This window comes from Ambystoma mexicanum, chromosome 9, assembly GCF_040938575.1.
Source record: "Ambystoma mexicanum isolate Mex_15411 chromosome 9, UKY_AmexF1_1, whole genome shotgun sequence".
In the NCBI taxonomy this organism is placed as follows: Eukaryota; Metazoa; Chordata; class Amphibia; order Caudata; family Ambystomatidae; genus Ambystoma; species Ambystoma mexicanum.
In genome coordinates, this window is record NC_090931.1 from 638,862,575 (window position 1) to 639,150,932 (window position 288,358).

The window sequence follows — 288,358 nt, forward strand, 5'->3', positions numbered from 1 at the left end:
CTGGCTGTAGAGGCCTCGGAAACAATACAAAGACCACCAGAACAGGTTGTCAGGAGAAAAATCGACAGCCTTAAGACCAGGAAAGCTGCAGACCACAGTTGCCTGGTATATGCGGTGTATAAGGATTTACATGAATGGTGGGCCCCCAATTATAACAGGTGAGATTGGATGCCTTTACACAGGCGCACGCATTGCCAAATCATGGGAAAAAAGATAATAGAAGCGAAATACACAAAGGGTGATACAAGGGGACTTTCCTCTACTAGATCAACCACATTGCGGGACGTGGGCAAAATGTGCAGCAAGTGGATATTAATCCAATTAGAATATTGAGTTGAGAAAAATCAAGACCCACCTCTTCAAGGAATCTCTCTGCCTCAACACCTAGGCCATCACATCGCCCGTCACGCTACCTGACTCACTAGACAATGGCGGTCCTCTCCTGCTCGCCACCCGGTACAGCTCTCCCCCTCCTCTGTGCCGCTCTGTATCTCACTCCCGCTGTATATCTGGTCTGTTGTTACCTCTGAAAAAGCGCATTGTTGTGCATCTGTATTATTGTATACCTCTATAGAGCGCTCCATTGCTTCTCGAAGCTAGGTATGTGCTCAATAAATACCATAATAATAATCATTTTAACAGTTAATACCCATCTGGAAGCTGGCTCTCAGGAGAGTCGCTTGCCCATATGCCAAGCATTTGTGCTGGTTACAGTGATAGCGACATATGTTAAATGGAAGTCTGGGAAGATATTTCTGCTAATTTGATAAAAAACAGGCTTTCGATTGAGTCTTACAACGTAAGTTGTGATCCAGCTTGAGGACGTCAGGCTTCAGGAAGACCGGCAGTAGATCATTACACTATAACTCTATGTTGCTCATTTTCGAGTTACCCATTTACACTTTAAGATAAAAATTGTATCATTTGCATGGTGAAGTGCAAAAGGGAAGGGTACAAGATGATGTACAAGCATGTATGTGATTCTGGAAATGCATCGGAGGGACAGGACCTCCGTATCCTTGTCCTTTACTGCTTTTTATCGTGTGTTGTGTCGTGTTTTCCATGCAGGAGTTCATATGGGACTCCTGGTGGTGCAGCTCTCTTTTGGTTTGGTGAACAGACCCATGGGATACCCTTATGGCACCCATCGGGGGGGGGGTACAACCCTGTGCCCCTATTGTATGTTTTTGGGCACCTGTGTGTGGCCCACAGAGCAGAGTACGGGCTGGTGGCAGCTCTGTGCTGAATTCACTGGTGCCCTGAGCGTCCTCCATTTTGGGATGCCCAGGCCCTGTCATTGGAATCGGTAGATTCCCGATGGAGACAAAATGGCCCCCATGGTCTCTTGCCTTCCATTGCCTCTTACCTTGATCTTCCCGAAGTCCCGGGAAGCCCTGACTCTGTCCCTTCCCCCTGACTGGCTGTTGGGTGGAAGTTCCTTATATGGTAGTGTGGGCAAGTGCTGACCAGACTGGCTGGAGCCTTCCCAACGACCGTATGTTGTGGGTTACGCCTGTGGGTGGGACCTGGGTGAATGGAGTGTGTGACGAATACGCATTCTATGTTGTGGGTGTCTAGTATCTGGTGGTTGACACAATGACTGAGACAGCCCTGCCCGAAACCGGTATGAATGCAGTGTGGAGTGTTGAATGGCTGGGTACTTGTCCCAATACACATAACTTGTTGTGAGTGTCTGGAGAGAAGTGAATGGCCTGAATGCACCGTGTGCCCGATTGGCTGCCTGCCTGCATGAATGCCCGTAGTCGTGATTGGATGCTTGAGTATGACCCAGTGGAATGAATGGGAGATCAACATTATATCTGGGGACCTCTCACTGCTAGGAATCGTGTTCAGAAGCTGAAGTCCACTACGACGAGTAACTGAAGCTTGACCTTGAAGCCCTGCTGGACGAGAAGAATTGCTGTTGCTCTCCTTTACAATCTGAAAGCTGCGGTGTCTCCAAGGACTGACCCAGAGAGGACCTGGTAAGGCCCCTCTTCCCGAGCTACGAGGGACCATCGTGCACCAGCTGATCTTTGCCAAAGCTCCCTGGTAGACAGACCTACGACAGGCTGCTGACCCGAGACAGGGACTACTGCGGAATCCCAAAGAGAAGCGCCTGGACTGTTGTCTGCCTCTGTCGACGACTGGAGCCGCCGTGCTCCCGTTTGCCTAAGAACTTTCGAATCCAAGGACGCTCTTCGCATCGTCGCTGCTGTATTCTGCTGGAGAAGGCCTGACCATCGACGTGCTGAGGAGCATCCGCCGGTGGGTTTCCCACCACCCAAAGACCACAGAGACGCCTACGACTCGATGCCCTTGCTGGGCCACAGTTCTTCAAACTCTTTGCAGTCCAGACCTATCGACACCGAGGTGCCCCGCACGCCTCTTCCTTGCAGGACGTTTGTGCTTCCCCGTCAACGAGCACCGCTATGAACGAAGCTGCCACTTCACCGTCGTAGTTCAACCTGTTCTCCGTCAGACGTTACTCCTGCCTTAAAGGGAGGTCCCTCAAGAAGGGCTGTCGATTCCCCGACGAGGAACGCTACAATGCCAGGTACTTTGGGATTGCAGAACTATTGGGAAGTCTAGTGTGAACAATATATGGACTGGGCTTGTGATACATCTTTGCTTTACAGGTTGCCCAGGTGGGGGGGATCTCCACTCAGAATTGTGCCTAGGTGGTAGAGGCCAGTATTCTGACAATTGTTCAACCATCTTGCTTTCCTTCCTCTCTCTACTGCTGGTTTCCTCTTTATTGATCTGTGTGACATTTTGACAGTATAGTTGATGCACTTTAATGAGATCTGATAATATTTGTGGTACCACTGTAGAACTGTATATATTTACCATTGTTGATTTTCTGAGCACAAAGTGAGTTATTGTGATAGTGTACATAACCTTGAATATTAATTATATAAAGACTGTGTTTTAACCAATACAGTGTGTGGACATTCCTTTTGTGGGGTTTGGGGATTACACCGTACTTAAGAACCAGCCTGCATCACCTCCTGAGAAGCTAGGCCTTAATTGCTCGACCATAGCTACCGAATAGAGAATCTTGGCTGGGGTCCTCTGTGCCTCTCCTCTACCATATAGAGAGCAGAAGTACAGACACCCCCCTCCGGTCCTTTACACTGGTGGCAGCGGTGGGATGCTTATGGTTTTAAGAATCAGTGTATAACCGTGCCACTTACAAAATATCTGCACTTTATGGAATCTATTGCGAATGGTAAATTGACTTGGCTGAGCTTAGAGGCTCTCCAGAGTGCTTGTGAAGCCAGGGAGTTAGTCTTTGTGGATAAGTCTAGGGGCTGAGCTGATAGCTGCCCTGGTGGACTACCAGACTGATTGTGAAACTCTTGAAGGGGGGGATGCAACCAATGAGGACTTTATCCCGAGGGTTATCGCTGAATCTGATTCTGGGAATGCCACCATTCCTGCTGCCTCTGTTCCAAACCCCAGCACTTCCTTGGAGCTTGAGTTATTAAAGATGAAATTGGCCTTTGAATATCGCAAGTTGGAAATAGATGCTGAGCTTAAGAAGGAGTTGGCACAGCAAGTGGAACTCAAGAATAGGAATCTTGAACTCAAAGACAAGGACAGTGAATGTCAGCGAATCCAGTTAGAGAAAGCTTGAGTGGAGACTTCAGATAAACCAGTTTAGAGTGTCAGGTCCCCAGCAGCCAAGTTTATGAAAGATTTGGTTGGTGTGTATGCAGAGGGTTTGGATATCCTCCAATGGATTGAAGGGTTTGAAATGGCTTGTGCAGTTCATGATGTTGATAAGAGAGATTGGGCTAAGTGTTTGTTAAGCAGAGTGCCTCAAACTGGATATGACTGTATTCTGAAACTGAGTGTGGAAGAAAGGGGTCAGTATGAGTGCATGAAGTCTGCTTTAATTGCCAAGTTTGGCAAAACGCCTATCCAATTCCTTAAACGGTTCAGGGATTTTAAGAAACTAGAGAATGTGTCTTGGATTGACTGGGTGAGTGCTGCGCACATGAACATGATGGGGTGGATTGATGGTTACAAAGTGAAAACGTTTGTTGAATTGTACCACTTTTGTTTTTTGAGCATTTGTTCGGAAGCCTGTTCACCAGAGCTGCATCAGTATGTTGCTGACCAGAACATTTTGGACCCCTTTAAGCTGGCTAGGTTGGGTGACAAGTGGGTCTCCCACCGGGTGTCCCCTAAGGACCCCAGTGGGAAGGACAAGGACAAAGAAAAGGGGGCCTCTCAGAAAGCCGAGGAGTCCCAAAAGCAGTCAGTCGGGTAAACCAAAACCTTCCTCTCCGAAGACCCAAAAACCTAGTGGGGATAAGTCTGTTGTGGGTGGGAGTAAGAGTAGTGGCCTGCCTGCTGCAAAGCAGGGTCCCAGTGGCTCCAGTACCGTACCCCGCACTCCTGGCACTTGTTGGGATTGTCGGGCTCTGGATCACCGAAGGGGTGACCCCAAGTGTAAGGGTAAGGCACTTGGAGTCCAGGCTGTCAGCCTGACCTATCCCTACTCCGTACCTTAGGTGGAGGTCACTGTCCTCCCCTCCTCTACTGGGATCACCTTCGATGCTCCCGTAGAGATTTCCCTAGTGTCCCTTGGGGCCTGGGACCAGTACGCGGAAGTACTGGCGACTATCCCACAGGACACTCGTAGGTTTTTGAGGAGTGTCCTCTTGAATGGCCAGCCTTCTACTGGTTTGAGAGACACTGGGGCAAGCATGACAGTGGTGGACAGGACCCTGCTCAAGCCAGAGGACTATGTAGGTGCTCCTCTGAGAACCACCAGGTTAGCTGGTGGGCCTCCCAAATTATCGCCTGTAGCCTTAGTCAACATTACGATTGGAGACAAGACAGCGAAGCTTCCGGTCCTGGTTCAGGACAACGTGCCTGCGAACATTTTGTTGGGAAACGATTTGGTCGAGTTGGGGATGATCACGGATGGTCTACCCATGGCTGCTGTGGTGGTCACCCGATCGCAGGTCACACAGGGTCTGGCTGCGAGCCCGGTATCCTTGCAGACGGGTAAACCCAAGGCACGAAGGAAACAGAAGAGTAAGAAGGCCCCCTCTGTGGAGGGAGCCCCTGCTCTTCCTGCTGTTCTGACAGCACCCATTGGGATCCATGCTCTGGACGGGCTGGGTCCAGTGGTGGATCCCGTGTCAACTCCTGTTGGAGAAGAGCCAGAAGACTTTCCTGTGGCAGAGGTTCTCAACCCGGAGGATCATCCCGACCTTCAATGCTTGTTAGCTGAAGGGTGACCCTCCCGGGCCGACTTCTGTAAGAGACAGAGAGAGTACCACTCTCTCGAGGGTCTGAGGAAACAGGCCCTGTCCCAGGTACAAGGAGAAGTGCCTAGGTCATTCCGAATCTATTGGGAGGGTGAGCTCCTTGTTAGTGAGCCCACTAAGCCTGAACCTGGTGCCCTCAAGAGGTTGGTGGTACCCCAGGTTTACAGGCCCTTCCTGCTGTAGTTGGCACATGAGGTGCCCTTAGCTGGTCATCTTGGTACCAAGAAGACTAAGCAGAGGCTCTCTGCCCATTTCTACTGGCCTTGGATGGGAGTGGAAGTGGAGTCCCACTGCAGGACCTGCCCAACTTGTCAGCTATCTGGCAAGACTGGAGGCAGAGTCATTGCCCCACTGCAGCCATTGCCAATGGTTGGCACACCGTTTGAGAGGGTGGGCATCGACATTGTCGGTCCCCTTGACTCTCCCACGTCAGGTGGACATTGGTTCATCCTGGTCTTTGTCTATCATGCCACCAGGTACCCTGAGGCTATACCCCTGCAGACTATTACTGCGAAGGTGGTTGCCCGGGCACTCCTGAGCATTTTCACTCGGTTGGATTCCCTAAAGATGTTGTTTCTGACCGAGGATCCAACTTCATGTCAAGTTACATGAAAACCATGTGGAAAGAGTGCGGGGTAACCTATAAATTCTCCACCTCTTACCATTTCCAGACCAACGGTCTGGTTGAGAGATTTAACAAAACTCTCAAGGGCATGGTATTCGCTTTGAAAGAGCCCCTAAGGAAGAAGTGGGATCTTCTCCTGCCATGCCGGCTGTTTGCTTACAGAGAGGTACCTCAAGAAGGTGTTTGTTTCAGCCCCTTTGAGTTACTCTTTGGTCATCCCGTGAGGGCGCCCCTTGCCTTAATCGGAGAAGGTTTGGAGGCCACCCCTCCAGGTCCTGCCAAGCAAGTGGGGGACTATGTGTTAGGCCTCAGACGGAGGATGACACAGATTATGGGTCAGGCAACAGCGAATCTTAAGGCCAGCCAGGAATTGAATAAATACTGGCATGACCTTAAAGCATCGCAAGTGGACTGGACTCCGGGACAGGAGGTCCTCGTGATGGAGCCTAACAAGCCTCGGGATTTGGCAGATAAATGGACTGGACCTTTCGGGATAATCTCCAAGATGGGCGAGGCCAATTATCTGGTTGACATGGGAGCCTCTGGGGTAGCCCCTCAGGTCTTCCATGTTAACAGGCTCAAGCCTTTCCACAGGTGAGCCAAAGTCTCATGTCTCTTGCTAGCTTCAGAGCAAGAAGAGGATGAGAGTGAGCCCCTTCCTGATTTGCTGCAAAGTAACCCTCAGGATGGCTCAGTGGAGGGAGTACATCTTTCTCCCGACCTGACGACCGAGCAGCAGAAGGCCTGCAGGACTTTGCTCCAGCAGTACGCCTCTCTGTTCTCACTGACACCAGGCCTTACACCGTGGTGTAGGCACAAGATTGACACTGGTGACAGTGTGCCTGTCAAAAGCAGGTGCTACTGTATGTCAGATACAGTTAAGAACCACATCCAGGCTGAGGTTGCCAAGATGTTGGATCTGGGTGTTATTGAACCCTCAACCAGTCCCTTGTCCAGTCCCGTGGTCCTTGTCCCCAAGGCAATTTCCCAGGCAGGTACCAAGGATTGGAGGTTCTGTGTGGACTACCGAGGAGTCAATGCCGTCACCAAAACTGACGTGCACCCATTGCCCAGGGCTGATGAGCTCGTGGACACCATAGGTGCTGCCAAATTTGTGAGCACCTTCGACCTTACCTCAGGCTATTGGCAAATAGCTCTGACGGACCATGCCAAGGAAAAGACGCATGCACCCATTGCCCAGGGCTGATGAGCTCGTGGACACCATAGGTGCTGCCAAATTTGTGAGCACCTTCGACCTTACCTCAGGCTATTGGCAAATAGCTCTGACGGACCATGCCAAGGAAAAGACGGCGTTCTCAACACCAGAGGGACTCTACCAGTTTAGGGTCATGCCTTTTGGGTTGAAGAATGCCCCTGCCACCTTCCAGAGATTGGTCAATCATGCGCTCAGTGGGCTGGAGGCCTTTTGTGTGGCCTACCTAGACGACATTGCTGTCTACAGGTCCACCTGGGAAGAGCATTTGACGCATCTGGACAAAGAGTTTCAGGCCTTGAAAAGGGCTAACCTCACTATCAGGGCCACTAAGTGCCAGATAGCACAGGGAAGTCACGTATCTTGGTCATGAGGTAGGAGGGGGTAACTAAGAACTTTCGAATCCAAGGACGTTCTCGTCCGTATCGTCGCCGCTGTATCCTGCTGGAGAAGGTCTGACCGTCGATGCTCCGAGGAGCATCCGCCGGTGGGTTTCCCACCACCCAAAGACCACAGAGATGCCGACGACTCAACGCCCTTGCTGGGCTACAGTGCTCCAAACTCTTTGCGGTCCAGAACTATCGACACTGAGGTGCCCCGCAAGCCTCTTCCTTGCAGGATGTTTACGCTTCCCCGTCAACGAGCATCACTAGAAACAAAGCTGCCACTTCACCGTTGTAGCTCAACCTGTTCTCCGTCGGACGTTCGACGACCCGTGACTCCTGTAAGGGAGGGCACTCAAGAAGGGCCGTTGATTCCCCGACGAGGAACGCTACAACACCAGGTACTTTGGGGTTGCAGAACTATTGGGAAGTCTAGTGTCAACAGTATTTGGACTGGGCTTTTGATACACCTTTGCTTTACAGGTTGCCCCGGTGGGGGGGGATCTCCACTCAGAATTGTGCCTAGGTGGTAGAGGCCAGTATTCTGCCAATTGTTCAACCATCTTGCTTTCCTTCCTCTCTCTACTGCTGGTTTCCTCTTTATTGATCTGTGCGACATTTTGACAGTATAGTTGACGCACTTTAATGAGATCTGATAATATTTGTGGTACCACTGTAGAAATGTATATATTTACCATTGTTGATTTTCTGAGCACAAAGTGAGTTATTGTGATAGTGTACATAACCTTGAATATAAAGCCTGTGTTTTAACCAATACAGTGTTTGGACATTCCTTTTTGGGGGCTTTGGGACTACACTGTACTTAAGAACCAGCCTGCATCACCTCCTGAGAAGCTAGGCCTTGATTGCTCGACCATAGCTACCGAATAGAGAATCTTGGCTGGGGTCCTCTGTGCCTCTCCTCTACCATATAGAGAGCAGAAGTAAAGACACCCCCCCTCCGGTCCTTTACAATGTACGCTGGCTTTTGCCCTCCCCTTTTGAACTCCGCTGTGCAAATTGAGCAAACGCTGCCTGCCCATGTACGCATGGCAAGCTGCTTTGAAAATGGATCCCTGTGGAGTCTGCCTTCATTTTGTTGGTGCAAAAAGCCGGCAGACTCCATAGGGGTCCCCGGCATTTGCACCAGCATTAAAATGCATGTCGCTGCAAATGCCAGAGTATTTCGATAGTGCAGAGCAAGGGAGGCGGCGGAAATGTAAGTCACGCTCTGCCCCTCCTCTATGCCATACAAATGCAGGAAAATATGGAGTCCGGGAAACTAACTGCTTACGCAACGCTGTTACGCATTTTGTTTCGGGTACTCCAAGCTAAAGAAACGCTCCTTTGAGGAGACAGCAGTAAAGGTAAAGTATGGGGCAAGTGGTGCACTAATGAGAGGAGTAAGGCAATGATGTATCCTTGCACCATTACTCTTCTTTTTATGCCTCTCCAACACAGATTTTATAACCCATCAAGAAACACCTTTGCATCAAATATTGCTGGCAAAGAAATTACTGCTCTACTGTTTGCTGACCATTCAGCTATCTTAGATAGGCCTAGGATTGGCCTGGTAAGGAGAATTAGGGTCACCAAGGAATAACTCCAGAATAACAATCTTCAATTCGGCCCCCAGCCATTCGAGTCTCCATAGGGATGGCTTTCGAGTGGAATCTAGCCGAGTCAGGAAATGTCTGATTCGACTTGTACGTGGCTCGAATCGGCTGCATCCAAATCGAGCCAATTAGTAACCATGGTTTGAATTGGGTTAAAGCTTTTTTGATTCGAATCAGATTGGTCTTTTTCAAACCATACGAAACTATTCAAACCGTGTCAAGTTGGCTCGAAAGTAGTAAGAGAAACTGAATGCCTATTATGAACAATATTCAGAAATGAAGGGTGGTATGACAGATAAAAGGCAGCTTGCTGATGGATAACTGGCTCAATGGCACGCATAAGTTTGGCAATGCAGTAAAAAAAGTTGGTAATTGTATTACTGAATTTTTTTGTTTGTTTGGTACGGTAATGGAATTACTGCCACTTTGACCGCACCACCAAATCACAGGTTTCGCGTTAAAGTGGAGGAGATTCCTGTTGTCAAGTGCTGCAGATATAAATGGGCCTCATTAAGAGTTTGGAGGTATTTCAGAGGTAAATCCTCTGCAATACCATCAAACGGATTTACAGTTAGCGCCACTTGGTCAGGCGGAATTTCCACGTGATTACAAGTGGTGTTAGCGGTGTAAATCCCTATTTATTTTGGGTCTATTGGACCCAATGGGTCCTTTTTTGTGGATTTTTCGCCAATTCTGCCTTTTTTTGGCGTTGAGTGGCAAGATTTACCACCAGGGTTTTGCTGGAGGTAAAACTTCCACTCAAAGCCAAAACTCCTAATTTGGCATAGTGGTAAAATTGGAGGTAACTAACTCAGTGATCTCTAATTTTACCACTTTACTGCCATACTCGTAATGAGGCCCATATATTCTCCACTTAAAAGCCAGAAACTGAAGGAATTACTGCAAGCCGAATTACCAACAGGTATTTCCTCCAAAATCACCTTGGCGTCCTTTGAACTGCGAAAATGGCCACTAACACTGCCATTACCACACTTGTATCCTGGCATAAGTCCACCAAACCAACTTGCAGTAATGTTAAACGTGTCTGACAGGATTTCCGTGGTATCACCAAACTCACTAATTAGCCAGTACCTGCTTTCTTTTTTTCTATGAAAATCAATAACACCACACCTAAAAATAAACCGTTTTTCCTGGAAGAAAATAATGTAATTACAAATATAAAATGCAGTTTTTAAAATAGATGGGGATTTTGAGAGAGGACCGCTTTAGATGAAGCATACAAGACCTAGAAGTGTGTATTTCTGCTTCCTTTGAAACAGAATGGCTCCAGGCATGAAATGGTGTCACTCTTGGCTGGTTCACTTGACTGGCAGTATGCCGGCATTCTTTATTATCATCGTTTTATTTTAGCCGAGTCGAGCCATCAAATACAAAATGAGCTGCTTGAGTTTTTGTTTAAGTTTTAAGCCATTTAGTGTTTCAGCTCTAGATGGTTTGAATGGTTCGTGCTGATTGAAATCCCCATTCTTTATATAGGCATGGGTCTGATCTGTGCCAGTTTGCCCATCCCTAAAAGGCTAAGGGGATACTGTAACTCTTGTCAAAGTCTTTGGCTGCTACTTGGACGGTTTGTTGTGGTGTGTGGGTCTGTTATGGAGAGAACCACATAATATACCACCCATCTTCGAGGACATATGATGGAAGAAAGCCTTAGGGGCTTACCGTGAGTAGTTTACACATAGTTCAGGATATATTTGGTGTATTCCATGTCGGGAAAGATTTTATTAAGATTCATTTTTTACACCACACACTTCCAAAATGAAACACTAACCTTCCTAAATTTAACGAGGGCTCATCGCTTCCTGTGGGACCTCTGAGATAGTCTGGCTTGTCGGTAGATTGTTTGTTTACTTCAGCATTCCATCTGCTGGACATCCCTGGCCCGGAGGGTGTTACCAGGGAATGAAGGCAGAGCCCCTTTAAGAACGAAGGACTCGAGATTATGGGAGGGAGCGGGAGGTGGGAGGAAAGGGAAGGGAAGGAAAGGAAATGGAAGCGAGGGAACAGAATTTAGAGAGAGGAATAAAGGGAAGGTTGGTTGGAGACCCGGCTCGTATGCCGTTTGTACAGGGCCCATGGGGAAGCCTGGGCAAGGGCGTCACAACTGGCAACGAGGGGACCGATCAGTCCCACGCTGTGAAGCAGGTGGGCTAGGGGAGCCCGGCAGAATGGCGGGCGAGTATTCCCTAGTAGTGAGGAGGGTGGAAAGTGCCCAGCAGCGTGCAGAAACGACGGCTGCGTGGGGCCAGCAGCACGGAGGACAAGGATCACACAAACGCCTACGTTGTGTAGCAGTGAAGGGTGACGTGCACCCAGCAGAAGGATGGGCATAAGGCGCCCAGCAGCAAAGACAGCCCAGCAGACAGGACGGCACAACGATCCTGTGGACCAGCAGACGCAGAGACGGGCCGGGGCCCCGACGGTACCCATCGGAGAGACTATCAAAGGAAGGACTCCCCCGGCAAAAAGACGACACCAGGAGCCCAGCAGAGCGTGACCCTGATGAGGACGAGTGGCGTGCTAGGAAGGAGGTGCCGACCAAGACGGGAGCCCAGCAGTGTGGTACTCGGCAAAGCGCCGGAAGAGGTGAGCCCCGCTGTGCAGGCCGCAGAGGACTCCCCCTGCCACAAGACAGTAAGGGCAGAGGGGGGGAGATAGCGAGCCCAACCGACAGTTCAGGCTGCATAGCGACCCGTCCGCCCGCTATCAAGAGTATGAACAACAATGCATGTGCTACAACACGTGTACGCAGGGCAATACAATATATATATATATATATAACAGACAATAAAACACTGCTCACCTGAATGCCACCAGCAGCCAGTAACGCGGAGTAAGCCACATCACACCAGCACCACCATTGAAAGCGCACCAGGCAGCGCAAAGACAGATGCTACCATACTTCACAACACTCGATCAACCGAAACTATGAATCAGGACAACCAAAACTATAAAGCGGGACATAATCCTACCCGCCTCTGCCAGAAATTATACGCAGTAGCTGCCACGCACGTGGAAGTGAGAAATAGACCAATGCAACATGAATATGCGACAAGCCACCAAATTAAACCTGCTAAACTACAAGGACAGGCAGAATGAACTCCAACAGCCAGCGAAATGTGTGGCGCATCACACATAAACGTGGGTTTAAAGCCCCCAGAGAAAAAACACACCTGCCTAAAACATCGCCCCGGCGGTGGTCACACCACAAGAAAAGCCCACGACCCAATGCAAGAAAGCCCACGACCCAATGCAGTCATAGACTGAAATACTCGGGGTAGCACCCATACACGCTGCCTATAGTACTAAGGGAGTGGATATCAACGCTGAGTCATCACACCATCAGGCCTATCATGCCCCATCACCACAGATAACTCCAACCTCTGGCGCCAAGCCACCCAACGGCAGGTTAAAGGAAAAATCCCAGGGCAAGGAAAAAGTAATAACAAGGAAAGCCCAGGACCAAGCAACAGCCACGATGCAGTGGGCTCCGGTGGTTCGCCCCAACGGCAGACAGCTCAGGCAAGCATAGCTCCAACTCAGAGCAGCTGGGCGTACACAAAGCCCGGCACAGGAATAACCAACATACGCTCCACATTCAGCACCACCACTGAGACGGGAATCCAGCACCGCCAAGATGACAGATGAAGTGCAACGGGCTGCAGCCACAGGTGCTCAAGCCCTCGCAAGCCCACGGCCCGCACCACGTTCTTGAGACGCCCGAACCGTTTACCTTACACCCAAGTCACGACCAAGGCCCATGGTGGGAAGAATGGGTCAAAGAGTTTGAAGACTTCATGCGGGCGATAGGAGACCATGACTCGCCGAACAAAATAGACACCTTGGCCAACCTCGCAGGAAAGGAGATGAAGGGAATCATTAAAACTATCCCTGCACAGAAGAGAAGCATATTTCAATGCCTTCTCGCTGCAGTCAAAAACAAGCTGATAATACCTCCTAACAAAGACTATGAATGCTATGCATTCAATCAACTCGCGCAGCTTCCACATGAGTCCATAGGAAAGTTTGTCATCCATCTCCAGAGGAAAATCATGTGCTGCGACTTTGCCAACTTCAATGATGATGAGGCAATACGGCTGAAGATCATAGAAGGGTGCACCTCGTCAATGCTCACAAATCACCTACTCAAAAAGCCCTTGCCCCTACACGAAATCATTGATATAGCAAGACTATACAAGTGAGTAGACATACAGACAGCCCCCATTGAAAGCCCAAAAAAGCGTGACACCATTGCAGCCTTTACAGTAGGACAGCCGGGGTACACTAGGACTACAGGACCCTGGAGAAGACAAGAAATAAGACGCCCACCGCACCAAACCCAGAGCGACAAACAATGATATATGTGCGGATTTGAGTTCCCACACAGACATCAATGCCCGGCCATCGGACAGAGATGCATGCGGCGTGGCCAAGAAAACCACTTCCAGGCGATGTACAGGGAGAGACTGCCTGCACCCCCTGCATACCGTCCGGCACCACCATGCCCGACCAGACGATCAGAACGAAAAAGCGGGCCCAACGACTGGCCAACACACGGAAGGGACCAGGAAAGGTGGCCCCAAGAGAAGTACCTGATGCCGCCAGCTGCACAGCCAGGAATCATGACGGCCATTGAGGACATGAACATCGACCCACCCATGCGTCACTTCGATGCATACAACTATCCACGCAAGCACGAGCACCTGCTCCATCCAGAGTTAAGCCAACCAGGGAGGTATGGACCTGATCAGGAGTATGGCACACGATCTCAGCCCGTCCCACGAGACGATCGGGAGTCATACGAGCATCCAGAGCCTTACGAGATGCCGAAACCGGGGGTGGGGGAGGAACCACTACCACTCCCATGACAGGTACAAGGGAGAATACGGGAGACTGATCAGCACCATGTCAGATGACACCATGGCACCCGAGGTCATGGTCCGGATTGGAAACCTGCACAAGCTGTTTGTTGTGAACGCGTAGGCTACAGTCAACGTCATGAGCGAGGAACTTTATCTAACCAGAGAGGAAGCATACCCCCTGGGCAAGTCCCAAGCCCACGTATTTCAGTGGGGAACAACACAGCCGCTACAGCCAGAAGGACAGTCCCACGGTGACCTAACTTGCGAAGACCGCAGAACACTCTCCGCTATCCGTATGGTACCGAGTCTCGCCACAGGGCACACCCGTCTCAGCCATTGGATGGCACTAGTGCCTGCCTTCCTCGACATCCAGTATGGATCATTCAAAGTCACCCAGGTGAAGGACTAAATGCTTGAGCAAGATGCTGGAGAGACAAGGAAGGCCAAGGAAAGGGCAGACCGCAAACGAAAGGCGAGCCACAACTCCCGATCAAGGAGACTGCCATAGAGCGCCAGAGACCATACAAAAGGAGGGATTCACAAGACCATGCAGACCCCCTCTAAGTGACAGTGGACAAAGGACCAGTGATAACTACGACGGGGGACCCCACGGCGATATGACGCCAAAGACCTCCCTCTTCCACGAGTTATACATGAAGGAACGGGAACCAAAGGAAGAGGCAGTGGCCGAGACGGAGGGAGCAGAGGGCGAATAGGCAGACGAAACACTGCAAGGAGAAAATGTGGGCGAGTCACCTGGCAGGCCCCGGCGGGCCACAAGGAAACCCCATCGGCTGATTGAACAGATGTAGCCCGGGAAGCCTCATGTTAAGTGAGGGGAGTGTTACAAGTGAATGAAGGCAGAGCCCCTTTAAGAACGAAGGACTCGTCTATGGGAGGGAGCGGAAGGAAGGGGAGGGGAAGGGAAGCGAGGGAACAGAATGTAGAGAGAGGAACAAAGGGAAGGTTGGTTGGAGACCCGGCTCCTGTGTCGTTTGTACAGGGCTCATGGGGAAGCCTGGGCAAGGGCGTAACAACAGGTATGAGTTTTTTTTTAAAAAAATCTTCTTAGCTCAAGTAATTTAACTTTACCCAAATATTATCAACAGTGTAGGTTCTTCCTTGGCCCTAGCACAGCACATCTTCCAATTGGTGTACAATTCAGCGACATTTCATCAGTTAGAATGGATCATAGAAGCAGGAACTGACAGCCCGGAGCAGCTTGTACTCGGCACAGAACCAGTCTTTTTTTTTTTAGCTGAGGATGCAATTGACGCAGCGGATTTCAATTTTCCGCCCTCATGGAGGAATGGCACTTTTGTTGGGACAGGCAAAATAGCTGTTCACTGTAAGACCCATCAGCTTTCCGGAATTACCTCTTTGTCTTGGGAGTGTCTTTAAATAATGCATTACCAATAATGCTATTTCTCTACGTATTCTCAGAAATAACAGAGTCAAACACCAGAACGCGTCTTTTAAGAAGTAGATCAGCCTGCCCTATCTGTTCTGGGTTCCATTTTTCTGTATGATGTCTTTCTCAAAAACATCATCTGAAGTGTCTTTTCCCCCCCTTTTTTCCATGTATGTGTCTTATCCTGTACTTGATACCCACCGACTTTCCCCCTTCTACCGGTGGTACTTCCGGAATGTGTTTTGGCCCTTTCTCCTTTGTTCACAATGTTTTTGGGTCTGCATCATTCCAAAGGTGCGATTGAAAAAGATGGGTTCGCATGTTGCCATCTAGTGTGCTTCTGAAAAATATCAGATTTAATTTCAAACCTTGTTCTGTGTACAATTAATTAAATAAACGTACTTGTTAATTTAATCACTGTTTGGGGACATGTCTTGTTTTTTGCTGGTTTCGCTCTATGTCTTTTAGGTTGAGGCGTGCACCTTTAACAAGGCAGCAGAGATAGTTAAAAAGGTGAGATTTCAAGTCCTGATCCATCCACGATTGAGAAGCCAAATATTGCTTTCTTGTTTGTATACAACAGTTTACTTGGAACCATGGAAGCAGGCATGTCCCCCTTGCCTCCCACCTCAACACCTAGGAATAAATAACACAAAACACACATTTGGTTGAGAGTATATTCGGTCTTTCAAGTCAATAAGAGCCCTTTGACATCAGATTGTCAGGCAATTTAAAAAACAGAAATGTAGCCAAAACTCCCAAGTTTCTCAAATTATACATTGTACATTCCAAAGGAAACTGGGAAGGTATGGGATGTCTAGCTGGTACATGATGAATAAGTAGAAAAAGAGCAAGGGAGTAACATTGGAAATTAGTGGTTAGGAGCACAGTCTGGTTCATTAGGAGACCATTTAGATAAGGGCACAGTCTGGTTAAGTAGGAGAGCAGTGGGATAAGGGCACAGTCTGGTTCAGTAGGAGAGCAGTGGGATAAGGGCACAGTCTGGTTCAGTGGGAAAGCAGTGGGATAAGGGCACAGTCTGGCTCAGTAGGAGAGCAGTGGGATTAGGGCACAGTCTGGCTCAGTAGGAGAGCAGTGGGATACGGGCACAGTCTGGTTTAGTAGGAGAGCAGTGGGATACGGGCACAGTCTGGTTCAGTAAGGAGAGCAGTGGGATAAGGGCACAGTCTGGTTCAGTAGGAGAGCAGTGGGATAAGGGCACAGTCTGGTTCAGTAGGAGAGCAGTGGGATAAGGGCACCGTCTGCTTCAGTAGGAGAGCAGTGGGATAAGTGCACTGTCTGGTTCAGTAGGAGAGCAGTGGGATAAGGGCACAGTCTGGTTCAGTAGGAGAGCAGTGGGATTGGAGCACATTCTGGTTCAGTAGAGCACTGGGATAAGGGCACAGTCTGGTTCAGTAGGAGAGCAGTGGGATAAGGGCACAGTCTGGTTCAGTGGGAAAGCAGTGGGATAAGGGCACAGTCTGGCTCAGTAGGAGAGCAGTGGGATTAGGGCACAGTCTGGCTCAGTAGGAGAGCAGTGGGATACGGGCACAGTCTGGTTTAGTAGGAGAGCAGTGGGATACGGGCACAGTCTGGTTCAGTAAGGAGAGCAGTGGGATAAGGGCACAGTCTGGTTCAGTAGGAGAGCAGTGGGATAAGGGCACAGTCTGGTTCAGTAGGAGAGCAGTGGGATAAGGGCACCGTCTGCTTCAGTAGGAGAGCAGTGGGATAAGTGCACTGTCTGGTTCAGTAGGAGAGCAGTGGGATAAGGGCACAGTCTGGTTCAGTAGGAGAGCAGTGGGATTGGAGCACATTCTGGTTCAGTAGAGCACTGGGATAAGGGCACAAGCTGGTTCAGTAGGCGAGCAGTGGGATAAGGGCACAGTCTGATTCAGTAGGAGAGCAGTGGGATTCGAGCACATTCTGGTTCAGTGGGAAAGCAGTGGGATAAGGGCACAGTCGGGTTCAGTAGGAGATCACTGGGATAAGGGCACAAGCTGGTTCAGTGGGATAAGTGCACAGTCGGGTTCAGTAGGAGAGCAGTGGGATAAGGGCACAGTCTGGTTCAGTATGAGAGCAGTGGGATAAGGGCACACTGGTTCAGTAGGAGAGCAGTGGGATAAGGGCACAGTCCGGTTCAGTAGAGGGCTTAGTCTGGTTCAGTATGAGCAGTGGGATAAGGGCACACTGGTTCAGTATGAGAGCAGTGGGATAAGGGCACAGTCTGGTTCAGTAGGAGAGCAGTGGGATAAGGGCACAAGCTGGTCCAGTAGGAGAGCAGTGGGATAAGGGCACAAGCTGGTTCAGTAGGAAAGCAGTGGGATAAGGGCACAGTCTGGTTCAGTATGAGAGCAGTGGGATAAGGGCACACACTGGTTCAGTAGGAGAGCAGTGGGGTAAGGGCACAGTCCGGTTCAGTAGAGGGCTTAGTTTGGTTCAGTAGGAGAGCAGTGGGATAAGGGCACAGTCTGGTTCAGTAGGAGAGCAGTGGGATAAGGGCACAAGCTGGTTCAGTAGGAGAGCAGTGGGAAAAGGGCACAGTCTGGTTCAGTAGGAGAGCAGTGGGATAAGGGCACAAGCTGGTCCAGTAGGAGAGCAGTGGGATAAAAGACATGCCTACTTTCATGATTAGCAGATTAAGAGCACAGTCTGTTTACTTATACACTGGGCCCTCTAAAGGCTTCAATGGTGTTTAATAATACAGGGATTTAGGGTGTATTTATTTAATACAAAATAGACGGAAGACATTGCATGCACATTCATTAAAGGTCAAACCTTTTCTCCATATAAACGCAGGTATCGAGTGTCCCCAAACATGGCTGCTTGCTTATCTGTGCACTGTCCAGGGGCATTTACACAAGTCTATAAGTGGACATGCCCTCCCAATTAATGCTTGATTATTTTGGGCATACATGTTGCTTGCCACCAAGGCTGCTAAGTGTGGTGCCCCCACGCAAGGAGCCAAAGAAATCTTTCAATTAATCTTGTCTTTATGTAATACAGATTTCAGAATTTCGAAATAAGATGGTCTTCAGCTGTGTACTGTGTTCGATCTGTCACTGTGTTTTAGGGTCATTACTTTCTTGCACACTGTGAATCTCATTTCTTTCCTTGTGCCAACCATTTTTTCTCTGCTCACCAACAGTGTGGAAGGGAAACATACATACGGGGTGAATTAACGCGGTCTAAGGAACCCAGGTCAAAGTAACACGATTTCACTTACTGACCTTTAAACTCTAAACAGTCACTGTTCCTCATCCTTGCTTGTAACCAGCCTTGCGTTTCGTTATGTCATTTTACAATACTGTGTCTTCTGTACTGTGCTCGGTGGGTTGCACTTCCACAATGGTAATTGTAATTGGGTTTTTATAACTCACTTAATACCCAGAGGTTTCTAAGCGCAGACCTGAGGATCGTACCTGTGTTGCTTCACGTCGTCTTGCTTCCAAGGCGAGCCGTTGCCCCTGAGCTATCCTACCGAGACTGGTAACAGGAATATCTAAGACCCCAGCTTAGGCCACCTCCCATCAAGCTCACTGTAATTGGTGTTTCTAGAGAAACCCCTTGCTTCCTGGACCAAGCCCATTCATCGCAAGATGAGTTGGGGTGGATCAAGGATTCTGGAGGGAAAGATCTGTTGATGAATAGAGAAGCATAACCGTTTGGAGGAGACGACCAAGTCAACAGTTCTCTGCGCAAAGTGAGTCATGAGGCACAGTTCCGAGGAAGAGCATAATCGCAGAGCATATTACACAATACGCAGGTGTCCACAAGGAGCCACGATCCGGATGATTTTTGAACCTGCAACAGCAGGCTCTGCTGTGCACTTTCTGAAACCCCCACTAGAGCCGATTAACGCTATCGCACCAAATTACTGAACAGGAAAATCCTGTACACAAAAATGCCAAATTTCGAAGTACACATATCCACGCAATTATATGTGGAAGGGTCCTACATCTACCCAAAGGAACTTCCACTGTGTGTATACGTTACAAACTGGGTCTAATTTCAATTCACGCCAGAGTAATCTGGAACTTGCTATGCTTATTCAGAAAAACCATAATAACTACACCTGTCTTACAGTTCCAAATACTTCATAATCCAAGTACGGACAAAGAGTACACTGTTCTATCCATGTGGAATAAGAAATGTCTTGAAGTCCTAGAAGAGCATGACATTACTCTAGCAACTCTATTAGACATTCCTGACTTCGCTAAAAGAAAACTATGGAGCTCAGATTGGCAGCAAACATGTGAACTAAGGCAGAAATCCCGACTCTTGACCGAAGTTCCAAGCGAAGCAAGAGCCCTTGGTAAGTTGCAAACTTACCTATCGCAATTTCCTGACCAAAAATGAAGATCCTTGTACATGCAGTTCAGACTCAACTTACTGGATACCAAAGAACGTCTAAGCATGCGTACCCAAAACACTAATATGGATCGGACCTGTCGTTTTTGGGAACTGAGCACTGAGACTCTAAAGCACTTAACTTTATTTTGCCCAAGATTACGTAAACTGAGAGCTTCAACTCTGGGCACTGTCATCTGTAAGCACCAACGACTCTGTGCTACCGATTGGTGGCAAACCATGTTTGAGGGATCAAATTAAAATCTAATGTTTGCCCTGGTAACATTTCTTAAAGAACTAAAGGAATGTCTTGTTGACAAGGGATCGGACTCGAAAACTGCCAACGAGTAAAACCTATCTATATAAAATAGATCCTAGGGCCTAAATCTGTATGGGCTTGTTGATGTGGACATGTGATGGTATATGATGTGGGGTTGGATCAACCTGATGTTTTAAAGGTTTATATAGACTTTATAAAATAAAATTAAAAAAATTAAAAATATACTAAATATATGGGGAGTATGGGTGGAGCCTGCCCATCTGTGCGGGAAAATCAAATTCAACATGTTCGTGTTCAGGATTTGTTTTTGCTAGTAAATCACATAGATCCAAATAGACTTCACAACCAGACTTAAGAAAAGCCTGGCCCCTCCCCGAGGAAGTAAGCCTGGAACAAAGGTAAACATGCCACCTCCTGTTTTTGTCTGTCTTGTGTATATTTGTAAACGGTATTACTGGGGCTTTCCTTTCATGGATTTTATGTCTTTCTATGCCAAGGCAAGGTTTCAAAGGTCTGCAGACTCTGTTTAGTACTGTCCAACAAATAGCACATGGAAATCCTTACAGGATTTGTTAGTTAAGCTGGAAAAACTTGTGGTCAGGTTAAGATTCTCACATAGATCTGGGGGTCATAGGCCTGGCTCCCAGCCAACTCAGATCTGGGGGTCATAGGCCTGGCTCCCAGCCAACTCATACATGAGGGTCATAGGCCTGGCTCCCAGCCAACTCAGATCTGGGGGTCATAGGCCTGGCTCCCAACCAACTCAGAATGGGGGTCATAGGCCTGGCTCCCAGCCAACTCAGACATGGGGGTCATAGGCCTGGCTCCCAGCCAACTCGGGCATGGGGGTCATAGGCCTGGCTCCCAGCCAACTCAGGCTTTATATTTCTGAGGTGATGGAAAATGAGCACATTTCAGTTTGTCAGTTAAGCCATCTATTAGAAAATGTAGTTTGTATTGCATTGCTAGCCATAGATATTATCATATGATGGTGTGGAGTTCACATAAATCAAGTGCACCATTGATTTGGCCCAGGTCAGGTTGGTTGGGTCACATGACCTTTGCAGGCTTGTGGCTCTTAAGGGGGCCGGGTGCATAGCCTCCATAATAAAATGTTGGTTTAGACCAGGGATGTCGAACTCTGGCCTTGAGGGTCGGAATCCTGACAGGTTTTCAGGAGATCCCTCATTAATATTCATGAGGATAAATGCACATACATTTAGAATCATTGCATGCAAATTGATCTCATGAATATTACTGAGGGGTATCCTGAAAACCCGGCATGGCTCTGGCCCTTTAGGTTTGGAGTTGGACAACCCTGGTTTAGACAATGCATCATTAGGGAAAGATGTTTCCTTGAGCCCTTCCTGCCAGCCATTGGTACACAGACTAGTGCCAGACAAGTCAAAGTGTAAGTGTGCTGTCTAGCAAAGAAAACCATATCTAGCCGGCTTAAGGCTAAACTTTGGGCACTGCCCGGTTGTTACCGGAGCCATAACTCTTCTCTACATATAAACTCACCATTAAAGTGTAGTGAGTTCACTTGCTTCCCTCCATTAACCCTTGAAGGGCAAGAGGTTTCCCCATTCAACTCACTGGTAAGCCCCTGGTAGAAACATAGTAAATGCAGAGAAAGTGCTACAGGTCTGAGGCGGACATCCTTTTAGTGGTTAGGATACATTGGACTGGATCCCTCCATTCATTAGCCCAGTGCTGGCAGTGCTTGGGTGCATGTGGAGGGCAAGGAGAATGGACAATAAATGTACTTTCTGCAAATGGTTTGTTGGGTGGTTTTCCCTTTACCCACAGAGGTGTGTGGCTCAACCGGCAGAGGTTTTGTCATCCATGGTCCACTAACAACACTGGCATTTGTTTCGTAGGACTCAAAAAACTTTCAGCCTGATTATTTTCCACAAAAGGCTTTCGCGATAAATTGAAACGGTTATTCTGTTCATTGTTTTTCTACATGTTAGAGGCAAGGGCAAAGTATAGCAAGAGGGTCATAAAGCACGCCAAAGAGGGCATACAGGAGGAGAGGGGACTAGAAGCATTAGGGGAATAGGAGGGGGTCTTAAATCTGAAGTAGGACAGGATATCCCTTATAGCACAAAGGAAAGATATTGATTATTGAACTGAGGTCGCAGGCTTGCAGTGTTCCTGAGGCAAGTCAAAAACACTCAATACATGTACAAATTGACCAAAAACGGAGTGAGCAACCCGACGCCGACGTGGAGATATGCAAATATAACCAGATCACGAGAACCCAAATACAAGAAAGAAATGACGAAGAACCCTAGCGAGTGACATTTGGATGGGGGTTGGGGCGGCAAACACAGAGGGATGCTGGATCCCAAATACAGGAAAACAATGTCCAAGTGCACAAAGAGTACCCATGTGTGGAGAAAATAGGCAGACACAGACTGGAATGGCTATCTCAAACACAGGCAAAGTATGCCAAAGTTCAGTGTTCGCTACCATGGACTGGAGATCGGAAGGGCTTATAAGAAGATGGCAAGAGGGGAGACTTGGAACAGGAGGATGTGAGTAGCTTAAAGCTGGGGCCTATCAAAGCAGGAGGAAATAACAGGCTTAGGGAAGAAAGATAAGACGAGTGTATAAAAAGTGGCTAGAGCATGCGCTTTAGAGCAGTAGAGTGGGTGGGGCTAAATAACATATGAGGAAAGCATTAAGGCAGGAAGGTTAAAGGGGGCCTTGGAGCTAATGATAAGTAGTGTTTATCGAAGGAAAGCAAGAGTGGAATCTTAGAAAAGGAGGACAGGAGGGAATGATCGACTCCTTTAAATTCTTGCTTATTGTCAATGTCCTTAAACTTGACGGTGCTCCCTCTTTCTACTCCCACATTACGCCTCCTCACTGACCTCCCCACATCTTACACCTACCTCAACGGTACATTCTTTCCAGCACTTACCCCTTCCCCTGTGCTATTGTTTTCTGTATGTCTATCTTGTCTTTGGTCTCTGTTCCATGTATTCTCCATCACCCACCGGTCATCTGAGCACTATCCTTCCCAATAAGGCATGGCACCGCTCTCAGGACTGCCACAATCCCTGTTAGTTACTTTGTACTTGTTTGTGGACAAAACATTTAGTGTCCTCAACAAGTACAAATATTTAGATGGGGGTACAAGAGGAGAGACGTGGAGCCTGAAGGCCTAGAGCAGGTGGTAGGAGAGACTTGTAGGAGTAGGAGCGTACTCTGAGCTTGGGGAAAGAGGATATGAGAAGGGACATAAAGGTCTGACTGCCTGGAATTCCCTGACTCTCTCACCCTTCGTTCCATTAACAGGACTGCAGATTTAAAAAAGGACTAAAGACAATGCTTTATAATCATCCTCCCGATTCAGATCTTTTACCCCTCCGTTTGACCTCTCGATTTACCAGACTCTGATTGTCTTTCTAATCTTTTGCCTCCTTCTCGTCTTTTGTCTTGTATTGTTTTGTGTGCAGCCTGAGGACTGTGGGCGTGTGGCGCGATATACAAGAATTCAAATAAATGAATAAAGAGGGAGACTAGGAAGGGCTTAAAGCATGAATATAGAATCTGAGAGCAGATTGCATTTTCTGCTGTAGATTTGTAGGCATGTTTATCAAAACTATTGGAAGCCCTCCAGAGGCATTGCTCAAGCATAGAGAATGCTCACCAGGGCACCTACGATATCGATGTGCCTTCGTATGCGATTAAAGCTTGGTGAAGGTAGATCAGGGTGCTCTCTTGAATAGCTTGCAGATGGGGACATGCCTCACCTTAACAGCAGCTTACTCTTCCCTAAAACATCACACAGAGTTCAGGGCATTCTATGAGACCCCATGAAGGCCACCAGGACATTCAACAAATATTCACAAAGGCATTTACAGGTGCTTTACGAGATGCCCAAAAGACAACGTAGCTGCTTCGCGTAGACCTCAGCAGCAGCACAGGGCAATTAAACCGTCTCCAGAGAAATCTCAGAGCATCGCGTGAGGATTTGCAGGGTTGCCTGTAGGCCCCGTGAGGTTGCAGGGGGCCGTCTGCAACACCTCTGTTGCAGATCACAGCATTCTCCGAAACTACTGTTAGAATGCTAGGTGACCCAACCACAACTAGTGATCCATTTATCATGAAATCAAATGGCACCCTACTATACAACAAACATTGTTCCAATCAATGTCGAAGCTTCGCAAGCTGCTTGAAGTGGTTCAGCTTGGAATAGATGTGGTTGCACGCTTGTTGCAACTAGAGACTCAAGCTGTACCTCATTGACGAAGCCCAATAAGGATGAAACATGTCTGAGGCTCCTTGAGTTCCTATGGAGGCCACTTCAGGCTTTATTGCTCTCTTCCAGGGTGGTGTCCAGGTGGATCTGAACATGGTTCATCCTCGTAAGGGCTAAAAACAATTATATGAAATGTAACAAAATGAATTCCCAGTGAGTAAGAGGTGGTGGGTCAAGCATTTGCATAATTTCTCTGCAGTGGTTAGCCACATTCTGAGTAAATTGAATGAACTCATCCAATTATGTATAAGAGGTGCCTTGGAGGAGAAGAGACAGTCCTATCTCAGCCCACTGACAGAGAATATTCATGTATGCTGCGATATAGGGGTTCATGCTGGATTCCCCCCGCTTCCAAACACCACAATAACAGATATTTGAATCACCCAACGCAATGCTAAAGAATGTAACATCATAGGAACGACGAGGGGAGGAATCGCTGGTGCCGCGGAATTCCCACTTGAGAAACGAGGGCTTGTCCCATTGCAGAAATGAGCATTTAACTCGGAGCTTTCAACCTGGACGATCAGCAGCCCCTTTGTCCTCTTGTATCGATTCTGAAGTTCTAGGGACGAAGGCGTGGTGCTGCCGGAAATTACGAAAGCTCAAGAGAGCAAAGAGGGAATTTGTAAGAGTTGTGTTGGAAGGGGTAAGATTGGGCTTTGATATCGTTAAGACGGCTGAACTCACACAAAATCCAAGCTAAATAAAGGGCAACCTTGAGGATGCTGACTTATTTCTATTAATGAAGAACCCAGATTTCTTTCTATTAATGGATGCTCTTTGTCCCCAAAAATATTTATTTTGAGTACAGAAGGGTTACCTACTAAAATGAGTAATAGATGGGCGAATGAACGGATGTCACTGTAGGTGGAACGAGAACAGAAAGTGCTTCTCTAGACGTCGTTCCTATTGGTATACGGTCATTTTGCCCCCGGCCGAGGAATAATCAGAATTCTTTCCCCATGATCGTGCAGGATTTTGGAAGAGTGAAAGGGCACAACATTAGTCCAAATGGAACCTTAGTTTTGGTTTGAGCTGTTGCAGCATTATTTACAGGGGACCCAAGGAACATATCGGTTCTCCTGAGAATATCTGGACACCAACCCAAGGAGGCGCTCCAGTGTCTTTTGGATCCTGTCTAGTCCACTAATTGCCATCTGGCCTAGAGCAGCGGAAAGCGTCACCCTTTGTATTGCTAGTTACTATAATAACCGCATAAACCTTCTTGTATTGCCTTTCCAAAACGTCACATATTTAATTTAGGACTTTTATTTATCAGCTTAAATCTTTCTCATCTAGTTGTATGTGGACAAACAATAGCAGAAAATCAAAGCATCCAGACTGCGGGATCCAATGGGTAATACTGGGTTGTTTGAGCGGTTCCTTTTCTATGCGAGGCTAAAGAGTGCTTTATCGACTCGACGTTTGATAGCGGTCGACATGTACATTTTTCTTATGTATCTTAATACCAGTGTTCACTGTGTTCCTGAGCTCGCCCAGATTTTGGCAGATAAAGTGAGCAGACGCAAAGGGCAAAAAAGTGTTTTGCCAAGATTTACGGTGTGGCAGAATAAAAACATAACCACACAAACACACCACATTACTAGTAAAACATAATTGAATGGTTGTACATTGAAATGTTTCCCAGATCCGGCAAGACGCTGGAATACAGTTTGTAGGAGAATGGCTGCTGACCTTCCTGTGGTAGAGACGGGCACTTGACACTCTATAGATTGACCCATGGTCTATGTGAGGGAAGCTTATAATGCAGAAGCACCCGGAGTCATTGTGTTGTGCTACTCCATAAGCGAGGTTAACGGATCACTTATTAACCACAGACTAAGATATCGACAGCTGCATGGTTCGACAACTGCCTTACATTCCTCCAAGATTGAAATGCATGTGGAGAAAACAAAGGGTCTTCTAAGACACTAGCCTATGTTTTCTGTAGGGAATACGCCAGTCCCCGTGCGAGCAGTTAAATATGGGCCTCGTCAAAGGAGTGGAGAAGAGCAGGGCAGACTGGTAATTGGTGGCCATTAGGAATATCACACGAATACCCAGCCAATGCAAAAATAGTTTAATTAGAGATTTTAATATTGTTCTAAGAGATCCAATCGCCACATGCATGCGTAGTGAGGCACAGTGAGATAAAGTGATTTTCAAAGAGTCGCAATTTTTGGTCAAGTGGGGACGATAACATTAGGCCCAAAGTTCTCCAGGTTCCACGGTTGGCCACTTAATCACAAAACTACATCTCCTGCCGTAAGAAGTTAAGGGTTGCTGATCTGCTCCACCTGCTTACTTTAACTCATCAAATATAGGAATTTGTGAATTATAAGCTGGGAAGTCTGTAGCATGTACCCTTTACATGGAGTTGTGTTGTATTGTTTTTCAATATTGTATTATATAAGTTATAATGTAATATTGAAAAACAATACAACACAACTATGGGCCTCATTACAAGTTTGCCGGTCCGGAAACTACGGTACCGGTAAGCTTGCTGGTACCGAAGTTCCCAGACTGGCAAACTACGAGTTGTGCTCGCGGGTGCCTTTCTGCCTGCCAGGTCGCATTCTGAATGGTGTCGGTGGATCCGATCTCCCCATTCCCATTTGAACCCGCTGAATGAGGAGCATTCCATTCCTGCGCGCGCGAATGGGCAATTTATTTTATTTATTTATTTTATTTATTTTTTATTTATTACCGGGTCCGCAGGGCCGCAATGACCCGGTAATTGCCCATTTGTGGGCGCCGGAAAAAATTACAAGTTTGGCGCCAGCCTGCCGGTTTTACCGGCAAGGCTACCGCCAAACTTGTAATGAGGCCCTATGTGTTTCTACCTAGAAACAGTCTTTATTGAGGAGGAGCCTTATCTGGGCATCAAAAATGTTGCTTGCCTTAAAATAAGGATAAATTCACCTCGTCCTCTGAGTATAAATGGCTTCAACACTCAAGCCCTAACGTGAGTCTCCCTTGATAGTGGCAACCAGCAAAACCTCTAGCTCATTCAAGGTAAACACATTTTCTTTTTTAATTACTATTGTGGTCCAAGTATCCCGTAAGAACTTGGACCTTCTCCTAATTTTTGACCTGGTGTCATTGCTGTCCTGTGTATGCAGGTTGTGTTTTCTTAGTGGTCAAATCGCTTTGGGGAATTGTCTTCTATTTTGCTGCGTTACTTCCAAGGTGAAAATTATGGGATTCAGGTTGTGTAATTGCAGGCCATCTGCAAAACACAAAACACACTCGCCAACGCCATCCTCAGGGCTTTGTGGTTTCACGGCCACTTCATGATGTGATCAACTCTTGGGCACCCTTGCGTTGAGATTGCAGCATATGCTGGTGTGTTCACATGTCTCCCCATGGCTAGTATCACTTTTCTTGCCAATGCGAAGACCACTCCTTCTCTTGCAATGTGCCCTCCTGGCCTACCTTTATAGGTTCCTGGTCCATGTCTTTGTGGCATTCTTGACCCAGTACCTGATTATTTTAGGCTTGTTGCAGTATAATAGCAAGTCATATGTTTCTTGCTTGTACTTTAGAGGTTAGTCACAGAGACTTGTAGAGGAGACCTTGATAAGGGGGAACTGGGATGTTCCATACCCTTCTGGGAAGGCCGCTGCATCAGGTGGCTCTGATGACCAAAACAGAGCTGCCGGATGGCTATCATTGATTGAGGTCTATGTGGCATTGCAAACGAGGCAGGTAGGCTCCTCAAATCTAGGAAGTGACATACCCTTTACGTAAAGTGTCCTTCTCTGCTCCATGCCCCATTGAGTAATTTGTGATAGGTTTTGGTACAATGTTGCTCTATGTGCGTATCTTTTACTTAACCCTGGCTCAAGTGGATCCTGGAGCGAAGCACTGGAATTAGAGGCTCAAATCACGTGATCCATTTGTAGTTGAGTCCCCGAGTAAGAGCAAAACCATCAGCTTCACAAACGCAAGCAGCCGCACCTTTGGAATGACAGATACCAAAATAAGGATGTTGAGTCTTACGTTTCTTTGTTTTATTATTTATAATGCGCGCCGGAACCGAGGGTATCAGGGTGCAAAAAGCAACAAGAAAATGTTCAGCTTCGGTTACATTGCTGTACAGTTATACACATATATATATACAGATTATATACAAAGGGAGTAAGGCAGTTTAAGATAGCTAGATTAGTAAGGGCAGATGGCCAAAGAGTAGAAGGCATGATAAGGGAGGTGTATACAGGCAGAGAGGAAACGGACAAGGAAAGTATAGTGGCGTCGGTGTGGGACAGTCTATGCCTTAGCGGTCATTTTCCTTAATCCAGTGAATTAAATTGTGCCTAAAGTGTGGGTATGTTTGATCTACCCTTAGAGTGCCAAAGTTGGGAGGCTTTCACCGGGAAGCGGTTATGGAGCGTTTAAATCTGAGCACCGTCAGGAGGTTGGAGTTGACAGTTCCTGTAGGGTGGTTGGAAGAATGTCTCTTGAATCTGGCTATGAGGTAACGTGGGGCAGCGTTATTAAGGATTTTTTGTGCGAGTGAGGCTACTTTTAGCGAGATTTTGTCCATTGTGGCGAGCCAGTTGTTCGATCTCCTTATATCAGAGATATGTTCTTTTTTGGGGATACTCAATGCTGCTCTGAGAGCATTATTTTGTAGAATCTGGATTTTGTTGATGATATATTTGTTAGTCCCTAGATATAGAGCGTTACAATAATCCAGTTTTGACAAAATAAGGGCTCTTGCCAGGGTGGTGCAGCTGTTGGTGGAGAGGAAGGGCTTGGCCGCTCTGATTAGTTTTCATGTGTAGGCGGTAGAGGAGGCCATGGAGTGGACCTTTCTGTTGACGGTAAGGGTGGCGTCTAGGTAGAAGGCTAAGGTTTTGACTTCTTTGGCTACTTTGATAGTGTTGCCATCTATGATAAAGCTGGTGTAGTTGAGGCCAAGTTTGTTGATATTGGAGGAGGTGCTGAGGATTATGAGCTCAGTCTTGTCATCATTCAGGCATAGGCCATGAGAGGCCATCCATGCCTGGATGATGAGGTACACTCTATTCACCAAGGCCAAATCCTTGTCATAATCTCCCGTTAAAGGTATGAAGATCTGGGTATCATCAGCATAGTTGGTGTAGGTGATACCAAGACCATCGAGATCATCAAAAAGGAGCTTTGTGAATATGTTGTACAGGGTAGGTATAAATCAGCTCACCTCTGTCAGGGTAGGTTAATGACGTATGTGAGAAACCTGAGGGTATTTTCCCCTGTGACCTTGGGGAAACCCTTATTCAGGTGGCCTGGGGAGGGCTGGCGCTCTCGGATCCCAACTCTGGAGCTGGACGAGCGAGGGAGCATCACCTGGGTAAGGGGCCCCAGGGTTATGCTCAGGGTAATGCCCCAGGTGAGACGCGGTATGTTACCGGTGAAGAAGATGAGGAGAGTGAGATCCCTAAGACCTTTATGGGTTGTGCCACATCTGCTCTCCTTCTTCCCACTGAATCTCTCACCCAATTCCACCGATCCCTCTGTATATGACCTATTCCCTAGGATATCAAACCCCGTCATATTCAGAAACCGTCTCTCCCAAAACCCCTGTAGTCCTGTGTCTTACCCGCATAAAACCGGTCATTCTTTTCCACGCCCCTCTGGCCACTATTTCCCACACCCCCCTTCTGCTCACACAAAATACTACAGTTCCCACAATCCCGGTCCTAACTTTTCCCATTGACCCTGCAAACCCTATCATTCCCATCCCTCTGATTGTCACTTTCTGAACTCCCAGTCGAAAGCGACCAACACTTATAATTCCCAACATCCCCTACGTTCTGTTCACAATCTTGGTTATTCTCATCCATTTCACAAACCTTCACCATCATATCCCGTAGGATATTTAAATTCTTTAACTTCCCCCCTTTCCGACACGTACACCTTTGCACAAAGGACTTGTAATGCTCAACCTGTTCACCTGACATGTCCCAACCCGAGGGTCAGGCAATTGACTCAAATCACACACACCTGACGGCCCTTCCTTTTCCCCACAGGGATAAAAGGTGAAGCCAGAGAGCACAGGACGAGCAAGGCGACCACGACAGACAGCAAAATGAGGCGGCTAAGCAGGCACGGCAGTACAAGTGAAGGAGAAAGGCAACAGAAATCGAGAGGGTGGCGAAGAGAGAAGTGACCTTGCCCTTTTCATCCTAGACACGCAGAACCTTCGTGGAAGAGAGCCTAAGACCACGAACAATAGCACAATTATCTTACAGCAGATGTCAACAGGGCAAGCCTATGCCGATAAGCAGGAGCGAGGCACGCTCCCGTGACCGTGGTACCAGCCATGACTCCCATGAAGAAGAAAGGACAAGCGATTCATCACTGCCGGTGAGTCGAAAGGGAAAATGATAAGAACGGGCTGTGTTGAGTGAGAATCGCAGAGTGGCAAGTTTGAACCAAGTTCATTGAACCAAGTTCTATGAACTGTGAAGAAATTGTAAAAGGTGTAAAAAGGGGGAAACTGGCACCACATGGGTGCTAAATCAAGAGACTCTGGTCGAGTCCCATAGGAGAGAAACTACAGATACCAGAAGGCTGTAGGAGGGCCAGCGAAATAGGTCGAAGTGGTCATACGGAGGGTCAAGCAAATTCCCTGTACAATCGAAAGACTTTGATCTACAAGCAGTGCGAGGGAAAGGGAAGTGAATCCCTCAGTGAGAGTAAACATTGAGAAACCAAGGGAACTGAATCCTGCTAAAGTCAAGAATGTAAAGAGAAGAAGGGTACGAGCCCGACCGAGGGAGATCCAGGGGTGAAGCTATCACCCAGAGTTGATTGATAAAGGAACTGTGAAATATTGAGGAATATGATAAGTGAAGGGTCAGCACCCAGAAGAGGGGGACCCAGGGGTGAAACCATCACCCTATCGGAACTGTTATAAACAATTGAGAAGGGTAAGCGTCCAGAAGAGGGGGAGCCAGTGGAGAACCCATCACCCAGCGAACATTGGGAACAAACTTTTATTTGGTTAAAGAAGCTTTTGTTTTTTGTTACTTGAACACGTCAGGCCCGAAGGCAAGAGACTTTAAAAGGAAACAAGACTTGGCCATCAACGGCCCTGAGAACTGCCATTGGAACTGTCATCTCGTGCTGGAGAAGCCTGAGATTGTACTGTGCTCCAAGCTCCCATCTTACCCTGTGTCCAAAACGTGGGGAAGGGAGACCCAGACTAATGCATAAGAACTATCCCACACACCTTTTGGTAGTAGTTGTAAGGTTTGGCATTCGGTTTCTTAGCAAGAGGCCTTTTTATTTTGACACAACACCACTACAACTGCCTTATTTTCATTAGATGATCGAAGCTTGCTCAGATGTTAGATTTAGGTTTAGATTAGGCGTATACAAACTTCATTGTTCAATAAACACCCTTGAACTGTGATCACTTGTGTCTGTTTTACTTGTTGTCACCATAGGTTTCTCACACATAGTACCTGGTGCAGAGGATGGTGTCTTTGATTTGAAACACTATGGCCGACATGAAAATGCTGCTCTTAAAAACATTGTGAGAAGCAAGCAAAACCCACCGTTCGAGCATATTTAGGGTCAAAGTGTACATAAGTGTGGAGTCGGGTGAAAGGATGAGGGGAAATATATATATAAAAAGAGTGGGGAAATGAATGATCACATTTGCAACCACTTTGACTTTCCCTCGATCTCTACCTCAAAGAGTGAGAACATTGATTCTATTTTCGCAATGCAAACAAATCCTTTCTGTCGATTCCCGTAAAGTTGACAAATCATATTTCTATGGTTTCTGATTAAGCCATACTCTCTGTATGAGTTTTAAAGGGGCTTCTTGGGAGTGGTAAAGCTGTATTTCTTGCTCAGCAACTGCCAGAGTTCCCTTCTAGTGCCACAATGGGGGAAATCAGTTAGCTAGATAAATGACACATCCTCAACGTTCTGACATGACTGACACATTCTCACAGTGTAAATAAACTTCTGCAGCGTCTACTCAGATATTTCCACACTAGGTTTCCAGTAGTTCTGGGGAATAAGGGCTGTGTGTTCACTTTAGTGTTCATGGAGAAACAGGAGCAGTTTCTTTCCACGTGGCATTTGATGGAATGAGTGCAGCTCCTTCCGGGGTGGTCATGCCAATATGACATCACCTCTGGAAATTGGCTTAGTACGTACAAAGTTAGTTGGCATTCCTCAGAAAGATGCGTTACTTCCTTTTCCTTTTTTAAGGGCAATCATTTTCAGTCTTCAGTTGGGCAGGTAGGACAAAATGTTGTCCAAAAATACAAATTGTTTTGGGAAAAGGGAAATCTTCATTTGAACTCCAATTGCTGTAATTTCTTTGGGTTAATCCAAGCATCGAATTTGAGGGCGATCCTGGTTAATTCGTTTTTAATCCCATGCATGCCTGTCTTCCAGTCTTTAGGACGCAAAGTCAGAAAGATCCCTTTAACATGGAAACTCTTGAGCAAATTATCCTAGCAATCCTACCGGGCGGGAGTTCATTGTCTTTGCCTGATGCAGACCCTCGTTTCCCATTTCATCTCCTTCATAGAGCGATTTTCAATTAAATGCCCAAGTTCTCCCATTCCATGCATGCTTTCCTGCATGATTTTGTGGGGATTTTAGACGGCACAAGTCCATCAGGCCGTGGACAACTGGTTGATCCTTCCAATTCATTCTCTGTGGCAAGCGACCAAAGGCATTCATCAGGTGTGCAGAATCTTGCAGAGTCATTGCATTCTCATGAATATGATCAAAGTCTCATCTAAGCCCAACTCCATGCCTTTCGTTTAAATTTGCTCTGGAGAGCATAGAACTGGGGTTCAACACCAAAGGGGCTCTACCAGTTTAGGGTCATGCCTTTTGGGTTGAAGAATGCCCCTGCCACCTTCCAGAGATTGGTCAATCATGCGCTCAGTGGGCTGGAGGCCTTTTGTGTGGCCTACCTAGACGACATTGCTGTCTACAGTTCCACCTGGGAAGAGCATTTGACGCATCTGGACAAAGAGTTGCAGGCCTTGAAAAGGGCTAACCACACTATCAGGGCCACTAAGTGCCAGATAGCACAGGGAAGTCACGTATCTTGGTCATGAGGTAGGAGGGGGTAAAATCCAACCTCTCCCCAGTAAGGTACAGGATGCACATGACTGGGAAACTCCCACTACTGAAACCCAGGTGAGAGCCTTTTTGGGCCTCACTGGGTATTATCGCAATTTCATGGCAGACTATGGAACCATAGCTGCACCCCTGACAGCTCTGACTTCGCCCAAACAGCCTAGGAAGGTTAATTGGACTGAAGACTGTCAGAGGGCCTTTGATGGCTTGAAAGGAAGTCTGTGTAGGGCACCTGTGTTGTGTGCGCCCGATTACAGCAAGCCCTTTATCATTCAAACTGACGCCTGTGACACCGCAATTGGAGCTGTCTTGTCCCAATTAGATGAGCAATTGGAGCTGTCTTGTCCCAATTAGATGACAAAGGAAGAGACCATCCGATCATATTCATCTGTAGACAACTTAGGGGTAGGGAATTTAGGTGGGCTACTGTTGAAAAGGAATGTTGTAGTATAGTTTGGAGCCTTAGGCGTTTTAGACCCTACCTTACAGGGTCTACCTTCAAAGTCCAAACCGATCATAAGCCCTCGAAGTGGCTTATGCAGATGAAGGGTGAAAACCCGAAACTGCTCAGGTGGTCCATTAGCCTGCAAGGGCTAGACTTCACCATAGAGCACAGACCAGGGAAGAGTCATGATAATGCAGATGGCCTTTCCAGAAGGTATGTTGACCATCTGGATGATTGCGTCTATCTCGTGGGAGATTATGCACCCTAACCTCAGTCTGGGGGGGAGGGCGACTGTGATGCTGGAAATGCATCGGAGGGACAGGGCCTCCGTATCCTTGTCCTTTACTGCTTTTTATCGTGTCTTCTGTCGTGTTTTCTGTGCAGGAGTTCATGTGGGACTCCTGGTGGTGCAGCTCTCTCTTTTGGTTTGGTGAACAGACCCATGGGATACCCTTATGGCACCCATGGGTGGGGGTACAACCCTGTGCCCCTAGTGTATGTTTTTGGGCACCTGTGTGTGGCCCACAGAGCAGAGTACGGGCTGGTGGCAGCTCCGTGCTGAATTCACGGGTGCCCTGAGCGTCCTCCATTTTGGGATGCCCAGGCCCTGTCATTGGAATCGGTAGATTCCCGATGGAGACAAAATGGCCCCCAAGGCCTCTTGCCTTCCATTGCATTACCTTGATCTTCCCGAAGACCGGGAAGCCCTGACTCTGTCCCTTCCCCCTGACTGGCTGTTGGGTGGAAGTTCCTTATATGGTAGTGTGGGGAAGTGCTGACCAGACTGGCTGGAGCCTTCCCAACAACCGTATGTTGTGGGTACGCCTGTGGGTGGGACCTGGGTGAATGGAGTGTGTGACGAATGTGCATTCTATGTTGTGGATGTCTAGTATCTGGTGGTTGACACAATGACTGAGACAGCCCTGCCCGAAACTGGTATGAATGCAGTGTGGAGTGTTGAATGGCTGGGTACTTGTCCCAATACACATAACTTGTTGTGAGTGTCTGGAGAGAAGTGAATGGCCTGAATGCACCGTGTGCCGGATTGGCTGCCTTCCTGCATGAATGCCCGTAGTCGTGATTGGATGCTTGAGTATGACCCAGCGGAATGAATGGGAGATCAACAGTATATCTGGGGAAAACTCACTGCTAGGAATCGTATTCAGAAGCTGAAGTCCACTACGACGAGTAACTGAAGCCTTCAAGTAACCTTAGCCCTGCTGGACGAGAAGAATTGCTGTTGCTCTCCTTCACAATCTGAAAGCTGCTGTGTCTCCAAGGACTTACCCAGAGAGGACCTGGTAAGGCGCCCTCTGCCCGAGCTACGAGGGACTATCGTGCACCAGCTGATCTTTACCAAAGCTCCCTGGTAGACAGACCTACGACAGGCTGCGGAATCCCAAAGAGAAGCGCCTGGACTGTTGTCCGCCTCTGTCGACGACCGCCGTCGCCGACTGGAGCCGCAGTGCTCCCGTTTGCCTAAGAACTTTCGAATCCAAGGACGTTCTCGTCCGTATCGTCGCCGCTGTATCCTGCTGGAGAAGGTCTGACCGTCGATGCTCCGAGGAGCATCCGCCGGTGGGTTTCCCACCAACCAAAGACCACAGAGATGCCGACGACTCAACGCCCTTGCTGGGCTACAGTGCTTCAAACTCTTTGCGGTCCAGATCTATCGACACTGAGGTGCCCCGCAAGCCTCTTCCTTGCAGGATGTTTACGCTTCCCCGTCAACGAGCATCACTAGAAACAAAGCTGCCACTTCACCGTTGTAGCTCAACCTGTTCTCCGTCGGACGTTCGACGACCCGTGACTCCTGTAAGGGAGGGCACTCAAGAAGGGCCGTCGATTCCCCGACGAGGAACGCTACAACACCAGGTACTTTGGGGTTGCAGAACTATTGGGAAGTCTAGTGTCAACAGTATTTGGACTGGGCTTTTGATACACCTTTGCTTTACAGGTTGCCCAGGTGGGGGGATCTCCACTCAGAATTGTGCCTAGGTGGTAGAGGCCAGTATTCTGCCAATTGTTCAACCATCTTGCTTTCCTTCCTCTCTCTACTGCTGGTTTCCTCTTTATTGATCTGTGCGACATTTTGACAGTATAGTTGACGCACTTTAATGAGATCTGATAATATTTGTGGTACCACTGTAGAAATGTATATATTTACCATTGTTGATTTTCTGAGCACAAAGTGAGTTATTGTGATAGTGTACATAACCTTGAATATAAAGCCTGTGTTTTAACCAATACAGTGTTTGGACATTCCTTTGTGGGGGCTTGGGGACTACACTGTACTTAAGAACCAGCCTGCATCACCTCCTGAGAAGCTAGGCCTTGATTGCTCGACCATAGCTACCGAATAGAGAATCTTGGCTGGGGTCCTCTGTGCCTCTCCTCTACCATAATGAGAGCAGAAGTAAAGACACCCCCCCTCCGGTCCTTTACAATGTACGCTGGCTTTTGCCCTCCCCTTTTGAACTCCGCCGTGCAAATTGAGCAAACGCTGCCTGCCCATGTACGCATGGCAAGCTGCTTTGAAAATGGATCCCTGTGGAGTCTGCCTTCATTTTGTTGGTGCAAAAAGCCGGCAGACTCCATAGGGGTCCCCGGCATTTGCACCAGCATTAAAATGCATGTCGCTGCAAATGCCAGAGTATTTCGATAGTGCAGAGCAAGGGAGCCGGCGGAAATGTAAGTCACGCTCTGCCCCTCCTCTATGCCATACAAATGCAGGAAAATATGGAGTCCGGGAAACTAACTGCTTACGCAACGCTGTTATGCATTTTGTTTCGGGTACTCCAAGCTAAAGAAACGCTCCTTTGAGGAGACAGCAGTAAAGGTAAAGTATGGGGCAAGTGGTGCACTAATGAGAGGAGTAAGGCAATGATGTATCCTTGCACCATTACTCTTCTTTTTATGCCTCTCCAACACAGATTTTATAACCCATCAAGAAACACCTTTGCATCAAATATTGCTGGCAAAGAAATTACTGCTCTACTGTTTGCTGACCATTCAGCTATCTTAGATAGGCCTAGGATTGGCCTGGTAAGGAGAATTAGGGTCACCAAGGAATAACTCCAGAATAACAATCTTCAATTCGGCCCCCAGCCATTCGAGTCTCCATAGGGATGGCTTTCGAGTGGAATCTAGCCGAGTCAGGAAATGTCTGAGTCGACTTGTACGTGGCTCGAATCGGCTGCATCCAAATCGAGCCAATTAGTAACCATGGTTTGAATTGGGTTAAAGCTTTTTTGATTCGAATCAGATTGGTCTTTTTCAAACCATAGGAAACTATTCAAACCGTGTCAAGTTGGCTCGAAAGTAGTAAGAGAAACTGAATGCCTATTATGAACAATATTCAGAAATGAAGGGTGGTATGACAGATAAAAGGCAGCTTGCTGATGGATAACTGGCTCAATGACACGCATAAGTTTGGCAATGCAGTAAAAAAAGTTGGTAATTGTGTTACTGATTTTTTTTGTTTGTTTGGTACGGTAATGGAATTACTGCCACTGTGACCGCACCACCAAATCACAGGTTTCGCGTTAAAGTGGAGGAGATTCCTGTTGTCAAGTGCTGCAGATATAAATGGGCCTCATTAAGAGTTTGGAGGTATTTCAGAGGTAAATCCTCTGCAATACCATCAAACGGATTTACAGTTACCACCACTTGGTCAGGCGGAATTTCCACGTGATTACAAGTGGTGTTAGCGGTGTAAATCCCTATTTATTTTGGGTCTATTGGACCCAATGGGTCCTTTTTTGTGGATTTTTCGCCAATTCTGCCGATTTTTGGCATTGAGTGGCAAGATTTACCACCAGGGTTTTGCTGGAGGTAAAACTTCCACTCAAAGCCAAAACTCCTAATTTGGCATAGTGGTAAAATTGGAGGTAACTAACTCAGTGATCTCTAATTTTACCACTTTACTGCCATACTCGTAATGAGGCCCATATATTCTCCACTTAAAAGCCAGAAACTGAAGGAATTACTGCAAGCCGAATTACCAACAGGTATTTCCTCCAAAATCACCTTGGCGTCCTTTGAACTGCGAAAATGGCCACTAACACTGCCATTACCACACTTGTATCCTGGCATAAGTCCACCAAACCAACTTGCAGTAATGTTAAACGTGTCTGACAGGATTTCCGTGGTATCACCAAACTCATAATGAGCCCTAATTAGCCAGTACCTGCTTTCTTTTTTTCTATGAAAATCAATTACACCACACCTAAAAATAAACCGTTTTTCCTGGAAGAAAATAATGTAATTACAAATATAAAATGCAGTTTTTAAAATAGATGGGGATTTTGAGAGAGGACTGCTTTAGATGAAGCATACAAGACCTAGAAGTGTGTATTTCTGCTTCCTTTGAAACAGAATGGCTCCAGGCATGAAATGGTGTCACTCTTGGCTGGTTCACTTGACTGGCAGTATGCCGGCATTCTTTATTATCATCGTTTTATTTTAGCCGAGTCGAGCCATCAAATACAAAATGAGCTGCTTGAGTTTTTGTTTAAGTTTTAAGCCATTTAGTGTTTCAGCTCTAGATGGTTTGAATGGTTCGTGCTGATTGAAATCCCCATTCTTTATATAGGCATGGGTCTGATCTGTGCCAGTTTGCCCATCCCTAAAAGGCTAAGGGGATACTGTAACTCTTGTCAAAGTCTTTGGCTGCTACTTGGACGGTTTGTTGTGGTGTGTGGGTCTGTTATGGAGAGAACCACATAATATACCACCCATCTTCGAGGACATATGATGGAAGAAAGCCTTAGGGGCTTACCGTGAGTAGTTTACACATAGTTCAGGATATATTTGGTGTATTCCATGTCGGGAAAGATTTTATTAAGATTCATTTTTTACACCACACACTTCCAAAATGAAACACTAACCTTCCTAAATTTAACGAGGGCTCATCGCTTCCTGTGGGACCTCTGAGATAGTCTGGCTTGTCGGTAGATTGTTTGTTTACTTCAGCATTCCATCTGCTGGACATCCCTGGCCGGAGGGTGTTACCAGGGAATGAAGGCAGAGCCCCTTTAAGAACGAAGGACTCGAGATTATGGGAGGGAGCGGGAGGTGGGAGGAAAGGGAAGGGAAGGAAAGGAAATGGAAGCGAGGGAACAGAATTTAGAGAGAGGAATAAAGGGAAGGTTGGTTGGAGACCCGGCTCGTATGCCGTTTGTACAGGGCCCATGGGGAAGCCTGGGCAAGGGCGTCACAACTGGCAACGAGGGGACCGATCAGTCCCACGCTGTGAAGCAGGTGGGCTAGGGGAGCACGGCAGAATGGCGGGCGAGTATTCCCTAGTAGTGAGGAGGGTGGAAAGTGCCCAGCAGCGTGCAGAAACGACGGCTGCGTGGGGCCAGCAGCACGGAGGACAAGGATCACACAAACGCCTACGTTGTGTAGCAGTGAAGGGTGACGTGCACCCAGCAGAAGGACGGGCATAAGGCGCCCAGCAGCAAAGACAGCCCAGCAGACAGGACGGCACAACGATCCTGTGGACCAGCAGACGCAGAGACGGACCGGGGCCCCGACGGTACCCATCGGAGAGACTATCAAAGGAAGGACTCCCCCGGCAAAAAGACGATACCAGGAGCCCAGCAGAGCGTGACCCTGATGAGGACGAGTGGCGTGCTAGGAAGGAGGTGCCGACCAAGACGGGAGCCCAGCAGTGTGGTACTCGGCAAACCGCCGGAAGAGGTGAGCCCCGCTGTGCAGGCCGCAGAGGAGGAGGCATGCAAGAGGACTCCCCCTGCCACAAGACAGTAAGGGCGGAGGGGGGGAGATAGCGAGCCCAACCGACAGTTCAGGCTGCATAGCGACCCGTCCGCCCGCTATCAAGAGTATGAACAACAATGCATGTGCTACAACACGTGTACGCAGGGCAATACAATATATATATATATATAACAGACAATAAAACACTGCTCACCTGAATGCCACCAGCAGCCAGTAACGCGGAGTAAGCCACATCACACCAGCACCACCATTGAAAGCGCACCAGGCAGCGCAAAGACAGATGCTACCATACTTCACAACACTCTATCAACCGAAACTATGAATCAGGACAACCAAAACTATAAAGCGGGACATAATCCTACCCGCCTCTGCCAGAAATTATACGCCGTAGCTGCCACGCACGTGGAAGTGAGAAATAGACCAATGCAACATGAATATGCGACAAGCCACCAAATTAAACCTGCTAAACTACAAGGACAGGCAGAATGAACTCCAACAGCCAGCGAAATGTGTGGAGCATCACACATAAACGTGGGTTTAAAGCCCCCATAGACAAAACACACCTGCCTAAAACATCGCCCAGGCGGTGGTCACACCACAAGAAAAGCCCACGACCCAATGCAAGAAAGCCCACGACCCAATGCAGTCATAGACTGAAATACTCGGGGTAGCACCCATACACGCTGCCTATATTACTAAGGGAGTGGATATCAACGCTGAGTCATCACACCATCAGGCCTATCATGCCCCATCACCACAGATAACTCCAACCTCTGGCGCCAAGCCACCCAACGGCAGGTTAAAGGAAAAATCCCAGGGCAAGGAAAAAGTAATAACAAGGAAAGCCCAGGACCAAGCAACAGCCACGATGCAGTGGGCTCCGGTGGTTCGCCCCAACGGCAGACAGCTCAGGCAAGCATAGCTCCAACTCAGAGCAGCTCGGCGTACACAAAGCCCGGCACAGGAATAACCAACATACGCTCCACACTCAGCACCACCACTGAGACGGGAATCCAGCACCGCCAAGATGACAGATGAAGTGCAACGGGCTGCAGCCACAGGTGCTCAAGCCCTCGCAAGCCCACGGCCCGCACCACGTTCTTGAGACGCCCGAACCGTTTACCTTACACCCAAGTCACGACCAAGGCCCATGGTGGGAAGAATGGGTCGAAGAGTTTGAAGACTTCATGCGGGCGATAGGAGACCATGACTCGCCGAACAAAATAGACATCTTGGCCAACCTCGCAGGAAAGGAGATGAAGGGAATCATTAAAACTATCCCTGCACAGAAGAGAAGCATATTTCAATGCCTTCTCGCTGCAGTCAAAAACAAGCTGATAATACCTCCTAACAAAGACTACGAATGCTAGGCATTCAATCAACTCGCGCAGCTTCCACATGAGTCCATAGGAAAGTTTGTCATCCATCTCCAGAGGAAAATCATGTGCTGCGACTTTGCCAACTTCAATGATGATGAGGCAATACGGCTGAAGATCATAGAAGGGTGCACCTCGTCAATGTTCACAAATCACCTACTCAAAAAGCCCTTGCCCCTACACGAAATCATTGATATAGCAAGACTATACAAGTGAGTAGACATACAGACAGCCCCCATTGAAAGCCCAAAAAAGCGTGACACCATTGCAGCCTTTACAGTAGGACAGCCGGGGTACACTAGGACTACAGGACCCTGGAGAAGACAAGAAATAAGACGCCCACAGCACCAAATCCAGAGCGACAAACAATGATATATGTGCGGATTTGAGTTCCCACACAGACATCAATGCCCGGACATCGGACAGAGATGCATGCGGCGTGGCCAAGAAAACCACTTCCAGGCGATGTACAGGGAGAGACTGCCTGCACCCCCTGCATACCGTCCGGCACCACCATGCCCGACCAGACGATAAGAACGAAAAAGCGGGCCCAACGACTGGCCAACACACGGAAGGGACCAGGAAAGGTGGCCCCAAGAGAAGTACCTGATGCCGCCAGCTGCACAGCCAGGCATCATGACGGCCATTGAGGACATGAACATCGACCCACCCATGCGTCACTTCGATGCATACAACTATCCACGCAAGCACGAGCACCTGCTCCATCCAGAGTTAAGCCAACCAGGGAGGTATGGACCTGATCAGGAGTATGGCACACGATCTCAGCCCGTCCCACGAGACGATCGGGAGTCATACGAGCATCCAGAGCCTTACGAGATGCCGAAACCGGGGGTGGGGAAGGAACCACTACCACTCCCATGACAGGTACAAGGGAGAATACGGGAGACTGATCAGCACCATGTCAGATGACACCATGGCACCCGAGGTCATGGTCCGGATTGGAAACCTGCACAAGCTGTTTGTTGTGAACGCGTAGGCTACAGTCAACGTCATGAGCGAGGAACTTTATCTAACCAGAGAGGAAGCATACCCCCTGGGCAAGTCCCAAGCCCACGTATTTCAGTGGGGAACAGCACAGCCGCTACAGCCAGAAGGACAGTCCCACGGTGACCTAACTTGCGAAGACCGCAGAACACTCTCCGCTATCCGTACGGTACCGAGTTTCGCCACAGGGCACACCCGTCTCAGCCATTGGATGGCACTAGTGCCTGCCTTCCTCGACATCCAGTATGGATCATTCAAAGTCACCCAGGTGAAGGACTAAATGCTTGAGCAAGATGCTGGAGAGACAAGGAAGGCCAAGGAAAGGGCAGACCGCAAACGAAAGGCGAGCCACAACTCCCGATCAAGGAGACTGCCATAGAGCGCCAGAGACCATACAAAAGGAGGGATTCACAAGACCATGCAGACCCCCTCTAAGTGACAGTGGACAAAGGACCAGTGATAACTACGATGGGGGACCCCACGGCGATATGAAGCCAAAGATCTCCCTCTTCCACGAGTTATACATGAAGGAACGGGAACCAAAGGAAGAGGCAGTGGCCGAGACGGAGGGAGCAGAGGGCGAATAGGCAGACGAAACACTGCAAGGAGAAAATGTGGGCGAGTCACCTGGCAGGCCCCGGCGGGCCACAAGGAAACCCCATCGGCTGATTGAACAGATGTAGCCCGGGAAGCCTCATGTTAAGTGAGGGGAGTGTTACAAGTGAATGAAGGCAGAGCCCCTTTAAGAACGAAGGACTCGTCTATGGGAGGGAGCGGAAGGAAGGGGAGGGGAAGGGAAGCGAGGGAACAGAATGTAGAGAGAGGAACAAAGGGAAGGTTGGTTGGAGACCCGGCTCCTGTGTCGTTTGTACAGGGCTCATGGGGAAGCCTGGGCAAGGGCGTAACAACAGGTATGAGTTTTTTTTTAAAAAAAATCTTCTTAGCTCAAGTAATTTAACTTTACCCAAATATTATCAACAGTGTAGGTTCTTCCTTGGCCCTAGCACAGCACATCTTCCAATTGGTGTACAATTCAGCGACATTTCATCAGTTAGAATGGATCATAGAAGCAGGAACTGACAGCCCGGAGCAGCTTGTACTCGGCACAGAACCAGTCTTTTTTTTTTTAGCTGAGGATGCAATTGACGCAGCGGATTTCAATTTTCCGCCCTCATGGAGGAATGGCACTTTTGTTGGGACAGGCAAAATAGCTGTTCACTGTAAGACCCATCAGCTTTCCGGAATTACCTCTTTGTCTTGGGAGTGTCTTTAAATAATGCATTACCAATAATGCTATTTCTCTACGTATTCTCAGAAATAACAGAGTCAAACACCAGAACGCGTCTTTTAAGAAGTAGATCAGCCTGCCCTATCTGTTCTGGGTTCCATTTTTCTGTATGATGTCTTTCTCAAAAACATCATCTGAAGTGTCTTTTCCCCCCCTTTTTTCCATGTATGTGTCTTATCCTGTACTTGATACCCACCGACTTTCCCCCTTCTACCGGTGGTACTTCCGGAATGTGTTTTGGCCCTTTCTCCTTTGTTCACAATGTTTTTGGGTCTGCATCATTCCAAAGGTGCGATTGAAAAAGATGGGTTCGCATGTTGCCATCTAGTGTGCTTCTGAAAAATATCAGATTTAATTTCAAACCTTGTTCTGTGTACAATTAATTAAATAAACGTACTTGTTAATTTAATCACTGTTTGGGGACATGTCTTGTTTTTTGCTGGTTTCGCTCTATGTCTTTTAGGTTGAGGCGTGCACCTTTAACAAGGCAGCAGAGATAGTTAAAAAGGTGAGATTTCAAGTCCTGATCCATCCACGATTGAGAAGCCAAATATTGCTTTCTTGTTTGTATACAACAGTTTACTTGGAACCATGGAAGCAGGAATGTCCCCCTTGCCTCCCACCTCAACACCTAGGAATAAATAACACAAAACACACATTTGGTTGAGAGTATATTCGGTCTTTCAAGTCAATAAGAGCCCTTTGACATCAGATTGTCAGGCAATTTAAACAACAGAAATGTAGCCAAAACTCCCAAGTTTCTCAAATTATACATAGTACATTCCAAAGGAAACTGGGAACGTATGGGATGTCTAGCTGGTACATGATGAATAAGTAGAAAAAGAGCAAGAGAGTAACATTGGAAATTAGTGGTTAGGAGCACAGTCTGGTTCATTAGGAGACCATTTAGATAAGGGCACAGTCTGGTTCAGTAGGAGAGCAGTGGGACAAGGGCACAGTCTGGTTCAGTAGGAGAGCAGTGGGATAAGGGCACAGTCTGGTTCAGTGGGAAAGCAGTGGGATAAGGGCACAGTCTGACTCAGTAGGAGAGCAGTGGGATTAGGGCACAGTATGGCTCAGTAGGAGAGCAGTGGGATACGGGCACAGTCTGGTTTAGTAGGAGAGCAGTGGGATACGGGCACAGTCTGGTTCAGTAAGGAGAGCAGTGGGATAAGGGCACAGTCTGGTTCAGTAGGAGAGCAGTGGGATAAGGGCACAGTCTGGTTCAGTAGGAGAGCAGTGGGATAAGGGCACCGTCTGCTTCAGTAGGAGAACAGTGGGATAAGTGCACTGTCTGGTTCAGTAGGAGAGCAGTGGGATAAGGGCACAGTCTGGTTCAGTAGGAGAGCAGTGGGATTGGAGCACATTCTGGTTCAGTAGAGCACTGGGATAAGGGCACAAGCTGGTTCAGTAGGCGAGCAGTGGGATGAGGGCACAGTCTGATTCAGTAGGAGAGCAGTGGGATTCGAGCACATTCTGGTTCAGTGGGAAAGCAGTGGGATAAGGGCACAGTCGGGTTCAGTAGGAGATCACTGGGATAAGGGCACAAGCTGGTTCAGTGGGATAAGTGCACAGTCGGGTTCAGTAGGAGAGCAGTGGGATAAGGGCACAGTCTGGTTCAGTATGAGAGCAGTGGGATAAGGGCACACTGGTTCAGTAGGAGAGCAGTGGGATAAGGGCACAGTCCGGTTCAGTAGAGGGCTTAGTCTGGTTCAGTATGAGCAGTGGGATAAGGGCACACTGGTTCAGTATGAGAGCAGTGGGATAAGGGCACAGTCTGGTTCAGTAGGAGAGCAGTGGGATAAGGGCACAAGCTGGTCCAGTAGGAGAGCAGTGGGATAAGGGCACAAGCTGGTTCAGTAGGAAAGCAGTGGGATAAGGGCACAGTCTGGTTCAGTATGAGAGCAGTGGGATAAGGGCACACACTGGTTCAGTAGGAGAGCAGTGGGGTAAGGGCACAGTCCGGTTCAGTAGAGGGCTTAGTTTGGTTCAGTAGGAGAGGAGTGGGATAAGGGCACAGTCTGGTTCAGTAGGAGAGCAGTGGGATAAGGGCACAAGCTGGTCCAGTAGGAGAGCATTGGGATAAGGGCACAAGCTGGTTCAGTAGGAGAGCAGTGGGAAAAGGGCACAGTCTGGTTCAGTAGGAGAGCAGTGGGATAAGGGCACAAGCTGGTCCAATAGGAGAGCAGTGGGATAAAAGACATGCCTACTTTCATGATTAGCAGATTAAGAGCACAGTCTGTTTACTTATACACTGGGCCCTCTAAAGGCTTCAATGGTGTTTAATAATACAGGGATTTAGGGTGTATTTATTTAATACAAAATAGACGGAAGACATTGCATGCACATTCATTAAAGGTCAAACCTTTTCTCCATATAAACGCAGGTATCGAGTGTCCCCAAACATGGCTGCTTGCTTATCTGTGCACTGTCCAGGGGCATTTACACAAGTCTATAAGTGGACATGCCCTCCCAATTAATGCTTGATTATTTTGGGCATACATGTTGCTTGCCACCAAGGCTGCTAAGTGTGGTGCCCCCACGCAAGGAGCCAAAGCAATATTTCAATTATTCTTGTCTTTATGTAATACAGATTTCAGAATTTCGAAATAAAATGGTCTTCAGCTGTGTACTGTGTTCGATCTGTCACTGTGTTTTAGGGTCATTACTGTCTTGCACTCTGTGAATCTCATTTCTTTCCTTGTGCCAACCATTTTTTCTCTGCTCACCAACAGATTGGAAGGGAAACATACATACGGGGTGAATTAACGCGGTCTAAGGAACCCAGGTCAAAGTAACACGATTTCACTTACTGACCTTTAAACTCTAAACAGTCACTGTTCCTCATCCTTTTTAACCAGCCTTGCATTTCGTTATGTCATTTTACAATACTGTGTCTTCTGTACTGTGCTCGGTGGGTTGCACTTCCACAATGGTAATTGTAATTGGGTTTTTATAACTCACTTAATACCCAGAGGTTTCTAAGCGCAGACCTGGGGATCGTACCTGTGTTGCTTCACGTCGTCTTGCTTCCAAGGCGAGCCGTTGCCCCTGAGCTATCCTACCGAGACTGGTAACAGGAATATCTAAGACCCCAGCTTAGGCCACCTCCCATCAAGCTCACTGTAATTGGTGTTTCTAGAGAAACCCCTTGCTTCCTGGACCAAGCCCATTCATCGCAAGATGAGTTGGGGTGGATCAAGGATTCTGGAGGGAAAGATCTGTTGATGAATAGAGAAGCATAACCGTTTGGAGGAGACGACCAAGTCAACAGTTCTCTGCGCAAAGTGAGTCATGAGGCACAGTTCCGAGGAAGAGCATAATCGCAGAGCATATTACACAATACGCAGGTGTCCACAAGGAGCCACGATCCGGATGATGTTTGAACCTGCAACAGCAGGCTCTGCTGTGCACTTTCTGCAACCCCCACTAGAGCCGATTAAACGCTATCGCACCAAATTACTGAACAGGAAAATCCTGTACACAAAAATGCCAAATTTCGAAGTACACATATCCACGCAATTATATGTGGAAGGGTCCTACATCTACCCAAAGGAACTTCCACTGTGTGTATACGTTACGAACTGGGTCTGATTTCAATTCACGCCAGAGTAAGCTGGAACTTGCTATGCTTATTCAGAAAAACCATAATAACTACACCTGTCTTACAGTTCCAAATACTTCATAATCCAAGTACGGACAAAGAGTACACTGTTCTATCCATGTGGAATAAGAAATGTCTTGAAGTCCTAGAAGAGCATGACATTACTCTAGCAACTCTATTAGACAATCCTGACTTCGCTAAAAGAAAACTATGGAGCTCAGATTGGCACCAAACATGTGAACTAAGGCAGAATCCCGACTCTTGACCGAAGTTCCAAGCGAAGCAAGAGCCCTTGGTAAGTTGCAAACTTACCTATCGCAATTTCCTGACCAAAAATGAAGATCCTTGTACATGCAGTTCAGACTCAACTTACTGGATACCAAAGAACGTCTAAGCATGCGTACACAAAACACTAATATGGATCGGACCTGTCGTTTTTGGGAACTGAGCACTGAGACTCTAAAGCACTTAACTTTATTTTGCCCAAGATTACGTAAACTGAGAGCTTGAACTCTGGGCACTGTCATCTGTAAGCACCAACGACTCTGTGCTACCGATTGGTGGCAAACCATGTTTGACGGATCAAATCAAAAACTAATGTTTGCCATGGTAACATTTCTTAAAGAACTAAAGGAATGTCTTGTTGACAAGGGATCGGACTCGAAAACTGCCAACGAGTAAAACCTATCTATATAAAATGGATCCTAGGGCCTAAATCTGTATGGGCTTGTTGATGTGGACATGTGATGGTATATGATGTGGGGTTGTATCAACCTGATGTTTTAAAGGTTTATATAAACTTTATAAAATAAAATTAAAAAAATTAAAAATATACTAAATATATGGGGAGTATGGGTGGAGCCTGCCGGGGGGGGGGGGGGTCTGTGCGGGAAAATCAAATTCAACATGTTCGTGTTCAGGATTTGTTTTTGCTAGTAAATCACACAGATCCAAATAGACTTCACAACCAGACTTAAGAAAAGCCTGGCCCCTCCCCGAGGAAATAAGCCTGGAACAAAGGTAAACATGCCACCTCCTGTTTTTGTCTGTCTTGTGTATATTTGTAAACGGTATTACTGGGGCTTTCCTTTCATGGATTTTATGTCTTTCTATGCCAAGGCAAGGTTTCAAAGGTCTGCAGACTCTGTTTAGTACTGTCCAACAAATAGCACATGGAAACCCTTACAGGATTTGTTAGTTAAGCTGGAAAAACTTGTGGTCAGGTTAAGATTCTCACATAGATCTGGGGGTCATAGGCCTGGCTCCCAGCCAACTCGGATCTGGGGGTCATAGGCCTGGCTCCCAGCCAACTCAGACATGGGGGTCATAGGCCTGGCTCCCAGCCAACTCATACATGGGGGTCATAGGCCTGGCTCCCAGCCAACTCATACATGGGGGTCATAGGCCTGGCTCCCAGCCAACTCAGATCTGGGGGTCATAGGCCTGGCTCCCAGCCAACTCAGACATGGGGGTCATAGGCCTGGCTCCCAGCCAACTCCGACATGGGGGTCATAGGCCTGGCTCCCAGCCAACTCAGGCATGGGGGTCATAGGCCTGGCTCCCAGCCAACTCAGGCTTTATATTTCTGAGGTGATGGAAAATGAGCACAATTCAGTTTGTCAGTTAAGCCATCTATTAGGAAATGTAGTTTGTATTGCATTGCTAGCCATAGATATTATCATATGATGGTGTGGAGTTCACATAAATCAAGTGCACCATTGATTTGGCCCAGGTCAGGTTGGTTGGGTCACATGACCTTTGCAGGCTTGTGGCTCTTAAGGGGGCCGGGTGCACAGCCTCCATAATAAAATGTTGGTTTAGACCAGGGATGTCGAACTCTGGCCTTGAGGGTCGGAATCCTGACAGGTTTTCAGGAGATTCATTAATATTCATGAGGATAAATGTACATACATTTAGAATCATTGCATGCAAATTGATCTCATGAATATTACTGAGGGGGTATCCTGAAAACCCGGCATGGCTCTGGCCCTTTAGGCTTGGAGTTGGACAACTCTGGTTTAGACAATACATCATTAGGGAAAGATGTTTCCTTGAGCCCTTCCTGCCAGCCATTGGTACACAGACTAGTGCCAGACAAGTCAAAGTGTAAGTGTGCTGTCTAGCAAAGAAAACCATATCTAGCCGGCTTAAGGCTAAACTTTGGGCACTGCACGGTTGTTACCGGAGCCAGAAGTCTTCTCTACATATAAACTCACCATTAAAGTGTAGTGAGTTCACTTGCTTCCCTCCACTAACCCTTGAAGGGCAAGAGGTTTCCCCATTCAACTCACTGGTAAGCCCTTGGTAGAAACATAGTAAATGCAGAGAAAGTGCTACAGGTCTGAGGCGGACATCCTTTTAGTGGTTAGGATACATTGGACTGGATCCCTCCATTCATTAGCCCAGTGCTGGCAGTGCTTGGGTGCATGTGGAGGGCAAGGAGAATGGACAATAAATGTACTTTCTGCAAATGGTTTGTTGGGGGGTTTTCCCTTTACCCACAGAGGTGTGTGGCTCAACCGGCAGAGGTTTTGTCATCCATGGTCCACTAACAACACTGGCATTTGTTTCGTAGGACTCAAAAAACTTTCAGCCTGATTATTTTCCACAAAAGGCTTTCGCGATAAATTGAAACGGTTATTCTGTTCATTGTTTTTCTACATGTTAGAGGCAAGGGCAAAGTATAGCAAGAGGGTCATAAAGCACGCCAAAGAGGGCATACAGGAGGAGAGGGGACTAGAAGCATTAGGGGAATAGGAGGGGGGTCTTAAATCTGAAGTAGGACAGGATATCCCATATAGCACAAAGGAAAGATATTGATTATTGAACTGAGGTCTCAGCCTTGCAGTGTTCCTGAGGCAAGTCAAAAACACTCAATACATGTACAAATTGACCAAAAACGAAGTGAGCAACCCGACGCCGACGTGGAGATATGCAAATATAACCAGATCACGAGAACCCAAATACAAGAAAGAAATGACGAAGAACCCTAGCGAGTGACATTTGGATGGGGTTTGGGGCGGCAAACACAGAGGGATGCTGGATCCCAAATACAGGAAAACAATGTCCAAGTGCACAAAGAGTACCCATGTGTGGAGAAAATAGGCAGACACAGACTGGAATGGCTATCTCAAACACAGGCAAAGTATGCCAAAGTTCAGTGTTCGCTACCATGGACTGGAGATCGGAAGGGCTTATAAGAAGATGGCAAGAGGGGAGACTTGGAACAGGAGGATGTGAGTAGCTTACAGCTGGGGCCTATCAAAGCAGGAGGAAATAACAGGCTTAGGGAAGAAAGATAAGACGAGTGTATAAAAAGTGGCTAGAGCATGCGCTTTAGAGCAGTAGAGTGGGCGGGGCTAAATAACATATGAGGAAAGCATTAAGGCAGGAAGGTTAAAGGGGGCCTTGGAGCTAATGATAAGTAGTGTTTATCGAAGGAAAGCAAGAGTGGAATCTTAGAAAAGGAGGACAGGAGGGAATGATCGACTCCTTTAAATTCTTGCTTATTGTCAATGTCCTTAAACTTGACGGTGCTCCCTCTTTCTACTCCCACATTACGCCTCCTCACTAACCTCCCCACATCTTACACCTACCTCAACGGTACATTCTTTCCAGCACTTACCCCTTCCCCTGTGCTATTGTTTGCTGTATGTCTATCTTGTCTTTGGTCTCTGTTCCATGTATTCTCCATCACCCACCGGTCATCGGAGCACTATCCTTCCCAATAAGGCATGGCACCGCTCTCAGGACTGCCACAATCCCTGTTAGTTACTTTGTACTTGTTTGTGGACAAAACATTTAGTGTCCTCAACAAGTACAAATATTTAGATGGGGGTACAAGAGGAGAGACGTGGAGCCTGAAGGCCTAGAGCAGGTGGTAGGAGAGACTTGTAGGAGTAGGAGCGTACTCTGAGCTTGGAGAAAGAGGATATGAGAAGGGACATAAAGGTCTGACTGCCTGGAATTCCCTGACTCTCTCACCCTTCGTTCCATTAACAGGACTGCAGATTTAAAAAAGGACTAAAGACGATGCTTTATAATCATCCTCCCGATTCAGATCTTTTACCCCTCCGTTTGACCTCTCGATTTACCAGACTCTGATTGTCTTTCTAATCTTTTGCCTCCTTCTCGTCTTTTGTCTTGTATTGTTTTGTGTGCAGCCTGAGGACTGTGGGCGTGAGGCGCGATATACAAGAATTCAAATAAATGAATAAAGAGGGAGACTAGGAAGGGCTTAAAGCATGAATATAGAATCTGAGAGCAGATTGCATTTTCTGCTGTAGATTTGTAGGCATGTTTATCAAAACTATTGGAAGCCCTCCAGAGGCATTGCTCAAGCATAGAGAATGCTCACCAGGGCACCTACGATATCGATGTGCCTTCGTATGCGATTAAAGCTTGGTGAAGGTAGATCAGGGTGCTCTCTTGAATAGCTTGCAGATGGGGACATGCCTCACCTTAACAGCAGCTTACTCTTCCCTAAAACATCACACAGAGTTCAGGGCATTCTATGAGACCTCATGAAGGCCACCAGGACATTCAACAAATATTCACAAAGGCATTTACAGGTGCTTTACGAGATGCCCAAAAGACAACGTAGCTGCTTCGCGTAGACCTCAGCAGCAGCACAGGGCAATTAAACCGTCTCCAGAGAAATCTCAGAGCATCGCGTGAGGATTTGCAGGGTTGCCTGTAGGCCCCGTGAGGTTGCAGGGGGCCGTCTGCAACACCTCTGTTGCAGATCACAGCATTCTCCGAAACTACTGTTAGAATGCTAGGTGACCCAACCACAACTAGTAATCCATTTATCATGAAATCAAATGGCACCCTACTATACAACAAACATTGTTCCAATCAATGTCGAAGCTTCGCAAGCTGCTTGAAGTGGTTCAGCTTGGAATAGATGTGGTTGCACGCTTGTTGCAACTAGAGACTCAAGCTGTACCTCATTGACGAAGCCCAATAAGGATGAAACATGTCTGAGGCTCCTTGAGTTCCTATGGAGGCCACTTCAGGCTTTATTGCTCTCTTCCAGGGTGGTGTCCAGGTGGATCTGAACATGGTTCATCCTCGTAAGGGCTAAAAACAATTATATGAAATGTAACAAAATGAATTCCCAGTGAGTAAGAGGTGGTGGGTCAAGCATTTGAATAATTTCTCTGCAGTGGTTAGCCACATTCTGAGTAAATTGAATGAACTCATCCAATTATGTATAAGAGGTGCCTTGGAGGAGAAGAGACAGTCCTATCTCAGCCCACTGACAGAGAATATTCATGTATGCTGCGATATAGCGGTTCATGCTGGATTCCCCCCCGCTTCCAAACACCACAATAACAGATATTTGAATCACCCAACGGAATGCTAAAGAATGTAACATCGTAGGAACGACGAGGGGAGGAATCGCTGGTGCCGCGGAATTCCCACTTGAGAAACGAGGGCTTGTCCCATTGCAGAAATGAGCATTTAACTCGGAGCTTTCAACCTGGACGATCAGCAGCCCCTTTGTCCTCTTGTATCGATTCTGAAGTTCTAGGGACGAAGGCGTGGTGCTGCCGGAAATTACGAAAGCTCAAGAGAGCAAAGAGGGAATTTGTAAGAGTTGTGTTGGAAGGGGTAAGATTGGGCTTTGATATCGTTAAGACGGCTGAACTCACACAAAATCCAAGCTAAATAAAGGGCACCCTTGAGGATGCTGACTTATTTCTATTAATGAAGCACCCAGATTTCTTTCTATTAATGGATGCTCTTTGTCCCCAAAAATATTTATTTTGAGTACAGAAGGGTTACCTACTAAATGAGTAATAGATGGGCGAATGAATGGGTGTCACTGTAGGTGGAACGAGAACAGAAAGTGCTTCTCTAGACGTCGTTCCTATTGGTATACGGTCATTTTGCCCCCGGCCGAGGAATAATCAAAATTCTTTACCCATGATCGTGCAGGATTTTGGAAGAGTGTAAGGGCACAACATTAGTCCAAATGGAACCTTAGTTTTGGTTTGAGCTGTTGCAGCATTATTTACAGGGGACCCAAGGAACATATCGGTTCTCCTGAGAATATCTGGACACCAACCCAAGGAGGCGCTCCAGTGTCTTTTGGATCCTGTCTAGTCCACTAATTGCCATCTGGCCTAGAGCAGCGGAAAGAGTCACCCTTTGTATTGCTAGTTACTATAATAACCGCATAAGCCTTCTTGTATTGCCTTTCCAAAACGTCACATATTTAATTTAGGACTTTTATTTATCAGCTTAAATCTTTCCCATCTAGTTGTATGTGGACAAACAATAGCAGAAAATCAAAGCATCCAGACTGCGGGATCCAATGGGTAATACTGGATTGTTTGAGCGGTTCCTTTTCTATGCGAGGCTAAAGATTGCTTTATCGACTCGACGTTTGATAGCGGTCGACATGTACATTTTTCTTATGTATCTTAATACCAGTGTTCACTGTGTTCCTGAGCTCGCCCAGATTTTGGCAGATAAAGTGAGCAGACGCAAAGGGCAAAAAAGTGTTTTGCCAAGATGTACGGTGTGGCAGAATAAAAACATAACCACACAAACACACCACATTACTAGTAAAACATAATTGAATGGTTGTACATTGAAATGTTTCCCAGATCCGGCAAGACGCTGGAATACAGTTTGTAGGAGAATGGCTGCTGACCTTCTTGTGGTAGAGACGGGCACTTGACACTCTATAGATTGACCTATGGTCTATGTGAGGGAAGCTTATAATGCAGAAGCACCCGGAGTCATTGTGTTGTGCTACTCCATAAGCGAGGTTAACGGATCACTTATTAACCACAGACTAAGATATCGACAGCTGCATGGTTCGACAACTGCCTTACATTCCTCCAAGATTGAAATGCATGTGGAGAAAACAAAGGGTCTTCTAAGACACTAGCCTATGTTTTCTGTAGGGAATACGCCAGTCCCCGTGCGAGCAGTTAAATATGGGCCTCGTCAAAGGAGTGGAGAAGAGCAGGGCAGACTGGTAATTGGTGGCCATTAGGAATATCCCACGAATACCCAGCCAATGCAAAAATAGTTTAATTAGAGATTTTAATATTGTTCTAAGAGATCCAATCGCCACATGCATGCGTAGTGAGGCACAGTGAGATAAAGTGATTTTCAAAGAGTCGCAATTTTTGGTCAAGTGGGGACGATGACATTAGGACCAAAGTTCTTCAGGATCCACGGTTGGCCACTTAATCACAAAGCTACATCTCCTGCCGTAAGAAGTTAAGGGTTGCTGATCTGCTCCAGCTGCTTACTTTAACTCATCAAATATAGGAATTTGTGAATTATAAACTGGGAAGTCTGTAGCATGTACCCTTTACATGGAGTTGTGTTGTATTGTTTTTCAATATTGTATTATATAAGTTATAATGTAATATTGAAAAACAATACAACACAACTATGGGCCTCATTACAAGTTTGCCGGTCCGGGAACTACGGTACCGGTAAGCTTGCTGGTACCGAAGTTCCCAGACCGGCAAACTACGAGTTGTGCTCGCGGGTGCCTTTCTGCCTGCCAGCGGTACCCGCGAGCACAGCATGTCGGATGCACCGGCACCATTCTGAATGGTGTCGGTAGATTCGACCTCCCCATTCCCATTTGAACCCTCTGGGGCTCAAATGGGAATGGGGAGCATTCCATTCCTGCGCGCGCGAATGGGCAATTGCCGGGTCCGCAGGGCCGCAATGACCCGGTAATTGCCCATTTGTGGGCGCCGGAAAAAATTACAAGTTTTGCGCCAGCCTGCCGGTTTTACCGGCAAGGCTACCGCCAAACTTGTAATGAGGCCCTATGTGTTTCTACCTAGAACAGTCTTTATTGAGGAGGAGCCTTATCTGGGCATCAAAAATGTTGCTTGCCTTAAAATAAGGGTAAATTCACCTCGTCCTCTGAGTACAAATGGCTTCAACACTCAAGCCCTAACGTGAGTCTCCCTTGATAGTGGCAACCAGCAAAACCTCTAGCTCATTCAAGGTAAACACATTTTCTTTTTTAATTACTATTGTGGTCCAAGTATCCCGTAAGAACTTGGACCTTCTCCTAATTTTTGACCTGGTGTCATTGCTGTCCTGTGTATGCAGGTTGTGTTTTCTTAGTGGTCAGATCGCTTTGGGGAATTGTCTTCTATTTTGCTGCGTTACTTCCAAGGTGAAAATTATGGGATTCAGGTTGTGTAATTGCAGGCCATCTGCAAAACACACTCGCCAACGCCATCCTCAGGGCTTTGTGGTTTCACGGCCACTTCATGATGTGATCAACTCTTGGGCACCCTTGCATTGAGATTGCAGCATATGCTGGTGTGTTCACATGTCTCCCCATGGTTAGTATCACTTTTCTTGCCAATGCGAAGACCACTCCTTCTCTTGCAATGTGCCCTACTGGCCTACCTTTATAGGTTCCTGGTCCATGTCTTTGTGGCATTCTTGACCCAGTACCTGATTATTTTAGGCTTGTTGCAGAATAATAGCAAGTCATATGTTTCTTGCTTGTACTTTAGAGGTTAGTCACAGGGACTTGTAGAGGAGACCTTGATAAGGGGGAACTGGGATGTTCCATACCCTTCTGGGAAGGCCGCTGCATCAGGTGGCTCTGATGACCAAAACAGAGCTGCCGGATGGCTATCATTGATTGAGGTCTATGTGGCATTGCAAACGAGGCAGGTAGGCTCCTCAAATCTAGGAAGTGACATACCCTTTACGTAAAGTGTCCTTCTCTGCTCCATGCCCCATTGAGTAATTTGTGATAGGTTTTGGTACAATGTTGCTCTATGTGCGTATCCTTTACTTCACCCTGGCTCAAGTGGATCCTGGAGCGAAGCACTGGAATTAGAGGCTCAAATCACGTGTTCCATTTGTAGTTGAGTCCCCGAGTAAGAGCAAAACCATCAGCTTCACAAACGCAAGCAGGAGCACCTTTGGAATGACAGATACCAAAATAAGGATGTTGAGTGTTACGTTTCTTTGTTTTATTATTTATAATGCGCGCCGGAATCGAGGGTATCAGGGTGCAAAAAGCAACAAGAAAATGTTCAGCTTCGGTTACATTGCTGTACAGTTATACACATATATATACAGATTATATACAAAGGAAGTAAGGCAGTTTAAGATAGCTAGATTAGTAAGGGCAGATGGCCAAAGAGAAGAAGGCATGATAAGGGAGGTGTATACAGGCAGAGAGGAAACGGACAAGGAAGGTATAGTGGCGTCGGTGTGGGACAGTCTATGCCTAAGCGGTCATTTTCCTTAATCCAGTGAATTAAATTGTGCCTAAAGTGTGGGTATGTTTGATCTACCCTTAGAGTTCCAAAGTTGGGAGGCTTTCACCGGGAAGCGGTTATGGAGCGTTTAAATCTGGGCACCGTCAGGAGGTTGGAGTTGACAGTTCCTGTAGGGTGGTTGGAAGAATGTCTCTTGAATCTGGCTATGAGGTAACGTGGGGCAGCGTTATTAAGGAATTTTTGTGCGAGTGAGGCTACTTTTAGTGAGATTTTGTCCATTGTGGTGAGCCAGTTGTTCGATCTCCTTATATCAGAGATATGTTCTTTTTTGGGGATACTCAATGCTGCTCTGAGAGCATTATTTTGTAGAATCTGGATTTTGTTGGTGATATATTTGTTAGTCCCTAGATATAGAGCGTTACAATAATCCAGTTTTGACAAAATAAGGGCTCTTGCCAGGGTGGTGCAGCTGTTGGTGGAGAGGGAGGGCTTGGCCGCTCTGATTAGTTTACATGTGTAGGCGGTAGAGGAGGCCATGGAGTGGACCTTTCTGTTGACGGTAAGGGTGGCGTCTAGGTAGAAGGCTAAGGTTTTGACTTCTTTGGCTACTTTGATAGTGTTGCCATCTATGATAAAGCTGGTGTAGTTGAGGCCAAGTTTGTTGATATTGGAGGAGGTGCTGAGGATTATGAGCTCAGTCTTGTCATCATTCAGGCATAGGCCATGAGAGGCCATCCATGCCTGGATGATGAGGTACACTCTATTCACCAAGGCCAAATCCTTGTCATAATCTCCCGTTAAAGGTATGAAGATCTGGGTATCATCAGTTGGTGTAGGTGATACCAAGACCATCGAGATCATCAAAAAGGGGCTTTGTGAATATGTTGTACAGGGTAGGTATAAATCAGCTCAGCTCTGTCAGGGTAGGTTAATGACGTATGTGAGAAACCTGAGGGTATTTTCCCCTGTAGACCTTGGGGAAACCCTTATTCAGGTGGCCTGGGGAGGGCTGGCGCTCTCAGATCCCAACTCTGGAGCTAGACGAGCGAGGGAGCATCACCTGGGTAAGGGGCCCCAGGGTTATGCTCAGGGTAATGCCCCAGGTGAGACGCGGTATGTTACCGGTGAAGAAGATGAGGAGAGTGAGATCCCTAAGACCTTTATGGGTTGTGCCACATCTGCTCTCCTTCTTCCCACTGAATCTCTCACCCAATTCCACCGATCCCTCTGTATATGACCTATTCCCTAGGATATCAAACCCCGTCATATTCAGAAACCGTCTCTCCCAAAACCCCTGTAGTCCTGTGTCTTACCCGCATAAAACCGGTCATTCTTTTCCACGCCCCTCTGGCCACTATTTCCCACACCCCCCTTCTGCTCACACAAAATACTACAGTTCCCACAATCCCGGTCCTAACTTTTCCCATTGACCCCGCAAACCCTATCATTCCCATCCCTCTGATTGTCACTTTCTGAACTCCCAGTCGAAAGCGACCAACACTTATAATTCCCAACATCCCCTACGTTCTGTTCACAATCTTGGTTATTCTCATCCATTTCACAAACCTTCACAATCATATCCCGTAGGATATTTAAATTCTTTAACTTCCCCCCTTTCCGACACGTACACCTTTGCACAAAGGACTTGTAATGCTCAACCTGTGCACCTGACATGTCTTAACCCGAGGGTCAGGCAATTGACTCAAATCACACACACCTGACGGCCCTTCCTTTTCCTCACAGGGATAAAAGGTGAAGCCAGAGAGCACAGGACGAGCAAGGCGACCACGACAGACAGCAAAATGAGGCGGCTAAGCAGGCACGGCAGTACAAGTGAAGGAGAAAGGCAACAGAAATCGAGAGGGTGGCGAAGAGAGAAGTGACCTTGCCCTTTTCATCCTAGACACGCAGAACCTTCGTGGAAGAGAGCCTAAGACCACGAACAATAGCACAATTATCTTACAGCAGATGTCAACAGGGCAAGCATATACCGATAAGCAGGAGCGAGGCACGCTCCCGTGACCGTGGTACCAGCCATGACTCCCATGAAGAAGAAAGGACAAGCGATTCATAACTGCCGGTGAGTCGAAAGGGAAAATGATAAGAACGGGCTGTGTTGAGTGAGAATCGCAGAGTGGCAAGTTTGAACCAAGTTCATTGAACCAAGTTCATTGAACCAAGTTCTATGAACTGTGAAGAAATTGTAAAAGGTGTAAAAAGGAGGAAACTGGCACCACATGGGTGCTAAATCAAGAGACTCTGGTCGAGTCCCATAGGAGAGAAACTACAGATACCAGAAGGCTGTAGGAGGGCCAGCGAAATAGGTCGAAGTGGTCATACGGAGGGTCAAGCAAATTCCCTGTACAATCGAAAGACTTTGATCTACAAGCAGTGCGAGGGAAAGGGAAGTGAATCCCTCAGTGAGAGTAAACATTGAGAAACCAAGGGAACTGAATCCTGCTAAAGTCAAGAATGTAAAGAGAAGAAGGGTACGAGCCCGACCGAGGGAGATCCAGGGGTGAAGCTATCACCCAGAGTTGATTGATAAAGGAACTGTGAAATATTGAGGAATATGATAAGTGAAGGGTCAGCACCCAGAAGAGGGGGACCCAGGGGTGAAACCATCACCCTATCGGAACTGTTATGAACAATTGAGAAGGGTAAGCGTCCAGAAGAGGGGGAGCCAGTGGAGAACCCATCACCCAGCGAACATTGGGAACAAACTTTTATTTGGTTAAAGAAGCTTTTGTTTTTTGTTACTTGAACACGTCAGGCCCGAAGGCAAGAGACTTTAAAAGGAAACAAGACTTGGCCATCAACGGCCCTGAGAACTGCCATTGGAACTGTCATCTCGTGCTGGAGAAGCCTGAGATTGTACTGTGCTCCAAGTTCCCATCTTACCCTGTGTCCAAAACGTGGGGAAGGGAGACCCAGACTAATGCATAAGAACTATCCCACACACCTTTTGGTAGTAGTTGTAAGGTTTGGCATTCGGTTTCTTAGCAAGAGGCCTTTTTATTTTGACACAACACCACTACAACTGCCTTATTTTCATTAGATGATCGTAGCTTGCTCAGATGTTAGATTTAGGTTTAGATTAGGTGTATACAAACTTCATTGTTCAATAAACACCCTTGAACTGTGATCACTTGTGTCTGTTTTACTTGTTGTCACCATAAGTTTCTCACACATAGTACCTGGTGCAGAGGATGGTGTCTTTGATTTGAAACACTATGGCCGACATGAAAATGCTGCTCTTAAAAACATTGTGAGAAGCAAGCAAAACCCACCGTTCGAGCATATTTAGGGTCAAAGTGTACATAGGTGTGGAGTCGGGTGAAAGGATGAGGGGAAATATATATATAAAAAGAGTGTTTGGGGGAAATGAATGATCACATTTGCAACCACTTTGACTTTCCCTCGATCTCTACCTCAAAGAGTGAGAACATTGATTCTATTTTCGCAATGCAAACAAATCCTTTCTGTCGATTCCCGTAAAGTTGACAAATCATATTTCTATGGTTTCTGATTAAGCCATACTCTCTGTATGAGTTTTAAAGGGGCTTCTTGGGAGTGGTAAAGCTGTATTTCTTGCTCAGCAACTGCCAGAGTTCCCTTCTAGTGCCACAATGGGGGAAATCAGTTAGCTAGATAAATGACACATCCTCAACGTTCTGACATGACTGACACATTCTCACAGTGTAAATAAACTTCTGCAGCGTCTACTCAGATATTTCCACACTAGGTTTCCAGTAGTTCTGGGGAATAAGGGCTGTGTGTTCACTTTAGTGTTCATGGAGAAACAGGAGCAGTTTCTTTCCACGTGGCATTTGATGGAATGAGTGCAGCTCCTTCCGGGGTGGTCATGCCAATATGACATCACCTCTGGAAATTGGCTTAGTACGTACAAAGTTCGTTGGCATTCCTCAGAAAGATGCGTTACTTCCTTTTCCTTTTTTAAGGGCAATCATTTTCAGTCTTCAGTTGGGCAGGTAGGACAAAATGTTTTGGGAAAAGGGAAATCTTCATTTGAACTCCAATTTCTGTAATTTCTTTGGGTTAATCCAAGCATCGAATTTGAGGGCGATCCTGGTTAATTCGTTTTTAATCCCATGCATGCCTGTCTTCCAGTCTTTAGGACGCAAAGTCAGAAAGATCCCTTTAACATGGAAACTCTTGAGCAAATTATCCTAGCAATCCTACCGGGCGGGAGTTCATTGTCTTTGCCTGATCTACACAATGCAGACCCTCGTTTCCCATTTCATCTCCTTCATAGAGCGATTTTCAATTAAATGCCCAAGTTCTCCCATTCCATGCATGCTTTCCTGCATGATTTTGTGGGGATTTTAGACGGCACAAGTCCATCAGGCCGTGGACAACTGGTTGATCCTTCCAATTCATTCTCTGTGGCAAGCGACCAAAGGCATTCATCAGGTGCGCAGAATCTTGCAGAGTCATTGCATTCTCATGAATATGATCAAAGTCTCATCTAAGCCCAACTCCATGCCTTTCGTTTAAATTTGCTCTGGAGAGAACAGAACTGGGGTTTAATTTGCAGCCTTGTCCATTGGGGTATTAAAGTGGTAAATCCGCTGGAATACCGTCCAACAGAATTATTGTTACCCCCACTTGATCAGGCGGATTTACCAACAGATTACAAGTGGTGGTGGCGGTGTTAGTCGCCATTAATTTGGGGTTCAGAGGACTCCATGGAGTATTTTAGCAGAATTACTGGCACAGTAATTATGCCAATTTTTGGCAGAATGTGGGAGGATTTACCTCCAGCTATATGCTGGGGGTAAAACCCCCACTCCAGGGCCAAACTCATAGTATGGCGGAGCAGGAAAAGTGGCGGTAATTCTGTTACCGCTTCTTTTATCCACACCGCCATACTCTTGATCTTAATGAGGCCTTTAATCTGTCCACAGCGTATTCATTAATCTGGTTGATATTGTGCCTTACACGATGGTGGCACCATGGGCTTGGCTCGACCTCAGGCAAGAGGAGCAAGCTAGCATGTGGGGTGTACCAGGGAAACAGCCAATTCAGCCATTCTACCCGACAATTACTGGGGACTGTTCAACAGACCAGACTAACCACTGCTTATTTAAGGGCCTTCAGTCTTGTTCTGGTTCTCTTTTCTGAAGTCTGCATTTCCTTCAAGATGGCTCCTTGCTGGGAATAGCCGTGGCACATGTACATGCTCAATGGATAGCAACTCGAGTGGTCAGGGTGTTTAGGCAGATATGTTGGTTATCGTGGCCTTTGCCTTCAATCTTTTTCAAGCTTGTAATTTTGCACACCCTTCCAAAAGATCCTTGTTACGTTCATGGGATTTTCCATTGGTGTTACAATGATTGCAGAGGATCCCAAGCCCTTCCAGCCCAATCTTTGGAAAAAGTTAGCTTTGTGTCTGTGTGACAAAGTTTCTACTGCTCTTCAGGAATCCAGGGGTGAGCAGTGCCCACTCTGCCCCCGCACTACTGAAGCAGCAGTCATCCCTATTGTAAAGGTGAAACAGGCATAGGCGGACAGGTATACCCCTTTGCCAAATAAGGTTTCACAGGCTGAGGGCAGGCTATATTCTTCGGGAGTGGGGTGAGCTGATACTGAAGCATTCCGAACAAGAACAGTACAGTGGTACTAATATAAAAGAATGTCCAACCAAGGTTCTATACAAGCATAGGATCTTTAATTAAATAAACTAACAAACAAATGCACAAAACTAATAAAATCACTACTGTGAAAACAGAGAAAGTAGACTTTGAAATAAGGGGGCACTCTGGGTTAGTAGACAGGGGTGCCCAGGCAAAGATGCCAGCAGCAGAATTTTAATGATAATGAATATGTCTTTCAAAAGGGAAAGAAGGGGCTTGAAAGTCGTGAGGTTCCTTAAAAACGGAAGAGGGGAACAGGGCCACTTGAAATAACTATGGCTCTTGTCTTTCAGGGCTCAGCTACATTGAGCCAGGTTTCTAGGTGCTTTTCTGCAGTTGAGCCAATGTCGAGATAGTCAGGTTGTGCTGTCCCAACGGTGAGACGGCATCAAGACAATTTCAAGTTGGGGTTCCCAATGGATCGCATCAGTGTTCGTGACGGGTTGAGTTGAGGGCTTGCAACAGGCCGAGTCAGCGGTCGAGTCGTGTTTGGAGGATTTTTACGCTGGGTTGAGTCCGTTTTCAAGATGGGCTCATTGATGGGTACCAGCAGGTCAAGGCAATCCTTCTGATGGATCGAGCCAAATGTTGAGGCACTGGGCATCGGGCGTTTCTACAGAGTTGAGCCAGAGGTCAAGCTGTAATGGGACGAAACACTTTAATGGGTTTAGTCAGCGTCAAAACTGCCCGAAGAGCAGGTAAGTAGTTTGAAATACTTGGAGTGCCAAAGGCAGCAACATAGGTCGAGCAGCAGCTCAAAGTGAATGGAGCATGGTTGAGTTGTCTTGAAAAGCATCTTTAGGCAGCAAAAAGGCATTGGCTGCTTTCTGTGAGCTTTTTAGTTTCTGGGAGGAAGGCAGGAAATGTCCGGGGTGGTGTAGCTCACTGGCAGGTCAAAGCAGAAAATATGGCCCTGGCAGTTCATTAACTTCTGGGTTGCTGTGAGGCCCAGTACAGGGTCACAGGGGCAATGTAAGTCCTTTCTTCTGCCCTTCCCAACCAGGAAGGTTTGTAGAGGGCACTTGCAGGGTTCTGCCACCCCAGGTGTTGGGATGCAGAGTACCAGTGTCTCAAATGCAGCAGGCCTTATCCAGTCAGCTGGCCATCCCAAATAGGCCCGTGGGATGCTTAAGGAGATCTTTCTTGGAGCTCCTGGTCCTCACCCCTCTGGCAGAGGAGTTTGGAGTAGAATGTACTCCCAATCAGGTTCCAGTGAATCCTTCTTCAAAAGCGTTCCAAAGATTAATCAGGTCCCACACTTAATGTCATCTGAAAATTGGTTCAGAGCAAGCCTGAGTGCTTTCTCTGCAAGAAGTAGGGAGGATGGGTACAGAAAATCTGGGAGCAAAATCTAAGATGGTGAGACCTCTCTGTGAACTGAAGTTTCATCCTGGGCTACTCTAACTCTACACCTTTCCTCTGTCTGCCTACATCAAAAGAACTCCCGCAATCAGCCCCTTGTTGAGAGGTGGTTGCCTTTGAAGAACCAGTTCCCAGCTAAACCCACAGAAAGTGTTCTTGCTGACTGGAGGATGTCAGCAGCCTTTTCAGGGGATCAAAAGGGAGGTTTCCTGGGTTGGACTACATGGTAGTTGTGGATTCAGACTTTCAGACCACATGTAGTGAGGCATAAGGGAGGACAGAGGAACATCTGTTCCTGGCGTCTTCCATACCACCTCAGGGACCATGTTCACAGCAAAAGACTATGATTTCCAGAAGGTTGGGGAACTATGTAAAATCACGTGAGACATCAAGTTGAGTGCAGTAGGAAGCAGAGTGCATCACTGCATCAAAAGGAGTTTCATTACTCTTTGCAGTGCTTCTCGATGTCTTCTGAATGGATCTGCGATTCTCGCCTTATGCCTCACTGTATACTGCCATTTGGTACTCTGGACTCTTCTTTGATCATGGTCTACGGTTGATTTCTGGCTGTTTGGTTATCTTGAATACTGTTTGCCCCACATTGGATTTGTTATTCTTTGGAACCGTGCACAGAACTTCACCTCAATGTATCGTATTGTGTCTTTTACTGGACTTCTGGAGACTATTTCTGACCCTCTTCAAGCTGACTTTAGATTAATGAGGCTCTCTGAGAGGCGGGGGTGACATCTTCTGCTTTAGTTCCCGACCTTGTGCTGTCTGGGTTAGGCCCTTGCAGACTTGTTTTCTCTTTTTGCTGGTTTGGGATCAGTTTATTTGGTCTATGCACTATTTCCCTAGTAACTATTCAACCATTCCTGGTCACCTCTGGGGGAACCTAACGTATGCCAGGTAAGGAGAGGGAAAGCAGGTTACAGGGGAAGACCAGACTCTAGCGCAGGTGAGTCCTTCACTTGTCTTGTGTTACTACCTCCAGTCTTTTTGCATTATCCTCACACATCCAATTGGTATTAAGCTGGTGTGGCAGGGTCACAAGACACTCTGTTGTAACTTAGGCATACCAATATAATAGAGCATGACAGATTGAAAAGACAAATAGCCACATAAGGACGGCAGCATGAAGGGCACCCCAGATCCCATTGCGGCTTTGGTTCAGGACATTGCCGCTCTGAGAGGGGTCCCGAGAGGGGTCTCGGGAGGATAGCTCATGGGCAACATGCTCGCCTTGGAAGCAAGACGACACGGAGCAACAAAGGTTCGATGCCCCGTTCTGCGCCTCGAAACCTCTGGGTATTAGGCGTGTTATAAATATCATATATCATACCACTATCAATTTGTGCCTAGATCTCCGACAGGTCAGGGTTCATGCTCTACCCCCAGATCTGGAAATCCGGGGTGGCACAGCCACCCATTCCCCTGCACCAGGTCCTCCCCCCTGGTCCGTCACAAGTACACATATTAATTCCACATCCGTTTCCTCTTGCACCAGCTGAACGCTTCTTGGGAGGACACAGGAAGTATTTAACCTTCATTAATCAATGTACATTGCACTATGTGTGCAGGCCCACTGCATTCCAAGACTCCACTACCAAAGCAACATTTGTGCTTTGTCACTTAGGGTATCTTGCCGCCAACTGGACTAACCCCTTTCTAGAAGAAAATTACTCCGTTCTATACCATTTCAAGGCACTTATGACTGAAATTAACAGGGTCTATGATGTCTGTTATTAGGCCCAGTTGCAGGATTAGGAATTTACTCAAAGCAGGAAACACTCTGGAAGTCCCCAGTATGTGGCTAAATTCAACTAATTGATAACAGAGACATCCTGGCCCGAGACACAAGGAGCAGCAGTATTTTCCAGGGGGCTCTCTGATGAGTTAAAAGTCTTTTTACAGTGGTTCCTGACAATTATCCCTGTCTATTGGAATTGGTCTTGCATATAGACTGTTCTTATACTCTGGTCCTTGGGCTGGACATTCTTCTTATTTATTTCCTCTTCTTTATGGTGTCCCCCAGGGTTCGGTGTAGGGTCCTCTATCACTTGTTTTTTACTCTCTATCTCATTACTTCCCTTTGAATGCCATCTTTTGTATCATTTTCTCTCGATTGTTTTTTAAGTGTACTCACGGCCTGGCTCCCATCTGTTTCTCCTCTTTACTTTTGTTCTGTGTTCCCTCATGCTCCTTGTGATCTCAGAACGTATTTCTTTGACTGTCCCAAAACCACTTTGTGCCCCAATTCATTTTATTTGTTCTTTTTCTCTTTTAGCTTCAAAGCATTGGAATGCCCTACTTCTTTCACTTCGTTCTTCTTCATCTCTCTCTATTTTCCAAACTAATCTTAAACTTTACCTTCTTGCATCTCTAGTTTTTTTTAAAGTAAAAACAAGATGCTTTTTATTTCTCTGTTTATGCAAATTTGTATTCATCAGTTTAATTTATGATTGTACTGTTTCTTTGATTCTTTTATTTTACAGCGCCTTTGGCGAAAGGTGCTTTATACATTTTATAAAAGACAAATAGATGCAAGCATTAACGAAAGAATGAACCAAAATATGCAAATGGTAGCCGACCCAACCCCTTCTATGGTCTGGTCCAGATTCTTCCAAACCAATGCAGGAAAGGGCAGTAATGATCCCCCTTGCTCAAGAAGAATGAGACCATAGGAAAGCCACAGACCTCTATCTGTAATAATAATTAATCCCTAGCAAGGGTTATGCGGATGAGTCATGTTTCCAAGAGGACCCAAAACACTAAAAGGGTGCACGTATACTTAGAAGCCATCCTCGAACTAGGTCATGGAAGTTCTGTTTCAACGAACATGCTCATTGATTCCGGGGCTGACAGTAAGATTATGAATGTGATTTTTTCCCTGCCAAAACAGCATAAAAAAATAACAAAAGTCTTTTCGGAAATAGTCCGACCAGTGGATGGATCCGATCTAGCGTAAGGCTTAGTAACCACCAGAACCGGGGTATTGACTATATCCTCAGACTATGGGCAGCGTGAAAAGGTGGTGTTTGACATAATAGACGCTCCTCAATTTGGGCTCATATTGGGTATACCATGGCTCCATAAACATAACGCTGACATAGATTGGGATGCACGTTCCATCTACACCTCATCAAAGTCTTGCCAACTACATTGTCTGGCTCCCGTTCCTGAAGTAGATAGTCCATGCCAAATACTTACAGGCCTGCATGATGTATGGTAGTTGAAGACTGCACTACTGGACATTTACAAGGACTTCGAGGAGGGGTTCAGTAAAGAAAATGCTGCCACTCTACCTCCACACAGGGATTATAATTGTCCCCTTGATTTGATAGAAGGTGGCTGATTGCCAAAGGGATGCATGTGTTCCCTTTCCCAACAAGAAGATGAAGTCTTGAAAGATTACATGGCGACTGCATAAAAAAATGGGTGCATACGAGTTTCACAATCCCCGGTGGCCTACAATCAAGAATGGATATCCGTTGTTCCACCTATCACTTTTTCTCGATCAGATTTGGTCCACTACTGTATTTACCAAACAGGATCTTCTGGGGGTTTATAACTTGTTTAGAATTAGACAAGGAGATGAGTGGAAAAAAATGCAATGCTCCTGACACCTTTTAATACTTTATAAGGATGTGTTCATCGACATCCTAAATCGTTTTGTTGTTGTGTATCTAGACAATATACTTAACGTTTCAGACCCGTTGCGGGTACATGTAAACCATGTTCGTGTGGTTTTATAGAAGCTATTGGAAAGCCACTTGTATGCGAAACTGGACAAATGTCTTTTTCATTTCCAGGCGGTTGAAAGGAGGTTGAATTTTTGGGCTATGGTCTGACCTCTCAAAGAATCCGAATCAGTCCAAAAAAAAAGGTGCAAGCCATTTTGAACTGGCCACATCCTTCTTCGGTGAAAGACTTACAATCTTTGTGCCGTTCGGGTAAGGCCTTTGCAGTCTTGTTTTCTCTTTTCCCTGGTTTGGGAATGGGTCATCTGATCTGTGGACTATTTCCCTAGCAGCTATTAAACCTCTCCTGGTCACAGCTAGGAGAAATCTCACGCATGTCCAGGTAAGGAGAGGGTAACAGGGGAAGACCGTACGTTAGCATTTTATACTCTCAGTATCCACCATGTCGAAATCAAGCATGGCTTATATTAAGTTTTTATCAACTGCCACCAGCCTGCTGGGGTGCACAGTTGTGATATTTTGAACCAAAGGTGCATATGGTTAAAAAGCCATCACTGTGTGTTCCAACTTTAGGTTCGAGCAGCTGTGTATAGGAATGCACCTGAGACGTTTGAACTTGACCAGTTGCCACTGCGGGGCAGCTGTTGGGGAAGTCAGTAGACTGTCGCAGCAAAGTGCATGCTTGCATTATGCGTTTTGGCATGGAGGGTTGTGAAAGTGGGATCTGATTAGCAGATCTCATTTTAGAAATAGAATTACCTGCACCTCTTTATTGATAAAAATCAAAAAAGCTCATGTGTCCCACCCTCGACAGATGGCATCCCTCACTAGATGGCACTCTGTCACAATTTGCAGCAGTGTTATTTTCTGCTGGGTATCACATCGGCTGACAGGCTTGGGAGTTTTGGGTAGTACTCTTCCTCTGTTATGTGTTTCCAAAAAAGTGTATTTTAAACCGTGGACCATCCTTTGTCATCCTGATTTCATTACAAGTAGGGCCTTGTTTTTTCTAATTTCTTCCCAACAGTATGCTGAGAGGGGTTTATTCAACGGGTCTTCACTTACGGTTCGGGTGGTTTTAGTTCTTGTGACTTTCCTTTTGCTACTTTTGGCTCTTCCAGTAAGATAATAAACCCTCCAAGGACATTATGTCAGGTGTTCTGTGATGCTCCGACTGGTCTATGGGCGCTCTGCAGATATAAGCCAGCTGCTGAGGAATCAGTGTAAGCAATGATGACAAATTCTAGGCTGTTGGTCATGGCTTGGGTGGATGAGATTGTTCCCATGGTTCTTCAGTTAGCCTGACTGTAAACTCGTACTTGATTCTTGCCCGATGAAGCGAGTTTGTGGATGGCGTATCTGAGATCAGTCTATCCTGTCTTTTGTGTAACAGAAGTATCCCTTACAGGTAGTTCTGCTTTGTCATCCGCAACTGACTAAGGAAGAGGGATATAGTGCACCCTTTAGCCGTAATCTACCCTTCACTATGAATCAAGCCTTTTCCCCAGCCATTCCTTTGGTTTGTAATGCTTGGCTGGATTCTATTTGCTGTGCCCCATCTCTTCTTCTGTTCCGTAAAAAATGTGAAACATTTTTGTTTCATACTTAGCACTTTTTTTAAAGGAACATATCTTGTCGTTTTTGAATTTTTACATTTTGTTTTACTCATTGTTATATTTTTGTAATTGTACAGGAAGGTTTGAATGCCTTTGACAAGGGTTGAGCTTTGTTTATCAAACACCTGTAATACAAATAAAAATAAGATAATTATAATAATCTTTATTACACAGATTGAGTCTCTTGTTTATCAGAGGCCTTGCTTCCTCTTCCCCTCAGTTCTGGCCCATCACTTGTTGGGTTGGGCATACTCGCAGGGTTTGAAGATGGGAGGCAGTGCTATTTATATTCCTGGAACTGGGGGAACTCCCCATCTTGCAGTTCAAGTTACCAGTCTTCCGGGAAGGGATTCCCCTTGATAGAGTAAGGGATGTCTTGAGTAAGAATACTCATAAGTAATCAGGCCAGGAAACTGCATAGACTATATCAAGAAAGACATTGGGTCTCATTAAAAGTTGGGCGGTGCGGGTAAAATGTGGCAGTATTGCCGTATACTGCCGCATTACCGCACTGCCCAACTGTGAGTTTGATGGAACGTTGGAGGATGCACATCCAGCTATTAGCTCGAGGTAAATCCATCGACTTTCTGCCAAATGTCAACAGAATTACCACCAGCGGAATTACCGCCTGGGTAATTATGCCAAAATCCCCCATTGAATCCTCTGAACTCAAAATAAATGGGGACTTACACATACCTACCACTAATTATAATCCGGCGGTAATACCACTGGACAAAGTGGTTGTAACGGTAAAACAGTTTGGTGGTATCTCAGCAGATTAACCACCAAGATACACCAAACATAAAATGAGGCCCATGTTAACAGCTTTCATGAACTGTAACAGATAGGATTTCAGTCACCTTAAACTGGTTTAAGGTCCCATATGAAATGATTTTTATTACAATGGTTTTGTTGCAAATGAGACCAGAGTGATATGGCAACAGTGCTTTCTGGTAAACTGTTTTAAGTTCTCCAGAATCACGCCCTAAAAACAGGTCTTCCTGTGCCTTTTTTTGTTGCTTTGTGTGTGGCTAATTAAATATGGAAAAAGAGAGAAATAGTGGTATTGATTTTCATGTAACAAACACAATCTCATCATCTGGCTGTGTCCTTATCGGGGAATTCTCGTGTTTTGAGAACACATTCAATCACGGGACAGGGCTAAAAGGAAGGAGATGAAGATGTGGGGAGTGTGTATGTCAGTGGAAAACACAGTCATTGTGGTTTGGCGGCAATAACATCTGTGGGACTAGCAGCACAGAGCTTGTCTGAAAAATGGCATAGCCCTTTATGAAGGGGGGTTGGAGTGGACCATGGCGGACCGGTGGTGCACTTGAGAGCGAGTCGCTGGATGGGATACCACTGGGAGACGTTTACTCATGGAGCGAATGGGTGCTGTGAGTTCTTCACTGGTGCAACAACGTGAGGAGTCTGCATGGGATTGGAGCTACCATGTTGGAGGGTGAGCCACTATATCCTGGGTCTACCGGAGAGGCCACATGGAATCTGTTGATGGGGATGAGCAGAAAGCAGCTTAGGATGACTGAATGGTGAAATGCCGTCATCCTCTCGGTGACGTGCCGAACCACCTTTGTTGTGGCCAGAAGAACGCTGGGTGAATGGTAGCTGATTCTGCTACACTGTAACAGCAGGATGTCTCCCCTTTTTCTCCCCACTGTTTAGCGGTCCCGCTGGGCTCTTTATAGTCTTCCTCATTCCGGGCTTGCTAGTACTTACTTATATGTGGACTGAGAAGACAACCAGGTTAATGAGGGCCTTGGTCATTCCTACGGTCTTGTCCTCCTTTTCGTTCAGCCATTGTGGCGGTTCCAGCTTGACTCCACCGGTCTCCAATATGCCCTGGTGAAGAGAGGAACATGTTGACTCTCAAAGGACAGGCCCAGTCACCTCGGTGGTGGGGCATTGAAGGTGGATTCCAACTTTCTATCCTGAGCTCGGTGGGTTTCCATTTTGGGTGAAAGAGAAACTTTAGCTTCTGCAAAACAGCCATGCCAGTGAGTCGTTTCCCACTGTATAGCAGACATCAGAATTTGACACTAGCTGCTTGCCACAACAATCCTACAAGACAATAAGATTAGGCATGAAGCGGAAGCAACAGAGGAGCCAAGATGGCTCCCCCCTCTGACAGGATTCCTCAAAAAACTAAAGTGTGGGCAGAAACTCGTGGGCACAATCCTGACAAAAACAAAAAGAATAACCAGTCAACGAGGATCCCTGGTAAGTAAGAAACGTGATATCGTGCGAACTATGCTGCCCAAAATACTTTGAATCCTTTTTTTCAACAAACTTTGAGAAGAAATGAAGACCTGTAATTTATCTTTGTGAAAAGTATACTCTGTTACTTACTGCATCGGAACACTCTCCTGTCGAATAGTGTGATGACAAAACTATGCACTCGTAGGGTGACATACACAATAAGTAACGTTTGTTGGTAATAACAGCAGTCATAGCCATTATGAGTATCCGTATAAATAATGTCGACAAGTACCTCTTGATCGACATTCCGGAACTTCAAGGGTGCAGGAGTGTCCCCCGCTTCCATAAAAAGGAAAGCAGAGAACAAGCAAAGTAAAAAGAAAAAAAGGAAAGGACCCTGCAGCGCCTGTTCCCTTCCATGTGCGTGAAAGGAACCAGTGTCGCAGAGGGATTGCAGAGGCCTGCAGCACACTTCGCTGTGTGCCGCCATAAGATAGGTAGTGGAGTCGGGTGGGGGAGTGCATGGTCCGAATTATCTATGGGAGACAAAACCTAAAGTTAATTTCGAAATAAATCACTTTCGGTTTTTCTCCCTGTCATTTCGAATTCGATCTATTCATGGTAAACCGCCATTATAAAATCCTTGTTTTTGGCAGTGTAATTTGCCATCTGAATAATGTTCAGCATTAAGCTTTCACATTACTTGTATTTCCTTTACAATGCAAATGTATTTGGTTATTCTGGAGGAGTTAGGCAAGAAGTGTGGATGCTGGGAGGTATGCAATGGCGGTGGTCGTTGTCTGGCAGTAGTGTAACCCGCAGGGATCAAGAAAAACAACAGCTGTGAGGCTCAGGGTATGATCAAGGAACCCTTCAAATCCACCACTGATCCTCAAGCAACCCCTTACTGAGTGGTAACTGAGGGTCTTTTCATTTAGACAACGCCTAATCACCTGCACTAATACTTCACTGACACCCTATGCTCTAATCACCTTTCTGTTTGAGTTGGATGGCCTAGTTTTTGGGTATTGACTGTCCAAACGGAACAGGTTTGTTTAGAATAAGAAGGGGTCAATCTGGGCTGTTGAACTGGATGCAAATGTTAGATATCAAATCAAATTGGGTTGGATTATGCTAGGAATACATACACATTTTCTCCTGCGACCCTCAGTGCTTGCGCACTCTCAAGGCCGCCCCTCCTGTGCTGAGCACGTCTTCTCTGTTTAATAATCTCCCTTATTGGATGGGCTGGTCTTCCTAAATTGCAGTTTCCGGCTGTGATCCGCCAAAGTATTCTGAGAATTCTACAGTGGATCAGGTACTTCATGTTCGAGCCAGTACCTTAGAACCTTTAAAATATTGTAAACATGCATTGACCGGCTGCTAGCAGTGTGGCCATCATCTCCCTTAGTGACCTTTGGCCTCATCATGCCCTTGGTGGTCTCCCAGCGGTAAATGGGCCTGATCCCGATTTGTGGTATGGCTGTTACTCCCCATTTTTTGTAGAGTCCATAGGAATCTATGGTGCAGTAATGGTGCTGTTACCGCCTGCAGTAATATAGCCACGGTACTAGCGCTATAAATGGGCAGAAAGAGGAGAATTTTGTGTGCTCTGGTGGGAGGGGTAGTGCCAGGGCGTCCTCCAGGCCTACACAGACAGCATCAGTGTTCCAAGGAGAGGAGCGAAGGGGAGTGGATGTGGGGTCTCTGCATTTAGAACAGAGAGGTAGATATGTAAGACAGAGAGGTAATTGCTGAGTGGTACATGTGGGGAACAGGGACGTCATTCACCAAAATGCCAGGGGTAGCGCAAGTGACATCACATGACCCTTGACCTCTGATGACATCGCATTTGGCCCCACCCCAAAGTGACATCACTGGAAGCGATGGAACATGACCGTTTACCCCTTGACAAAACAGAAAGTGGCATCACATAGCATTGTTTCTAAGTACACTATGAAAAATATGGTTACAATATCATATGTATCGGCAGAAAAAACATGCTATAACTGCAACTTGCGAAAGGCACAATACATAGTCCGAAATTAATGCTTATTCTACTCTAAATGCTTTTTGGAGAATTTTGTCTGAAATGACTAAATCAGTGACTCACCCCCTGAAGTGTGCCTGGATTTAAACCTTTAATGAGCAATTATTGTATAGAATTCCAGAAAGACACTATTTTGTATTCCTATTCTTTCTTATTTAGGGTCAGTGCTGAAACTTGTGGAACCCCTTGTTTTTTTCAGAAGCCTGAACAAGAGAGCCAGCCACTCTATAAACAAACAACCACACGCATTGGCCACAGCCCAGGAGCTTCAATTTTTAGGGGTAGCAAGGGAGACCTCAGGGGTTGCAAGACCCTTGGCAGCCCCTAAATGACGTCCCTGGTGGAGGAGCATGTCTTGGGTGCCCTCCTCCCCAAGGCATGAGGACAGAGAGGAGGAAGAGGAAGTGGGTGTGACTGGTGAGTTTCCAAACTGAAGGCAAAGTTGTAGAAGGGTTTCTGCAGATCCTACTGAGAAAGTGGGATAGACATGGGATGCTCTTAGAGTGTTGCCTGGCACTGAGAAGAGACCATAAAGTAGGGTGTGTAGGTCTAGCTTTCTTATTCCACTCCGGCTCAAATAACAAAATCTCTCTTACCTGTCTCCTGATGCCTGGATCATGGTTCTGTGTCCCAAACCATACCGTCTAGCCTTAGTGTCATGCATGAAGCATTCTCCAGCGGGAGAATTGATCTAATTTAAAAGGTCAATTAGGACATATATACGGGGGAAACCCCCCGCAACCTCCCACCTAATTAAAAAAAAACACAGCCCCCACCCAATCCCCTTATATTACTTATTATCCCAAACCCACCTCACACATATATAAAAGAACAAAAATAAAGGTGAAGGTCAATTGTGAGAAGGTCAATTAGGACCACTATTATTAGGTCAATTAGGACAAAAGGTCAATTTGAAAAGGTCAGTTAGGGGAATACCCATTTACAGACCGATGTTTAATAGTCCTGAGGAGTCCTGCACCTACAGGCAGGATAAGCATCTTAGCCTCTTAGCGCCGCCTGAAACTCTGAAAGCCTAGGACAAGCTGCACAATAAATACACGAAACAAATAAAATACACTATAGTGCCTGAGTGGTGTCCAGACCCTATTCGCTGAAGCTAGAAAGCTTCACACTTGTTTCTTGGTGTGATGTCAAACACTAGTATCCAACTGACACTGCTGGAATACTTACTGACAACTCACTTATACCAACCTCGCTTATGAGCACACCCGCTCAACCAAAGGAAGGGAACCAGCAGCTGGGGTGTACCACGCAGTGCATTGGGGCACCATTCAAGGGCCCTCCGAGGCCTATGGGTGGCAATAATCTCAGTGGGCCTGCTCTACGAAATGTAGAGTACTCCCTTCTTCTTGTGTAATACCACACCAGGGATGATGGGAATACAGGGGGAGCCTGACCAGGTAGTGGGGGAATTAATCCTGCATTTGGGGATTAGCCTCATGCGCCTGGCTCGCCTGATGCGTAGCTTCCCAGGCTGAGGGCCACTTGCTGTGAAGAGGACCGGAAGCAGATAGGAATTAAGGTCCTGATTAACATGGGCCTGAGAGGGCAAAAGTTGCAAGAGGGAAAGGGGTCATGAAAGGAATGTCCACAGTATATATATAAAGTTGACCTGGTTGGAAAGAAAAGTGTGGATGGAAGGCAGAGGATTGCGTCCACCTGAGGAACCCTCAGGAGCCCTCTGAATGGGCATGCCACATGTGTCCTCTTTGCCAGCGTGTCCTGTGAGTAGTCTGACCAGGGGCCTCACCCCTCCTGCAGGGTAACCAATGCATGCATCTTCCTGGAACGGCTTATGAACACTTTCAGGCGATTCTGCCCTGCTGCTTGTTCTGCAGGTCCCCAACAAGTAAAAGATACACCTCTACATGTGAGCATTGGTTCCAATTTCAGCAGAATTGTTGGCGGGGCATCATGGCGCATCCTTCAAGCACAAAGAGATTTTTTACAGGAAGTTTTGTAGCATCACGTGTCCACGAGGCACCGTCCTTCACACTGCCACCAATAGTCTCTCTTCAGACCCTAAGACGCACCTGCCTTGGAGAGTGGAAAGTCCCCAAAACTCTTTAATAGTAATGGTCTTTCAAAACTCTTCAATAGTAATGGTCTTCACCTTCGATGTATGTTGTGTTCAAAGACTTTCTGGACGAAGCAAACTCAACAATGGTCTTCCTCATATCCGGATCAGCATAGAAAATGGTTACCGAGTAAGGAAGGAATATTTCTGGTTCATCGAAAAACCGTGGCACGTGCTGGAAGGCTGTGTTCCAGTTAGATGTCTTTGCAATGATCATGAACCAGGTTTCTGCACCCGAAATGCAGTGGTGTGGCAGGTGTTACAGCATGTCATTTTGTACTTTCCTCCCAGATTCCATCCCATTTCAGACAATTTAATTGACACGCCCCGGTTCAGAGGCCTTGCCATTTTCATTCTGGTTCACAACTTCATCCTTGAATCCTGCAAGTCCCAGGTCTTCTGCTAAGCACTTGGAGGCCCTGAGAGGTAGGGGTTGTGACATATCTCAGGTGAGAGGAAGTTGTAAGAGGACAGAGGGCCTGGACTCGCCATGAGCGAAGGACGAGCTCCTGCAGGGAAGGACAGTCTGTGGAAGACCTTTGGGAGCATTTATCCAAGAACTGACTCTAGATTTGCCCGAGTGCGGATGTGCCATCCATGCTGTTTTCTGAGCCGGCTGAGGAGTCTCTGGAGGAGCGTCCCTGCAGGAAGCGGATAATCTTCTCAATGGTGGCATCCTGGTATTCATGTGACCACCTGTAATCCAGAAAAAGAGAGAAGTATGAGAACCAATGGGCCAATGTCTTGGGGGTGGGGGTATAGATGAACAGCCATGAATTTCCCTGCATACCTTAAAACATGCCCAGAAAAGCAGGGTGATGATTCCAAAGAAGGCATGGTGACCATTGCCCAAGAAAGACAGACAAGGTGTGACAATATGAACGGCTCAGAGAAGTCGTCAGGTCAGTAGATACCCCTTCAGTGTTACGAGGAGCAGGGAGAGCTCTTCAGAGAGATCATGCTCTCTTGACAATATTGGGGAGCAGGTGACCACACTAACCAATACCTGCCCTTTTCTCTACTCCCAAATGAGTTAAGTCTTGGTGCCCAATGTCTTTCGGGGCCCCTGTGATACTCAACCACATGCACTGGCCATACACATCGTGGATGCCCCCCATCACCCACAGCAGTTCTCCAGCTCCAGCAGAGTATGCCAACCCCATGAGGAACCACCCGGGTAAGCAAACAAGGGAAGCAAACTACCCTTAAGATTGAAGGGATTCTTCATGCTCCGGGGGCAAAAAGCAAACTCAGTTCTCATGTCCACGTAATGGACGTGCATGTTCTTGTGCATGCTGCCACAAGTACGGCATCACTTGTTCAGGTGACGCGGTGCGAATTACACCAGAGACACACTCTTCATCCTTCAGGAAAATACATCCTCTCTTCACATGCGCCAGAGATCTTGTATTACGTAAACCCAACCAGCAAAAACAGTCCCTCCATCGCCCATGCTCCAGTCAAGGCCCCCGCGACCACCAGTGCAGTGATCACATTCTCTATGCATCCTACCCCTAATGCCAGGAGCCCAGCTCACCTGAACCTCCCTTCATGCAAACTCTATTCACCATCAAACCGTGAGTGAATATCAACCCAATTTTGTCCCACCAAATTCCACAAGCACACAACAAAAGACCCCCTTTAAAAATGTTCCCCAGTACGCACTTGATGCCGTTGAACTTGAGGACCGCCCTCATGTCTTCCGGAAGGCTCAGCGGATCCGGCCATTCAAAGTGGTCTGTCACTGGAACAATATTCTTTCCGCAATCCAGGGCAGTTGCAATTTCCTGAAAAAGATCAGCGAGAGATGATATTAATATTTTAGGTTTTAAGCAGTAGAATTCCCCTACATGCCGTCCAAGCACAGTCTACACATCCCTGCCTGTCGGAATCCTCCTTATTTATGATATTGTGGGGTAAGGATTAATGTGGCCAAGCCCTGAGCATAAATTCATCCAATCATAGCGAAGCTGCACATCACCCAAGCCATTACACAGGAAGCCCAAGAACCGAGGGATGGATTGGAGCCTGTGTCTGTCCCTGATGATGCGGCCAAAAGCAAATGCCCCCCCCCAGTCCACAAAGGCGGGGCATAGAACAGTGCATACACCCCTTTGAATACTAGCAGCTGTTGGCAATCTCTAGCGCAGGGTACACACTTCATCAAGCACCAGCAAATGCCTGCAAATACAGGTCCAGCGTGTACACCCTTTACCCTTTAAGTACCAATATACCTCCACAAGCTGCATCCCCAGACCTGGCGCAGGCTATTGTCACACCGAAAACCATTATCAGATCCCCACAGGGTGCACCAACCCCCCCTCCCCCCCAAGCATTGGCAGAGTCCTTTAGCCCTGACCGATTAGTATATTCCCACTCAAGCATTGGCACGCCCTCCCCCACAGACCATGACACAGGGTATGCCACACTAACCCTGGTAGACCACCCTGAATCCAGACAAAGATTGCAAGAACCTCAAAGGTCTTGCCACAGTGTATACACTGACTCAAGCAGTGCCTAACCCACCAATGCCCGCGCAGATTTAACATCATGTGACTCAGATAGGTGGAGAGTAAGCATGGAAAGGTTTCAGGCTGGGTTTGTGCTTCCCACCTTATGAACCCAGTCCTTGCAGTCCGCGTCCCCCATACACTTATCCAGGGAGCCAGTTGAGAGGACAAGGATGAAATTCCTGGCACTGATCACACTCTGTATGAGCTTATCTTCAAACTTTCCGGCTTCCAGCTTCTCCACATCGATGAAGACGGTGAAACCGTGGAGCTGCAGGTGCACTTTCAGGAGGCTGCGGGAAGGGCAGGGAAAGGTCAGCGATGTAAGTGGAGGCAAAGTTTCATGGAAGAGGAAATGTAGGGGTGGGTCGCCCGGAAGATGGGGCAGCAGATAGGTGAGTGGAGAAGGGAATAACGCCAGGAAGGGAGGAGGGAAGACACGGGGAGACAGAAGAGAAAAGAAAATGGAGAAATTATTCCAAGACCTTATTGTAATACATGAAAGATTTCAGGAAAAATGATGTGCGCACTTTATCGTTAGATTAAAAAACATATTGGTAAGCTTCAGGTGAAGTGGCGAAACACTGGGTGCGTCAGAGGGAGGACTGGATGGCATTTAATTGTACTAGACTGAGTGGGCGGAGGTACGAAAATAACTATCAGTAAATGTTACAGACCACAGATGTGTATTTTGTGCTATCAGAGTTTGGTGTATTGCGCATACCACCACGTGAACGTCCAAGGTGGAATACGGTATTTATTAAAGTGCAGGGAAGTGGGGAGGGGCTGTGGGTGGTCTCCACCGCATTTATTTTCACACAGATTCTTAAAAATGGATGCAACATTTTCGGCTGCGCAGTAATGGATGCACAGTAATTGCATAGATCCCATCATTTTTCGGCCCTTGAGGCTTTTTAAAGGAACATCACCCCACAATATCTCCCATAATGCAAGATGTTCTGAGATATGGCTGTTCTTCAGCTTTTTGTCACATGATTGGCCCAGTTCACTGTGATTTGATTGCTGAAATAACAGTGATGTACAATTCCAAAGTGCAATAAATATTGCAAGAAAAAAATATCGACATGCCTTTTACATTGCCCATTGTAATAATACCTTTACCTCTCCTACTTCTAAACTCTCCTTGTTTCCCTCTCCTCTATCCCAACTTTAACCTAAATCAGTTTCTTTACACCTAAAACTCACACCTAGCATTACACTTCCTTGCCTTTAGTTTTTCTGCTGGTCGCTGTTTTTTACCCACTCTTGAGTTCTAGCAATATATATTCATCTTTGTAAATTCAGTCGCTATTATTGTCTCCAATATTATCACTGGGTACCACAAAATGGCTTGGTGATGGCAAGAACAGAATGTGAAAGACTGAATGAAAACGTTCAATGCCAGTAGTAAATATTTTGTGCAGCAGGGACGAGGAGAGCTGAGATATGTGACCCTGGCCATGTCAGAGGTGATACAGGGGGATTGGGAGTGGGGGGGGGCAGAACAGCCCTGAGCGTTTTGAGAGTAGCTGAAGTGTAGATAAAGGAAATGTGGGCATGAACAGAGTAGAGATTGGCAATAATTACTTTTGGTGGCATCGGCCTTTTGGCAAGAGGTAGGAATTACATGAGTGATTGTCACCACAATACTGGAAGTGTATTAATGTGGATAAAGCAGACATGTGAATGGAGTTGGAATATGGGAGAGCAGATAAGAACTTTACCAGTGTCGGAAATGAGAAATATGTGGTAATGAGAAAAGAGGATGATACATTGTGGATTGAGGCTGGGCGATGTGCTTGGAGAGGATCTTGTGAGTGGCTATATGGCCGGAGCCTCGGGGAACAATTATATAAAGGGCAGATGAAGATCTGTCCAGTGACAGCCACGAGTAACCTTTAGACTTGACTGGGGAAGTTGGAAGAGGTTGGGTGGAGGCTGGTGGGGGAGGGCAATATACTTTTGACGGTCGGTGTGTATTGCAGAGTGGTATTCAGGAATACATGAGGCAGACTGTGCACTGGCACTTGGACGTTCAGTACCACAAATAAATAACTTGTGGTTATGGCAGATGTTAAGGAGTCTGTGGGAATATTATGTAGTACAGCACTACAAGCACAGAGCACATGTGGGCCTTTCATGACAAGTTAAACAGATCACTGACCTGTTATTTCAGCAATAGAGCATTTTGTTTTTTCCCAAAAATTGAGATTTACCAAAATGTGGGGCACTGAGCACAAAATGTGACCTTAAATTGACAGGTTTACTCTGGGCTTAAGCAACAGTGTTGTATTGGAGAAAGCTGGAAGACTGATCTTCTCTTTCCATAGCATTTACATATAGTCTATAACACCTGACAGATCATGTAGAGCATGGAGATTCCATAAGGCCTCACAGATCATGTAGAGTGCGGATATTCCCTAAGGCCTCACAGATCATGTAGAGTGCAGATATTCCCTAAGGCCTCACAGGTCATGTAGAGTGCAGAGATTCCCTAAGGCCTCACAGATCATGTAGAGTGCAGGGATTCCCAAACTCCTCAGATATCATGTAGAGTACAGGGATTCCCAAAGGCCTCACATATCATGTGGAGTGTGGAGATTCCCTAAAGACTCACAGATCATGTAGAGTGCAACAATTCCCTAAGGCCTCACAGATCATGTAGAGTGCAGGGATCCCCAAAGGCCCCACATATCATGTAGAGTGTGGATATTCCCTAAAGACTCACAGATCATGTAGAGTGCAACAATTCCCTAAGGCCTCACAGATCATGTAGAGTGCAGGGATTCCCTAAGGCCTCACAGATCATGTAGAGTGCAGGGATTCCCTAAGGCCTCACAGATCATGTAGAGTGTGGAGATTCCCTAAGGCATCACAGATCATGTGGAGTGTGGAGATTCCCCAAGGCCTCACAGAACGTGTAGAGATTCCCCAAGGCCTCACAGATCATGTGGATTGTGGAGATTCCCTGGGGCCTCACAGATCACTTAGAGTGCGGGGATTCCCAAAGGCCTCACAGATCATGTAGAGTGCAGGGATTCCCTAAGGCCTCACAGATCATGTGGAGTGTGGAGATTCCCCAAGGCCTCACAGATCGTGTGGAGATTCCCTAAGGCCTCACAGAAGAGTGTGGAGATTCCCTAAGGCCTCACCGATCATGTAGAGTGCTGAGATTCCCTAAGGCCTCACAGATCATGTAGAGTGCGGACATTCCCAAAGGCCTCACAGATCACCTAGAGTGCGGGGATTCCCAAAGGCCTCACAGATCATGTAGAGTGCAGGGATTCCCTAAGGCCTCACAGATCATGTGGAGTGTGGAGATTCCCCAAGGCCTCACAGATCGTGTGGAGATTCCCTAAGGCCTCACAGAAGAGTGTGGAGATTCCCTAAGGCCTCACCGATCATGTAGAGTGCTGAGATTCCCTAAGGCCTCACAGATCATGTAGAGTGCGGACATTCCCAAAGGCCTCACAGATCATGTAGAGTGCGGACATTCCCAAAGGTCTCACAGATCATGTAGAGTGCAGAGATTCCCTAAGGCCTCACAGATCATGTGGAGTGTGGAGATTCCCTAAGGCCTCACAGATCGTATGGAGATTCCCTAAGGCCTCACATATCATGTGGAGTGTGGAGATTCCCTAGGGCCTCACCGATCATGTAGAGTGCAGAGATTCCCTAAGGCCTCGCAGATCATGTAGAGTGCAGAGATTCCCAAAGGGCTCACAGATCATGTAGAGTGCAGGGATTCCATAAGGCCTCACAGATCATGTAGAGTGCAGAGATTCCCGAAGGCCTCACAGATCATGTGGAGTGTGGAGATTCCCTAAGGCCTCACAGATCACATGTAGAGTGCAGGGATTCCCTAAGGCCTCACAGATCATGTGGAGATTCCCTAAGGCTTCACAGATCATGTGGAGTGTGGAGATTCCCTAGGGCCTCACAGATCATGTAGAGTGCGGAGATTCCCAAAGGCCTCACAGATCATGTAGAGTGCGGAGATTCCCTAAGGCCTCACAGATCATGTAGAGTGCGGAGATTCCTAAGGCCTCACAGATCATGTAGAGTGCGGAGATTCCCTAAGGCCTCACAGATCATGTACGCTGTGAGAATCTGAAGGGTCTTACATGGCCTCGGATAAGATCTGGAAATCAGGAATTGTCATGGATTGGCCTCTTGGCCACTAAAGGTCCGTCTAGCACTCTGGGGTAATCCTAGAAAAGCATTACAACTCAGTATCGTATATTATTTGCAATGGTTGCAATCGGCTCACTTAAATGCAATTCACTGCAAACACAGAATATGACCCAGGTTGCGGAATGGGAAAGCTTGCTCAGAATTACAAATTATTCTGAAACAGAAAGAGAAAACAGTTTTGGATTTAGCCATTTGCCAAGGCACGCAAGGAGTACTTTGCATGATTTCACGCTAGGAGGACTAAGCATTGATCAGCTTCCTTCAAAACACTGCCTCTTATGAGAGCTTACAGCTGACCACTACGACATCTTGTTTCCTGATTTCCTTGCTTGTAAGGTCTTCTATGGTGCTTGTACACCTTTGGTTTTCAGGTTCATTGTTTTTCTCTTTAACCGCTTCACCCCTGCTGGGTTTGCCAACATATACAAGGACTCAATCCCAATCAGCAACACCACTCGCCTGCCAGACACATCCTTAGACACCTTCGCACCCAGTTGCTCCCCTGCATCACAACCACCCCCACATACATGCCCTCATTTACCGCCCCAACACACCCACACTGAGTGGTCTGACTTTGCACTTAACACTTGCAGCTTCCCCCTGGACCAACATCTACTATGCTGATTGGAAGCCAGGAGCCTCCCATCTAGAAAGCAACACCATAGTGAACACCCCACTCGCCCCTTATGACCTCACCAGACCCATGACCTACCCCACAACAAATAGCTGGCAACACCCTTCACCTTCAATTTCATGCAGACGTCACATTCCTTCCCAAAGTGGAATCTGGTTGTCATGGTCTGATCACTTTGGAATCCCCCTGCATACTCACTTGGACACAAAATATCCCCCACCAGCCAACCCCAGGCAGACAAATCAAACCCATTACTGACACTTACTAGCACCACGTTTATCACCCTCCCCCTTCCCTCAAACACACATCCCGCCATACTCCACAACGACCCAGGTGGCACTGTGGCAATAAGCCCGGAGACGGTGGGCCAATACCGAACGCCCCGGGGGCATTACCGCAGGCGGTATTGGCCTGCTGTCTCAGGGCTTATTGCCATTAGTACCCCAGCCTGTTAGACCGGGGTACTAATAGCATTTTGCTGTTCCGAAACGATGCAGCAAATGTCCAAATAAAACAGAGTCCATTTTCCCTTTCAATGTCGGCCATCAGGAGCGGATGCGCTGGGGACAGAAGGGTTCCCAGCGTGTTCGCTCCCAAAAAAGAAGAAAAAAGAAGGTAAGTGATGTAGGGTTGGCGTGGAGGGTATAGTTTGCAGGGGAGGAAGGTGGGGGAAAAGAAAAAAAACGTACCTGAATACCCGGCGGGGGGCGATGGCAGCCTCCAGCTGTGTGGAGGCTAGGAGCCGGGATTGGCCCGTTTCGAGCCTCCTCTTTGGCTGAGGGCCTGCCACGCCCCCCCGCCAGGAAGAAATGCAGGCACATACATGCGTCCACAGGATTACAGTGTGGTATGGCTCGGAAAAGAGCCAAACACCATTCAGTGTAATCTCGTGGATTGCAATGCCGGGTACTAATGGACAAAATAGCCCTTGTCAAAACACAAAAACCTTACAACCACTATTACAAACCATGATTCAATAATTTCCTTTTTTAACATCAAAAAAGTGCCTGGTGAAAGAACCCGTGCTCATCCACTCAGACCCCTGAAATGCTGATACTGCAAATACAATATTGGAAAATGCTAAGCCAAAGCTGCTCACTACTTCCAAGAACTCCAATCTGCCACCGACTGCACACAGAAGCTTTTCAACATCGTCAGGTTACTCTCTAAACCACCATCCAATCAATTAACCAACTTTATTCAGAACGTAATAATCAATCCATCAAAGTACATATATCATGTAAAATATGTAAAACCAACAATGATATAAAAGCAAGCCATACAAGAGAAACCATGAAATATAATCTAGTCAAGGCTACATCTTTCAAATCAAACGCATTATGTATGAGTCTTGTGTGGTGTGAGAACCTGTTCTATATACACTCCAACTGCCCAGGAAACCTGTGGTTTGCTCAGCATTTTCAGGTACATAGGATCAATTCTGCATTGAGGAATACTTTACTTTCTTAAAAACAATTTTAAATTATGAGAGCGAATACCCTTATGAACTACTTCAAATCTAAAAGATACAACAATGGACAAGCCGGGCTATTCGCAGTTCCACTTTCTGCCCCTGCACCCAAACCTTCCAACACATGGGACACATTCCTCCCCATCGAGCAAGACACACTCCTCACCCTCACAGCCAATACACTTCCCGGATGATGTGTGCCCACCTCAAGTGGCATCATACTGCATCACCACCCTAGCTACACTCTGCATCAACATCATCCACTCCTATCTCTCACGTGGTACAAACCCCTCTGCAATCAAAACAGGACGACCCCACCCCCATCTCAAGAAACTATCCCTTAACAACACGCTGCCGGAAAAATACAGTCCCATTCCTATCTTGCCATCCCCTGACAAAACGATGGAACGTTTCATCACAAGTCAACTCCAAACACACATCACGACAAGAAACCTCTTCAACCCATTCCAATCAGGATTTTGACCTAGCCATAGCACAGAGACCAGAACACTTCACATCCTGGATGGCATCCACAACATCACTGACACAGGATACACAATCCTCCTCATACTGCTGGACCTCTCTGCACCCTCCAACATCATTGACTACCCATTCATTAACCAACCTCTTCCAAAGGATAGAACTCTCGGGCATTGTTCTCGATTGGTTTACCTCCATCGCTGACAGGACAAACTTTGTCCAAGCACTAGTTCTGTCCACACGGGACTATGGAAATGCTATCATCACTGAAGTCTGCAGCAGCAGACTTACCCCCCTGCAAGCCATACAGAATAGACTCATCCTGCACCTACCCAAACACTCACACATTGCCTAAACCCTCTGCCAGTTGCAGAGAATTGCTTTCAAAGGACTCTGCATTGCACATAAAAACAAAAATTCATACAGTTGACACCCAGAGCCTGAAACACCCTACCACTCCACATCCGTACCGCCCCCTCCTTCATCACTTTTCGAAAGAGCCTCAAAACATACCTCTTCCCCCACACATAATCCAGCCAAATGCCCTCCACCGCCAACCCCCATCTATCCTGATCTTGCTATCCTTCCTGAAAATATTGCAACTTCTTTTTCACCTGTTTCCTTTTGAAGTTTGTAAGGCATCCTAAGAACCTCCGGGTAGGACCGGTGCTGGAGAACAATTTAAATAAAATAAAAATAATAATACATTCCCAAATCTTGCTATTAATCTTCCTTTGTATTGACTTCGCTTCAGTGTTGTTTGCAACTGCACTATGGCTTCTCCAAGATGGCTTTCTTATGACAGACACTCATTCATAACAATAGATTAAACATAATTCCTTACACAAAGGGTAGTTAAAGGGACCTGGCAGTTTCCCATCCGATGTCAACTAGGTCACTGGCAACCATTTACGTAGATACATGGAAGGAATCAATGGAAGAGCCTGAGGTGTAGTAGCAGGTGTGCCACACCCAGCCCTACAAATAACGTGTGTATCGGCCACGTTTACTACCTAAAAATTGGCAAATACTCCCAAAAGATACAAATAGGGAGTAAAAATACTCCCACCAAAAAACGGAAAACAGACATATATGACCTTCTGCCCCTGTTTTCACCCGCAGAGCTCCATGGATATATTTGGCCCAGCAGTACATGTAGTACCACAGGAATAAACTGCTTTTATTACTGTGTGATATCAAGAAGTAAACGTGTATCTTTTAATCTGTATGGTGCAAAGAAATATATATTACAAATACATTTCTGTTTCCTAGTTAAAATCTATTTTTACTCGCTTATAAAATACTTGCATTGGGAATTGGACTTACGTTCTTACTCCCCAAAAAATCATTTTACTCCCAACTTTAAAAAATAAGGAGTAAAATACCCTCACTTCAAAATCTTATCTGGAGCACTGGCCACACCACACCTAGTTGGGCATCTAGTGTCATTCCCAGAGTCAGCAATGGCTCTCAAATCTTTGCTGCTGACATTAGGAGCAATGGCATTCATAAAAAAGGGTGTGGTATGAGCACGACCTCATGGTTAAAGTCGCCTTTTGCCTCAGATCCTCAAGCATAATGTTAAAAGCATTAGGTACATGTTTATTTGTGGTAGTTTCTTGAATTATGCATTTCAGCATGCACCGCCCATGGTGTACCACTTTGTTTATGATTAAGGAGGTAGGTACTTCGGAACTGAAGAGCTGGTATGCAGGGATGGGCAAAAAGGGCAACTGCTAACATGTGGCACAGCTAGATGACAAGCTAGAACTAGTCAACAAAACATTGGGCCTCATTACGAGGTTGCTGGTAACCCGCCGGTGGTACATGTTATGGCAGGTTACTTCGCCTCACCGTTTCCGCCACCTAACATCCCGGTGTTAATGGGATATCACAGGCGGCAGCGGTACGGTAAGTTCCCATTCCCACGGAGTCTCATTGGCCTCTGTGGGAATGGGAACAGTGAAGCACCAGCAGCATTGTTAACGGTGCCAATGCTTCAGTGAATTTTCTGCAGGTAGGGGCGTGAACTACCAGCACGTCAGGACTGCTGGTTGTTCAGTGCCCCTACCGGCAGAGTCGGAGTGACCCGGTCTGGAAACGCCGTTACTGGCACCCTTATCTCTGGACCGGTTCTCTGTGGCAGTGTACTGTAAACTACACAACCCTCATATCTTGTGACACACTGGTACACATATAGTATGGATTTCTACAACTCTTTTTTTTCATCGCCTTACCTGGCAAGCTGGGATCCAGTGTTGCGTCGGTAGCTGATGAACACGTCGGGCCCCTCAGCACTAGACTTGCCAATGCTGCACGGTAAGGGAGAGTGCAGCATCTCTGTCAGGATGGATAGAGGTACAGAAGAACGGTCAGCGGTGGAGGTTGGATGGCGTTAGAGCCTACAGAGTCTCTAGGATGCAGAATTAAATCACAGCCAGGGCCGCTTATGATTAAAAGCTGTGCACATGAGGTGACCCGCTCTGTGGCTTAAGTGCAATTATATGGTGTTATGCCAGCTTCTTACAGTCACTGTGTACATTAATATAATATAACCACTTTAACCATTGGCACTACCTGGCAATCAAACCAAGGCGCCTTGTCTGGTGCACTGTACCGGATCTGCAGTAACATGGTGGGATCAACTTTCCAGTGATGCCCACAAATCAATGCTTACAGCACAGCATTCACAAAGGAAGACAACCAGATATAGGAGAAGCCATCAACATAAACAAACATGAGATTCACCAACTGCAGTGTACATGAGGACAGGACGCCATAACTGCACAAGTCAACAAGAATCCGGTCCAGTATAGCCCAGGTCACCAAGAAATGAATCCAGTGTGACACAACTCAACGAGAATCGAGCCAATGTGGCACAACAGTCTAAGTCTACAGACAAATGACTCACAAATAAACAAGATCACAGACCAATGCTGCATGATATACCAAAACCAGAAATCAAAGCTGCACAGTTATAGCTGTAGCCCACTGCAATGCAACCCACCTACAGCACAGAAACATGCTGCAGAACCCACCAAGACAGCAAATGAAGGTAGCACAAATGAACACGACAGACAAACTGGCCAAGCCTGCAGACCAATGCCGCTCAACTCCCCAAGAGTAAACATCAATGCCATATAACACAACAAGAGTGGCGACAAAAGCTATACCACTCTGCAAGAGTGGAGGTCAACATTGCTCAACCAATACTGAAAGAAAAAAAGCTTCAGAAATCATCAAGTCTATAAATGCACTTCCGCCAATCAGTGCATCAAAGGACGCCATTCTAACATTCCCTCACTAATGGCAAACACAGAGCTGATAACTGTACAGCTTTCCAACTTCTCTCTGAACCCCACATTCCCCTTTCTCTGAAATGGGCTGCAGTTCCCCCCACAGTTAATTTCATTTCGATTCTGTAGCAGCATGTCAGACATTGTACCAGTGGGGTTTAGGCCTCCATTTTCCCTCCTCATCTAGATTGTGGATTGGTTGAGGAATGGTGTAATTAATGATCAAAGCCCTCTTTACGTTTCCAAGTACACAGAGGGTTAGGGAGATGGGACGAATGGCATGTGGGTACTAACCAAATCTCTGCCTCAGACAGAAGACTGTAACATGCATGAGCTTAATTCCCCCTCAACTAACGACCTTATAGTGTGCTCATTGATGTGTTTAAAGCTTGACTCGTGCCTTCGCACCTACCTCTGGCTGCTGACAAGATGCGCACCCGGTGGAACCCCACATCAATTCGACAATCCTCTTCTAGCTGCTGCTCCGTGACGCGGTGCAAGTAGTTGCGATCAATGCCACAGTTCACCAGGTTGTAGGTGTACTGACGAAACTTAGGGTCGATACTTCCCAGCCAGTCCGCAAGGTTACTCCTGTCACAGGTCGAGTAATTGGCGAAAGACTTCAACTCTGTAAGATCCCTTAGAAACCTGAGACATAAACCAGGATGAGCTGGAACATCAATTAATAATAATAACAATGACAGATACACAGCTATATTCATGACTGCCAGTGTAGATTTGTGGAACAATACATGAATAGAAACAGACTGGTCTGTATCCATTACCTTATTCCTCAGTCAATCAATCAGCAAGTTGACATAAGGAAGCATATTGATACGCTGTCCAAATCAGGATCATCGACTTATATGTTGTCATATACAAGTCTATTTGTCTATATTTGCTGACACCTAAAGGCCGATATGCTAAGAAATAAAAGGTCAATTGTTTAATAAGGGGAGAGACACAACAAACCTAACAGCCAATATTCTAACAGTTGCTGACCAACCTTTCAATTGATTGGTGGACTGGTGGACCGATTCAGACTTGTTGATCAATCTGTAAAACATACATGTTTATTAGCCAACACACAGTCTAATACAAACCTGGAATCGATTTGCTGCGAAACCTAGCCTTGGGAGTAGTATGCAATCGGATAAAGGCCCATTGATAAACAAAGATCCCAGAATACATGCATGATCAGGGTGTTACCGATGCCCAATTAATCGCAGACTAGCAGAGGAAAGCCTGTGAAGCAGTGTACGGGAATAGGGAGAGGTATACTGAGTAATAATCTACACGATGAAGACCTCCTAGCCAGTGTTCTGACAGATTCACTACAAGGTAAATCTACTGCTTAATGCTTTCAATGATTCAAACCTTCCAACCCATTCAGTGTCCATCAAAGGCTTTCAGTCCATGCAAAGGTGGACCTGATCCAGTTTATCGATGCGTACATAGTCTTGTAAAGGCCTACCTCTAGATTCAGAACTTTAAAATGTGTTGACTGACACAGACCTCAGGAGGAAACACAGGTCAGTAATCACCCAAGCACAGATCAGAGGCAGGAGGACCACGGAAACATGCTACCGTACATACCACACAGGCAGCAGGACTGATTATAGTAGCCAGAGTGAGAATATGCACACCATGGAACATTCTCTGAAGGAGATGTGTATTTTGAGCATAGGCAAAGGATTTTTATTGGAGAAGGCTAGACAATGATCAGGGAATAATCTTTGATATAATTTTCCTGAAGAAGGCAAGATTTTCCCTTCCACCTAAGATGTACGAGTGTAAGGCCTGTGAAGTAATATAGTACTATAAAGTCCCCTTTACCAAGGTCTAAACCCAAAAGGTGAACGCAAACTATATTTAAAGTACAGAGCTACTTACGTCCTCATAGAAGAATGAAGAGAACAATGATGAATGTAGAAAGGTTCCATACAGGAAAATAAAATAACACTAAGTAAAGTGTGTGCAACTTCAAAACAGAGCCGGAATTTAATAAGGTACATATGGCCAGCAGGGATAAGAAAAAGGTGGATTTGAATGGATGGATAAAAGCAAAGAATGCAGGTCAATAGCAAAGCACTCTACTAACCCTGCATTACTTATTTTAATTGCATCGTCATCGTTAGTGGCCCTATAACACTTACTTAATTTGAATCATCATGGCAACTGTTATCTCATATGCCCTATTAACCACTCAAGCCCTTGCCCCATACTCCTCTTCAACCCACATCACACACATGTCTCGATCCCCCTACTGTTAATGCTCTGGAAAACCAAATCCATCTGCAGAATAACCTCCTTTCTCATGGATGATTTCAACACTAACAATTCACCACTCATGGTCATGGGCATAAACAAAACCTCAATCACCCCCCATAACTCAGCTACCCCTGTTGCCCTGCACACCTGCTTATCCACCTCTCTGCACTTCTCTCATACATCCAAAGCGGCAGCAGAGTTGGCCGAATGATTAACAAGGTGAATCCCTCTGCTCCTCTTCCACCATCTAACATTCCCTCTGAAGCACCAGTAGTGCTCATGGGTGACTTCAACATCCCCAACACTCCTCCACCCACCAACGCAAATTTGAATACATCCTTCAAGACCATACCCTATCCTCCCTCCACAACCAAGCCAATCATTCTCGGGACCACGCTCTCAACCTTGCCCCCCTCATTTCCCACATCTAATATCACTATTATCCCCTCCCTATAAGTCTACTGAGTCCTTCTCTGCAGCATTACTGGTCTCCCCACTTTATCCCGCTCACAACTCCTCAATCTCCAAACGCATATTTTAACCTGAGTTTATGCCCACGTACATAGCTGAGGTTATCTCCTTAGGGCACCTGCATTGAGCAGACATTCTCTGACTTTAACCAGCCCGTAAACTCCCCCTCTACCTACCACTATCCCGCTTAAATTATCACTCCCTCTATCCCAACTCTGGACCACCCTTCGTAACCACCTCAAGAACGACATGCAACCCCACCTTCACAAATAGTGCAAGGACTAACTCCCTCTTCTCCTCACCTATAAGAACACCCTCCTCTTCTTCACTTCAACTCTGCTAAATCCTCTTACTTCATGACTCTCATTACTACTCTTTTCCTTCACCCCCACAAACTCTCCTCCACGCTCCAAGCCATGCAGACTTCTCCACGCTCCCAAGCATTCTCCACTACTCTCTGCTAATGGCTTTGCCCAGCTATTCCCATCCAAGACCTTTAAGATCTGAGATACTGCCACCACTCTCTTCTCCTCCCCTGTTTCCTGACCTCCCCTGCTACATGCACCTCCTTCCACTTAGATTTTTTCTCTATAACTTCTACCACTAAAATAGGGCCCATCTCTTAGGACTGTGAATTCCTCGTGTATCTTTATTGACCTGTTTGCTCAGCAGATGGTCAGGTTAGTCAAGGAACTTGCACCTCTGACCTCCTATCTCTCTTTCCCCCTCTCTCTCTCTTACTCGTTCATTTCTTCTTCTCCCGTGGGATCTTTCCAGTCTGCTTCAAGCCAGCTACTATCCTTCTGATCCGCAAAAAACCTGTGGCTGACCCCAACAATTGTGGTAATTATCAGCCTGTATCTCTCCCCCTCATCTTATAGAGGAACTCAACAAACCTTGATACTAATGACATACAAGATACTCTAGTCCAGAATTCACAGCTGGCATTTTACAGAAACAACTCCTACCCATGTGTCTAAATTTTCAAACCTCTGCTCACCATCATAAACCCTCTTCTATACTTATACTTCTGGACCTGTCTGCTGCCTTTGATCGTGTGAGCCCTCCCTCCTTGATATTCGTGCTGATCCTGGAATCCAGCATACCACCCTCACATGGACTTCCTCCTACCTTTCTCATTGTTCCTCCACCATCTTGTACAACACACATACCTCTGATGTAACCTCCTTCTCTTTTGGAGATCCCCCAGGCTCTGTCCTTGGCCCTCTATACTTCATCTTTATGCCTCGTTCGTCAGACAGCTCATCTGCTTATTTGTGTTCTCTTATCACCTTCTATGCAGTTGACACTCAAACCATCTTCTATTTCACTACTTTGAGTTCTAGTCTCTCTACATGCGTCTCTAACTGCCCCTAAGAAATCCACAACTGGATGGCAATTTGCTGTCTAACGTTTAACTCCTCAAAGGCCGAAGTTATCTAACTACCAGCCTCCAATGATCACCTCTCTTTGGCTCTTTTTCTACTCTCCTCCTCATTTCCCCCTGACTTACTCTTCCCCTCGCCAAAGGCATGCAAACTTGGGGTCATTTTCTTTTATAGCAATAACAATCTTCACCACTTTATCATTGCTACCTCTACTGATGCTAGGATTAAAATTCTTAACAACAGGAAAATCTTCCCTCTCCTCACCTACCGTTCTACTGAATCCCTCATACTATGTCTAGTAATCAATTACCTTGATTACTGCACTAGCATCCTCCTTCATCTCCTGCTTTCCTCCAATTCCCCACTTGACAAAATACTCTACTTCACCAAACACACCCTCTATAATCTCTCCATTCTCATCTGCCACTTCTCCTCACTGTATCCATGCTTGATGGCTCTCTATGACAAATTAGTCCATTTTCAAATTTCGACTGCTTGTCTTTAAATCTCTCGATGGGCATTCCCCACCCCTGACCTGCCCGAAAAACGACCTCCTGTTGCTCTACTCTTCACAACCTCTGCTCTTACACTCTCCTTAATCTCTGCATTCCTTGGCCACCCTGCACATCCTCTTGCATTTGGTCCTTCTCCGTCCTTGCCCTGAACCACTGCAACTCAGTAGCCAAAATGAGGTTTTGCCTTTACCACTCTTGCAAGGCACTTGATAGTGGATTGATCCAAATTCTGTTATTACTTTTGAACATTTTTCTGGTCGAAAAACAGCTGCTCACTCAAAAAATACATGTAAATAAAAATAAAAATAGAAGGGTGAAAGACAAGAAAAATGTCCAAAAGGCATGAATATCACCAAACCTACCTGGTTGTCAAACTGTTAATAAACTTTGCTTTAAAGCCCCATAGCAAATGTTTCTGATGAAAGAATCTGGACAGAATGTACCCTGCCAGGCTCGGAGGTTCGGACATCGGTTCTGAGGCCTTGAGGGTCATAGATGTTAATGATGGACAGTACATCTTATACATTTTAGAAGGTATCTTGGCAGGTGGGAGATTTCCAAGTCAGTAAATCCAGAGAAGAAAGCCTTTGGAAAAGCTAGCGAAACCCGCCAAATGGCATCTATTGATTGCACCAATGAAAAAGTAAACACAAGATGGGAGAATACAGATCATGTATAGATTTCAGCTCATTCCAATCTTCTGGTTATGGAGTCAAAATGAAGAAAAACGGCTGCCAAAATGAGGGATTTGCAGATAGGAAACTCGATGTGAGAGTTTGGAAGGGGTGTGACTGTGAGGAGTGAACCTCTGCATCAGTTAGGGAGAGTATAGTGCTACATGGACCAGAAAGTGTGGACATTTACACCAGTTTGCACATCCCTGGACACACTGATAGCAACAGTGAACAGTCTCTTTGCACAGTTAATAGAAATACTTCAGTTGCTCCGGTGATGGCTGCTGTAGCTTTTTGCAAAGCAACAACGGGAAATTGAATAAAGTACCATACACTGAATGTCCACATCTCTAATCCAGGGAAGCCAACAGAATTTCTGTTCACTCTCCTGAGCACATTCTGCACCAAAGAGTATTGCTTAGCTGTACCATTTTAGGTCCAGGATTCCGGGCTGTTTGTAGGTAATGGGTTTGTACCTTTGTTAATCTACCCTCTACCGCAGAGAACATTTTTGGATTCAAAACCTTGGCTCGTCCTCCTGTTGCAGATAATGTAATAAACATCAATATTCTGGGAGACCATGTTGGTTTAAGCGATCTGCACACACTCTGCAAGGCCTTTGCTGGTGGGGTCTGGCCAGTCTTCTTGAAAGCACTGCCCTGCAAAGAACTACCAACATGAATGAGGAACCTTGTCCACCCCTAGGATATCCTCATTGTCATTTATTTATAAAGTTCTGGACATTTTGAAGGTGACAGACCTGGACAACCTTTAGCTTTTGGAATACTTTCACATTACTCCTTATGCACAGTCAAAGGAGTGACAACATATATGGCCTGAACGTCTTTAGAGCCCAGATGATTGAAAAACAATATTACTTAATGGTTGACTCTTGTTCCCTTCCATTCAGTAGTTTCCAGCTGGTAATGCTGTTTTGCATTCACCTTCAACTGGCTGGGTACTGTCACACACTAGTTTCCGATGCACCTACTTGCATAATGATGTTGTTGCTGATATTGTGTTCTTGCAGGTGTACAGAGGGCAGCTTTCATTCTAGGGAACTCCGCCTGGGAATCACCAATCCTACTCACATGTTTGAATTGTTTCTTAATGTAAGGCTAATGAGTGGGGTGGCGGTTTATGTTTTGTATGAGGTTCTTTTGGCATTATAACTGAGTAGTGCCTGGTTTTCCTAGACCTAAGAAAAACAAAATGGCTGGTGACTGAGCCTAATTTTGAAGGCAACGTGCCCCATAACACGAGGCAAGATCACAAAAGGAACGAATGCCCACCAGTTTTCTTCCTCATGAATGCTGGCAACTCCAGATGGTACAGAGTATGAACAGAGCTGGTATCTTTTAGGTTTTCCCAGGGTGAAAGGAGGATGCAGTGGGAATCGCATGAAGCTTCTAACTGGATCCACCACCGAACTGACAAACACAGCTGGCACTGCATTGGGGAAATATGAGCAGATGTTTGCCCCACCTGAAAGTCAAGCAACATCCTTCTGGATGAACTTCAATCTTTTTTCCAGATAGTCTGGCATTGTATGGATGGGTGGCCTGGCATGCCAACAGCAGCCGGATACTTGTGCAGCATAGATAAGTTTCCTATAACAGCTCCCCCTCCAGGCATGTTTATGCTAGCAAAATTGGTTCAAAATGGAAGAGCAATGTCGACATGCGCTGCATTGGGTTACTGTTGAGCGAGGAGAATACAGTATCTTTTCAAACTGAGAGAACCTTAGCCTTGTGAGTAGGAAGAGGGGGGTGCCTAGCATAACCCTGATGCTGCCCTACAGTGTTTACCATGCATGTATATGGTTAGCGTAATAGCCTTTCCATCTCTGCCTGGATGACACAGTTACCAAGGCTATGTAATTGACAGACAGGAAGAAATAATTGTTCACAAGACGCTCACTCAGGCTCATCCTCTTTGGAGTGGGGATCTACAAAACTAGCTCAAATCCAGAACTGGCCTATTCAAATGGTACTTAATGGCTTCCCTCCATAACATCCAACGCGTAATCCCTCACCGTCCTCGTCGACAGCAACAAGTCTTACAACAAGACTTACATTGTGATGAAAATCCAGACAGCTCCATCTCCTTTGCAAAGGCAAGTGCTTTATCCATGTCCAGATTGCAGGACAATAATCCAGACCCTAGTTCGTTCACACTTGTATAGCGGGCATTGCTCTCCTGGATGGAGAACTAACTTCCTTTCTTTCTCCACTAAAGGTTGCGCAACCAGCAACAGCCTGTCCCAGGATAGGACTCAAGAAATACAACCATTTCTCCCCAACCATCAGAGAGATACACTGGGGAATTCCCCCAGCCTGCACCACCTTCAAAACGACCAGCTTGACATACAAGGCAATGGCAAACTAATTTCCATCCTACCTGGATTAAATAATCACCATCTCTTTGCAGCACCAGGAGTCACACGATCAACCACACTACAATCTAGGTGATGCATGAAGGAAAGAGCCAGGAAAAGGGCCTTCTCCCATTACACACCCGTACTCTGGCATAACAGAACAACAGGCATCAGACTGGCTCCATCGCTCCTGCACCTGAGAAAGGAGCTCAAGACCCAGCTCTTCATCGCCCACTGACATCATGATAAGGAATGCATTTTTGTTAAATAACGCGCTTCAAACCAGAGACTATTCTCTAAGCGCAAGACCGGGATTTGTACCTGTGCTGATGTGCGTTGTCTTGCTTCCAAGACAAACGCATTTCCCCTAAGCTATCCACACAGCTATAGCTCCTCTTCCCCTCTTCACCATTCAGCCCTACTTTCCTTTTCGTTGTTTCCTCCTCTCTCTTAATTACCCCCCTTTCTTGTACAGCCCTCTGTTGCCTCTTAGTTCTGTGTGTTTGCAAGGTTGGTTTACAGAATATTAGGCCCATACATACATACATACAATAGAAAACAACAGGAACATGCCATGGGATTAACCTTTGAAACCAGTGGCAAGAAGCAGTCACAACAGGATCATGCTAGGGTCAGAAATGTGGACACAGAGAAAAGGGGGCTGATGACAACTACAGATGCACTTTAAGATCAGGTAGGGGATTGCGAAACATTGCCAAAGGTGGCACAGTCTGAGATGATACAGTAGTCTGGCAACAGGCTGACAGTGCAGGTGCATACTAAGGTCAGCCAGGGAGGCAATGCCACACTAACTCCACCAGCTGGGGGACTTACCCACCTTTTTCGGGTTATGCTCGACGTCATGCCAAGGTCTTCTCTGAGATCGGTGTCTGTCAGCTTCAGCAGAAGATCTCCGTCTACTTGGTGCTCCTAAACAAGTGTGCACGGAGTAAAGATGACACTGTGTGCGTGAACACAATACACTCAGCTTTCGCTAACCATAACAGAAACACACGTGTGATGGATCATGAAGAACAAAATGGGTGTATTTAGCACACTATGGCGCATGTGGGGCACTACTCATTCAGAGTAGAACATACATGGAGCACTACAGAGCAACAATCTCACCCATGGGGCACACCGACACACAAGAGTACACATATTGGGCGCATAAGAGATAACGAGTACAGAAATGTAGTCTTCTGTAGTGGTGTGTATACACACACACACACACACACACACACCCACACCCCCCCCCCCGAGTCAGCAGGAGGCAAAACCAATGAGTACATTCTGAAACCCAAACTTCTATTTCCCTATCCCACTGCAGAGACCGTACGGTGACCAGCTTCTAGGACTTTTCCATATCATAAGATTTTGTTTTGGGCCCTTAAAAATAGATGAGGTGTGGCTGGCAATATCGGATAACATATTCGCAACTCCTCCTTGAAGCAAGCATATAGACTTATTTCGTATTTTTTCTCAATTTGTTCTAGATAGCAGCGTTGATATAGACAGTGTTCCCTCTTCGTAGAGATGACTAGTTTGTCATTTCTCATTACCAATATTTTGAGAACGGCTCTAAGGGGTCAGGAAATGTGGATCTGTGGGCCAGAAAAGGCAACCAATCTTCTGTTTCTAATTGATCCTTGTGGTGGGCTGATAGATAGCAACAAGCGCTGTGGCCCCCAACCACGTGTCGAGCAGCACATGCCATAGTCACTCAATTTGCAAGAGAATTCTGAGCAAGGGATGATTACGAGACTGTTTTTGAGGTTCTGAAGGCATTATCCTGTAGGTCAAGAGAAAAAACTGATGAACAAAAATGTGCATAATCACTGGTCCCTTTGTGACAACCTCCATACCCAAACGAAAGACCAAACATGTCGGTGTCCACACTGATTGATTTAAAAAATAAAAGTTTACATTAAAAAAATCTTAAATCCTTCCGAATAAAAATCAATTTCCAGCGTATGGGCTGCTTGTGATTTGCTATTTACCATTTAAAACCGATGATCGGTTGGATTTTGAGACAAACACATTTTAAAGAAGTTTTCAAATTTCTCCTGCCAGCTTCAGGGAGTGAAAATGTAGTTCACCTCCAAATGCACCAACTTATTAAGCGATCCACAAAGGTGAGGGTCTCTCCCAGAGGTTCAAATATTTCATGACTTCTTCGCCCCATCATCAGGCACCTTCCTACCCATATGCCAGCTATTATGCGCTCTTCTCACTTAACTGCTCTTTTGCTGCGGCCTTTGATCCCGATGCGGCAGAAAGCTGAAAAGGACATACCAATCCTAAAGCTTCATCACTGACAACTAGACAAGGGTGCGTGTCTAATTCTGCCAGTCTTTGTGATGCGCTGCTTCCACATGGTGCCAGAATATTTTTGGCCAATCCTGTGCTTCAATCAAGTTCAATAGTCTTTCTTCTCCCGACTATGTAAGTCCCATCAGTGCGCTGACAGATTGATCTGTACGGTTTGGGTCTTTGGGTCTATCTGACCTAAAACATTTCACCTAATCACATTTCATTGAATTTATTTTACCTTTTTGTTCGGTCTAAAATGCAGGGGCAGACCCCCGCAAACCCCACCACTTACCCTCAACCTAACTTCCACTAGATGTCGGCCTATGCACAGCATGTGATCTAAGCAGATTCCACAAGCCTCAGAAGGGATACATTACTCACCGTAATCGTATTTCTGATGCTTGTATCTGCTTAGATTCACATGCGACCCACCCTTCCTCCCCTCTGAGAGAAGGCCCATGGATGCTTGTAGTCTTATCTTATCTATCTTCTATCTGCTTGGATCATCTGTACTCGCGCTACTCCTCATGCTACCTCATGTGAGGAAAAAATACAATCTGAGGGTCCTAGACGCGTGAGGGATCATGGGTACAGTGGACGTCACACTAGGGATAGTATTACTGGCACGCCCTGTGTCGATGCCCATTTTCGAGTTTCGAAAAACAAACTGTAATACTCCGCAGCTTCCAATAGATGTCGGCCTATGCACAGCATGTGATGTAAGCAGATTCCACAAGCCTCAGAAATTTAATTACATTTGACTGAAAAAAGCTTACAAAAATTCGATCAAATGTTTTAGGTCAAATGTTTTTAGGTCAATTTTGCTAATACCAGCAGTACTGCACAGTACTGATAATGGAATTTTATCTGATCCTTGGAAAACGGGGAGGGACAAACCCAACCTCCTTAAAATAAAGTTTCCAGGACAAATGAGGCGTCATATTGGTAGGCATTTATGGATGGCAATTGTACAACGATTTTGGCATTGTTTGTATTCTCGAATTATAAAGTATAGGCTGATTAGGGCTGTCAATTTTCTGGTTATCCCACAGTGCATACAACAGGCGGGTCTATGCACGGTTCTTGTTCTTTTTCATATGATTTGACAAATTCAACAATAATATGGGACAAAAAAACTGTATGTTTATTATTTCAATTGAATCGCCACTTTCACAATGATGAGGGAAATTAGTATCACACAGGCAGATCATATGATCACGTGCACTTGGCAGATCTGCACGAGTGGTAAGGATTTCGTATTTTTAAAGTAATTTGTAATCTGTGGTGTATTTTTTCAAACTTTAATGCATTTTATATTGTCAACTTTAATTCTGCCTTTTTAAAACCTTTTTATTACAAATGCTATGTTTCAATGTGTTTTCATGGAGCCTTTTTTACTTCCGAAGAAAATGGCTTAATTGACTGACACAGGCTTGCTAGGCCTACTCATGTCCTTGTAAACAGAGAGCTGGAGACAAGCACGCAGCGGAGATGCAGGGTCAGGACTGCAAGGATCCCGGTTTGAGGCAGTCTTAAGCCGGGTAGTGCCCTGGACATGGTCATGTTTAAAGCTGATATTTCAGGAACGTTGTCTATGAATCGCCATTGGCCTAACATTGGTGATTACTTGAGCCCTTCCCTCTTTGATGCCGATTACATCTCCCTTCTGACCCAAACCATGATTGGGCTGTCCGGCCTTAGAGCGTGCTGTACTAGTTATTCTGGGGACAATTGACAACAAAAGAAGGAGCTAAAACTGAGGTTAGGGGGCTTGTGCCCATAGGGGTTGACCTTTGGTGTAGAATGGTCTTGAGGAGCTGAGGTCTTTCGTTTGTTTTTGTGTTTCATGTAGTGTTAAAACACTCCCTTATGAATGCTTCTGAGCACTTTGCGACACTGCAGAATGCTGCAATGGTTGAAACACGTACAGTGTATATACCATGGATAGACAGTGACCTCTACGGTGTCAAAGTGTACAGCATAAACGGGCAAGATCTACAATTGGTGGGCCATTGGGGTGTGCTAGGAGGAGCAACATGGGAATCATTGTTCGAACGAGGGGGACTTTTTCTGAAAAATAAGGTAGGTTCCGTTGTATTGGGCACAAGAATGGGGACTAAGATGCCCTATCATGCAGAATAGATTAGCAAAACTCTGCTGGAAGTCTGTGTCAGGCATTAACGGCAATACCCAAGTTAATGCCAAGCAGACCCCACGCCAATTACATGTGGAGTCCCTCAAGGCTCTTGTGTCTCTCCAACATTATACAACATATTCACCAAACCTCTCTTCGATGATCTGGACCTTCTAGGTATCACCTACACTAACTATGCAGATGATACACAGACTCTCCTCCCACTTTCTGGGGATCACAGTAAGGACGGGGAGTTGGTGAATAGGGTGTACCTCATTATTCAGGCATGGATGGCATCCCATGGCCTCTGCCTGAACGATGATAAGACAGAGCTGATTATCCTGGGCACGCAGGCCAATATCAACAAGTTAGGCACGGACTACTCCATGTTCAATATTGACGGCAATAGTATTAAGGTCTCCAGGGAAGTAAAAACGCTTGGTTTTTATCTTGATTCTACCATGTCATTCACTAAACAGGTTAACTCCTTAGCTTCCACTACAGCATATACCTGCAAATTAATAAGAGCAGGTAAGCCCTTCCTATCCAATGATAGCTGCATGATCCTGGCGAGAGCCTTAATATTATCCCGACTTGACTACTGCAATGCCCTCTACAGCGGTGCCAATAAAGCCATCACCAAAAGGCTCCAAATCTTACAAAATAATGCCTTAAGAGCTGCACGCTGCATAAATAAAAGGGAACATATTTCCTCCATCAGACACCAATATAAATGGCTCTCCACCGACAATAAAATCCACTTAAAAATGATCTCCCTGACACATAAAGCTCTCAACAATGCTGCTCCCAGCTACTTGATGGATAAAATAAAAAGAAGAACTTCCAGCAGACCGACATGAACTATCAACTCTAACTGCCTGGTAGTACCTAGATTTAAACTTACTACAATTGGCGGTATTAGTTTCACTGCGATAGCTGCCAAATGGTGGAATGCCTTGCCACATAACCTGAGAGTAGACCAACCCTTCTCACATTTCAGAAGGAATTTCATCAAACACATCAATTCCAATAACGGGTAAATGCACCGCTAGATACCTCTGTCGCACTAGCATATCTGGACTGTATACATGTATTATTAGATTTATACCACAAATGTAGATAACTATATTAACGTATATAATTCATTGTTTCGTTTGATATTAGTGTCATTAACTAAGGGTTATATCTGCATTAGTGTTAAGCATGACAGACCTTTATCTCTGGATTACTGTAAATTATGTAACTTTGCAAATTCCTGAAATATTGTAAGCCTTGCATATTCTTTCTGCTGCGCCCAGTTACCCTTGGGTCTGGCACGCATTACAAATAAATAAACAAACAAACAAACCAAGTAGGGGCAATATGGAATAGTTGAGACAAATGGGGTCATACTGCAGAGCGGCAGTATGAATAACGACGACAGCATCTTTCAAATGCACCACATTTTAATGAAACTCCCATTACACAATGGAGAAAAATTTCTGGCAGTAAAACCCGCTCTGCCGGCATACAGTCTGCAGTAAATACCGCTGAGGGTAATTAGTGCCAGACAAAATACTTCGAATCGCATTGCTATGACACCGCCCTTGCTGAGATAAAGGGACGGCTGTGCCACAGCATACCCAAAATATTGAGGATGCTTAAGCAGAGACTAATATCTTGGAAAAAAGGAAGGGAGCAAATTGTCTCACTCCATAAAAGATATAAGAATTGATCGCGCACACACCGAAGCTCCATGAATACCGCAGATTGGTTAACTATGTTCCATCTTCTGTGATTACAGGACAGTAAGTCCTTCTGGAAAGAAATGAGTACATTTCAATATAACAAGTAAGGCATCCGCGCTGAAAAATGGGTATCATGCATAGAGCTTCTACATGGAAAGCAAGATACTGTCAACCCTTTTAAGCTCGATCTGGAGTTTGGCCAATGGAATCTTGATCTCTGCATAACCCCGAAGACATATTAGAAAATATTTGTAAAATAAAATCTTCCAGGGTTCCTGGGCCAGATGGTCTAGTTAACCTGGTGATTAATAGGGATCCTGAGCTATGGGCCAGGATATTGGATAAGCTGTTTCAGTGGCTATTGAAGAGCGGAAAAACCCCTGCTTCTTGGCAGAAGTCTACTTTAATACCTGTCTATAAGAAGGGTCACAGGAGCGTACCAGCTAATTACAGATTATTAGCTATGTAGGACGCCCTGTAGCTTTTTAATGGATGAGCTCCGCGAGTGGGTTAAATCAAAGGCAGCTTCTTCCCCTTCAACAATCAGGATTTCGTAAAGGAATGAGTACGATCCATAACATCTGGACCGTACAAAGCCTGATTCGTAATACACTAAGCTCTTCTACCATGTATTTATAGATTTTTTTGAATGCATTTCATCAAGTTGTAAGGAAGAGACTTTGGGACAAGTTAGCCAAATGGGGATTGGGCCTGGATTTACATAATCTACTCACACAATTCTATACAGAAATGACTGTTGCTGTTAGATTGAATCTCCAGGGACAATTAAGCTGGTATGTGCCCATTACCGATGGCCTTAAACAAGGCTGTGTGATGGCCCCTCTTTTTTAAATTTATACATTACCGTCATGGAAGATGCATTTGTGACCTGCAATAAGTACCCCCCCTCCAACTAAACTAAACAATGGAAAGATCATCTGGTTGTTGTTTGCAGATGACATAGTGCTGTTTGATAGGTACAACGTCCTTTCATCACAGGATGTTTTTTCAGGTTTTTTTTTACCGCAAATCTTTTGCCGAAAAAACTTTTTGGGGGCCAGGGGGTAGAAAAATATATAAATTGGATGTGGGTGTTCAGGAATATTTAAAACATTTAAGGGGATGAGGTTTGGGGGGACCCCCCACCAAAATAAAAATAAAAATAAATTCGATGAGTTTTTTTCATAAAAATATCTGCGGTAAAAAACCCAGCGAAAAAACATCCCACAATGAAATGACATGGAATCGTTTGATAGAACCCCCATTGGTTTGAAGCACTGCTTGACGGTCCTTGAGACGTACTCTGAAGAGAATAATTTAAAAATAAATAGCCTGAAGTCCAAGATTATTGTTGTGGGAAGCAGAAGCTTGTTTAAAAACTTTAAATGGGGGCTAGGTGGTGCTCCAATGGAACATGTAGAATCGTACATCTACCTGGACACAATAGTAACATCTACATTATCCCCCTAAGCCTCAGCAGCACCATGTCGTCCCCAAGGCCTTAAGTCGATTCGGCCTTATTAATTCTTACGTCAAGGTAAAAGGGGGACATTCAGTGGAGGCAATGATCCCTAGCTATAAAACTAGCTTTATTCTGGCAATATTACACAGCCTTGAAACATTCTCAGACTCTCAGCTTCAATGGCTGAAACACTTGAGGGCAAGTTGCGGACGCGTAACTTAGGAAAGCCACCATCAACTCTGATCGAGCCAATATGTATGGAGCGGAGGAACATATCACTGCCCACACTAAATAAAATATAAAGAAGCTTGTTGCTGGAAAAAATACTCACTGATGGTGGCAAGTCTCTATTGAGTTGTCATGTCGCCCCTGAAGAGAAATCAGAAAATTGCCAGCCACATTCCAGGAAAATGCTGCATGCCTCATGCGCAGTATTTCTCAAGACAATTGGGTGGCGTCTGGATATTCCTCATAACACCAACCTTACAATAATTTGGAAAGCTTTAGTTGACAAAGCGTACGTATGGTATATAGCAAATAACATCTCCCACCTACATGGGAAGAAAACATTGGAGTACACTAGGCAATCCTTTCCGTAGCTAGACCCCATGAGCTAGACACGATCTGCCATCTATCTGCAACGTTTTATTATGTTACTTAGTTTTAACTTGCTGCCCACTCAAATGATCTCGGGAGCCAGGGAACACATTCGGTCTGCAGAAAGAAAGTGTAGAATTTGCGACAGCTTGCTTGAGATGGCTAGACATGTACTACACAGTGCGCTAGGTTGTCCTCGCTTTATGAGATTAATTATCAGAAGTTTGTAAATCGTATGCAATACATTGCAGAATACCAATATTGGGCTACTGTGATGAGTGACCAATCAAATGTCATCTTAAATGCAGTATATATGGTTTGGAACAGTGCTCCCAAGACAGCATAAGTCAATGGTAGAAGCAGGATATAAGATTTGCCTATGATTCTATGCAGCGGTATAATCATTGTGATTAGTTCATTCTTAATGCAATAAGTATTTTCGTGTATCAGAACACTTGATAAGTATTGGAATCTGTGATAAGTATGTATTTTAATGTGATTTTAAGTCATATTTGATTAATTGTATATGATACATATTAAGCTTTTTGTATAAACCAGATACACCTAATAAAAAATAAAAAAACAAAACAAATGTGTGCCAGCAATACAAATATAGATATGGCTGTATTTATTGTTCAAAATAAGGCTTACTTTCAGATGGTCTTAAAAAGCTAGAACTCATAACTAACTGATGTATGTAGAATTTGTCATGGGTGAACAATACACACACATTTGATGATGGAGGAGTGGTTTGTTTATTAGGGGTCAAAAACCAGACCCTAAAATTTTAATTTATATTGACCAGCTTGTTACCACTGTCCTTATTTACCACTTGTGGTAATGCAGACATTTTTCCCGTAACAATCACCAGGGATCCATATCCAGTGAACCTTGGCAATACTGGTTATTCAGACAGACGATTGGTTTAGCTGGTCCTGGTACACTTTATAGGTTATCCTTTATAGAACAGTGAGGTTTGCCTCCTGGTTTTTTAATATGTTTGAAAAGTTTAAGGAGGGAGCATGATAGGAGGAGAAATTAAGGAGAATTAAGAGAGGAAGCAGAGGAAGTGTAAAGGGGGATATTCGTGCTCCTGGATTTGTGTACATTTGAAAATGGGTTCTTTGTGAAAATGTCACTGTGAAAATAAAGTCATTTGAAAAAGTTGTCAGCAAAATGTAGTTTTAAAAATGTAAGAATTCCATTCAACCAGTGTTAAGTGTGAACATATTGCCAGTGATATGGTTGTCATAAATTGCTTTTTTAAACACACAATGGTGCATGGCTGAAACCCTAGTGATGGCCCAAACCCCTACTAAACCCAGGTAATCAACAGACCCCACAATCAAACTAACCCTATCCATTAACTCTAAACACAATCCTTACATCCTTATACTAACCCTAGCTCTTAGGCTTTCCCTAAGACTATAGCACCCAATAGTATTAGGTTTGAATGTGGTGTGTGTGAGTAACTCATGGTGACAACAAGTAAGACAGACACAAATGATCCAAGTTGAAGGGTGTTTATTGAACAATGAATGCTGTGTGCAGGTTGGAAAAACGCCTAATCTAAACCTAAATCTAAGATGGGAGCAAGAGTCGACCATCAAATGAAAATAAAGTAGTCCTAGTGGTGTTGTGTCAAAAAGAAAAAGGGACTATACTAAGAAACCTATTGCCAAACTTCACATCTAATACAAAAAAGGGATGTGCGATAGTTTTCAAGAAAAGAAAGAAGTGTTCTTAAATAATATGTTAGGATGCGGCAAGCTGGGTCTCCCTTCCCCACGTTTTGGACATGGGGTAAGATGGGAGCTTGGAGCACAGTACAGTCTTGGGCCTCGCCAGCACGAGACGACTGTTCCAATGGCAGTTCTCTGGACCATCGACGGCCAAGTCTCGTTTCCTTTGAAAGTCTCTTGCCTTCGGGGCCTGATGTGTTCAAATAACCAAAACAAAAAGTTCCTTAAACCAAATGAAAGTTTGTTCCCAATGTTCGCTGGGTGATGGGTTCACCCCTAGGTTCCCCTCTTCTGGGCGCTGACCCCCTCTTGACTTTATATTCTTGGGTGATGGCTTCACCCCTGGATCTTCCTCGGTCGGGCTCGGACCCCTCTTGCCTTTAACAGGATTCAGTTCCCTTGGTTTCTCAATGTTTACTCTCACTGTTGGATTAACTTCCCTTTCTCTCACACTGCTTGTAGATCAGTCTTTCGATTGTATGGGGATTTTGCTTGACTCGCTGTATGACCACTTTGACCTATTTCGCTGGCCCTCCTATAGCCTTCTGGTATCTGTAGTTTCTCTCATATAGGGCTCAACCAGAGTCTCTTGACTTAGCACCCACGTGTTGCCGGTTTCCCTCTGCAGCTCGTCTCCTCTTCACACTTTTAGAGTTCATTCAAAGTTAATCAGCTTCGGTTCAAAATTTGCCACTTTGCGATTCTCACTCAATACAGCCTGGTTCTTATCGGCTCTCCCGTTGACTCACCAGCTGAGATGAATCGCTTGGCTTTTGGCTTCTCAGGAGTCAAGGCTGGTACCACGGGCGTGGGAGCTTCCCTCACTCCTGCTTATCGACATAGGCTTGCCCTGTGTACCGTTGACATCTGCTTCAGGACACTTGTCCTATTGTTTGCGGTCTTAGGCTCTCTTTCATGAAGGTTCCCCGGGCCTGGCACGAAAAGGGCAAGGTCACTTTTCTCCTCGCCACCCTCTCGATTCCTGCCGCCTTTCCCCCTTTTCTTGAACTGCCACGTGTTAGCCGTCTCGTTGTGCTGTCTGCTGTACTCGCCTTGCTCGTACTGTACTCTCTGGCACCACCTTTTATCCCTGTGGGCAAGGGGAAAAAACAGCCATCAGGTGTGTGTGATTCTGATCAATTGACTGACTTTGCCTCACCCTTGTATTGGGACATGTCAAGTAAACAGCTCTGGTGTTAGTCTGCTGTCCTTTGTGTTGTGTGAAAGTGTTTGTGTTAGAAAGGGGGGGGCAGTGGTTTGGAATGTCCTCTGCGAGAGGATGGGGAAAAGGTGTAAAGAGGGATACTGTGTCTCGCCCATCTGTGTCCCACTTTCACTCCCCAAGGACCCCCCCCCATCCAGGTGATCCTCCCTCACTGGACCACCCCCATGAACTGGATCCAATAGCAATGGCCGTGTCCTGGCCAACTGGATGACAGATGCCCGGGGACTAGCTAGGGAGACTCCTTCAGGTTTCTCACACGTGAAACAAAGCACTAAAAAAAAATAGAAAATGGTCAGTGATTCTAACTTCAATCACATCCCTTCACAACCTCCATAACTTTTACTCCAATCAAAACCCTAGTCTTACCCTAGCCCCAACTCTGATAGTTAACATAACCCTTAATCTACTGTAACCCCTAGGTTTATCCAATCATACCCCAACACCAACAACCCTCCCCAACCTCATTACCCCTACACCTTTGCCTAACTCTAACCCAAACCCTTACTCTGTTATCCCAGGCCTTACCCTACTTACCCGAAACATAAACCAGGCAATCACAAGCCATCCACAACCCAATTAAGCCTAAACCAAACCCTTATTCTAATGTTATCCCCAGCCTTACCCTAACCCTTGCATTTACCTAGCCATAAACCAGGCAATCCATGACCTCTTTAACCCTAACCCATCTCCTAACAGAATTGCCTTTTTGACTCCTTTTCAGCTGTATTTTTGACAACTTTTTGCTTGGTACTTTTTCACTGTCAATGTATTTTCACCACTATTTTTTCACTGACTACATTTTAGCTGGCAACATTTTCACTGGATACTGGGAAATGGGGTAAATGGACGGTCCAAGGAAACTGGTAGACAGAAGTAAAGATTGCACCTGATTAGGGGAATAAGACATTTTCCACCTCTGTACATGGAAGGGTGAGAACCCCTGGCTTTATATGCTAGATGAATGTTGTCCCGGGAAGATAGCTCAGCAGCAACGTGCTCGCCTTGGAAACAAGACAACATGAAGCAACACAGGTTTGATCCCCGGGGCCGCGCTTAAAAAAAAACTCTGGGTTTTAAGTGCGTTATAAATACGCAACTAAGAGACATATTCCTGTAACAGTGCCTCAATGCCCACAGGCTGTGTGACTGCTTTAAAGATGCTAATAAATAAATGTGCTACTTCTGTGTTCTTTGGTATCAATGTTTTGGGGGTCAGACGCAGAACTGGGGCATGATGGCCAGGCAGGCTGGAAGCTGTGCTGCATTGAGTTTCATAGATACATAAATACATACAGTGACATTTCTGACATCTGACTATCCAAAGTGTCTGCAGATTGATTTTCTTATGTTCTCCCAGGGTTGTGCAGAGCTTTAGGGTATGATAAGGGAGCATGATGCCTATGTTCTCAATGTTGGCATTAGTGATGGTAGTAACAATGGGCCTCATTACAAGTTTGCTGGTTCGGTAACTACAGTATCGGTAAGCTTGCTGGTACCGTTGTTACCGGACCGGCAAACTACGAGTTCTGCTCGCAGGTGCCTTCCTGCCCGCCAGGACTGGCCTGGCGGGCGTACCGGCACCCGCGAGCAGAGCATGTCGAATGCACCGGCACCATTCAAGAATGGTGCCGGTGCATCCGGCTTCCCCATTCTCATTGTGCCCTATGAGGCTCAAATGGGAATGGGGAAGAATATTTTCCGGCACCCGTGAATGGGCAATTACCGGGGCCGGCGGGCCGTAATGACCCGGTAATTGCCCATTCACGGGTGCCGGAATTTTTTGCAAGTTTGGCAGCAGCATGCTGGTTTTACCAGCATGGCTACCGCCAAACTTGTAATGAGGCCCAATGTCCTTGGATAATACACTTGCAGAATGAGTCCTCCGGTGACGGGGCTATGGAGTTTACAAGCAACTAATAGGTCTGGTAGGCCATGGTCATGGCATCAATTCATCAAAAGTTGGGATTGAACACAAGTGCTCAACTAGTTTGAAAGAGGAAACCCAAAATTGTGCAAGGTACATACATACACAGCCTTGTTACTTACCACAGTCATTCCATTGACATAGCATAGTGGAGGCGCATGTCTCTCTTGTCACACTCTGTTGAGTACCCTCCCCTTCACTCATCTTTGTAGGCTCTGGTTTCCAACTACCTCTTTGCCCCTCCTAAATTCTGAGTAAAACTGGGTTGCGTAATCTGATACCCCCAGGCTTCTCTCATTATCCTTCTTGCTTTTCCCCCTGGTCTTGTCCTATTTGTCCCCCACTGGTGTGTTGGTCCCACTCCTTCCCTTGGGTACCTTGTCCCTCTCTCCTTGCGCATTCCGCTTTGCATCTCTTCTCCCACTGTACTTACAACCCTAGTCACCCTTCCCTGCACTGATCCCCTGGCCTCTGCTTTCCTAAAATCCAGCTGTCGGTGCGATACACCTTCTTCCCCTGTTCCTTCGTTTCTAATAGCCTTTGTTGTCAGTACCTTTCTCTAGTTCCCCAGGCTCCTTAACACCTGCCTAGCACTTTCATCTCATCTTATCCCCCCTTCTCCTTTTCCTTTCAGTCCTCTGCTGATGATGCACAAATCCCGCATAGGCTTGATGAGGACCCCTCGTCAGCGCCCAGCCTGATAATGAGCTGCCTCACGCTTGTCCAGGCCCTGATGTTAAATACAATTCCATGCCTCAATGCTGTCAAGACTGATACTATCAACTTCTGCTCTTATGTTCCTCCTTCCTTACCCTTCCTCTGCCCATCGCTGCACCCTCCACTCCTGCTACGATTCCCTCTACAGGAAACACAGGAGTTATCTTTCACATCTCACTCGCCTTTTCTTCTCAGATTCTCTAGGTAAGAAGTCCCACTTCCAAAGCCACCACCTCAAGCTCATTCGTCTTTCCAGAATTTTCCCCTTAAGGTCAAGCTCTAGAGCTTTTGAGGCTGGGCTGTTGTAACAGTCTGTTTCTGGGCCTCCCTAAGTACTTACACCACTGACTTCAGGCCCTCCAGAACAAAACGACCAGGCTTGTCCTGGGTCTCGTACCTCAACACCACGTCACGCCTGCCCAGAACTCCCTCCAACAACTCTCATACTGGCCTGTATCTCTTTGAAAACTCTCTGCATCATCCAACAGGGCGATAGCGGCATATGCCAGGATGCCTGTAGCGCATGGTGGCCAATAACTGCTCGCTCAGGTCCCTGAGAGCAGCCTCGCCCAAGTCTCTTGTGATCTGGAACTACAGTAAACAAATGAAGGGGGTGTAAAACCATGAGTGCTGTCCGGGCCCTGGGAGAAGAAGAAAGCCACCGCCAATTCAGGAAAGGAATAAAGACTCCCTTTTTAGGGTACTCTTCCACTCTAAGGATGGGACTGCTCTTTCTGCACCCCGCCCTAGTTTCCCTAGATTGAGCTATGCCCCCATCCCCCAGACCTAATGCCTGATCGAAGGCCACCCGTCAGGAGACTCTCCTCCTGTTCCCATCCCTATTCAAGACCTCTGCTCTTACCTTCCAACACTACTCTGCTGCAGTTTTTGACTAGATGTGCTGTGGACTCCTTGACTCTACATACCCTTGTCTGTGAATTGGCTCTGGACTCCACTGTGCTAGGTTATCTTGTGGCCTGCTGTGTGCAGCCTTGCATTTGTCCCTCTTATGTTTACCTGCTATGATGCCGGTAGCTGCATCAGAGTTTGCGCACTCCTGGATACTTAGTTAATGTATTGTTGATGTTTTACGGGTATCTGTGTATGCACTGCACATACCTGCTCTCCTCTGCACATGCCGGATCCCAATGTGAAGAGGCTGCAAAGACCAGTTTCCTCCCTCTCCTCTTTGCCACTCCTGGCAAAACGAAGCGACTGCGTTCACAGAGGCTATACAACAACTCTAGATAGATGAATCCTTTGCTGCTTTTGGGGCACAAAATTGCACAGACGGGCTGACGACAAGGGACTTGCTAAGTTGTTTTGTTCAGATCATTGTCCCTGGGATAGTATGGGGGGCACACACATTTCAGTCTCCTGTCCAGAATGGTAGAGAGGAGGAACCGCTGTGGCAACAAATCCAATGTAGGACAGGGCCTAGGATTCGCCAATGCTACCAACATCCTTCCTATTCATTCCAGCTGCCACAACACACGAGGCCTGGCAGCATAAACATCAGTCGCTGCTGGCGGAAACCCAGCAAACGCATATCAGATCCGATCAAAAAGTAGTTATATATAAGTGAAAAATGAGGGTATACTCACTGGATATACCAAACAACTTGGGTTTCAACATAATGGTTAATTCTGGGCAGTTGTGTGTGCGTTTCCCCTCATGTACTCACAACTAAACGAAACTCATAAAATACTTGCATACCAGGAATGCTTCGCAGTATTTACTGAAGTCGATCTGCTGCAGCCAGATCTGCACTTCCAGGGGCTTCCAGTTGGGGACTGTCCTCACGATCTGGTGGGGGACCTCCTCGCCCATCATCTGAAGCGCCTTCTTTGCCAGGGCCGAGACTGTCCCATCGGTGGAGTAACAGACAATCCTCTTCAAGCTCTGCGTGGCCCCGATCTCATTAAACATCTGTAGCACACAAACACAGACATCAGCTCAATGCTCATCTCACATGGCTTGAGAAAATGAGGCCACACAAAGAAGGGAGGCTAAAGGGTGCAACATGACTAAGGAACATACAGGAGATAGGGGACAGGAGCTCAACTGTCATCAGCGTGTGTGGCCTCCTGATGCTAAAGACAGCCAAGATGAACACATGTTCAGCTGTCCAACGCTTCTCAAGGCTTATACACAACAGATGGGTCTTTAGATGCTTCCTGAAGTCAGAATGATTTGAGATCCATCTTGGATCCAGAAGAAGGGTGTTCGACAGACCGAGAAACCTGGCACGGTAGAAGGATCCGAAAGTACAAAGGGCCTGGTAAAGCCTTCCCTGGGTGCTGATATAGGGCATATCCCTACCCCATGTAAAAGCATCATGCCAGCATGATCTGTCTGTGGATGGTATCAAGCACTGCTTGCAGTACCAGAGGTAGAAGAATAGCAAATATAAGAAGGGCTCGTCAGTGTTTCTAAATGGAACAGCTATTCCAACTGGTATTAAGCATTGGCCTCAGCGTCCGTACTGGTGCCATTAGGTTGACCTGGCAGCAGAGGCACAGATTTGTGTCTAATCAAGGAGAGTGTGCAGGTGGAAACACCATGGCACTAGGTTCATTGGTTGAACCGGGCACTGAAGCCACAGTTGTCTATAGATAGTAAAGGGTGGACACTGGTGCAAACACCAGGCATTGGCCGTCCACGGGTAGTAAATACCAAACCATATTGATGAGACAGATGACAATCTCATCTCATATCGCTGACTCCATAGGTCCCTGATCTGGGAGAGCTACCGCTGTGGACAGGTCTTGGGGTTGAAGCTATGGCACTAGCCTCTCCTTGTCCCCATCCTTTAGTGTCAGTAATGACGCAGGAGAGTCAAAGGAGCCCATTCCACACTTTCCTAGTACCACACATTGGAACACAGGATATAGAATTTGGAAACAGTAAATGGTCGAGCCTTATGCATTCTCTCCGAAAAGAGTCTTGTTGCCTGTTATTGGAGGAAACTGTGAGGAGTGGAAAATGGGGCAGCTTGTTAGCTGTGCAATAGATGGCTGGTATCACTTGCACATCAGCAGTGGTTTACCTGAATGTCTTTTAAAGTGCCGTGCCCCCGCCTGAGGTGATTGGGAAGGCCTCGGGAAGCCTGTCTGGAAAGGAAAGGTGGCTACCACTATTGCATACAGCAAGGGGCAACATATATTACACCTGGGGGAGCTTCGCCATCCAATCATGAGGCTTGAAAAACACGTGTGAATGGCTGGTTAAAGCCTGCGTTCCATGCCTCCCTCCCTCATTCCATCCCATATTTCCCCGTTCAGACTTTGTCCCTGCCCCAAGCCCATTTTCCTTTCCTTAGCCTGTGCCGCCCCCCCCACATCTCCCTCCAGTCCCATCCAACCCAGCCTTCCAGTCTTCATTTAGCTGCCCATTCCAACCCCGGTTACATGTCTCTGCCACGAGCTGAAGAGCAATGGAAATAGAAAAGGTCCAACATTCCTTTTCCATTTCCTCTGCAGCCATATTCATTTTTTTTGATTAGCCATTTGCAGTACCCGTGGCCTGTTTTTATTATTTTTTTAAACACTATCAGCACCAGTACATGCTCTGGGTGCTAATAGCCTTAAGTGCCATGTTGTGGGGTGGGCATTAACGTCCCGAGCCCTCGCTGAGGCCCTGGCTTAGCTTGAGGCTACACAGGTTTAGGCTGGGGCGCCATTAATGACACCCCAGAATGAGGGACTTGATGTTGTAATAAAGAAACCGGACCATGATTCATATTTTCACAAAAAAAGTATATTGCAAACTCTAGGACAATTATGAGCTACACAATACATTAACATCTGAAAAGACACAGGATTGCAATTTACCCTTGATGGGTCTCCTCCTGACTCTCCTATGGATGATTAATTTGCCATTAGCAGTCGCAACAGAATATACAACACCTACATCATTACGCTTTCTTACATAAGGGTTCCGAGGGGCAATCTGGGGAAGTAAAGTGGGAAGCCAGTTTATTTAGTTATTTTATTTTATGTATTTATTGTGCATTTGTTAGGCTCTTATACAGTAAATACATTCTGTTTCAAAGCGCCCACAGGGCAACAGGGAGGGAACATGGGATTGAAACAATAAGGGAGGGAACATTGGATTGAAACAATAAGGGAGGGAACATGGGATTGAAACAACAAAACAGAGGAGGCAAAAGACGAACCTACTATGCCTTGTGAGTGTTCAGAAAGTGCAAGTGCAGGTGGTAGATGGGAGTGGGGGTAGGTGCTAGTTCAAAACCGACACTGTCCTTAAGGCTGAAGCCCTATTCCGTTAAACAAAGCAGCCACAACCTGCAAAACCAATGGGGCACCAGAGAATGTGAGCCCGTTCCCACTGTGTCACTGGTGTGCAATTGGGCAAACCCGATGCCGCAGCCAACTGCACGATGTGATCAGTGATGTTGGTGATGGGACATTATATGTGTTGCTACTCCCTCGGCTTTCTGGTGCACACGGTCTCCTGAGCCGACAGTCCTGCTGGTAGGTTGTCTTCTCCCGGTGCTTCCGCCACAAGCCTTCTGGGTCTCCAATGTTGCAGACCCTCATTTCTCCAGCTAGCAATACCGCTGTGTGAGATGTAGGATCAGATCCCTTCAGGCGGGTCATTACCTGCCATTTCTTTCTCAGGTAAACCTATTGGCCGGCAGGTGGCTGGGCCAGAGTGCGGGCAAAGTGTGGACCTACAATCTGCTTAATAATGAGCAGGAAAGTAGTTCAAAGTTGGTTTGTCTTGAAGTCTGAAGAAATGTAACTCTATACAAGGCAGCTGCCTTCTGCTAAAAACATGGGGCCACAGAGGATTGTTGCCGACTTCCTACAGTTTTGCCATATTGACTTCATCAGTTGCTGTCCGCCATAGGCGGCCCTGAGGTAATTGAACTTCTTATCACCAGCGAGGCTGGGGTGATAGGCGTGTCAATGAACTGTCGATCAAGCCTGCACTGCGATCTATTGGCTGGTGTCCTGAGGCCTTTGGGTTAGACGCTTCCTAGACAATCTGGGGTTGGCCCGGGTCAGCCCCTACCAGACCCCCACAAGGGAAACCAAAGGGTCCCTCCTGAGGGACAAGAGCACCGGACGGCAGCTACTAAGACTACAGGATTGCTTTCAAGAAACGATCAGGAGCTGCGCTACCAGCAAACCCACGGCCCCCCTCTCAGAGAACATCATACATACCAGCCCTCCCAATTGAAGCTCCTGATTTTTTAATTAAAAATATTGCTATTTTTTACTTTCTCCCCCCTTAATTAATTCTTACCCCAATGCAGTCCAATGGGAAAATGTATTTCTCTCACTTTCTGTGACAAAATATCCCCCTCAGGTGCTCCAGAAAGTGGACATGTATGGACCATGTGGCGGTGATCGGCTGACCAGTAAGAATGATGAGAAAGTAAAATTAAAGGAGTCACAGGTCCCTCGCTAACAGGCCTATCCCATGTTTAGGCACAACAACTGACAGTAAGGGAGCTGCGCAGTCCACAGTCTCCTCAGCTCCAACCACTCCTCGCTCAATCCCAACATTCTACTCCCTGGCAGCTACTAAACGCTTCCCCGTAGAGGGGATTCTAGGAAAGCCTTCTAGGGGAACATTGGAATAAATAAAAGGTAGACCATTCCTCAAGAAATTTCTCCTGGCATATGATTTAATGGATTTAGAACTCTGATATAGAAGTGTGCATGTGCTATAATATTGGTTTCACCTATTAAAGCATGACTGTAACCTACTCTGAGGTTGTGCTTACTATCACATAGTAGGTTACCACTTCATCACAAGTAAATGGCCAGCACTATGTCTTGGGAGGAAAGCTCAGGGGCAACGCGCTCGTCTTGGAAGCAAGACAGCGTGCGCAACACAGGTTTGATCCCCGGGTCGCGCTTAGCAACCTCTGGTTATTAAGCGCGTTATAAATAACCCATTACAATTAGTATAATGATGTTCACCTGCAGAGAGGCTGAATGTCACTTTAAGAAGAGTCAACACCTATAGCTCCTTTCCTCTGAAACCGCTCCAAACAGTGCTTCTGACAGCTACGCAGCACAAGGACACCGTTGTAGGCCAATCAAGCCGATATGTTGTTAAAGTGGAAAAGAAATTTGCAACAATGCACACTCTGTGACATCACAGGAAAGGCTGGATGAAAAGCCTCCGAGTGATGTAAAATTGGTGAATTTTGGCTTAAATGTCGTTTACCTGCATCACAGAAAAAAGACAGGATTTCACCAAGTAGGAGGACAGGGAGCAAAACCAGAAATATTCATGTTTTGCTTGCAAATTATTCTCTGTCTTGCAATTCGTTGTAATTTCAGCCACAAATTTACAGTTACATTTTGAAAGTGGGAATATGTCGCTTTGGAATCGGGCGTGTTGGTCAAGGTAAAATTTCACAAAGTGGGTGAAAGTCATTCAAATAACCACAAACTGTTTGCGGGGCAAATCCACGGAAATTCTCCCACCCCTAATCACAATGGGGTAGAACAAATCACATCTATATTTCGAATCATATTAATACTGGACGGATTGTGTAACATCGTCTTTAAAAAGGATCCTGTCCTCTGGGCAACCCTATTTAAAGAGCAATTCCTCTATTACTGCGAGAAGGGATCAGTCCCCCACCCCCCCTCATGGCAGGAATCAGTATGGGCCCCCATTTATACTTGCCATGTTGGACTGTGGGGCCAAACTATTTGCTAATCTCCTTCTAGACATGTTGACTGAGTGGGTATCTGTTAAGAAATTATTACGCCCGCAACAGACGGGTTTATTCTATATGGGCTCTATTAACATTGATAGCCGATACCTATTTATATCCCGGTAAAGCCCTTTATATATGCTTCATAGTCTATAGCTCTGCATTTGACACTGGTAATCTGTCTATGCTGTGGGAGAAACTGATATCTTGGGGGCACTGATTCCTCAATTTTATATTTTATAAAATTACTATACAAAGACCAGGCCTCCAGATAAGGTGCATACTAGGCCTTTTTACGCATGAAAATCTTGCAAATACGACAGCTTTTTTATTTTCCTGCGTACATTTACACACAGGTTTAGAGCAGAGGGCAGTGCAAAGGTCAGGTTACTTGACAGAAACCAGAAGACTTCTTTTGATTTTTATCTACATGGATGTAATTGCAAGCCACCTCTGAAACAGAATGTATTTCTCTGAAGCCGGCTAGGTTTTTGTGATTTCAACATTTAAATGTATACAGGAGAGATCAAATGGCCAGACCTTAGAGAAATAATAAAAGGTGTATTCTGTCACAATGCAGAAAGCTGCCGTACGGTAAGGATTTCCATACAGTTTGTGCATGCGTCGCTGGATGTCACATACATTTTACTCTCTTGCAAAGGAGAAAAGTCATTTTTACTCTCTTAAAATCACATTTACTCTCAAAGTTTAAAAACAGGGAGTAAAATACTCCCACCTCAAAATCTTATCTGGAGCACTGACAAAGACACTAAGGTGCAAATACATTTATCGCAGGAAGGTGGGCTGTCGCAACATTTCAACACTAATGTAGGACTCAAACAGGGCTGTGTCCTGGCTCTGCTACTTTTTCACTTATTCGTAGCAGATTTTTCCAGGCTTTTGAGGCCGTCAATAATAACCCTCTGCATTTTGGAAAGATAGACATTCCATGCTTGACATATGCGGATGATAGGACCCCAATGGGACTACAACGACCGCTAAATGCCCTAAACGAATTTCCAGAAAAGAACAGCCTGCTCATAAACTCAATGAAAACCAAAATTATGAATGTGGGGAGTAAGACTCGACGAGCGTCCCCATTTCAATGGCAATTGGGTGGCACTGGTTTAGAGTTAACCAATGCCTACAAGTATTTAGGCCTGGTTAAAATGGCTAGCCATCAGTGAAGTAATTGATCAATATGAGGTAACTCAATCGAGGAGAAGGTATTGGCCCATAGGATTTCCAGTGTCCCAGGAATCCTATACGCCCTAGAAGCTCTGCCTGGAATTGCGACCGCTTGGTTGTTTAAGCTGGGAGCAAGGATTTTGCAGTCCCTACTCGCTCTCCCTTCATCGATGACAGTGGAGGCTATAAGGCTTGAACTTGGATTGCAATCTTTAGCTTCATTATGGAAAGAGGCTGTGTGTAAATTATGGTTTGAGATCAAGTATGATTCTTTCCAACACAAAACTCTGCTGTCCCACACTTTAGAACACTCTAGGAGGTTCTCACATAGTACCTGCTTTAAAAATATGGAGGAATTGGTAAACATTCATTGTTTAAATATAGGCTTGTCTTGTGACTCCTTATCAGATGTCCCATTGTTTATAATTAAATTGGCAAAGAAGACTAAGGAGTATGATATAATTCAATCACTCCATCATTTATCCAAACTACGAAAGTATGCTAATTATTCTGAACAGGGCAGGTTTTTGAAAGTTCCTCGATCTTGTTGAAACTGCGACTGCCTTCGTTGAATCAATGTATAACTTACCTGTGCTTTGATATATTGCCAGTTATTTGTAACACTTGCACCTGGAAGGGCATTGGAAGAACGATCATGTCGATTGTGTAAGTCACAGATTGAGACATCTCGTCATGTACTTACACAATGCTCTGTCCTTGATTTATATGCTCTCAGTTTATATGTTAAGGGATACCAAGGATTCAAGCCCTTAAGATCGGATCAATTTTGGTCAGTGATCTATGGGGCGGAATCATTGGTAAACTCTTTGGCAGCTTACCACATTTGGTGGAGGATCAAAGATAAACTGGATGACAGTGCTTTTTGCTCTTCTGGGCTAATATAAGATTTATAATTTATACTATTGGTCTAGGGGACATGAAATATCTTCTTCCCTGTCATCATGAATGCCGACATTTTATAGATATTACGAGGATGATCTTACTGTCATTTTAATTGTATATTATCTAATTCTTAAGATTCATAGAATTACTTGACCAATTTGTATTGTATTATGTAATTTTATGTTTGTATAATGTCATATATTCTTATCATTGTTTCTGATACAGTGCTCTTTTATTAACTTTGTACATTTCTCAGTGTAAAAGGTTGATTATACTCAAGCACACACACTTAATAAAGCACAAGAATATATTAAGGCAGTTTGAACATCCTCATTTACATAATTTAACATTTTTAAGGAAGCAGGAGCCAATACAGCGGACAGTGGGGGAGGCGGGGGGATAACTGTGAAAGCAGGTGATCCTAGACTAACCACTGCCTGATGTGAGGCCCTGCATTTAGAGGGTGTCACCTTAAAGCTGTATCTGCCATTTAGTGCCACAGAATCCTGGTATACTCTCCTTCCCCGACCTCTCGCTTCGCCTTGATCACCAGTGCGCCTTATCCTCCATGCACCTTCCGACTCCTCCGTTCCTTGAATTCACTGGAGGCCCAAGTTCAATTCGCTCGCTGTCTTCTCTTAGGCTTTGTCTCACTGGGGTGAATCCCGCTACTTTTCTTGACTGTGTTATAAAGCCGCTCACGCAAGGTCATCTTTTGCTCACAGTCTCCTTTCTGTTTCCGGGGTCCGCCCTGCACCCCTTACCTGATGCATGCCCCCACCCCCCATCCTTCATGGCCCCCTCCAGTTACCTACAAATCAATGCGATGTCCTCCGGCTGCCTTAGATCGCAATCCCTTTTTCTCAAACCCAGAAATTCTCACGTGCAGCAGCGGGTCCCGCTTCTGTGTGCAACCTTGTGCACATCAGGCTTGTGGGTTAGCAGCAAACAGACTACGAGCGCCCTAAATATATACCTTTCTAACCATCACTGGGCACGGCCCACACTTTATAACTTTATGGCCCTGATTCATGGAATTAGTTGCGTGTAAAACAAGGATTTGCGTGCCATTCTGCCGGCAAATCCCCAATCTCCAAACAGGGATTTTCAGGCAGAATGCCACGCAAATCACCGTTTTACACGCAAATAATTTTATGAATCGTGGCCTATATGAGTAAGTTATTGCTCTGTCCCTGCATGTGTGCAAATCCATTGCCAGGCTTCCGATATCTCATGGACACATGCGGCCATAAGAAGCGTCAAAGCTGGCAAAAAAAGAACGCAGCCCCAAATCCTGTGCCACCTGTAGAGCCCCTCTCAAACGTTTCTCCTGTAGCTCTGACACCTGATGATCAAAGGTATGATTATGAAGCTGAAAAAGCGTGAAAACAAGCCTGCCGCCATTCAGCTGAGCCGCATAGTCCCCTGGCATGTCCATCGAGGGAACTCTCATTGGATGAAAGGTCTCATTCTTTTGCTAATTTAACAGTTCATAACTTATCTTTGGACATAAGGTATAGTTGAGCAAGCTGAGCAGGTTTGTCAATTTCTCAAATAGTTCTTTGTAGGGAGACTATTGGAGCTCCTTGACTTTAACATAAATACGGAGCTTTCGCTTCCTTGCATTTGACATTGTATGAAGAACAACTCTCTTTTAACCACATTATGTGATCCTGGGAAAATCCCTTTTCCTCACTGTTCAGATTTTCCGTAACTGCCAAAATTGGGACCTCTTAGTCCTAGCAGTTATTCACTTCAGTGTGGGCTATACATAAAGTCTAACTCTTACATAGTTTGATAGCATATAGTGTTGCTCAATGTATAGCACCTAGAAGCCCCTTACGCCACATGTTGCACGAGTCGTACGGACCATGAGAATAATCTTGACCATTTATAAAGTGCTCACTGCAAACTGAGTTGTCTTTGAACTCACTCATTGCAATGATACTTCGGAGCTATGGTTCTCGCCTCAAAGAAAGACATAATATATAACTAATTTCAGTTAAGTATACTTGTAAGTAATCTAAACTTTGGCATTGGTGCCCCCTGCTTTTGCGGGTGCCCCCGAATGATGATTTCTAGAGGCATCCTTGATGGCAAGGCACTCTCAGTTTGCTTTCATTTTCACTTGGTCTTGGCAGAAACTTCACTGGTAGCTCTTTTTACATATAGCCTGTTTCATGGGTTCATTAATTTGGGTATTAGGTGGTGCTTGCGCCACCTATAAACCAAAACTATTGCATTAGAGTACAGATAGCAAGAAATGGTATATGAGGAGGGACACACAGATTGTAGGTGATTTGCCCACCCATTGACTGCACACAGCCATGCTAATCCCTATAGCCGTTCCTACTCAGTTCCTGTCTGTCCCCGACCACAACACCTCCTTGTGACTCTTAGAAATTCTTTGAGATAGGTTTAATCAAGCCTTATCATCAAACTTTGCACTCAAAGTGCCTGACAATGTTTTTTCAACGCAGTCTTCTCAGAGTTAACGACTTAATTGCAGCTCTAAGCCCGCTACTTGTGTAAGAAAAATAACTTAACCAGGTCTGCCTTCAGCCACTCCATTTATATGCACTCCGCGCGTCCTTCACTGAAGTCCGGTTAAAAATAAGCATTGGCAAAGCCAACAGTTTTGGCTTGTGTAGAACTTTTAGGCATTTGCCAGGTGCTGCCATTAGACGCTCAGGTACTCGCACCATTTTGTACCTGTTGAGATCAATGGCCAGTTACTACCACTAGACCAGTGTCTGCCAAATGCCTTTCCAGGCCTACGCAAACGGTTGCCATTGGCAATGCTCGTTTTTAAATTGCAGTGTGGCGCCTCAGTGTGTGGTCGCAAAGACACCTCCGCAGGGGGCAAATTGAATGATATTTTTAACTCTGAGAATAAGGAAAATATGCATCCTGTTTCCTGTCCTGTAAATGTTTGGCTAATGGGCTGAAAAGGGACATGTTTGTTCTGCAAAGGATTTTCGTTTTTCATCTCCCTGCCCAAATACGATTCATATAAGTTGAGCAAAGGAAATGGACACGTGTATTTTTGCATTACTCACCAAGCGCGTCACATCTTTACTCACCAAACCATGTCGTATAAAGTCAACTGGTTGCAGTTTTTTTTGACATTTTGGCTTGTGCGGGTCTAGCAGGTCCATCCTCCAGACTGCAGACATTCAACTGATATCAATACCACCAAATCTAGTGCTAGGATGCAGCTACCATCAGGCAATTGCACCAGCTGCACACATAACTGGTGCACCCAAGCACCCTATGACACCTTACTCTCTCTATTTACCTTGACTGCGGTCCCCGAGGGCATTCAACTGACCAGCGCTTTGAGGTCATACCAATGATATATAGAGCACTATATAAATGCTAAAAAACATAACATAACAATCTTGCCGGCTATGCAAGATTCTATTTTCAGCCAGACTTGACAAGGAGACAAAACGGTTTAAAGCCAAAGACCGCCCCCTCACACACATTACATTCTAACAACAATTCAAAACAGAAAATAACGAGCATTTAGAAACATTTCCTCCAAAATCCCAAACTGGGGCACACAAGACAAGCACTGTCTCTGCCCACCCCAAGAACTGCCCCCATCACCTGTCCAACCACCACACCCAGAGCCGGCCTTAGGGAGGGGCCACGCCCCCCAGGCCGCCATTAGCCCCCGATACGCCAGCTCAGGGGAGTCTTTCAAGGGCTCCCCCGAGCTGGAGTTGTGGGAGAAGGCGTGGCAGGCGGCCTTTTACTGTAAAATGTGCCTGCGGCGGCGGGTGCATTTAAGTGCGACACTCCGCCGCGGGCGCTTTTCATAAAAATAGGTGCCATTAGCCCCCCCACCACGCCAGCTCTGGGGAGTCTTTCAAGGGGTCCCCCGAGCTGGTGTAGTGGCAGGTGCCTCATTGTCATTGAATGCACCTGCAGCGGTGGGCTCATTCAATTACAATGGGGTGTTAACGCACCCTATTTAAACTCCTCGCCGAGGAGGTTAAAAAAAAAAATGTTTCCCATCCTGGCCCTGTCCCCTTCCGCCCCGCCCCCTTTTAACCAGGGGCACGCGGTGGACGAGGCGGGGGCGCTGCTGCTCTTAAGGTCGGCCCTGACCACACCTCACCCACCCAACTCAGGGCTTTTTGTCTGTTTTTTCCTGAGGGGCCTTTTGCCTTGAATCTGCCATTGCCCCTTGGGCCCTTGTGCAGCCCTAATAAAACATCATGTGTACGTTTATAAATTAGAGCTCTCACGTTTCGCGTGGACTGCCGTGATAAGGCCACCCAGTCCAATATTTTAAATCCTTGGAGTCTAATAGTTGTATTTTTTTCTTCCCCATTTGAAATTTAGGAAAACTACAAATCCCAGAATTCCAAGCAAAGACAGGACTGGGTCACCTTCTCACGAATGGCCAACTGACACTCAAGAGGACTGCTGAAACATGCCCTGGTGAGGCAAAATGTGACCCCCGCTGTCCCTTGCGCATTCACAGCTGCGAGCAGGGGGGCAGGCAGAGACTTGTAAGAGATGGCCCTGTCGTAGGCAGGGTAGGGCCTGAGTGGGCAAGGCCTGCCCAAGATCCGAAAAATGTCCACTCAGCAGCGTGTAGCACTAGCATGGTGCTGAACAGAAAGTACACCGGAGTCGTGGTTAGTCTGACTGACCAGCCGGAAGCGGCTCGTAGCTTTTATTAGGTTGGTCACGTGGCCACTGCCTTGTGACCCATTACAACATCATGAGAGCTACCATGCTCCCAGGAGGGGTGCCATGCAATGCTACAGTATGCTATCAAATATGTGAATTTTTTCCGGCCAAAAAATAAAAACGAATAACACATTGTCCAGTCTATGTCCATAATGTCTGCTAGCTTGACAAGCAAACCAGCTTTGCTTTTTTTGGAGAAACTTACCTGGAATGTTTTTCACATTATAAATAACAAGTTACATTTCTGCGTCAATGACTATTAGCACATGAAGTTATCACACAGTTGTTTTTATTGTGAGCCCATTAGGCTTTAAAGTACAATTGTAGGATTGGCCACCAGGGGGCGCACGGATGAACACCGACTCCGTGTGAGCTCCAGCACCCATGGTCCCTGAGGCGACCTGAGCCCCCATCTCACGACCCCCCCACCAGTTGAGAAGTGCTGAGGAGCTGTATGAGGGCCCCCCCCCCCCTCACCTGGGAGCAAACGTGGTCAAAATCGGACCGGTAGAAGTGGAGATATCACTGTGTGAACATCTAAGCCCGGAGGCGGCCCAGCAGCGACAGTGAAACCGCGCCCTCGCGTTGCGGCAATCTGGCAGAAGACTTCCTGCACCCGCGAGTCTTGTGTGCTGCGCCTGGGAGGCGAATTTCTCTGCCCCCGCTGAATGTGGATGGGCTGTGCCCCTCGGGTACGGAACGTAGTAATTCAGGAGAGTCCAGCCACTTTTGCGCACTCGTTCTTCAGGAACACCGCGCGGCCAGAATCCTGAGCGGGAAGCCCCATTTTTGCCAGCCATAGACTGTAGCCCTAATCCTAACATCAGGCTACATTGTGAGGAGCCGAGACAGTTGTTGGCACCCTGCCTAGCCACCCAGAATGACAGCCTTGTATCAGTGTATGAGTGCCCCCGGAACTTACTCGCCTGTGCTACTCTGGAGAGGGTAAGGCCCCCGACTCAGGGGCGTGTGCCTCCTCTCACCCCGGATCCACTCCCAGGTCGGTAAGCCCGAAAATCTACGGCCCTTCACGGCCATCGTGCCTTAGACCCCCGAACCCAGAGACTACTAGAAACTGCATCGAATACGCGCTCGGAGCGCTCTTACGCTTGAGTCAACGGCCTTAAACTGAGGAAGAGGGACGGCAGCCTTGTGATACGCAGAACCCAGCCCCGGGCAGGCCGGCACAAACTCGGCGCTCACGACTTGCTGCCCTTCGGCTCTTCGGAATCCCAACTGAAGACCTCCCCGACATCACCAGCGAAGCACTCGAGTTTGTCCTGTTCTTAGGACCCCACGCGACCCCGCAGAAGGTAAGGCCCCCGACCCAGGGGCGTGTGCCTCCTCTGACTTTGGGCCCATTTTATGAACGTGCGACATAGACTTTCCAGATTCGCATACACCCCATCTTCTCCGACTGCCCGACACATCTCCACCATGTCGCTGGAGGCCTCGGAGGCGGGAGCCGTGGCCACTAGGGGGGACATTGCGGCACTACTAAGTGAGATTAAAAGCATGGGCTCCAACCTTGGTGGCAAAATCGTTAAGATCACCCAGAGAATGGACAGCTTTGAAGAGAGATTGGAGGGTGTTGAAAAAAACCAGGCGTCGATCGACACACTTGAGATACAAATGGACATGAGGATACGGAACATTGAGAAAAAGGAAGAGGAGATGTGCCTTAAAATGGACGATTTAGAAAATAGGGAAAGAAGGAATAATCTTCGCTTTTTTGGAATCCCGGAACGTGAAGGGGAAACCGAAAAGGACCTCAAGGACACGATCCACGATATTATAAAAATTCTAACGGCCGATGAAGAAATCGATGAGCCCAAAACTGAAAGAATACACCGAGCTGGTGGACCCCCTGGTGGTCCCCGCTCGGTCTTGGCCAAATTCCATAGATACCAGGACAGGACTAGGATTCTTGAGAAGGCCAGATCCGGAGACCCACTCACGATGGGAGGAGCTCAAATTACAATCTTTCAGGACCTATCTGCGCTTACGTTAGCGCTTAGACGCCTTTGCAGTCCCCTGACAAAATGGCTCAAGGAACAGGGCATACGATACAGATGGGGTTACCCGTTCTCACTCACCTTTGAACTTGGAAGTAGGAAAATCGTCCTTAGATCAGAGATGACATAAAAGAATGCATTTCCGACCTTCTGAGTACAGGCCCAAAAGACAATGAAAATGGGGATAACGGGTGAGATGGAATGCAATGGGATCAGCAGGGACCTAGGCGCAAAAGAGTGAAAGGATCTAGAAAATACAGACGCCCCAATAACACACCCGATAATGGAAAATGAGGATGTTCCTCCTGAATGCCATGACCAGAAGCACTGGTACCCATGGTTGAAGCACAGGACTCTGGTCATATGGAGACCGAGAGCTTGGAAGTCAAGTGCTCGGGGGACGACGGAAGTAGAACACCCCTCTGAAGTAAGAGGGGGCAGGAACCCGAGTGAGACGACCCCGGGAATGCACGTAATGTTATATTTTTATATTTTTGTATGATTATTGTTGTTACCACTGTTGTCTTACATGAAGTGGGAGGGGTGTGAGAGGGGGAAGTGGGACGGGGGCTCACCCTTATGTTGAGATGGAAAATTTGACTGGGACCGTGAGGTAACGGTCGCCATTGATGGTCCGACAATGGACGGAACACTGTCACCAAGTCTGTTTCGGATGCCGTCAAAAGCTGCTAATACAGCACCCTCAGTTCCTGGGCTTCTTTGAGCCTCAGCAACTTCTGAGGGAAAGGGGTGTGGGAATAATGAAAGCACCATTTGAATTAGTTTGCAACACCAACGTTGATATGGGCCTTGAGAAGCGAGCAATTGTCTGGCCGACAGTCTTGAAAGACACTCCAGAGACATTCGAAGATGGCATCTCTTGATAACCAAAAAAAAGACTCACTCAGAGTGGCGTCCATCAATGTAAAAGGGCTGAACTCTCCAACTAAGAGGTCATTAGTAGCAAGGGAATTCCGCAGATCCAACATTGACATAATGCTCTTGCAAGAGACCAAGTTTGCCAAAGGGGAAGAAAGAAGCATCATCGGGAAGCGGGGGGGGACTGGAGTTCTGGGGCTCAGGCCCGCTGAGAAAAGGTGGGGTTGGTATCCTGCTCAAGAGGGGCATCGAATTCGAGGTAGAAAAGACATGGTCTGATGTGGCAGGTCGAGCCCTCCTGATCACGGGGAAAATAGCCAGAGTAAAAGTGACTATTGCCACTGTATATGCACCAAACATTGGTCAGACTGCATTCCTCCAGAGAGTAATCCCAAAAATAATGATGGCGGCAACGGGGCACGTAATCCTGGGGGGTGACTTCAACCAATGGGCTGATCCAGGTATTGACTGGAAACCGGGGAATCCAGAGACAAGGAATCAGATTAAAGAGGGAAATACCGACCTTGTTGAGATAATGGATATGTACAACATGAGTGACATATGGAGAATAATGCATCCCGGTGTAGCTGGATACACCTTCTATTCAAATCCCCCACCACACTTTTACGCGCATTGACTATATATACACACATGTCGAACGACCTCATACCAACTACACAACACTCAGACATTATTCCAATAACCTGGTCGGACCACGACATGGTCCTGGCTGACATTTCTTGGGCGGACCTACCCACCATGGGAGGGAAATGGCGGTGCAAGGAAACCCTCTGGAAGGACCCGGTTTTCAAGACGACTATGGAGACCGAAATCGAAGAGTACTTTAAAATTAATGACGATGGGGAGGTTTCCAAACAAGTGGTCTGGGAGGCAGGGAAGGCCACATGGCGAGGGACCCTAATACGGGAGGGGGCCGCAAAGAAAAGGGAACGGAAAATTATAGAGCAAAGGTTGAGGGCCGATATAGGTCAATTAGAAGCGGAGATGAAAAAAGAACATAGAGTTGACCCCGATAAAGTGAAAACTGCGCAGCTGAAAAGGGAAGAATTGCGGCTCTTGGAACATGATCAAGTGGTGCGTAAATTGCAATTTTTAAAACAGAAATTTTATGAGAAAGGAGATAAGGCCGACGCCTTATTGGCGGCCAGACTTCGGGAACAAAGAGCTGACCGTAGAGTGAACAAAATCATCGACGATCCTGTCCCTCCTCCCCATACCCCCTGCAATATCCCAGAATCCTTTGCCAAATTTTATGAGAAACCCTATACCTCTGAGATCATTCCCGGCCAACCTGGCCCATCAGCCTACCTATCATCAATCCCTATGCTCATGATAACGAATGTAGAAACCGAGTTTCTGGATTCCCCGATTAATGAACAGGAAGTGCACGAGGCGATCAAAAGGCTAACACTAGAAGACGGCTATACCGCCGGTTTCTATAAGACGTTTGCCAAACAACTAGCCCCCTTCCTCTCGGTTCTATTTAATGAAATATTAGAGACAGGACAGGCCCCGAACTCCTTTAAAAAAGCCTTGATAACGGTGATTCCCAAAGAGGGTAGGGACCCCAAAAGCTGCAGATCTTATCGCCCTATTTCCCTTCTCAACCTGGACGCCAAAATTTACTCCAGGGTATTGGCGGCTAGATTAGAAACGCTAGTGCCCCGCCTGGTCCATTCAGATCAAGTTGGGTTCATACTCGGGAGACTCCATGCGCAAAACATTGCACCTCATTCATGTGGCCCGCGACCTCCCCGGGGGCCCCGTCCTGCTATCAATCGATGCCGAAAAGGCCTTTGATAGAGTCGAGTGGGATTTTCTGGGAGCCGTCCTGCAGAAGGTTGGAATAGACCCCAAAACTAGGAGGGGCATACAGGCAATATATACATCTCCTACAGCATCGATATCCGTAAATGGTGAATATTCCCATTGGTTTGAATTACAACGAGGGACTAGACAGGGATGTCCCCTCTCCGCGATCCTCTTCGCCCTTTCATTAGAACCCCTCGCACAAAGGATAAGAGCCGACCCTGCGATAGAAGGGATCCGATTAGGCCCGGTGGAATATAAAATAGCGCTATATGCGGATGACATTCTCTTACACATGACCAATCCTGCAGAGTCAATTCCCCAAGTCCTTAGACTAATGGACGAATATGGCCAATTCTCCGGCTTTAGAGTAAACAAGGCAAAATCCATTCTATTCCCCCTTCAGGGAACTAGGACAGAAAATTATCTTAAGTTTCTTCCACTAAGCCTTAAGATGGAACACCTCACACTACAATACCTGGGCATACAGATTACTAGAAACCTGAATGACTTATTCGAAGCTAACTTCCCTCCACTCCTCCAGCGGTTTACTGCGGACCTTAAGAAATGGAGTAAACTTACGATCTCTTGGCTTGGCCGCATAAACGCAGTTAAGATGACATGCCTCCCACGCTTTCTGTACCCATTCCAAATGCTGCCAATCGAAATACCCAAAGGGATCTTCAGTGAAGCTAAAAAGATCTTGATGAGATTCATATGGCAGGGTAAGAAACCTAGAATTGCATACACCACGTTGATACTCCCCAAGGACAGAGGAGGGGTTTGGCTCCCGGTCTTGAGATCATATTACATTGCCTCCCAATTACGAGTCATGATTCTCCACCTCAGAGAACACCCTGACCTTCAATGGGTCCAAATGGACAACCATTACTTTGCCCCGGCCACAGTATCAGAATGGCTATGGACCCCGCACAAAAGGGTACTACGGAAAATCAAGGGCCACCCTATACTGAACACGATTTGGAGTATATGGCGTTTGAATCGGGAGATGCGCTGGATCACCACCTGGCCATCCCCGCTCAGCCATCTATGGTCTCCTGGCATGAACGATCGCATACCAGAGGTGGGCAGTTACCGATCCTGGTATGAGGCTGGCTTGGAGAGAGTGGGCCAGCTCCAGAGGAAGGACTCCTATATCACTCTCCAGAACTGACGGAAGCATTGGGCATAGGCACAGTATCCACATTTCAGTACATCCAACTGAAGGGGGTCCTGACGAAGGCAGAATGGAAGGACAAACTGAGCAGAGAATTGACCCCGTTCGAGAAGATATTGGACTCTAGAGTGGAGAGGAAAGGTCTCATATCAATAATGTACCAGGAACTAATAGCAGCGGGAGACGGTTCCACTGAGCCCTTGAGGTCTAGGTGGGAAAAGGACTTTGGGGAAGAAATAGACCCCGAGCAATGGAACCTAATGTGCAGGGCCGCCTCTAGAACATCGCTATCGTGTCAGTACAAATTGCATGCCATCAAATACCTGCATAGGTGGCAATACGACCCCCTCAGACTATCCAAAATGTCTCAGTCAATGACATGCTGGAGGAAATGTGGTCAAACGGCTAACTACTGGCATATGTGGTGAGGTTGCCCGCGCATCAAAGTATTCTGGAACGAAGTACTGGGGTGGATCAAGGAAATTGATGGTATTCAGAGAGAAGCTGACCCCTATCTGGTGCTCTTTGCCTTAGAGAGAGACGCGGACGAATGGAACAGAGTGAAAGGCCTGACCCCCTATCTACTCCTTGCCGCCAGGGCTCTCCTGGCGATCAAATGGAAATCCGGTACAGTCCCTAGGAACAGTGAATGGATTGCCCTAGCCACGAACATCTATCTGATGGAAACCATAACTGCCACTCTGCACGGAAGGGCAGCCCAATGTGAAACCCTATGGATGGACTTTAAAAGTCGACACCTAACGCTAGATAATGAGTCCCTATCAGACGAACCTGAGGAGACCTAATGGAAATCCAATGCTGAGGTAGCAGTGATTGAAAAGAAAAAAATAGAAAAATCTCTTGATACAAGCGGGCACTGTGTGATCAGACACTGGAGTCAGGAACATTGCCCTATCAACGTTTCGGGGCTCGAATTGCGAAAAACTGATTGGTGCTAAATTAAGAGGGGGGGGAGGGGGAGTTGTTTTTTCTTTTTGAGTATCAGGAAATGCACCTTAATTGAGAACTGAGATAACTGTATGACACTGTGAGCTGGCATTAAGCTTCTTGTTTTTTGTTTTGTAACTAAATGTGACAACCGGTGCATTATTTGGTATTCTTTTCTTTGTTGTATATGATAAAACCAATAAAAGCAAATTAAAAAAATAAATAAAAGTACAATTGTAAAACATCAAGGATATTTCAAGTGTGGTTCAAACTGCATTGTGGGATGCGTAGTCTTCAATTTATGATGCAGTCTATAAAGCCACAATCATATATATTTTTGCTTAACATAATGCTATACTTTTTCTTTGCATAGGTTATCAGATTGGGGGGGGAAGTAGTGAGTTTAGTTCACAGTTAACCCATCGCTTGACTGCCATGGCACCACCCCTATTCCTGCCCCATTCACTGACACCACCCCGCTCCAGTGAAGTATTGTGTGGCAAGAGCGGGATGGCATGCAGTTAGGGGATTACCAATCAAGTGGCCGAAGCAAGAAAATAATGGTGCTATCAGGTTGTGGGAAAGCCCTGTAATGTTGCCATGAAGAACCCATGAAAATAGTTTTATCTTAGGACTAGTTGTGCAAATGTTTAATGCATCCTTAGCCTGAGCAAAGCAGCCTAAGCCTGTGAAAACGTACAGCTATGAAGGCCTCATGCCAGAGTAAAACTCTAAAGAAGGGCGTGTGTGGTTTTGTTCCTCACAAAAGCCATGTGTCCCAATTTGCAGGAGATGTACTTTATTACAAAATGGCGGATTTTGAAAGCTGAGCGAGTCACCATATTTACCAAGGTGAACTGCACATTTCCGGCAGTCTGTGGCCAGCGCAAATACTGCTTTGGACAACTCTCTGCCATGCCTTAGGGTCTTGAGCACGTTACCCTCACTAATGTAATGTACCTGGTTGATGGGAGCGCATTTCACAGTGACAGGGCCCTCAAAGAACTTTTTAATTTGAAATGTCAGCAAAAAGTAAAACTATTTTCTGTTTGAGGGATAGAAACTCAAGGGAGGGCATATGCAGATCATTCTGTTGTTCAACTAAAGAAACTTCCTGAAAGGATCAGAATTGACCCTCCCAAGCACTGTGCACTCCCCCCGGTTCCAAACAGAAGCACGGCCGATGCTGACATTTTTCTCGCATTTGAAAGTGCATCCATTCTGTGACTTCAAAATGCACGTTTAAAGGCCGGAAAACACCCCCTTCTGTTCCCTGATTGCCGTAATTGTGTAAATGGGGTGAAAGGCGCCTCAATGTGTGCATCCATGATGCGCTATATGACTAAAGTCACGTGCATGTTTTTCTGGCGCAAATAAATGGATTCGCTTCCGGAGCCCTTTATTTGTGGAAGGACAGCTCTTGAGAATCTGCCTGTAGTGTTATTTGCACCTCACGACGACCTTTGAATGCCGGTATTCAAATACACATGCGTAAATAAAATCCAACACCTCCAGCGCTGTTCGGTTTCTGAGGCAATAAAAGGTCAGAAGACAGCTAGATGTCATGCCCGCTTCAGCATCCCTCAAGGCATCCTTCCATATATGAGTTTATAGTAGCAGGAAGGTCAGGATGGAAAGGGCGGCCAATGCTCGTCTCCATTCTAGCCACTTTCTACTGCACCCTGACATTTGTATTCCAAGAGCCATTTTCAATGACTGAACCCTTCAATAGGTCATGCTGACACAAACGAAGATTCTCTGAAAGTGATGACCCAATGCAGTTGACACCAACTTAAAGGTAAATGGACAAAAGTCCAAGGTCCTAATGTTTACCACCAAAGAGTGGCCAAAGACCTTTAACTGGAGAGAGGTCAATCCTTGGAAAGAGTGGACTTCTCAAGATACCTGGGCTACTGCTCGGCAAACAGTAGTGCAATGAAGGGATGGAAGCAATTTCTAAAGGAAAAAATCTACTCCGCCCCTGGCTAAAATGAAGAACATTTATTCTCAACTATGTCGGTAATCCCTGCAGCCGCTGGTTCAGTTCTCCTTGCTAAAGGTAGAACCTACGCTACTCGATGGGTTAGATATCTCACCGTTTGACATGGGGGCTTATACAAGCGCTGTGGTGGAAAAAACCTAGGGCTGGCCAACTCGATCCCAAATGTAGTCCTTAGACACGAGTTTGGGCTGATCTCCTTGGCTGTTAGAGCGAAATGGAGGAAACTCACAGAGTTCGCCAGACTATCAAGCGCTCCAACAAACTCGCTCTATCAACAGTGGGGAGGTGATCAGCAATTAACGACTTCAAAACATCTATGAACGAATTGCTATCTCAAATCAGCTCCAGAAAGGAAGAGCTAGCTAATAACTTATGCAACGTGAAAAAGAAGCTGTGCGAGTGTGACTGGTGCAAGGCAGTGGGCTTGCTGTCCAATTACACACTCTACGCAGAATATGCAAAGTTTCCAAGAAAAAGGGAGGATACCATCAAATACAAAGGCCTTTTTCCATGCACCCCCAATACCCGAACACAATACCTACGCTTTAGTTTAAATCAATTTTGAACGTTGGAGCGGACAGGGAGATGGGACGGGTCTAGAACTGACTTGCAATGTGGACTGTGTAAAAATGGTGATGCTCTGGAAACACTAAAGCATACGGTTATGGAATGCTACGCGCTATGAGAGCCAAGGGACCGTTTCTTGGGGTCAACACAATTGTCAGAGTTTACCTGGCTAATACTGTCATTGTGTGCCTTTTTAAGAATTCTAAGGTTAAGCCTGGAGGCCCTTCAGGCATTACTAGGAGTGCCGACAGCCTTTTGGGGTCGCGGTGGTCCTGAGTTTGTCTGTGCTGGGGGATAGGGATAATCACTCCACTTCAAAATGAAGTTGGTATCCAATATAACGCTAAAATAGGATCATGGAGGATTCACAATATGTTCTAAGAAGGAGGGAGGAACAACAGGGTACTTGGAAAACTAAAAAGAGCCTAAAACCGTACTTTGCTTCTCCTCCTCATTTGTTTCTTATGAAAATTCTATGAACATTTTAGGTAAAATGATGCAACTTGTTTTTATGTAAATTGTATTAATTTGTTGTTTGTTTTCCTTTTTCTTGTACAATATGTTTATGGTGTGAAAGGTTTATAATTTGATTTATAAATCAAAACACAATAAAACATTTTTTTTTAAAGAGATGACCCTTTAACCCCCCCCCCCCCATGTTGTATTTATCTGTGTAGGGTTGCAGACACTAAATGCAGTATGCACAAATTCAAGTTGCGAGCACCACCATTTTACACCCAGCTTGGGTCTTTAGAAAAGTAAAAAACAGACACATCTAAAGAAGTCAGCAAGATGTTGAACAAGGTAGACACCAGTATTTTACAACAGTCTCGCTGCAACCTCTCCAGAAATGACATCCATGTAGCACTGTTCCTAAAAATGTCTTCCCAATTCTTACCTTGGTTTTCTTCTGGATGGACTTGATGGTTGCCTCCACGCACAGGTAGAAGACAGCAATGCACTGGGCTTCTAGGCGTGAACTGTCCAGCATTGGCACAAGACGCTGGAGGTCGCCCGCCGTCCGGCCCTGCATATTGTCGCTGCTGTCAAGCAAGCTCCGGGCAAACTCCTGTGGGTCCAAGGAGGCAATGAAAGGCTCCACCAGTTCCAGGGTGCCTGCCCGCTCCACCTCCTTCTCAATCTCCTTGTTGGTGGCCAGCACGGTGATAGCCAGGCAGGCGTGGAAGCGGATCTGCTCATCCTCCTTGGAGAACACCAAGGGGAAAAGCCACTCTGCCGTCTTCTTCTCAATCATGAGTCGCTGATTGGCCGGCCCACTGTACATGGCGCAGTTGGCCAAGGCCATGGCGCAGTGGCGCAACACCACTGCATCTGTCCAGCGGCACCAGTAGAGGATGGCGTCCAGCCCGCCATCACAGATGAGCTGGTGGCAGGTCTCCTCCGTGTGCTTGAACATATGCTCCAGGATGCCAGAGACGCTGCGCGCTAGCGTCAAGTCGTCCCGCTCTTTGGATATATTCAGGATCACTCCCAAGCCAATGCGAGCTATCCGATCCCTGGAGTGGGAAAAATAGAAAAAGATAAATTCAACATGATGGGCATCAAGCGTGGGCAAAAGGTCTACCTCTCTATTACACTGACAATTGCAAGCATAGTGAAGACATTGTCGACTAAACCGAGGCCCCATAAGTGGCATGCATCCAGGTCTCTTCCAATGCACACCTGTGGAAAAGACATACACACACATGCATTTACAGACAAGCATGCAGAGCGCTCCGTTTCAGCACCCTACAATGCAAGCATCTGGGTGCTTCTTCTTTTTCCACTTGTTCATTCAGCGCTCAGATTGCTATGCCTAAAATCAGACTATAGATTATTGTGGGTTTGCAACTGGTTCGCAAAATGCTCGAGACCTTCGAAACCTTAACTCTGACCTGAAGGCTCTTCGCAGGGTCGAGTTGGATGACTGGTGTGTCCTGAAGGACAGGCATTGTGTTCTTGTGGGATGGTGGTCCAGTAATGTGCCACTTTGCTTAAGCATGTGTCAATATCTGCGGAGGGCTTGGTTCCTCGAATTTCAGATAATTAGTCGGCCTGAAGGAAGACTCATCTTTTTATGGAACGCTGTGGTGTCTCCCAGGATTATTTCAATCTGTTAAATGCCTTTTTTTCAGATTTTGATCTGCTATTATATTGTCACCTGATTTTGTATTAGATTTATTTGTTTTGTGTATTGTGTGGTAGCTCTCTGAGGCCCATGGGCGTGTGGCGCTTTATACAAAATTAAATAAATAAATAAACTTCAAGTCTGGGCATTTGCTGGTGGACGCTGTTTTGGGCAACTAGTCTTTTCATTTGGAGGAACTGGAAGAGGCACATAAATCAATATCTTGGCCTTGAGATAAAGACTGCTTGAGGTGACAAGCAGGTCACCCTGCTTCTAGTGTGCAAGTGAGTCATCTATGGAGTACACACACACACACCATTTGCGGATTCTTAGCACCGAGCAGACCAGGGAACATTCATGTCAGTGGATACAGGAAGTTTAGTGGATGGCCCGGTCTTTACGGGAACCAAGATGGCTTCCTGCACTTCATAGAGCATAGATAAGCTGATCCGAAAAGGGATATAAAGGGAGGAGGCTTTGCCACCCTTCCAGATTCAATGTAAGTGATGGACACCAAACAGCCTGCACGGCGCAGAGTTCTGCAAACCTTTGGTCTATTTGTAGAAAATGCACACCTCGTGCATTCAGAGCACTGCAAACCGTGCATAGTCATGCATGATGTCTTGCACTGGTCACCAGTGGAGGGTTCAGGAGACAGTGATATGTGATCACACACTTGGATGCCTGTCAGCGTTGGATTGATGCATTCTGATCCAATGGCAGACAAGAAATTAGCCTGCCAAATCCAGGTGTATGGAATTACCATTGCCCTTTAAACCAAACCGGAAGAGCAAGAACCATCATTAACCAAGACGGCAAACTAAAGACTTCAACAACACCAGACCAACAGCCCTGAACCAAAAGGATCCCTCTCACATAACCATTCCTGTGTCTCTCCCTAATGAAATCTCATTGCTATCTCTCTCCACCCTACACTACGCAGACAACAAACCCAAGAGCATGCAGCAATGTCTACAAACAAAAGACACTAATGGAACTAACACATCCCACACACCCGCAGAGGGGATCCAACAGATCGACCTCAGAATCGCCTCTCTGGAAGAAACACAGATCTCAAGGCTCTCTCTGCCAATACCTACTTAGAATCTCACCGGCCTTCAAGCCTCGGTACTTCCAGCTTGCAAACATGGACACAAGAGGATTCATATCGTCCTCTCCCTTTGTCCCAGTAGCAATCCCTTCTACCTCTCTTCTTACAGAGCCACACGCAGCGAGGCAGCCAAAATGGTGGAAGCGCGCAACACTGGACCACTTTACATTCCACGACATGATTCTGGTACAGTGGCGAAGGAAAATACCTACCACTTTACAGAAAGAACCAAAAAAGGGCTGGCTGTAGTTTGAAATGTAAGGACATGTACTGGTCGCTTATCTGTTTATGCTGTTTTTTTAAGGTCGACTAAGAGGGGTTAAGGTTGTAAGAGTCAAATGTATACTAACCAAGAAATTAAAATGAAACAATCTTCCAACATAATCTGCTGATATGTGTAAAGTGCGCTTTTGATCTCACACGGATCTGAAAAGATAAAATGAGGACTGCATGCGATCCTGGCAGGACCAGCGAAACAATACAGGAACAAGGAACCACAAGTGTAGTCTATGAGATGGGGTTGTGGAATGTGTGACGCGGCTGAAATGGACTTTCCTACTTTCACATTTCAGGTGAAAGGTTTAAACCTTTTTAAACCCACCATCACTTTCTTGGTGTAGTGAAAACATGGCCAAATGCTCCACCCACATGGCTGTCAGGACTATACTGCACTGATGATCCCTAATAAGGGTGAGGCCAGGTATGTAGTTGTCCACGCAGTCTTGCAAATGTCTGTCTTGGGTTGATAAAGCTATGCATAAAATAGCGCTGCCCTCTTCGACCAAGACAATTTCCTTGTAAGAAAAGGTTTGCATTTGAGCTAATTTGCATACCCACAATGCCTTGCTGTTGTGGCTCAGAACTGGAGGTGAACTTGCAGCGATGGCTGGCTTCTCGGTGGCGTTGTGGAATGTGTGACTTATATGTAGATGTGGACAGCCAAATGATGAAAAAAACATTATACCCAGAAACGGAACATTCAAAGGAGCTCTACCATTACAAGTAGCAAAGGTGTACATTTTCAAAGTTATGTTGATATTCGCATTTGACGCAAAACAACTTGAGAGCTCTGCTGTTCATTTGACCCCCAAGTTAAATGTGACATGGATCCTTCAGCGTACTACGCAGTTGGCTATTAATAACAGTTGCCTCTCTTGTCAGGCGCGAGTACTTCAGGTAGGCCTTCTTCTGCCTTTGCGTTCTGTTAAATGCAGTTTTTATTTTACTAAAAGCCAAGGACACATTATATATTCAGCCAGCAGATCCCAAGGAAGCAGTGGTAAGTGTTGGGGGATAATCTTGGCATATAATACACAGTTTCCAGCCAGCAAACAAAACAACTGGTTACTGCATCTGAGAGCAAGATGGCCGGGTGATACAAACCAAAATGCAGCGCCAACCCAGTGAAACCAATAGAGGTTTTGTAGTTCATTTCAGAAGGCAGAAGACAGCAAACACAGGCTCCTGGAAAGAACACTACCTCAGGGATGTTCACAAAAACAAGACTGAAGCACACTCAACCCTGGAGTTGCAGTGGTCGGGAATCAAAAGGCACAGTGAACTACATTATGACCTCTGCTTCAGGAGGCTAACAGGCCGAGAGGCTCAGAGCAGGGGTACGCTCTCCTCGGCTCTGCCGATTTCATTAGGCACCGCTTGAACCCAATTTTGGAAGAAATGTTTGGAAGTGCAGGATAAACCTCGATAAATATCAAAAGTTCACTTAGTGGAACCTTGGACTATGTCTTTTCTGCTGCATTGTATCAATCATGACAGTATCAGGAAGGCTAGAGAATGCCTATTGCATCCACAGGACTTCCAATGGATCAGTACAGGTGCAAAGGGGTTCAAAAATTACATATTCAGATTCCAGGTCATCCAGGCATCATTTACTGTTACGTTATGTTAAGATATATTTTGTTACGTTGTTATTTTAAGAGTGTTGTATACTATGCCAGTCGCCCAACTCCCGGCCTGAGAAAAAATGTGCATACATTTAGAATCATTGTATGCAAATGTATCTCATGAATATTAATGAGGGATATCCTGAAATTCCAACATGGATCGGGGCCTCGAGGACTGGAGTTGGACAACCAACACCAACTCTTATCTGGCATGTGGCATATTGTGCATGAACCTGTGATATCTGCAGCTCATTCTGCAGAGAAATGACCATGGGCATCAGATAAGAGGAAAGTTGAAGGGAGAGCAGAGTTAAACATGAAAGATTTGTAATGGGAAGGGAGGGTGAGGGGTGTAGGGATATTGGAATCGTTTGGATGCTGGTAATGTCAGGGACGCGTGATCAAAGCATAAAAGTGGTCGGCAAAAGGACTAATGCAGAATCATCCCGAGAATACGTGTATAACCCGTTACAACAATTTCTCGTTTTTTTACACTGAAGTTAGTCAGTAGGCGGTTGCATGACGGGCTTCAGATGTGCTCAAGCATATCCTTAAAGTGTGGAGGCTCGTTTGCCCGTTAGGTGTTACTGTAACCTGCCAGACCCCAGAAAAATCTGGGATTGAAGAGCCAGTCAGAAGTGGCCGTGCCTAGAGTGGGCTGTGCACAAGGTGGATGCAGTGGGCAGGAAAGGGTGGCAAACAATGCAGGGAATGTGAACCTGCCCACAGAGTGCCATACTCTCATGGCCACATGCTGGCTTCCGGGTGGGATTATCATGGAACGGCTGAATTTACCAGGAAATAAAGGTTTATATGAAAGTGACCAAATGCCCTCAATGTTCCACGAAAATCCACATTAACCCCCAATGGAGACCCCTAAAATAGAATTCTTATTGCGGGTGTAATAGCTGCAAACAGGTCTAGAGAGCATTCCTTTTTACTGTGAGAGAATTAACTGAGAGGCAAGGGTTTACAAAACCATGCATGACACGCTAGCTGCACCAAAGGTAATATTCCATTAAGTATCTGGGAGGATAGCTCAGGGCCAACACTTATGTCTTGGAAGCAAGACAATGGGCCTCATCCGAGTCCGGCAGAAACCCTGCTGGTGCTACGGCAGGTTGCTGCTGGACTTGGAATGATTTACCTGCGCCTGACCTCCCGGTACCACCGTCCGATTCCGAGTCCTGCGGCCGGGAAGTCAGGCGCCTGTAAATTGTTAATCCCCATTCCAGTGGAGTCCCAGGAATGGGTGCACGGAGGCACCAGCACTGTTGTTAACAGTGCTGGTGCTTCCGTGATGGGTCTGCCTACTGTGGCCGCTGTGCCCGGCAGGGTCAGACCTGTCGAGCACAGCGGCTAGGGCAGGCAGACTCGTAGTACTGGTGAGCTTACCGGCACCCTTGTTTCCGGACCGGAAAAATTGTAGTGAGGCCCATTGTATAGCAACACAGGTTAGAAACCCGGCTTGCACTTGGAATCTGGTCTCCTGGTATTAAGCACTGTTATAAAAGAACAATTATAATTATAAGTACAACACTCTAGCAGGTCCTTGGCCCAGTATAAAGCCTTACCATTTCAATGGTTCTGAGAGATGCACCTAGTGGTTTATAAAGTTAATACAAATTTAAAAAGTGCAGACAATGCAGTGTGGAAAAGTGCATAAGCCTCTTGCATGGCTGGAACATAGGGCCAAGCTTACTGTTAAGACTGCAGCGGCAACAGAAGCCTGATAACATGTCTACACTGAGCGCTAAACTTCTTTCGCTGAGATGGCCTTCGGCCTTGGAGCCTGGTTTGTGTTTCACATAGCCAATCACAGCAGCTTGCTGGGACGAAAACCCTCCTCCACCTTTTCATGAACACGGTACAGCCAACAGTCCAGGAGGCCAGGGGGCCTAGGGAGTCAGAGTGCTTTACCTCGAAGCACTCGTATGGATAAATATCACAAAATCCTCCTGTTTCCTGATACTGGAATTAGGAAGAAGAAAAAAGTGCTCCCAACTCACTCATTCACTGCAGGTAAGAAAGGAAAGCCTGCATATGAACTAATCGATAGCTACATGAAAAACACCCTGGGGCAACTTGAGGACATTACTCTTTATTGTGAGGTTGGACTTATTGAAGGCAGTGGAATGTCCACGCAGGTTCATAGACAAAAAGTCGAAAACTTAATGTCGAAAAGCAAAAATGTCGAAAAAAAAATGTCGAATGCAAAAAAGTCGAAAACACATACATATAATAGGAAAAGTCATAATTTCGAAAAAAAAATGTCGAAAAAAAAATCGAAAACCCAAAACACTTTTTTTTTTTTTTTTTTACACAAATACTAACATTTTTTATGGGGGGGGGTCCCCCCCAACCCCCCATCCCAAACCCCTACCCCAACCCCCCCCTCCTCCCCATCCCCCCCACCCCCCATAGATATACCTTTAATTATTTTTAAAAAATCTTTAATATAATATTAAATAATTAATTAATTATTTAAGAAACCCATCCCAAACCCCTACCTCCAACCCCCCCTCCTCCCCATCCCCCCCACCCACCATGGATATACCTTTAACCATTTAAAAAAATTATGTTTTATAAACTATAATTAATTAATTATTTATTTAAACATTAATTCGAAAAAAAATCGAAAAAAATTCGACATTTTTGTAATTCGACATTTTTATTTTCGATTAAATATTTTCGACATTTTGTCTTTCGACATTATTGTATTCGACATTATGACTGGATACCGTCCACGCAGGCTCACCTGCGCATGAGGCCCATGTGGAATGTTGAAGAAAAGGCGACGGTTGGGTGGCCATTTGCTAACCGTACTGCGAAATTGGCACTCGCTCTCTCCCGTCTCTCATTCATTTAGTGTTAAGACCCGATCCGGCCTTATCATGCCCGGGGCCCGAGTTAAAGGGCCGAGTGAAGCTAGGGCTTTTAACACAGGTCCCAGGGCTGATAAGATCCGTAGGTCGTAGGGATACTGGCACTTTGGGTTTCCAATCCGGAAACCGGGGTGTTAAAAGAAAAAGTGTTTTCCTTCTACGAACAAGACGCGCGCGTCTTCCCTTTCAATGAATGAAAATACTGTCTAAAGATGGCTGCAATGAGTATGGAAGGTGGGGTTCCGACTGAGCCCCTCTTCCATTTCCATGACAGCCACATAGCGGCAGCAGAAGCGTGGCAGCAACAGAGGGGCTGCCGCCGCCGCCAATGAAAAGAGGTAAGTTGAATCCAGGCTACTGGATTCAAGAGTAAAAGGCAGAACTAGAGCAATTTATGTGCAAATTGTGTTTTATTTTTTGCTAAAGGTTGAATGGAAACATTTTCCTGCAACAATGATGCATCCCCTGTTGGGCTGAAATAGTTACTGCTATTAGACTCAATGATGCTGACTCCAGTTGAGAAGATATATGCTATGGATAATAAGATTAGCAAACTGCTATTGTCGCCAACTAAGCTCATAGAAGTAGCTGTGGGGCTGCGCGACAAGTTCAACCAATTTTGGCCCATATAACTCCTTCACCTCAATCGTCTTATATCATTGAGCACTTTGTGCCCCAACCATTAATGCAGACCCTGGCCCTCCCCAATATAGAATAACTGTTTCTATACTCAAGTGTTGGATTACATTAATTAATTTGATTCATCTTTTATAAACGTGCTTAATACCGGAGACCAGTCTCTAAGCGGAGGATCGGGATTCGACGCAGTGTTGGCTGCGTTGTTTTGCTTCCAAGACAAACGTGTTGCCCCTGAGCTATCCACCTCCTAGGAGCCAATAATCCCCTGCAGGTGTACTTTTATTAACTTACTTTTGTGTCTCGCTACTGGATTCAAAAATAAAAGGCAGAACTAGAGCAATTTCTTATGATCAGATCAGCTGAGTTAGAGATGGATAGAATACCTAAATCTGAAACCCTGCCCCCAAGGCCTTATCTATATATAGATATATATAAAAGTCAAAATGTGTGTGTGGGTTTTGGTCTTCGCGTATGTTCCCTGTACATTTCAACACCGTTTTGCCAATCTGCACCAAATTTTGCATAGTTACCTGTTAGGACCCTCCGGACAATACTGGCTACATGACATTTGGACACCCCACCCCGGTGCTCGGATTTCAGAAAAAGTCAAAATTTCTTTGTGGGTTTGTGGTTTGGCGAAGCGTTGCTCCTTATACAATTCCACACCGCTTCACCAACCTGCACCAAATTTTGCATAGTCACTTGTGAGGACCCTCCGGACATTACGGGTTACATGACATTTGGACACCCCATCCCTTTCCCCGGATTACACCACCCACACACACACACACATGAGACGGTTGCCTGAAATCGGCAAAACATCAATGTGGTCGGCGAAGGACCGGTCCTCAACCCTAAAATGCACGGTATCTGGGACATTTGCACTGCAATGCACCACAATGAACTGCACCATGGCAGGGTGAGGCAACAGGTGGGGAGAGAGAACAGTAGGTACCAGTATGCAACAGCACACCAACTCTCGCCTCCCCCCAACGTCTGCTCTGGGGTATGTCAGCCAGCCACACGCTGATTCTCAGTGCAGTTTACTTCAGAGTGCAAAGCACATCAAGCGATAAGCGAATTGTAACAGCGACCTACAGGATAATTGATTTTCAACAATTAATGAGAGTGTTGTCATGTCTGTCAACAGAACCCATTCGGAGAATGGGTACTTTTTGCTAGTGCTAAATATCCATAAAACTCCCAACAAGGCCCTACGGAGCACCCCAAGACAGGCATTATGCTTTTTGAACATTAAACTCATGAAGACATGTATACCCACATGCTCACCATAATCGGTTAGTTTGATGAGTTTTAATGACAAATTACAAATAAAAACTTCAATGAATATCAAAAATTTTAATTATTACTTTATATAAAACTTACTACTATAATGAATTTACAAATGCATACAAAACATATTAGACTTAACGATAAAGGTTTTGCTTGTTTAAACAAGAAAAGGGTATGTTTGATGGGGAGATAAATAATTAGGGAGGCTATGGGTGCAGGAGAAAATACAATTACGGTTCTGGGGGTCTCATGGAAAAAAGGAGTGCATAGCGGGGGTGAAAACTATGAAAGAGGAAAAGTAGGAAGCAAGGGGAGAGAGCCAGATATAACTAGCAGATACATGGGTGAATGGGGATATGGCAGGGGAGGGTGGAGGCCTCGCCTCTGAGAGACCCTGAAGGTGCCTCACCCGCTAGTCCCAGGAGATCTGTCATGCAGGTGGCCAAGAGACAGCCATCGCTATTGGATCCAGTTCCTTGGGGTGGACCAGTGGGGGAGGATCACCTGGATGGGAGGTCTTCAGGGAGTGGAAGTGGGACATCGACCAGTAAGACGCGGTACCCCCTTCCTTATAATACCTTGCCCCATACTACCCCATAGGATACTTAGACGTTCTACCCCCACCCCTTTTCTGACACAAACACTTTCTTACACCGTGAAAAACAATGGACCACCAGAGCTATTTACCTGATGTGTCCCAACACCAGGGTCAGCCAGAGTCCGGCAATTGACAATAACTACACACACCTGACAGCCTTTTCCCTTCCCCACAGGGATAAAAGGCGGAGCACGAGAGCACACTTTGAGCAAGGACAAATGCACGAGGAAGCAGCTATTCCAGGACGGCAGTTCAAATGGAGAAGGAAGGCGGCGAGACCGGAAAGGACAACAAGGAGGGAAGTGCCCTTACCCCTTTTGACCCAAACCCGCAAACCCTCCGTGAAAGGAATCATAAGCTGACCTGTGGTGTAACAGATGTCAACGGTGCACAGGATCCTCCCGCACTGATAACTGAAGCGGTGAGGCGCGCTTGCTACTGTGGTACCGTCCTTGACTTCAGAGACAACAATTGACGAGGAGGTCAGCACAGCCATTGAGTCGGAGGGAGACCTGATAGTAAAACCAGACGGTGTTGAGCAAAGGTTGCAAACAGAAACTTTTTATGAACAAAGAACTTGTGTGCTGCTGAACTTTTAAAAACCAGGGAAAGACCAGCTGCAGAATGGTCCGGCGCCACGTGGGCATCCATTTGAAAGACTCTGGCTGGAGCCCTTTTCTTGTGAATAATATAGTAACAAGAGGCTCTAGGAAAGGCCGGTATACAGAGTTAAGGTGGTCACACAAAGGCCGAGCCAAAATTCCTTGTACAATCAAAAGTCCTTAACCAATTACCAAAGTTGTGACATTTTGAAACTGGAGTGTGCGCCCAGATGAGGAAAAACGCTGTATGAACGATAAATGTGGAAAGCCTGACTGGGGGCTTGAGAGAAAGCGTGACTGGGGGCAAGAAAAAGCTAAGGGAAGTGAATCCCGCAAGGTGTTGCAACTGTGTCAACTCTGTTGAACGGGCAAATGTGAACCCGGCTGAGGAATGCCCGCGAATAAGAGCCAAACGTAACATCCAGTAAACACTGTGTCGACAAGCGTGAACCCGGCTGAGGAATGTCATCAATGAACGGTTGTTTGAAAAGGTATTGAGACTCTTAAATGTTACAAGTTGCTCAGATATTGAACGAAAGGCTGTAGAACCCGAGTGAGGTTCCATGTCATTTCATTGTGGGATGTTTTTTCGCTGGGTTTTTTACTGCAAATTTTTTAACAAAAAAACCCATCACATTTTTTTTTAATTCTTTTTGTGGGGTACCCCCCCAGGCTCCCCATTACCTTACATTTTTTATCTATTCCCAAACACCCACATCCCATACATATAATTTAATTTTCTAACCCCTCTCATTAAAAAAATTGGGGTAAAAACACCTGTGAAAAAACATCCCACGATGAAAGGACATTGTACTGACTGAGGGAGGCCAACGTTGCAAAAGGATCGGAGCCCGGTTGATGGGGATTCACGGGTGAAGGGGAATCACCTGATGGGAAGATAACTGAAAGAAACTTTTTGTTTGTTGTTTATAGTACATCAGGCCCTTTGAGGCAAGAGACTTGGTGTAAAAGAGACTTGGCCACAGAAGACCCTGATAACTTGGAAACAATCTGTAAGCTTGCGCTGGAGAAGCCCAGGAGTGTGCTGTACTCGAGAGTCCTGCCTTGTCCCGTGCTAAGAAACGTGGGGAAGGGAGACCCCAGCTATACCATCCTGACTTATCATTTTGTGAACACTTCTTTCTTCGCCGGGGAACATTATCCCACACTATTTTGTAATTTAGCAGTAAGGATTGGCAATCGTTTTTTTTAGTATAGCCCTTTTTATTTGACAAGACGCCACTTGGACTGCCTTATTATTATTTGATGGTCGTAGCTTGCTCCCATCTTAGATTTAGGTTTAGATTTAGGCGTTTTGCTCACCCATTTATACAGTTTCATAAACACCCTTGAACTGTGATCACTTGTGTCTGTCTTTACTGTTGCCACCATGAGTTTCTTACACTATATCCACACTGCAATACTGCAGCAAACACATGCATTTTGTTAACATTGTCTGTAAAGCCAAATCCATGTCAGATTTCACTATCACTAGTACACCCTAGACTGGTGTGTCGACCTTGGGCCACACCTTCAGCCCACCAACTGTTGTGGGGCTGGAGCCAACAATTGCAAAATTGCCAATCGCTCAAAATCGCACACACTGATAGCACAAGGCTGGACCCTGCCCTGTGCAAGGCAAATGGATGGGATTGGCCAGATTTCACTATCACCAGTACACCCCAGACTTGTATGCCGACCTCGGGCCAAAATGTAATCCCACCCACTGTTGTGGGCTGGAGCCAATAATCACAAAATCGGCAATCTCACAAAATCGCTAATACTGATAGCACAAGGCCGGACCCCGTCCTGTGCAGGGCGAATGGGTGGGGTTAGTCAGATTTCACAATCGCCAGTACACACCAGACTGGTATGTCAACCTCGGGCCAAAATTCCAGCCCCACCAACTGTTGTGGGGCTGCAGCCAACAATCGCAAAATCGTCAATCTCCCAAAATTGACTCTATTGATAGCACAGGGCCGGACCCCGCCCTGTGCACAGCGAATGGGTGGGGTTGGTCAAATTTCACTATTGCCAGTACACACCAGACAGGTATGCCGACCGTGGGCTAAAATTTCACCCCACCAACTGTTATGGGGCTGGAGCCAACCCCAAACATACAAACACACTTTCACAAAGAAATGCATAGGTGTATAAAATTGGGAATAAAGCCATGGCCGTAATATTAGGGGGGGCAAGGGTGTTTGTCCCCCCCAACTTTCACAGCACACCATTTTGTCCCCCCTCATTTGGCCAGGCCCTTTTCCTTAGATGCCAATCCCTCCCTCCCCCCCAACCTTTTCAACAAAGTTACTCCACTGAATAGAGCGGACTCCCAACCACAGTCTATGAATTCAGCGATTGGGTGAAATCATCAGCGCCAAGAGGTTGAGTGTATGATATGGAGGCGCTATACAAAGCTCACATAACTTAACCAACACAGGGATGCATGCTCAAGTAGGCACAGCCCCATACTCGCAGAAGAAGCCTGTTCAATTGCTTTGAGTAGGGATCATGTCTCTAAGACAATATTTGCTAGCGCTGCCCCCCACCCCCAACCCCCTGTTTGTTTTTCATTCTTTTTCCCTGAATGAATGTACGTATCTGCTACAGTTGTGATGCTTTACAAATTTAATTAATGCTGTGCTTTTTATAATGTATTCAGCTTTGGTTGTGCCTTATGTTTTAACCTCTGCCGTTGACTGTGAAGACTCATTTTTAGTTTGAGCTATTAGGTGGCACTTGTGCCATTTATAAGCCAAAACTTTTTAATTAGAATACAGATAGGGATACATGGCATAGGAGGAAGGACACAAAGCTTTTAGGTGTTGTTTGGTTATTTGCCCACCCATTAACTGCCCATGGTCATGCTAATCCCTATGGCAATTCCCACCCAGTTATTGCCCCTCCCGGCCCAAAGCATCTCCTCATGGGAACTTTTTGAGCTCACTTTAGTCAAGTCTTACCAACAAACCATGCACTTAAAGAGCTTGCCAGTGTTTTTTCTAAGCAGTCGTCCGATAGTTAATGACTTAATTGGAGCTGTAAACAAGCTACGGGTGTAATAAAAATGTCTTAACCAGGTTTGCCTTCAGTCACTCGGTTTACAAGCACTGTGCGTGACCTTCACTGAAGTCACGTTAAAACCAAGCATTGGCAAAGCCAACAGTGTTGGCTTGTGTATAAATATTAGGCATTTGCCAGGCACTGCTATTAGATGCCCAGGAACTCAAACCATTTTGCACCTGCTACCATCAATGGCCAGTTAATCCCACTATGGCAGTGCCTGGCAAGTAGCTTTCCCATGCCTACACAAAATCCCAAAGTGTTGGCATTGCCAATGCTTATAGATGATTAGTGACATGTATGAAGCAGGATCATTTCAAACCACTTCCTGAAAATGAGCTCACTTTGCGCCTTGTTTTTCTTTTTCTTTTGAATAACACAACTACAGGAGCCTTGGTGGGTTTCCCCTTTGGCTTTTGTAAAATAAAAGAAAACTTTCTCTCCCTCTCGTTCACACACACATACAAACACACACACACTTCACAAAATACATATACTTAATGATGTATTGAAACATTACATACTCCTATCTGAACTAAAGTTTTATTTAGTTTAAATCTTTAAAATCTGCAGGGAACTAGCCGACCCATCCACAGTATCCTCCTCCCCTCTTCTGTCGCAGGCCCTCTGCAACACAATGGCCACACACTTCACCACTCAAACTCTGACCATCCTGAGCACCCTTGCTACCCTCTCCCCAACCCCTCCCACACTCCCTTGCCTCCCACCTCCTTCTTCCTCTCTCTCCTCCGTCTCCCCTGTCACACCTGATGAGGTCACCAGAGTTGTCTGCTCTATGAAGGTCTCATCCAAACAGGTTTCCCCCTGCTCCTCCCGAACCATCAAGGACAACACTAGCTCTCTTGCCCCTGCACTTGCTGATTTCTGCAACCACTATTTTGCTACTGGTTCTTTCTCCTCCTCGCTCAAGCACTTCCTTGTGCGCCCCCTTCTGAAAAAATCTTCAGCAGACCCTACCTGTCCAGCCAACTACCGCCCTATTTCTATCACCCCCCTTCCTTGGGAAACTCCTGGAGAAGTTGGCCTTCCCCCAACTTACCTCACATACTGAATTTGTAGGCGGTCTCATGACCATCTGGATTCCAAACAGCCAGATGCACGGAAACTGCTCCTCTGAACACCCGTGAAGAACTGCTCGCATCTCTGGACTCTCCAGCTGTCCTCATTCGAAATTGATCTCTCCTCTGCCTTTTTGACATGGTCAACCACTCCATCCTCATAAAATGGCTCCATGACACCCCCGGTATCTCGGAGCGGGCACTGGACTGGCTGACCTCCTTCCTAACTGACCGTTCGTCACAGGTTATTCTGGGCACCTTCTCTTCACCTACCTTTCTCCACCTGTGGGATCCCTCAGGGTTCCAACCTCTCTCCCTGGCTCTTTAACACTTACCTTGCTCAGATGGCACTCCTCATTTCCTCCTTCTCCCCCAACTTCCAGTGTTACGCAGATGACACATAACTCTTTTTCAAACTTCCTGCTGACCCTCTGGCATCTTCTGTCATCCCAGACTGCCAATGTGCCATCCAGTGCTGCTGCACTTCCAACAATCTCTGCCTCAGTGCCAGCAAGACTGAGATCCTTCCTATTGGGACCCCTGCTCCCTTTTTCTTCCCCTCACTCTGGCCATCCTCTATGGGCTCTCCCCTTTCATCTGAAGCCAGAAACCTTGGAGTCATCTTCGACTCCTCTCTTTCCTACCTCCCTCACATTCAGGACCTTGCCAAGAAGTCCCACTTTCAACTCCACCTCCTTTTTCTCACTTTCCCCCTGAGGTTCAATGTTCCCAGAGCATTGGATCTCTCTAGGCTAGACTACTGAAATAGCCCCCTCCTGAATCTACCTTCTTCCTCTCTACAACCCCTCCAGCTAATCCAGAATAGGCAGCAAGACTTATCCTTGGCCTCAAGCCCAGGGACCGCATCTCTCCTTCCCTAAAAACTCTTCAGTAGCTCCCGGTTGCTGCCACGATCATGTTGAAATCCCTATGCATCATCCACAAGGCTGTCTGGGGCTGGGGAACACGCTATCTGCAACTTGTTCTTACTAAATACTTTCCCTCTAGACCTCTATGTTCCTCTGCTACCAACTCTCTGTGTGTCAACCGTTTCGCTAAACAGAGGGCAGGAGGCCGATCTCTTTCCTCAGCTGGCTCTTATGAATTGGTATTTTCTGTGTATTGCGCTATAAAAAGCAACACAGGGCTGTTTTGACAAAATTTGTGCCAATCAGGAGTTAGTATGTAGTGGGAAATTCTGTCTACCGCAAAATGTAGCTCTGGTCGTTGCTGATGCTCCTATGAGCTGTGGCACCCGGGGTGGGGGTGCATGCAGAAGGGTCTGCTGGAGGTCAGCCACCCGGCAGAGGCACACTGGCGCTGCAATCCTTTTCCTTTTTTAGGACAGCAACATCCTAACTGCCCTCGGCGGGGCCAGATAGCCCGCACCCTGGGAACTCCATGCTGTTTGGAGCTGTGGTGCCAGCTGTAGCCACCACCCAGAGCCACCACTTTGGCTCCTCCAGTGCTGCAGCAGTCAGTCAGGAAGCGGTCGCGTAATTCTCTGGAGCGGAAGTGCTCTGGCCCATTGCTGCTTCCAGAGTGCTTTGCACCCCTTCCTCCCAGCCGGAGCCCTTGCACTCCCAGAGTGCTCTGCTACCCACCACCCCCAGTGACGTCACCAGGAATCAAATTTAGGAGGGGCACAGAGGGCACCACAGACAAAAGTAGAGGGGCCGTTTATAAAAGTGCAATGTGTGATGTCAGAAGCACTCCTGCAGAGAATCTTATGTGCACACCAACTACCACACCCCTTTTATGCACCTCCCCTCCCTTCAGAATGTAGGCACTAAACCATAAAGTCACTACATTCTGATTGGAGGGGCTGCTCTTGGCTGCAGGGTGTTGGGCTCTACTCAATCACGCATAGGCATGCAAGAACGAGACGGAGCCAGCGCTGCTGTGAACTTCTTTTATTCACTCCTTTACACTTTCTGTCCTCTCTTCCTCCAACCCCCTCCCCTTCCGCTTTCCTCCCACTCTTTCTGTGTTGCTCTTCTTAAAGGGGCTGTGTCCCTTTTGTTCATGTACAACACCTCCCCCGTACTTGACATGAGGGCCCAGTTACATCTGTTCGATGAGCCTCACAGGTTTCTTTACTGTCCTAGGGGGTCTCCCTGGGGATTCTCGGCTTTCGCCGGTTGACTCCACTGGGGGTTCTGCTTCTTCTTCTTCACTGAAGTTCTCGTCGGGTGTCTCTTGTGTTTCGGGCTCCTCCAGATATAGCTTCTTGAAGAAGGAGGAGTTGCGAGTGACGTCTCCCAGTTCTCCAGTCGCTGTGATCATGGGTCCCTTGATGGCTGTGATGGCTCAGGGCTGTATCGGGTGTCCGTTTTCTTGCGTTGTGTTTGTCGCACCAGGACCATTTGCCCCATCTCTAGTTGTTCTTTCGCTCTCCGTTTGGTGTCAGCCCATTGCTTGGCCTTTCTCTTCTTTTCGGCATCTCGTTCTCTGATGGCTAGGTCTTCTTCAGGGGTGTAGTCCTCCCATCGGGGAATGCGTGTCCTCGGTTGGTACCTCACCATGAGCTCAGCTGGTGGCTTTCCCGTTGCGTCGTGTTGGGTATTTCGGTAGCTCCGAAGCATGCTGCAGATGGCCTTCGGGTGAGGCGTCTGTTCCGCTACTGCTTTTTGTCTGGTTAGCTTGATGGTGGCCATAAACCTTTCCACCATCCCGTTGGCTTGGGGCCAGAGAGGTAACCTTTTGGTGGTGGAATCCTAGGTGGCTTGCGAAGTTTGCGAATTCTCGTCCTTGAAATGGAGAACCGTTGTCGGTCTTGACGACATTGGGGATGCCCCACTCGCTGAATAGTTCGTCCACTATGGGCGCGGTTTCCACAAAGGACGTTGAAGGCGTTTGTTTAACAAAGGGGAATCTCGAATATTCATCTATTACTACTAATAAATAACCCCCTTCTTCTAGAGGTCCATAGAAGTCCATTGCAACCTTTTGCCAGGGTCTTGTCGGGAGTGTGGTTAGTTGCAGAGGGTTTGGGTTCGGTCCTCTCGCTGCCAGTTGGCAGGGCCTGCAGTGTCTGAGCATGTCCTCCACTATCACGTCCATGTAGTGGAACCAGACATAGTTCCTGAGAAATCGTTTTGTGTTGTCGATTCCCCTGTGGCCCTCATGTGCCAGCGTTGCTAGGGTCTTCCTTAGGTCTCTTGGTGCTACTAGCCTTCTCCCACGTAGCAAGAGTCCTTGGTCAGTGGCTACGAGTTCATCGTGTATCTTGGCCAGCCGGTCAAGTTCCTTCTGATCTACATCTTCCCATTCGGTTCCTTTTGTGTGGCGTTCCCTCCATTTGTTGGAACGGGTGAGAGAGACAGCAGCTCTGAGTGTTGGGTCGGCTTTGCTCCTTTCTTCGAACGTTGCGGTCGAGATGGTCGGTGGCATGGCATTTGATGACAGGTACGAGATGTATTCTGTGGCTTCCTGGGCTAGGGTGCCGTCTTTGTCCAGTAGGGGGTGTCTGGATAGATAGTCTGCCGGGTTGGCATCTCCTCCTGGTTTGTGGACAATGGAATAATCGTACTCTTGTAGTCTTATCCCCCATCGCTCTATGCGAGGCGGCATTTTCGTTTTGGGGTTCCCGAAGATTGATATTAGGGCTTGGTGGTCTGTTACCAGGGTGAACCTCCAGCCAATGATAAAGTGGTGGTATTTCTCGCATGCCCATACTGCAGCTAGGCTTTCCCTTTCTGCCTGGGAGTAGGCCTTTTCCGTGTGTGACAGGGCTCGGCTGGCGTATGCAACTATTGCGTGATGAGCGTTGTCTGCGGTGTCGGTCTGGGCAAGGATGGCTCCTAGTCCTACTGGACTTGCATCGACCGTAATGATGGTGTGCCAGTCCGGATGAAAGTACGCCAGTTGCCGGTTGTTGTGAGACCTTCTTTTATCGTTATGAACGCTTCCTGACAGGGTGCATCCCATATGAATGGTGTATTCTTCTTTAGGAGGTTGCGGAGCGGGTCAGTTGTTGTGGCGTAGTTCGGGAGGTAACGCGCACAGTATCCCGCCATGCCCAGCAGGGAGCGCAGTTCTGCTGTGGTCGTAGGTGCCTGGAGATCGGTAATGGCCTTAATCTTGTCCGGGTCGGCTGTCATCCCTTTGTTCGAGAATATGTGGCTGAAGAATTTAAGGCTTGTCTTGTTGATGTCACACTTGGATTCGTTGAGAGTCAGTCCCGCGTCTTGTAGGATGGAGCAGATGGTTCTTAGGGCTCTGTCATGTTGCTCCTGATCTCTTCCAAATATTAAGATGTTGTCACTATAGTTTAGTGCGTTCATCTCCGATGCTATGAGGCGTCTGATGGTCTCTTGGAAGATCTCTGCGGCAGATGATATGCCGAAGTTTAGCCTTTTGTATCGAAATAGGCCGTCGTGCGTTGCAAATGTGGTGATGGGTCGTGATTATGGGTCCAGGACGAGCTGGTGGTAGCCCTGGTTGAGGTCAAGCTTTGAGAAGAACCTCGCTTGGTTTAACCTGATCAACATGTCCTCCAGGCTCGGGCCTGGGTGCCTTTCCCTCTGGATGGCCGTGTTTGGGATGCGCATGTCAACGCATATGCGGAGACGACCATTGTCCTTGGGAACTATTACTATTGGCGATACCCATGGTGTTGGCCCTTCTGCTTTCTCTATGATGTCGTTGAGAAGGAGAAGTTGGATTTCTTTTGATACCTGTTCCTGAAGGTGGAAGCCCACTTTGCGCGGGTGTTGTGGTACTGGCCTGATGGTATTGTCGATGTGTAGTTTGATGCGTGATCCTTTTAGCATTCCTATTCCTTCGAATAACCTGGGGAATTGGCTCTTGAGGTCTCCCTTCGCCAGGGGTCTGTCGATCATTGCTCTGACGGATTTGTGTGGCACTGGTAGTCCCTCTATTACTTCTGACTGGTCGTAGTGTAAGTCAATCAAGGCGAGAGCGCTGGCCGTGCGGTAGCTGAGGAGGCAGCGGCCGACGGATGGACCCTTTATGACATGTATCGTGGCAGTTACTGTGATGTCCCTGTGCCGTAGGTCACATTGACATTTTCCTTTGGAAGTCATCGGCTGTGCTGCTCCCCATTGAAAGATGTGTGTCTTGGATTCTTGTGATGGGTACGAGGAGGCTATTTCCCGGTAGATGTCTTCATTCATGACGTTTACCGTCGCTCCCGTGTCGACGATAAATCTGTTTCTGGTACTTCCCATCTGGATTGTTACTCTGGGAGCTGAGGTGTCTTCAGTTTCAGCACTGAGGAGGCATACGTACTCTCTGTCGTAGCCATCTTGTAGGTATCGGGCCTGTTCATTCCCTCCCGGCTGATGTTGTGGTGGGGAGTCGAGATATGGGTCTCTGCCTTGCTCAAAGGGGCTTGGGGTTTCTGCCTTGTAGGTCGTCTTGTGTTCCAGGCTTTGCATGAAGTCGCTCTGGTGGATGTCATATAGTTCATGATCTTTCCTATCTGGTTCAATCTGAAGCCCCTCAAGGGCTCTTACGGTGTTTGGGCGTTGATAAGCATTCGTGGGGAATGGCGCATTTCTGTCTGCCTGGCGATGTTGTTCCGTGTGTGTCTCCGTCATGCGAGTGGCAGGTCGCGGGCGTGTTGAGCTCCCTTCCGGTAGTATTTCCTTGCACATCACTTGGAAATGGTTTTCCATTCCGCATCTCATGCAGCGTTGGCCGATGGCAGGGCACGGACCTCTGTGCGGATACTCGAAGCCACAGCGATAGCATTGGCGGTCGCTTTGTGTTCGTTGTGTCGGGTACCTCGGGTTTATCCTTGTCTGTGGAGCTGGGTGTCGGGTGTAGGGGTTTCTTTAGGAGGTGTTTCCGGAACATCGAGGATACACAACCTTCTATGATGCGTAGCCTGATGGCTTCTTCGTCATTAAAGTTGGCGAAATCACACTTCGATATTTTCCTTTGAAGGCGAATGAAAAATTCTCCTATTGATTTGTGAGGTAATTGACCACATTGGTTGAAAGTGTATCTCTCATAGTCACAGTTGGGTGAGATGACAATCTTTTCATTTATGGCTTGCCGGAGTTTCGCATATGTGGTGCGGTCCTGTAGGGGAATCGTACGGATGATGTTTTTAATTTCTCTCCCTGCGACATTTGCAAAGATGCTTAGTATGTTGGGAGGTTCTTGTGTGCCGATGGCACTCACAAAGTCCTCGAACTCCTCCATCCACTCTTCCCATCGTTGGCCCTGGTCGTGGTGTGGGTTTAATGTGAATGGGGCGGGTCTCCTCATTAGGCTTGCATAAGAGGAGGGTGCCCCTGGTGGTGGTGGTTGGGCATTCGGATCTGCTGCATCCTGGGCCGACATGATGTTGCTGCTTGGTATGCTCTAGTTGGTCAGGTGGCGCGTGGGCGTTGATCACGATTGTCTCTTGGCGCTGTGTCTTCCTGTGCACGTGTGCCCAGGTTGGTCTTGCTGTCCGGGTGTGGTGTAAGGCTCCGCGGTGGAGTTTTGCCTGGTACAGGGTTTCCTTCCCTCTCTCTCAATGTTGCTCACTCCTTAATATTTTGGGTGTCACTTGTGGAAGACACAGGGTTTCCCTCCTTAACGTGGCCTTTCCGGCATATGATCTCGTTAAATGTCATGTGGGGAGACACGGGGATTCCCTTGTGCCGTGGCGTGCGCTCCTTAGTATTTTGAGTGTCACTTGTGGGAGACACGGGGTTTCCCACTTTAACGTGGCATTCCTGGCGTATGATTTCGTTAATGTCACGTGGGGAGACACGGGGATTCCCTTGTGCCCTGGCGTGCACTCCTTAGTATTTTGAGTGTCACTCGTGGGAGACACGGGGTTTCCCTCTTTAACGTGGCATTCCTGGGTATGATCTTGTTAAATGTCACGTGGGGAGACACGGGGTTCCCTTTTTTGCCGTAACGTGGTTCACCCTTAAGTGTGTTTTTGTGAAATGTCACGTGCGGGAGACATGGGGTTCCCCTCTTTACAGTTATCCCTTCCCGGCACCTTACTTGTTGTTGGCACCACGGGCCTGCGGGTCTCCCTCGCGGCTGACACTCTCTGTTCTTCGGTCCTACGGGCCTCACCTTCGCGAGACGTACGGGCCTCTTCCGGCTCTCCGGTCTTCCTTGTAGCAGGCGCTTCAAGCTCCGGTGGGCACACGGGCCACGGCTCGATGGTGGGTGCGCCGGCCTTCCGAAGTTGCCGATGGGCCCACGGGCCCTCCTGGTCGCTGCTGGGCACGCGAGCTCTCCTGCAGGGCTGACAGGCCGCTGCACTAGCGGGGCACGCGGGCCCTTTCGATCTCCGCTGGGCACACGGGCCCTCCAGCAGGGCACACGGGCCGCTGCTGTCGCAGGGCACGCAGGCCGCTGCTGTCGCAGGGCACACAGGCCCTTTTAGGTGTTGGGCACACGGGCCCTTCTGCAGGGCCGACAGGCCGCTGCACTCTTATGGGCGCACGGGCCCTCTCGACCTCTGCTGGGCGCACGGGCCCTCCAATAGGGTGCACGGGCCCTTCCCGACTGCTGGGTTTACCGCCCTCCTGCTACTGCTGCCAGCAGGGCACACAGGCCCTTTTTTAGGTGCTGGGCACACGGGCCCTCCTGCAGGGCCGACAGGCCGCTGCACGCTTACGGGCGCAAGGACCCTCTCGATCTCTGCTGGGCGCACGGGCCCTCCAACAGGGCGCACGGGCCCTTCCCGACTGCTGGGCTTACCGCCCTCCTGCTACTGCTGCGGGCACGCGAGGAATCGCATCGGCTTCGTCGCCAGTGTTGGGCTCTACTCAATCACGCATAGGCATGCAAGAACGAGACGGAGCCAGCGCTGCTGTGAACTTCTTTTATTCACTCCCTTACACTTTCTGTCCTCTCTTCCTCCAACCCCCTCCCCTTCCGCTTTCCTCCCGCTCTTTCTGTGTTGCTCTTCTTAAAGGGGCTGTGTCCCTTTTGTTCATGTACAACACAGGGCGACTTAACAGCTCTTCATTGATGTGAGGCAGCATTGATTGTGGCCCTGTGTGTGTGTGGTGCTGTGGGACATAGCACGGCAGACAGTGCAGAGAAAGTAGCCCAGCTGAGGTAGTAGGGGCCCAAGGGGGGCCCATGATTTCAGAGGAGGCCCCGCCGCCAGCCCCTCCTAGCGACGCTACTGCCCCCCTCTTCCCACCTTACCTAATTGCGTGAGAAAGAACGCAAGCGAGAGACAGGTTTGAGGGAGGTTGGGGGGAGCATACTCACCCACAGTTGCAGATTTTGCAGAAGCAGGTGCACCGGGGCACTTCCCCCATGACTGCCAACGCATGAAAGAGGGCGTGTCCTTCTCCGAGGCAGGCGAGGCGGTCACCCACCTCCGTTACTTCAAGGCAAAGACTCACTGAGTGTTTGGCGGGATGCAATTAGAACGAGCAGAGAGGCGCCGCACCCGGACAGCCATGGCTGGGGGAGCCTCTGTCTTCTCTGAATGCCCCCCTCGCAGGGTTGGACTGGCGGCATCGGCCCATCGGCCACTGGCCGATGACCTTTGAGGACCTGGGGGGCCGGTTTTTATGAGGCCTCCCCAGGGCCGTTTTTCTTGCCAGTAAAATGTTTAGTAAAAAACATATTTGCTGCGACTCATGTCTGCTGCGGGCCACGTGGCCCAAGCTGGACTTTTTTTTTTTTTTTTTTTGTGTCGTCACTGCCTGGGCGCAGCCCGAGCAGCAGGTCGCCTGAGGGTCGGAGCTGCGCCGGGCGCCAGAAAGGAAACTGGCACGCTCTCTCTGAGGGGGGGTGGGGCCTGGGATGTGCAGCATAATTATTCATCAAAGCAAGGTAACAACACACACTTTGTTACCTTGCTTTGATGATTTGCATGCATGCATCATAATTAATTATAAATGCCTGCATGCATCAGAGCAGAGGGCTGCCGCGGCCGTGCAGCCACTTGAATCGGCTGGTGCTCCGTGCTCGCCTCGGGCCCGCCCCGGCTCACTCTATGAAGTGAAGTGCTTATATATTATAACACCTACTGAGGCTGGCCTGGCTGCCTCCTGCCTGCAGGGCTGGGCCCCGGCCGTGGCACATCTCCCCCCAGTTCACTCTCGCAACAAGTTGCTTTTAACTTTGCAGGAAGTAACAACAACAAATGTGTTACACTTCGCAAAGTTGAAAGCAACTTGTGCCTGGGGGCTGGGGATGACACAGACTCTGTGCCCGCCAATTCGTGATGATTACCATCACGTGACTCTCTCTCTCCAGAGAGCTGGAGAGAGAGAGAGTCACGTAATGGTAATCATCACGAATTGAGAGAGAGGATATTAGTTGGGCCTCCCTGACCCTGCTGGGTATGATGATTTTGGCCATGGAACGGCAGCCAGCCCACGACTGACACAATGCAGGACAGCTGCAGACTGTCCTTAGTCATCACGTCACACCACCGCACACCGGACCACAGTGCCTGGCCCGAAGTTGAAGACCGAAGTTCTGAGAGAGACTCTGTGAAGGAGGCTCTGAGAGCCAGTGCTGCTGAGGTAAGAAACAAGTCCATAGAATAGCTGTGGCAGTTGTAACCTAACCTGCTGTCACTGTGACATGTATACAAACATGTCTGCACACACACAAAGACTCACGCAAACACACACACACTTGGTACATTGGTGCACATGTATGTTATTAAGGCGTGCCCCCCTGCCATCACGGACACTCTTGAACCGCTAATGAAGCAGCAAGATGAAGGTCTTAAAACCCCCTCCCACCACCTGGCAGTTCTGTCACCTTGGGCTGCGGGATAGCGTTGTGTACACCCCGGAGGTTGATTTGCATAATACTCATGGGAAGATGCCCGTGCAAAGGGCTGCTGTTTGAATTCCCCAGCAGTTCCTTAGTGGTGGGAATAATGCTTGAACTCGTGAGTATGACCTGGACCCCGGCGAGTAGCATGCAGAGACTGAGCGAGCGTTTAAACAGCTTGGACTCACTTGTCGATGAAGGCATGGTGCATAAGGAAGATGGGGTCGTTGCTGGACAGTGGCACCTGGCTCATGGTACTACACATGAATATGTGGAAGAGGTTGTGCATGCTTCTCCTCCTCACCAGCTCATTGGCTGGATCCATGAAGCCTGGGCATTGGGAGGAGGAAACACAATGGCTGACTGTTAATGTCTGGTCTGTGGTCTTCAAGCACATTTGAGAACTGACCTGGCACAAAAAAAGGGGGAAAAAATCTACAGCAATTACAAGAATAACAGATGTCAGCGTTGCACTTTCCCCTTCTCTGAGTGAAAACCATCTTGCAAATGGCAGAAAGAGATGCACAGAAGGAGTTACATTAATCATAACCACTGTACGTTCCTCTGGGCAGCTTTCATTTCTCATTTTCTATCTCCACTCTTCCCTTACTTGAGGGGTCTAGCCATATGCATATTAGTCTTTATTCTGCCACCTACGGGAGCAGCTCAGCCCCAAATGCTTTGCCATATCCCTTCTGCAAGAGAACAAAAGATACCCGAGGCATGTTTTTTCGGCCACGTTGGAGCTTCATCATGAGAAGCAAGCATCATGGATAACATGGCACATAGAACAAGTCAACAGGCTTGGACGATAGACCAGGGCAGGACAAACCAAAAAAGAAAAAAAAGAGATAGTGACTTACAAATGTCACATTCATCTTGGGGAGCAAATGTAACTAACTAAAGAGGGGTACCCAACACATATAGAAATGACATGAGGCGTAAGCAGTTCATGCTGCCTTGTGTTTATTTGCATTCCACCACACTCACTTTGTGTTTATGCCACACGAAGTACACAACTACAGGTGCCAAAATGCAAGAAAATTAAGGTATACACTGCTCGTGCTTGACGTTGCCCAGCTTGTGTTGCCTGTGCCGTGTGTCACAGCTAGAAGCCACAAGAGATCTGACTATGCGCTATGCTAGGTGCGAGTCCTGCTTCTTACACTCTTGGTGTCTATGCATTCTTGCATGTTATTCACATTGAAATGCAGGGCTGCGAGTCACGGGTGCAAGGAAAGGAGTCATGGCAGGATGTGCTATTCATACTGGCGAGGAACGGTTTGGGGGGCTATTCACTGTCATGTCTCAAGACCTCCACCTGCTGACAGCCACGGGCCCACGCCAGCCCCGCCGCCCACCAAGTCCTGAGTGATCCGTGTGATGCGACCCCTCCATGTCGGGATTAAGAGGCACGCATTGGCATTGCCATAATTTAGCGTCAGCCCAGAGTCCCCCAGACAGCCACAGCACTGGAATAGTCGAAGGCCTCTTTCCAGATCTAAACCTGCCACAGTGCTAAAGGGCAGGGGGGGGAAGGGGAGCTTTACTGCTGTTCGATAACCTGATCCATAGGTTAAAGAATTGTTCAGTTCACTGAAACTGTGTAAGAACAGATAAGCCATATAGCGGGTGTATGGCATAGACACTAGTGACATTTCGATGCGAACTGTAGTGCTTGGGCATTCTAAGTAGTTGGGTGGGTGGCCTGAGTGCTGTGCAGGTGGGTAGGAAGGGAGGGAGGCAGGGCGTTGGGGCTCTTGGGAAAGCTCAAGGGCAGACATCTGGATTCTGTGGGCATGATGCAGCATCGTCTGCTGAATTCGTTCTATATTGTAGATAATTAGACCATGTTGACTTTGTGTTTAGTAGGCCCTGAATGGCATGGAACATTTCGTTAGCTTTTGGGGTCTTTCTTTTCACACTCAGGGAAACATTGAAGTGAGAGTAAAGCTTGAGTCTATAAAGGGCATATGTGTAACGTGTAAAGCTTGAGACTATGAAGGGCATATGTGTAATGTGTCGAGTGTGCAGGGAAGGAACAGATTAATAGTGGCTCATCTGCACAAGGTGAAGTAACTGCTGAGACTAGGATCATTTGCGTAACACATTCCCGCATCTCTGCTTAGTGCCTGTGCTGTGACTTTCTTTTCATGTAGCCTGGCTGTCTTGCTCTGGGTGAAACTGTGCAAAAGCCTTCAGGCTTCTAGGCACATGCACAGGCAAGCACATGGTACCGCAGGTCAGGAATTAGTTGTATTGGTGGAGCTGTGTCCTCCAGTGCTAGAATTTCAGGGGGATCTGTAGGTCAGGACTGAGGTCTATTGTTGGAGCTGTGTGTGAGTCGCAGCTACTGTAGTAGGTCAAAAATGGGGTGCATTGGTAGAGCTGCGTGTCCTCCTAGTGCTGGATTGGGGTGCATTGTTGGAGGGTGTTTTGGTGCTGCAGGTCAAGATTGCGATGGATTGATGGAGCTGGGGGGGACATAGTTCTGTAAATGAAGGCGGTTGTGTAGAGCAGTCTCTGGGTCCTTGGCTTGCACTCCAATGGCCATACTCCCCCATAACTGTTCCGGACATACACACACAGAAAAGCTTACCATATTTATTAATAGGAGTATGCATTTCCCTCCACATTCAGCATCATTTGCCTACTGCATATATGATATGATAGATTATTTATAACGCACTTAATACCGAGAGGTTTCTAAGCGCAGTACCGGGGATCGAACCAATGTTGCTTTGTGTCATCGGGTTTCCAAGGTGAGTAAGTTGCTGCTGAGCTAGCCTCCCTACAAAATGCTCACATTTTCATCTGTGCTGTGAATGTCCTGCAATGCTTGCTGGCGCAAGTGACGAGGGTGTGCAAGGGCGTCCTGTTACTTGTTCCAGGAAAGGTTTGTGTCTCTAGCTCCAAGTGTGCCAGGTCACTTATCTCCCAAAGTTAGGGGTGTGTTGGAAAATACCAAATGTTGGTTTACTACACAATGCATTCATAAGAGACTCTGAAAGCCGCCCCATATCTAGAAAAAAACAAAGGCTTTATGGTGCAACCATTATCCTGTAAGAATTTAGCATTCTGCTCACTTTGAAAAATGTATTAGATAAACATGCTCTTTGATGCGTTCACAGCTCACCCCATCAAAATTTCCCAGATAATAGCCATTAAGAACTGCTATTACTATTAGACAGAAGGCTGCTGCTGTTCTGCAAGAGAAAGGGAACAATTCAGCGAAAAGACTGGTGCATTAATATTCAACTGAAAATAGCTTTAGAAATTACATGTCTGCATAGAGGAAACCATACTATTTGTTAGAAGCGGGGTTTCATCTAAGGAGTGAAAGCTCTTTTAGCACAGACGCCTGTCTGACTTGCAGTTTTCAGACAAGCACAGATGCTGGGTCTGATAAGGAGCGTAAATGTAAATTAAAGAGAAAAAATTCAGAACAAATGTCAAGAAGCAATGTTTTCTTGCAGGAGTTTGGAAACGTGTGGTTTGGAACAGTCCACCACTTGCGTTCCAATTTTAGAGTAGAATAAGCATCAATTTCTTATGTATTTTGCTTTTTGCAAGTTGCAGTAATAGCATGTTTTTTCTGCCGTTGTGTCTCTGTTACGATCATAACAAGACATTCCACCTCGGTGTCCTCGGTCACTTGACAAAATCCTTTTGCCTAAAAGCTTGTGTACAGTGTAGAAATATTTGACCATAGCACATCAAGTGGCCATTGACTAGTCTTCATTGTGCCCCAATGAATGCTTATTTGTAATGAGTCTTTCTTTTCCATCTCCCTGGCATGCTGTTCAGGATGTTTGTTTGCATGTATGAGGTACCGAGTGCTCAGAGTATGGGATGTCATGTGAGTGCGCTGCTTTCCCGATTTTGCCAACCTCTGAAACCTGAACAGTAGATGCACGCAGGCTTGAAATGCAGCCAAATTTGCACCAGACCTGCAGATTAATTTAACTGATCTGCTGTTAAATCTCAGTTACCAGTGTAATGGTATCCACTGCATAATTGCTCATGTTACTATAGCTGATATGATAGCTCAGTGGGTTGAGCGCTCAGTGCTGCGATGTGTGTTTTCTACAGGTTGCAGGTTTGAATCCCAGCAAGGCCATCTCAGCCTTTCATCCTTCTGAGGTTGATAAATGAGTACCAACACAGGTTGGGTGATATTGTATGCATATTTGTTCTATAAAAAAAGAGCTTAAGCGTAAGTGCTATACCATTATCATTTGGCCTTGGACATCTGCTTGCATTCACAGTAATTTGACAATATGGTTCTATACACACAGATATTAATGATACACATGGTGATCCATTCTTGTATGAAATGTACATCACATTAGTGAAATCATGACCATATTTTTCGTGTACTTGGGTACAATACAATTTGATGCCACTTCCTGTTTTGACAAGGGGTGAAAGGTTGTGTTTCATTAATGGCACTGATTCTGTAGAAAGCAGTGAGAAGTGTGGTAGGCACTGCATTCCTTTCTATAGCGTGGCGCTTTGCTGGGCACAGATTCCTCAGTCAGTGTTCACTCTGCATCAAGTCTCACACACACACACACACACACATTGTTCTTTACAAGCCCTTACAGTTGCTGTCTATTTGAAAGTTTAGATTCAAATGACTTTTACTGCAATCCCAGTTCCCTGCACTAGCATGTTACTATTTGGACATTCTTTAGCAATTTGCATCCTCCAAACAAATCAAGGAATACATCAACACGTCACAAATCATCCTCTATTGTTAAGCATCGATTTGCAGCAGGTCCGAAAACCGCAGTGGGGTCGTTGGTTCATGCCACTCCTGCACCTCAGAGCTGTGGACCCTGTCACAGAACTGTATGCAAAGTTATTTTATGAGTTGTGTTGTAATGTAACAGACATGTGAATCCTCCATAAGTAGCATTTTCTGTAAAGTCGTGAATTGACGCGATTCACGGATGATGGTTTGAGGGCCACTTTTTTGAGGCGTGAGGTGGGCCACTTTTTTGAGGCGAGGGGTGAGCCACTTTTTTTTGGGTGTCCGGGCCTATTTCTTGTCCCAGTCCGACCCTGCCCCCTCGCACTCCCCCGTGCACTGCACCCCTCTGTGAGCATGCTCCTTCTTTTATGCACCCCCTCTCTCATCTCTATGAGCCCAACCCCTCTTTGCAGCTCGCTAGTCTGTTCACCTTCCCCCGTGCAACTTCAAGTTGCTATCTGTATAATGTTTCGACCTGTATACAGCCATCACCCCTCTCTCCCTCTCAGGGTCGGACTGGGACAAGAAATAGGCCCGGACACCCAAAAAAAAGTGGCTCACCCCTCGCCTCAAAAAAGTGGCCCACCCTCGCCTCAAAAAAGTGGCCCACCTCACGCCTCAAAAAAGTGGCCCTCAAACCATCATCCGTGAATCGCGTCAATTCACGACTTTACAGAAAATGCTACTTATGGAGGATTCACATGTCTGTTACATTACAACACAACTCATAAAATAACTTTGCATACAGTTCTGTGACAGGGTCCACAGCTCTGAGGTGCAGGAGTGGCATGAACCAACGACCCCACTGCGGTTTTCGGACCTGCTGCAAATCGATGCTTAACAATAGAGGATGATTTGTGACGTGTTGATGTATTCCTTGATTTGTTTGGAGGATGCAAATTGCTAAAGAATGTCCAAATAGTAACATGCTAGTGCAGGGAACTGGGATTGCAGTAAAAGTCATTTGAATCTAAACTTTCAAATAGACAGCAACTGTAAGGGCTTGTAAAGAACAATGTGTGTGTGTGTGTGTGTGTGAGACTTGATGCAGAGTGAACACTGACTGAGGAATCTGTGCCCAGCAAAGCGCCACGCTATAGAAAGGAATGCAGTGCCTACCACACTTCTCACTGCTTTCTACAGAATCAGTGCCATTAATGAAACACAACCTTTCACCCCTTGTCAAAACAGGAAGTGGCATCAAATTGTATTGTACCCAAGTACACGAAAAATATGGTCATGATTTCACTAATGTGATGTACATTTCATACAAGAATGGATCACCATGTGTATCATTAATATCTGTGTGTATAGAACCATATTGTCAAATTACTGTGAATGCAAGCAGATGTCCAAGGCCAAATGATAATGGTATAGCACTTACGCTTAAGCTCTTTTTTTATAGAACAAATATGCATACAATATCACCCAACCTGTGTTGGTACTCATTTATCAACCTCAGAAGGATGAAAGGCTGAGATGGCCTTGCTGGGATTCAAACCTGCAACCTGTAGAAAACACACATCGCAGCACTGAGCGCTCAACCCACTGAGCTATCATATCAGCTATAGTAACATGAGCAATTATGCAGTGGATACCATTACACTGGTAACTGAGATTTAACAGCAGATCAGTTAAATTAATCTGCAGGTCTGGTGCAAATTTGGCTGCATTTCAAGCCTGCGTGCATCTACTGTTCAGGTTTCAGAGGTTGGCAAAATCGGGAAAGCAGCGCACTCACATGACATCCCATACTCTGAGCACTCGGTACCTCATACATGCAAACAAACATCCTGAACAGCATGCCAGGGAGATGGAAAAGAAAGACTCATTACAAATAAGCATTCATTGGGGCACAATGAAGACTAGTCAATGGCCACTTGATGTGCTATGGTCAAATATTTCTACACTGTACACAAGCTTTTAGGCAAAAGGATTTTGTCAAGTGACCGAGGACACCGAGGTGGAATGTCTTGTTATGATCGTAACAGAGACACAACGGCAGAAAAAACATGCTATTACTGCAACTTGCAAAAAGCAAAATACATAAGAAATTGATGCTTATTCTACTCTAAAATTGGAACGCAAGTGGTGGACTGTTCCAAACCACACGTTTCCAAACTCCTGCAAGAAAACATTGCTTCTTGACATTTGTTCTGAATTTTTTCTCTTTAATTTACATTTACGCTCCTTATCAGACCCAGCATCTGTGCTTGTCTGAAAACTGCAAGTCAGACAGGCGTCTGTGCTAAAAGAGCTTTCACTCCTTAGATGAAACCCCGCTTCTAACAAATAGTATGGTTTCCTCTATGCAGACATGTAATTTCTAAAGCTATTTTCAGTTGAATATTAATGCACCAGTCTTTTCGCTGAATTGTTCCCTTTCTCTTGCAGAACAGCAGCAGCCTTCTGTCTAATAGTAATAGCAGTTCTTAATGGCTATTATCTGGGAAATTTTGATGGGGTGAGCTGTGAACGCATCAAAGAGCATGTTTATCTAATACATTTTTCAAAGTGAGCAGAATGCTAAATTCTTACAGGATAATGGTTGCACCATAAAGCCTTTGTTTTTTTCTAGATATGGGGCGGCTTTCAGAGTCTCTTATGAATGCATTGTGTAGTAAACCAACATTTGGTATTTTCCAACACACCCCTAACTTTGGGAGATAAGTGACCTGGCACACTTGGAGCTAGAGACACAAACCTTTCCTGGAACAAGTAACAGGACGCCCTTGCACACCCTCGTCACTTGCGCCAGCAAGCATTGCAGGACATTCACAGCACAGATGAAAATGTGAGCATTTTGTAGGGAGGCTAGCTCAGCAGCAACTTACTCACCTTGGAAACCCGATGACACAAAGCAACATTGGTTCGATCCCCGGTACTGCGCTTAGAAACCTCTCGGTATTAAGTGCGTTATAAATAATCTATCATATCATATATGCAGTAGGCAAATGATGCTGAATGTGGAGGGAAATGCATACTCCTATTAATAAATATGGTAAGCTTTTCTGTGTGTGTATGTCCGGAACAGTTATGGGGGAGTATGGCCATTGGAGTGCAAGCCAAGGACCCAGAGACTGCTCTACACAACCGCCTTCATTTACAGAACTATGTCCCCCCCAGCTCCATCAATCCATCGCAATCTTGACCTGCAGCACCAAAACACCCTCCAACAATGCACCCCAATCCAGCACTAGGAGGACACGCAGCTCTACCAATGCACCCCATTTTTGACCTACTACAGTAGCTGCGACTCACACACAGCTCCAACAATAGACCTCAGTCCTGACCTACAGATCCCCCTGAAATTCTAGCACTGGAGGACACAGCTCCACCAATACAACTAATTCCTGACCTGCGGTACCATGTGCTTGCCTGTGCATGTGCCTAGAAGCCTGAAGGCTTTTGCACAGTTTCACCCAGAGCAAGACAGCCAGGCTACATGAAAAGAAAGTCACAGCACAGGCACTAAGCAGAGATGCGGGAATGTGTTACGCAAATGATCCTAGTCTCAGCAGTTACTTCACCTTGTGCAGATGAGCCACTATTAATCTGTTCCTTCCCTGCACACTCGACACATTACACATATGCCCTTCATAGTCTCAAGCTTTACACGTTACACATATGCCCTTTATAGACTCAAGCTTTACTCTCACTTCAATGTTTCCCTGAGTGTGAAAAGAAAGACCCCAAAAGCTAACGAAATGTTCCATGCCATTCAGGGCCTACTAAACACAAAGTCAACATGGTCTAATTATCTACAATATAGAACGAATTCAGCAGACGATGCTGCATCATGCCCACAGAATCCAGATGTCTGCCCTTGAGCTTTCCCAAGAGCCCCAACGCCCTGCCTCCCTCCCTTCCTACCCACCTGCACAGCACTCAGGCCACCCACCCAACTACTTAGAATGCCCAAGCACTACAGTTCGCATCGAAATGTCACTAGTGTCTATGCCATACACCCGCTATATGGCTTATCTGTTCTTACACAGTTTCAGTGAACTGAACAATTCTTTAACCTATGGATCAGGTTATCGAACAGCAGTAAAGCTCCCCTTCCCCCCCTGCCCTTTAGCACTGTGGCAGGTTTAGATCTGGAAAGAGGCCTTCGACTATTCCAGTGCTGTGGCTGTCTGGGGGACTCTGGGCTGACGCTAAATTATGGCAATGCCAATGCGTGCCTCTTAATCCCGACATGGAGGGGTCGCATCACACGGATCACTCAGGACTTGGTGGGCGGCGGGGCTGGCGTGGGCCCGTGGCTGTCAGCAGGTGGAGGTCTTGAGACATGACAGTGAATAGCCCCCCAAACCGTTCCTCGCCAGTATGAATAGCACATCCTGCCATGACTCCTTTCCTTGCACCCGTGACTCGCAGCCCTGCATTTCAATGTGAATAACATGCAAGAATGCATAGACACCAAGAGTGTAAGAAGCAGGACTCGCACCTAGCATAGCGCATAGTCAGATCTCTTGTGGCTTCTAGCTGTGACACACGGCACAGGCAACACAAGCTGGGCAACGTCAAGCACGAGCAGTGTATACCTTAATTTTCTTGCATTTTGGCACCTGTAGTTGTGTACTTCGTGTGGCATAAACACAAAGTGAGTGTGGTGGAATGCAAATAAACACAAGGCAGCATGAACTGCTTACGCCTCATGTCATTTCTATATGTGTTGGGTACCCCTCTTTAGTTAGTTACATTTGCTCCCCAAGATGAATGTGACATTTGTAAGTCACTATCTCTTTTTTTTCTTTTTTGGTTTGTCCTGCCCTGGTCTATCGTCCAAGCCTGTTGACTTGTTCTATGTGCCATGTTATCCATGATGCTTGCTTCTCATGATGAAGCTCCAACGTGGCCGAAAAAACATGCCTCGGGTATCTTTTGTTCTCTTGCAGAAGGGATATGGCAAAGCATTTGGGGCTGAGCTGCTCCCGTAGGTGGCAGAATAAAGACTAATATGCATATGGCTAGACCCCTCAAGTAAGGGAAGAGTGGAGATAGAAAATGAGAAATGAAAGCTGCCCAGAGGAACGTACAGTGGTTATGATTAATGTAACTCCTTCTGTGCATCTCTTTCTGCCATTTGCAAGATGGTTTTCACTCAGAGAAGGGGAAAGTGCAACGCTGACATCTGTTATTCTTGTAATTGCTGTAGATTTTTTCCCCCTTTTTTTGTGCCAGGTCAGTTCTCAAATGTGCTTGAAGACCACAGACCAGACATTAACAGTCAGCCATTGTGTTTCCTCCTCCCAATGCCCAGGCTTCATGGATCCAGCCAATGAGCTGGTGAGGAGGAGAAGCATGCACAACCTCTTCCACATATTCATGTGTAGTACCATGAGCCAGGTGCCACTGTCCAGCAACGACCCCATCTTCCTTATGCACCATGCCTTCATCGACAAGTGAGTCCACGCTGTTTAAACGCTCGCTCAGTCTCTGCATGCTACTCGCCGGGGTCCAGGTCATACTCACGAGTTCAAGCATTATTCCCACCACTAAGGAACTGCTGGGGAATTCAAACAGCAGCCCTTTGCACGGGCATCTTCCCATGAGTATTATGCAAATCAACCTCCGGGGTGTACACAACGCTATCCCGCAGCCCAAGGTGACAGAACTGCCAGGTGGTGGGAGGGGGTTTTAAGACCTTCATCTTGCTGCTTCATTAGCGGTTCAAGAGTGTCCGTGATGGCAGGGGGGCACGCCTTAATAACATACATGTGCACCAATGTACCAAGTGTGTGTGTGTTTGCGTGAGTCTTTGTGTGTGTGCAGACATGTTTGTATACATGTCACAGTGACAGCAGGTTAGGTTACAACTGCCACAGCTATTCTATGGACTTGTTTCTTACCTCAGCAGCACTGGCTCTCAGAGCCTCCTTCACAGAGTCTCTCTCAGAACTTCGGTCTTCAACTTCGGGCCAGGCACTGTGGTCCGGTGTGCGGTGGTGTGACGTGATGACTAAGGACAGTCTGCAGCTGTCCTGCATTGTGTCAGTCGTGGGCTGGCTGCCGTTCCATGGCCAAAATCATCATACCCAGCAGGGTCAGGGAGGCCCAACTAATATCCTCTCTCTCAATTCGTGATGATTACCATTACGTGACTCTCTCTCTCTCCAGCTCTCTGGAGAGAGAGAGTCACGTGATGGTAATCATCACGAATTGGCGGGCACAGAGTCTGTGTCATCCCCAGCCCCCAGGCACAAGTTGCTTTCAACTTTGCGAAGTGTAACACATTTGTTGTTGTTACTTCCTGCAAAGTTAAAAGCAACTTGTTGCGAGAGTGAACTGGGGGGAGATGTGCCACGGCCGGGGCCCAGCCCTGCAGGCAGGAGGCAGCCAGGCCAGCCTCAGTAGGTGTTATAATATATAAGCACTTCACTTCATAGAGTGAGCCGGGGCGGGCCCGAGGCGAGCACGGAGCACCAGCCGATTCAAGTGGCTGCACGGCCGCGGCAGCCCTCTGCTCTGATGCATGCAGGCATTTATAATTAATTATGATGCATGCATGCAAATCATCAAAGCAAGGTAACAAAGTGTGTGTTGTTACCTTGCTTTGATGAATAATTATGCTGCACATCCCAGGCCCCACCCCCCCTCAGAGAGAGCGTGCCAGTTTCCTTTCTGGCGCCCGGCGCAGCTCCGACCCTCAGGCGACCTGCTGCTCGGGCTGCGCCCAGGCAGTGACGACACACAAAAAAAAAAAAAAAAAAGTCCAGCTTGGGCCACGTGGCCCGCAGCAGACATGAGTCGCAGCAAATATGTTTTTTACTAAACATTTTACTGGCAAGAAAAACGGCCCTGGGGAGGCCTCATAAAAACCGGCCCCCCAGGTCCTCAAAGGTCATCGGCCAGTGGCCGATGGGCCGATGCCGCCAGTCCAACCCTGCTCCCTCTCTGCGCGTTTTCCCTCTCTATACGGCCTCTCCAAGCAGCCTTCCCGAATCCCCGCGCCATTCGACAGCCCCCTAGTCTCTCCACCTGCACTGGCCCCGACTGCATGCACCCCAGGCCCCTCCTCTGTAGGCACACCCCACTTCTGGGTGCACCTGTTTCCTACCTCTGCACCTGTCCCCTACCTCAGACCTGTCCTCTCCATATAGATAATGCACCCCCCCCCCTTCTCTATGCGTCCCTACTCATCCCCCCTCCACAGGAACACACAGTGGTCTATACCAGCCCGGGTTTAGTGCGCAGTTACCATGGCTCCGAGTAAGTTTCCTTTCACCCAGAGCTTCGCAGAAGGGGGCCGGGGCCTACCTGAGCGTCGAGGCTTTCCCTCCGCCCAGTAACGCCCCACTGGTGACAGTTGAAAGTGCCCCCCACCCCCCCCCCTCGGAGCCCCAGCTATTGTAGAAGACAGCCAAAGCCCGCGCTAATAATGGGACGGGCTCAGGCCTGTACATGACAACCCGAGCTCAGCAAACATACACCTGTCGCTATGTCATTAACCCTGCAAGGGAGGGCAGGGGAGGAGGGCACAGGCCCTATTCAAATGCTCTCCGAAGACGTCTTCAGTCGGCCGACAACACCCTCCTCAGTAAAAATGTGAATTGTATACACTACTTCAAACAGTGTCCAGAAATCTGACCTGGACAACCTTTTGAGAGGTTTGCGCGGGTCTATGTGATTTTGTTTATTTATTTATTTATTGTGATACAGTTTAAATGATAAACTTTACACAAAATATAAAATAACTATCATGTAATTAAAACATAAAAATAACATTGAGCATAATGTATAATTATGTGATTTTGTCGAGGTTTTTTTTGCCGAAGTAGACTACATCGAATTTTCATTTTTTAATGTGTGATTTTGCTTACAACATATACGAATAATACATTTCTGTTCATTATGCCATTATAGGCCTGCATAAACACCGTTTCACGCTGGCTGGCTGTGCCCATACAGTTCCATTCTGGCTGCACCACCATATGCCAGTATTCCCATTTAGGAGCATATCCATTTTTGGTTTGCGCATAGTGCCAGTAATGGTACTATAAGGAAACATGCCAATGCGGGCGCTACCAAATATGGCAATATCCCTACCTAAAAGCTGGTGGCTTTGCCATTGAAAATGCAGCATCACAATAAGAAAATGTGTCCAAAGTGGCTGCACTTTGGGTCTGTCTAAACATGTAATAACACTTATTTATTTATTTTATTTATTTATTACATTTGTTACACGCCCAGACCCTCGGGTATCACGGCGAGATTACATAAATCATTATTAACATTTGCATACATAATAAACACATGGTTACATAGTAGGTTTGAGCTGATAGATTCTAGACATTCTTAACATTTATAATATGGCTAACACAATAAGCATAGTTTACGGGATTATACTTATCATGCTTACTTTACAAGAGATGCCCAGTAAAAAAAAAAGTCACACCACTGTAATAAATGACTAGACTGGCTGCACCAAAATGCTACTCTAGCCACATAATAACACATATCATGCTTACTTTATCATGAACTCCGCTAAAATGGCATGTTTAGTAAAATGCCCAATACCTCACCCACCCCCACCCGCCAAAATCAGCTCCTCAGCCCAGCATTGCACTTAAGCACACACACGTACAGAACATTCACTCACCCATACCATTCACTCGTGCACCCAGCCACCCACACATCATATACACCCATTACATAATACATCCAGTGCAGGAAATGGGCTGGACCAAGATGCTGAGGCAAAACTTGCCAGAGTGCTGCCCTCTCCCCAGAGCCAGTAAAGAACACTCACAGATCTGTTCTGAGACCCAGTTACTGTACTGACAAACAACCCACACTTCTACAGGAGACTGCCCAGGAGACTGAATACAGAAACTGACAAACCCTCACATATTTATTGAAGCTGTCCAAGCTGGTATATATGTCCTGCAATTCACAGACTTTTTTTGTTACGGTGAGTATTGTGACCGCTCAAAACTACAGAGTCCAACTTCCATTATTCGCTCAAAATGGTTTCTTACTGAATCACTTTAAGACATGTTTCAAATTTAAAAAGGTGGGCATTCTTATGTTCCCATACTGCTCTTTGCTTTGCTGCATATCGCCAGGATTGGGTTCTATGATGATAGTTTGTTGCACCACCTGGCCTAGGGCCACGCCCCTCGGCCCTGCCCCCTCACCCCCATGGATCTGCGCCCTCCAAGGAAGAGAGGGTTCCCCCAGTAAATGTTTTCCATTTCCAGCCCTGAATACACATACACACCCCTTACACACATGCATACATACATACATAATGAGCAACATGCAACACCGTTTAACACCTCTAGTTTCAGGAAAGGCTTCCATCGCATCTCTGCTGAACAAAAAGGAAGTGCACATATAAGCCCCCTCACACCAGATACAAGCAAGCTCACACATTAACCAGTAACAAACAACACTGATCGGAAAACATTTATATAAAATACGAAGGCCACACAACCTTAGCCTACTAAATAATTGCAGAACAAAATTGCCTTTTTTCAGGATCCAATCTCGTGGGAGATGTGATGTCGAAGGAAGCCCTGCCTCTCAACTCATATTTTGCAGAACTGAAGCCCGGTTTGCCCAATGTCGTTGCACGCCTGGCAACAATTCAAGGGTGTTAGGAGTTGCCAGCCAGAAACACACGTGCTTTGAATATTGCAATTAATTACTACGCATTGGTTGTTGCCATGTGTTCTATGATGCACCTATTACACATGGGCAATTGAGGGCTGCCAGATGTCGCAGCTGCTCCCTGGCTCCCTCTTTGTAGGGTTGCCAGATGACTCCATGTCAGTGGAACACTTTGTTCCAGTCCTGGACTTTCACTTCTCCATTAACTGCCCACTGGATCATTTCAACTGAATGGAAAGGTCTGCAGTAAAAGCAAAGAACAGAAGTGGAGTCGTTTGTCCCTCGTGGCATGGAGGCAAGGTTCGGCGCCACCTTTAAGGAAGAAAAGGTGCTGCTCCGACCCCCGCCAGACATCCCTTTAACTAAGAGATGCAAGGATTATCAGGTGATGACTGGTGGGGGTTTGAGCAACACCTTTTCTTTCTTAATAGTGGCGCTGACCCTCGCCTGGCATCTTTAGCGAAGAGATGCAGCAGTGATATCACCCTCATACCCAAGGTGCAAAGGTGATGATCGCTGCAAAGGGAGGCCTGGCAGGGGGCTGTGCAGTAGCAACTGGAGCATTCCAAGTGCCGAATGGGATTACCAAATAAATGCTCTCAGGCCCAAATAACCAGACAGACTCAAAGAATATGGCAAAATACTACTTTATTAACAGTTCAATCAAGTAGAGAAACCTGGCGAACAGACTGTAGCTCACACACTCTCAACGCATTTCAATTACACAGTTTTATACCTCGATGTACATCAGCTATGACGTCAGCCTACGTAGCAAACAGTAAAAACCTATCGGGCGGAGAGATTGGTTAAGGGAACATATATACCTATAGTTTATGCAAGTGTTAGTATCATCATTGGCTGCCCCTTATCCGGTAGGCACGCCTTGACCACCCTCTAACTACGTAAAATACTGATAATAGCATTACAACAGCAGCGGATAGGCTTCTACAACAACATATGGTCCATCATTACACAGACCCTCATGATTGGGTGGCACTCACTTCCCAAAATGTGACATTCGGCTCTTTAGCAGCACGTAAGCAATGAAACCCAGGTACCAGGGAACAATGTCAGACAACTGCTCTCCTTAGCTAATTAGCCTACCATCTCTCAGCTGTTAGGCCCTAAGCCTAGACTTCTTCTCTGTAGTTGACCTTGCTGACTGTTCTCTTCCTCAGAACTTTAAAGGGAATGAAGGTACATTGCTATCTTCGTCTGGAGCTTTATGAATAAGCCTCGTCTTCTGATCTTGTACCACATGTGGGAAGACCATGATTTTGTCCATTCTGTCCTTCTATTTGGTGCTATTTGATTCAATTGTATTGGGTGCTATTACTCTCCCGGCCTCTGGAGACTTGTCTGCTCTGTCTTGCATGTGCTTTCTGTATCTTTGATTGTTCAATACTTGGCACTCACAACTGTTTCCTCCTTTACTTAATCTAAGAGAAATATGTCTTACGTACATGGCTTATCCTCTTCGACTCTGTATTCCAGCGCATGCCAGCTCTGCAGCCTTGGTTTCCCTTCTCGAGGCTGCTCACTTACTATTATACAATGCCAACATCCGTTTTCTCAACATGGCTGCTTTACTCAAGTTATATTTCCTACTACTTCAGCAAGTTTCTACATTGTCTTATCTATAACGCGTTTCTGTGTATATACATCTACTGCATCTCGTGTTACTTATCTTCTTAGTGTATATGGTTTTCTTCCTATTCGCATATATATTTACTTTGTCACTTTAGTCACATCTTCATTCTCTGGATATCCATACATCAGGTTTAGTGCGCTCACGTATCTTCTCTTCTTCATAACATCACTTCACACTTGTCAGATATATAGTGGTGTCTGCAGGCTCATATCTACCGCATCAGTTCGGGGATACATTTGATATGGTTGTCTGAGTGCATATCGTCTCTCATACCTTCGATGTGGTATTGGGATGAAAACAGGTGTTGTGCACAGTGTTCTCTTGCTGTTCTTACAATATGACAGAGGTGAGGGGGTGGGTTCCATAGATGATGCATACATTTGTCTCTATGCAGGGTCAGCAGCACTTATCTAACCAGCCGGCCACCCATTAGGCCATGCTCCTTTTGAGGCCATGCCGCAGAGAGCCCCCTCGATTGTAAGTGCCACTTAAAGCACTGGCCCTATGCAGAATATATGATGCTGGAACAGAGGCCAGGTAAGCATGGGTGTAATTTAAGGGGGGCAAGGGTGCTTGTCTCCCCCAACTTCTATGGCACACCATTTTGTCCCACTCATTTGGCAAGGGCCGCTTTCATTTATATATCATGCCCCTCCCAACATTTTCAGCACAGTTACTCCACTGCAGGTAAGTGTGTCGGGGGCAGCAGAAACAGAAGAGGTGACAGCTGGGAGGAGGGTCAGTTGAGGTGGGTATAGGGGGGGAGTGCATGGGAAGCTACACACCCCGCCCACTCTGAATAATAAATCCGAAGTAGGAAAGAGATGGTGGTCACAGAAAGACCTGCCAGTGTTTCGCAAAACAAAATATAGAGAAAGCCGCATATCAGGGTAATACCTTCTACAAAGAGGACCACTGGCATGAGGCAGACAGCATTCAGAGCTAAATCCACACTGGTGACAGTGTCAATGTCTAGCAGCTTTACAATTATGACATTCCATCCATCTGAGCATTCTGTGATGACCCTGGAAAAGTAGCCTTTCTGTATGGACCACTCTTCTCTCCGCAGTGCACTGGAAAATCAGATAATCCTTTCTGCTTCTGAAACCTGTGCAAACGATTTACATCTTCTTTAACACTTGTTACTGATAAAAGATGTTTAATTTCAGAGTAGGTCTGTATAGCTGTGGAGTGCACATTGCATGGTGTGACTTGCATTAGGAAACTGAAACTACATGCACCAGCATGCATTGCGCATTATGAGGAGTGGAAGAAGGCATCAGTGTTACATGGGGCCCCTTAGGCAGCTATGAGTATGTAATCCACTAACACGACCCTACAGTGCCTTGTTGCACTACCTTTAGCACTCTATAACACGAGGGAAGAGCATCACCAGAACATGTGCGTGCAATGGGCTCCTTGCAAAACCCTGCATCTGTACGTTTGGATGTTATGCTGTACTAACATTTATAATCAGTGCTTGGAAATTGTGGTTCTCCTTTCGTCAGGCTTGCAGCTTGAAGAATGTGGACATTTTATGTCTGTGCAAAAATAAATCCCATTCAGCTGGTGCTTTGTGTAGGAGATATTTATGGGGCAACAATGAATGCAGGTTCGCCCCCCACCCCAATCAAAAGCGCCACACCAATATCTAAATATTGTTGGGTTCTTCACTAACACTGTCTTTAACACATATGACACCACTATTATCCCTCACCCCTTTTCCAATAGGTATTCAAGAATCAGGCCGATGTGCAGAAATAATATTTATTTATTATTTAGTAGACACATTTCTTATCACACAATAAGTATAAAAATGCACGCCCCCCTTACTCTGTGACTCACAACCTTTCCTTCCAACAATTTCAATACAAACAATTTGTATGCAATTCACTTTTGGGAGTTAAATTCGCAGAACACCTGCGACACAACATGTGCATTTTTCTTCTTTACTTTTCGTCCCGATGTTAAATAGAAACACAGGACTATAAACTACTTTGTATGCTTGGGTCGCTCCCTAAATACTCTTAATTTAGACAGCGCCCAAGAACATGGCATGACAGTTTTGCGTTAACATATAGATGATTGTAAATGGGCTGACTAAATTAAATGTAATGCTTTTCTATTTAGCAACAGAATAGACATGCGCAGCTCTCTTTATTTCGGTCCCCCCTGCGCATTTTTAGTTCTAGCAAGATTCTGGTAGAACAACCTTAATCAACAACTTTTTTCTCAGTATATAATGTACCCTTTTCCTTTACCCAGAGGCATTGAACAATCTCTCATTCAATGTGGAGTCTCTCTCTCACTATCATGTGAAGGTGTGCTTTTAAATCAATTGTTTCACTTTGTTTAACCTAGAAACCATTTTCCTGACCAGCACAGGCTCAGATATTCAATTGGTATTTGACACTGTGTCTGCTTTAATGCAAGCGCAGGGAGTGTTCAACAGTTTGGTTTGCATCCCCCTTCCCTTATGAGAAAGTTTGAGGTTTGCAACAGGGATACAAGTGGTCGAAAGTTACTTTATAGGACTATACTGTTATTCACACTGGGAGAGAGGTTGGAGATTTTGAACTCCTCCGAGATCATCCTGTGTCATTTGGCTATGTGGGAATTAATTACATTATTAATATATCACAATGGCTAGGGAGCTACTCCTGGATAACATCCCTACAAATGTCTAAATGGGAATAGATACCAATTTAACAAGACCCCCACCAATGGCCTGTTCTGTTGGGATTAGGTACTTACATTGAATATCTCTCTGGATGTATTCTCAGAAAAGTCATCAAGCTCCACGGTCCTCTTATGGGAAGAATAGGGATCTGGTAAGACTGCCCCTCCAGACTCATTATAAATAGCCTCCAGCATCAATCCCTCTGTCCTAGTTCCCTCAGGATTTTAGTATTTCTCATGGTCCCATTCAGCTCCTTCTGTCTCCCTTCAAATAGTTGTATAGAGCTCCAGTCAGCTTAGACAGCTCAGATCATTTCAGACAGCTCTCCTCTTTTTAGAAAGCTCATCATTCTGGACAGACAATCCTCATTTTGGCAAGAGTCTCTTTTCCCATTGTGCGTCTAATTTTAAACCCATAATCACATGCCAAAATATTTAAACTACGAGGTGCAGCTTATTGGCACATGATTCGGATTGAACATCTATTTGTCCTCCCCGTTAAAGAAGCCCTATCCCCTTTCCTCTGAGTGGTCTCTTTTCATTAGTAGGCTCCATATCTGTTAGTTATGGCTCCACCCACTTGGAATGGCATTTCTAAACACTTCAAATGGACTTAAAATCTTTAACATGACACTGTTCTTCAATTTATAAATAAGCATCACATACTATATATTTCTGAACTGGTCTGATCATGCCAGTCACAAGGGCCTCATCACGAGTTTGGCGGTAGCGCTTAAATGCTGCGGTAGCGCTGTTACCGCCCCATTTAAGGGTGCGCCAAATCATGGCTTCAGCTGATTTCCCCCCAGCTCTGAGCTGGGGGGAAATCTGCAGAGAATTTTCTGATTTTTGGCGCGTTTACCGCCAGCCGGAAATCCGCCAGCGGTAAAAGCGCGAAATTTCCCCATTGAGCCCAATGGGGAATGGGGAAATACTGAATGGGTTCAATGGGTAATGGGCAATACCCGTTCTGCCAAACCTGTGATCCGGCGCTAATAGCGCTGGTGGGTTTGGCGGTAGGGCTAATAACACCAGCGCTATTAGCGCCGGCGTTACCGCCCAACTCGCGATGAGGCCCTGTCGGTATGCGGATGAAAGTGAATGGCAGATTTTTATGTTTTATTCAAACAGGATAACATTTAGCATCACAAGATTTTATGGACAGGTATCTAATTTAATAAGCTACAATCTTCCCAACTCTCCACTCTGTAACTTTTTTCTGGGAAGCTATAATCACATTCTAGTGTATAACTCTTTTCAAATTTTGAGGGACATTGTATCATCATATGGGGCTTTTCATAAGCTTTTCAGGCATATTTGAACCCTTTTTGTAAGTGACACGGTTCTCAGGTTAATGGAAAAAATATAATTCTCTATATAAAACTATGGCAGAATTATTAAGGACATACATACTTTTCACTTCACTTAATCAAACATTTGTCCTTCCCAACACCCTGATGTAGTCCTGGGCACTTGGTGTTGATTCAGCCTGCAGTAAAAAAAAAATACTTCTTTTAAGGTTAATGGCCAGGCCCTGGTCTCCTTATCTCCTTCTAACAGAGGGGTATAACTCCAACCCCCTCCCACCCCCCAATCAAGGTGACATTCTCTGGTGCATGTCAATTGTCATCAGCTCATGGCTTCACCACAACATTGGATTTAATGTTGACTATTATTCAGAGTTCACATATTTATAAACAAACACTTAAATAAATAAATAAATCCATTAGCAGCAGTTTTTGTTGACTCAGTGGTCAACTGTTCACCCCAATAAACCTTGGTCCAGGCATAAGCAGGAGCCTTAAAGAGAGATTGGCCATCTGTGACAGGTACATATAAGGGGAAGGTCACTGCTTAGCCTTTGAATCTGATATGGGAGAAGGCCTCTTTGGGTTCAACCACAGGTTTTAAAGTCAGCTCCGATTAGCAGAAATGAGTGCTTTAAATGTCTCCATTTCTTTCTTTATACATGAGTCCTACATCCATATCTTATAGCACACAATCTTCGAATTTCTCCTGCACCATGACATCAATGTTCATCTTTATGTCCTGATATATACTTTCATTACTCTGGCAATGGAGATCCGTTTCCCTGGGTTCATTGTTCTAAGCTGCAAACGCCACACATTTCTGTGGTAGCTCTCTGTGTTAGCAAAGATGCACTTTGGGCCTCAGTCACATGTATTGGACAGTAGGCTTCTGACTTTGGGCTTTGCCATTCGAACACAGGGCCCATTTAATTTTATTTTTGCTTTTTCTGAAACTAACCTTCAGTTACATGATAGTTCAAAATTACATGCTGGCCTTGTTTCTGCTAACAGTGTGATTTCATATTTTTGCACCATTTGGGCTTAATTCAGCCAGAGGCAGTTCATTTGTATCTTGGGGCCGAATTTACACTACATTTGTGCCGTGGTCCCTGGATGTGGCACAAGAGGCCTTTTAAGAGTGGTGACTCGGGCAGAGAGGATGCAATGGTGTTGCACATGTTATGTTGTTAGTAGATTTTCATAAGGCACGAGTCACCACTGTAGTTGTCCAACAGAGACAAGACCTATCCAGAAAGTGAGGTATTGAGTTCTATGAGACACTGACTAACATACAATTACAATATTGGGCATTTAAGAGTGTACTTGGCATATGAAGTCTGTGACTCAACCGTACTTGTGAGGCTGTATCTTAGATAAAGTAAACATGAGGCCTTAACTGGCATTAAATGACTCTGTGGCATTTGAGGCGGCACTTGCATATGATGGCATCACCTGGACATGTGAGGATATCACTTAAATATGGTGACCATACCAGTTACATGAGTCATTCTCTACTATAAGATGGCAAAACTGGGGCATTTGAGACTGCCCTTGGCATATGATGGCTACAACTTAATATCGTGAGGCTGACTAAACCTGGCTTGTGAAGCTATAAAAGGCATAATATTGCAGTACCGACACATATGACGCTACACATGGCATATTGTGCCAGCTCATAGCAATACAGGGGTCTATATTTAGCAAATGACTATACCTAGTGTGGGAAGCTACTAGTGACACATGATGGCAAACACTGTTCGTGTAAGGCTATACGTCGACATAAAGGTAGTGTCCCTGGTTATGTTGGTTCTGCTGGGTGTACACCTGGCATGCCATGGCCCCACACATGTTATGTCAAGACATCACCTGAGCTAAACTATGGTTGTCCACTAGTCCTTTCTCTTCGTTAGAAGCACTTTAATTTATTTGGTTATGCTCATTTTATTTGTTGTTTGCACATTCACAATGGAGCTTCCTCTGATATCATTAGTTTCAAATGTCATGTAACATCCCATTATGTAATGACAGATGGGACAAGGATTATGTGATGTAGCTTCCCCTGATGTCATTGGCTACACGATGTCACTTCTGCAACCCCTCCCATTTTGGTGAATTGAAGTCCTTTAATAAATAGAACTGTAATTAAAAACAAAATTCAACACATACTTCTTTCCTTTATTTTTGGCTTTGGCACCTATGGTGGCACTTCGGAGCCACTCTGTGGCCAAAACAATGCTACAGAGTTGAGAGAGAAGGCAGGGTGTGTTGAGAAGCAGAATATTTGGTTGGCAAAGAAACTGGCAATACTTGTGGCATGCAATGTCTGCAGCACTGATTATTTTCTGTGTAGCTGCACTTGCTCAGGTTCCTGTCAGAAGGCCCCAGGAGGAGCAGCAGAGGCAAACTTGCACTGTAATCACTGACTTTTGATGAGATGTACTTACAGTGGCATTTTGGCATATATTGGGTGCAATGAGCCTCAAAGTATGTTTTACAGTTCTAATACTGGCATACGGTTCGCACAGTAGTGAGCATGAAAATCTCTTCTTACAGTGACAGTGCCTGTATATTTTGGGCACAGCCAGCATGAATATATATTACGGTGGCAATACTGGCATACTTTGGGACCGGCCAGCATGAATGTTTTTGTTGCAGTAACATGCTAAAAATATTGGGCACAGTCAGCATGAAAAGGTTTTACAGTAGCAATGCTGGCATATCTTGTTGAGTAAAGCCTCAGTATATTGGACCAACAGACCAAATATGTGTTACAAAATGCTCCTGTGTACAATTGGTGACCTGGCTTGGAGCCCCCTTACACCTACTCCTTCTTTCTTCTCTACTTGCACCCTCACTCTCTCTATAAGCACCCTCACTGCTCCCTCATTAGCACCCTCAGGGCCTCATTATGAGTTTGGAGGTAGCCATGCCCCACTCCAAACACGGGTCCGGATCCGTAGTCCCTGAATGGGGAAATACCGGGCCATTCCGACTTTGGAGGGCCCGGTATTTCCCCATTCAGGGAACCGAGACCCGGACCATCCCCATTCCTATTTGAGCCCCCATAGGGCTAAATGGGAATGGGGAGGGAGCTAACAATGGGCCTGTTAATCACGGGTTCGTTGTTAGCTCCCTGGTCCCCTCGCGGGACCCGCAAAGGACATCTGGTCTGACCAGACATCCAGAGTGGGTCCCGCAAGGGGACCTCGTAATAGGGCAGAATGGGTTTAACGGCACCGGCAGCTCTACCGGCGCCGTTAAACCCATTCCGTCAGGGTCGTAATGAGGCCCTCAGTCTCTCTCACGCATTTGCATTCTTGCCTGAATCCCCTCTTGCACTCTTATCACATCCTCCCTCGCTTCCATCTCCATTGGCATGCTTAGTATCTCTCCCACCCTTCCACTGTTACATCCTCGATTTCTCACAATCCCACTGATTCTCTCTCTCGCTCACACCTCCTCTTTCGCACCCTCGCTGGCATCCTCCCTTGCTCGCACCATCACTATATCTCACCCCCTGCAACCCTTCTTGCATCCTCCTTTGCACCCTGTGCTACCTGATGTCAATAATTGCAAAATGCAAGGAACGACAGCAAACAACAAATCTACTGGCTTTGCCAATGCGTGTTTTGACGGGTCTGCAATCTAGTCACACTGTGGCTTCCACCAATGTGTGCTCTTGGGTCTATGTGTACTGGCTTCCGACACTCTCCACTCTTCTTTGCGCGTTTTCTTGGTTTCTAAAGTCTTCTGCAAGCTTCCTCTCGCTCCTTCTCCTTCTCCTTCAGCCTGAAAGCTATAAAAACAACTCGGTCTTGTTCCCCTCTGCTGTTTATTCGTCACGTCCCTCACAAATGACTAATGCTCTCTTTTTTCTTAATCTTTTATTCGATCTGAAGCATTACAAATTACCCTGCCTATCAATGTGCTAAAATTCACATAACTATGTCTAGAGCTTTTTTATACAAATGATCCGATAGGAATGTTTGGAATTAGCAAATCAACAGTGTGCAAGTCTCTTCATCATGTATGATCATTTCAACCCTTCTTAACTTTACGTTTTGATCAATGTATTCATTGCACGTTTTTTTCTAAATTAATATGGATGTACCAGCCACCATGTGCACTACTGGGGTGCACTGTGATGTTCAGGGTTTTAAACGGATTTCAGTGTGCTCCGCGAGCTGAGGCAGATATGAGAGTCTGTTTAAACCATCTCTAGCAGGTTTCCAGTGCCAGGATTGAAATGCTCGACAATAGGGGTGTGGCACTCCTGCCCTGGGGTGGCCCATGTAAGTGAAGGGCAGGAAACTGGATCTGAGAGATTAGGACAGAATTTAGGTAAGAGACCATGCACAACCTTTGATGGCAGGGGTTTCCAATTTTGGGAATCCCCTGGGTTACGCCCCTATGCTAGGAGGAAAGGGGATCCCGCACATTGGAAATACCCCGGTTACCCCCTATGCTAGGAGGAAAGAGGACCCCGCACAATGCTTTCCAACTTGACTATCAGGAAGGGTTGGTCCACCTGCTCTGGAAAGCCGTCTGAGCGGGTGATGGTTGGAGCTTAGCTCTGATAGGAACCTCGCGAGGGACCTTGGTAAGAAGATAGAGGAGATGATGTGCGACTGATTGGAAAGTCAGGTGGTGAGTAGGAAATAGCCGGCTACATCACTAGCCTTGTTAACCAGGATAACCCAGAGGGAAATGAGAATGGAAAAAAGAGAGAAGAAGGTAACATGAGCACTCAGGGAAAGGGCATCTCCTGTTCAAACCCACAATTAGTGGCAAGAAACACAAAAAGACGAGGTTGCAAAAATGTAAAATGCAAAGAAATTCTGTATCTTCCACATCCTCCAAAAAATCAGCCCACACAAAACATTAGAGATGTTATGTTATGTTATATATATTTGTATAGCGCACGGTCGCCCAGAGGCATCATGGCGCTGGTAGGGAAGCTGCGAGCTCAGGGAACACAATAAGGACAGAAATGTTAGAACAGGGTGGTCTTCAGAGCTTTCCTGAAAGCCAGATGATTAGCCGAGGATTTAAGTGATATTGGCAGAGTGTTCCAGAGCTTGGCTGCGGTAATAGAAAAGGCTCTGCCGCCATGTCTTTCCCGATTGAACCTGGGGACCTTAAGAAGGTTGGTTGTAGAGGAGCGAAGGTCACGATCCGGGATATATCGGGAAAATTTAGCTTGAAGGAATTCCGCTCCTAAGCCATGAACTTAACACGCTGTGCCACCGGGAGCCAGTGGAGACGGCGAAGTACCGGTGAGATGTGGGCGCCATAGGGGGACCCAGTGGCCAGTCTGGCTGCCAGATTTTGCATACGTTGGAGGCGTTGTAGCAGACCCGTCGGTTGGGATAAGTACAAGGAATTACAATAGTCCAGCCGCGAGAGAACCAGTGCCGCCACCACCGGGGGACACATGGTTTCTGGGATCATAGGTAGCACCTTCTTTAGAACCCTGATAGACAACGAGGTGGATTCGTTCTCTAATCCACTCCAGCCCGTATGTATCCTAGTATTTCCAGGGCTCTCTCGAAGCCTGCCGCCATCTCCCAGGCCTATGCCTCTGCTTCGCTTCCTTGACGTTTCGATAGGTTTTCAAAGCCTACTGTTGCCCTTGATGCACCATGTAGACTGCAGTTGTTCAACACGTTGGCAGTAGTTGCTTTATAAACGCAATAAAGAAATGGAAAAGGCATATGCTTGCGCAGCTATGCTATGTTATGGTGACTGGTTGTATTTAGTGCGCGGTTCCCCCACATTGACGATGGTTTTGGAACCCTCGAACCAGATGGAAAATCCCCTTGTGCCAGTTCTATTTTAAGAACAAATGTGTGTAAGTCAGTTTATGGAGTAGCTATGTTTTTAAGCGTTTTCTAAAAGCCATGGATCTTTGCCGAGGTCTTGATAAAGTGTGTTCCATAGTATAGCTGCCACGATGGAAGAAGTTCGTCCAGTCTGAGCAAGTTTTCTTAAACCTTGGACTTTAACAAACAAATCAGTGACCCTTTTTAAAAATCGGATCTAGGTGGGTGTGCTTTACATCTTGCATCTATTTTGTGCATTGCGATCCTTTATATAATAAAATCCTACAGCCCACCTATTGCTCTGCATTTGTATTTGTGCCCTCCTTAACTACTAGGCTGCCTGGGAATAAGGGCCAGGACTGTGCACTGCAGCCCTCCCCCCTTCTTTTCCAGCTCTCATCTATCCTCGCCCACTGAGATGGCTCTCACCATCTTCCCTAACTGCTACACTATCACCTATCCTCCCTCTCTCACGAAATCTGGATGTAAGAAACACAAAAAAGACATCCTGGGTGCAAATCCTAGCCTCCTATCGCAGGCACCTATGTCAGTGCATCTTCTGAGAAATCTTAACCAATATCCTCTTCTCTGTCCCCTCTCCAGACCTATAGACTTCTCATCTCATCTCTACCCTCTCCCCTTTCACATCCTCTCCCATTAATGGTGCCACCAAGTGGGAAGTCCTTTTGGCGGGCTTCTTCTCATCACACTGCATCATTAATGTCTACCACATTGGCACTATCCTAGTTCAGGGTCCTCAAGCCAACCTCCTTCTCTTTGACGGGATGCTGCCAGCCCTCATTAACTTTCTTCCTTCTACTATCTCTCCCCCTACCACTCTTTCTGCCCTCACCCTTTAACTGGAGTACCACGTCTTTGTACTCCACCTCAGAAAACCTTCAAAGGCATAGACCGTCTCCACCATGCGACTCTTAATGCCCGCTGAGCCAACAAACACTCTGCTGACACCTGCCTCCTTCTTGAAGACACTGACCTTGGCATTCTCATGCTTACTGAGACATGGTTCAATGCCAGCTCAGTAACTGCTTTTGACTCCCTCCTACCTGATGGCTTTAAGATAATTTCCAAGCTACGACCTCGCTGTGCTGGCAGTGGTGTTGCCTTAATCTTCCCCGAGTGGGTTCCTTCTTCCATCTTACATATTCAGCTCTACTCTTCCTTTGAGAGCCTGGTATGCAAATTGGAAATCTCTGTCATCTCCACCCTGACCGTTGCTACCATTTATCGGCCTCCAGGCGCTACCTCCCTGTTCCTCTCTGAATCTGCTGATTTCTGTTCCTCCTTACTTTCAACCTCCTCCAACCTTGATTGACTTTAACATCCAATTGGATTGCCCTGGCACAGCATCCACTCTTTTCATTGATCTCTGCACCTCTCTATCCCTCTCCATTCTCCCTTCTGGTCCAACCCACTCTGCTTGACACAGTCTGGACGCCCTCATCCACTCCGACCTCCCTCCCTCCCTCATCTCCTCTGGTCACCCCTCTCTCTTAGTCAAACCACTCTCTTCTCTCCTACCACCTGGGTCCCTATGGCCCTCTGACCACACCTCCAAAAGCCCTGCCAACCTCGTTCACAAACATCCGCCCGATGAAACGAGTGTTAGCTGCTGACTTCACTTTGACTTTTATCCCGTTTGCCCCCAACTCAGACTTTACCACTGACACTGCTCTCAGCAACTTCCACCTGTGCATCACCAACACCCTTGACATTCTTGCCCCAGTCATGAGGACCCACCCCGAAACCCGCCTCTAAGTGCAACTCCTGGTAGGATTCTGCACTTGCAGCCATGAAACAAAAGTGCAGAGCTGCGGAACGGAAGTGGCAAACTTCAGGCTCACCCTCTGACACACTGGCCTCCCACCTGCTCCAAAGGCAATACAGACTCTCTATCCGTGCAAGAAGAAAGGGGCCACATCCAGGCACGGGTATCTGGCGCATCCAACAACACGGCTGAACTTTTCAAAATCTGTAGGGAACTAGCCAACCCTTTCGCAGTCTCCTCCCTTATTCTTTCTCAGGCCCTCTGCAACGCATTGGCCACTCACTTCACCACCAAAAGTCAGGACATCCTGAACAGCCTTGTTGCTCACCCTGTCAACCCATCACGCACCCCTTTGCCTCCCTTGGCCACTCACCCTCCTCCTTCGCCCTTGTCACACCTGAAGAAGTCACCAGAGTTGTCTGCTCCATGAAGGTCTCTTCCAAACAGGTTTCCCCTTCCTCATCCAGAACCATCAAGGACAACATTCGCTCCTTGCCCCTTCACTCGCTGATCTCTGCATTCACTCCTTTGCTGCTGGTTCTTTCCCCTCCTCCCTCAAGCACTCCCTTGTACACCCCCCCTTAAAAAAAACATCAGTAGACCCTACCTGTCCAGCCAACTACCGCCCTATCTCCATCACCCCCTTCCTAAGGAAACTGATGGAGAAGTTGGCCCTGCCACAACTCAACTCTCACACGGAACTTGTTGGTGGTCTCCACGACCATCAATCTGGATTTCGAGCATCCAGAGGCACGGAAACTGCTCTTCTGAACACCCTTGTAGAACTTCTTTCATCCCTGGTTCACCCCCCCCTCCCCACAGCTGTCCTCATCCTTCTTGATCTCTCCTCTGCCTTTGACATGGTCAACCACTCCATCCTCATTAAAAGGCTCTACAACACCCTTGGTATCTCGGAGCGGGCACTGGACTGGCTGACCTTCCTAACTGACCGCTCCTCCCAAGCCATCTTGGGCACCTTCTCTTCTTCTACTTTCTTCTCCGCCTGTGGTGTCCCCAGGGCTCTATCCTCTCAATCTAGCTCTTTAACATCTACCTTACTCATCTGGCACTCCTCATCTCCTGCTTCTCCCCAACTTCCAGTCTTATGCAGATGACACACAGCTCTTCTTCAAACTTCCTGCAGACCCTCTTGCACCTTCCATCATCCAGGCCTGGTGCACTTCAAATTATCTCTGCCGCTATGCCAGCAATATTGAGATCCTTCCCATTGGGACCCTTACTCCTGACTTCTTCCCTTCACTCTTGCCTTCCTTCATCGGCTCTTCCCCGGCTCCTTCTTCTGAAGCCAGAAACCTTGGAGTCATCTTCGACTCCTCTCTCTCTCCTTCCTCCCCCACACTCAGAGCATTGCCAAGAAGTCCTACTTTCAGCTCTTCCTTGTCAAAGGAATTCTACCTTTTCTCACCTTCCCCCAGAAGCTCAATGTTACCCGAGCCCTAATTCTCTCTAGGCGTGACTATTATTTATTTATTTATTATTTATTCTTCCTATAATGCGCCAGAGCCCGCAGGCATCAGGGCTCAAAAAGATTGCTGGGAGCAAGACAGATCTGGAAAAAGGTTATTCATTTAATTTAAACAAAATTGTTTTCAGACGTTTTCTAAAAAGATGCAAGTCTGTGATCATCCTCGGCTTCATAGGCAGCTTATTCCATGTTGTGGCTGCTTGCACCGGAAAGGAACGACCGCCACCCCTAACTCGTCTAATACAGGGGCAGCGGAGAAGCGTGGTATCACTAGACCTAGTAGTCCTGGCAGATTGCTGCAGTTGGAGACTATCCCAGGGCTGAACCATATAAGCACCTGTGGGTAATAGTGCTGATTTTAAAACTAATCCTCTCCTGGCAATAGCTTCCTCCTGAATCTACCTTCTTCCACTCTGCGACCCCTCCAGCTAATCCAGAATAGGGCAACAAGACTTATCCTTGGTCTCAAGCCCAGGGACCGCATCTATCCTGCCCTGAAAAGGCTTCATTGGCTCCCAGTTGCTTCACAGATTAAATTCAAATCCCTCTGCATCATCCACAAGGCTGTCTGGGGCCAGGGACCACGCTATCTGCAACTCCCTCTTACTAAATATTCCCTTTTTAGACCTCTGTGCTCTTCTTGCACCAACTCTTCTGTGTAAGTCGTTTCGCTAAACAGAGGGCAGGAGGATGATCGCTTTCCTCAGCTGGCTCCCTTCTTTGAAACAGCCTCCCCCTCCATCTTTGTCTTGAGCAGGACTTTCGTAAATTCCAGAAGCTCCTCAAGACTTTCCTCTTTACCTCCTCCTTCCCTCCCTTGCTCCTCTGCTAATCTCACAGTTGCTTGTTTGGTGTCCAGGGCCAATGTGCATCCTCGGGGCCCTGACCTCCCACACCGAATCGTCCTCAGCTTCTGTCTATCCTCAGCATGAGCAACCCAGCACCTATCCCATTCCCACTCCCTTCTGCACTTGCACGTTCTGAACATTCACAAGGCATAGTAGGTGTGTCCCCCCTCCCACTGTATTTAATATTTGTATGTATTTTAATGTTTCTGCCTTGTCCCCTCCCTGTTGCCCTGTGGGCACTTTGAAACATAATTTACTTGCTGTATAAGCGCATAACAAACGAACAATAAATAAATAAATAAAATGTTCTCCCTCGATGGAGGTATTGCAGTGGAGAACAGTGTTGGCTTCATGTCTATGGCTTAAATCGAATCCTTATTTCAACAGGGAACCAGTGCAAAGATCCAACAGCAGGGGGTGGGGAGGGTTGATCCCATGGCAGTTAAGGTGAAGCAGGTTGCGGATTCCCTATCTTGCACTCTTTGTAGATTACAAGTGTATTGTTCGCAGAGTCAAGAGGTGATTGCACCAGGATCATAATTGCTTAGAGTGATGTAAAAAGGTTGGCAATGCAAAGATACATTTAAATACCTTTAGATGGAAAAAGCCCCTAATGACTGAGGTCGGCACCTGTGATGCCAAGACATGTTCTGCCTCAAACAGCGCTCCCAGAGCCTTTTCAACATATGCAGGCCCTCTCCAAGCTGTAGAGGCTGATATGTTACTTAAACTGCACACACAGGTGTATGCTTCATACACACACACAGACATGTGGACACAGAACAAAACTTGCTCATGTACTCATTTGTATAGATGTGCATGGACTTCATATAGGTGTGAGCACACTCATGGGCACACACCATCTACATGCTCATACACGTATAGGGGGGGTACATGCTCCCACTGGTATGACTACAAATGTGGGGACTCAATCTATACACAGAAATGTCAGGGTTTGAACTGATGGGGAGCTGGGAGCTATGTAGCTCTTGCGTGTAGCCTAGACCAGCCTGGTTAGCTTGACAGCAATAGCTACCATGAGCTACCTTTTGCTCGCCAGGCCAACTGATGCCAAACAAACACAACTATGTGTATTCGGGACAATCTATAAATAAGCATTAGGACACATCTATATGACATTTAAAGCACAAGTGTTCCTAAATAATAATCAAAATGTTCAGTCTGCATCTTATGTTGGAGTTAGATTTGCACAATGCTATCTATTCGCTCCTGGATCCCCAGTGGTAACTCCTGCTCGTTGTTTAATGCTGGAACCGAGGAGCTGCTTTTGGCTCCCGCTTACTTAATCTTAATTTCCATCGCTGAATGTGCAAGATCACTGCAATGAATGTGGACTTTGTCAAGTGCGCATAGATGGTGGAATATGCCTCCACGGGCGTGAATAGGAAACAATGACAAGTGAGCTCATCTACACACACACACACAGTTGTACACTGGTCTCATACTCATTTGGATAGCTACAAATGTTCACCGGCACATGTCGCCCCACACTTGGGCACTCATTCTTGCACACAAATTGAAAAGCACAAACAGTGGTGGAGTCAACGCATTCTGATTCATATGTGCAGCTCCCTGTATCACACACGCACTCACACATCAATACACAGAAGGCCCTCGTAACTTACTCATGCGAATGTGAAGTGGCACCAATATGTGTGAATGCACATGCAAACACTCATTTGCGTGCACACGTGTGCATACACACAGAATGAAGTACACTCGCGCATGCAGCGCAGAATTTCTGTACTTGTGAGGACCACAAAAATATTCCTACAGTTGAAGTGAGGACCTGTTTTACTATTGAGGACCTAAGGTGCGAAGTGAGGCCTTGTTTGCCACTACGCTGTACTTGTATGGACTTGGTTGGCACACCACCTACGAGCGGGCCTAACATAGGCCCCCACTAGAATAAGAAGCATAGGACATGTTGATTGTGTTGCAATCAGTGTTACTATTTACTATTATTTCTACACCTATTTCACCTATAGGGAAACTCTAAATATAAGGGCCACGTGGCGTTGTTTTGGCTCGGAGTGTTAAAGGCCAGCCTCCCCTTCCACCTTCCCCAACCCCCACTGTACAGCACTCCAAGTATAGCTACTCAGAGGCACAGGTAGACGTGTAGGGACTTTTGCTGTCACTGGAACGAAGGCGTACACAAACTCTCCCTCTCAGACAAACGCAGTGCTCCTCTGGATCCAGGCTAATTGCAGAGGCGCACCAAGACTCGCGGGCCTCTAATGGAGAGTAGAGGTGGAATGCAGACGCCAGCCTTTCGGGTGGAACCGACAAGAAAAAAACTCTCTTCCTAATGGGTAAAAATAGTCCGCCTAAATAGACCTAGCAGCGAAGACCCTGCGGACTAACATGCCCAACAGAAGTGCTTTTCCGCGGTCTGCATGGCGCGTGGCAGACGTGGCCCTTCCCCTTCATGGATCAGGACACTGTGTGCCTCCTGGACGGCGCTTGTGTCAGGGCTGAATAGATTCTGATCGATATTAGGTCATCAGAGCGGCAGATATTAGGTCATCAGAGCGGCAGGTCTGTTTACAGACTCTCCTCAGCTGCCTGTAACCCACAGATCCTGGACTTCCCGCATGTGACGCAGCATGGCGCTGCGCGCCTACGCTGCTTCGCCAACGGAATGACGTCCGCTTGACAGTGCCAAAGGCGTGCACACACAGGCAGAGACACAGCGAAGCCTACATTTCAGGGGTGGTGGGGTTTGCTAATGCTTCAAATCATTTTGTTGTGAGAGCTGCTAACTTCAGATACTGTGAGGGAGGGTCACACTTATTTGTGGGGGGCATCTAACTTCTTTATGCCTTCTAATGAAACTATTCTAGTTCAGCTTCATTGTTACAAGCAGTTAACTCTCTCCTTCACGTCTGAAAGCACCCACTTAAGGACTGCTTTGAGAATGAGACCCTGCTACCCTTCCAATCTCCCCACTGGCATGCAAATACTAACCCCACAAGTACTAACCCCACATCACGATTTCAATTGCCTAAAAATGTATGCATGTGCTAACAGTGAAATGCTTTACTTTTTTAATTGCCGCCTTTGTTAACAGTAAAGCCCAGGCGCCTTTTAACATCTGTGTCCAGCTCTGTAGGTCAGCTAGGTCGAGTCAATATAGCCCAAAATTTCAGGCTAGGCCTGAAGCCTGGTCAGCTCAATGGTGCTGCACCACTGCAAACAGATGCAATCGCGCACAAACTAATGGTGACGGAACATAGCATGATTCACTAACTGGGTGCCCAATGGGAGATGTCCTTTACCCCTGGCATCTCCCTACCTGCTCACATATTGCATGGCCCTGATTCATAAAAGAGAATTGCGAGGTGTATAGGGGGCTGGCTTTCAGCATAAGTTGCCCTGTACACAGGGTTCGAAATTGAGGGGCCAGGCCATCTGATGCCAAAGAAACACACCGATGGGAATATAACTCTGTGCGTTTTGGACAATCTATAAATAAAACTTAGTAAGGGTCACATGCCATTTAAAGCATAAGGGGTCATACATAATGTACACAATTGTAGGTTTTCATCTTATATGGATGTTAGATTTGCAGAACACTACGTACTAGCTCATTGTTCCCTAATGGTAACTCCTGGTCACTGGTTAATGCTGGATACCTAGGAACTGTGTTTAGCTACTGCTTCTCCAATCTTTATTTCGATCCCTGTCTACATACATGCCAACATTCTCTATTCCATTCAGGAGACTTCCAGGTATTAACTTTGTATTCCTGGACTTTAACTCCTAGGTTTATAATGATGAAACCCTGGACTACAAGTCCCAGTATGCAAAGTTAAAACCAGGCCTGGACTACATTGGACTACGGACTCCCGAATGCAATGGATAATGTTGGCACGGAGTATCCAGCGTGGCAGGAGTGGGCATGGGGGGACTATGTGAAAAGTCCAGTTTTTCATTTGTGAAATTGGAATCTTCTAATGTGTGCCAAAGAAGGTAGCAAGACCTAACTAGCCCTCTTCATGGGTTTTCAGGCCTCTATCTGACAATAATACCCATACAGTCTGTAGCAGCTGCAGCTGGGGAATTTGTAAAATGTGTCGGGGGTACATTTTCTCCTGGATTGAACCGAGCATGCACTCATGAAATAATCCATTAAGGTTTGTCCGGTGCTTTCCCATAGACATTTTTTAAGTAATGGGTTAAAATCATGAATTTCATATCAAGATTTCAGAAACATTGGGCCGATAAGTTGACTGCCAAGCAAATTTGGTGATTGTCAGCAAGAGGGGAGGACATGAACATTGGTTCTGCTGCAGACACTGCTATACTAGACTCACATTTTATGGGATCGATGAAGAGCCAAGCAAGAATAATACATTCCTAGGCGATGGCCTCACGGGCTAATGACAGACGAGCACAAGCATTTGGTCCCTTAAATAACTAAATCTGCTCCATTGTAAGGTGACATTTTTTGCAATTAGTGTGAACTTCATCTTCTAATGACCCCCAATGTTTTCAATTAATTCAAAGTGTTATTAAGTTGCAATTGTAATTGCTTATTTATAACGCGCTTAATACCCAAAGGTTTCTAAGCACGGACCTGGGGATAGAACCTGTGTTGCTCCGCACCATCTTGTTTCTAAGGCAAGCGCATTGCCCATGAGCTATCCTCCTGAGACGCCCAAGATAACCCAAGTTATCTGCACCAGTCCACAAACTTTGGTTAAGCAGTAAAGCCAATATTTTAACCCACTCTGCACTTTAGGTACTTAACCACATAACGTTTTGGCATTCACAGACTACACTAAAATACTTTTTCAAAATACACAAATCTCATTACAAAGCAATCTGACAATACATAAATCCTTATGGAACCAGATTAAACCAAAATGATTTGATGCTGGCTTTCTTTGCACATTCTAAATGGTAAATTAAAATAATACACATCTACAAATGTCCTATTTACAAAAGTTCACTTTTAGACGCACACTAAAAGAAATTGTATAGTAAGGTCACTTGTATACGGAGCCTGCATGTCACAAACCTCCAGCTCACAGTTATGCATCACATAAAAGCAACCCCTTATATGCATATGAAGCTAGAAGTCATCGTTAACCCCTTAACTGCTGAGCTTTAATAAAGTCTATAAAAAAAGGACGAGCATACTCGGCCTTAGCACATGACTTGGCAGCAGACACACATTTGGTAGGTAACTGGAGTGCTGTGTGTGTGGATGGGGTTTTTCACTTCGTAGTGCTCCATCACTCTGCTGAGTAACTAAACACCCACGCTAAGAAAGGCCAACACTCATGCTTAAGTAAGGATGCAAAGAAAAGAACCGCTTTATAACAGTAATTGGGCGTGCGTGTAAAAGGTGCATTTTGTCCTCTAGTGACAAGCAGAGAACATTTTTGTGAAAAAGCCCCATAGAGAAGCCGATTTACGAAAACTGTCAGGTGCAGAAAACAAAGGGCACTTTTCCTATCAAATCACTACGCCTACAATTCACACTGCACAAATTCCTTGGTCACAAAATTGACTCGCAAGGTGACGGCCAGCATGGCTATAGGTGCACAGACCCACAGTGAGATAACTCAATGCACACCTAAGTGTCAGTCTCATTCCTTTCATTTTAAAACAATTTTTATTCTTTTCTTTTTTTATAACAACAATTTACAGACCTGCATAAACAAACATCTACAATGCATTACATCACAAATTCCTAGCCGCCTGCTACCCTCTATCCCCCAAGTCCTCCCTCCCCAACTCTGGCCTGCAGTGCACTACGCAATTCCATCCTCCCCCCAGTCCTTCCTCAACCTCCCCGGTGTCAGCTTCCAGCGGTGCTGGAATGTTCTCCGCAGCATTCGCATCGTGAGCATATGTGGCCACATCCGCAATCAACTGCCTCCAAGCGTCTACCCCCTCCTCCGTTTGTTCTGTGTTCTGGCCTGCTGCCTCTTGCCATGCTAATGTTTCTGCATTCGCCCATTTCAGCAAGTCCCTCCACCATATTTGTGCCCTGTCTGCATTTTCCACCCCAATGCTATTCTGCATTTCGCCAATATATATGCCAGATCATTCAGCTTACTCACATGTTTGGCTCTCTTGGGCCTTACAAAGCCCCCTAGCAAGCAAGCCCGGGAGGATCCGACATCCTGGGTTATACCTGCCCTTGCCAATGATTGGGCTGCTTCCCCCCAAAATCTGCCAACCTCCGTGCAAGCCCAGAACATATGGGCCATGTCAGCATTAATCTCTACACACTTCGGGCATGACTTTGTTGCTGCCTGGTTGCACCTTGATATTCTGTTCTGGGATAGGTATGCTCTGATAGGTATGAGGGAGCTGTTGCATTTCTGGATACCTTTTTATGATACACCATAGCTCTAATCCACTTTGCATCTGACATTGGTTCCTGCAAGTCTGCCTCCCAATTCTGTCTCGTCTGTCCTATCACTTTCCCCACTTTGGACATCAATAACTCATATAACCGCGAGGCTTCGTGTCCACCATCCGATACATCATAAAATGTCTCAATCGTCTTGTCTGGTTGCAGGGGCATTTCGGTCTCCGGCCATCTGCGCCTAATCTTCCTCAGAAGGCGGGAATATGTGAGATGTTGCTCTTGGTGCACTCCTGTATCGTCTGCTAACTCCCCAAAATCCCTAGCCAAACCCTTCTTTACTATATCCCCTATCATCGCCACCCCGGTGGGTTCCCAATACTTCCTCACATTTAACCTCAACTGTTCCCCTAGCCCCTCTAGCGAGACCAGTGGGATCTGCGGGGAATATGGTTTTGAGTTCCCCATCAGTTGGCAAGGCTTCTGCCAAATTACACATCCCAGTCGCAACAACAAGGGCGAGCGGGCCGTGCATAGATCGGCTATCCATGTTACTTAATTCAGGAAGAACGGGGCATTGGTAGCCTGCAACAATTGTGACTCGGGCGTTTGTTCATCGGACAGCCATTTGGTCACAAATTGCAAATGACTAGCAACAAAATATACTTAAAAATTGGGCACTTTTATGCCCCCTTGTTCATACGAGTTCTGAAGCTTCCACAATGCCATCCTGCAACTCGAGTTATGCCAAAGGAAGCTCGTGCATATACTGTGCAGCTTATTAAAGCTGTTTCGGTATCGCAAACAGGATGTTTGCAAAATAATGGAGGAGTCTTGGTAACACTACCATTTTTAACAGCGCTGCACGTCCCGTCATGGACAACAGCAATTTGGCCCATAAAGACAGAGTTCTCAATTTTTCCCACTGCTTTCACCGTATTCTGTATGTACTCTGTCGGAGGGTTCTGATAAATGTCCACCCCCAGGTATCGAAATGTTTCTATTCCCATTTGATTGGCAGCACCAGCAGCCTGCACACGGGTTTCCCCACATATCCTTACAAGAGGAACAGGCTTGACTTCTGTGGATTAATAGTTATGTCCGACAAAGCAGTACATCTCTCCATCAGATCTAGGAGGTATTGCAAGTTCGTCTCGGGGTGCTGAAAGTACAGGAGCATGTCTTCTGCATACAATGAAATCAGATGCCTCCCTCCTGGAGTGTCTATGCCACCCTCCCCGCATTCCCCCTGTAAGTAAACCACCAGTAGCTCCAACGCTAAAATTAAGAGCATCGGGGACCATGTGCACCCCTGCCTCGTGCCCTTGCTTAACGGCCATTGCTATGATTTGATTCTGCCGGTTTTAACTTTACATAACGGTTCATTATTCAGCAGTCGTACCCATTTCATGTACCTGGGCCCCATGTCAAAGCTTTCCAGCACCGCTAATAGCCAAGGCCATCTGACCGAGTCAAACGCCTTGACTGCATCTAGACACGCCACTACGAGTTGTGGTGTATCTCCTTGAGTGCAATCCATTACATGATGCAATCTGTGCAGGTTGTTGGTGATGTTTCTGTGTGGGACATATGGTTGTATAACTTTGGCTATAGCCGGTTTAAGCCTATGTGCCATTACTGCTGTGAGAATTTTCCCGTCTTGGTTCAATACGAGCCACAATCCGTATTCGGTTTATTTCGTTCGAGCAGGGGGACAATTATCGATTCCCTTGAGGATTCAGGCAACCTGCCCGTTTCCAATGCTTCATTAAGCTTGGCCAACAGTGGTGCCATGATTTCCGCCCTGTATTCTTTAAAGAATTCACTAGGAAGTCCATCTGCCCCAGGGACTTTGCCAGTTGGTAGTTCTTTAATCACCATCGTGATGGGGACTTCTAGCCTATCCTTTTCTTCTGTGTGCAACCTGGGCAGATTAATCTCTGTCAATGCCTCCTGTATCTCTAAAATATTACCTTTTGCGGTTTCCTCATACAATCACTCATAATAGTCATGTAAACATTTATTCACCCCTTCTTGTGTCTTATATAGCACTCCATCAGTTCCCACAATCGCTCTTACTGTCTCGCGTTACTCTCACTTTTATAGCGGAGTGCTAACAATCGCCCCAGCTTGTCCCCTTCTGCATGTTATCTCTCAATATATTTCCTGTAGCTTAAATTGCCCAACCTATCCCAGTGTTTCCGACATTCTCACTGTAGGCAGGTCACTTCTCGAGCCTCCACTAGGGACCTATCCCCTGTCCGTGCTATGGTTTCCAGCCTACCTTCTGCATCTTGCAGATCCCCCAATATAACGTCTTGCATTCCCCTCGACTTTGACATGGCAGCTCCTCTAACCACTACGTTAAAGGCCTCCCACAACGTGCCTGCAGATTTCACAGTGCCCGTATTATGTTCAAAATATTCTTTCACCTCCCTTCTCAAGTGTTCTTGGAACCCAGTGTCTCTGAGTGCCTCGGCCCTAAGCCTCCATGTTGGAATACTAGCCCAGGGGGGATGTACTTGCCACTTGACCACTAAAGGAGCATGTCAGAGAGGACCCTCGCTTTATATTCCGCTCGTAGAAACTCTCCCAGGCTTTCTTCCCCCACAAAAAAGTAATCCAGCCTTGTGTAGAGGTTCGTAGAGGCAGTGTAGTGAGAGTATACCCTGTCTACCGGATATATTGTTCGCCATACATCCACCAACTTGAATGCTTGTAACAGTATATTTAAGGACTGCGCTGGGGGGTGGGAGGGGTGGATGTGCGAATTTACCATCAGATCTATCCATCCTCGGGTTTAGTGTACAATTAAAGTCTCCTCCCAATATCAACTCACAGTCTCTGTATGGCCCTAACTTGGAATATAGGGATCTAAAGTAGGCTGCCATATCATGATCTGGGGCAGATGTAGTAATAACACAAATTTCTCTATTTTCCACCATTCCCCGTAGTATTACCATCCTACCCTCTTCATCCAGCGAGGTCTGGAGGACCTTGAATGGGACGGTTGGCGCTACCCATATTAGTACCCCTCTAGCATATGCTGAGTATGTTGAGCCCAAGGTCACCCCTCCCTATTTTCATGCCAATGTGTCTTGCCTGTTGTTGGTCAAATTAGTTTCCTGCAGGAGGGCTATATCTATTTTTTGGCACCTAAAATATGCCATTACTCGATTCCTCTTGATATAGCTATTCAGACCCCTAACGTTCCAAGTTGCTATTTTGAGTTCACCCATTGTCGCTAATGATTCCTACTCCTTTCCCCCTTTTCTTGCCCTCATCTGTTTTTCCCTGTGCGTATCTGTAGGCCAACATCCCTCTAACTACCCCAACTCCCTCTCCTCCCCCTACTCCAACAGTTCCTAACTTCTGCGCAGCTCCCAATCTGAAGCTCAGGCATCCCATTATCTTTCTCCTATTCCCGCACTCATGCCGGAGTTCGGAGTGCAGCAGGAGGATACTGAACTACTAGTACCCTTACCTATCTAAACTACTGAGGGTGATAGTGTGACCCAAATACCGTCCAAATCCAGGCGCCACTGGTGATTCCTGCCTATAATGAACTGTCAATTTAGCACTAATATTCTAACATCAATGTCCATGTCGGATCAATCGTAATGGCTGTTGTGCAGTTCAAATGTACATTATCTAACAACGCAGATTCACTTATCACTTCTGCTTTTCGTCTGGTCTTCCTTCCCCGTCGGCATGTTCATGTCCATCCACTTGTTCACTTCTTCGGGAGTCTCAAAAAAGACAGCCCGGTCGTTATATAGAACCTTCATTTTCGCTGGCTATAACATGTATTTAATGGTAGCTGCCCGTAATCTCATCTTAACCGCCACATAGTTCATCCTCTGTTTCTGAAAGTATAATCCGGGAATGCTGTGATGGTCGCTGATGCTCGGCAGATCGTTCCTCCTTTCCGAAAATGTTCTAGGATCCTTTCTCGGTCTGTGTAATTCAGTATCAGCTGAGGTGGGGCGCCAGGCGGCGGTTTTCTTGTCAAGGCCCTATGCGCCCTTTCTACTGGGAACCCTTGGGTAAGTGACCCAGCTCCTATTTCCTGCAGCAGAATGTTTTCAATAAAATTAAACTGCACCCTCTTTCCCACTGGTAACCAGTGAACCTTACAAAGAACCAGGGAAATATGGATGCCGTAAGGAGTGGTGGGCGCTATGCGAGCGATAGAGCTCTGCAGGATCTGGCGGCGTTGAATCAGGTAAGTAGGCTGCGAGAGGAACAACGCATTGCAATAGTTCAGGGAAGACACTGTTGTAATGTTGTATTGTCTTGCCACTGGCCTTTATGCTTGCTGTAGAATGTTGGTGCATGAATGCAGCTCAGGAGAATGTTGGGAGGATCTGTGTGTGAATGTTCTGTGAGTGTCAGTTGGGGGCCTGAGCTGGGTTGAATGGATGGCCGGTGGGTCAGCTCCTTTGTGAGTGATGTTTATACCTTCCCATGTCCCTGTCAATGTCCACGCGTGCTGTAACTATAACAAGAGTAACTGGAGCAATGTACTGATTGTACATATGTAAAATAAAGCCTTGCCTGGAAATAACTTAAGTCTCCACAGCTGGTCTGTGTGTCCGGTGTGACTAGTAAGAGACATCACTACAAATGGCGACGAGGAGAACCAGAAAATTAAGAGGACATGGAGAAATGGACTGGTCAGCGTGCTTACAGAGGAGCTGCAGCTACCATAAAGTACAGTAAGGAGTGCTGTGGGGGGGAAGCAGCATTAGAGTGACCCACCGTTCCCCCAACATCTTGTATAACCGTCCTGCCCAGCATGCATAATGGATAAAGAAATAAGCTCATAGGATTCCCTGGGAGGGAGGCCCCCATCCAACAGATATGCCCAGGAATCCCTATCAAAGAGAAACATGGAGCGGCTGTGATTATCAAGCCAACTGAACCATATACGATTAAAAGCTGGAGATACAAATAGGTTGTAATGACTGGGTGGCGAAAATGCGTAATTATCCAGTGGGTGGCGCCAGAGCTCCATGTACTTTGCAAGAAACGTGCATAACAAAATTGTGAATGAACATGGCCCGTGCGTATATGGAGGAAAAGTGCCGTGTGTTTGTGATCAACTTCGATCAGTGATGTCTGGAATTCGGATAAGGGAGATCTATTAATATATTCAGTTTCCTGTGCAGTTTTAAAATCGTGATGTTAGGCGAACAAGTTGGCATCCAGTACCATACAGCATGAACTTGCCATTTGAATAACGTGGTGCGTGAGTGGCGGTTGCGCTGAGGAGGCCCAGCGAGGTCTTGCTCGTTCAGATCAAAACAAAGAATGATGACGTGGCTCCGAATGCGAGGGAGTATGGCGAAGCCTGGAACGTGTGAACTGGTGCTTTCAAACATTCCAATAATGTTGATGCGTTCCTGTCAAAGCTCACGGAAAAAGAGAGAAACATTAGATGAGAGGCCGCAGGAACGTCGGCCAGCGTGATGACACACACGGAAGGATTTTGGTCTGTCTTGCGTGTGATCAACTGTTATAGGATGAAATCGTCCGATGCAGCATCAGTGGGGATGTTTATTATCTTTCAATGGATGTACAAAGAGGTACTGTGCTGATAGTAGTACATTGCTGCCACAGCGCGTGTTTTATATAAAGGACCAGGAAAAAGGTTTGTGTTGCTCACGGAGCATTTGAAAGTAGTCAGCCCACGTGTAACAAGGAACGTGTAATGAAGTATCCCTGTTTCTGGATTTTAAAGATTTCTTCATGTTGTGCGACCACATAAAATGACACTTGAAAATGTATTATGTTTCACTGGAATCGTAAGTGTTTTTAAAGGAAGATGCATCTAATATTTAAAAAAAAAAAAGGAAACAAACGGACATCAGGAACTTTTGGTAAAGGAATGCAACGCACATCTTGATGAATACAAGACATTGATGATTTGTGATGATGATAATGCTACAGGAATGCTATATTATGGGTTACTTAATTTTTTGCTTCTTTTTGCGTTTTTGAATTTAGTTTTATAATGGTGTGGCCCTGATCAAGCCAACACATGCTGATAGTTAGAACTTTTATGGTGAATGTAAAAATTTTTTCTTTGGTATATGAACTTAATTGAGAAAGGATTTATTTAAAGATAATTAGGCAAAGTTTAATCAAAAAGAAACGTTTTTGTGCATATGCAAGAAGCTATTTCAGGTGTTTTAAACACATGCATCATTTTATGTTTGTAGTTTGGAGTTTAATGTTAAGGATCTTGGAAAAAGTTAGTGGGTTTAGTGATGACCTATGTATGTAAGGTATTGCTAAGTGAACGGTAAGGATATCCTGTAATAGTACTGGGCCATTGTCTTGTGACGTTTGTCTGGTGTTGTGGCCCTAATTGTGAAGTGTCTCATCCCGACCATGACTCATGTGTTGCTGTTCATGGCCGAAGTACAGGGTGATCTAAAGTGTCATATATTTATGTGATGTGTTCAAAGTTGTAGGTATTTGCCAGTATATGTGATGAAATTCACACTCACTTATGAGGTACATATGTGGTATGTACACTCAAGTATGAGGTACAGTGGTGGCCAACCAGGTAAGGGTTGCGCCTGACAGTTATAATAATATTTATTGGGGTAGTATTTGTCAAAGTTAATGGTCAACCATCATTAAGGTTGCTATGGTTCGAGTACAGTGGAATATTTAGTGGAAATTTAAAAGTAAAGTTATATCAACCAATTGGGGTTGAACTGGCCAGCGGTTGTAATTACAATGTATATAGAGTGCACTCTAGTTAATAGGTTTAAGTTATTAGAATGTTAACTATTGTTTCCCTACAGGTCAAAGTTAAGTTGTTCAATGCATTAGTGCTACCAGGAGCACATCATTTGTTACATGTCGTTTGTGTGTGTGATTCTGGTAGTGTCTGGTTTGGATGATATTGGTGATAAGTGACGTGTGCTTATGTTCCCCTTTTCTGGTTGCAGTTCGATTGTTGGTTGTGGTGGTTTTGTTTTTTCTTTCTGCGTGTTGGTGATTCTGTGGGATGTATGAGGGAGTCAAGTGGGAGCGATTTGTATTTGGATGTGATGTGAGGGTGTAAGAGGAAGAGGAGTGATCTAAGTAGCCCTCTGCAATTGTTGACCTGTCATGGCAACACCTCTGGTTGTGCGTTAGTTGGTTGGACTTGGACTATGCCTCCCCAGGGTGTCATGTTTGTGGTGACACCGGGTCCGTGGTGGGGCAAATGCGTGATCCCCCCCTGTTTTTCCCCCCTGAACGTATGATTGTTATCCTTGGCTGTGTATGGTTGGTGCCAGAGTGTGGCAGGCTCTGTGTTTGGATGTGGCAGGTCCAAATGGAAGGTGATTGTTTGGTTAGATGTTTTGGTGATGGGGAGATGTTGTGGTGAGTCTGCGGTGAGTCTGGTATGAAAGGGAGATGTTGTAATGTTGTATTGTCTTGCCACTGGCCTTTATGCTTGCTGTAGAATGTTGGTGCATGAATGCAGCTCAGGAGAATGTTGGGAGGATCTGTGTGTGAATGTTCTGTGAGTGTCAGTTGGGGGCCTGAGCTGGGTTGAATGGATGGCCGGTGGGTCAGCTCCTTTGTGAGTGATGTTTATACCTTCCCATGTCCCTGTCAATGTCCACGCGTGCTGTAACTATAACAAGAGTAACTGGAGCAATGTACTGATTGTACATATGTAAAATAAAGCCTTGCCTGGAAATAACTTAAGTCTCCACAGCTGGTCTGTGTGTCCGGTGTGACTAGTAAGAGACATCACTACAGACACTACCAAGGAGGAAACCACTGGAGCCCTTAAAGGCGGCGGTAAGAACTGGAGCACCTTCCGCAGCATCTTCAACTTTAAGACGGCCAGCTTGGCAGATAGCACTGACATGGGCAGCCATAGATAAGGAGGAGGTGATTTTAACCCAAGGTCTTTCACCAACGCAACTGAAATGGGGCACCTGCCCAGCACAGAGGGCCAGAATAGAGGTGACCAGAGATGAACAGCCTCAGAGGATCTCACCACCAGAACCTCTGTCTTTTCCCCATACAGTTTCAGCTAATTGGAACACATCCACCTTCCCAGACCTCGAGGCATGCCCCAGCCTCTGGTAAGGTCAAATCCAGACGAACCACGATCTGCGTGTCATCAGCCTAGGCATAGCCAGTGAAGAAGTCGGAGCCGATGAGCTCTGTAAGAGGCTGGACATAAACGTTAAAAAGAATCAGGGAAATGGCAGAGCCTTGGGGAACACCACAGGAAATTGCAGTAGGGGCCGGCCAAAAAGGTGAAAGAAATAGAGATTGCGATCGATCAGGGAGAAAAGAGGTGAACAAGGACAACACTGCCCCAGAGAGGCAGGCCCCAGGGATGCCATTCAGCAGGACTGCGTGATCTATGGTGCCAAAAGCAGCAGACAGGTCAAAACGTATCAATGCCCCTGTGCCGCCCTGATCATGTAGTTGAGCGAGATCGACCACCACTGAGACCGCAACTACCTCTGTGCCATGGCCTGGCCATAATCCTGACTGAGAGGAATGAAAAAAAGAGGAATTCTCCAGAAAAGCAGTGAGAAGAGGACAGACCAACACCTCAAGCAATCGCAACAGAAATGGTAGCAAGGAGATAGGGCGAATGTTAGAGCGCACCAATGGGTCAAGAGTCATTTTTTTCAGTAGAGTGTTATGTTTCTTTATAGCTTTATAATTAATATCATATCTTCAAATGATCACATGATGCCTTCTATACATCTATATTTCTTTATTCCTAAACCTTAACTGAACTCTGCACATTCCATTCCTTGACACGTTCCACTGCCCCAAACATTCCATGTTCTATTCAGCCACAACACCTCCCCCTTGCTTATCATGAAAGTTCACCCTTTCCATCAGCCTGTGCAGGGTCACCACTACACTTGTTCAATGAGATGTAAAGGCTTGCGCATAGTCCTTTGAGGACGACCACTATCAAACAAATGAGATGGAGAATGTCCAGAGTCTTTAAGTGACAGGGAATTACCGCTACTAAACGAATGAGGTGGAGAATGTCCAGAGTCTTTAAGTAACAGGGAATCACCAAGTTCTTCAATCCTCCTTTCTCCAAAGAGTCCCCTATTCAGGTCATTCTGTGACATGAGACCAGCAGGTTCCTCATTTCTCTCTTCCTCATACAGTTCTTCATTCAATTCATCCTGGAACATTGCATGGAAGAGCGAAGCATCTTCTGTCACTACTTTATCACTTTTCACAGTAGACACTCTGGGCCTTTTGACAGTCATTAGCATTAGTGACTCTGGCTCATGGCTGGATCCCATCTCCCTTCGTTGTTTCTGCATGCTTATGACAGATTTGTTTTCACTCATAGGGCCTCATTACACGGAAGGCAGTAAACCAAGGTGCTATTAGCACCTTGGTCCATGCCGGTAAATTACCGGCACCGCCTTGGTGGAAAGGGGAATTACCGCCCCATTCCAAGGTTGGCGGGGCGGTAATTCCCCCTTCCACCATTGCCCTTCCCCATTCCCATTTTTGCCCCATAGGGCATAATGGGAATGGGGAAGGTGCTAATTATGGTACCGCAAATTTGCGGTGCCGTAATTAGCACCAAGGTCCCTTTCCGGGTTGGTTTTGAAAACAATTATATAAACTATTTTTTTTTGTATTCCTCTTTTAATTTCAACCTGTAAGCGAACGGAGGATAGCACAGGGCCAACGGGTTGGTCTTGGAAGCAAGCTCACGCAGAGTAAGCGCTTAGAAACCGAAATTAGGCGTGTTATAAAAAAAAAACAAGTAAGTAAACACACATTATGTGCCAACAGCATTGTTGACTTGGCTAAAATGAACTGTGAGCCTCCTCACAGGGCATCAAGGGCTTGGCTAATATTGAAGGCAAAGGCCTCCTTTCAGGATATTGGTTTTATTGCTGCTTATCCACTAAACTTGGGCCTAGCATTGAGAGAAATTAAACAGAGAGCCCTTGTTCGGGATGGGAACAATATTTTAAAATTATCTATGAAGTCTTGTTTTCTTAATTATGTAAAACTAGGAAGGCGTTCCTATCAATGACCCATTTAACTACCTTAAAAAAACCAATTAAGCTAAGGTTAAAAGATTCATTCTCCAACTCAGCTAAGCACAGCTACCAAAATGTGATCTCAGAGGTACTTGGGCCTGTAGCCCTCGCCATGAGCGTTTGTGTCGTATTTGCAAAACAGAGATGGAAACGCCTCGGCCTCTCCTCACCAACTGGAACGCACTGGAACGCCTCGACCTCTCCTCACCAACTGAAACGCCTCGGCCTCTCCTCACCAACTGGAACGCCTCGGCCTCTCCTCACCAACTGAAACGCCTCGACTTCTCCTCACCAACTGGAACACCTCGACCTCTCCTCACCAACTGAAACGCCTCAGCCTCTCCTCACCAACTGGAACGCCTCGGCCTCTCCTCACCAACTGGAACACCTCGACCTCTCCTCACCAACTGAAACGTCTCGACCTCTCCTCACCAACTGGAACGCCTCGACCTCTCCTCACCAACTGAAACGCCTCGACCTCTCCTCACCAACTGGAACGCCTCGACCTCTCCTCACCAACTGAAACGCCTCGGCCTCTCCTCACCAACTGAAACGCCTTAGCCTCTCCTCACCAACTGGAAAGCCTCGGCCTCTCCTCACCAACTGGAACACCTCGACCTCTCCTCACCAACTGAAACGCCTCGGCCTCTCCTCACCAACTGGAACGCCTCGCCCTCTCCTCACCAACTGAAGCGTCTCGGCCTCTCCTCACCAACTGAAACGCCTCGGCCTCTCCTCACCAACTGGAACGCCTCGGCCTCTCCTCACCAACTGTGAGAAGCTCAGTGAATTGTATAGGAAGGCTTTTTGAAAATCAAAAATCTGTCTAACGATCAGGCCTGGGCTTACATATACTCTGGTGATCATTTAATGCTGAATTGAAGTACGTTTTACATTTGGCAAACATTGCTTAAAATGATTAATCGCCTGCACACGTCATTATTCGTTTTTAAGGTTATTATGATTCATGATGGAGTACTTTATTTTATTGACTTGTTAACTGTGTGTGTTCATGATTTTATTTCTATAATGTGTAAAATATGAATTGTAAATAAGTGTTCACTTTTACTATTGCTGAATTATGCGTTAATGTCATAAGGTTATTTTATTTAAACATTAACACTTAGGTTTGACTGTATTTTGAGTTAATAATGGTTCTTTTGGCCTTCAGGCCCATTGTGGAGGCATTGGGACATGGGCAACACTGATTTTCATACATGTAAGTCAATGTGGATGTTGGAGCGCTCAGTGGTGCTTCATATGTTGAAGCTCATACCCGCGGGTCACCCACATGGGCAATGCTGCTTTACCTCCTTGGTGCTAATGAAGATGGTGACCAGCTTGTGCCAAGGTGATTTCCAAATTTGGGCGAAATGTGGATTCTGACCTGGGCACTGATCCTTTACAAACTTGGAGGAAAAATGGATACACACGTGGGCAATGGTGCTTTAAATGCTTGGCAATGACATTGAAGCTGGCCTGTGCAGTGGTGCTTTACATATCTGGGTTTAATGTGGATGATGGCATGGGCAACTGTGCTTTGAATACATGATGTGATTTTTTGGTACTGACCTGTGCAATGGCGATTTCCATACATGGGCTGTAAATGGGCACTTGCATGGGCATTGGTGCTTTACATACTTCTCGGCAAATGTGGATGCTGACATGGGCATCGGTGCATTGCAGGTTTGATGTGACTTTTTAAAATGATATGTACAGTAGTGATTTAAGTATCTGGATGCACTATGAATGCCCTGGTACCAATCATGCTTTACGTATGCGTGGGTCAATGTGGAAGCTGGCATGGGCTTTACATGCTTGGAGCCAATGTTGAAGCTAACATGTTCACTGCCGATTTACATACTTGCTGCAAAGCGAATGTTGGCACTATAACAGCCCATCAGTCACAGCACCTTGAGCAAAAACCCTGGCGCTCAGGCAGCACCACTGATGGGTATTTTTTCTGGCAGAGCATTAACAAGCATTGGCAATGCCAACAGTTTGAGCTTTTGTGTAGGCATGGCAAAGGCACTTGCCAGGCACAGCCGTAGAAGTATTAACTGCCCATTGATGGTAGCAAGTGCAACATGGTGTGCGTACCTGGTCATCTAATAGCAGTGCCTGGCAAATGCCTAATATTTGTAAACAAGACCAAACTGTTGGCTTTGCCAATGCTTGTTTTTAACAGGAATCATTGAAGGACACACAGAGTGCTTATAAATCGCTTGGCTGAAAGAAGACCTGGTTAAGACATTTTTATTACACCAGAAGCGGGTGTAGAACTCAAATTAAGTCATTAACTCTCAGAAGACTGGTTTTAAAAAACAAAGGCAGGCACTTCGAAAGCAAAGTTTGATGGTAAGGCTTGATTAAAGTGAGCTCAGAGAGTTCCCATGATAACGTGTTTTGGGTGCAGAGGGGCACGACCTTGGTGGAAATTCAGTCATTTTTCATTCTTTTTTTGTCATTTGTACAGCGCCTTTCACCATAATTATGGCTCCAAAGTGCTGATTGGTTGAACGCACCCGGAGGGACCGGAGTCCACATTTGGGAGAATTGGCAGGTGCTATTAGGCGTGTTGGCATTTCAGCCATTACATTTATGTGAGGGTGGTCAAGACCCTGCTAGCCACCCATGCCTGAGCGGCATGTGGATGGGTGCAGCAGAGGGACCCTATGAACTAAACAGGGTGGATTGTGTTTAAGGAGATAGAGAGTTATGTGGGAAGCTGCAGTTAGAATTTCTGTCGTTAGAGGTAGCTTCATTCTTATGGCAGAGGTGTTGTGCAATAGTGTTTGTGTTATATGTGAGTGCAGGGCGTGTGGAATGAGCCTGTGCCTTCCTCTAAATTAAAAAGGTGTGGGGCGCGAGGGGAGAAATGGGGTAGCTGTACAAACAACAATGTTTACAACCGTCTATGCATAAAGAGCAGTGCTATGTATCAACTGGATTCAAAAGGAGAGCAGGGCCTAAAATGTGTAGAAAGACATAATATGAACAAAATTAGGAAAACGCCTAGATTAAAAGGGGGAGCAGGGTTTAGAATGCATAGACAGGCATTCACTGATTCATTTTAAAAATACCTTATGCAATATATTGCTACCTTACACAATTAAGGCTAAATGCAGAATATGGTGACCGTACACAACTAAGATAAATGCAGAATATGGCTGCTCTACACAGTTGTGCCATATGCCGAATATGGCGACCTTACACAATTAGGCTAAACGCAGAGTAAGGCCACCATACACAATTAGGCTAAATGTAGACTAAGGCTACCTTACACAATTAGGCTAAATGCAGAATAAAGCTACTCTACACAATGGTGCCAAATGTAGAATATGGCTACCTTACACAATTAGGCTAAATACAGAATGCAGCTACCTTACACAACTGTGTTAAATGCAGAGTTAGGCTACTCTGCACAAATGGGCCAAATGCAGAATATGGCTACCTTACACAATTAGGCTGAATGCAGAATAAAACCCCCTTACACAATAAGGCTAAATGTAGAAATATGGCTCCTCTACAAAACTAGACTAAGTGCAGAATATGGCTACCTTGCACAATTAAGCTAAATGCAGAACATTGCTACCTTACACAATTAGGCTAAATGCAGAGTAAGGCTGCCGTACACAATTAGGCTAAATGCAGAATAAGGCTACCTTACACAATTAGGCTAAATGCAGAAAAAGACTCCCTTACACAATAAGGCTAAATGCAGAGTAAGGCTGCCGTACACAATTAGGCTAAATGCAGAAAAAGACTCCCTTACACAATAAGGCTAAATGCAAGAGTAAGGCTACCTTATACAATTGGGTCAAATGCAGAATATGGCTACCTTACAAACTTAAGATAAATGCAGATTTATTTTGTATTTATTGTGGATTTGTAAGGCACTTATACATCAAGTAAATTGTGTTTCAAAGCGCCCACAGGGCAACAGAGAGGGAACATGGGAATGAAGGCAAATATAACAATGAAAGAGAGACGCAAGCCTACCAGGCCTTGTGAGCATTCAGAGCATGCAAGTGCAGAGAGAGAGAGGGGGGGGATGGGGAGGGGTAAGTGCTGGGAGTAACAGGGAGGGAAGTGCTAGTAAGTATGTTCTAGCTTTACACAATTAGGCTAAATGCAGAAATATGGCTACCTTACACAACTAGGCTAAGTGCAGAATAGGGCTACCTTACACAATTCGACTACATGCAGAGTACAGCTACCTTACACATTTAGGCTAAATGCATGTTAGCAATAAGAGTGGAGGGGGTTTACTGGAGGACAGTAATGGCTGTACTCCCCACCCACACTACACTTACAGCATCCGCCTCTGCAGGTTGTCTGCATTGACTGCGCCAGACGTTCCAGGCGAACATGGGAAAACACGGAATGAAAAAGCTCATAAGGGAGCTGTCCTTTGCCTCTGGCCCCCAGGCAATCACTGCTAGGGCAAGGCTGCCCTGGGGAACTCTGTTAAGAGTTCCACTTCCTGATGCCGAGCCACCAATCAGGGGCAGCGGAGGTGGCCGGAAGGCAGGAAGAAACACAGGGGAGGGGTTGTGGATGAAGTCGGTACAGGGAAGGAAAAGAAAAGGCTGAGAGGCAGAAAGAAAGCAGAAAGGGGAAAGATAAAGAGGGCAAGGTGGAGGGGCACAGAGGGGCACTCACCTCAGTTATGATATGATATGTTATGGCATTTATAACGCGCCTATACACAAGTGTTTCAAGGCGTGACGAGGCAAGTGAGGGGGAACAGAGGGAAGACAGAGACAACGATCTTACTAGGCCAGGTGACATTGAGATCGCGCAAGTGCAGGGGAGGGGGGAAGGGAAAAAGTGTGGTGGGAAAGGGGGATGGGAGGTGTAGTACAGTTGACCAGGAAGCCAGGTACGGGGTACGGGTGGAGAAGAGAAAAAAAGAAAAAAGCACAAAAGGCATGAACAGAGCACAGAGGCCAAAACAAACACTTAGGGGCACTGGGGGTCAGTCACCTCACTTGGCCAGGGTGCATGGTGGAAATAGAGCGTCCTGCTCACTGGCTTGGAGGTGGCTCAGCTTCCTCAAACTACACTGCCAATAAGGGGCAGGAGATGCAGGATATGGGCAGGAGAAGCACAAGGCAAGGGGTCGGGGAGGAAAGTTAGGTACGGGGAGCAGGTGGAGAGGGGGGAAAATGAAAAAAAGCACAAAAGGCACGAACAGAGCACAGCGAGGCCAAAAGAAACATGGAGGGGCACTCGGGGTCATTCACCTCAATTGGCCTGGTCATTTCGATTGGTGGAGATACCAACTTTCTCACAATGACTCCAGTGGGTGTATATATATTACATAGTGTGTTGCTTGTGTGGTGTTCTACCATTGCATTTCAGTATGCAATTGTGTTGTTATTGCGCCTACAATAAATAGCATATTTTAGTATACTAATGTCTAATTGTAATTCTTGGTGTTTCATTGTGTGTACTTATTGGAGACCCCTGATCGCCCTCAATCCTTTTGAGATGTAGCCATGACTGCTCTCCAAGCTAACGAGAATTGGTTTAGCTATCTTCCCAGAAGTGTTCCCCTGTTCATCTAACAAGGGTGGCCTCCTAAACATCTGTCCGCCAGGAAGTGTTCAGTAATCCATTCTAACACTGCCCGAGATCTAGCCGCCAGAAGTGAAGACAATTCTTCAGAGGACAATGGGCAAAAGGGAATTTAAGACTTCCATAGTCAGAATGACAGAGGTTGCGAAGGAAAGTGGAGAGACTTCATATGCGATTTGGAAGCTAGGGACAATTTATCTTTAATTTGAGATAGATGGGTTAGCCATGTAAGCTGCAAAGGAACTAAGGTGGAGAGGGTTTTGGAGTTCCCGAATTCTTCCATGATTTTCAGTGCTTCCCTCCGAAGGTGGCAGCTATAACGAGCATTAGAATAAAAGCTGCATTTGGCCTTCTGGATTCCAGCATGCTCTGCTCTTCTTTGGCTAAGAACATTAGTTTTCCCCTTACACCATATCTTTTTCACCATTTATGAATAAAGTCTATGGGCCTCATTATAAGTTTCGCGGAACGGGTTAATGGGCTCAGCTAATGGAGACGGACCCGTTAAACCCGTTCCGCGAAATTACGAGGTCCCCTCGCGGGAACCGGTAAGGAAGCCTGGTAAAACCAGGCGTCCTTACCGGGTTCCCGCGAGGGGAAGAGGGAGCTAACAACGGGCCGGTCGTAATCGTCCCATTGTTAGCTCCCTCTCCCATTCCCATTGAGCCCTATGGGGGCTCAGATGGGAATGGGGAAGGTCCGGGCCCAGGTTCCAGAGGGAGGAATTACCGGGCCCTCCGAACTCGGAATGGCCCGGTAATTCCCCATTCTGGGAACCCGGTAAAGGAGCCCGGTTTGGCGGCAGCGCTCCATGGCTACCGCCAAACTCGTAATGAGGCCCTATGTCAGTGCCTTCACGTTTCTTAAGCATTGCTGTGAACAAGTGAGGCGTGTGGAAGTCTTTGCTCTTTTTGGCAGCTTTAAGTGGGAGGTAGGGAGCAACCATATTAAGTGCAGTCAGAATCCAATCATGACACGATTTTTGGAATGGCCATGGGTATTAACATGGCCATGGGCAGTCAACGGGTGGGCAAAAAATAAAACAACACCTACAAGCTGTGTGTCCCTCTTCATATGCCATTTCTCCCTATCTATACTCGAAAGCAATAGTTTCAGCTTATAGATGTCGCAAGCGACACCTAATAGCCAAAACTGAAAACTGATGTTACGTCTTCTAATATAGGAAGGAGTGTCAATCCAATTTTTTTTTCTAGTGGGGGCACTGTGTTAAATAGACAGTGGGGGTCATTATGACCCTGGCGGTAGCCATGCCGGTAAATACCGGCACGGCTGCCGCAAGAGTCTTTTTTTTTCTGGCGCCCGGGAATGGCTAATTACCAGGGCATTCCAGCCCCGGCAGACCCAGTAATTGCCTATTCCCGGGCACCAGAAAATATTGCTCCCCATTCCCATTTGAGTCCCACTGGACCCAATGGGAATGGGGAGGACGGATGCACCGGCACCATTTATAACAGTGCCGGTGCATCCGTCAAGGTCTGAGAGCGGGTGCCTTTCCGCCCGCCAGGTCAGACCTGGCGGGTAGAAGGACACCCACTCGCAGACTTGTAGTTTGCCGGCCGGTAAGCGGACCGGCAAACTTATAATGAGGCCCAGTTTCTCTAGGGATTACGATAAAACTGCTGAACATAAAGTTTGGAAGGAAGTTCCTCATTCTGTGTATTTTCCAAAAAATGTGAACTGTCATTAAGGAGTTGTAAAAAGAGCTCATATGCTGTAAATCAAGCATATGAGAAATTAATTTGTCACCTGCAAGGTTAAGGTCTACTTGGTCGAAAAAATCTGACCGTTTCACGTTTTCCCAAATTATTTTTGGTCATTTTTTTTGGTCGAAAATGCGGGAGGAGACCCCTGCAACCTCCCTACCCCCCTATTCCCTTACCCCACGCCATAGATATATTTAATTAAATTTGACCGAATTTCGACCAAGAACACGATCAAAAAAATTCGGTCAAAAGTAAAAGGTGAAATGTTTTTCGAACAAGTAGGTTAATACCACCTGCAATACCATATGTAGCCACACAATAGCATTAACGGTCTAGAAAAGACACTCAAAAGATTACTCTGGCGACTCGATCGATTTGGAGACTGCTGGAAACCTTCAAGCTAAAATCCTGATATTTTATAGATCTCTACAGTACAATGCTTGCATCAGTTTTCGTTAGAACAAAGCCACCGACGTGAATACTTGTTGCTAGGCCACTGAGGAAAAAGACAGCTGCATCCTGAACATTCCCTAAAACACGTCTATCGCTTAGCTTAGCTCTAGTTCACACCCTGCCTTGTACAAAATGTACTTTAAATTGCATATTGTATTTAAAGTTGGAGAATTCAACGTACCCCACATTAAGTAAACATCGTTGCATACCGATTTAAGAAAATATTAAAGGTGCGTGTGCTGTTTAGTGAAGCCGGCACCCATGTCACGTGGTGAGGTGCAGGCCGGGTCACGGGGCAGAGGGAGAGAGGAAGCAGATGAGGAGGAGTCGGTTGGAGTGAGAGACACGTTACAATAAAGACGTGTGTTTTCATCCTCTATCTTGTGTCGCTCTTAATAGCATTGTTACCATGAATGCGGAGTCACGTGGGTGAACCAGGCGGTGATGGCATGATATCCTGAGGGATACCAAAGTGGCGACGAGGATGGGATCGACCTGTGCGTGATTTGGGATCCCGTGTCGGGGGATCAGCAGGCGGTGCATCCGAAACCAAAAGTTGGTTTTCGACGGGCAGAGCGGGCCGCATATTATTGCTGTGCAAAGGACGGAGCCGTAGTGGTGATCTGAGCAGGGCGCCGCAGGAGGCGCACCTAACTGTTTGAGCGAGTACGAGGCCCGAGCCACCTACGCAGTTCTTGTTTCTCTTTCCATCACACGTGGATGTGATCACAAATACTAAAAGCACGAGTCAGTAAGTCGTGACAGCAGTGAGCCCCATGCCACAAAAGTATCATACCTCAGGCAGTGAGGGGCTATACAACACTTCCCAGCTGCCAGCCAGAGGATCATCATCAGCATGTCAAAAGAGGAGGAGCTAACCGTGCCTGTCACACCAACGGCAGCTCAGCCCTCAAGGTTGCAGGACAATTTGATCACACAATTACCCACCCACTTTGACCTATCAGAAACCAACAGTTTGGGTCCCAGATGCAGAAGGTGGTTGAGAGATTTCGATGTCTACATCAAGGCCATAGGACCTTTGGAAGAAGACAAAAAACACAGCCTACTAACCCTGTCCATTGGCAAATGTGCGCAACTTTGTGGACGAACTGCCAACTGGATCCACGGACAGCTACATCAACCTCAAAACAGCTCTTACTGACTACTTCACACCCCACATCAATGTGGACTATGAACAACACGTGTTCCACACGACAAAGCAGCAAAATGGGGAGTCAATGGACATGTACGTTATGCGTCTACGCATTCGACTTAAACACTGCGATTTCAACTACTCGAATGACGAAGCACTGAGATCCCAGATCATTGCACTGTGCGAATGTGCTGACTTCAGAAAGAGATTGCTACAGAAGCCTCGATCCCTGGAAGAGATCTTATGCCTGGCAAGATCAGACGCGGCCCTAGCTCTTCAAGTGGAGGGCTCTAGTGACATCACAATCTCTCATGGATAAAGAGAAAACGTCCACGAATTGGACACAAGGCTACCATTTAAAGGTAACCGAGAACCATTCTGCTATCGATGTGGCTATGAGTTTCCACAGGAAGGCGCCTGCCCAGCCATAGGACAACAATGCTCAGCTTGTGGGTGGGACAACCACTTCAAAGCTGTGTGTCGCATGTACCGCAGTCAAGCAGAAGGCGAAGGAAATGGTGGGAGACCAACGCAAGGCAGGGATAGACGGATGGAGTCCCCCAGGAAAAGTGAGCCAACCCCAGGAGCCACCTGTAACGCTCACCTGATTCTCGCAGAGGCGCCGGTCTTGACTGGGCGACTACCGTATCTTCAAAGGTGATGTGCAGCACCCGGTTGGCTCTTTGGGCTGGACCTCTGTGCCCTGTATGCCTGACGTGCAGAGTAAGATGTCTGCAGATAGAAAATACGGGGTTAATGAACTGGGGTTACTGGGGTGTCCCTATCTCTTTCCTCTTCTCCTCTCCTGTAGACCCCCACAAGTTAACGCTCTCACCTTAGGTAAGTGAATGCCGAGCTCTCCATCTGCCTCGGGGCAGGGTGCTGTAACCAGTTTCTTCACTGGATAGGTAGCGCAGGCCTCTTGACTTCAGAGGACTGCTGTCCGTCGTTTACTGCACGAATGGTAAGTTTCGAGTAACTCAAATGTCTTTAAAGTCTTTAATAATGATGTCTCTTGTTTTGCAGGGTTCCGGCGATGGCGGATGACGGGCTGAAGTGCCTTGAAGATGGAGCCCGTGTGATGAATAGAAGCGCCTGAAAGCACGTAAGCGCTTGTTGCCAGCTTCACAATGCGCTCTAACTGTCTTTTTATTTTGCAGGTACAAGTTCGGAGCGGCTGCAGGGTGCCGGGATACCCACTGGGTTAGATGTGGAAAGGAGTAATGGCACGTGAGTATTAAAGTTCCCCAATGTCTTTAAACGCACCTTGTTTTGTCTTTCAGATGCGGGATGCAGCGCCGACGGCCTCCGGAGCGTGCGAAGAGTTGGTAAGCTTTTGTCTTTCAGATGCCGGAATACAGTGTGAAGACCTCCGGAGCGCACGAAGAGTAGGTAAGCCTTTGCCTTTCAGATGCCGGAATGCTAACCTGTTCTTTCTTGTCTTTATAGGTGTTGCTGAAGACTGGATTCAGGATGGTAAGCCTTTTTCCTTAGGCCCAGGATCAGATGCGGAAGACACGATGAGCGTTCTGCTGCAGAGGATGCAGAATAACGCAAAGCAAGATTCATCCACCGGGTGTGGTTTAAATAGCCTCCTGTAGTGCTTAGGTGTCTCCTTCCACAGCCACGCCTAAGTAAGAAAAGAGTTCCTGGTAAGAAAAGAGTTCCTGCCTTCCAGAAGAGTTCCAGTGTTCTGCATCTAGGGAGTGGCTCCAGCCCCACCCAACAGGAAAAGTAGTTCCAAACAGAAGAGGATCAGAGGCTCAACTGGCAGGCAAGTAAGCAGCATGGTCTGCTGCAGGTAAGTCCACCCAAGCATTATGAGCCCGGCGCTTCCAGCGCTGGGACTGGGCATATTTATGAGCCTGGTGCCACTGGCGCCAGGACTGGGTCCAAAAGGTCCCCATTGGGACTGGTTGGCACTCGGAACCTGGGTTATGGATCTGCTTCCAAGGGAGTTGGGAAAACCCTGACCTTTTGGAAGCAGAGATCATGACAGTACCCCCCCTCAAGGCCCCTCCCAAACCGGGCTTCTCCGGGGGTTTTGGCTTGTCAGGAAATGTTCGGTGAAATCTTTTGATTAGGCGAGGAGCGTGGACATATTCAGCAGGTTCCCAGGATCTCTCTTGGGGGCCGTAGCCTTTCCAGTCAATTAGGTAGAATAGTTTAGATTTGGAGATCTTGGAGTCCAGAATGCTTTTGACTTCAAACTCGAGTTCTCCATCAACTAGGATAGGTTTTGGAGATTTGGTTAGTCGGGTTTGAGGTTGCACGGGTTTTAATAGAGAGACGTGGAAGACCGGATGTATCTTCATGTGCGGGGGCAAGTCCAACTGACCGCTACTGGGTTTACTATGGTAGTGATGGAATAGGGACCAAGGTATCTTGGGTTGAATGTGCGTGGCCCTTTTAGAGATAGATATTTGGTGGATAACCAGACTTGATCCCCTACTTGATAGTGAGGGGCTTCCTTCCGATGTTGATCTGCTCCTTTCTTGTATTGTTCTTTAGCCCTTTGAAGGTGAGAAACAGCTTCCTTAAAGGCTTGGGTGATTGTAGAATGCAGGTAGTCTACTGCTGGTGTTTCAAGATCTTGGAGGGGATCCAACTCCGAGGTTCGAGGGTGACTGCCGTACAAAAGAAAAAATGGGGTTTTCCCAGTTCCCGAATGGACAGAGTTATTGTAGGCATACTCGGCTATCCAAAGGATATCTTTCCAAGTTTTTTCAGTTTGTTGCAGCATGCAGCGTAAATACTGTTCCAGAGTTTGATTGGTCCTCTCGGTTTGTCCGTCGGTCTGAGGGTGGTGACTGGTCGATAGTCTCACATCAATTTGAGCCGACCGACAGCAACTTCGCCAAAAATGAGAAATAAATTGACTACCCCGATCCGAAATTAGAACCGAAGGAAAACCGTGCAGTCGGACGATGTTTTCGAGAAATTCTCGGGCCAGAGTTGCTGCTGTTGGCAAGCCTTTGATCGGAATGAAATGCGCCATCTTGGAGAATAAGTCCACGATTACTAGAATCGTATTGTATCCGGAGCATGGAGGTAGATCGGTGATGAAGTCCATAGAAAGCGTATGCCAAGGGCGAGGTGGGATGTCAATAGGGCGTAAGAGGCCTGCTGGTCTTTCCTTTTGACTCTTGTTTTGGGCGCATACTCCACAGGACATTATAAAGTCTCTGATATCTTTTTTCCAAGACGGCCACCAGAAGTAGCGCTTGATCTTTTCTGAGGTCTTGGCTATACCGGGATGACCTTCCATTAAAGAGTCGTGATAACAAGAGATTACTTTTTTCTGTAAATCTGTGCTGGGTAGGTATAATCGTTCTTGGAAATACAATAAGTTGTCCTTTACTGCAAAGTCCTTTCCCTGCAGATGCCAATTCTGTATGTCTGCTGGAGTTACAAGTTGCCTGGCTTTATCCTTAACTTCCTCTATGGATTCTGTGGCGATTACACCCAGAATTCTTTGTTCGGGAATGATTGGTACAGGTTTAGGGTTGATCAAGTGTTCTTCCACTCCCATCCGTGAAAGGGCATCGGCTTTACCGTTTTTTGTACCAGGTCGATAGGTAATTATGAAGTCAAACTCGGCAAAGAATAATGCCCAACGGAGTTGTCTAGAGGATTGGGCTTTTGCGGTTTTCAAATATTGCAGGTTTCGGTGATCCGTAATCACAGTAACGGTGTGTCGGGCCCCCAGCAGATAATGCCGCCAAGCCTTAAAGGCAGACTTGATAGCCAGAAGTTCCTTGTCAGTAATCGTGTAATTGACTTCAGGAGGCGAGAATTTGCGGGACCAAAATGCCACGGGATGCAACTGATTGGTTACCGGGTCCTTTTGTGATAGAACTGCCCCCATGGCATGGCTTGAAGCATCAGTTTCCACAATGTAGGGGAGTTCGGGGCTTGGGTGTTTTAAGATTGGTGCAGAGATAAATTTAGTCTTCAAATCCTGGAAAGCTTGTTCCGCCTCGGTAGACCATTCAAAACGTTTGTTTTTCTTTAACAAGGCAGTGATGGGCTGGACTATTCGAGAGAACTCGGGGATAAACCTGCGGTAAAAGTTAGCGAAGCCTAACATGCTTTGCACACCTTTTACGGAAGATGGTGATGGCCATTTGAGAACTGCATCGACCTTCTTTGAATCCATACGCACTCCGCCAGGCGATAATATGAATCCCAAGAATTCAACTTCAGTCACGTTGAAAACACATTTTTCCAACTTAGCGAAAAGTTTGTGTTGACGCAATCTTTCGAGGACCATTTTCACGTGTTTCCAATGTTCAGATTCCGATGAAGAATAAACGAGAATGTCGTCGATGTAAACAACAACACACACATCTATGAGCTCTCTGAGGACATAGTTCATAAAATATTGAAAGGCGGCCGGGGCATTGCAAAGTCTGAAGGGCATGACCTGATATTCAAATAGCCCATACTTGGTGCGGAAGGCCGTCTTCCATTCATCGCCCTCTTTTACTCGTACCAAGTGGTAAGCTCCTCTAAGATCCAGCTTTGTCTATATGCATGCTTTTCTGACTTGGTCCAGGAGTTCAGGGATCAAAGGTAACGGATATCTATTCTTAACGGTGATCTGGTTCAGGGAGCGATAATCGATACAAGTTCTATGGTCTCCTTCCTTTTTTGGAACGAAGAACAAAGCTGAAGAGGCAGGGGACTTGGAAGGACGAATAAACCCATTTGCCAGGTATTGATCCAGGTATTGTCGAAGGTGAAGGTTCTCAGGCTCGGTGAGGGCATAAATTCTACTACAAGGAGGAGTAGATCCAGGTATCAGGTCTATCTGGCAGTCATAAGACCTATGAGGAGGTAGAGAGTTAGCCTGCTCCTTCCGGAAAACATCTTGGTATTCTAGGTATTCGGGAGGTAACTGGGGAGTCTCTGAAGAAATTGCTGCCAGTGCAACACCAGGTGGAGGGTGACAAGTAGAGACACATTCTGGAAACTGGACCGTTCTTGCTCGCCAATCGATCAGAGGATTGTGTTTCTCTAACCAAGGTATTCCTAGAATAATCTGGAACTGAGGGGCCTTGATCACATCGAACACGATCTTCTCATGGTGTCCATCTTGACTTACTAGCGTCACCTCTTGAGTGGTATGCGTTACTGGCCCGGAGGCTATCTCCGTACCATCCACCGTAGTAATGACGTCCTTTACAGCCTTGGGACAAAGAGTTAGATTCATCCTCAAAACCATTTCATGATCCACATAATTGCCGATGGCACCGCTGTCGACGTAAGCTTCAATTGCATGTAATCGATCCGGATTATCAGGGCTAATGAGGACCATAGGTATCACGAAATGGGAGGTCACGGAACTGGTTTTCACGCTCGGCAAGAGGACCTCTATTCTTGTCGGGCAAGGTCGTTTCCCTGCTCAGAGTTTGTAACTGTGGTAACTGCAGCTCCTACTGCCTTCTTGGCAGGTTTCACCGGACAGTCTCGAAGAAAGTGCCCTGAGTTTCTGCAATATAGGCATAATTGCAACTGTTTTCTCCTTTCCCGCTCCCTTTGTGTTAGAGGACCTTTCAGACCCCCTATTTTCATGGGTTCCCCGGAGTCTACTCCTTTGGAAGGAGTTGGCGGTTTGGAAAATACTCGGGCATCAAACTTGGAATGATCGGCCTTCCTGTTCTGCAGTCTGTGATCTATTTGAACGACCAAGTCTATATAATCCGAACAGTCTTGTGGGGGATTCACTACTTGGGCTAAAACGTCTTTGAGCTCTCCACGTAGACCTCTATAAAACAGCGTAATCCTTTTGTCCTCAGGCCATTGAGTTTCCACTATTAGTCTATTGAAAGATGCAATATAAGCCAAAAGGTCTTGATTACCCTGTCGCAACGAAAGAAGCTCATTGTCCAAGGCCTGCCCCTGTGCATGTCTTGCGAACAGTTTTTCCATACTAAGCTGAAAGGCTTGAAAATCATGGAGAACCGGATCATCTTGATTAACTAGAGGGATCGACCAGTCTGCCGCATTGCCACTAAGGTACGAAAGTACAAAAGCTACTTTAGCTTGATCAGTTGGAAAGGCTGCTGGCCGGCATAAGAAGTGCAACCGCCACTGATTGATAAATACCGCAAACCTCTTTGGGTCACCAGAAAATCGTTCGGGCGGAGCCAGAGGTACATTCCCAGGTAGGTTGATCTGCACTGGATTCATAGAGGATGTTGAAGGAAGATTTGCCCCTGATGCGGGTAGCGGGGTCTGTCCGGCTTGTGACTGTAGCAATTGTCTAGCAAGATCATCTGTTCTCTCCTTGGAAATAATTAGTTCCCTTCTTGGAGCGTTCGTTTCCTGACGAGCTGCATGCACTTCTGCCCTTAGTTCCCCAAGTAACCGGGCTAGGTGGTCAGTATCCGAGGTTTCCATAGCGCCTGGGCGAGAGTTTTGCGGTAGGCTTTGCGTTCTGTAACGCTCACCTGATTCTCGCAGAGGCGCCGGTCTTGACTGGGCGACTACCGTATCTTCAAAGGTGATGTGCAGCACCCGGTTGGCTCTTTGGGCTGGACCTCTGTGCCCTGTATGCCTGACGTGCAGAGTAAGATGTCTGCAGATAGAAAATACGGGGTTAATGAACTGGGGTTACTGGGGTGTCCCTATCTCTTTCCTCTTCTCCTCTCCTGTAGACCCCCACAAGTTAACGCTCTCACCTTAGGTAAGTGAATGCCGAGCTCTCCATCTGCCTCGGGGCAGGGTGCTGTAACCAGTTTCTTCACTGGATAGGTAGCGCAGGCCTCTTGACTTCAGAGGACTGCTGTCCGTCGTTTACTGCACGAATGGTAAGTTTCGAGTAACTCAAATGTCTTTAAAGTCTTTAATAATGATGTCTCTTGTTTTGCAGGGTTCCGGCGATGGCGGATGACGGGCTGAAGTGCCTTGAAGATGGAGCCCGTGTGATGAATAGAAGCGCCTGGAAGCACGTAAGCGCTTGTTGCCAGCTTCACAATGCGCTCTAACTGTCTTTTTATTTTGCAGGTACAAGTTCGGAGCGGCTGCAGGGTGCCGGGATACCCACTGGGTTAGATGTGGAAAGGAGTAATGGCACGTGAGTATTAAAGTTCCCCAATGTCTTTAAACGCACCTTGTTTTGTCTTTCAGATGCGGGATGCAGCGCCGACGGCCTCCGGAGCGTGCGAAGAGTTGGTAAGCTTTTGTCTTTCAGATGCCGGAATACAGTGTGAAGACCTCCGGAGCGCACGAAGAGTAGGTAAGCCTTTGCCTTTCAGATGCCGGAATGCTAACCTGTTCTTTCTTGTCTTTATAGGTGTTGCTGAAGACTGGATTCAGGATGGTAAGCCTTTTTCCTTAGGCCCAGGATCAGATGCGGAAGACACGATGAGCGTTCTGCTGCAGAGGATGCAGAATAACGCAAAGCAAGATTCATCCACCGGGTGTGGTTTAAATAGCCTCCTGTAGTGCTTAGGTGTCTCCTTCCACAGCCACGCCTAAGTAAGAAAAGAGTTCCTGGTAAGAAAAGAGTTCCTGCCTTCCAGAAGAGTTCCAGTGTTCTGCATCTAGGGAGTGGCTCCAGCCCCACCCAACAGGAAAAGTAGTTCCAAACAGAAGAGGATCAGAGGCTCAACTGGCAGGCAAGTAAGCAGCATGGTCTGCTGCAGGTAAGTCCACCCAAGCATTATGAGCCCGGCGCTTCCAGCGCTGGGACTGGGCATATTTATGAGCCTGGTGCCACTGGCGCCAGGACTGGGTCCAAAAGGTCCCCATTGGGACTGGTTGGCACTCGGAACCTGGGTTATGGATCTGCTTCCAAGGGAGTTGGGAAAACCCTGACCTTTTGGAAGCAGAGATCATGACACCACCTCATCGACGGCAGAGAGACAGAAGGGAAAAAGGACAGCCACAGGAGAGAGCACTAGTAGAATGGCGGTCGAACAAGACAACAGCATCAAGATACAGTCGAAAACCCGAAAGATACGTTCTTTATCTGGTTGAGCAGTCCCAGACGGACAGCAGATCCAGTGCATCATTGGAAGAAGACTCGATAAGAAGAGAACCACCTTGCAAAGAACTACGGAAAAGGGGCTACCTCTACGCACTGCAAAACCCGACAGCTAAAGAACCAAGTTCGATACTGCTCCTCCAAGTAAATGACATGGCGGTCGAATTCTTAGTAGACACCGGAGCTACTGTAAATGTCATAAGCGAAGAGGTCTACAACAATCTCTCACATGTTCTACGACTACGACGAGCAGAAGTAAACATCTACCCATATGGATCGTCCATATGGATCAAAAACTACACTACCCTGCAAAGGATACTGCATGGCACAGTGCAAATACAAAACACAGACCAAAGGGATACCTATGTATGTACTGGAGACCGAAAAAGACCATGGGTGCATCGTAATTTCAAAGTCGCCATAGACATGGTCCTCATACATGTACTATACAGACTCCTGGCGCACAAATACTTAGATCCATCAGCCAAGATAGAGCAAGTGTTTCCCACATTGTTCAAAGATCTGGGTAAACATGAAAATCCTCAGATCAACTTGCACATTGATCCATAGGTACTGCCAGTGGCCCGACACTATCGTGGCATTCCAGTGAACATACAACGACAGGTTGAGGAAGAATTACACAAATGACTGGACGCAGACATCATAGCGCCCGCAGTAGGACCCACGCTGTGGGTGTCACCAATAGTTCCAGTGCCCAAAATGCACTTGCAGGACATTAGAATATGTGTAGATATGCGCCGGCCGAATGAAGCCATACTGAGAGAGCGTCATCAAGCTCCACGGATCACCGACATGGTCCACCTACTAAATGGTGCCACTGTATTTTCAAAATTGGACCTTAACAAAGGATATCATCAACTGGAACTGAGCAAAGAGTCAGATACATACCCACATTTGTCCCTCACCTGGGACTCTACATGTACAAATGCCTCTGTTTTGGAGTCTCGTAGGTCGCAGAAATTTTCCAGGCAGAAATACATAATGCATAATGTCATAAAGCACATCCCCAACTGTTTAAATTACAGTGATTGACGTGTTCAGAAAAAGATCAAGAACAAAATGACAACACCCTTACTAGAGTGTGCATGGCACTTGAGGAAGCCCACCTCATGCTAAATAGAGATAAATGCAAGTTCAGGAAGAACACTCTTCGTTTTTTGGACACATATTATCGGCACAGAGCATGACCTTGGATCCAGAGAAGGTGACCGCCCTCCTCACTGAGGTAGACCCCCCCAGCAAATGTCTCAGATTTATGATCCTTCTTAAGACTTGCTAGCTACTGTACCTGGTACATCCGGGATTTTGCATCAGTGAGTGAGCCACAGAGAGCCCTGACGAAACAGCAAGCGACGTTCCAGTGGACAGGTGCATGTCAACAGGCGTTTGAGACAATTCGACAATGCATAGAGGACGCCAAAACATGGCACATTTCAATACCTCAAGGGAGACGGAATTGGTTGTGGACGCCAGCCCAGTTGGGTTAGGTGCCACCTTGACACAGGTTGATCTCAAGGACAGTGGGACGCGTCACATTGTCTCGTATGCCAGTAGAAGTCTTATGAGGAACGGAACAAGCCTACTCGGAGGCTGAAAAAGAAGGACTGGCCGAAGTGTGGGCCTGTGAACATTTTCATTTAGTCCTTTACGGAAAACCCTTCACAGTGGTCACTGACCACCAAGCCCCCCTTTTCATCAATGGCAACCCTCAAGCCAAAATGCACCCCAGATTTACATGATGGGCTCTGAAACTGCAGGACTACAGTTTCTGCAACATTCAATGTCCTGGGAAGGATAACAATCCTGCTGATTTCCTATCGAGACATCTGCGCAAGAGCTCCATGCCTACACCCTCAATTGCAGATCATTATATACATTACATCATACATGCAGCTACTCCAAAGGGAGTTGACCTGGCACACATCGCACAGGAAACTGAAAATGACCAGGCCATGCAAATCATCTTCAGGTGCATCGAGTCAGGTCGATGGAGGCAGGCCAAGCAGGCAGGGGTGTGCGCCAGCCCAGAATCACAAAAAGATCTCAGTAGTTTGGCAGCAGTGAGGGAGGAACTGGCCAGGTCAAAAGAAGGGCATTTACTCAAAGGATCCAGAGTACTCATTCCCTGGACACTACAAAGGAGGGTTCTGGAGCTTGCACATGAAGGACATTGTGGGATTGTGTCCACTAAGAGGATTCTATGGCTGAAAGTATGGTTTCCACAGCTGGAAGCGCAGTTGGAAATGCTTCTCTGTCAATGTCCCATGTGTGCAGTCAACAGCCCTCACACACGACTTGAGCCATTGTGCATGACAGACCTACCAGAGAAAACATGGGATGAGATAGTAGTTGATGTTTTTGGTCCCCTGGAAGGGAGGGGGGGAATACATATTTGTGGCAATGGACGAAAACTCTTGATTCTCAAATTTACAATTGGTGCCCTCCACCGCTGCTTGCCACACCATACAGGATGTTCACCGTCTTTGGGATACCGAGAGTAGTCAAATCTGATAATGGACACCCTTTCACAGGGCAGGATTTTAAAAAGTTTGCAGAATACATGGGTTCCACACATCAATGAGTCACACCGTAATGGCACGCAGGCCAACGGAACAGTGGAACGCTTTATGAGCAACATCAAGAGAAATGTGCAAATTGCATGCATGACGGGAGAACCTGTTGAGAAGATACTGTAACCACACCCCACAGTACCACTGGAAACGCACCATCGGAAGTGATGTTTGGGTGGAACATACGCACGAGAACCCTGCATGTCATGGCTCCAGGAGAAGGCTATGCGTGAGATCCTGAGATGCGGGAACGAGACATGTGTGCCAAGGAAAGTATGAAAGAGGGAGCTGATGTGGTTGGAGAGCTCGTGGAAATGATCTATAGGTTGGGAACATCATGATTGTGCACCAGCATCAGACCCACAAACACACTGCTGGTTTTGACAAGGAACCACTGACTGTCACCAGAGTAAAGGGGGCTTCTCATCACTGCTGAAGGGGAAAGGAGAGAGGTGACCCGGAATTACTCATACTTCAAGAGGATTCCCAAGATCAACATGGCAAGAACTCCAGAAGAGGACTCTGGTCCACAGGAGTGGGATGCACCCTATGAAGGAGATTGAGAGGACTCCAGTGAAGAACAGGTCAATTCATCCATGAGGAAGGGTAATGGTCATCGGCAGGTGAACCTGATGGAAAGGCCCCAGCGGGCGAGGAACAGACCCCAGAGACTCATGGAATAAATGGACTGAGTAGTAACGTTTTGTTAAGAAAGGGGGGTTGTGATGTTTAGTGAAGCCGGCACCCATGTCACGTGGTTAGGGGCAGGCCGGGTCACGGGGTAGACAGAGAGAGGAAGCAGATGAGGAGGAGTCACTAGGAGTAAGAGATACGTTACAATAAAGACATGTATTTACATCCTCTGTCTTGTGTCCGCTCTTCATTGTATTGTTACCATGAATGAGGAGTTGTGTGGGTGAACCGAACGGTGATGGCTGCAAGGCCGGGTTTTAACATTGTCCACAATGTGGTCCTCTCCTCCAGATCGCAGCAATGGAAATCTTGAACAGTGCATAGATGATACTTAACCCAAGGGCAAATAGTTGGGAGTTCAGATTCGATGCCTGTGGAAAGACCCAGAAACTCTCTCCAGCCCTGCAAAGGGCTCTGCTACAACCTCGGATCAACCAAGTCCTGCTCTAAACCAATAGCAAAGACCCTGAGTGTCGCTCAAAACTGAGAGCAAAGAGTCAGAGCCCTGCTCCACTGCAGAACAAAGATCACTGGTGGCAATAATAAGTTAGTTTGGCTGTAATTCCTGGAGAACAACCACCAATCTTGTAAAGACAGATTGTCATTTAAAACATGGCCTTTTCACTCAGTTAGGTGGGTGTCAGATACTGAGGTCCACAAATCAGAAGGTTGTGATAGTCTGAGTCCCTCACACTAGTTGGGTCTCTGTATCAGCACTATTTAGACAGGGGGGGTCTATGGGTCAGACCCACTCACACTAGGAGAGCCTCAGAGTCTTATTGCTTTGTGCCAGAGCCCATTAGTAGGGTCTGTGACTCATAGCCACTCAGTTTAAAGAGTGTCAGAGAGATCCAATTAGTAGGATCTCAATGACAAACCCTTCAGACAAAGATGGTCTCTGAATCAGAACCCCACACTTATACTGAGGGTCTGTGAGTCAAAGCCTCTCCAGGCTCTCACACTAGGATGATGTTATGTTATGCTATTGTGGTTTAAGTGGGAGAACCTTTCAGACAAGCAGGGACCCAACTCAAAGTCAAAGCCCATCACAGTAGGAAGTTTTCAGTTCAGGATTAGAGCCTGTCTTTGTAAGAGGTGTTATAACCACATCCACTGAAACTAGGAGGGCCGTTGAGTTAAAGCCCAGAGACTAATAAGGTCACAGAGTCTGACTGTCCCACACTCTGAAGGTTTCTGCGTCAGACCCTTCTGAAATCAGAGGGTCACATGAATAGTGGTCCTCAGACTGAGAGAGTGTCAGCATCCGTCAAACAAGGAGGATATCAAGATAAGAGCCCCCAGTATTAGGAGTGTGTCAGAGCATGAAAGATATTAAGGGTCCGACATGCAAAGCATCTAAGCCTTTTTCTTCAACCTGAGAGCAAAGTGTACAAACTGTATGAGCCCTGTGCCAACGCCTAAGAGTATGAGCCCTGCTCCAGCCCCATAGCAAAGAATCCAAGAATGTGTCCAACCCAAGAGCAGAGTATGATCCCTGCTCCTACCCCATAGCAAAGAATCCAAGGATGTGTCCAACCCAAGAGCAGAGTATGATCCCTGCTCCTACCCCATAGCAAAGAATCCAAGAATGTGTCCAACCCAAGAGCAGAGTATGATCCCTGCTCCTACCCCATAGCAAAGAATCCAAGAATGTGTCCAACCCAAGAGCAGAGTATGATCCCTGCTCCGACCCCATAGCAAAGAATCCAAGGATGTGTCCAACCCAAGAGCAGAGAATGATCCCTGCTCCTACCCCATAGCAAAGAATCCAAGAATGTGTCCAACCCAAGAGCAGAGGATGATCCCTGCTATAACCCCAAAGCAAAAAATTCAATAACATGTCCAACCCAGGATCTAAGAGTATGAGGCCTGCTCCAACCCCATAGCAAAGAATCCAAGAATGTGTACAAACTAGGAGCTAAGAGTATGAGCCCTGCTACAACCCCCATAGCCAAGAATCCAAACCTTTCTCCAACCTATGAGCTAAGCATATATGCCTGGCTCCAAATACATAGCAAAGAATCCAAGAATGTGTCCATCCTAGTATGAGCCCTGGTCCAACCCAGAGAGCAAAGAATCCAAGGGTGTCTTCAACATAAGAGCTAAGAGTATGCTCCCTGCTCCAACTGCCATAGAAAAGAATCCACAAAGTTCTCCAACCTAGGAGCTAAGAGTATGCACCCTGCTCCAACTCCCATAGCAAAGAATCCAAACATGTATCCAACCTAGGAGCTAAGAGTATGAGCCCTGCTCCAACCCCATACCAAAGCCCTGCTCCAAAACCAGAGCAAAGAATCCAAACATTTCTCCAACTTAGTGGCTAAGAGTATGAGCCCTGCTCCAACACCCATAGCAAAGAATCCAAGAATGTGTCCAACCTAGGAGCGAAGACAATAAGCCCTGGTCCAACCTCACAGCAAATAATCCAAGGATGTTTCCAACCCAGTAGCTAAGAGTATGATCCCTGCTCCAACCCCATAGGATAGAATCCAAATATTTCTCCAACCTAGGGGCTAAGAGTATGCGCCCTGGCCCAACCCAGAGAGCAAAGAATGCATCCAACCCAGGAGCTAAGAGTATGAGCGCTGCTCCAACCCCATATCAAAGAATCCAAATATTTCTCCAACCTAGGTGCTGAGAGTATGAGCCCTGCTCCAGCCTCATAGCAAAGAATCCAAGGATGTTTCCAACCCAGTAGCTAAGAGTATGATCCCTGCTCCAACCCCAGAGGATAGAATCCAAATATTTCTCCAACCTAGGGGCTAAGAGTATGAGCCCGGCTCTAACCCAGGATCAAAGAATCCAAGGATGTGTCCAACCTAGGAGCAAAAAAATAAGCCCTGCTCCAACCTCATAGCAAAGAATCCTAGGATGTGTCCAATTTAGGAGCTAAGAGTTTGAGCCCTGATCCAACCCTGTAACATAAGAGTATGAGCCCTGCTCCAACCCCATAGCAAAGATTCCAAGGATGGTTCCAACCTAGGAGCTAAGAGTATGAACCCTGCTCCAACCCCATAGCAACGAATCGAAGAATGTGTCCAGCCTACGTATTAAGAGATTGGGCCCTGCTCCAACCCCATATCAAAGAATCCAAACATTTCTCCAACCTAGGAGCTAAGAGTAGGAGCCCTGGTCCAACCCAGAGAGCAAAGAATGCGTCCAACCCAGGAGCTAAGAGTATGAGCGCTGCTCCAACCCCATATCAAAGAATACAAATATTTCTCCAAACTAGGGGCTAAGAGTATGATACATGCTCCAACCTCATAGCAAAGAATCCAATAATGTGTCTAACCTAGGAGCTAAGAGTATGTGCCCTGCTCCAACCCTGAACCCTGCCCCAACCCCATAACATTAGAGAATGAGCCCTGCTCCAACCACACAGCAAAGAATTCAAGAATCTGTCTAACTTAAGAGTTAAGAGTATATTCCCTGCTCCAAGCCCAAAACCCTGCCCCAACCCCACAACATTAGAGTATGAGCCCTGCTCCAACCCCATAGCAAGTAATCCAATAACGTGTCCCATCTAGGGGCTAAGATAATAAGCCCTGCTCCAACCCCAGAGCAAAGAATGTGTCCAACCCAGGAGCTAAGAGTATGAGCCCTGCTCCAACCCCAGAGCAAAGAATGTGTCCAACCCAGGAGCTAAGAGTATGATCCCTGCTCCAACCCCAGAGCAAAGAATGTGTCCAACCCAGGAGCTAAGAGTATGAGCCCTGCTCCAACCCCAGAGCAAAGAATTCAAGAATCTGTCTAACTTAAGAGTTAAGAGTATATTCCCTGCTCCAAGCCCAAAACCCTGCCCCAACCCCACAACATTAGAGTATGAGCCCTGCTCCAACCCCATAGCAAGTAATCCAATAACGTGTCCCATCTAGGGGCTAGGATAATAAGCGCTGCTCCAACCCCAGAGCAAAGAATGTGTCCAACCCAGGAGCTAAGAGTATGACCCCTGCTCTAACCCCAGAGCAAAAAATCCAAACATTTCTCCAACCTAGGGGCTAAGAGTATGACCCCTGCTCTAACCCCAGAGCAAAGAATCCAAATATTTCTCCAATCTAGGAGCTAAGAGTATTAGCCCTGCTCTAACCCCAGAGCAAAGAATCCAAGAATGGGTCCAACCTAGGAGCAAAGAGAACAAGCCCTGCTCCAACCTCATGTGTCTGGGGATGCTGTTGGTACTCTTGTTCAGAGGAGAATTGCCTAGCATTTCGGTGCTGGACTGCCCCAGGGCAGGACAAAGACTGATATGTTTGGGATATTTCTTCTCTGTGAAAGATAGTGAGCTAAAGACTCTGGGTAAGTCTCTTGTAACCAGGACTAATGTCTGGTAGAGGGACTCCCAGGACCCCCGTTGGTAATCTGCTCCAACCTCATAGCAAAGAATCCAAGGATGGTTCCAACCTAGGAGCTAAGAGTATATGAGCCCTGCTCCAACCCCAGAGCATATAATGTGGCCAACCTAGGGACTAAGAGTATGAGCCCTACTCCAACCCCAGAGCAAAGAATCCAAGAATGTGTCCAACATAGGAGCTAAGTCTAGGAGTGCCCTCTAACCCCACGGAATAAAATTGGAGTCCTGCGGCCACCCCCAAAGAAATTAGCCAAAGACCTGTGCCAACCCCTTCAGAAATATGCCAAAGCCTCTCTCCAAAGCCCAGAGCACAGATTTTGAGTCCTGCCCGAACAACAGATCAAAGAGCCGGTTCCTTCCACCAAACCCAAAAGAGCCAAAGCATTACTCCAGCTCTACTGCAGTCTCAGCCGCGCTACAACTCTCAGAACGAAGATGTGCAGCCATGTTTCAACCCATGAACACTGAGCACAGGCGCTGTTCCAAAACTAGAGCAAAGCACTGGAACCTCCCTCCAAGCCCAGTGAGAAGAGATGGAGCCCCGACCCCAGAGTAAAAGACTCACACAGGCCCCACCTCCAATGTCAGAGCAAGCAGCAGAGAACTCTCATCCAATCCCTGAGCAAGGCGACAGGGACCCTGGTCCAATCACAACGCAAAGAGCCAGAGTCCTCCTCAAAAAAAATGTGCAGGGAGTGGGTGCAGTTAGTTTGCAACCCCAGATCGATGTACCCCGCCCCTTTAGAACAAAGGATCTGATCCCCGCACCAACCCCAGGGCAAAGAGATGACGCCGTGCTCCAAAGACCAGAGCCAAGGACACACTTCCAAACCCAGAAAACAAAACTAGGCCCATGTTCCCCTCTCTCTGCAAGTCATGGCGCGTTGGCTGCAGCGCTGCCATTGATCAGAAGAAACCCAGCCTGCCTGCAATGAGCACCACCCCTGCTGGGCTATTTTAAGAAAGTGCGCCGCGTCAGCACATCACAGGAGCGCGCGCAAGGCCGGTGCAGGCGCGCGCCTACAGCCTTGCAGCGATGGCGGGGAAGGGTTCCCGGACATGGCTGACGGGGACGCTGGGAGGTGTGGGCGCAGACCGTCAACATACTGACAGCAGTCGCTCGGGGAAGAAACCTTACTAGGAAGAAGACCTGGGAGGGGTACAGCCTTCCAAGGGATGCTGGGGCGGGTGTAGGGTGTCCCCCAAGTGGTCCTTCAGCAATATCGGGGTGCAGACACAACATAGAACACAGATGTTGTCATAGCATTTTAAAAACAGATTGCAACGATTGTATACGAATTTGCGGATTGATGGGTAGTTTTACTGTATTATTAAGTATAATTGTGAATTTAAGAATTTCGCTACCAGTGTGAAAAGTGTATGATAAACTCGGACACACAATAAATAAATAATAGCACCGAGATGCCATGACAATAATACTCATGTAGTAAGAGGCACGTGCACTTTCAGTGATGCTGGTACACACAGCTCGTGGTCTGCCAGTGATGCCGGTGTTCATGGTCCCGCGCTTTTGTTGCAGCATGCATATGGTCTTGAGGTGATCTGGTCTAGAAACACTTGTGCTTGCTGGTCTGCAGAGGCCATGTATATTGGTATAGAGAGCACACGTGGTCTGACAGTGATATCTGTTTACAGACACCTGCGCTCTCACTGTGTTACTAGTGTACAGAGCACACATCCTGACACTGTATGGCCTTGCAGTGATACTGGTGTACAGACATATGCCAGTGTTGCTAGTGTATAGGGTTGCCTATATAGATTTATGGTGATGCTGGTGTATTGGACCCATGTGCACTCCCAATGATGTTGATGTACATGGGCCAGGGCTGAAGTTCTCTTGCAGTCATACTACTACACATAGCATGCATATGGTCTTGCAGTAATACTTGTGTACAGACATATGCCAGTGTCGCTAGTGTAAGGGGTTGCCTATATAGACTTATGGTGATGCTGGTGTATTGGACCCATGCACACTCCCAGTGATGCTGATGTGCATGGGCCAGGGCTGAAGTGCCCTTGCAGTGATACTGCTACACATAGCATGCATATGGTCTTGCAGGAATACTTGTGTACAGATATATGCCAGTGTCGCTAGTGTAAGGGGTTGCCTATATAGACTTATGGTGATGCTGGTGTATTGGACCCATCCACACTCCCAGTGATGCTGATGGGCCAGGGCGGAAGTTATCTTGCAGTGATACTGCTACACATAGCATGCATATAGTCTTGCAGTAATACTTGTGTACAGACATATGCCAGTGTCGCTAGTGTAAGGGGTTGCCTATATAGACTTATGGTGATGCTGGTGTATTGGACCCATGCGCACTCCCAGTGAGGCTGATGTGAGGCTGATGTGCATGGGCCAGGACTGAAGTGCTCTTGCAGTGATACTGCTACACATAGCATGCATATGGTCTTGCAGTAATACTTGTGTACAGACATATGCCAGTGTTGCTAGTGTATGGGCTGCCCATATAGACTTATGGTGATGCTGGTGTATCAGACCCATGCACACTCCAAATGATGCTGCTGCACAGGGGCCAGGGCCCATGTGCACTTGCAGTGATACTGCTACACATAGCATGCATATGGTCTTGCAGTAATACTCGTGTACAGACATCTGCCAGTGTTGCTAGTGTATGGGCTGCCCACATAGACTTATGGTGATGCTGGTGTATCAGACCCATGCACACTCCAAATGATACTGATGCACCGGGGCCAGGGCCCATGTGCACTTGCAGTGATACTGCTACACATAGCATGCATATGGTCTTGCAGTAATACGTGTGTACAGACATATGCCAGTGTTGCTAGTGTAAGGGGTTGACTATATAGAGTTATGGTGATGCTGGTGTATCAGACCCATGCACACTCCAAATGTTGCTGATGCACAGGGGCCAGTGCCCATGTACACTTGCAGTGACACTGGTATACATAGCACGCATATGGTCTTGCAGTGTTACTGGTGTATAGACCCAAGTGCACTTGCAGTGATTCTGGCAAACAGAGCACACCTCCTGTATGATATTCCAGTGAGACTGGGGCACAGACACAAGTGCACTTGCAATGATGCTAGTGTACAAGACACACTCATAAGGACTGGCCGTGGTGCTAGTGAACAGGGCCCAGTGCTCACACATATATAGACTTGCAGTGATGCTGGTGCACAAGAGCCAGGTAAACTTCCAGTGCTCTTGATGTACAGGACCCATGCAGACTTGCAGTGCAACTAGTATGAATAACAGGCGTGTGGTCTTGCAGTGATACTGGTGTACAGCCCTAAGTGCACTTACAGGGATTCTGGCGAATAGAGCATGCACACTCTATGCTCTTCCAGTGATGCTGGTGTACACTAGAAACACAAATACACTTGCACTGATAGTCGTGTACAGGGACCACCCATATGGACCCGAGGTAATGCTGGTGTACAGGATGACTGCACACGTGTAAGCGGATTACATACAGAGCACACTATGCCCTTGCAGTAATACTGGTGTACAGACACACGTGTACTTGCAGTGATGCTGATGCACAGGGCCCCACATATGGACGTGCGTTGATGTTGGTGTCCAGAACCCATGCACACTTGCTGTGATATCGGTATAAAAAAAGAACACATACTTTCTACAGCCACAGTTGCACTTGGAGTGATTCTGGCGCACAGAGCACACACACTGCACGGTCTGTCAGTGGTACTGGCGCACAGTCAGAAGTGCACTTGCAGTCATGCTGGTAAATACCATGCGGGGACACTGGTACACAGACAGAGCACACATTTTTACAGGCACTGTGGGCGCTGGCAGCTCACCTGTTTTCTGCCACCAGTATCTGCTCCACCAGCTGGGCCGCCTGGTACTTGATCTCCACCTCGTCGGACTGCAGCAGCTTCAGGAGAAGGTCCAAGGCCCCCTCCAGGCGGATGGCCTCGCAGAGCTCGTGTGCCACCTCCCTGCCCAGAGTTGGCATCGCCCAGGCCTCCTCCACCAGCTGGAAAATCTCTGCGATGGCCTTCTGGGTGCCCTGGAAGTCCACGGCCTGTTTCAGCGAGGAGATGACCATGTGCAGCTCGGGCAGGATGCGGTTCAGGGCCGCCTGGACGTCAGCGCTGACCCCCGGCGACACGTCCCGGCAGGGCGCCCCCGAGCCGGCGGCCTGCCACCAGCACATGTGAGTCATGTACCCGGGCACCGCGAGCCGGTCCCCATCCGCCATGGCGAGATACCTGCAGAGTTTATAGGCCGAGACGAGGAGGGTGAGCACCATGTGCCCGGCTACAGCGGCATAGTAGGCGCCCCCGGGCACCCGGAAACACACACAGCGGCGGCTGCCCAACCGGAACCTGTCTCAGGGGAAGTGGCGAGGAACCTGCAGCTGCAGAGCTCAGGGTGGCAGCGGGGAGTGGAGGGGCGCTGGGGGGGTGGGGGGGGGGGCAGGCAGGCTTTCAGAGCAACTCCCACCCCACCAAGAGGGCCAGTGTGCGGGAGAGGGTGTGAGGGCGCGGGTAATGGGACTACCAGGCAATGTGGGGGTAATGGCGCTAATTTAGTACAAGGTGATTGGGGGGGGGCTATGTCTGGATAATGGGAAAGTGGGAGTGGGGGGGGGTCGAATTGGACTTAGGGCTGATGTGAGGAGCTAATGCAGGTAGTGGGGTGCTGCGAAGGGGATACAGGGCCGTGGGGGTGCATGGAAAGTGGTCTAATGGGACATTGTGGTGATGTAAGGAGTTAATGCACATGGGGAGTTTTTAGGGGGTGATGATGGCTTAACGGGAAATTCTGCATTTAAGTGGAACGTCAGGAGCAGTGGGGATTAAGAGGCGCGTGCCTGTGAGGTTATGTATGGGGCGGGAAGAGTTGCAGGTCGTATCAAGGAAGAATACCGGGCGTAGATCGGGTCTATCGGAGCAAAGGGCGCGGATTTGTGGGTCAGGGGGGTTAACGAGCAGTACGAGGCGAACATCGGCTGTAGAGAGAATGAGGGTGCAGCTTGGGTTATGGGGGATAGCAAGTGCAGATCGCGGTGGGAGTAAAGGGTGCAAATCGGGGTGGGGAAGATTAAACAGCGCGGAAGGAGCGGTAGTGCCGTTTATTGGTGCATAGCTGGGGGACTCCTGTAGATGGGGCGCACTCTCCTCTCATTGGCCCATAGCCAGGGGTGCGGGTGCCTTTCTTGCTCTCGCTGGGCCTCGCCGCCTCAGGTGCCGCTCTGGCTGGCTCCCTGTGTCACCCTGGTCAGGAAGCCGCCCCTCTCTCTCCGCTCCCCCTGGTCCGGGGCTCGCTGCACCTGTCACTGGCGCCCAGCGTTCGGCCGCCTCCTTTGCATCCTCCGCCGCAGGGTGACGTCACCTCCCCACTGTACCCACAGCAACAGCCTCAGCATCAACCACTCAGGGATGGCGAATGAGTGACGTCACCAAGGAGAACCGCCGGGGTGTACCAAGGTGGGAGGGAGGGGGAGAGAGAGAACAGACAGAACACCCCCCCCCCCAGGTGTCAGCGAAGAGCGCTTTGTTCTTGTCAGCGGCCTGTGTAGGAGTGACATGCCACCCTACTGTACAATGTCGACCCCATGCTATACCCACCTCCTATTCACAGCCGATTACAGGCCCGTCGATGTCACAATCACCTCCCTCCATCTCTTTGTGCTGTCAGTGCACCCATCACTGTCCTCACGACTACTCCCGCGGTACTAGAGAAAATGAATGGTCCTTGAAATGAATCACTAGCCAAATCAATGCCTACGTCAGCTCACTGTCTCTGTCTTCGCCCTATCACGGTTCCGTCGCCTGCCAATCATAGCCCTATCTTTCAGTCCCTTCATTAGCACTGTCACCTCTGTCTCAATCACTGTCCATCACTCCTCAATCAATACCTCGTCATCACTTCCACAGTTACTGCCTCCAGATGGCACTTAATGACTTTATGCCCCAGCGTGCCTATCACCGCCCCATGGCTGCCCCATCAGTGTCCCTAATCAATACCCCCGTCATTGCCCACATCACCGCCCCATCACTGCCTTCAATCTCTTCATGCTGTCAGTGAACCCATCAGCGCTCACACGACTGCCCCACACTGCAACCCATTCAATGGTCTCCATCAATTCCAAACCGCTGTCCCATCGCTGCCTCCATCACCGCCCCATTACTGCCCGGCGCTCCATCTCGTTATGCCATCAGTGCACCCATCACGCCCATGACTGCCTCTGCCATTGCCACACCACTGCCCGTTTACTACACCATCGCTGTCACAATCGCTGCCCTAACAGTGCCCCCATCAGTAGCTCACCACTACTCTTCTCACCCCCCCACTACCTTCAACAATGCCTCAATCACTACCCAACACTAACGCATTACTGCCTCCATTCCTCACTCCTCCCTTACTGCCCTTATGACTCCCCCAACCCCTCCAGTCACTGCCGGTAAGTCCAACTTCGCTATCATACCCCGCCACTGCCTCGACAATGCCCCATTGCCACACCAATTACTGCCCACTCACTGCTCCCACTAACTGCTTTACACTGACAGGTATTCTGCTCCATAACTGCCTTATGTCACTAACCCCTCAATTACTAATTAAGAATTAAGCTTCGGGGGAGTGTCTTGCGCTCTAGGTCAGTACTTTCAATGCAAAAAATATTTCAAACAGACGTGGCATATGTCCAAATCATGTGAAATTTTGAATTATGTTTATTTTCCAAAAGATCAACAGCCGACACGTGTTTCGACCCCTGGTCGTTGTCAAGGCTGTATACATCATATGTAAAACATAACAACATTGGTGACAATGTACATGACAGTAAAATTATCATGAGATCATAGAGTTAAACAAAAAACATAAAAAAACATTAAAAAAAGAGATAGGTCATACCATATTGTATCATGTACCAGGTCAGGATTTGATGGTTGGAGTCAGAACAGGATGAATGAAGCCCCTCAATTACTAACCCCATTTTACCACATAACCCCCTCACCCCAAAATCCCTGCCCTCCACCATTAAGCCATCCATCATCCAGTCCCACCAGCACTCAGCGCACCACACCACTCGATGCGCCGCTGCATCCCTGCCCCACCCAGGGATTTCTTTTTCTTTAACATGGTAATTCATACAGTATGCCAAGCACCTATACTTCTTCACGTGCTGGCAAATCCAGCACATGTGTGGATTACCATTAAAATAAGCATTGGCAATGCCAATAGTTTGGGCGTTTACTGTTGTTCTTTGCATTTTGTATTTATAGGCACCATGGTGTAAGGAGGAGAGTGCAAAGTTTGAAAGGAGGATGCGAAAAGGGGTGCAGGTGTGCAATGGAATGAGAAGGGGAATAGGGCAACGGAGCACGCCATTGATAGAGGGTGGCGATGATGAACAAGAGGAAATATAAGCGAGAATGGATGAGAGAGTAAGAGAAAAAGTGAGTGTGACAGGAAAATTGAGAGAAAAAGGGCTTATAGCAAAGGTGAGAGTTGGGGAAGACGGAATAAGGGGTGTACATGTACATTGTGGAGTTTAATCAAAGGCCCCAACATACAGAACTGAAGGGCCCACTGGAAAAATGAATGACCAGCCTTCATAAAAAGACACTCACACTGACAATGGGCCTATTAAGCAGACTGTGGGGGTTTCTTCAAGTGCAATGCGAAAACGGCCCATCTGTCATTACAAAAGGAAAAGCAGCCTTTTAATTCACAGTGGCAGAGAAATTCACAAGCCCCTTTCACATGAAAAGCAGGATTTTCATACATTCAAATTGGCAAAGTGGCCTACATTCAAGTTCAGGAGTACCTAGAGTCAAATCACCTCCTCAGTGTCTGACAATCGGGCTTCAGACCCCGCCACGGTACAGAGACATTGTTAATAGACCTTAAAACACAGATAGATTAACTGAAGGATAAGGGAAAAATAGCCTTGCTGCTTCTTCTCGACCTTTCGGCCGCCTTTGACCTGGTGGACCACCAAGTTCTATGCAAACACTTGGCCTCAGCAGCACACTTCTCACAAGGTGCCATTACCTGGATTAAATAATTTCTCAATAACAGGACCATGAGAGTCTTCTCACCACTTGCAGCGGCCGACCCAATCCCTATAACCTGTGGTGTTCCACAAGGTTCTTATGTTTCCCCCAAACTGAACAATATATTCACAAAGCCATTGTTCGATGACCTAGACCACCTGGGTGTCACCTACACCAACTACGAAGATGACACCCAGATCCTCATACCCCTCTCGGGAGTGTATGACAAGGACCTGGCTTTGGTGAATAAAATGGAATCAGTATGGTGAGTGGCAGTTGCAGGGGACACCCCTGCAGCACACCCGAACAAAAAAAACATGGGCTGCGGGGGTGTCCCCCGCAACACCCCGCTCACTATACTACGTAGTATAATCGGGCTTCAGACCGTAGTATACGTAGTATAGTGAGCGAGGGGTTGTGGGGGGAAACCCCTGCAGCTGCCCCCCCCAAAAAAAAGAAAAGGACCCTGCAGCGCCGGTTGTCATGAGGCCTACCCCCGGGCATCCGGACCAAGCCCATCAGCCCCGGGAGCAGGCATCCAGATATTTATTAAAACCTCAGCAGCCCCGGCTAGGGGCTGGCTGGTTTCAGTCCTGGCGCCTTAGGCACCAGGATCATAATAGAAATCAGTCCTGGCGCCAGGCTCATAGACATTACTTACCTCATGCAGACCATGCTGCAACTGAATCCAAGCCAACGTGAGGCTTGGATGGGACTATTTTGTTACAGGGACTATTTTTTACTCGGGTGTGGTTCTGGAGAACTTCTTACCTGGAACAACTTTGGAGGCTATTTAAACCACACCCGATCAGCAACACACGCTTCGCGTTATTCTGCATCCAGCAGCGTAACGCTCACCGTGCCTGCAGTCAGCATCCAGTCTTCAGCCACGCCCCTCTCGAATCCAGAGCTCATAGCAAAAGAGGAAAGAAGAAGGAAAGGTTAGTACACCGACATTATTCAATCCTTACCTGATTCCGGATCCATCACATATTCGAACTTGAAAAGGACATTATTTCTGCATGCGTCGCATCGCCAGCTGCAGCGCCGCGCCATTCTCACCAGTCCTCACAGTATTTTTCAATCTGGCGCTGCCTCCATAATTTTCTTCACCGAACTCCAGCACCTGGGGGTAAAACAAAAGAAACAACAAGGTGAGCCAAGAGAGCCGACAAATACAATATCTTACTACCATATGCTTACCTGATTTACCACCGGAGGCATACATCTTCATTTGCTGCACCTATAAAGGGAGAAAACAACAAGTTAAACTCATTCAACTTTTACCGGACAGTGTTGGGTAATACAAACTCTTACCTGAATGCCATCAGCAGCCTCCAGGCAATATTCTTTTGAACCAGTTGCAATTCAACATGGGAATGGAATAATAGTGAACATCAGACATATTGAACTCTTTGAACTATATAAACCCCGGAGTCAATATTCCTCCAGAACTCCTCCAGCACCTTCAAACCAGTGAAGTAACTGGTATCTACGCACCCCTGCATGCCATGCAGGATGGAGAGCTCATCATTTAAAAGTATACGGTGAGGTTACTAAAAGGGGGTGTCGGAGGTGACAAGAGGGGAGAACGAGAACAGTGGGAGGGGGCCATCACTAAAATCCACAGGTGGCTAAATCCCTTTCTCCACTTGCAGGAGAATACTTCTACGGATCAAGCAGACCAGATTAGGCGGGCCAGTCCAGACAGTCATCTCGGCACTACGCATCACGTTAGTGGAGACCGCAGCTGTCCGGGTATGATCGACGCCCCTGTGGGAACCAGGTGAGCGTAACAGAACGCGAATCCTATCTACAAATCCCCACCCGGGCGTAATGGAAACCTCAGAAACCGCCCAACTAGCCCTATTGTTAGGGGAACTTAGGGCAGAAGTGCACTCCGCCCGCCAAGAAACTAATGCCCTCAGGAGAGAACTGATTGTGTCAAAGGAGCGCACTGATGATCTTGCTAGACAATTGCTGCAAAACCAAGCAGGGCAAACAGCATTACCTGGACTCGGGGGGAATCAAACTCCTGTTTCATCGAGCAATCCTGTGCAAGTGGTTCTACCTGGGAGCATTCCTTTAGCTCTACCCGAACGTTTTGCTGGGTACCCAAAAAGGTTTGCCGTGTTTATGAACCAATGCCGCTTGCACTTTTTATGCAGACCTGGAGCTTTTCCAAACGACCAAGCTAAAGTAGCCTTTGTACTATCATACCTTAGTGGCAGCGCAGCTGATTGGTCAATTCCGCTAGTCAACCAGGATGACCCTCTTCTTCGGGATTTTCAAGGTTTTCAATTGAGCATGGAACAACTATTTTCCAGACATTCACAGGGACAGGCCCTGGATAACGAACTTTATCTTTCCGACAAGGTAACCAGGATCTACTAACCTATATCGCAACCTTCAATAGGTTGGTGGTGGAAACCGGATGGCCAGAGGTAAAACGAATTACATTATTTCATCGTGGACTTCGGGGTGAACTCAAATATGTTTTGGCCCAAGTTGTGAACCCACCTCAGGATTGCGCAGAATATATAGACTTAGTGGTCCAGTTAGACCACCGACTTCAGAATAGAAAGGTTGATCGAGCTAAGTTTGAGAATCGGGTGTTGGTTAAACCCAATGTTACCCCCAAAGGAACAGATGCATCAGAACCGATGCAGATCGGGGGGGTTAAGGGACCCTTAACTCAAAAGGAAAGAGAAAGGAGATGGCAGATGCAATTGTGTCTGTACTCTGGGGCCTCAGGACATTTTCTACAGGATTGCCCTATAAAACCATCCAAGAAAGTAGTCGGAGTTGCTGATAGAAATCAAACAGAGCCTGATTCGGGAAACAACCACGTCCGACAAGCCTAGAGGTCCGCTTGCCGAGCTTGAAGAAGGATACTCAGACCTCGCACCTCATCATACCAATGGTCCTTATTGATCCAAGGCAGCCATCACGTATGCACGCAGTAAGGGCATACATTGATAGCGGGGCCATAGGTAACTATATGGACCACGAATTGGCTTCTAGGATGAATCTACCTCTCTGCAAAAAGACCACTTCTGATGTCGTCACCACAGTCGATGGAACTGAAATTGCCTCTGGGCCTGTAACTCATTCCACCGCAGAGATGACACTGTTGGGACAGGATGGGCATCGAGAGACTATTTAGTTTGATTTAATCAAAGCCCCGCAGTTCCAAATAATACTGGGGATACCTTGGTTGGAAACACATAATCCTTGTATTGATTGGCGAGAGAAGAGAGTAACCCTCCCGGATTGTGCACACACCTGTTACTCGAAAACACCCTTGAACAAAGGCCTGGCCACAGTCGCTACTCCAGTTGTGCAGTTACATCAGGAATATCAAGACTTCCAGGACGTTTTCCAAAAAGAACAGGCAAACACCTTACCACCTCACAGATCATACGATTGTCAAATCGACCTCATACCCGGTGCACAACCTCCATGTAGTAGGATCTATGCCCTTACGGAACCCGAAAACCTTCACCTATGACAATACTTGGACCAATACCTTGCTAATGGCTTCATTCGTCCATCCAAGTCCCCTGCATCCTCAGCTTTCTTCTTTGTGCCTAAAAAGGAAGGTGACCTCAGAACGTGCATAGACTACCGCGCATTAAATCAGATCACGGTTAAGAACCGATACCCATTGCCTCTGATCCCCAAATTACTAGACCAAGTAAAGGATTCTTGCATCTACACTAAATTAGATCTCAGAGGGCCATATCATCTGGTACGTGTAAAGAAAGGCGACGAATGGAAGACTGCCTTTCGCACCAAGTACGGGTTATTCAAATACCAGGTGATGCCCTTCGGGTTGTGCAATGCACCAGCAGCCTTCCAGTATTTTATGAATGATGTCCTTCGTGAACTCATTGACGTCTGTGTTGTCAAATATATAGACGATATTCTAGTGTACTCCTCCTCAGAATCAGACCATGTGAAGCATGTTTGTGCAGTCCTTGATAAACTACGCCAGCACAAGTTATACGCAAAATTGGAGAAATGTGTTTTTCATTCTACAGAAATTGAATTCCTTGGATTTATCCTGACTCCAAAAGGAGTTCGAATGGACTCTCGAAAGGTGGACGCAATACTTAAGTGGCCATCACCCAGTTCAGTTAAAGGGGTACAAAGCATGCTTGGATTTGCTAATTTCTATTGCAGATTTATTCCTGAGTTCTCACATATTGTACACCCCATCACAGCACTTTTGCGAAAAAACAAACGTTCTTTATGGACTGAAAAGGCTGAAAGAGCCTTCCAAGAGCTAAAATTGAAATTCACGTCTGCACCTGTTTTAAAGCATCCACGCCCTGAGCTTCCATACATAGTTGAAACAGATGCATCCAGTTTAGCCATGGGAGCTGTCCTGTCCCAGAAGGATCCTGAAACCGGTCAACTTCATCCAGTAGCTTTCTGGTCAAGAAAGTTCTCAGCACCCGAGTTAAACTATGCGGTTACTGACAAGGAGTTATTAGCCATCAAGTCCGCCTTCATGGCTTGGCGGCATTATCTTCTCGGTGCTAGGGATACCATCACTGTAATCACCGATCACAGGAATCTGCAGTATTTAAAAATAGCTAAGGCCCATTCATCGCGTCAACTTCAATGGGCATTATTCTTTGCCAAATTCGATTTCGTGATCACTTATCGACCAGGTTGTAAAAACGGCAAGGCAGATGCCTTATCCCGAATAGGGATGGGAGAAGCATATTCGAACCCGGAACCGGTGCCTATAATTTCAGAACAAAGAATTCTTGGCATAACTACTCTACAGACTTTAGAAGATATTCTTTTAAAAATCCAACAACTTTTCGATCCTGCAGCCCTGCAGGACTGGGTAAAGGAAGGCAAAGATTATTCAGTCAGCAATGACCTACCTTACTATCAAGGGCGTCTATTTCTACCACACAAGGAACTACAAGAACTAGTTATCTCCAATTATCATGACGCTCTGATGGAAGGACATCCAGGTATCGCAAAAACTGAAGCTAAAATTATAAGACAATTCTGGTGGCCCACCTGGCGAAAAGACATAAAGTCATTTGTGCTATCTTGTGGTATCTGCGCCCAAAACAAAAGTCAAAAGAAAAAACCAGCTGGTCTTTTACAACCTTTGGATATTCCTCCTACACCTTGGCATACTTTGTCTTTAGACTTTATTACTGATCTACCTCCATGTAAGGGATTTAACACCATTCTAGTTATTGTGGATCTTTTTTCCAAGATGGCCCACTTTATTCCTTTAAAGGGGTTACCTTCCGCTTCAATTTTGGCCAAGGAATTTCTCGAAAACATTGTTCAAATACATGGATTTCCTTCTGTATTGTCTCTGACCGAGGTAGCCAATTCATTTCTCAATTTTGGAAAAGATGTTGTCAATTAGCGCAAATCGACGTGAGGTTATCAACCAGTCACCACCCCCAGACCGATGGTCAGACGGAGAGGACCAACCAGACTCTTGAGCAGTACCTACGTTCCATGCTACACCAAACCGAAAGCAATTGGAAGGATATTTTATGGATTTCCGAATACGCATACAATAACTCTGTACATTCTGGAACCGGACAAAGCCCCTTTTATACCATATATGGACATCATCCTCGAACATCAGAACGCAATTCGCCTCAACACTTAGAAATGCCTGCAGTGAATCATCTCCACTCTACTATTACACAAGCCTTTAAGGAAGCAGCTGAACAATTGAAACAAGCTAAAGAGAAATACAAGAAAAATGCTGATCAACATAGAAGTGATGCCCCACAATACCAGATTGGAGATCAAGTTTGGCTGGCTACAAAACACATACCTCTAAAAGGGACTCAGATTTTTAATCCTAGATATTTGGGACCTTACACTATTAAGGCCATTATCAACCCGGTGACCGTCAAATTGGAATTACCCTCTAATATGCAGATTCATCCTGTCTTTCATGTTTCACTCCTGAAACCAGTTCAACTCGGGACAAGACTAGCCAAACCACCCGACCCCATCCTAATAGATGGGGAACCCGAATTCGAATTTAAAAATATCCTGGACTCTAAAATGGTTAAATCAAGACTTTTTTATTTAATCGACTGGAAAGGTTACAGACCACAGGAAAGGTCATGGGAGCCTAGTGACCACGTTCATGCACCTCGGTTGGTGAAAAAAAAACGTTCATGCACCTCCTGGTTTGTCTGGGAACTTCCCAGACAAACCAGGACCGAGGGGAAGAACACCTTTAGGAGGGGCCTTGGGGGGGGGAGTACTGTCATGATGCCTACCCCCGGGCATCCAGAGCAAGCCCATCAACCCCGGGAGCAGGCATCCAGATATTTATTAAAACCTCAGCAGCCCCGGCTAGGGGCTGTCTGGGTTCAGTCCTGGCGCCTTAGGCACCAGGCTCATAATAGAAATCAGTCCTGGCACAATAAGCGCCAGGCTCATAGACATTACTTACCTCATGCAGACCATGCTGCAACTGAATCCAAGCCAACGTGAGGCTTGGATGGGACTATTTTGTTACAGGGACTATTTTTTACTCGGGTGTGGTTCTGGGAAACTTCTTACCTGGAACTACTTTGGAGGCTATTTAAACCACGCCCGATCAGCAACACGCGCTTCGCGTCTTTCTGCATCCAACAGCGTAACGCTCACCGTGCCTGCAGTCAGCATTCAGTCTTCAGCCACGCCCATCTCGAATCCAGAGCTCCTAGCAAAAGAGGAAAGAAGAAGGAAAGGTGAGAACACCGACATTATTTAATGCTTACCTGATTCCGGATCCATCACGTCTTCGAAATTGAAAAGGACATTATTTCTGCACGCGTCGCACGCCAGCTGCAGCGCCGCGCCATACTCACCAGTCCTCACAGCATTTTTCGATCTGGCGCTGCCTCCATCATTTTCTTCAACGAACTCCAGCACCTAGGGAGAAAACAAAAGAAACAACAAGGTGAGCCAAGAGAGCCAACAAATACAATATCTTACTACCATAGGCTTACCTGATTTACCACCAGAGACATACATCTTCATTTGCTGCACCTATAAAGGGAGAAAACAACAAGTTAAACTCATTCAACTTTTACCGGACAGTGTTGGGTAATACAAACTCTTACCTGAATGCCATCAGCAGCCTCCAGGCAATATTATTTTGAACCAGTTGCAATTCAACAAGGGAATGGAATAAGAGTGGACATCAGACATATTGAACTCTTTGAACTATATAAACCCCGGAGTCAATATTCCTCCGGAACTCCTCCAGCAACTTCAAACCAGTGAAGTAACTGGTATCTACGCGCCCCTGCATGCCATGCCGGATGGAGAGCTCATCATTTAAAAGCATAAGGTGAGGTTACTAAAAGGGGGTGTCGGAGGTGACAAGAGGGGAGAACGAGAACAGTGGAGGGGGCCATCACTAAAATCCACGGGTGGCTAAATCCCTTTCTCCACTTGCAGGAGAATACTTCTACGGATCAAGCAGACGAGATTAGGCGGGCCAGTCCAGACAGTCATCTCGGCACTACGCATCACATTAGTGGAGACCGCAGCTGTCCGGGTACGATCGACGCCCCTGTGGGAACCAGGTGAGCGTAACAACGGTTCCCGATCACAGAAGTGAAAGGGAACTGGCACAGCTGGGTCACAGAGTGTTTTAAAAGGTAAGTAGGGTGTGGGTGGGGGTGTGTTGGCGGTGTAGGGGGGGTGTTGTGGGTATGGATGGGGGTGTGGGTTTTGTAGGGTTTTAAAAATGATGTTCGCATTGGGAAATGTACAAACCTTTTGTGGTGCGTACATTTCTCATGCAAACTTTTTCATTGCAGACTTTTCCGTGACGGAAAAATCATGTAGACCTGAATAAAATATACCTCATCATTCAGGCCTGGATGGCCGAACACGGCCAATGCCAGAATGATGTTAAGACCGAGCTGCTAATACTTGGCTCCACCTCCAACCTCAATAAACTAGGCTCGAACTACACTACCTTCAACATTGATGGTAATTCCATTAAAGTGGCAAAAGACCTTGACTCTGCCTTCACACTCAACAACAAGTGAGCGCCATGGCTTCTGCCGCAGCCTACACAGGTTAGCTGATTAAAGCATGCAGACCATTCCTGATAAAAGAAAGCTGCACTACCTTAGCAAGAGCACTCATCCTATCCAAGCTGGATTATTGTAATGCTCTGTATCTAGGGGCAAACAAATACCTCATCAAGAAAACCTAAATTCTGCAAAACAACATTCTTAGAGCAGCCCACGGCATACCAAGGAGAGAACACATTTCTCATCTTAGGAGACAGATCAAATGACTTTCTACCAACGAAAAAATTGTGCTTAAAACCTTATCCCTAATGCATAAATGCCTCAACCATGCAGCCCATACTTACCTCTCTGACAGAATCACTAGACAATCTTCTACACACCCTACTAGGCCTATCAATTCACCACGCATAGTTGTGCCCAGATTCAAGTTAAAAAAGGCAAGGGAACTAGTTTTCTTGTCATGGCAGCTCAAGCTTGTTATGCCTTACCACCCTCATTAAGAGCTGACCAACCTTTTTACATGTTCAGGCACAACACAATACAATGGCTCATCACCAACAACACCAACAGTCAGCCTTAGCCCTATATATACTATGATAATGATTATCCCCACTGTTCTGACAACATCTAACCTCCTACGCTGACAATGAAGGATTATGTCTCCTCATGTACATATGTACACACCCTCCTGTACGTGTGCTGTTTTCTTTGATTTTGTTTTTCTTAATGCATTCCTCTGATTACTATTGTTATTTCTTCCATTGTAACTACTGTAACTAAGCCGAAAGCATACCTGTAACTCACCTGTCTAAAGGTGCCCAGATACCCCTGGGTCGGGTGTGCCATACAAATAAATAAGCAAACAAACATTGACACGAACATGGCTTGTTTGTGCACCTGCAGTTTGAAAGCAAGACATGAGAGAAATGTTCCTCTGCTTACCTAAAAATTTCAGGGAAAAGACTTAGTGTGTGTTGACAAGATGTAATGTATCTTATGCTACACATGCAAAATACCGGAAACAATTGAAACGAAAAACTTTGTTTCCATGATCACATGATGATATAATTTAGGCCAGAGGCAGACCCTATTGGCTTGTGGTTGGGCAGACTTCACAAAGGACTTCTCCGCTGCAAGCCTGGTTTTTGCTTCCCCCAGCTATTTACAACTGCAATACAGTATGGTGTGCTAAGAGGTGTTGAAAACAAACTGTCCCCAGACCGGTTGTCTCTGAAGGCTAATTTCTGTGAATGGTAAAGAGCCTAGCCAGTGCATGACTGGAATGTGGGAGGAGCTGCAAACAAGAGAACCTGAACCACTTTGGATAGGAGGACAGGAGGTCAGATGACAGCAGGGCCTCGTGACATCGCAGAGCTGGCCTAGCTCATTATCTGCAGTGGCGGGATCTCTGTGTAACTGATGCCACCCAAGTTTCTGACCGGCAGCCTACTAACTTCAAACAACAAAGAGGCTAATAATAACACAGTCCAGGAAGCTCTGGTGACATGCTGGCCAGGAATTGCAAATGGCCTAGAAGAAAGAGTGCTCATATGCGCATGCCATGCAGATTTCCCATTAGTTTAAAAAGACAATCATAACGTATGCATTTTTCTCAGCAACCGCAAGTCGTACTGCATTTATTTATAAGTAATTTTAAAGCTAAATTCCAGGCGATTTTGTTGAAATAAAATTCCTCCACCTTCGATTTAGGGAATTCTAATAGCAAGCTAAAATGTGTTTCGGGCTGCTCTGATGGTGCACACCCAGCTGTCATTTTATTAAATTTCTCATCATTAGCTGAAGCGGAATATATAAACATATTATGGCAGTTACTAGTAAATTATGAGGTTTTGCCACATAACTACTTTTTGCCAAAAAGTTGACATTAAAAAAGAGGGCATTTCAAATGGGAGTTGCCATCTTTCTGCTCTAGCTGCCTAAAACAATCCTTAGAGTGAGACTGGACTGGGGGGATGAGAGAAGGGTAACTGTCCAATCGGAGTTGCGAGAATTCTTGCAGGGCACTGCCCAAAATTGAAATCTTGATGGTGTCATCACTGGTATATAAAGTGGATGCACTATGAGAGAGGGGGTAGCTGCTAATAATTACCACCTGACAGCTGCAAGGAAACACCAAAGGAGATTTGTTGAGATTGCATTTGGTTGGAGCTGTCTATTGCTAGGGAGGCCCAAAAGCTGACTGGACCCTATGGTCAAGAGCTGGAGGCCCTCATCGAGAGTGGTGTGACCAGACCCCTGCCTTGTCCTCAAAGAGGGACCTGAAATGCAGCTGGCTTTTCTGAACTATAAACAGAGGCTTTACATAGAATTGAGCCATTTGAAACCAAAAGGTGGGGGAGTCTGCTCACCTTAAATCCTTTCTATTTATAGTGGGTGGGAGTGGAGGGCAAAACTGTGTAGATCTCTAGCCTATTTAACTAAAAACATTAATTTAACATTAATTTAATTAATTCCTCTTCGGAAGAATACCACAGGGTGATTTTTGTAAACATTTGAAGCTAACAATGCTCATTCCCAGTGTGTAATGTAATTGGGTAGTCTTAAGTGGAGGTGAGTCTGAAATCCAAAATTCCCAATTCTCCCCGATCGTTCATGTCCGACTTTCCTAACACATACCAAAGTATGGGGGGGGCTGAAAAATAAATTGCTAATTCACCCTGTGCTTATTTTAAAATAAAGTGTGAATGAAATAATAATTGCCATATGCATTTGTACAAATCTGTAAACCAAACTGCTAGTCTTTTAGGCGTGCAGGAAAATCGAAATTGTACAGCATTGCATATGTAAATTGATTGTGTTCATTGACCAATGTCGATTATTTCTTGAAGTGAAATCTGTAGAAAGTAAGGAATTGTGATTTGTTTTTCCCCAAGCAACTTGTGTGATTTATTTGTGTAGATAACGAGTTGTGTGTGTGTGTGTACACGGTTTTCCTATGGACAAATGTAGTCAAATAGACATACATTTAAAGACAATTTGGTTGCAGAGGAGCTAAGACAACCTTGACACGAGGTTGGAGAAACAAGTAACAGGAGAAAAGTATCCAAAGTATCGGATACTCCCATCCACTGAACACCTTATTGCTGAAAATATCAGCCAGATTTTAGATAATGAGTTCATAATTTCTTAAACCACATACAATACAGTAGTTTCATTAATGTAATTCCAATAATTCAATTAAATGACAGTCCAGTTAGATTAAAAGATGTGTCTTTATGTTCGTTGGTATCAGCACAACGCGTTTCAGGATTTCAATCCCTTCATCATGTACAAATTCACAGTTCTACAAAGTAATTAACAATCCGGCAATATTGAATGTGAATGTATTCATACATTTCACAAAACTAAAATATATAACATAATAAATGTCATATATTCCAAGGGTGATTATACAACTCAATTCATTAAATGCCTGGAAGACCATGAACATGCTTTATATTGTCTGTAGTAGACTCTTGAAAGCCAGTATTGTATAGGCAAAGATCCAAGTGCAGTAGAGTGAGGCCTGTGCACAGAGTCAGACTGAGATTCTAAATGAGGCTTAGAAAGAACTTAAACAATTACAAGATCAAGCACAGCAGAGCCATATTTTTGAGGTAAAACAAGAAAGCCTCATGTAGCATCTCAAATATGAGTTAAAAACCCATCAGCAAGAGAGTGCAGAGCGTGAAACGCAGTTTTCTGCACAGCAAGATGCACACAAAGAGAGTGTGGAACATTTGAGCACACTGCAACATAAGATACATAATCAGAATAGTTATAATAGAGGGCTGTCAGATGACCTTATGGCCTTTCAATTACAAATAGAGGAGTTGAAAAATGAAAACAGGCAGTTAATTATAAAAGGGGTTGATTCCGATAAAAGTACTTCGATCAGATATATCAGAAGGTACTTACTTCAAAACAACAGAAAATTCAACTGGTGGAGGAAAAAGGGCTCTTGAACAAGGAGAATAGTTTCCTTGCACAGAAAGTGCATCAGTTGAAAATTGATGCAGAAAAGAGTCAGTCAGGTTCTCAGGCACTGACTGGAAATAGGCAAGAAAATGTAGAACTCACGGTGCGTGTGAGGCATGTAGAAGCAGTGTAGCAACTCGCAAGAGAAAGAAATTGGTATTTTGAAAGCAAACAGCTTTGAATATGTGTGCACAATGCAGGCTGCACAAAACGAAAATGAGTCAAGTTGGAATGAAAGCAAATAAAAAGACCTAGGGCCTCATTACGACCCAGGCGGTAAGTTACCATCTGGGTCGTACCCTTACCACCATGGTGTAAACTACGTTTACACCATGGTGGATGGCGGATTTACCGCCCCATTCCAAGGTGAGTGGGGCGGTAAATCCCCATTTCCCATTTTACCCTTCCCCATTCCCATTTTTGCCCCATAGGGCATAATGGGAGTGGGGAAGGCGCTAATTACGCCACTGTAAATTACGGTGGCGTAATTAGCACCATGGTCCCTTAGCGCCATGGATTTTAACGCCTGTAAAAAGCAGGCGTTAAACTCACCATGGCGCAAAGGGACCTCGGAATCAGGCGTTAAGGGTCGGCGCCGTTTACGGCGCCGTTAACCCCTTAACGCCTGATTCGTAATGAGGCCCCTAGGCTGATTAGCCTTCAGTGTGGGCTGCAGACCCTGTTATCCACTATGTGGTTATAATATATTGTTCAATCATTCACTTTGTTTATGGATTGCTCCATGTCATCTTTTTGATAACAAAAAATCTATAATTCTTTTCATTCTCAAAGATTAATAAAGATTTAAATTTCAAAATTTGCGTGCAGATGCGAATCGTACCAATGCATTTGGGACTAATTATAATCCTTCTTCAGAGTGGTCTATAATCCTCATCTGATCCATATCATTTAATTGCAAATTGAAATCATCATCAAAATGTAATCCTTCATCAAATCATATGAATTCATATTTTGTTAGAACATGGCAATTAAGTGTGTGTCATAACATTATAATAATATCCACCACTTTTAAACTATAATTATAATACATTGGGCCACACGACGTACAGACAACCACAACATATAAAGAATCGGAAAACATACAGGGTCGATTCTATGAGAGTTTTGCAAAAAGATCCTTTTACTACTCTCGTTGTATTTAGACTTTTGTCCAACTGCATGTGCGAAAAGGATCTCCTTTCTCTCCCTGTACCTCCACCCACCTTTCCTTCCTTTCCCTCCCCTTGCCCCCTGCTAATTTTCCAGAGTACACCTGAATACCCTGTCGCTACCCCCATCACCCCAGCTCTCGTTTTTTGGGGGCATTCCCCAGCCCTCTCTGGGCTCTCACCTCTGCCCCTCTCCCCCTTCCCGCTCCCCAATCCACCGCTCCCACCTCGCATTTACTGTTCCTCCTCCTTCAGTGGTCTCGGGCATCTTGTCCCCTTTTGCTGCTTTGCCTTGCACGATGGATGTTTCGCACTCGTTACATGTGCAACATCTTGTGTGCCAAACAAGAGGAAGACCCCAAGGAGATTACAATTGCTGTAACTCTGTGTCATGCACATATATTGAGACTACAAGAACCTTTACCCATAATAGTTTCTATTGGGAAAAAAGAAGGCATACTAACACCAATAGCAGTAATATGATGTATGTAATAAAATACCTGTGAAATTTATTGTACATGGGCAAGTCGAAAAGACGAGTAAAACAGCGTATTTCTGATAGTGCATATACAATGAGATCAAGCATAAATGCCTGGTTGGTCACTATCAAAAGAAAGACCATACAACAAACCAGATTTTTTGGTTCCTGTTACACCATCTTCATGCTAATTCGTGAGGGTGAGATTTGGAGAAGCAGCACACTAAATGTGAACAGCTATGGATGTGTCGCCTTGATACCGTGATGGCAGGTTTATACCTAGCAGTCAAATGGAATCATTTGATTGTGGCGTTCATCCCCCGTTCCAGGGGCTGGAACAGGGGATGAAGGCCATTAGCACCCCAGGTTGCCAAAGCGATAACCTGTGGTGCTAAAAAAATTGATTTTCCTTCCTACAGCAGGACATGCACGGCATCCTGCTGTAGGAAGGAACATCCTTTTCCAAGATAGCCACCATGGAAAGGGAAGGCGTTGCTCCATATGGAGCCCCTGTTCCCTTTCCATGGTGTCCTGCATGAGGCGAAGAGAAGGAGCAGATGCGGCCGATGCATTTTATGTAAGTAGGGAGTGTGGGGGGAGAATGAGAAAAAAAAATGGGACGGAGGCTGGGTCGAAGATGGCAGTGGAGAGAAATCTGTCAGGCGGCTTGGAACACAAGCTTGCACTTGTGGTTGTGGGGTGAAATATAGCCCCTGAATGCTAGAAATCAAGAGGCCAGAGTCATTTTTAAAAGCCCACAGAAGTATAAGGCCAGCACAGAAATGGTGATGTCAGACATAAGGCCTATTGAACCTAAATCACCAAGGAAAGAAAGTGGGCCAGAAGTTCAAAAGTGCAAAGATATGCGCAATGCATTTCAGCAAGGAAAAGAAAGACATGTGACTGACAATGCCATTTCACTCAATCCATGGAGAGTTGCACTGTTACTTAAAGAAACAGCAGTGCATACATTATCTTAAATGAAATAACAGATGGTGCTCCAGTCATCTAAAGTAAAATGGAGCTCCTTGCATATTACAAGCAATAAAAGAAGTTCCTTATCGTTTTTTTCCTCATCCAAATGACAGTATGCTAAGAGAAATGCTCAAAAGACTTTGAAAGTTTGAACATGGTTTTCTCATGTAACTGCCCTATACATATGGACAATCCATAAGTGATACTCATGTATTTTGAAACTGTGAAATAAAAAAATGAAACTGGGGAACTGGATTGGCAAGTAGAAACAGATAGCAATATAACAACACCCTCCTAAGGGACACGATTTTTCAGGATTTTCTAGCTGAAGAGATAAGGCAGTTCTTTGAATTAAGACACAATGGGATGGTATCTGAAAACGTGGTGTCGGAGGCAGCAAAGGCTACCATAAAGTGACTGCTGATAGAAGAAGGGTCTCAGACATACACATTTAGAAGAAAAACTGAAACAAGATGTACAAAAGTTTGAGGAAGATTTAAAGACTCTGAGAGGGAAGGATATTGAGTTGATTCACGCAATCCAAAATAAGGGATATAGCCTGCAGGAGATAGGCTTGGATTAAATATACGAGAGGATGGGACTGATTAGGGAAAAATAATATGGAAAAGGGGATAAAGCAGGGACCTACTGGCACATAATCTAAGAGCTCAAAGGATGGCTAGGAGAATGAGGAAGATTAACGATGAGCAGGATAGTTTGCCGGAATGGAGGGGTCGACAGAATGCTTTTTTAGAAGGGGGTGCACAAGGGAGTGCTTGAGAGGAGATGGGAAAGCTCCAGTGGCAAAAGAGTGGTTGCAGATATCGGCCAAGGCTGGAGCGAATGAACCAATGTTGTCCTTAATGCTTCTGGAGGGGCAGGGGGGTCACATGTTTGGATGAGACTTTCATAGACCGGACTAGTCTGGAAACCTGATCAGGTGTGATGGGAGAGAAGAAGGAGAGAAGTAGAGGAGAGGGGGAGGCCTGAGAGAGGTAGAGGGTGGGAGAGGAAAAGAAGAGAGCGATGACAGGATGTCCTGGGTTTTAGTAGTAAAATGAGAGGACAGGGCCGAGCAGAGGGCCTGGGTAGGCGTAGAAGAGGAAGGTACTGCAGTAGGAGTGGCCAGCTCCTTACAGCTCCTTGCAGATTTTGAATAGTTAGGCTGTGTTGTTAGAGGCTGCTGAAATGCTGGCTTGAATATAGACTCTCTTTTTGGAGAGGATAGAGAGTCTGTATTGTCGAGCCCAAGAGTTTGTGGATGGCGAGGGAGCCAGATAGGTGGATATAAAGGGTGGTATAGGGAGCCAGGAAAGAGGCAGCTGGCAAGGGAGGCGGAGAGGTGGAGGCCGAGGGTGGCAAGGGCCATGTACTAATAGGAGTAGTAGGAGAAGGAAATGGATAAGATACAGGGAGGCGCCTATTGAAAAGGAGGAGATCGGGCAGAGGGCCCTGGACCAAGACGGTGCCATTCAGATAGACATTAATGATGGTCTTGGAGGAGTGGAACGAGGCCAAGAGAACCTCCCACCGAGTGCCACCATTAATGGGAAAGGAGGAGAAAGGAGAAAGGGCAGAGACCATATGTGAGGTCCATAGGTCTGGAGAGGGAACAACAAAGAGGATGTCGGTGAGTGTCTGTCTGGAGGAAGCACTGATGTAGGTATAAATGATAGAGAGGCCTCGGTTGGAGACCAGGGTGTCCCTCTTAAACTTCTTCCTACCTGATTTAGTGAAAGGGATAGGATAGGAGATAGAGTAGCAGTTAGAGAAGATGGGGGAAACGGAAAGCTCCATAGAGGGTGCCTGGGGAGATAGGGGGAGGACAGAGCGAAGGAGAGAGGGAGGTACACATCCCAGCGCTGCTCAGCATGGATGCACAGGGTTCGAGGGTCACACAGTAGGGAACATACAGAAGGAGCAGACAGGTACACTCACAGTACAAAGGTACTCCCAGCGGGGAGGGGTCCTAGATGCAGGAAATTCCTACAGGATCACAGATTACAGTACCACAGTTACCACAAAACAAAACTAGATTCAACTACACAGCCGAACAACACAGACAAACCGTTTAAAATATGCAAAGAGCTGGCCAATCCTGATGCAGTCTCCACCTCTCCTGTTCCTTTGCAGGCCCTCTGCACGGCTCTGGCCTCCTCTCACTTCACCACTAAAACTCAGAGCATCCTGTCCTCTATCTCCTCCTCTGTTTCCTCTTCCTCTCCCCCTACCTCTCCTGGCCCCCGCCTGGCTGCCTCTCCCTCCCCTTCTCCTTTCTCCTCTTTTTCTGTGATCACTCCTGATGACGCTTCTAGACAAGTCTGATCTAGGAAAGTGTCATCCAAGTAGTTTCTATCCTGCTCCTCCAGAACCATCAAGGACCACATTCACACCCTTGCTCCAGCCCTGGCCAACTTCTGCAATCACTCTTTTATCACTGGAACTTTTCCTCCCCCTCCTTAAGCTCTCTCTTGTGCACCCCATCCCGAAGAAACCCTCTGCCGATCCTTCCTGTCCTGCAAACTACCGCCCGATCTCTATCACTCCTTTCTTGGGCAAACTCTTGGAAAAGCTGGCCATCTCCCAGCTTACTCTCCACACTGAATCTGTTGGTTGTCTCCATGATCATGAGTCTGGCTTCAGAGCAGCCAGAGGCATGGAAACTGCTCTCCTGAACACCCGGGAAAACCTGCTCACTGATCTTGACCCAAGCCTTCCTTCTGTCCTCATCCTCCTTGATCTTTCCTCTGCTTTCAACACAGTCAATCGTGCCATCCTGATAAATCGTCTCTGTGAGAACCTGGGCATCATGGATCAGGCCCTAGCATGGTCGACCTCCTTCCTCCGGGACCATCCCTCTTAGGTCCAACTTGGGTCCTTTTTCTCCACCACCTCTCTCTCCACATGTGGTGTTGCCCAGGGCTCCAACCGCTCACCCTGGCTTTTCAATCTCTACGTGGCTCCTTTGGCTCACCTCATCTCTACCTTCTCCTCCAACTTTCAGTGCTATGCGGACACTCAGCTGTCCTTCGGGCTACCCTCTGCCTTCACTCCTCTCTCGCTCATGCCTGACTGTCTATCTGCGATTCAGGAATGGTGCGCCTCCAGCGATCTCTGCCTCAATGCCAGCAAGAAAGAGATCCTCTTCATTGGGAACCCTACTCCCGCTTTCCCTCTTTCAATATGGCTGCCCTCCTTGGGCCCTCTTCCTGCACCTTCCTGTCATCTTCGACTCCACTCTTTTCTTCTCTACTCACATTACAGATCTCTCCTCTCAAAGAAGTCCCACTACCAGCTGCACCTCCTCAAAGGTATTCTTCCTTTTCTCATTTCCCCAGAAGCTCAACGTCTCCAGAGCCCTGTTTCTCTCTAGGCTGGAGTACTACAACAGCCTCTTTCTCAACCTGCCTTCCTCTACACTCCGCCCTCTGAAACTAATCCAGAAAAGGACGAGACTTGTCCTTGGCTTCAATCCCAGGGATCGTATCTCTCCAGCCATGAAATGTGCCCACTGGCTCCTGGTAGCTGCAAGGATCAAGTTCAAGACACGCTGCATTGTCCACAAGGCTTTCTGGGGCTGGTGCCCTCACTACATCCAACTCTCTCTTCCTAAACATCTTCCTTCTCGAGCACTTCGCTCAGCCACCTCCAACTCTCTGATGGGCAGACACTTCTGCAGCCAGAGAGCCAGAGGTAGATCTCCTCTGCAGGGGCCTCCCTCTGGAATGGCCTCCCTGCCTCTCTTAAACTTGAGCAGAGCCACCTCAGGTTCCGGAAGCAGTGACCTGTCTGCTGCACTGACTGTTCGCCTGGCTATCCTCAGAATTCAATGTGACTGGGCTCCCCACAGCCTGCAAGCACCTGCACTGCTTCCGGACCTCTGGGCACTTAAGGGTTGTATCTGTAACCCTACAGCCGCCTTTCCTTCGGCACTACCCTTTGCCGACCCCCACCCCTGGTTGCACTTAGAGCAATGCTGCCCTGATCTCATTTTCTCCTCCTTCCTCCTCCCTGGCACTTCCCTCCGTCGCCCCCCTGCCCTTGCACGATCTGAATGACACAAGGCCAAGTAAGATTGCTGTTTGTCCGTCCTATGTCTCCCTATCTTGTCTTGTCGCGCCTAGAAATACTTGTGTACATGCGCGTTATAAATGACTCATCATTTCATACCATATCATAACTTTCCTAGCAGAGGGAAAAAGGCATCATTTTTAAACACAGCAGCAATGCAAAACACCTTGATGCAACTTTCCTAGAAGAGGGAAAAGGCCTCGTTTTTAAGCACAGCAGCAATGCAAAGAAGGGGACAGCCCTGGCTTGATTTGCGGGGGCGAGAACTTGGTGGGTGTATAAATAGCACGCAGCATTTACAATAGCTAATCCCCCACACTAACGTGAGATGGGGGTTTAGATTCTATTAAAGACAAGGAGGCGATTATTATGCATTACAATCTTTACTCTGAAACCACAGCAGCAAAGAAAAAAACTTTTACAAACAAAAAAAGTTGAAAAGAACAGAACTAAATAGAGTTCAGTGTCAATGTAAGGGGAGCTCCCCAATCCATCATGGCGGACAGGTCATGCCCTGCAGGGGACCAATGAGCAGGGACCCTTCCTTATATAAGTCCATTACTCAGATCCCAACCCCTCTTTCTGTAGCTGACTTGAACCAGACGTCCACTGCACCGATCAGATGATAAACGATGAAGGCAATCCAGCGAAGCTCTCGTACTACGCACTCCATAACTTGAAACTGCGAGCCACCCTCCTGATCAGAACCTCAACCCGTAGCTGTAAAAAACAAGCAAGAAGGGTGGGTGGATGGGAAAAACAACAAACCAAAGAATGTTCTCTCTTGAACCATCTGTGCACATACGTGTTAAAACTGTCATATCATATTATATCCAGGGTGGGTGGGTGGGATAATAATCGCCTCCTTGTCTTTAATAGAATCTAAACCCCCATCTCACGTTAGTGTGGGGGATTAGCTATTCTATGACAAGACAGGAGGCTCATATTATGCAAGTTCAAAGCCCTTGCATCCCATTAGCACAACATAATCAATACAATAGACAATGTGATAAAATAATAGGAAAGAAATGTTTTAAATGCTTTCATTAAAGCAATCAGCTGACTGCAAGCGAATTGCCCAAGACTAGGCTGCCCCAATAACCAACTTAAAAGGCATAGCCAAATCCACTGTAAGAAAAACAGGAAGATGTGCTAATTCCAGCGACCCTACCAGCCACCAAACCAACTGGTTAAAAAGAAGGGGAAAACATTGAACAAAGCTATCCTATACTTAACAGGTTAGAAAAAACCCCTTCTGAAATAAGACGCATCCGTTGTCCAATCAAACCTTAAAACAGTCAAGCTCACACCCTCTTTGGGAACCTGGATAGCAAACCAAAGAAAAGAAGCACCCAGCTCTCCTGGAGATAAAGAAAGTACCCCATAGGGGTGAAAGTTTTGTAGGGCTCCCTCCCATGCGTTAAAGGAAGATATTGTAGTAGCAACAGAGCATGTCCCATAACTACACTGGGAAAACTAAGTGGGAGTAAAAGGTAATTTAATAATTTGTAAGAGGACGACCCATCCTGAGCGGAGCAGAAAACAACATACTAACCCCCAATGTCTTAAGACATATGTGTATACTAAGGAAGGATGACTTCTGGAGACAGAAGCAGAATTGAAGAGAGAGGGGCCACACCTGAGAAGCTGAACCTGTCAACCGTCAACACGGAGACCCACAGACCTCCCGCGTTCGCTAAAAGGACACTGCTACCATGACAAAAGGCAGATATTTACCCACCTGACCCCTAAGAGGCCAAACAATGCAAGGAGAAAAATGTATTTTACAACCAATTGTTCCCATTATATTGATATGTAAACTCCTTTGTATATATGCCCGGTGCTTGAACCTTGTTTTCTCCTCTCCGGGTGATAAAACCCTAGAGGATCAAAAACTAACCGAAGGAGAACTCCTAAATTCCAAAGTCTTAGCAAGACTGAACTGCAAAGAACCGATCGCTAAGCAGTTAAACTGAAGTTGCATACCAGAAGAGGTCTAACCTCTATTTCATCCAATTTGAAGATCCCTGAAGCTCACAGCACCCTGAGCTGGCATCGCATTGCAAAACAAACTCTTGTGAAAACCCAAAGGTCCACCTGCCCTGCAGGTGACCAGGAGAAACAAGCCATTAACTAAATATATATCCCAGCCCACTGGGAATCGCACTGACAGACACCTTCTGATAGTTAATGTAGAGACGCTGGAACGCATCGTGATAGAGGGTCATAATAATCAGATGGGAGATTAGTATCACTCCCAGACCCCACTATCCCACCGAGGGATATTGAGATTTCCCCAAAGGAGGGGGACCCTCCCCCCATATCCAAGGGAAAAAACCTTGCAACCCCAGAAGAAGGCTACCCTGAGGACCATATTAAAGCTCTGCTGTACACCGCTAAGAGAAAACTAAATACACGCTTGTACTTTAACCAACCCTTGACCGTGGACGGGTCCCCCTTAGTTTATTGAAATATCAGGAATTAGCGCAAAGGAAAGTAACTGACAGGAGGGAAAAGCTCAGCGCGAGTATCATGATGCAATCTCCCCCAGGGATGGCGAAAAAAAGGAATGAGGGGGGAAAGAACTCTGGGATAATTATCAATGCCCCGTAAATGACAGGTTGTGCAATAAACCTGGGACCACAGACCCCTCAAACCCTGAGGTCCGAGTCTCTGAATCCGTGAGAGGCTGACTGGCCACTAAGGGAATCAGGGGAAGGAAAAACAAGCACTACAACGAACAGAGTGTGGTGTGAGGTGTTCACTTATCGATCTCAGCAGGATAAAAGACTGATTTAGACCCTTCCCAATTAGGGACCTGTATCCATACGGTCAGCACGGATGTGAAAACCCCATATCCTCTGCACTGTAGAAAATAAAATATATCTATATATATATAAATATATATATACCCAATGAAAGAGGTTAATCAACGCTCTAGAGGGTACCGAAGCCTGCTTGAACTCCACGAGCAGAGGAGAAATTGGAACACCTGTTAGACGGTTAGCTGAACCACAGGCCAAGCCTTGGGAGGAAATCCCTGGGCAGGCGCCCTAAAATCATTATTAGGCAACTCGTCTGTTAGATAGCATCAAGTGTTTCCAAACACCTCCTCCAAGTAGAACCTGGTTGCTGAACTTGCCATGCCACACAACGGAACAGTTCCTCTCGAGCTGACCCTGTCTCCACCAATAGTACCAATAGAATAATGAATGTCCAAAGGGACCAATAGTAAGGGAAACACATCCCCATAAAGAGAGCTTCAAGCCCTGCAGACCTCAATAGAGGCATAACGCAACCTGTTTTCTTCCTCATGTTAGGAGAAAATACTGCAGCTTAATAAGCACAGGTATAGGGTGGAGCAATTGATATCGGGAAAAACAAACCTAAGGAAAGGACTGAGTTGTCCTGAAACTAACCAAGGTAAAGGGCAACAGAATTTTAACTAAAAAGGCGAGGTGAACACCAGCGGCTAGAGAGGAAGTTACAACCTCCCACATGGGTCTGTATACAACAACCTCCACACACTCTTTTCTTTAAAGGACTTAATACATAAATAAATATATAAATAAATATATAACATGTCCAAGAAGAGGGGTACTCCCTCACAGGGTCTGGACCCCCAGCCCTTATAGAAGCGGATACTTACCGAGCTATGCGGGCTACTGAGCATTCTAAAAATGCAAATGTGATCCAGTCATCACTTAAATCTAGTGGTTATCCAAAGTACACTGAGTAAGTGCGTCTCAACTGCTCACCCTAGCAGGGTGTGGCAACCAGCAGTACACGAGGGAGTTCCTCGCAGTAGAAACCAGGCAAAGCCTGAAAACCAAGCAGGTTATGGCGTGCTTACAGAAAGACAATGACCTCTGCCATATGCAGCACTTAAACAAAGTTGCCAACCTTAAGGGAGGAAAATACTGAGCAAGTGCACCTCCAACTGCCGCCCGAGCAGGGCGTGATAACCAGCAGTACACGAGGGGGTAACCTCGCATTAGCACTCAGGCAGAACCGGAACCCGAGCCGGTTATGGCACAGCAACAGCCATATGCAGCACGCAACAAAGGTGCCTACTTTGAGCGAGGAATACACTGAGCACGTGTACCTCAAACTGACCACCACAGCAGGGTGTGGAACCAGCAGTATACGAGGGGCCACCTCGCAGCAAAAACACAGGTAAAACCTGCCACCGAGCAGGTGACGGTACCCCTCCAGGGAGAATATTGACATCTGCCCCCAGCCGCACGTAAACAAAAACTGCCAAGTTTAAGGGAGGAATACACTGAGCCAATATACCTGAAACCGCTCACCCTAGCAGGGTGTGGAAAAACCAGCATTAGACGAGGGTTAACCTCGCAATAGAACTCAGGCAGAATCTGAAACCGGAATAGGTATCGCCCCTACAGTGAAGGCAAATCACCCAAGCCCTGAGTAGCACTGAAATAAATAAATAAAAAGCAGCAGAATGGCAGCGTATGAGGCTCTTCAATAGGCGAACTGGTGCAAATATAGGCTTAAAGTATCAATTAAAACACCACATAAAATAACTATTTTTAAATATAACTATTTTTAAATATATAAATACAAATGTCAATACAGATAAATAAAGGTATAAATGCACATCCATATGTGTACACTGCCAATGGCGGCAGCGAACCCAGGTCCCTCTGCATGGAAAACCTTTAACCTTCCCCTTTGAGCTATGACACCCGTGCGCTGCAACAGAAGCCTTTCTGAACCATAAACACATAATATATAAACATACTAAAGAATAATAGCTCAAGACCAAGAAAACATGGCGTGTCAATGCAAGAGAGGGAACAGCAGCACGTAGTGGAAATGCTCATGAAAGAGCTCCACCAACGAAATGAGGGCCTAGGGAACTGCCTCCCAGCCTGGTCCTAGCATGCAAGCATCTCAATCCAAACGCGAGCCGCATCTAAAAGAAAAACACACGCGATGCGTTTTAATTTGACATTTATATACAGCGCTACGAACCCTCAGGTATCTTAGCGCTGCTTAATATTACTCACGGTGTGCGTGCTCATTTATCGAGCTTGGAAGGAGGGAAGGATGAGTGTGGCCCCGCCGGGATTCGAACCTGCGTCAGCAGGCTCTGCACCCAAGTCAAAGCGAGCGCTCTACTCGCTGCGCCACATTACCATCCCTGTGAATCCCTGTGAAGGGAAAACGAATGTATTAGGAGCCGCATTAGAGACGTGACGTGACACCAAGCACGTGTGCAATGCGCTGCCTCCGGGGACTGGAGGCAGCCGTACACGGAAACCCAGCCTTCCCCAAAGGGGAAGAATGTCAATGAACACGTGGGCAATGCGTCGCGGCTCGAGGCCGCACCAAAATAAACAAACTTTCCTTTAGGGGAAGGAATGTTAAGCATTTTATAGGGACACGTGGTCCATGCGCGCTGGTTCCGGGGACAGGAGGCAGCCGCCTCAAGATAAACAAACTTCCCCTGAGGGGAAAAATTCCACGTGTCGCTGCCTGAGGTTTATGAGCAGGCGAAGCGACTGTAATTACCAGCGCTATAAATCAAATTCAATACATAAAGCAACAGAAAATAACATTCTAAACTCCATAAATTCCACACAAAGGTAAGAACTAGGAGGAGTAACTTAGCTGTGGATTTCAGCAGCAAAGAAAGAGGGGTTGGGATCTGAGTAATGGACTTATATAAGGAAGGGTCCCTGCTCATTGGTCCCCTGCAGGGCATGACCTGTCCGCCATGATGGATTGGGGAGCTCCCCTTACATTGACACTGAACTCTATTTAGTTCTGTTCTTTTCAACTTTTTTTGTTTGTAAAAGTTTTTTTCTTTGCTGCTGTGGTTTCAGAGTAAAGATTGTAATGCATAATATGAGCCTCCTGTCTTGTCATAGAATATGAAGCAAATGAGGCACAAGATTAATGAATCTTCCAGGAACTCTGAAGAACAATGAATGGTTCCCTTTCATAGTAAAATACCTGAAAAAACAAGGAAAGGGGTGGGAGAAGAGCTGGAGATGTGACAAGGATGATCAGAACATCGAAAGTGCTTTGGATATACATATAGGACAGGGAGAGGAGGTTAACAGTGGATGTGGCAGCCGACTAGAAGATCACAGGGACATGAGCCGAGCGAAGGGCAGAGACAGAGCAAGTGCTAAACCTAGACACAGAGGCGTGGGGGGGGGGCTGAAGGGGCTATAGTCTCGGGTCTTTTGGTTGTCGCCCTGGATAGAAGCTCAGAGGCTACAGCCAAAAGGCTATAGCTAGCCCCAAACCCCACCAGTCCCAACATTAGCTTAGCCCCGGATCTTTTCCAGACCTAGCAACTCCCCTGCCTAGACACATGCACACAGGAGTAACACAGTGCAGGGATTCCCAGGCAGACACGCCAAGAGAGAGAGAGAACACTGACAAATAAATATATATAATCTCAGTATAACACAATGCCTAATACAATCGCCCAGTCGACGTATTTACTGAGAATGAAATAACTCTTTAGTCACTTTAAAAAACAGCACAAAGCGTTGAATATCGGGTGCAATCAGCTCCCACTGTTCGTAGGATTTGGCCCCGGGAGGGGGATGGGGGCTTGAGAGGCGAATCAGTATCAACTTCAATCATGGAAAACAGGCATGGAGCGTGCCTTTCATTCAACATCCCAACGGGCCAATGAGAGACGACGTGCGTGCGTCGAGGCTGCGCAGCGTCAGTGAGCCATGGATGGTGGGCCTGGGAGTTCGGCGGAGAGGTCACGGCAGCTGCTGGTGAAGGGTAGAGCTGGCACGCCGCCCCGCGCTGCCTGGCAGCGCTATCCAGACCTACAGTGGCTTATTGTGGCAGCACACTCCTGAAAAACGAGCGAGAGCCGGCATCACATTTCTAGCACAGAAAGACAGGAGAGCTGCCAAATACGGGAACATATCGTTACCCCTATTAGCCCAATCCTAGTAGTGTTAGCCAGTGCTAGCAGTAGTCACTAGTCACTAGACCTGCACAGATGGCCCAACACAACAGCTCAGCCAAGGCACATTGAGAGATGCCCAGTGCACCCCCAGATCGCCGTTGGCACCCAGTTATCCGATCCCCAAGCACCAAAAGCTGCCTCTGCTACTGCTTAAAAAACATTTAATCACAAACTGGTAATTAGAGAGAGTAAACTTAAACAGGTGTGTATACAAAGCAATGGCCACGTGCATTTCACACACAGCTCCAGATAGCATTCCAGTGCTTCTGTGGTGTTAATGGGTTTTCATCACTTGGCGTATGTAGCGCCCAGTTCTGCTGTAAGTGGGTACCGTCAGATCCACGAGCTGAATTCACTTACAGGGCCACCTATGGGGGGATCCGGCCACTGCAGTGCCAGCCGCTTGCCGTTTGGTGGTTACTGCTTTTGGCCTAGCACAGGGTGGGTCTACTGAGTAATCTGTTCCCAGTATTCTCCAGGTCTTTGAGTGGGGGGGTGCCCTAGCCTTCTGTATAGTTACTCCCCGCTCGTTGCGTGTTGCCAGATCCTGAACCTGAAGAGAAGGGGTCTCTACCTGGATACAACTATCTATGATCTCTCCTCTGTCCCCTTCCACTTTATACACCCATGCCCCAACCTTTGAGCACTGTCATTCCCAGTGGAAACAAGCATTAGCAAAGACAGCCGTTTTGGCACTTGAGTAGGCATGGGCTAGGTATCTACCTGGCCGTCTAATGGCAACAGCTGAAAAATAGTGTGAGTACCTAGGCATGTGCTGAATGTGGCTGTGAAATGTCTATGTAACACCTATACAGAAGCTAAAACTGTTGGATTTGCCAATGCTTGTTTTTAAACAGGATTTCATTGCGAGAAACAGGTGTGAGGACACACATATTGCTTATCAATCTAGAGGCTGAAGACAATTTTATTACAGCAGGAGCTCATTTTCAGCTGCAATTTATCCTGTAACACACACAAGGCTCCTTATAAATAATACTAGCAGGCTCTATGCAGCACAGAGTCTTATGTTATTGGACGATAGAGTTACCTACAAAGAGATCCCAGGAGGGTGTGTGTGTTTTGGGTGGAGAGGGCAGGTAGTGGGTGGGAATAGTAATAGGTATTAGTATGGCCGTTTGCAGTTAATATGTGGGTAAACACCCAAAAAACACCCTAGCTGTGTGTCCCTCTTCAAATCCATCTCCCTTCTATCTGTCCTCCAATGCAATAGTTTCGACACCTAGGTAGTACACAAGAGCCACCTAATAGCCAAAACTCAAAGGTGGCATCCACTTCATTGCAATTAACACATTTAGGTACATATTCAACTGTTACATTTGTTACATTTGTGTGTCTTGTGGGGTGCATTATACAATCTCATCAAAATGCCATAGTGTATCATTGGTTATCTCACATTTGGAGCCACCCTCTCAGTCATAAGACAACAACCCATATGTCATCCATTATGTTACTGCGTGGTACTCTGCTATTGCTGATGTTCTACTATTGCTTCACCTCACTGGGTTCACATCATCTCCATCTATCGCCCCCCTGGTCCCACTGGACCATTCTTTGATGAACTCAAGCAAGTCTTTCTTTCTCTTTCCACTGAACATCACGTCATGTGACTTTAACCTTCCCTCTCCAACCCCTTCTCAGAAATCTGAACTTAATTCTTTGCTCCACTCAATCCATGACCAACCTACCCACACGCGGGGTAACTCTAAGAATCTCTTATTCATCTCCAGCTCTCTCAACCACTAATACGACTGTTATACCATCCCTATCTGATCACTTCATTGTTTCCATCACCATCTACTGTCCACCCTCTGGCAGGGACGTCATTTCACCAAAATGCCAGGGGTAGCGGAAGTGACATAACACGACCCTTGATGTGGGGTCAAATGACATCACTTCTTTTGATGTCATTTGACCCCACCCCAAAGTGACATCACAGGAAGCGATGGAACACGACCTTTCACCCATAGACAAAACAGGAAGTGGCATCACATGGCATCGTTCCTAATTACACTATGAAAAAGATGGTTATGATATCACTGTAATGTGATATACATTTCATACAAGAGTGGATCACCATAGGTATCGTTAATATCAGTGTGTATAGGCCCATATTACCAAAGTACTGTGAATACAAGCAGATGGCAAGGCCAAATGATGTGTTATTAGATAGAATTTAGGCTTAATCAACTTATATAGAACAAATATACATACAATATCACCCAACCTCTGTTGGTACTCATTTATCGACCTCAGAACGTTGAACGGCTGAGTTGGCCTTCCCGGGACTCAAAACTGCAACCTGCAGATCATACACACATTGCAGCAGCGAGCGCTCAACCCACTAAGCTATCTTACCGGCTATCACTATCTTATAGGCTATAGTAAAATTACCAATTACATGTCTGAATGTTCTCAAAGTCCGAAAGCAAATTACACTCTGTGATGGATACCATTACACTGAGAACTGAGATTAACAGAAGGCCAGTTCATCTGCAGGTCTGGTGCAAAGTTGGCCACATGTCAAGCCTGCGTGAATCTACTTTTCAGGCTTCACAAGTTGGCAAAATACATTGGGAGGGTTCATAACTGTATTAAAGAATTTAGAGTAGCGCAGGGAAAGCAGCACACTCACACGGTATCCCGTACTCTGGGCACTTGTTACCTCATACATGGGAACAAACATCCTGAACAGCATGCCAGGGAGATAGGAAAGATAGACACATTACAACAAAGCATTAATTGTGGCCGCATGAAATCAAGGGCCCCTTTATGTGCTATGGTCAAACATGTTTACACTGTACACAAGGATTTTGTCAAGTAACAGAGACAACGGCAGAAAAAATATGCTATAACTGCAACTTGCGAAGAAAGCAAAATACATAGTCCGAAATAGATGCTTATTCTACTCTAAATGCTTTGTGGAAGTTTTTATCTGCATTGTGAATTTGAGGTGTTTAAGAACAGACTAAATCAGTGACTCACCCCCTGAAATGTGCCTGAAATAAACCTTTAATGAGTCTAGCAGTTATTGTATAGAATTCCAGAAAGACAAATTATTTGTTATTCCTATTCTTTCTTATTTAGGGTCATGGCTCAAAGTGTTACACGTGTGGAAATCACTGCTTTTTTTAAGAGGCCTGAACAAGAAAGCCTACCACTCCAGAAACAAAGAGCTACATGGTTCTGGCCACATCCCAGGAGCTTCAGTGTAAAAAAAAAGAACATTTTAAACCTTTTTTGTAGGGGTAGCAAGGGAGACCACAGGGGTAGCAAGGGAGAGCACAGTGGTCGCTACTGTGATCTCTGGTGGCCCCCAAATGACGTCCCTTCCCTCTGACCTCTCCTCACCTATTACTAAAGGGAATGTAAACCTTCTGCTATTCCTCCCCTTCTCTCTGATCTACATCTCACTCTCATCCTTCACACCTCATGCCTCTTCCACCAACACTGCCTTCTCCAGCTTCCAATCCCTGCTATATGACTCATTCTCCTCTCGTTCCCCACTGCTTACTTTCACCCCTAAGTCTCAGCATCCTTAACCGTGGGCCACCCCATTTATACGCTCTCTCTGCACAGACATGCGTCGGCTGCTGTGCAAATGGAGCCGCACCCACTCGCACGAGGACCAGCAACTCTACCTGTCTGCCCTGAACTCTCTCAAGCACAAGAGGAACGTGTTTGTGTTCTTTTGGGCGACACAAAGGGGAAAACAAACTCGGTAAAGTACAAGAGGAACTGATTGTTTTCATTATTTGTATTTGGGCATTAGGATTAAAAAAATGGAAGAGCAAGGACCTAAAAAAACACATACAAAAATATAGGGTTTCCAACAGGGGTCAGTTAACACAAGCAAATAGCAAACTCCTTCAAAACTCTACAAAAGCGCCATTTATTTAGCCTGCCCTCAACCACTCCACTCTAGAGCATATCGTAACCCACAAATAGTAAAGGAAGTGACCTTGGCCTTTTAAAGGCCCCTGACATTTCTCTACATAGTTTGAGGCCTCTTAGCTGGTTAATCTGCCGGCAAGAGCTTTGAGCCTCCATTTGGGTTGCGGCACTCGAAAGCCACCTACAAAGCTAAGGAAGATTTCGACACTCTGGAACTGCTACAGATTAATTAACAGAGGTTCCAATCCCCCCTAGTTCCACCCGCCCCTTGCATCGTCACATCCATAGGCATATCCCTAGTGTTCACCCAATTTGTTTGCAATCAGTGCTGACTCACATCAGCTGCACAGTCCACACCCACCGCAGGAGGGGCCATTGTCTGTTTCACTCCTCCAATGCAAATTCTAGTTCCACTTGGGTTCTGGATGGTGGTGTTATACCATAAGATGCATGTTGCCGTAAATTGCACACAGCATCCAATGAGTGAGTTTACAGTAGCCACCCAGCAGCAGCAAGATCCTCGCCCCGTCAGCTCAAGATGAGCTAGCATTATTTCCAGGGATTCGACTCCTGCTTGCCACACGTTCCCCTCTTTCTCTGCCCCCATCCAGGAGTTCTCGCTGCTGGCAGTGTGGCTGGTAAAAGGCCTTCTGCCAGTTGCCGCGCTCTCCTCAAGGGCCCACAGCGTTCTGTTCCTGCACCGGTGGCACTCGCCTCCCTGCCTGTGTTCCTCGATCTGTTGCCCATCCCACTGATGACTTCCTCAATCAATCAATCAATCCGTTTCTTCTATAGCGCACTGTCACCAAAGGCATCATGGCGCGAGAGACACCAAAGAGACGAGACGGATGAATCCCATTAAAAAAGGGATGTTTTGAGATTTTCCATAGTACTTCGCAGCTGGCAAGGGTGAATTCCAGAGCCTAGGCCCTGCAATAGAGAAGGCCCTACCACCCAATCGCTCATTTCGATATTTAGGAACGTGCGGGAGTGCTGCGTCGGTGGATCGAAGAGGCCAACAGGCTACAGGGCTGCACGAGAACCTCCTACACAAACTGCTGCTATTACTTTTTTCTCTCATTATTTATTGTGTTTTTGGTTTGTTCATTTAAACCTTTCACAATAATTTTGGTTTTTAATGCACAAAAGAACATGATTTTGTGTTTAGTAATATTTATTTATTAGTAATATTAATTGTCTAAATTCAAATATCCCCCATTCCCCCATAGCTCAACCACCTTCATGCCCCCACACACACAGTCTCACCACGCACTCTCAAACCCAACACCCACCAAACGCCCAACACACTTAGACACTGCTCTCCCTCGCTAACTCAACACTGATGATATCCCCCAATGTAATTTACTACTTGGATGTTTGCCAGCCACTGTTGAAGTGTGTGGGTGTTTGGGGGGTCCCATAGCGGCCCCCCATAGAGAAGTCAAAGGATCATGGGATAGGAAAGAAGAGCTTTGCAGCTGATGGCGCTCCAGGGTCTCTTGCCAAACTCAGAGTGACTGGGGATGCTGGCATTCGCCAGGCCCTCTAATGTCCGGGTGTGACGTCAAATCGTCGACTTGACTTCTCCGTGGCTTCCTGTATCATCCAACCCTGTAGGTCACCAATGAGGACCTGGTCCGAGCTCCCAGCATTTCACTTCACCTATTGGATAGATGTAGTCAAATTGTCAATGGCATGGCCAACAGGGGTGTTGCTGGGTCTGGAAAAGATCCGGGGTTACCCTGTCGGCACTGTCGGGACTGGGGGCTAGCTAGCCATTAGGTTGTAGCCTATGAGCTTCTATCCGGGGCTACAACCAAAAGACACAGGTCTATAATCCCCCACCGCCACCCCTTCTAGCAACGCCTGTGAGGGCCAACATCTTGCATGGCTACAACACGCTGGCCAGGGAGATCTTCCTCACCACTCTGCTGTGCCTCCACAGCCAGCACATGGTGCATAATGGCCTGATACGCCTATACAGGAGTTTAGAGTGCCCCTGCAGGAAGTCTGTCCTGGGCAACATCTCCTGCCACGTGAGGCCCCCTGTAGGTTCGATGGCCTTTCCCCCATCATTCCCTTTTTCCACATCCCTATGTAGCGTATCGCTTTTCCAGAATGTCACTGACTGCGCATGTTTAACTTCAGACGAACAGACCCCGTTCACCCCAGAGGACGCCATGGGGGGTAGCATGTTACCGCATGTGGCAATTACTGCATGCGGTAATGCTTTTGTGTGGAAGTACCTACCTTCACACAATAGCAGGTGGAATTAAAAATCTTCTGGTTTGAAATCCGGAATTTGGCGGAGCAGTAAATCGTGCAGTGTTCCCGAATAAGGCATGTGTTTCGATTACCTCCAAACTCGTAAAGTAACCTGCATGTGTTTCCACTACTGCCAAACTCATAAAGTAACCCGTATGTGTTTCCACTACCACCAAACTCGTAATAACCACCAAAGAGGCCTTCAAAGTAACCTGCATGTGTTTCCACTACCGCCAAACTCATAAAGTAACCCGTATGTGTTTCCACTACCACCAAACTCGTAATAACCACCAAAGAGGCCTTCAAAGTAACCTGCATGTGTTTCCACTACCGCCAAACTCATAAAGTAACCTGCATTTGTTTCCACTACCGCCAAACTCATAAAGTAACCCGCATGTGTTTCCACTACTGCCAAACTCGTAATGACCACCTAAGAGGCCTTCAAAGTAACCTGCATGTGTTTCCACTACCGCCAAACTCAAAGTAACTCGTATGTGTTTCCACTACCGCCAAACTCGTAATGACCACCTAAGAGGCCTTCAAAGTAACCCGCATGTGTTTCCACTACCGCCAAACTCAAAGTAACTCGTATGTGTTTCCACTACCGCCAAACTCGTAATGACCACCTAAGAGGCCTTCAAAGTAACCCGCATGTGTTTCCACTACCGCTGAACTCGTAATGACAACCAAAGAGGCTTTCAAAGTAAAGCGCAGTATGGGCTTGCGCCACATTAATGTGAAATAATGGAAGATTGGTTGCAAGGTAAGCACTATTATGCTTTAATGTCAATTGGTCTGCTTAGCGTTCCAGGTTCGTAGGAACACAGGTAAGAAGGTAGGGAACACAAGACAGGAACATATGTATGGTGAAGACTGGTCCCCCACACCCATCCAGGCAGCTACACTCACATCAACTGTCCCAACAGTAACATTCAGAACCCGAGCTCACTAACATTCTAGGTACCAGAACCTAACATTCTAGGCACCAGAACCTAACATTCTAGGCACCAGAACCTATGATGCCACCCACTGCAACCAGGAATATCAAGAGAAAGAAACGAGTCAAAGGCTACCCTTGTCATTAACGCACGGGAGGTCACCTTGTGTTAGCGTTGAGGCTAGAATTTTATATATACTAGCTCATAAGGATCATCAGGATCAGGAAGATCTTAAAACAAAGTTTAATTTATCATAGACACACATTTAAAAATAGACACATGCCTCATTTGGCACGTAGGGTATGAATAACACGAAACAATATGCATATACATGGGTTAGTAAGTAGAATGTGACTGTTATTTCATGTACTGCTGAATCAATAGCAATACGCAATCATTGTCGACACACAGGATTTTTGGTGTTTCTGGTTCGGTGAGAAATGGAACTAGGACAGAGGCTGCATGGATGGAGCAGCGCTGCTATAGGCACCGAACTGTCGTCAGGACATTTATTCTGGTAAAGACGATGTTGCATAGAGTTTGACGTGCACCTAATTTATTGAATAGGCGTCATGACATAGAGATCATTAGATGGCCGGCTGTCGTTAGTACATGTGGCGTATTTTCAGTCTGAAGCGTCAGACTCTGGGATCTAAAGAATAAAGATATCTGGAGACCGATAAATGGCATCTAAATGGAGATGCTTGTTCATGGGAAACGCTGACCCGGTCTTCAGGGGTAGTTGTTATGAATGGCCTAGGAGAGGCTTGGCATTGCCTTCAGCGGGAGCTGTCTCTCGTGGCAAAAAGGCTGTGGTTTTGCCGCACAATCCATGTAAAGGTTGCGGGGGACACCCCCACAACCCCAGACCCATTATACCATTATACCATGTAATGGGGGTGGGGGACACCCCCGCAACCCCCGCTCCCCTTAAATGGTATAATGGGTGTACCGGGTCAACCCACAGCATTTTTGCCGTGTTTTTTTGTAAAGGCAATATATTTCCCGCAATTTTATTACTGCATACCCACTGGTCCTGGCTGTGCACCATGTTTCATGGTCCCTTCGATCCCACCCCCTCTGGATAATTGTATCCGGCTTGTTGGGTCACGCTGGTGGTGCACAGTAGAGCCTCTCCACTTTGTCATGCGGGTACTAATAGCTTTATAGCCCCACAGCTTGGGCTGTACTGGGCGTTATGGTCCCCCATACCTCCTTAAACGGCTTCGCTGAGCTCAGGCCTGTAACTCAGGTTTCCAGACATATTAAAGCCCATAGGTCCTTCACTGCGGCTCTATCCAAAATATTCTGGTACGGGAAGAGTGGGGCCACTTGACATTGACCTGCACAAGTTCTATTGATTAGATGTCAGAGTACACATTGCCCTGATACAGGAGCGCAACAAAATCTAAATTTCAGGCTGGGGGGTGGCTAACCCTTCAAATGTTGGGAGAGGTGCTAACTTCAAAGACGGTGGGAGAGGGGCAAACTTGCCTGTGTGGGGGAATCTAACTTCTTTGCACATTCTAATGAGACTAGTCTATTGCTGATTCAATTTTACAAGCAGTTAACTCTCTCCTTTAAGTCTGAAAACACCCACTTAAGGACTGCTGTGAGAATAAGCAGTCTCCTGTCCCCTCTCTACCCTTCCAATCACTTCCCTGGCATGCAAGTACTAAACCCACATCACAATTTCAACTGTGTAAAAAATGATGCATATGAATGCAGGTACTAAACGTGAAATGCTTTAGGTTAGTAATTTCCGGGGCTTTGTTAACAGCGAAACCCAGACACTGTTTAACATCTGTGTCCTGTTCTGTTTTGGCGGCATAGACCAAAATGTTGGGAGGGGGCTGAAGCCCGGTCAGCTCAATGGTGGTTCTCGACTGCCCTATGGGGATTATGGGCCTCATTGCAAGTTTGGCTGTATTACCTATAGTCAGTGACCTTCAAACTTGAGCCAGGGTTCTTAGGGGGCGTGACTTGGCAGGGGGTTGGTATCGCAATTAAGAGGCCGCGATTTTGCCAAAGGGCTCTGCCCCGGGTAGCCCCGGTAAGCTTAAAGCCCCGCCTATAGTGATTCTCCCAAACTCATTTACCTTTGCAGCATGCGGCATGCATGCAGTGACAGGAAGGGTCTGCGTGATTCTGACTCATGCTGCTTTGTCAGTTTCCCATTTTGGCGGCCCATAGGAAGGCTTTTTTGCTGTCCCAGCGTGGCCGCGCTGCCTGTCACCTCACAGTACCCTGTTACTCGCTAGAGAAAAGTACCCACCACTTCCACGTCGGCAGCCAAGGTCCATCGGATGCTGCACCGCCAGCGTGGCCGCGCTGCCTGTCACCTCACAGTACCCTGTTACTCGCTAGAGAAAAGTACCCACCACTCCCACGTCGGCAGCCCAGGCCCATCAGATGCTGCACGGCCAGCGTGGCCGCGCTGCCTGTCAACTCATAGTACCCTGTTACTCGCTAGAGAAAAGTACCCACCACTCCCACGTCGGCAGCCCAGGCCCATCGGATGCTGCATGGCCAGCGTGGCCGCGCTGCCTGTCACCTCACAGTGCCCTGTAACTCGCTAGAGAAAAGTGCCCACCACTCCCACGTCGGCAGCCCAGGCCCATCCGATGCGGCATGGCAGGTCTGAACTGATACACGTCATCGCTCGCTTTGTTTTGCAGAGCATTTAAAGCGGAAACTATTCATAAGTGATGGTTAATTTAAGTAGCCACTGTTTTGGACCTGATGTTCTTAATGTTTCGGTTGAAAGAACTGGAAAAGGTGCATTTTTATTCTGAAAACACCCAAAGTACCAGTTAGCCACCCAAATCAATGCCTTGGACGTGACAATTAAAGTATGCCACACCATTTTTTAAATATCTCCCTAATATTCATGTTTTCTTATTTGACACACCAAAAAGCATATCTGTGTTTTGAAAGTCATACCATGATGCATCATTTTGTCAAACAATGAAAAACAACCAGGTAACATTTTTCACACATTTGTGTTCTGGCTATAAGTCTTGAAAGTACATTTAAAAAATGCATGTTTTTTTAAGCCTTCTGCTGAATTGCATTCTGGTATAAGTATTCTTCCATTCAAGATGGGGGAAACTATCTCCACAATCATACTCTGTTTGCTTAATATATTTCTTGAAATATTGTTATATATGTCTGAGTACTTTATTATATTTGTATGTTATTATAATATGTGCACTTTTCAAGTCACCAATAGAGTATGGTTGAAAGCCATCCATGGGGATGAGGAGGGGGTATGTCAGTCAGGACCATTAGCTAGGGATGTGGGGAGAGAGATTGCTGGCCTGGACCATTAGCTAGGGATGTGGGGAGAGAGATTGCTGGCCTGGACCATTAGCTAGGGATGTGGGGAGAGAGATTGCTGGCCTGGACCATTAGCTAGGGATGTGGGGAGAGAGATTGCTGGCCTTGACCATTAGCTAGGGATGTGGGGAGAGAGATTGCTGGCCTGGACCATTAGCTAGGGATGTGGGGAGAGAGATTGCTGGCCTGGGGCATTAGCTAAGGATGTGGGGAGAGAGATTGCTGGCCTGGACCATTAGCTAAGGATGTGGGGAGAGAGATTGCTGGCCTGGACCATTAGCTAGGGATGTGGGGAGAGAGATTGCTGGCTGGACCATTAGCTAGGGATGTGGGGAGAGAGATTGCTGGCCTGGACCATTAGCTAGGGATGTGGGGCGAGAGATTGCTGGCCTGGGGCATTAGCTAGGGATGTGGGGAGAGAGATTGCTGGCCTGGGGCATTAGCTAAGGATGTGGGGAGAGAGATTGCTGGCCTGGGGCATTAGCTAAGGATGTGGGGAGAGAGATTGCTAGCCTGGACCATTAGCTAAGGATGTGGGGAGAGAGATTGCTGGCCTGGACCATTAGCTAGGGATGTGGGGAGAGAGATTGCTGGCTGGACCATTAGCTAGGGATGTGGGGAGAGAGATTGCTGGCCTGGACCATTAGCTAGGGATGTGGGGAGAGAGATTGCTGGCCTGGACCATAAGATAGGGATGTGGAGAGAGACTGCTGGCCTGAACCATTAACTAGGGATGTGGGCAGAGAGATTGCTGGCCTGGACCATTAGCTAGGGATGTAGGGAGAGAGATTGCTGGCCTGGATACTGGAGAAGATGCTTTTCCTGACCCTGGTCATGTGCTGATTTTCAGGTCACAAGTTGAGGGCACATGTGAGTGGTCAATGTCTATCAACTTTTTCCAGAGGGTGCCTGCCACCCCCCTTGGGCTATTTTGAGGTCAACATTATAAAAGAAAAGATTTGTTTGCCCTTTTGTTTGGCCACCAGCATTCGATCCCACGTCGTCACATTGCTAGGGCAGACACCCACAAGACCACATGAAAGTGTCATCAAAGCATATCTTGTATTTGGGATTTTGCTTTGCAGGGAAAATGTCAATATAGATTGTTTCATTTAAAAGGTGTGCACCTTTTATACTTTGCTGGCACCGTTATAGGAAAATCATCTCTCTTGAATTATTTTTCGGGCAGTAGTGATGAACTTTTTGAAATTTTAAGGCTCATTTTTTCCCTGTGCATTTTCTTCTATTAAGATTGGCAAACTGAATGAAGTGTGCAGATTTCACCTTAAGATGTGTTCCCTCCCTGTGTGTATATGAATGAGCCTCCCAACGGTGTTTAGGTCTTGATCCCTGTTGATTTTGTTAACACGTGAAGAAGACCTTTCAAACCGCTGGCTCTCACTGCCTGGCAGCCGTCCCGGTAAATATGGCCTGCTACGAGTGCATTACACTTGCCCTGTCCGCCCCGGCCCAATCTCTGACATCCTCACAGCAGGAGACATTCTGCAGGTATGGCCAAAAATAATAAAAGCATCGCTTGGAGATTCCTTCAAAATAATCCTCGCCTGTAGTTCTGAATGAAAAGCATATTGCTACTTCTAACAGCCTGGCCAAATACATAAAGCACAAAAATACCAGGCAATCGAGAAATTGCTGTAGACACCACTGCTTCCTGCAGTTAAGTCAGATGGAGTTTTCAAACCAAAGTTGCAAAAGGTGCTCTGGCCAACAATATGTATCGATCAGCTACAGCTGGGTAGATATGTGTGTGCAAGAAGTGCCGGAGTTCTTTTCCAGCAAAGCAAAGTGTGTACTCCTGGGCAGATCATGTTCTCACCTTTTCTTGCCTGCCGAAATTAGAAGTCTGTAGAACGGATTCAGCTCACAATGGCCTCATCACGAGTTGGGTGGTAGCCCTTAAATGTGGCGGTAACAGCGCTGCATTTACCGCTCTGGCCAATCTCGAGTCCGGCATGTTTACCCCCAGCTCCGAACCGGGGGTAAACACAACGGAAAAATGCCAATTTTCTGCGTAATTACCTCCGGCGGTATTACCGCACGATAACTGCGATGCAAATTCCCCATTGGGAACAATGCACCCACTGGGGAAGAGGGAGCAACGTTTAGCGCCCAAACCCGTGATACGGCAGTAATACCGCCAGACGGGTGGGCGTTAACGCAAATAAAGTTGGGCGACATGCCAGTTGGGATACCGCCCAACTCGTGATCAGGCCCAACTGCTGCTCCAAAAAAGCCTGACTCCTGATATTGCCAGATATGTGATAACTACGGGACAATTCAGCAACTGCACATCATAGTTTGTCTCTTGGCAACTTCTTTTTTATAAAACTTTACATGAACACATCGAGTACTACAGACCCATTCTGTGATGTCATTGAATATGCAAATAAGGTAGCCACTCACATATATTTTGCCCTCCAGGTCCCCCCAAATCCTAGGGCCAGCTGTAGTAGTGACAGGCAATTCTGGGCACGTTAGAACCCTAGATGAACAAATTCTGAAGGCACACCGTGAGCAAGAATTGTAATCATTCGGCATGGGCGCGAGAGGCAGCCAAAGCTTGCACCAACACAACACAACACAACACAACTCAACACTTTACACCAGCGGCTAGGGGCATCGCTGCAGCTGCATTAGGTGGATCTGGTGACCAAAAGGAGCTGAACTAGCCTAGAAGGCGTCATGTGTAGTTTGTGTGCATATTATAGTTGTGTTGAAAATAGATGTGGTTGTAATTCGTAAAATATATATGGCTGGAAGCGGACGGCACCGGCTCAAGGTGCGCGGCTGCACAAGGACGCACCAAATAAAGGGCGCCTCGCCACCAGCTCAGTACCATGTAAACTTAACTTAAGTGTATAGGACACAGAGCTCGAGGTTACTTAAGTATCAGTCTGGCCCGGCCCTTAAGCACACTTTACAAGAAGTGCAGGGGGCTCCCTTCAGCCCTACGACAGAACTGAGCCCCCTGGCGTTCTGCATTTGTTGGCGCGATTAGACACGGGCCCCGGACACGTCCGGCATCCCCCTGGACTGCCCCTGAGGTCCAGTGCTGTCAGAATGTCGGGGAGGCTGGAGTGGGTGAGGCTGGGGTGCGTGCACAACTCTCGCACAGGGCGCTAGCAGACCCGGGCCGGCACTGCAAGTGGACACGGTCCTCGAGCAGAGCGGGGGCGCGCGTGAAGAGCTGCAGCCAGGCCCTGAGCCCAGCCTTAGTGCAATGGCCAGGCTGCAGCGCCATTTCAGAAGCCATCTTGCGCGTCATCTCGCGGTATATGGCAAAGGGCACCGTATCCTATGACGATGGTCACCGAAGGGCACTCAACATGGCTGACCTAGATCAATAACCGTCATACCCACAATTAACAATACATCATGTGCGTGTAACGCTCCCTGTGACGGATTGTTACATTTCGCATGCGGCTGACGCTGTCCCGGCCCTATTGGCCTGTCAGAGGACGGCTTTCCCAACGCTCCGGTGGCCCGCCCGCCCGTCCGTCCGTCTACAGAACCTATGTGTGAACGGTGTACTTCGCTCCAGGCCCAGCCTCTTTCCCGAGGGGTCATCCGTACTTGGCCGCCTCGTTGAGCCCTCCCAGTGTCCTTGGCTCTCAGTGACCCCTGGGACCGGACAGCGCTGTCTACCAGCTCCGCGGGACAGCGAGGCATTAATGGTTAACAGAAGCGGCCGAGAGGAAAGTTACCAGTTGCTGGAAAGGTGCACAGAGCAGTGTTTGCAGATGGGAACTGCAGATAAGGGGTGAGAGTCCATCCATGAGTGTTCAGTGCCAACTCACTTTGGGGCGCCATCCTCTTTCTAGTGCGTGTCTGCTGAGCGCCTGGAGGTGGTTTACTCCACGACGCAGCGCTCTATATAGCGAGCTGAAGTTGTCATGCGTCAGTAGTTAACCCGGCCTTGTTTTCAATGTCACACTAGTAGTGTTACATTTTCTTCTAGAATCAAAGCTCCACAAGTACCACAATACAAAAAAACATCACTGCATCAGATGTGCACACCTGCCATGGAGCAGCTCAGGTGCTCTGGCCTGGGTGAGCTACTGACATGGGACAAGTAGATAGCTCTAGACAGGGTGAGTTCAACAGCTCAAGTTCTTAACGCGGGGTGAGCTACTGACATAGGGCAAGTAGATATTTCTGGACAGGGTGAATTATCAACACCTGCCATTGGACAACTCAAATTCCTAGGGCTGGGTGAGCCCCTGACATGGGACAAATAGATATCTCTTCACAGGGTGAGTTAGACAGCTCAAGTTCTTAGCGCTGGGTGAGCTACTGACATTGGGCAAGTAGATATCTCTCCACAGGGTGAGTTAGACTGCTCAAATTTTTAGTGCTGGGTGAGCTACTGACATAGGGCAAGTAGATGTCTCTTGGCAGGGTGAGTTATCACCACCTGCCATTGGACAACTCAAATTCTTAGGGCTGGTTGAGCTACTGACATGGGAAAAGTAGATATCTCTTGACAGGGTGAGTTATCACCACCTGCCATTGGGCAACTCAAGTTCTTAGGGCTGTGTGAGCTACTGACAAAGGAGAAGTAGATATCTCTTCACGGGGTGAGTTAGACAACTCAAGTTCTTAGTGCTGGGTGACCTACTGACATAGGGCAAGTAAATATCTCTTGGCAGGGTGAGTTATCAACACCTGTCATTGGGCAACTCAAGTTCAACGGACTGGGTCAGCTGCACACACTTGATATGGGATACATTGCGATAGCTGGAGTGGCTGAGCTACTCTCAGCTGACATGAGACAACCCGACATCTCTGGACTGAGTGATTTATCAACACCTGCTATCATACAACTCAAGTTCTTGGGACTGGGTGAGCTACGCACACTTGACATGAGACACATCGGGCTAGCTGGAGTGGGTGAGCTACTTCTCACCTGGCATGAGACAAGCCGCCATCTCTGGACTGAGTGATTTATCAACACCTGCTATCATACAACTCAAGTTCTCGGGACTGGGTGAACTACGCACACCTGACATGAGACACATAGAGCTAGCTGGAGTGGGTGCGCTACTCTCACCTGACATGGGGCGACTTGAGATCTCTGGACTGAGTAAGTTATCAACACCTGACCTGGATAAATCTGAGACATCTGGACCAGGTGACCTACTCCCACCTCATATGGGACACGTTGAGATCTCTAAAGTGGGTGAGGTACACATACCTGATAGGAGTGGATGAGCTCCATACACCCGACATAGGTCTATGGAGATCTATGAACTCAGAGAGTTCCTAGGAGCTAGAATGGACACCCTACAATCTCTGGATTGGGTGAGGGTGATACAAAGTCCCACCCTAGGACATTATTGTGAGGCTCATGTACTTATCACCATTCCCACTGTAGTTAACTAACTTTCCCCCGATAATTCATCATCTAATACTTCATGTAATTTGAAACTCCTGCGTGTGGGCCCCGACGAGCCTCAGGATGCACCATGTACTGTGTTTTCCTAGGGAAAATCTCCCCACACTAGTATCTTGTGTGTTCCAATGCAGGGTCTGAAACTGAGGGGAGCTGGGAGCTATTTAGCCCCTGCTTGTTCCCTAGGAAAGCCTGGTTACCTTGACACCAACAGCTACCAGGAGATACTTTTGGCCCCACAGGACAACTGATGCCAAACAAACACACCTATGTGAATTCAACTATGTGTGTTTGGGACAATCTATAAGTAAACATTCAAACTCATGTTTACAAACTTTAGAACCTAAGGGGCCTTAAATAATGGACAGAATGATATGTTGCCATCTTATGTGGAAGTTAGATTTGCGGAACACTGTGTACAAGCTCCTCATTCTCAAGTAGTAGCTCATGGTGACTGGTTACTGCTGGATACCTAGGAGCTGCTTACAGCTCCTGCTTATCCAACCTTCAGTCCAAGCCATTGGGGCAGTCTTTTGGTACTTCTGAGAGGTACAGCTGACGGCGCATGTAGCCCCCAATGCAGGGTCTTGCAGTTATAAATTATTCCTATGAGGGAGTGACTGGCATACAAATGCGGCCAATATTGTCCTAGTTTCCACCAATAGGTAACCACTGCCAAGACCGGCTTTGGTGAGTTTGCAAATGGTGTCTGTGATTCACACATCTGAGAGCAAGCCCTGGAATTAATATACAAAAGTGGAATGTTGTGTCTGCCACCAATGAGGATAAAACCAGAATGCTTAAATGGATGCCACCCAGTGACTGGGGATTTGGTTCCCTCTGCAGCCCCAGTTCCCCACATCACTATCAGTCCAACTCCATTACCTTATAGAGAATGGGACAGGAGGAATGCCTTCCTGCTCCTTCAGCCTTCAAAAACCATCATGATAGTAAAACCTTTACCCAGTACCGGCTCTGTTGAGCATCCTTAGCTGTCCTTTTTGGTTGAGGATGCTCTGACGATGTCTCGTCCACTGCCAATGGAGGCTGCAATACTAACAACTACTCCCACTGTACTTGAACCCCCAGAAGTGACTGGCACAGGGGCAGTGGGCTCACAATAACTGATCGTGAGGTCCTATCCACACCAATCACCTTCAGAAAGATGCCCAAGTGATCCCGAATGCAAGATTTGTTAAGGTTTTATTATACATCACATTCCAGCCAAGCACTCCTTCCCCGACAATGAATGTGGTGTACAATAAAATGCTTTTTATTTTTTAATATACTGCAGATTCTTTTTGAGTAGGCCTCCAACTCGTCTCGCACCCAACCTCCACAAACACCCTGTGTTACAATGGACCGGGAACCAGGTGTATCAATAAAATATTGATTAATTTATTATTTAATAAAAAAGGAAAATTAAACAATCTCACAGCCACCAATGTTGTGGCAATACAAATGCAATGATCTCTGCCGAATCACCAGGATAAGATATCCTATTACAGTTCACACAGGTCTTTAAGGGCAAAACAGAAAAAAAACAATTTTTACAAAGTAATAGCACCAACAGTTTAGCACTCCCCCTGCAACACTCACCCCCAAACATCAGCTAAACTTGATTCCTTTGAATGGAAGGCAAGGAGTAGGAATAGAGAGAGAAAATCGAATTTGGGATAAAGTCTATCACCACCAGATAGGAAGTCAGAAAGAAAGGGAAAACACGTTTTTGGAGCAAAAAGGCAGAATGGGATTATGATTATTACTTACAACTGCTAGGGGACAGAAGCAAAGGAAATTCGAATTTCTTACACTTTGGAAGATAGGGGAAGTTTAGAGAACACTAATCAGCACACCAAGGCAACAATGGAAATGAAATGGGAAAATCGGTTTTGGGAGAAAAGCAAATGTAAAGGGAAAATACAGTGACAAATGGAAATTCCTTTAATACTGAGGTTTACAATGACAGGCAGCTCAGCAAAGGGGTTTAGCTTACAATTGGGAAACCGCCTTTCAATGCCAAGGACAGAGGCACATAACTTTCTAGGCAAAAGGGGTTGCTCACTATGGGAACCATGGCTTGGGTTAATAGGACAGAAGCAAATAGGAGTTTGTTTGGTAATGCACCCAATACACAGACACATTTGGTTTTTAGTTACAAAGAGACTAATTCTTTTGAGCCAATACTTTAATGACTATAACATTTAATACAAACACCAGGAACAAGATGGTTGATTTCGAATTGCAACAATCTTGTACCGTGAATTTCAATGGGGGAATTAATGGATTTACTTGAAAAATATACTAAAGATTTACACAGACACTGAGAGGCTTTTCAAAGAGATATGCTAACACACACACGCAAATAAGAGATTCTTCTAGGGGGAGAGGACTTGTTACACTGGCAATTTTGGGCTTTCAATTGGGTATTGGATTAAATGTACTACTACAAAAATGAAGGGTTAATGTAATTTAGGCTGGGGTTATATGCTACTTACAAAGCAAGCCTTGGTTTAGGATTCAAGAAAGCCAGCTGGATCTCAGGCCACTCTGGACAGCTAGTGCAAGGGGTCTGGTCACTGCACTCTCAAAGATTGTAAGGTTCAGCAGCCTTCTCCTGTCTCCAGGCTTTTGTGTGTCTGTCCCTAACCTAGCACAGCCCCCCTTATATAGCAAAAATGATATCATTAACTTCACAATCTAGGGGGAGTACCCTGTAATTATCCCTGCTGTTCGGATAGGACAGTTTACCATTCCCCATCTGTCTGTTTTTATTTATTACAATTCTTTGTTCTCATTACCACTTTTTGGCAAAATCTAGTTATGTCTCATAACTTCATAATTATACTAGCCAGTGCTATGTGAAACAGATTTGCGGTTTTATCTGGTCATGGGGACTTAGATAAGTTGATCGCCAAATCCGCACAATGTAGCATGGCCATTAGGCACATTTTTGTCCTTTTCATAAAATGTATAACAGTTATGAAGCTGCAAATGATCAAGCATGTTCCTAATTTCATGTTCCATCTTTTCACCAACTGTCATATTTGTCACCTGTTCAGATCAGCCAGAAACTAGTCTTAACTGGCCATTTCAGTCCCCAAAGTCCTAGGGAAATGCAATTTATATTTTTAAAACCACCTGGAAATTACATGAATAAATGGAATAAATTAAATTAATCCTCATTCTGATTGCTGCGAAAAATGCCTAAGATGAAATCAGTCTTTTAATGTCAATTGGGAGTGTCTTGTTCCACCTGTGAGAGAGCCGCTTCATCTCCTACAGCCATCTAACTTCCTCTGGGCTCAGCCGGTGACCAGAGATTTTTATGACGCCCTTTGAAATTGGCAGTTTGCTCTTTGTCATGGGTGCAGGAAGGGTTCACACCTCCTGGTCATGCTTCAGCCACACTTTTGCTTCTTTGAAATCTCTGGGCTCCTGCCTTCATGTCTGCAGAGCAGGGAATTATGACGCCCTCAGCAGCATCACATTTTATTGCAGGGTTGTTCGCTGGTAGGTGCAACTTCGAGCTGGAAGCGGGTCTGGTGGGGGAAACATAATATAAATTTGCTTTGGTCACCCCACCCACATCAGGTTTTACTTTCTGACAATTCTTGTGAGCAGTGCTATCTTTTTCCACTGTTGCTTTTTATAACCAGATTAATGTTCACACATGTGCAGGCTGTCTTTGCTTTTAATGTTTAAAATCCTGTCTTGCATGTCACAGGATTCTTTTATTTCTCCTTCTTGGGTGAATTAACATTGCTGCTTGCCCATAGATGATGATGGGTAGGCCCCCTTTCCCCATGGTTCTTTAATTTGACATGAACACAAAGAAAAAGACAAGCCGTTTTTCATTCGCAGTGTTTAAAGGGCTGCTGTTCATGTGCAAGGGAGAGCAAAAGCAGTTTTTAGTTGCAGTGTAGAACTTCTTGCCACTCATGTGAAATAAGAGCAAACAAGGCAGTTTTTGGTGGCAGTGTGTAAATGATGCTGTTCCAGTGAGAGGGGCTTCTTTATAGGGCCTTTAAATGCACCCCACAGGTTCCATCTTTACCATTCGCTCTATCGTTGACATTGGGCCTATGAGCAACATCAAGACCACGATAGCCAATGTTAAGGCCAGCTCTCTGATAAGACTGCAGTAATAATGATGAAAGACTAATCCACAGTTCAGTAAATACAGGGCCTGTTGCACCCCATGGGCCCTTGTAATAAACCTCTGGTTCTAAGGTCCTGGTTGATATTGGGCCTTGCGGATGACACTTCCTGTCAGGTTAAAGACTAAAGAATGTTCCCCTCAAAGACTTGAATCCCTTCACACCAATTTCTTAAGAGTTAATGGACATATACTCTTACGTTTCACAAGATATAAGGTATGTTTAACAAACAACTCTGTGTGGACATTCCTTTTTTCAAACTAGACCCCAGTCTCTGTCCCTTCTACCTGTGCCTGGTTATATGTATTTATTTTTATTTTAATTTTAGTTATTGTGCATTTTTAAGGCCCTTAAACATCAAGTAAATTGTGTTTCAAAGCGCTTACAGGGTAGCAGGGTGGGAACATCGGATATATACAGGATATATAACAATGAAAGATAGAGGCTTCCCTACTAGGCCATGTGAGCATTCAGAATGTGCAAGTGCAGCGAAAGAGAAGTGATGAGGGAGTGTGGGTAAGTGCTTGGCGTATCAAGAGGGAAGTGCTAGGGAGAGAGCAGCTGTTAAGTGACTTGGTGAGAATGGTCAGCTGCCAATAAATAAGTAATTGTAGGCCTGATTTGGCAAAGGCCAGAGGGTGCCAAGGCAAGTGCTGGAAGTGGTGGGGGCTCTAGACTATTGGGTCTGTGGTGCCAAGACCCAGGAGAACACATAAGGGTCCTGGTCACCAATCTCAGCAACTGGGGAGTTTAGTAGAGAAGGGAGGAAGGGAAGGAAGAGGGGAAAAGGAAAGTCTTGTGGAGCTTCCAGAATTTGAGGAGATCCGGCTCAAATAGAAGAGGAAGGGGCAGGCTGTTCCATAGGAGGGAGCCTGCTGAGGAAAGAGATAAGCCACCAGCTCGCTGATTAGCAAAGGCTTGTCACACAGAGAGTTGGTGCTGGAAGAACGTAAAGATCTGGAGGGAGAGTACTTAGTGAGAGCAAGTTGTAGATAGTGTGGTCCCCAGCCGCAGGCAGCCTTGTGGATGGTGCCGAGGGATTTGAATTTGATCCTTGCAGCAACCGGGAGCCAGTTGGAGAGTTCTTAGGGCTGGAGAGATGCTGTCCCTGAGCTTGAGGCCATGGATACATCTTGCAGCCCTATTCTGGATTAGTTGGAGGGGTCATAGAGAAGAAGAGGGTAGATTCAAGAGAAGGCTATTGCAGTAGTCTAGCCCAGAGAGAACCAGAGCTCTAGAGACAATGAACTTCTGGGGCAAAGTGAGGAAAGGAAGAATTCCTTTGAGGAGGTGGAGTTGAAAGTGGGACTTCTTGGCAAGGTCCTGAATGTGAGGGATGATGGAAAGAGAGGAGTCAAAGATGACTCCAAGGTTTCTGGCTTCAGGTGAAGGAGAAGGCGAGAGCCCATAGAAGATGACCAGAGCGAAGGGAAGAAAAAGGGAGCAGGAGTCCCATTAGGAAGCATCTCAGTCTTGCTGGCCGTTGAGGCAGAGATCATTGGATGTACACGAGGACTGGATGGCAGATAGGCAGTCAGGAATGATGGAGGAAGTAAGGAGTGGGTCAGAGGGAAGTTTGACAAAGAGTTGTGTGTCATCTGTGTAACACTGGAAGTTAGGGGAGAATGTGGAAATGAAGTGTGCAAGTGGAGCAAGGTAGGTGTTAAAGAGCCAGGGAGAAAGCCTAGGGGGACACCGCAGGTGGAGATAGTGTCATGGCCACAGGCCCCAGAACAAAAAAACCACAACATCTAGTGATGGGGCAATGGGTCACTTGACTCACTTATGTCCCTTTGAAACCTATAAACACAGGGGCCCTGGCTGGACTCAGTCCGGGCGCCTTTGGCGGGAGGTTCATATGGAGATGTGAGCAGGAACACTTTATTTCAGTGCAGGCGTGCTTTTACTTTATTTCAGTGCAGGAGGGCTTTTATTTTACAAAAACTTTCCAGGAGCTGAAAGCATTTATTCCAGAGAACATCCTCATGTGCTGACTCATCGGGTGTGGCTCCCTAGGCCTGGTCTTCATATGCTGACTCATTGGTTGTGTCAGGGTGTGGCAGGCAGGCTGAACCTGGTGGGCGTGGCTTCAGAAGCTCAGCTATATAAGCTGCTCCATCCTTAAGGCCGGTGCTTCAGGTTACTGTGCACTCGCATGTAACATGGCGCTCACTGCCACTTGGACCAGTTTACTAACATTGGAAACCAGGCGTTCTGCTGCATACTCACCTCCAGGAAACCAGTGTTTCATCGCTTCATCTGCAGACTCATCTCCTGACATCCAGTGATCTTGATTCCGACGCAGCAGCACTGCACTCCACATCCATGAACTCGGACCCTGTGAAGAAGAAGAAAGACAAGGTTAGAACATCCGTCCTAGGACCGCGCCGCATTTGAACCCTGCGCGCCCCCTAGTTAACAACTTACCAGCTACTGTACCGCTGCAGCTTTGTTCCTCATTCCCTCCGGCTGTCGCCTCGAGATCCGCAGTTTCTGCCGGGCCGGCAACATCACCTGCAAGGGAAGAAAGCAAAAGAGCAAACATCAAAATTGGAACGGACAGCAATACAAGCCAAAAAACTTTACAATACAACAAAAACAGACGAGGAAATACAAAGGCAACCACGAACACTTACCTGAAGTGTAGTGGCTTAGTCGCAGCAGGACTGGACTACCACGTGCAAGGAACCAGTGAAAGAACTCAGTCCAGATCATACAAACGCCCCTGCCAGAAGCAGCAGGACAGAGTGCTCGCCAAAACTAATCAACAGGTGAGCTTTCCAGGGACAGCGCATCCCACGGGTACCACGGTTTGGGAGAAGGGGTCTGGAAGGGGATCAGGCGCACAAGCTGGCATACTCACGCCCCCTATTCTCCACGCAGGAGCAGTCCCGAGCAGCATCACCTATTACCACCAGTCACCACATAAGCGCAGAGGGCGAAGTCGGACCCGAGCGACCTCACCCACTGGAGGGCTGCAACCGTGCACTAACGGCTCTGCAGAGACCAGGTGAGCGTAACAGATAGAGGAGGGGGAGGAGAAAAAACCCAGAATAACCTGGTCATTGAGGAAGGAGGTCAGCCAGTCCAGTGCCCGATCCAAGATACCTAGTGTATCGTGGAGCTGTTTTATGACAATGGTGTGGTTGACTATATCGAATGCAGAGGAGAGATCAAGTAGAATGAGAACAGCTGGAGAGTTGGAATCAAGAGATGCGAGCACCTCCTTAGGGGTGTTCAGAAGAGCATTTACCATGCTAAAGAGCATTTAGCATTTTCGATGCTCGCAATCCAGATTGATGGTTGTGGAGGCAACCAACGAGTTCAGTGTGCTGGGTCAGTTGGGGGAAGACCAGCTTTTCCAAGAGTTTCCCAAGGAAGGGGGTGGTAGATAGGGGGCAGTAGTTGGCTGGACAAGACAGGTCTGTAGAAGGGTTTTTCAGGAGGGGACGCACAAGGGAGTGTTGAGGGAGGAGGGGAAAGAACCAGTTGCAAAAGAGTGGTTGCAGAAATCAGCAGGTGCAAGGTCAAGAGAGCCAATATTGTCCTTAATGGTTCTGGAGGAGCAGGGGAAAACCTGTTTGGAAGGAGATCTTCATGGAGCAGACAGCTCTGGTGACCTCATCAGGTGTGATAGGAGAGAAGGAGGAGAGAAAGGAAGAGGGAGAGTGGGTGGCCATAAGGGGCAGCAGGTTGAGGGAAGGGGAGGGCAAGAAGGATGCAAGGGTGCTCAAGATGCCCCGAGTTTTTGCAGTGAGGTTGTGAGGAGGAGATTGCGGAAGGGTTGGCTAGTTCCCTGCAGATTTTAAAGAGTCCAGCCATGTTGTTAGATGCACCAGAGACGCGAGCCTGAAGGTTTTATTTATTTATTTATTTAATTTGGTTATTTATTTATTAAAATGTATAGAGCACACTGCAGCCCAAAGGCATCGAGGCGCTTTACAAGTAATTGTAAGAAGGCTTAATTGATGGAACGGAGAATATAATCTTGGTTACAGAGCAAGTTATATCAATTATGCAAGGGACAAAGTCAGACTTAAGACAAGCATAATGGACAGAGACTGCATGAAGTACATGTTGATGAGTCAAACAAATAGCCTCGTTTTGATGGCTTTGCAGAAGGACATGTGGGAGTCAATCATCCTGAGGTGCACTGGAAGGGCATTCCAGAATGCAGCAGCCATGGTAGGGAAGCTAGTGCCGCCTGCCCGCACTCTCCTAGTTTTGGGAGTGGCGATCAGGTTGGTGTAGGCATTCCTAGTAGCCTGGAGGAAGAAAGCTTCTCAATTCGAGGAGTGAGGTAAGGAGGTGCTCGGTCATGGAGGCATTTATGTGCCAATGAGAGAGTTTTAAAGACAATCTTTGACCGGGAGCCAGAGTACCTGCCTCCTTATTTTGGAGACGTGGTCCTTCCTGGAAATGCCAGTTGCAGCCCTGAGGGTATTGTTCTGGACCACCTGTAGTTTGGCAATGTTTTTTCTGGAGGTCCCTACAAGGAGTGCATTGCAGTAATCGAGTCTTGATCCAATGATTGCCCTGGCAATGGTGAGGCAGTTGGGTGGGGAGAGGAAGGGTCTAGCTGCATTAAGTAACTTAGAGAAGCAGGCCGATGAAGAGACAACGGCGCTGACTTGTCTGTTCATAGTCAGATCGTAGTCGAGATAAACGCCCAATGTTTTGATGGTTTGCGACACTGCAATGGGGATGTTGTCTATGGTGAAGGAGCAGTATTTATTATCCAATTTGCCCAGGATGGAGGGCGACCCAATCAGCAAGAGTTCAGTTTTGTCACTTTTGAGGCATAACCAATTCTCTGTCATCCAGGATTGGATCTTGGAATAAATTGAGTTGAGGGTGTTACTATCGGCCTCATAGTCACCTGAGAGGGGGATGAGCACCTGTGTGTCATCTGCATAATTCGTATATGAGATGCCCAGGGAGTCCGGAATGTTGAAAAGGGGCCTGGTGAAGAGTGTAGAGAGTGGGTGCAATGCAGGACCCCTGAGGGACTCCACATTTAATGTGACTGGGGGTGGCACAGGCTGAGTCGGAGAAATCTTTCATGGCCCTGTCTTTAAGGAACGATGTGATCCAGGCATATGCCTTAGGCGAAACATGGGCCGAATTGGAGAAATGGTGACAGAGGGTGTTGTGGTCAACCAAACCGAATGCCGCCGATAAGTCAAGGAGTAGGAGGAGCGCTGGTTTGCCTGCGTCTTTAAGGTCATCCATTTGATTTTTCAGGTCAATGAGAGCCGTTTCGGGGCCATGTCGTGGACGGAAGCCAGACTGCCGGAGGCCCAGGAGGCCGTTGTCCTCAAGATATTTTTGGACTTGCAGGTAGGCTGCTTTGTCCAGAATTTTCAGAAGGAAGGGGACAGTGGTGATGGGCCTATAGTTCCCTGGGACCAAAGGGTCAAGGGAAGGTTTCCTGAGGAGCGGGAGTACCCAAGCTTCTTTAAGGCCAGTATGGACATGACCGGTTTGGAAGGCGGCGTTAATGAAAGCTGTTAGGAAGGGGACGAGGGTGGGGGCACAATCTTTAATGAGCTGTGCCGGACAGATGTCCCCATTGCAGTTGGAGGGTTTGATTGATTTGAGAAGGGCACTGACTTCTGTTTCACTTATTTCCTTAAACTTAAAAGAGGTGGGTGGGTTAGTTGGTGTGGCCTTAGGTTGGTTGCTGTTTGGGTCAGTGATCATGTGGGTAAGTGCCTTTTGGTGGGCAAGAATTCTGGATCGTAGGGTGTTCAGTTTGTCTAACATAGCCGATTGAATGTTGTTACACCATTCAACATCCGTTAGAAAAGTAGGGGGAGGGACAGAAGGCTTTTCCAGCTCTCTAAAAATTGTGAAGATTTCTTTGTCCCTGATTTGGCGTTAGCAATCCTGGTATTAAAGGATGCCACTTTGGCCTGAATGATCTCAGATTTATATTCTCTGAATATGAATCACGTGCCACCTTATCTTGCCCCATATCTGTTATGCACAAGATTGGCCAGTTTCTTTCTGGTTGTTCCGTAGGGCTAAATCACCCAGAAGGCATGGCAGTGGAAAGAGCGAGCATACCAATACGACGATATCCGCCGATGAACTGTAGGACCGTTGAGTTAGCCATACTGCAAACTGGCAATCCAGCTGCTTCACATGACCCAGACATGTACTGGAGAGTCAACCATACCTTCAGCAGACTGCTAAGCGATCCTCACAGCAAACTGGCAATACAGCTGTTCGGATCACCTCTGCTACAAGCTTTGACATAGACTATACTTTAAGCGTGCCGCTATTCCAAAAAGCTGGCGTGCCTGTTTACGAGACGGGGTTGCAGATTAAAACCCTTTACATATGTTTTTGTACTGGTAACCCGGACCCGGGTGTGAAGGAAGCTAGCGATTGTTCTGGGAGAACCAACGTAACAAAGGGGAAGAGGAGGATGCAATGGACCACATGAAGCATGACAGTGTGGGTTGTTCGGGTGAGGTCAAATGAGGAGAAGAAGGACCCAAAGACCACATAGAGGAAGTGCGGTGCAGGTTAATAAGGAGGATGATTGCTGAAAGCATATGGTGAGGGATTGGTTGGTCGGAGAAAGTAGTACGTTGGTGGGAGGGTGCGTGCACGGTGAGTGAGTGATATTAGCAGAGGGAGACCAGGAGTTGAATGAGAGTGAATGGTAAGGTAGCTGTTAGAGTGAAAGAAGGGTGACTGTAGGAAATGGTGAGGTTGGAGTGTAGAGTAATAGTGTAGAGTGGGGAGAGTATGAGTTTGGAGAGGGGGGAGTTGTAGAAGAGAGGG

General features: G+C 46.7%; 1 protein-coding gene across 1 annotated transcript; it reads right to left on the minus strand.

Annotated features, from left to right (window-relative positions):
• Positions 1 to 43,935: 43,935 nt before the first annotated feature.
• Positions 43,936 to 233,395, minus strand: SARM1 (sterile alpha and TIR motif containing 1). Its single transcript, XM_069615344.1, has 9 exons — positions 231,645 to 233,395; positions 132,761 to 133,379; positions 110,657 to 110,869; positions 95,938 to 96,029; positions 87,816 to 88,051; positions 86,345 to 86,447; positions 77,432 to 77,621; positions 76,484 to 76,605; positions 43,936 to 75,514 (listed from the first exon to the last, which is right to left on the minus strand). Exons 1-9 carry the CDS (start codon positions 232,097 to 232,099, stop codon positions 75,385 to 75,387), a joined length of 2,160 nt encoding a protein of 719 aa, XP_069471445.1. The 5' UTR covers positions 232,100 to 233,395; the 3' UTR covers positions 43,936 to 75,384.
• Between the last annotated feature and the right edge of the window lie 54,963 nt (positions 233,396 to 288,358).

Bases quoted from the DNA above. Each gene is read 5' to 3' on its own strand.
- SARM1 (XM_069615344.1), bottom strand. From the start codon at position 232,099: ATGGTGCTCACCCTCCTCGTCTCGGCCTATAAACTCTGCAGGTATCTC. The intron at 133,380-231,644 runs GTGAGCTGCCAG...TTCCCACTCCAG, and splicing joins ATACTGGTGGCAGAAAACAG to GGATCGGATAGCTCGCATTG. The intron at 88,052-95,937 runs GTGGGTAAGTCC...TTTATGTCTCAG, and splicing joins TCGAGCATAACCCGAAAAAG to GTTTCTAAGGGATCTTACAG.